The sequence below is a fragment of the Canis lupus genome, chromosome 8 (assembly GCF_048164855.1).
Source record: "Canis lupus baileyi chromosome 8, mCanLup2.hap1, whole genome shotgun sequence".
NCBI classification, from domain to species: Eukaryota; Metazoa; Chordata; class Mammalia; order Carnivora; family Canidae; genus Canis; species Canis lupus.
The window spans coordinates 66,635,669-66,924,026 of NC_132845.1; the positions used below are offsets into that span (position 1 = coordinate 66,635,669).

The following is a 288,358-nucleotide window of genomic DNA, read 5'->3' on the forward strand; positions in this document are numbered from 1 at the left end:
CAGATAGGGGGCTGCTCTTTGGGACGGGAGTTCATGCTGCCTGGAACGCTGGTCCCCTGGCCCCTTGGGCCAAGTCACCACTGGCATTCTTTTTTTTTTTTTTTTTAAGATTTTGTTTATTTATTCATGAGACACAGAGAGAGAGAGAGAGAGAAAGAGAGAGAGGTAGAGAGACAGGCAGAGGGAGAAGCAGGCTCCATGCTGGAAGCCTGACATGTAGGACTCTTACCAGGGGCCTCCAGGATCAGGCCCTGGGCTAAAGGCGGCGCCAAACCTAAACCGCTGAGCCACCTGGGCTGCCCACCACTGGCATTCTAGATGGAACTTCTGCCCTGCTACTCTTAGGGCACCCAGAGTTCATGGGCACCTCCAACCCCCCCACTGCACAAACCTTATGGAACTGCCATTGTGAGTCTGACTTCCTACCAGACTGCTTCTTGTATGTGTCCCCGGCCTGTCATCTTTGTTCTTCCACCCGCCCCCACCCCAGGCCTTTTAAAGGCAGAACTTAGGATAACAGGTCACACTCCGCTTGCTCCTGAATGAAGGGGCAGGACCCATTTGGTGGTGTCTGAGCAATGTCCCACCAAAGTGACATTGGGAAATCCCAAGCCGCACCCTCTCCTTCAGGACTATGGATTTCCAAGGGGACACTGCTCACAGGGTGGCAAACCAATAACTGGAGGAAGAGTGAGCCAGAGGCGAGGACTTTGTGGAGCTTGATTAGCAAAGGCACATGAAGAAGGGGAAATTAACCAGGAAATTGAAGGGACATCAGCCAAATTAGCTTGAGTCCCATTGGAAAGGATCTCACCCAGCTACCTCATTAGCAGTTGCAGGTGGGAAGGATGGGGGCTGTAGGAGTGTCCGCTGGTCACCCAGCACAATCGACCCAAGCCCACTTTTCACTGGTTGATGAGGTTGGGGGTGCACCCCTGTTCTTCCTTGGTGGGATGGTACACTGGGGCCATCCCTCTCTCAGGCCGGGACTCCTGTTGGCCCCAAAGTCCTTGGCGACTCTAGTCCAGTCTCCACTCTTGACCTGGCTCTCCCCTAATGCTACCCAGGCTCGGCCTCCCTTCTTCCCCACCAGGATGCTGGGATGATGATGACCAGTGCAGGAGACAGGCCCTGAGGAGCTAATCTTGGGACTGACAGATAGGATGGTCCCTGAAGTAGAGTTAAAAATAAGGTGAGCGAGGGATCCCTGGGTGGCTCAGTGGTTTGGTGCCTGCCTGTGGCCCAGGGCATGGTGCTGGGGTCCCTGGATCGAGTCCCACATCCGGCTCCCTGCATGGAGCCTGCTTCTTTCTCCCTCTGCCTGTGTCTCTGCCTCTCTCTTTCTATGTCTATCATGAATAATTAAAATCTTAAAAAAAAAATAAGGTGAGTGCTGCGCTAGATCAATCTCCAAGTCAACTTGAAAGGAGCTGGGGTACACCAAGTGCTACAGAAGACCCTGGAAAGGCCTAGAGGAGCTGTGTCAGGAGCCCTAAGCCTGCAGATCCTTCTTTTCCAAGTATTATTCCAAACCCATTAAGCATTAGCTGGTGGCAATGAAAGTACATCGGGGAGGGAACCCGACCGAGTGGCCGGTCTTTGCGTCAAGCTCAGGCCACTCCCCTTGCCCGAGCCTCGGTCCCGGCCGTAACGAGGGCTAATGGTAAGTACCTCCCGGGCTGCTGCGACGCTTGGCGGGACCGACGAGCAGCGGAGGGGCGGTGCGTGTCACCTACTGGGGGCTCAATATGCAGGGTTTTGTCTCCAAGCGGGGGATTATTTGTCATCAGCGGCTACACCTCCTAGAAATTACCTAATTTAATTTGTCAAGAAGAAAACCGAGGGACCGAACATCCGCTGAGCGCTAGCAGGCCAGGCGGAGCCGCGCGCCCCGCTCTTCCCTGCAGGGGGCAAAGCTTGCACGACCCGAAGCGGCCCTGCGGGATCCCGGGTGGCTCGGAACGCGGAGCCCCCAGGCCCTCCGCCGCGGAGCGGGGACAGCCAGGGGCGGCCGGGGCACGCCCCTCCGGGACTGCCCTCCGGGCCGCCGCGGGCCCCTGCCCTTCCTCCCCGCCGCGGTGAGTGGCTCCGGCCTCCGGACCTCGCGCCGGCCCAGCAGGTCTCCGCCGGGAGATGGGAGGGGCGTCTCCCGGCAGCGGCGCGTGCGGCGCGGTGTCTCCTCGCGGCGGCGGTCTGGGGGCCGCGGGCGCGGCGCGGCAGAGCGCGGGGTCGAGGCCGACGAGCCGCCAACCCGGCTGCCGGGGGCGGGCGCGGTCCCTTTAAGACGCCGCGCTGGCCCCGCCCCGCGCCGCACCCCCGCCGGGAGCCGCGCCACGTGACCCGGGTCTTGTGACTGGCCGGGGGGGAGGCGCGGAGGGGAAGCCCGCGGCGCCCGCCTCCGAGAGGGGCCCAGCCCCGCCGCCGCCGCCGCAGCCGCTGCCGCCGCCGCCGCCGCCGCCGCCGCAGCCAGCGAGGAGCGGGGCCTGCCGCTGGGTCGGGGCGTCCGCGCGAGTGCAAGCCGGCGCGGGAGCCGGAGTCCTTGCGGGAGTCCGGGCGGGAGCCGGGCCGGGCGCGGTGGGCGCCGCCCGCCATGGACCACAAGCCCCTGCTGCAGGAGCGGCCGCCCGCCTACAACCTGGAGGCCGGCCAGGGCGACTTCGCGTGCGGCCCGCACGGCTACGGCGCCATCCCCGCCGCGCCCCCGCCGCCGCCCTACCCCTACCTCGTCACAGGTGCAGCCGGGGGCGGCGGGCCGGGGTGGGGGGCCGGGCCCGCGGCCCCCGGAGCAAACTTTGGGACCGGCCCCGTGGCGACCTTTAACCCCGAAACCAACTTTTCTCGGGACGCTGCTGCGGCGGGGGGCGCGGCCTGGCCGGGCTCGGGGGTCGGTGTGGGGGAGGCCTCCCCGGGGTCCGTGGACGCCGAGCCCGGTGGACCGAGTGGCCGCCGAGTGTCCCCCGAGTGTCCCGCCCCGGGAGCCCGGGGTCGGGCCCTTGGCGGACCTGGGGGGTCGCGAGCCCCGGGCCCGTCCACCCCGGGGAGCGCCCGGCAGATCGGCACCCAGGAGAGCCCGTAGTGGGCACTTAATGGAGGCGGCCGTCGTCTGCATTTTGGAAACGATAAGTTTTGGGGGGCGGGGGTGTCGGGGCGGGGGGACAGCAGGAGAAGTAACCCTCAAACTTCCCAGTTTTCCTCCCGGCCCCCTTCTGACGTGCCTTCCTGTCCACAGGGATACCCACCCACCACCCCAGGGTCTACAGCATCCACAGTCGAAATGTCACCAGGTACCCTGCCAATTCCATCGTTGTCGTGGGAGGCTGCCCAGTCTGCAGGTAGGTCACAGGCAGGGGCCGGCCCAGACGCCTCTGAGATCATACACCCAGGGCCTCAGCGAGGCCCACTGGCCCGGAGGTGGCCGCCCCGAGGTGGCGGGTCTCGGGACCAGCGCTGCCCTGCGGTGAGCGAGAGAGCGGGTCGGTTTGTCCTCCCGTCCGAGTGCTGTTTCACAGGTCACAGGGGAGGGGCTCCCTTTCCTGCGGAGTTAGTGGTTTTTGGGCCACTGAGTCCCAGATGAGTGGGACGCAGAAATGTTAACATGTCGTGTCCCTGGTTCTGGGACCTGCAGGTTTGCTCCAAAAGTGGTGGAAGGTTTCCTCTGTTGGGAAGGGTGGCCTGAAGTGCAGGGGCGCTCTGACGCAGATGGCCAGTGTGTCCAAGGATCCGGAGGTCCAGGAGGCCGGGGAGCAACTGTGGGCTGTTAGCTGGAGGAGGATGGTGGTTCTCTGGGGCGGGAGCAATTTTTCATACTCTCAAACCAAAGGCTCCAGGGGCTCGCAGCGGCTTTTATAGGGTCTGAGATGCAGCTGGGTTGCGCTTGCTCTGTGTGGGTCATGAGGGTGCACGTTCAGATAAGACTTGGTTCTTACCTTTGGTTGATGCAAGAGTTAGGGGTCTTCAGTGTGTCTGGGAGAAGGAAGATGAAGTGTTAGATGGAATTGAGAAATGCTGGTTTACGCTTGGGTTTAATGTCAAAGGTGTATCTAGAGAGCTCAGAGTGGAGTCCAGGAGAAGTTAAAGATTTCAGAGTCACAGGGAGTGACCATGTGGGAGGGAGAGAGCCTCTCAGAGATGGGGGTAGGAAGCTGGACTCCCAGAGCCAACAGTGTGCCTCGATTGTAAACTCAGGTACATCTTCTGATCTCATCTCTGGGGAACAGGAAGGGGGTTGCACCATCCTGGACACTATTCTCACGGCATCGCAGCTGTTGGGGTTTAGAGACGTGAGGGGACAGGGCCTGGGAGCCGGCCGGGTGCTACTGGGCTGGGCTCCTGGGCTGGGGTCGGGGCTTGGTCCCCTGTGAAGAGAGCCACAGGGAGTCTTGGGGGGTTGTGTGTAGAGGTGGGTGACGGAAACCCGCTGTATTTGGCTTTGAGGCTGGTGCTGGGTGCTCAGAGCTCTGGCTGTGTGCACAGTCCTTCTGTCCCCACTCAGGTCAGCTGGAGGATTCCAAGGACCTATTTTTGGGCGGGAGAGTCTTTTGAGTGATGTCTCAAATTTAGGGAAGAGTATCAGGCTGACAGACTCGGGGAGAACCAGGCAAGTGTCTAAAGGTGTCGGGCAGAGCAGCCTGGCTGGGATTTCAGTGTGTCCGCGCTGTGGCTGATTGTTGTGTCCCGGCCAGTGCCTAGCCTGCTGTGGGCGCTAGGTTCAGATCCTGGCCACATTTGCCAACTTGGGGAAATGGGGGTATCTTGGGGCGCTCTGTGGAACCCTTTCTGGCCCAAGCGCTTGTGCCGAGAGACCACAGCAAGGCCCTCGAGGCTCTGTGGGGTGAGGGAGCGCTTGCCCTGCTACTTCCTTTACCCCAGGGTGGGAGTGCTCTTCTCCCCAAGGCCTGTGGCTTCCTCTGCTTGGGGTCCCAGAGCTGGGGTCCCGCAGAATCTGGATCAAGGTCAGGCTGCCTGAGGCTGAGGTGTGGGACCCCGCACCTGGGACAGGCTTCCTCCTTTTTATGTTGGGATCACCATTCTCCCTGTTCCTGGGTGGTCGCAGTGAGGAGGGGGTCCTCTGAGAGCAAGTTTGGGGACTGATTTGGGACCAAACACTTGATTCCCTCTTGGCACGTCCCCCTGTGATCCCTCTTGTCTGCAGATTGCAGATGGATTGGATGGATGCGGGCAGCAGGGGCCCTCCCCTTGGCCCTGTGAGGCCTTTCTCTGACTTCACAGCCCTGGGTGTGGGACCCACCTTCATAGGCAGCCAGTGAGGGTGGGAGGGATGGGGGTAGGGGCAGGGGGAAGTGGGGAGAGGCTGGACGCTTTGCAAGGAAGCACTGCTGTGATTTGGGGAGTGGGTGTGTGGCCCTGGGGAGGCTCTTCTCTGGGGAGAATGGAGAGGTGTCCCCTGAGCATAGTCCAGCGAGGCCACTGTCTGGCATCTAGAATTGGGAGACAGGCTTGTCATGTGACTACACTGTCTCCCTTTCCATCCAGCCCGCCAGGCTCTGTCCCCTTTCCTCCCTGGTACCTTGGCAGGGATTTGCCCAAGTCACACGTCTGTGATTCCTTCTGAGTGAGGCTTGGCATAAGAGGCCTGTGTCACTTGGCCGTCATCCTAGCAGCCTGACCCCATCTTCCCTTTTTAGTGGGCTACACGAAAGCTTTTCTTTGGAGCTCAGCAGATGAGCATGGTCCTGGTTTCACCCCTTCCTACCTGGACTATGTGCCATCTTGCCCAGCCAGGGCTTTGGCCAGCCCCTGGCCTTTGAAGCTGGTCCTCCTCGGGGGGGGGGGTGGGGGGGGGCCACCCTCAATGCAGGATGAGGGGCGGTGGCAGCCCCCAGAGTCTGGGAGCCCAAGCCTGGCTAGGTTCACCCCGGGCGGTGGTGGGGCAGCCTATTGGGAAGGCTCTCTGGGCAGCAGGGGTCAAAGGCCAAAGAGTACATAACGTAGCAGGCACAGGGCCTGGCCTTCCCTGGGCTCCCCACTGATGCCAGCTGGGTGTCACTGAGTATTTAGTTTTGGGGGTAACCAGAGAGGTAGGAGGTGATCTAGAAACAAGTGGGGCCTTGGAAGCTGGGAGAGGCTGGAGGAACAGCTCTCAGGTAGGTGCTCTTGGGCCCACGTGGCACTGGGTGGTCAGCGTGGAGGGTGCTGGTGGCCCTGGTAGAGCCTCTGGGGACAGAGGCAGGGTGAGGTATGACACAGGGCACAGGGGGATGAGGGGGGGTATGTGGGAGGGTCCTAAGAGGAAGGGCCCTGGGACAGAGCCCAGGGTGTGTGGATAGTGGCCGTGGGCAGGTGGCGGAGGAGCCGCTGCCTGTGACTGGGGCCCCAGCTCATCCGGCGCCTGCAACTGCAAAGCCAGCCTTCCAGCCGCGCCCGGAAGACCTGGCTGGCCTGGGCTGGCTGGACAGCAGGCCACCAGGATGGGCCCTGTCCTGTCCATGGTCCCGTGGGCTCTGCCCGCCTCAGGAGGCGGCAGCACCCGGATGAGCTGGGACTCGTGCCCTGGGCTGTGCTGGGCAGGGCACGCAGCTCGTGGGAGTGCTCCAGGGAGTGCTGGGGCCTCCAGTCCGCCGGTCCAGCCTGAGCCTTGGTGGTGCACGGCCCGCCGGAGGGCAGGTCGGGCAGGTCGTGCTGCTCAGGCAGGCAGGAGGCTCCGGGCCCTCAGGCTCGTGTGGAACCGCCCCTCCTCCCACGGAGGCCCCGGGCAGCAGAAGGCCTGACAGATGCGCCTCCGAGCACGTGAGGCGTGACACGATTGGCTAGGTGCTTTGGGCATGGCCTGGGGATTGCTCCTGGGGCTGGATCCTGCCCTGAGTAAGGGGGGACAAACCAAGGGCCCCTGGAGCTGGTGGCACTGAGTGCCTGGGGCTCCTGGGTGGGGAAGCCCTGGGCAGGGCTGCTGAGAGCGATACAGGGCATGCTGACATCTGGGACCATCCCGGGACGTGTGGGGCTGCTGTTCGTGGTGGCCCGTTGCTGAGGCAGTGCCCTGGCCACTCTGCCCTCCCTCAGGAGGCGGGGGCCCCGGGCAGGCAGGGGCCAGGCCCGCTCCGGACAGATGTCCGGTGGCCACTTTCTCCATAGCGTCAGAGTTGGGAATTAAATAAGCGTTTTCAGAATTTGTCAGTTCCTGATTTCTCCAGCTCCCACATCCTTCCCTAACCGCTCCCCCCGCCCCCCTTGCTCAAGAATGGGGTGGGGCCTTTCTCCAGAGCGGAGCGCAGCTTTGCTCAGTTTGGATTTGGGATTTGGAGCCAGTTGAGAGTTGAAGCTCGTCCTAAACTGACTGGGACCATGGGGATGGGGGGTGGGAATTTGGAGGAAGAACCTGTAGGCCATTTGGGAGAGGCTGGCGTCCCCTCCAGGAGGCAGCCTGGGTCTGGGTTGTTCCAAGGTGTCCCCTCCCTTCTTGGTGCCTCACAGGGACAGGTTTGCTCTGCATCCTGGAGTCTTGCTCCATCAAGAGTGGCCCAGAGATCAGATTGTGTTTCTCAATTCAGAAGATTCTGGATTTTTAAAAACTGTGAATTATGCCAGCATTGGTTTTGAGGTCTGGTGCCGTACCCATGGTCAGAACGTTAATATTTTTGCAGCAAGACATGACTATTCATGTGAAGTAGATGAATTATGACCATAAATGGCCACACGTCAGTTTAGGCCACAGGTGGTTGCTAGGCAAGTTTGGTATAAACCTGTAAAAAAGTCTGCTTTCAGAGTCGTTTGGAAGAGGTGTGTGGACTCCCTGGGCTCCAAGTGTGGTGGCAAGTGTGGTGCCTGAGGGCTGATCTCCTGCTCATAGGCTCCCCGCTGGCTGTCCCTTGTTCCTCAGGCTTGAAGGCCATGGTGGGTTTGGGTCGTTGCCCCGTGGAAGATGATCTGGTCACCAGCTTGCTGGCAGGGAGGCTTCGTGAAAGGAAGGCTCTTGCTCTTCCCAGAGACATGTGGCCAGGCCATCTTTAGAGTGGGGAGAAGGCAAATGGGGCGAGCTGGGGCTCTGGCCCTGATGGGTAGGCCTGGGGTGAGGCACAGGGTCAAGGACTCGGCGCACAGGGTCAAGGACTCGGCACACAGTGCTCCTCACTGAGGACGGAGGAGTGGGGTGGCCCAGGCTGCCAGCTGTGCTCCGGCCAGAGTGACTGACAGGTGTGGACTGAAAGCACCACAGGGTTGAGCAGCCAGGGCTTGTGTCCCTCGTGCCTGGGAGCTGAGGTGCGCCTGGCTGTGTGTTACCCTTGCTTTGCGTTTTAAGTTCCCAGAGCGCCTCTGAGGCTGAGCGACGGGAGCGTGGGGCTGGGACGGTGTGGTGGCCACTGGGAAGCTTTGATCTCGGGGAGGGCCAGCCTCTTGGCGTCTCGGGCAGGGAGGGCCTGGGAGTGAGTGAACAGTGCCCCCCCCGCCCCCTCCCCCCCGCCATGGGTTTCCTGAGGACCGCAGGAGCCTCCTCCTGGATGCCCTGAGCCCTTGAGCAGACACGCGGGCTTCTAGGCTGTGCTGCTGTAACTGCTTTAGTCCTTGAGTGATGATGTGGGCTGTCCAGCCTGAGTGGGTGCTCAGCCAGGTAGTCCCTGTCCTTGGGCCGCACGCTCCCCTGGAGGGGATGCTGGGCAAAGCTCCCTCCTAACTTCTTCAGAGGGAAGCTGTTCTGGAAGGTTCTCAGCTGGTGCTTGTGACCCAGCTAGGAGGCCTGGTTCACTTTGGCCCTTTGCTTTTTTTTCTTGGGCATTCTAAGCGACTTTGTGAACCGGTGCAATTCTTGGGATTTCAGCTGGGGTGGAACTTTTTGTAGATGCCAGGAGGAAGGACAGTGACACCTGGGTGGTTCCATAGCTCTTAGCGGTCCAAGGCCACCTGGCCGCATCCAGCTGCTATGGAAGTGGCTTCACTAGCGTCCATAGTCACGGGGGCTGTTGGTGAGGACTGTGGACAGAGCAGGTGTTCCTGTCCCCGTGTGTGGGGACACAGGTGGTGGCCCAGGGCCTCCCTGAAGCCTCATCCCTGACTTTGGCAACATGCACTCAGGTGCTTTTTCAATTGGGGCAGGTGTAGGTGGGCTCTGCATGGTTGTGTCTGGACTCTCAGGGCAGGGTCAGCCACGGGAGGGCAGAGAACAGTGTAGGGACCTGATGGCCCTTGTAGTCCGTAGAAAGGGGACTCCGGTTACAAAACTTTGTAACCATCTAGACAAGAAAAGGTAACTCTAATGATGGAAATTCAGGCCTGTTGATTAGCTTTCCCTCAGATCGAGCCTTGCCTGTGTCTAGCCAGACCGGTCAGCGCACACGTCAGTCTGGGAAACACCAGCTGAAAGTTTAACAGGGGTCTTTACTGCGGGACTTCTCAGAGCCTTTCCTGAACTGCTGTGCACTGTGATTCCAGGACGGGGAGAGGGTTTCCTCAGATTAAGCAAAAAAACTCCCTTTTTCTTTTCTGCAGAGCTTATCAGGAGAACTGCTGTTTTAGGACCAGCACTTTGGGAAGTGCTTCTAGAGTGTCATGTCTATTGTAGACATTTTAGGTAACTCCCTCTTGAGCGGGTTAGAAGAGAAGTGGGCATCGAGTTTGACTTTTATTTAAGCAGTTTGAAAACCAGGCTTCCTCATAGTCTAGTTTATTTATCATGATTCTCAGCCTGGTGCCTGGAGCTGGAGCCCTGGCCCGGTGGGGCGGCCACAGCTGTGGGCAGTAGCAGGTTTGGTGGCATTTTGACCGGAGGAAGCCTTCAGTTGGGTGCTTCACCTTGAGACTTGACCTTCCATTAAGCTGAACCATCCTCCTCCACACAGGGTGGCAAAACAAGAAGCAACGGCTTGCAGAACATTGTGGGCACAAGAGATCCTTAGCAGCATTTGAAGACCAGGGGCTGAGGTGTGGGTAGAGGAGGAAGTGGCTACGGGAAGACGGGGGCAGCTGGGGTGAAGGGGGGTGGGTGGGGATTGGGAGTGGGGTCCACTGCTGAAGGCAGGCAGGCTCTGGGAGCGCAGCGGGGCGTGGGTGCATCAGGCCTTTCTGCTTACTGGCCCATCTCCTGCTGAGACCTTGCCGTTTCTGGCTGGGCTCCTGCCACCCCTGGAGACCCTCCCTGAAGTTCCTCCTTTCTTCTTTCTCAGTACGCAGCCCTGGCTGGTATGGCACTTGTTCTGGTGAATTCTGTTGAAGTGCCTTGTTCACCAGAGGCCCTCAGCTCACAGTGTGGTAGACGAGGCTGGAGGTGTCCTTGGCTGCCTGAGGAGGAGCTGGTTACCACTGACTTTCCCTGGCTCTTGGGAGTGTGAACCATTTCTCATTAGGGCTGAGTTGGCTATTCTCATTTGGATTTCAGCTGTGTCCAGAACTTTCTAGAAGTAACCTAAGGAGCAGTGGTGGAACTGAGTGCCTGGCTCTTGCTTCCCACCTTTGGGGCCGTTGAAAATGACCCTAGAATGAGTGGGGACTTTAGGTCACTGAACCTGTACTCACGGCACCTGATTGTGGGGACAGCCCCTAGGCATCTTGTGTGTGGTGCACATTGAAGGTAAACTTGACTTTGTGAAGAAGAAATGGAGATTAAGTTTCTCAAGAGAAAGTAGTTGTCTTATGTTGTGAATATGGCTGATTTTAATCTTTCACTAAAATCTATCGTAACCTTTCCCAAATCAGAATTCTGACATCAGTTTTTAGAATTTCCGTCTAAGGGATGGGAGAATAAAACTTTCCAACAGTGGGGAAAAATACTCTAAAATGATTGTTTTCTTGGTCTGGTCTTCAGAGATACAAGCATTCGTATAGAAACTAGCATTTGCTTCTCATTCCTCTTTTTGTAATGGAGGAGAAAATGTGGCAGGTAGCCTGGGCAGTGAATGTTCTCGTCGTCATAAGTGAGGATTCCTTCAGGTGACTTTCACGTGTTCCTGTGGTGGCAGAGAGCAGTAGCCCGCCTTCCCCCGGGGGGGCAGGTTGGTGGCTGGCAGGGCGAAGACTGCTTCCGTGGACACGGTCACCGGGAGGCCGGGGCCAGAAGGGCCTCTCCAGGCACGGCTCTACCAAGGGCCCTGACGCCAGTGCTCGCCTCTTCTCTCCACAGAGTCGGGGTTCTGGAGGACTCCTTCACCTTCCTGGGCATCTTCTTGGCCATCATCTTGTTCCCGTTTGGGTTCATCTGCTGTTTTGCCTTGAGGAAGCGAAGATGCCCCAACTGTGGAGCCAACTTCACTTAAAGGGAACAACACACCTGGCTTTCCTACATCCAGCTGTCTTTTTCTAATGTAAATGTTGTGTACAGTAGCTTTATTTGATTAAGCTTTCAGGACTGTTTTGTAAAGCGAGGTGGGATAGACGGCGTGAGCTGCGGTTTCATGGTTTCATGGGCGCAGGGGTCACAGCGTGGGGACGCGGCAGCACTGCTCCGGGTGAATGACAGCTCAATAAAGCACTGCTTTTATTTTTTTGCAGTCTTCAATTTGAGAAAGGTGAGAAATACTGTTTTAAATAAATGAGATTCATACCATTGTTTACCTGGTTCTGCTTATTGTGTGCACACTGCTACTTGTATAAACAGACTCGCATATATGTTTGAAATTTTCTGTAACCAAACAGACTAGAATAATATACCTGACGCCTGGCTTTGGCATGGTCCGGCTCATGGCAGATCTCGATCTATTTCTCCGTAGGCATACACAGCTCAAGAGAATGTGCTTTCCAAATTTTTATTACTATAACGAAACGTAATACCTTGACATGTACAGAGCATGCACCTCCGTGCCCAGGACCTAAGGCAAGCCCTCCCATCCTCTGTGAGGCAGGTGAGTGCCCACCGCAACCCACTCTGTGAAGATGTAGGACAGGTCGGGTGAGCCCAGCGAGCCCACGGTGATCATCTCCGTAACAAAGCCAGGGGATCCTGAAGAGCAGAGCGCTGAAGGCCGGGGTCCCCCACCCCATTAACACGCTTGTGTTACACCTGACTCCCCACCTTTGGAAATACTGAGCTTCCGTGAACCTTCTTACCCAGATGGTGAGAGAAGCAGTGGAGCACTTAACAAATAAATTTGGTGGTTTTTTGGCTGGCGCATCTTCTCTCAAGACAGATATGCTGCTTGCCAGCTGCACTCAGCCTGACTTGGTTGGCCCTGGAAGAGCCCTCACAGAGGTCTGACGCATCAGCCTTTGGTGGGGTTGCCTGGTTGACTTGACCAACTGGGACAGGACCAAGAACACATATTGTCACACACTGGTTTACCTGCATTTGACGGTGACCATTTTCAAGCTTATAGAAAAATGTTGATATTTGTGGCGAGACCCAAGGAGCCATGATAAACAAGGACCGCTGTGCCCACGCACAGTGAATGGCGTGGGTGGGAGTCATGATTCTGCACTCCTCCAAAACAGGGTCCAATCTCTGGCACCTGGAAGTAAACTGGGCCCCTGGCTCAGAGGGTGTGATGGCAGGTCTTGGATGAAATGCAGACCTTCCCGTCCCAGTCGCCAAGACTCAGGCTCCTGCTTTCTATGCCTTCTCGGGAGGGGGGGGGGGGTGTCAGTACCCGACTCATAAATGAAGAAAACTTGGACCCCAAGATGTTTCAGAGTACACTAGTGGATAGAGGCAGCTTTGGTCAGCTAGCGTAATGAGAACACCCTGGCTTTGCTCACATGGATATGTGACGCTCTGAGCGACTGGGTCTTCATTGGTCAGTCCAGGTGGTAACTCCAAGCCACCAAGCTCAGTAGCTCTTGGGATTATTCAAGTACTAAACCTCAGGGCCGTGACAGGGATAGGCAAAATGTCTCCGTACTCTAGAGCTACGTCTAAATTGAGGGAAATGGGATTCTTCCAGCTTAGATTGCTCTACATTTGATCAAAAATTAATTTTTTAAGTTAAAAAATTAAATTTTATATAATAGTCTCATAATTTATATTGCTTACAACTGTGATTTGCATGCCAAGAGGCAAATTTACACATCATTTCCTTTAGATGAATGTCTTGATGCTAGGTAAGAGCACGTGCTTTATAAAACTGTGGTCCCATTTGCATTCAGGTGCAGAAAGCCAGTCATGAAAGTGTAGACATCCCTTACTCTGGCTATTAAAAATCATAGAATATTTTAAAAGATACAGTAAGGATTGGGACCAAATTTACTGTCTTCTGATGAACAGAAAAGGGATATTTTAAATAACTGAGTTGGTCACTAAACTACTCTTTATCTTCTTTAAAGACAGAAATGTATCAACCCAACTATGTTCAATTGAGAGAATGCATTGATTTGCTCAAGTAGAATACAGGTAAAATCAGGCACCCTTTGGCGAAGCTTTACATCAGTTACAGCGCACATCAAACCGCGTGTATCATTTTGCAAGTGAGAACTTAATGTTGGAGGAACAGGAGTCCCCGGGCCCTCTCTTCATCGGATGACGGGCGCTGAGCGATCGTTTGTCACCGTCGGCCGGAGTTTCACAGTAGCAAAGGGGTTTTCTCCACTGTGTGGGGAGGAAAAACAGCTGCAGAAATACTAGGTGATGGAAATTTGATTTTAAAAGAGCTATGAACTACTGTTCTCGCTCTGTGCAATTCTGTGGCTTCTATATAAAATTCTGGACGTTTTCTGAACATGAACGTTGTGGCAGATCTCTCCGTGCCACCCACCTGCCACAGAACTCTCTAGAGTTGCAGACACCGTAACAGGAGAGCCCACCTCGCTGTGGCCCCTGTGCAGAAGGGCTACGGGGGCGGGAGCCACCGAGGACACGGTCTGGATTAAGTTGCCTGACACAACAGTAACCAGGCGGCTTCCCTTCAGGACCTGGGCAGAGGTGGGCAGAGCCTCCAGCACCCCCCCCCCCCCCCCCGCCACCGCGACGAGAACACAGTGGCCGCATCCTCCTCACACCCTTCCTGGGCTGTGCACCAATGAAGGAACCCCCAAAATTCAACGTACCTGAGGAAAGGAGGCTTTGCTGTCCCATTTGTGTCGTTCTGTGAAGAAGATAAAGAAGTTTACGGACGGCTCATGAAATTGGGACACTTAATAAGAGCGGAATGTAAAGCCATCTAAGGCAGAAGGGACTATTTGTGGCTAATGCGTGTTTAAAAGTGCCCTGCAGTCTCTAGCCATTTGAGACCGTTTCAATGTCTTCCTAAAGTCACTTAAAAAATCAGGGTGAGAACAGAAAACCATAGACAGGGAGGGACCCCACGAGCACCCAAATGCCTCGGACTTTAGAGGCCAGGATGTGTGCACCTGTGGCCCTTCGGCTGTGGAGCTACAGTGCCTGCAGGTGGTTTTTTGGGAGCCCAATCCTGAATGATGCCATGAAAAACCAGTAAGTAAAAACAAAACCTTGCTGGATTTTGGTGCCCACAGCTAGCCGGAGATCCGGCAGGACACTTCAGAAGGTGAGGAGGGGATGGAACAATGCCAGCGGTCTTTGCCTTCACAACCACCAGAGCCTGGGGACTTGGGGGTCTCCCACTGTGGCCACGGACCACGGGGGTGTGTCCTGTCCTTCATTCTAGAAGCCTGCAGGCTTTAAAAATTTGCTTTAAATCTGCTCTGGCTGTTCCAAGAAATCACTAAGCCCAAATTTGTGAGGCTAGTTCTCCAGACGGCCGCCCAGGAGAGGGCAGTGTAACGCCATCTGAGCAACAGGCCACCAGAGCAGCCGGTCCTCAAACTCCCAGGATTCCCACTCTCACTTCCTGTTGCCAGCCTGGGGGGTTGAAGGCCATACTTGGGGCAGAAGCCCACCAGGGCTCTTTCTGCAGGACTCCTGGGTGTTAGACACACAGACTCTCAAAAAGGGTCGCAGGCCCCTGGGCTACTTCAGAACTATGCCTGCCGTCTCTTAGGACCTCAAAGGGAGACTATGGGGCCAGCGGGGTCATCCCGATGGGGAACCCCAGCACCAGGAGACAACTCCAGTTAGTCCTGTGCCCCAATTCAGCATGTCTACTTTTCTTCACTGATGCACAAAGCAGCTGCCCTGCTCAGCACATCCTAATTGGGCTTGAAATGGCTGCAAGTGGTTTCTTCCTACTAGGCAGGCTGAGCTTCCCCAGCAGGCCTCCAAGTAAGTAATTTCTGAGCGTAGCGCTCATATTCTATGATAGTTACAGGCTAGTTTATGATTTATTTAAAAAGCTCCAGGAGACCTGCCCTGCAATGCCTCACGTGCTCAGACCGCTGGCAGTGGTGCCCGGCCTAGAGCAGAAAGCCCTGTGCCGGGGAGGCACATCACATTACACTGGGAAGAGGCTTCTGGCATCCTCCCGGCCTGGAGAGCACACTTCCTGCCAAGCCAGACTCCCCACATAGGGCCCATGCTTGGCCCCAGAGGCACACAGCCCTCCTGGCTCCTTGATCTTCTCACTGGAAACCACCTTCTTGCTGCCTGTCCTCGGGCGTGGAACACTGTATCCCTGCCAGGTGCATCCGCAAGTTTGAGGAGAGCTCTGTGCACCCTGAACTGGAAACCAGACACACCACCCTCCTGGGGTACCTGCAGGCTGTCCTTGAGGGGAGGGTCTTGGGGCTTGTTCCCAGGAGACCCACTGAAACCCCTACCAGGTCACTCAGACCCTCCTGGGCCCTGACTGACACAATTTGACTTTAAAACAGAGTTTGGGCACATTTTCATGAGCTGTGCCATCCAAGTACTTGGCCCAGACATTTGAGAAACAAACATGGCGGCAGAGATGCGTCACAGTCCACTAAAAGTAAAGTGGCATGAAGTAACAACTCCTGCTGTGAGGGAGGACAGCCTGAAGCCATTCAGTGCCAAGGCAAACCTTGGTCCTGCCATGAACTCTACACCATGGGTCCCAGCAGCGCCCATGGGTACTGAAACCCCTACCAGGTCACTCAGAGTCCCGTCAGAACAGCCTAAACATCTGTCACCAGGAGAAGGGACGACAGCCTTCCATCCAGTGAATGCCACACAGCAACAGTGTGTCACAGGAGGGCATGCTGCACAAGGTCACACCGAATGGGCCATCCTGGTTTCCAAAATCGGGCCAGTCTGGACTGTGAGCAGGGACAGTGAGGGGGTGGGTGGTGGGTAACGTTCTAGTTCTTGATCTGGTGCTAGTTATATGCAGTTGCTTTGTAAAAAGTCATGCATTTTCCCGCACATGGTATTCTTCAATATTTACTTTAAAAAAGGATGTTTTCAGAAAGGATTCTCCTTTAACAGACCTCCATGGAGCCCACTGCTGTGGCCACAATTGACCACCTCCCCAGACCTGCCCCTGCTCCCTGTCAGGGGAGTGCGCCTCTAGGCCACACAGGGCACCGCCCTGGGTCCCATCATGAGGGATGTGCACATCCTGCTCAGAAGCGTTTTCAGAATCTTCCCACCTCAAACCTGACTGCAGAGCCCCATTTCTCATGCTGGTCGATACCACAAGCTCTCCTGTCCTGCCTGCTGCCTCCAAAAGCTCCACTTAAGCCTGTCCTTCCCCTGCCTCTCTTGGGCTGTGTGGTGAGGATTGGGGTCCCTTGTCTCTGCACTCCCCAATCCCATCTTTCCCTCTTCCTTTGTCCTGTAGGAACAGCCAAATCCCTGGAGACCTTTCTTGGTCCTGTGTCCCAGCACCAGACCTGACTCGCTAGGGCTCCTGCTGGCCCATGGTCTCTGCACAGGCTGATGGGGCTCGGAAGGGGACACAGCTTGTGCTAGAGCGTGTCTGCAGAGCTGGGCTCTCCCCGAGGTCCCCATAGGCAATTGGCGGGACCCAAGTTTGCCCTGGCACCGAATGGCTTCAGGCTGTCTTCCCTCACAGCAGGAGTTGTTACTTCATGCCACTTTACTTTTAGTGGACTGTGACGCATGGTGGACCTTGCTATATATATCTTATACTTTATATCACTATATATCTTATACTTTTCCTCAGACTTCCCAAAGACCAGCACTTATGGCTCATAGGCACAGCCAGGTGCATGTTCTGTGTCCCCTCCTGGCAGCCAGCATGGTGCTGGTCTGGAGTGCACTCAGCAGGACAGAAGGTTATCAAGTGATGAAAGCAGGCACCACCAGGGCCTAGGCATGTCATTAGGGGCGTGGAACAGGTCACCCACGAGACAGGAAGGCAATAAAGGGCTTGGGCTTGGTCAGCAACATAGCCCACAGCCAGCAGATCATGGCTGAGTAAGAGAAGGCAGAGTGGGGGCACATCTTGTAATTCTTTCCTCCAGAAAATCTAAAGGCCTAAGTAGTCCCCCCCGCCGGGAGAAGTCAGTATCTAAGAACATCAAAGGGCAGCCACAGAACTGTAGGGAGGTGGGTTCAGGAACATTCTACTCCATAGTAGGCAGCTCCCAGGTCTGGATGTTCAGTGTACTTAAGCCTAAGAATCCTGGTGTTTAAACAAAACTACATGTAACTGGCATTAATGAATGGTTGTACATAAAAAGTATGTATAAAAGTATTAAGATGCTTTGCCAGCTGCCATGGATCCCAGCATTTGGCTGAGATAGAACATACCTTTCCCCACCATCATCAGCTGGTTTAAACATTTTAGTTCAGGAAAGATAAGTTTATCAGCCTGTTGGGCATAAGAACTTTTAAGATGTGAAATTCCAGGACCATGTCCTCAGCCCTCAGGGGCTACCAGGCAGGTCTGTCATGCTCCATGCTTCTCCACTTACATTTCTAGATCTTTTTTTTTTTTTTTTAAAGATTAGAGAGAGAGAGAGAGAGAGAGAGAGAGAACGAGCAGGGGGAGGGGCAGAGGGAGAGGGAAAAGCAGACTCCCCACTGAGCAGGGAGCATGATACAGGACTTGACCTCAGGACCCTGGAATTATGACCTGAGCCGAAGGCAGATGCCCAACCAACTGAGCTACCCAGGCACCCTAGATCCAGTTTTTATTTTATTTTTTTAAAGATTTTATTTATTTATTCATGAGAGACACCGAGAGAGACAGAGAGGCAGAGACACAGGCAGAGGGAGAAGCAGGCCCCATGCAGGGAGCCTGATGTGGGACTTGATCCCGGGTCTCCAGGATCATGTCCTGGACTGAAGGCAGCGCTAAACCACTGAGCCACCCAGGCTGCCCTAGATCCAGTTTTTAAATGGAACATTGTTCTATCTTGCATGCTCTATATCTGACTGTCCAATATGGTAGCCACTACCTATATGCTATTCGCATTAAAATACAAATTCAATTCCTTTAGTGCATATCCACTTTTTCCAGCACTCAAGTGCCTTTGTGCCCAAGAGGCTACTATGTGGCTTGTTATGATGATAGGAGCTTCCACTGCTCCTGAGGTAATTTCTTTGGAGCAGAACCAGTTCTTCTGTCCTTCCCTGCAGCGGGCCTCCTTGTTTCAGTTATGTTCTTGGAGCTCCTGACCTGACTTGATAGAATGGTGTCAGCAGAGGCGGCACACAAGGGTGTCCACTGGGACTTGTGGGGTTTCTTCTGCAGTTTGCATAGGATCTTGAAATAGGACTTCAAAACATGTTAGTGACAGAAATGGAAGATAAATCAGTCATTTAATTTCACCATGCATCTGTGAAGCACCGTGTACTTATTTTTGGGTTATTACCCTCTTCATTCCAAAAGTAGATGTTCTTTATGGTCTTAAGGTTAAGGAATGTCCTGAAGAGGGTGACGGGGGAAGGAGTCCTTGAAGTCACGGCTGGCAGTGCCTTTTCAGGGAGGCCTTCAAACCTTATGGCCTTTGCTGATTTTTAAAAGCCAATTGATATTTTCTTGTGACCTTTAACAACTATTTTCCATTATTCTCCAGGTCACAAAGACAAAAAAGCAACCTATCGGAACCTTGTGAATAGCACACAGAGGACAGTGGTATTTGTCTTATCAAGAGTTCAGATGGGTGGAGCACTGATAAGAGGAGAGTTGAGGCTTTCGAACTGTTTCTCAATCTGAAGAAACTCCAGGTCCTGCTGCTTTCTGTGCTTTCCCCTCTCTTCCTCCTCCCAAGGCTTCACAGTCCAGGAGGTTAGAAGGCTGGATCGGCACTGTTCCCATTGCATGCCAGCCTGGGCAGCAGTGCTGGGGCTCATCTGGCACTCATAAATGCTTTTAACTTGATATGAGCAAATGCTCTGATCCTCCTGTGTGTGGGTGCTGGGCATGGAGGGTAAAATATGTATTTAAATAAATTTACCAGGGCACCTGGGTGGCTCAGTTGGTTGAGCGTCTGCCTTTGGCTCAGGTCCATGATCCTGGTGTCCTGGGATCAAGCACCACGTCTATCTCTCCCTGCTTGTGGGGAGTCTGCTTCTCCCTCTCCTCCCTGCTTGTGCGCTCTCTCTCTCTCTCAAATAAATGAATAAAATCTTTTCTTAAAAAATAAATTTACCTATAGTTTTCCCAAAGGAGATACAATGAAGTGCTAACAGTGGTTATCCTGGAAGTGAAATTAGAAATATTTTCAAGCAAAACAAAAATTCCCTGGGTTATTTTCATAAGCAGAAAAAGTATTACTTTAATAAGAGCTGTTTTGGGGATTCCTGGGTGGCTCACTGGTTTGGTGCCTGCCTTTGGCCCAGCACATGATCCTGGAGACCCGGGATCGAGCCCCACATCAGGCACCCTGCATGGAACCTGCTTCTTCCTCTGCCTGTGTCTCTGCCTCTCTTTCTCTGTCTCTCATGAATAAATAAAATCTTTACAAAAAAATAATAAGAGCTGTTTTAAATAACATGTGATGGCTATTTTAATTTTTACAAACTTGGACTTTCTCTTTAACTTAAACCTACAGCTATGACGGCCAGGTGGATATAAAGGAAACCTCATTTCAGCATCTGTTTAGCAAATGTTACCATTTGCAGTTAAAAAAAAAAAAAAGAAAAAAAAATTCACCCGTTTACTTAAGTTGCATCAGATAAATGTTAATTTGAGAGCATCATTACTTCTGTCTCAAGAATGGGATAATTTATCAATTTGATTATTTGTATTGAATTTTAGACAAATTTTTACCATAAAGCTACTTCCTTCTAAGTTTAATATAGTAAACAAATCATGAAAGACATCAAAACACCCATGGAAGAAAACTTTTATCTTTTTGTGAGAAGAAAGGTATCTCAAGTTTTAGGTACTTTAAAAAAACCATAAAGTAATCTGGTCTTTAATGAATACAATCATATTTATAGGACCCTGATTATTTTACCTTATTTGGAATCTCCCAATTTTTTTTCTATGGGTTGTAACTTAAGTGGAGATAAGCATGTTTTTCTTTTTGAAAAATGCTCACAAGTCAAAAATCTGGACCTCAAGATTACATAAATTACCCACCCTCCCCCCCCCAAAAAAGAGAGAGCGCTCCAAATTTATACGAGCAAACCAGAACTGCTTCCAGAGTTAAGATACAACAATGGTTTCTCCCAACTAGGCTACACCAGTTGGTCACGAGCTCTGTCAGTTCTTACCTCTTGAATAACTCTTGTCACCACATTCCTGTCTTCACTAATCACAATTCCCACCACCCTGTCTCCCCCTGGATGACCCACAGTCTCCTGCCCTGTCATGAGGCTCCAGTGCACACCTTCAAGGCTGCCTGCAGATACCTCCCAGGAGGAAGGATGACATCCACCCCAGACATCCTGGCTGGGTGTGTTTCTCTTGGGCCTATTCATCCCACCACTTATCTGGCTGTGGTCCTGGACCACACCCAGCCAGCAGGGTTCCCAAAACACACATCTATCAGAGCTCTTCCTTCAGAACTTGGCTCAAATGCTTGCCTCCAAGAAGCCTCCTCTGGTGCTCGCCGGAGCCCAAGCCTCCCCTCCCCTCTCTGTTGCCTCTTTGCCCCATGCATCTTTTATGTGTAAAACATAAAGCATACTGTTCATTGGACTCAACTCCTAGGCTGGTCTTATTCCTCTTTGTTTCCCTGGACCATGGTAGCTTGTCAGTCAATGCTCAATGGATGGATTCCAGTGTGAAGGTTTGTGATCCAAAGATCCCTTCTATGCAGCACACCTTCACATGCCACATGCTGTGTTTTAAAAAAGTATGGTTGGTCCCAGCGTCTGCTGCCACAGGAACACTAGTTCCCAAGTTATGTGACCTCACTGCAGGTACACACTCTATACCTGTTTGAAGTGCTAAACATTCCTTTTTATGGAAGATCTCAATTATTAAAAAAAAAAAAAAAAGTCGGGATCCCTGGGTGGCGCAGCGGGTTGGCGCCTGCCTTTGGCCCAGGGCGCGATCCTGGAGACCCAGGATCGAATCCCACATCGGGCTCTTGGTGCATGGAGCCTGCTTCTCCCTCTGCCTATGTCTCTGCCCCCCTCTCTCTCTCTGTGTGACTATCATAAATAAATAAAAATTAAAAAAAAAGTCAACATCATTTATTATTCTGACACTCATAAAATCAATGACAACTAAAATCACCACTGGAACCCACAAGGGAGGCATTTTCATTAGGTATCTGGAGCTTTTAAATGTTACATGAAACCAAACATGAAAGGCTGCTAAACTGAAAGGCTAAAAAAAGCTTTCTGGCTTGCAAAACAAACAGGGGGACTGACCAGAGTTATCAGGATGATGCTGGCCTCAGAATGAGTTAGGAAGTGTTCCCTCCTCTTTGATTTTTGGGAAAAAGTTTGAGAAGGATGGTATTAGCCCTTCTTTGTATGGCAGAAATCATCGGTGAAGCCATCAGGTCTGGGGCTTTGTTGGGAGGCTTTAGGTTACTGATCAGTGGATATGGCCCATGGTAGGGAGAGAGGACTTGGGGTGTGGAGCTCTGCCTGGAGGCAGCCCTGGGACAGGATGGACCGGGTGCACACGTGATGTGAGCAGCCCCATCCTGGCCCTCAGGAGACAGTTGTATGCCTAAAGCTGCTGCCTAATTATGTGTGGATGAGTAAGATGTTAGGGTATTGTCCAAACCCCTCAGTTTACTAGATGGTCTCAGCACTTTTCAGGGCAGGCTCCTTATACTGCCAGTCTATTATGATCCAGCCAAATGGTTTAAAAATAAAGTTAGATCTCTGATCTCACAGTTGTATATGATCAAGCCCCACGTTGGGCTCTATGCTCAGGAGTCTGCTTCAGATTCTCTCTCCCTCTCGCTCTCATGCTGTCTCAAATAAATAAAATATTTAAAAAAAATTAGATCTCATTTAAATTGCAAAATGCTAAGCAATATCATTTTTTAACTATCTTGATATTTAAAAACAGGATTTTTCAATGTATCCTATTCAGTATACTAAGAACTGCATCAGTGCTTTCATAATAAAGCTTTACTGACATGGGAAAAACACTGAAAATTAAAATGTTTTTTAAAATAAGACTGTTGGCTAAAATGTCAGCATTTTCACTTATAATTTCTGTGTTAACTCTGATTTTGAGGCAAGATTCTTTTATCTTTAAAGATATTACACAAGGTGCACCTGGGTGGCTTAGTAGTTGAGCCTCTGCCTTTAGCTCAGGCTGTGATCCTGGGATCGAGTCCTGAATTGGGCTCCCCGCCGGGAGCCTGCTTCTCCCTCTGCCTAGGTCTCTGACTCTGCGTGTCTCTCATGAAGAGATAAAATCTTTAAAAAAAAAAAAAAAAAAAGATATTACACAGTCTTAAAGTAATAGTATAAGGTGGTCCTTATCAAAACTGCTAATATCACAAAAGGAGAGATAGCCAGACAGGTTTCTCTCTGGATGGACTAGCCATCACCACAGAGGAAATGCTCTAACAAAACAGGCAAAGAAACAAAATAATACTGACTTTGATCCAGGCTGAGTATATAGGAGAAAGGGGAATGTGGTGAAGGACGCTATATGGATGCAGCAAAATCCAGCCTGGGGCCACCCTCCAGGGTCAATAACCTAGTTCTTCCAGATAAGTTACAAAGAAAAAGAGATGGGTAGACCTTAGATACTAAAACACTTGTCGTGAGACTCAGTGACCATTTACAAAGTATGGAGCTGGCCTGGATCCAGATTCAAACTATACTGTTCAATTTTTAGTAAGACAATAAAAAATATGAAGTGACTGGTTGATAATATTAAGGAATTACTGTCAATTTTTAAAGATATGATGATTGGTATTATGGTCATATAAAAATAAAAGGTGTTAATATATTTAAGGTATTTATACATGAAATGACATGAAGTCTGGAATTCGCATCAAGTTGATGTGGCAGTGGCCAGGGGCAAGATGAAAAAAGATTGGGGGGCACCTGGCTGGCAGAGTCAGTTAGTTAAGCGTTCAACTCTTGGTTTTGGTTCAGGTCATGATCTCATAGGTTGTGAAATCAAAAGCCCCACATTGGGCTCTGTGCTCATTGTGGAGTCGGCTTGGGATTCTCTCTCTGCCTCTGCCTCTCCCCCACTCACACACTTGTGCTTTCTCTCAAATAAATAAATCTTTAAAAAAAGAAAAAAACTGGTAAATGTATTGACAATTGTCAAAGCTGGAGATGAAGAGACCAGGTCATTATTAATTTTTTTTTTAAAGATTTTTATTTATTCATTCACGAGAGACACACAGAGAAAGGCAGAGATGGCAGATGGAGAAGCAGGCTCCTAGGCATCCCCAGGTCATTATTCCCAATTCTATATATGTTTGATTTTTTCCCTAAAAGTTGGAAATCAAACAAAAACAGGAGAAGGTCCTACAAACAAGTCACACCAGAACACTGTACCTTGCCCCAAAGATACAGATGTAGTGAAACTACGGGATACCTGCACCTCAATGTTCACAGCAGCAATATCCAAATAGCCAAACTGTGGAAGGAACGGAGATGTCCTTTGACAGATGAATGGATAAAGAAGATGTGGTGTGTGTGTGTGTGTGTGTGTGTGTGTGTGTATGGATTATTACTCCTCCATCAGAAAAGATGAATACCTACCATTTACATCGATGTGGATGGAACTGGAGGGTATTATGCTGACTGAAATATAAGAAATAGCGAAAGGGACCATAAGGGAAGGGGGTAAACTGAGTGGGGAAAAATTAGAGAGGAAGACAAACCATGACTCGACTCTGGGAAACAAAAGGTTGCTGAAGGGGAGGTGGGTGGGGGATGGGATAACAGGGTGATGTGAATTAAGGAGGGCACGTGATGTGATAACATATATACTATATGTTGGCAAACTGAATTTAAATTAAAATTTTAAAAAACCCCACAATGCTGCCAACCAGAAAAAAATAAAAAATGAACAGTGTACTTTGTATTTCCGGATCCTGAGTTCTGTCACATGCAGTTCTAAGTACCCCTGCATCCCCAGCAAAAGGAATTTTAAGGATTTTTGAAATGCCTAAGATCATTTCCAAAGAGTGTGAATTGAATATTACTTTACAATGTACTAGGGCATTTAATAAAACAGCATTTGATATCTTTGTCCTTCCAAGTAATTTCTATTAACATGATGATAGGATGGAAAAGCTCCACTTTCAAAGCTGTGTGTCATTCTTTTGAAAATAATTTTTGCAGTTCTGTATTTGGAGTGATAAAGGTGCAAACAATATATTGTATAGTGTGTTAATCTGAGAAGCCAAAGATATTTTTGAGTGACATTGCAAAACTTTGCATTTCCTGGGTTAGAACACAGCACTGCAGCTTATGAGGTATGCATGTTCCAAAACACCTGAAGGCTCATGCTGAAACACAGGGCACATTTTTAAGAGTTCCCATTCCACCTAATCCAGGGACCGCACCCATGTACCATTCACAGCTGAACAAAGGCCACCAGTAGAGTTGTGGAGCCACACGTTCCGTGAGAAGCAGGGAGATGCTTCTGCATGCACTACAGAAAGGACCACCCAATTACCAGAAAATAAAAAACAGTAGCCTGGGATCGTTGCTCCAACTGCCTGTGGACCATGAACAGTGCCCAGGGGTGTTTCTAGGAGGAAGCTGGCAAGGGCATGGGCTGGGCAGCCTCTAGTGCCACCTAACCAATTGTGCAGCCCTGGGCACAAAGCTCAGCAGCATAGCCCCCCAGAAGTCCAGCCTACTCTCTGACCCTCACCTCCCAGGCTCCTTTTCCACTGCACTCTAGCAACTGTGCAGCTTCGCAGAAGTTCTGGCACCCCTTGCACCTCCTTTCTGCCCACCGCCCCCCACCTCCAGATCCTTTCATGGCCTAGGCTGAATTCCAGGATCTGGGACACCACAGCTTCACCCTCGCAAACACCAGAACTCTCTGCTCCTCCTCCTGCACCATCACCTGGTAACCCCCAACTAGTTAATTACTTCTTGTCTACACAGGAGCAGCCGCATGTTGCTGGAGAAACAACCATACTGCTTGGCTTTGTTTTAAATCATGACCCCAAATCATAAGGCATAAGGCATAAGACATCGGCATGACCCTTGTATTCTGTAGCACATGTACCTTCTCACTCTTCAGAACACCCATTTCACAGATTCTCTTTCTTTACACTTACTCGCTCTGCCCAGCCCCTCTGCTGAGGCCCTCACTTCCCCACCGAGAGTAGACATCCTCATTCAGGAACTTCCCAATCTGCGTGTCCTATTGCACCTCTGCCCATGTCCATGGCTTCCCGCTCACAACCTTCCCTGCTCCTGCCCACACACCACGTGTCCTCTTCTCCATCCTTCCCCTTCTTTATGGTAGAATCTATCCTGAGAAAAAAAAGGAGAACATGCATCCCGTTCTCGATTCTCCATCATCCTGGAATCTCAGCCTCATTCTCTAAGCATGCCAAGTACGTGCCCTCCTCTGCTCCTTCTATCTGGGAATCTCTGCCCCTTGACCCCTACATGATGGGCTCCTTGCCATTCAGGTCTCAGCTTCAGTGTCTCTTCATTGGGGGTGCAGACATGGTCATGTGCTGCCCAGATCCCCTTCAGGACTGAGGGACTGATTCCAGGCTGTAAGAAGTCCTGCCCTCGGCTGTCCAGGCTCTTCAGGAAACTGCCCTGGCTAAAGCTCTCTCACCCTGGATGTCAGTGATCAAGGCTTGGTTCCCCTGAAGGTCCAGCTCCTCCCCCTGCCCAGTGCTGCTCCCCTCCTCTCACTTTCACAGGTGGGAACCCAGGGCATGCCTTCTTCATAAGCATCTGCACGCAAGCCTGTGACATCCATCCTAGCTGTCGCCTTATCCCTTTCTCACCTCACCTTGTTTTAGTTCTCTGCACAGCTTCCATCACTGTGTTTACTGTTTATTTCTCATTGTCTGCCTCCCATCACTAGAATGTAAGTTCCAAGAGAGCCATGAACTGGTCCTGTTCATCTCTGTACCTTGAGCACCCACACCAGAGACTGGCACTAAGCAGACACAGTTGCCACAGGAATGAAGGGATTCTGGGAGCCCATGGCCTCTATGGCCTTTCTTCCAGGGTTAGTTAGGATTACAGAGAATGTACATGACATGGGGTTCACCCAGCCCCTGGTGCAAATTAAACACTTTCTGAAGACACAAAGATACAGTTACTACTTTTAACCTGAAAGCCTTCCTTTAGGAAACAGTATGAAAATTGAAGAAAATGCAGAAAAAGTGATGAGGTGACTGATGGACTGCAGCCAGGACCAAAGGTGAGGAGAGATTCACACCTGATACTATCTGACATACTACACTGTCAGATAAAATACAAACAGAAGGACTGAAATTAAGGAAGCTGCATGGTTATGTGACAAGAAGGGAATGCAGAAAAGTGCCAGTCCCTATCCAGCCCTGGGGACACCACCTTCATTCCTTATGGGACAAAAGCCCACACCCCTAGGCTGTCGTTCAGGGTGGGGGAACATAGCATGTTACGCTGCAGCTCCACTCACAGGAGATGAGGCTTCTGGTTTGGACACCGGTGCTTTAAAGGTAGATGTATTTTTGGAAACATCTGCTCTCTTATCTGCAGCTGCTCCCAGGGACAAACATTCCAAGTAATCTGGTGGGGGGATGACAACACTGCTCTTCTCAGTTAAGTCCACTGTGCTGATGCTTCTCACGGGTGCCGGGCTAACAATCAACAAGTAGAGAATACAAGTTACATATAAGATCTTGCCCTCTGAATCCCAAATATCCTAAATAGCGTAAGGGCCAGAACTGTAATAGATTAACAAGCAAACAGAATGTGAGAGGGGAGATTACAAAATGTGTGCATGCACACACACAATATATATATCTTTGTAAAAATCATCGTAATGTTTTTACTAGTTTATAAATGTACACTCACCAAAAAAACAAAACAAAACAAAAAACTAGCTTACATAAGGGCTGTCTCTTGGTTAACTTAAGAAGATCTATAAGAAAATGAAGACTATAGCACAAGCCTTAGCAAAAATATTGGGCACTTCAGATATGGGGAAAATAAAACAAAACAATACACCTCAGCATTTTAACATCATAAACATGACATCTAGTCTTACTCCTTGGCCCAGTGGCAGTTAAGCTGTTCTGTCAGGGCTGAGGACACACAGATGACATAGAACAGGACTTGGTGCGGGAGGGGGAGCATCAAGCGTGGTGCTTAAAGGTCTGCAGGGACAGCTGGATGGATTACAGGGTTTCTTTGAAATGGAAAACACCAAGGATGAAGCAATTTACGGTAAAGATGAGGAGTACGATTTGGATGTATCATTTCTCTCTCCTTCCTTCCCTCCTTCCTTCCTTCCAGAGAGGTGAAAGGGGCAGAGGGAGAAAGAAAGAATTCTAAGCAGACTCCATGCCCTGTTTGAAGCCAAATGTGGGGCTCAAGCTCATGACTCTGAGACCGTGATCTAAGCTAAAACGGAGCGGGATCCTTAACCCTCTGATCCACCCAGGTACCCCTGGATGTGTCACTTCAGAGGACCCATGGGGTAGCCAACTACAACTACCTGATATACATATAAAGATTCATAACTAGGTCTTGGAAAGACCTCCCTAGGCTCCAGCCTTGGCTCCAACTTTCCATGCCTCAGTGTCCTCAATTTTAAAGTAAGGACCTACCTCATAGGTTGTTATGAGAATTACATGAGCTAGTTAGTGTAAGGCACTTGGCACTCCCCAAGTGGTGATGGTGATGATAGTCACCTTGGATTTAGTGACTAGTTATGGGTTGGGGGAGTGAGTGGTTCCAGAGGGATGATGGGGGGTAAGGGGCAGAGTATGGGGTGTGTCTCCACTGCAGAAACCACAAAGGGAACAACTAGGGGATAACAGTCCCCTTCAGTATACAACTATATGACTGGAGGTTTCCCTGGAGGGTAACTACACATCTAAAGAGAATTCTGATATGCCCAAAAACATGAGGTCAAAGGTGAGTTTTCCAGGATGCCTGAGTGCCTTTGGCTCAGGGTTAATCCCCGATTCCCGGGATCGAGTCCCACGTTGGGCTCCTTGCATGGAACCTGCTTCTCCTCCCTCTACCTGTGTCTCTGCCTCTCTCCCTGTGTCTCTCATGAAATAAATAAATAAAATCTTAAAAAAAAAAAAAAAAAAAACAACAACCCAAAAACCCACAAAAGTGAGTTTTCTGTCACTGGGAAAAGAGAGCCACAGTCAGGTCCTACCTCGGTGTGGGAACACTCATGGCTTCCTTTGCATCTTCTTCTAGCAACTTTGTGTAGGATGCCGGGAACCAGCCCCTCCTACAGGTGAGGAGTGAGAAAAAAAAGGCCTGGTTGTGGGGTCAGCAGCAGACAAGTGAACAGTAAGCACACTACAGAATGGCTTGGGGGCGGCTCAGCGGCAGACCAATCGATTTTCACATCACACAATGTGTCTTTTATATACAGCACTCATTTTATTTGGATTCCCTTTTTGGCTTTTTTCCACATTCATTTAATAGCTGAATAATCTACACAGAAAACTAATTTAACCAGCTTACAGTAAGGCCTATGCACATACTCCTGGTTGAAATGACAACGCTGGCATTTAAACTATTTATAACCTAAATCTTAATAAAATCCATTTGATGTGCAGATTATTCTTGAGAAATCCAAAGTCATTAAAAAAAGAACACAATTATTTAAGCTACTTTCAGAGGTGACTTCATATCATCTGTTTAAATACTGAATTCATTTATATACACACAGACATACAGAAAATAGTCTGGGACAGAGTCACTCCAATTAACTAAACTAGAACCATAATTAAACTATGAACTTACCTTTGGTAAAAATGCTACTATGACCACAAAGACAATTTGTGGCTAAAAGGAGATATGGTAGCTCTTTGAAGTACTGGGCGGCCTTGACTGCTGTGGGGACAGCATGTGCCCTGAGACTTACACTTTGGTGGTATCATGCTCTCCATAAAGCCAGCCATCTTTCTCCTCAGAAATGAGCAATGTGAGGATGTCTCCTTGGGCGAAGCTGAGCAAGGTCTGGTTCGTGCCAGCAGTGTGTGGAAAAATGGTTTTTACTTTCTGCTTCTTCATCATGTTGAGTCCAGTTGCAACAGAAACTGATCGCTGTAAACTAGGATCATCTGAAGAATCTGTTGAAAATGAACATAGCAGTGAGAACTTTTCAAGGACTGGTAACAAGTTCAAACAAGCAAACTCCAGAAAGCCATCCACTGTGGCCCACCAGGACTCCGACTGCAACTCCGATGCGTTTTATTTCCACACCTTAGACTTTGCCCTGATGTGCAGGGACTGCAAGGGGCAGAAGCAGAATCCCGCCTGAGGTCTTCCACTGAGGAGGACCCTTGTGGCTAAATTCTCTTTTCCAGGCAGACAGGACACTGTGTGTGCTAAGCTTCAACTGCACTCTGGTTTAACCAGAGACAAGCTGACACATCCAGAGGGTCTGATGCTTTCCTTGCCCTACTCTCCCAACAGGGACCCCAAATGGGCATCAACTCACACCCCACTGCCCATGACAAAGAATAAGTGGAGACTGGAAATGCAGATGTTGTCACTGTGCAACTGCTCAACATCGCATCTAGGAAGTAGTAAGGATGTGGAGAGGACCAGTACGTTTACTAAACCCTCCCCTACATGCCAGTCCACACTCTCAATGCTTCACAGCTTCTGAGGGAAGAAGCAGTGACTCACTGGGATATCACAACTAGCATGCCAGCCCTGGATACAGATGGCCTGACTCCACAGTCTACCGCACTATATGAAGTACCTTGCTGTGCATTTGTCTCAATTGAAGCACAGGCTGATATTTGCCAATCCAAAGAAACAAAATTGCCATTCTGAAACTCTTATCTCTGGATCTCACTCAGCAGCTGCAAATGCTGTAGTCTGTAGGCTCTCTCTAGCACATGGTTTGATTGCCACAACTTTCATACCCAAGAGGCTGAGGCCTGTGAGATACTCTACAGAGAGAGGGGGGCGGTCTCTGGGTCCCAAAGACTCTGTCTACACAGAGTGGAGCCTAAGCAAAGATGCCTGGAATCTCTGTAAACAGTAACTGGTCCTGATTTATTGTAAAAGCATCAACAAAGTTAAGAAACTTCAGCATCCAGAAAGCATGAAGTTCTCTGTTAGAGATGAAAAGCACTGATTGTAATTCACACTAAGCCTATTGGTAAGATCAATAGCCATAATTTTGTCATGTGAACTTTTATAGTTTGTTTTATTGAAAAAGAAATATTATAATTGCCAAATATGGCACATGGTGGGGCTCTTTGTACATTATTTCTAATTTTAAAATGTAACATCTTTCAACAGTACATTTCCTCTATGTAAACATCAATCAGCATATGCAATTAGAATTTGCCAAAGAAATGTGTCACTTACAAAATGTCTTATGGTTTTATATTAAATCCAGACCTTTATTTATTGAAGTATAAGTTTCAACAAGGCAATGTTAAATGTGTGCTACCATACACGTTTCTTTACCTCTACTTCAGGGTAATATTTATCCAAAATATTTATTAAAAAAATTTAAAAAGGTATTTTATTTTTTAATCATGCTCATTTTAGAGATTTTTTTTTTGAGAGAGAGAGAAAACACGAGCAGTGGGAGGGGCAGATGGAGAGAGAATCTCAAGCAGACTTCCCACTGAGCGCAGAGCCTGATACGGGGGTCAATCCCATGACCCTGAGATCATAACCCAAGCCAAAGCTCATAACCTGAAACTAAGAGTTGAATGTCCAAATGACGGAGCCACCCAGGCAAGGGTATTTTAAAAAGAGATCAAAATAAATTTCTTACCTGTTGAATTCTTTATCCTTTCCGAATTCTGTGCAACTGTTGCTGGGTTATTAAACATATCGATCAAAGGACTGGTATACGCTCTGGCTGAAGGAGCTGGGGGCACCTTTGGTGAATATTTAGAAAGAGTGTCATAATCTTTTCCAACCTGTGAAAAATTTCTGATTAGTTTAATATTAGTGTAACACAGCAATGGAACTATAGAGATTGCCAGGGCTGTTTTAACATGCTTTAAATTCCACTGTCTTTCCAAAGTTCTTTTGGTTGGATGGCAATGCTGTATTCTGAATTATTATTTCAAAAATATCACATTCTTTTTTTCATTCCTGTCTTCATTTTTTTTTTTTTTTTTGGAAGGCAGTTACTCTCCATTTCCCACCACCCCCTGGCAACCACTAATTTACTTTCTGTCTCTATGGATTTTAGGATCCCTTTTAGGTGCTACTTAGCTACAGGAGTCTACATTTAAAATAATTTTTCCAAGCAATTTTGAGTACATTCCTCCATTAAATTTCTCATATTTTTTGCTAACAAAAAAATCTAGTACCAGTGGAGTTCTCTTTTCTTTGTAAGTATTTTATTTTCCCCCTCTCTGGAAGTTTTTAGAATTTTCTTTGTCCTCTTCTATAACTTGATCATAATATGTCAAGGTTTTGTTTTTTTCCCATCTGTACAGGCTCACTGTGGCTGCTGTGTTAAAGACCAGGCAGAGTCTGGTAATCTTTGCAGGAGCCAGAGTCAGGGGTGTGGAGGGGTGAGAAGTGGCTGGATTTGGATCTGCGTTGAAGGTGGAAGCAGCAGGCAGGCATGCCAGTGGGTTGGCTGTGGTCTGGGAAGAGGGGAGGGGAGAAAAAGGGGGGCGGGGGAGACGGACAAGTCCACATTCGTGCGGGAGCCACTGGAAGGATGGAACTGCTATTTTCTGGATGGGGAAGACTGGAGAAGCATGTTTGGAGAAAATCAGTCACCTGGTTTTGGATGAGTTGAATGTGAAATTCTCATTAGACATCTGGTGGTGATTTTGAGAAGGCAATTAGGTTATCTCCAACCTGTCTAAAATTATGTTTATACCCTCTCTTCTCGTTCTGTGTTTCGGGTTAATTTCTAAGCAATTCCATGCTGTTAATGAGCCAGTCTATTGGTGTGGGGGTTTTCTTGTTTATGTTTTTTTTTTGTGGGGAGGGGGAAGGGAAGGGAAAAATCGAAAAACCTATTTTAGAGAAATTTCAAGCATGTACAAAGGAGAGAGAACAGCACAACAAATCTCCCTGTACCCAACACCCAGCTTCATCAATTATGGCCAATATTGTTTCATATATGCTGCACCCATCTTCCCCTGTACCTGGGATATGCTGTAGCAAATCCCAGACATTTTAATTAGGAATAATCCTTTTTTAATTTTTAATTTCCAAAATCTTTAGCTGATTTTTTTAATTTCCAAAATCTTTAGCTGATTTTCCCCTGGGGATGTAATATCTTTTCATCTCTTTTTAAAGAACTTTTTTAAAAAAGATTTATTTATTCATGAAAGACACAGAGCGAGAGAGAGAGGCAGAGACACAGGCAGAGAGAGAAGCAGGCTCCATGCAGGGAGCCCAACGTGGGACTCGATCCCAGATCTCCAGGATCACAATCCGGGCCAAAGGCAGCACTAAACCCCCGAGCTACCTGGGCTGCCCTCTTTTTAAAGATTTCTTTTCGGCCCTATTGCCTCTGCTACCTCCAATATTGGTTATTCTAGTTTTTTTCTTTCAGTATGTCTTTTCATGACACTGGTTTTCCTCCCTTGTTCAGTGATTCTTGGTTATCTGTCCATTTCCGTATTGCACGGCATTCCCTATTCTTTCACATGTTTATCATAGTCTGTATTTTGCCTGTTTTTCTTGTTATCACAGACTGCCTGCAGTGAGGTAGGGATGGGGAAGTACACTCTGCCTCTTCTCTGGAAACACAGTCTCCGCCAGTGGACAAAAAGGCCCTGCTGCCTACTGTTAACCGCAAGTGTGAGGGGGAAGAAACTAACCAGCTTAGAGGATGCAAATCATCTACAACGGACCACACACAGGAACACCACAGCCAGGTTTTCGGCTCCTCTTGCATCTACTGGCTCTGGGCTCTCTGCTTTGCCCTCTTCTGCAGTCTTGCCCTCATGTGCTTGGGGCTGTGATTTCCTTCTCTCTTGATTCTCCACATACCAATCTTGCCTTTTTCTCTTTGAGACTGTTATAGTGTTTCTGGTCCATTGACAGCACCTTCTTTTATTCCCCATGCAGTTATGGATCTATTCTGTAGGTTGTCCACTGGTCTTTAACATCTTTGTTTTCATTTCAGAGGTTAGAGTGAACCTATGTGTCCAAACTAACCACTGGATCCAAATCTCCACATGTTTGCCAAAAGTAATAGAGCCCAGGTTCAAAGAGTAGCAAACTACAACGCTTGATTTCATTACCTTGAAGTCTTTGGTGGCTATTTTTTTCTGAAGTGCCTTATGTTGTGATGAATGGCACCAGAGTTTTGCTAACTGTTCTCTAAGCCACCTACGTTTCTTTTGCTGGGAATAAATTTACAAAGTTGGAATGGTTATAATTCAAAACAGTAACAATAACATTCCCAAAACAAAGATAATAGCACTGAACACAGCACTACACAGTGCTGAGCACCACACAACTATGTCAAATCTGAAGGTAAGACCATCAGAGTGAGAAAAGAAGAGGCCCCAGAAGAAAGGAGGACCTGTAATTGCCACCAACCAAGGCCTTCGTCTTTTTGGAGATTTAGCCCAAGTCTTATCAGTAAATACACAACTGAAATCTTGGAGAGAGAATTAATTCCTACCATGCTGCTTCTCTCAATCATTGGTGAAGGCTGGGGTGTTCCAGACACAGGGGTAGAGCTTGGGGTCTTTATTTCTTCGATCATATTCATGATCTTCTCGGGCACTTTGGTAGCATCACCGCAGGTTTCTTGCCACCTGGGCAGTTTGGAATTGAGTAATTCTGCAGACTATAAATCCAAAAGAAACACAACTAAGCACAAATGTGTACTGTTCAAAGAGCAAAGTTACGTCAATTATCAACAATAATGTTTTACTGGCTTACCACCAGAAGTGTGAGAGCTTTGTGTTAAATTCAGTGAGGGCTTAAGTATCTATGAGCTTCCACCTTTATTTGCTGAAAGAGTTGTAGGCCCCTGTTCTACAGGAGCTTGCCTTCCCCCTCAGTGTGAATGCAGAGTATAAGACTAATATAAGTAATGTAAATGATTCAGAACAAGCTCAAACACAGAAAGGGAAGGGTTGAGCAATCTTATTAAGCCCCACTGTTTCCCCAATGGCCCCAGAAATGTTAGTCAGTGCATTCTTCCTCCCTACTCCTAAGAGAGGGCAAGACCCCCTCGCCCCAAACCACCTATGGCCTTGGACCATAGCACTGACACACCAATTGCTTGGGCCTGCTTTATCCAGGAGCCATTGAAAGGACTGGGATGTTGTAGCCAAAAAAAGGGTAGTTTTCAGAGAGGTGAAGAGACTTCCGGGAGAGAAAAGAAGTAGACTTGATTTATGCCAAAAAGCATAACTGGGATCCAAGGTTAAACATAAGAGTCTACCATCAACTAGAGCTCCCTGGAAATAGGCCAGATTGCCTTGTGACACAGTGAGTACCCCATTAATGGCAGGGCTTCACCACAGAAAGAGCTTCAAGGTCTCTTGACCTATGACCCTGCCCCAGCAGGACATCCTTACCATGGAAACAGACACTGCTGAACTAAGTACAGATGCACTATTGACAAAAGTGATCATCTAATACCGCAATTCTTTCCTTTCCTGTAACAATATCAGATCTTAGGGATTTAGATTTATTTGGTAGGTGAACAGTCCTTAAATTTGCAAAGACTTTATAAAATATTTAACATACGACTGATGCATACATACCAGGCCAAGTGTTTTTCCCCTGAAAAAGAGGAAGTTGCCTTATTTTCAAGTTCTTTTTTTTTTTTTTTTTTTATTTATTTACTTATGATAGTCACAGAGAGAGAGAGAGGCAGAGACACAGGCAGAGGGAGAAGCAGGCTCCATGCACCGGGAGCCCGACGTGGGATTCGATCCTGGGTCTCCAGGATCGCGCCCTGGGCCAAAGGCAGGCACTAAACCGCTGCGCCACCCAGGGATCCCTTATTTTCAAGTTCTTACAAACCTTTTATCATGGAGTGCTCTCTAAATTATTATAAATAACATTGAATATTTGACTTAATTTAATGCTAGTTTTGGATACTTACATAGGCCCAATAAAATTTATAGTTTTTTTTTTTAAAAAAACGAAAGTAATATATATATTTTGTAATGATTCCTGGGGTTAAAAACCTCACAACTATGTGTGTTGGAAGGAGGGCAGGAAAGCCAGTTCTTCAGTTAAGGAGTTCATGAGGAAACATCCTTGAGAGGAATGAGAAAGGAAACACAACAAGTGTCCTGATGCTGTGAATGGGTCTGTGGCTGGGAAAGAACTTCCAGGGACACCTCTGTACATGGACTCCCAAGGCAAACACTCAAACCACCCAGGTCTGTTGGGACTCATCCCATGGCTCTGGTGAAGACACTCATCCCATGGCTCTGGTGAAGACGCATGAGAGTCTGAGAAAAGCGGACTCGTAGGTGAGAAAAGAAAGTGCTAATTCTTAATGATTACACATTTTTTATGAAAGATTTTAAATATGGATATACTTCTAAATTAATTACATATTATAAGCAACATTTAATCATTTCATCTACATTTCTGAAAGTTTATATATTCAAGTCGGTCAAAAGCTATTTCTTTGGCATCTCTTCTCATTGGTAAAATAGGCCCACCACTTTACACTGAGGCACATATGGAAGTAAAGCATTTCAAGGGCATTTGAATATGAAGTTAAATTAATAATGCAACACAATTGCCATCATGAACCCACCTGTAAATGATAATAATGTAAGTGATTTGCAAAGCTACAGTGTTTGTCAACCAGAAAGCAGAAGCGCCTTTTCTCTTCAAGTAGAGCTTCTTTGCAACCATCTGCAATAAATTTCTGGATTTCACTCTGGCGAGAAGTAACGGTTTCTACATACTAGGAAAATAAATAATAATTATACAAGTATGACATGAGGAATCAAATAGCTGTATAGCCAGACATTTATCTTGTGCCATCTTTACACCTGGTTTATTTCGAAATGGAGTAAACACTAAATGCAGATAAACATGAGATAAAATAACAAAGTTGTAACCTAACCTGAGCAGGTATCATCATTCTCATTAAGATCCCTGACTCATGTGTGGAAGGACGTTGCCAAAGGCCTTACATTCTTCACTAGGCAACCTGCACAAAGTATCACTTTACATACTTCAGGAATAGGATTGTGTTCTATTGGCAAATCAAAGGCTTTAAAAACCAGAAAGTCCAAATTTAAACCCCAGTTCTAAATATCAACCACATGACTTAGCCCAAGCCCCATTTTCTTCATCTGTAAAATGGGGAGAGTGATGTTAATCAAGGAACATCCCTTACCTATCCCTCTCCTGAACCAGGAGAAAAGGCCAATGCTTTTAGGAGGCTACTAATGATTCTTAGCTCTGGAAAACTCTGCAGCCTGCAATTCATACCTAGTTAAAAATGCTCATTTTTTAACTCAACAGCAGCACAGCAGTGAGCGAATAAAGTATAGACTGACAGAGGTAGGTAAGCCTCCCTGTAAATTGTACAAGTTACCAACCACAAGACAAAACAGTGCTGAAAAGTTCACCTCAATTTCTTTGTGTTCATATTTGAGTGCATTTCGTCCTCCTTGACTTTTCCTTCTGATCTTCTTCAATTCAGCTTGAGATTTCTCCAAAGAATCTAATTTATTCCTGTGTTCTGTTTGGTATCTTTTGAGAGTTGCCTGTAAGTTAAATGTTGTGCTTATTTGAATGTAGCACCACACAGACTGTTGGGCAGTTACTTTTGCTGATATTCCCACTGGGAGTCGTCCTGCATCCTTTTACAATGCACACACTCTCACTTCATACCACTCTCTCCCTCCAACTTCAGCAGGGAGCTTTGTCCTAAAGTCCCCTGTTCATACAAGGGGCCAGTGACCCCCAAGGGCAGCTTTTACAAGAATGTCTTTTCTTTCTTTTCTTTCTTGTTTTCTCAATTTTTTTAGACACTGAATGGTTAAGTGCTTTGGTGAATAAAAAGCAATATTAAATCACATGTTTCAAGACTTACAGTTTTATTTTTTTATTTTTTAAAAGATTTTATTTATTTGATAGCGAGAGAGCATGAGTGAGATCACAAGCGGGGGGAAGGATAGAAGAACAAGTAGGCTCCCCAATGAGCAGGGAGCCTGATGTGGGGCTTGATCCCAGCACCCTGGGATCATTACCTGAGCTGAAGGCAGGAGCTTAATGGACTGAGGGACCCATGCACCTCTAACTTAAAACTTAAAAAAAAACCAGAATGAATGAGTGTAATCACTTCCAATTATTCTGGGTGCTCTGTAGCAAAGGATTTTTGGAGCCTCATAGACCTGGGTTAGAATTGCGGTGTGTAATCTCAGCAATTACTTAATTTCTTTTTTTTTTTAAGATTTTATTTATTTATTCATATATGAGAGAGAGAGAGAGAGAGAGAGAGAGAGGCAGAGGGAGAAACAGGCTCCATGCAGGAAGCCTGATGTGGAACTCGATCCTGGGTCTCCAGGGTCATACCCTGGGCTGAAGGTGGCGCTAAACCGCTGAGCCATCCGGGCTGCCCAATTACTTAATTTCTATAAAATCCATGTTTTCCCTTAATCTATACAGTGAGGATAAGAGTAGTTTACATCATGGAGTTTCTGTAGGGGTAAAAATCAGATAATGTATGTAAAATGTTTGGCATTACATCCACCCCAGCAGTTGTGGGTGGTCCTGTGGCCTTCCTCCAGACTGCGCAGAGCACATGCACACAAGGGCAGTGGGGTGTTTTCAGGGTAACTGCACAACTTACTGCCAAGTGGAAGTCTTGGTGAGAAGGGGGCTTTGGGTGGCAAAGAAAGCAGCTATTCCACAGCAGGTAAAGGAGATGAAAAGAGCCATGTGACAGGGCTGGAGGGTCAGACAGGAGAAAATTGCTGGAGTCATCAATACCAGGGGACAGGTAAGGGACACCACATAATAGTCTTTGACAAACAGACCTAGGCGCCTGAGAGAGCCCCAGATGGTATTCTCCCACATGTCTCACATCCTCAAGTGCTGATTTGTGACAGCAACAGTTGCACTAATATAGATGCAGATGTCTTCCCCACATGTGTTCTTTGAAAACAGTGCTTTCTAGAGGTAGGAGGATTCCTTGCAATATTTTCCTCTCTGATTTTTAATAAAGATCCCAGGTGTTAATGCAAAGGGGGCACCCAGCTCCAATGGACCTTGTCAATTTCACGCATCTATGTATGTACTCAGCACTAAGCTCTGTCCAAGTTTGCTGTGGCTGGATAAACAGTAGGAGAAAGTTCTCCTCAGGCTTTGAGATCAGGCAATGCAACCTCCTGGATTGCCAGGCTCCCATATCCCACACTCACCTCCAGCCATGGAGATAGAGCAAAACCAGGTACTCACATTCATGTATTTTACATCAAGTTCTGTCTTCTTCTCCAGCTCATGTATAATCTCTTTATGGAATTTTTTGAACTGTTAACAAAAGGAATTAAAAATCCACACCAGATTTGAGACTTTAAGTAAAATAATGTTTGGAAATAAAATATATTTTATAAGTACAAAAATAGTTCACATACGTTTTCATCAAGACTCTCATTGAGTTTCTTGTGGGTACTTGAAATCTCTATAAGTACATGGCCTGTGAATAAAACCAGATGTTGGGGATAAAGTCACTGTGTGGATTTTGTAAGGATACTACAGAAAGTAAAATAATGGAATATAGCACAATCTCTCACTGCCCTTAGCACCGGGAAGCATCAGGGCCTGTGGCATGTCAGAAACACTAACTGCATGCCCATGGCAGTGGGTTCCAGAGGAACACAGGCCCTAGCAAACTTACTCTAACAACACTGTTCATCCAAAGAATGCCAACTTTGTCTTTAAATTCACATCATGCTTTCTATATTTTCTCATTCCCTAAGCTGAATCTTATTTATCTGATTTAATTTTTAAATTCTCTTACAAAAGATTATCATGGCCCTTATAGTAACTATAGGAACAAATGACTTATTTTTATCTAATCCCTAGAGTAATCTGATTATCTGTCAGGCATAAAAGATAAAGGTCATTTTTTCTCATATTAGCTCTTGTGTCATTTTGGAAAATAGTAACGCCATGGGAAAATGCAGCAGGGACAGTGCTCTGCCTCTTATCTCCTGGGACTACATCAATTCTCTGAAATAACTACAGTCACAGGAGAATGTTCCAGAATTGAGCTTTACTCCAAAAGCAGCAAGACAACCACTTGATTTGCAAAATACATCTCTTGCAGTTTGAGACAGTGTGATGCATCTCTGCTACTAAACTCTAATAAAGGTGAACAAGAGCCTCTCCCTGCTCCCTTATCTACAGGAACCAAATGGGTCTGATACCTAAGAACTGGAAAAAACAGAATCATTTGGAACAACCACCAGATCATACTAAACCATAACACAATGTGCTGGAGAGATCCTCCCACAGTTTTGGTAGGAATTCCTTGGGTGAACTGAAAGGCTGTAGATGAAGGAGAATTAAAATTAAGACTGTGGTAGATACAGGGAAAGAGAAAGAATACCAACTAGATTGTAACTTCAGCTATCACCTTTACACAAATGACACTATGGTGTCCTGTTCCAGAAACCGTTAACACACGTGACACTCTGTAGTTCCCCACACCCCCATTGTCAGATTCTGAAATTCAGCCTTTTCCTTGAAATATCCACCTGAAGGTCTCATTAGGTGCCTCACATTCAACATGTCTAAAAGTGAATTCACCCCCCCTATTGTCCAATCCCAGCTCTTGGATGCCAACTAGCCAGTCACATGGGGTTGACACCTCACCCATAGTCACAATTCAACAACAAAGACTCATTCCCTTGTGCATGTGTGTCATCACTTGGGCCAAAGTCTAGAGTGAAATCAGGCCCCTTACTCATCCTGCTTCCTTGATCAACAAAGTAGCAGCCCTTCTCTGTCTGGGAGAGGAGGTATATGCTGATGACTTGTGAAATCTACGTGCACCCAATCATCTGTCCCATGAGGGGTGGGAGAAGAGTCTCCCTAGTCTGCCCCCACCAACACATTCAAACCCACAAGTTGGATCTCTTAGGAGTCTCCCTGCCCCTCAAGCTCTTATCATTTCTCTTGATTCCTAGCTTGTTCTATTCCAGACCCTCTTCCTCACATGTGCTGGGAATCCCTCAAAACCACATGTAACATGTCATCTCCCCAGCCCCTCCCCATGGTATACCAACTCCTCAGCATGAAGCCTACCGTCAATAATGCTGCTTAAAATAACCATGGCAGGTGGTGGGGACAGAGACTCTCCTTATAAGGTTATTGGTATATAACCTGTAAGTCTCTAAGCAGCTTGTGATTCTGGAAACCTCTAACAGAATAGCCTGCTGGATAAACATGGGAGGGCAGACTCATCCCCACCACACCAAGTTACCAAGATACCCACTCTCCAGCCTTTTTTTTTTTTTTTTTTTGGAAAGATTTTATTTATTTGAGAGAGAGAGAACAAGCAGAGAGGGAGAATGAGAGGGAAAAGCAGACACCCTGCTGAGAACCTGATACAGGCTCGATCCCAGGACCCTGAGACCATGACCTGAGCTGAGGGCAGACACTTCACTGACTGAGCCACCCAGGTGCTGCCTCCACTCTCCATGCTTAATGACACTGACTTCATTTCTCCCGTAATTAAGTTCTCCTAAAGTTCAACAGGAAACAAATCAGAGTTCTTCACAAAGGAAGCCCCTCACATGACCAAGAGTATAAGTACAATACGTCATTTTATCATTTAGTGATATCAGATACTGAAATAGCTTGAGTTACTTTCATATCCATTTTAAACCCATAAATGACTCCTGGCTGGAGATGAAAAACAACAACAAAAACCCCACTTCAATTACTTGAAAATTAAGCACTCTATTCTTGGCAAGTCAGATCTACTTTTTTTAAAGTCTAAAAATAATTGTGCTTAAATCAGGAGTGATTCAGACTAATTCAAGGCACTCATATATTTTTTTTTTTCCAAACTGTCATGAACTTTATCTCTACAACCTTATACAATGTGGATCTCTGAGAAGCATGTTGCCAAAACAAAAGCATGTGCTAGTGTGGCAATATGGAGAAAGCCAGCACTGCTGAACCTGGTGCTTGGGCCCTGAGGCCCCTTCTGCCTGGGGTGTTCTCCCTGCAGGCAGCTTGGTGGAAAGGCTCACTGAAACAGCTCATTCACTCTGTGGGCAGGAACGGAACACCTGACCTTATCCTTGTTATTCCTGTCCCTCACAGTTCGTGGAATTTAAATGCTGACTTTTAGCAGCAGCAGTCCTTGGTCAAAAGAAGGATTAGAAAACATCTTTAATGTGACTATGGGAGTTGCCAAAAGTGTATATTAAAACAGAAAATGAAAACAGCCCCTTTATGTTCAATCTACAGAAGTTTATTCTTAAATATACCAAGTTACTTTATGTCTGAAATGTGGCATCACACACGTTTATTTACTCCTAGCCTGGTAACCTAATTTTTCATAAATTACATCTGAGAAGAAAAAAATTTTTCAAGGAGAGGGTGGAGCACAGCCCAGATTCTAATGGAGCAGAACTAAATACACACCCAAACAGGAACCAACGTGCTGGTCTCAGAAATCACAGCACTGTATGAACTGGATCAACCATTTCCTTTTTCCCTTTTAGGTTCTGAGTAAACATTCTGGGAAGAGACATGTAGTAAGTACTGAAATATGACTCAGTCTGAGTAAATTATATTCTTAATGGCAATATTAAAGGAATTTAAATACATCGTATTTCAAAATCATGAACTTCATATAGCTAAAAGTCAATAGACAGGATAAAGTGACAGGATACCATTAGTTTTTCCTTAAAATTCATATAGATAGCTGACAAGAGATATCACTCCAATTTTAGGAGTTATGAATAAACATGTCCAAAAATTTGGACAATACTATGTAAAAATATGAATTTAGTCAATCAGCAAAATGGACTTTAAAAAGTTAAATAAAATTTAAGAGTATTGGTAAGAACACACAAAATTTTCATTTGAAATATAGATTAGTCATTGGACTATTTATTATGTATTTTCAACTAGATAATTCTTCATTAATTCACAGTATAAATTTAGAGAAACCAGATGGGGATTATTAATGGATGTGAGTAGCACAGAACAGGTGCCAAACGTGTAGGAATACATATTTTTTCATTTATATTTGATCATGGATAATCAGAACACCATATTTCCAAATAGCACAGAGCAATGACCGAGCCACACACTACTTTTTTCATGTTACTTCAAGTGGAATCAGACAATAAAATGACAGGGTGGAAGACAATCTACTGTGGACCTAAAGTTACATGCTATGAATTAATGTAAACCTGACCAAAACTGTTACTAGAAAAGGATGTACTTTTTCTGACAATTTTCGAAATATCAAATGTGGCCAGGAGAAAATATAAAGGAAATAAAAGCAAACTACACATAGATGGAATATGTTAAATACACAAGTGTATATCCTACAGATTAGAGTCACCAGCACTGAATTAGTACAGAGGCAGATTAGTAACCGTGAACATGTGACTGAACTTGAAAGGCTTTGCTAAACTTTAAGAATAGCCCTTGGTAGCTGCCTACCCCACAGTCCCTGGATGCAGTCGGAGGTGCTCTCCTCTGGTCAGTGTAAGTACTCTACCAGTAAACAATGTGCATGGAGAAATAACACCGAAAAAGTGAAAAAAAAAGTGACAGGATAAGCATTTCATTCAATATTTCTTCTGACTTAGCCAACCATAGTACCACAGTTCTAGCTAATGTCTTGCAGAGAGATTAATTAATTAATTATTAATTATTCCACCACTGATATGATTTGTATCATTCTATGAAAACAAGTAGGACAAACAGAAGTTATACATTAGAATTATATACTCTTTCAAAGTTCTTTCATAGTCTGAGATGAAAGTAAAGTGCCAAGTAACATCTGACTTTGGTAAGAAAAAAATGCTACGAGGGTAGTCACTAAAAGAATAAAGTACACCTAACTACCAAGAGAATAGAAAGTCAAAAAAAAAAAAAAACAAAACCAGTCAAAAAGAGGTAAAGAGAAGAAGTGAACACAGACAGTAGGGAAGCAAAAAGAAATTACATGGAGTGTAAATGGACTATATAATCCATTTAAACAACGAAGATTTTTAGGGTTAAAAAATTGTATTTTGCTTACAAGAGACATGCATTAAATACAAGAATAGAGAGTAAAAGGATGGAATAAGATACATAGCAAACACTAACCCAAAGAAAGCTGATGTAGATCTATTAAAACCAAAGTCAAAGCGGGTGAGAAACATTATTAGACATAAAACAATCACTTCATAATGGGAAAAAACTCAATTCGTCTAGAAGATGGAAACATTTTTTATTTGTATGCATCTATTAACATAGTCTCAACATATTTAAAATTGAATTTTAAAAAATAGATAAGTCATTAATTGTAGGAGACTTCAATATACTTCTTTTAGTAAACATATAGAACAGACAAAAATATCACTACAGATATAGATGACCTGAAAAATACACTTGATCTAATGAACATATACAGAATATTATAACTGATAACTTCATTTTTAAAGCCATCTATATATTTTTAAAAGGATCAAAAGAAAGCCTCACTGTATTTCAAAGGACTGAAATCATATTGAGTATGCTCTTTAACCACACCAAAATTAAACTAGAAACCACTGACAGAAGGGTAGCCAGAAAATGTCCATATATTGAGGATGAAAAAACAGACTTCTAAATAATCTATAGGTCAAAAAAGAAATCACAATAGAAGTTTAAATTATTTTGAAATGAAAAAATAAATATAGCATATAAGAACATGTAAGATGGGGCAGCCCTGGTGGCTCAGTGGTTTAGCACTGCCTTCAGCCCAGGATGTGATTGATCCTCAAGACCCGGGATCGAGTCCTGCGTTGGGCTCCCTGCATGGAGCCTCCTTCTCCCTCTGCCTGTGTCTCTGCCTCTCTCTTTGTCTCTGTGTCTCCCATGAATAAATAAAATCTTAAAAAAAAAAAAAAAGTAAGATGCAACTAAAGCTGTGGTTAGAGGAAATTTATAGCCTTCAAATGCATATTAGAAAAGAATGAGTGAAAAAAATAAATGCTCTACTCATTTCAAGAATTTAATAGAATACTATTCAATAATAAAAAGAAATTACTACTGACAGACATCACAACATGGATAAATTTCAGAAATAGTATAGTAAATGAAAGAAGCCATACTAAAAATACTACATACTATAGGATTCCATTTACAAAACATTCCGGGAAAGGCAAAACTGACAGCATCTGATAAACAAATCTGCCTATTCTGTGACCCAGCAATTTCACTCCTAGATATATTCCTAAGAGAAATAAGTGCATTTGTTTACCAAAAGGCAAGCACAGGAAAGTTCATGGCAGCTTTATTCATATCTCCAAGCCAGAAACAACCCAAACAACTTATCAACACTAGAATGGATAAATTATAGAATAAACTGACACAATGGAACAGGAAGACCCAAAATCTGTATATAAATTCCTCTCAAGGGCAGCCCGGGTGGCTCAGCGGTTTAGCGCCGCCTTCAGTCCGGGGCCTGATCCTGCAGACCTAGGATGGAGGCCCCCTGCATGGAGCCTGCTTATCCCTCTGCCTGTGTCTCTGCCTCTCTCTCATGAATAAATAAAATCTTTTAAACAAACAAATTCATTCATTCATTCATTCCTCTCGAATCCTTGGCTAACACCTAAATTGCACATGTACAGGGTTAGACTCAAAGAAAATCAGCAGCTGAAAGAACATGGAGTTCAGCAGAGATTCTCAGTAGACACACAGTGTTGGGGATACAGAGTTGGGAGCTGTAGTCCCACTAAGTGAGAAAGGCTTACTAAATACCAGGGGGACACCTGGGTGGCTCAATGATTGAGGGTCTGCCTTTGGCTCAGGTCATGATCCTGGGGTCCTGGGATGGAGTCCTGCATCAGGCTCCCCCCAGGGAACCTGTTTCTCCTTCTTCCTATGTCTCTGCCTATCTGTGTCTCTCATGAATAATAAAATCAATCAATCAATCAATCAATCAATCAATCAATCCCACAGGCTTCCCACAGACATCTGGTAGGGACTTACCTTAGGAATAAAGACTAAGTCATATGACTAAGGGCATAACCAAAATAGATCCACCAGAAAAATCTACAATTAAGCCTCCACAAATCAGGGTTATCTACTAGTAATTTAACTGCCTATTAGAATAGAATTTCACAATCTTAAGAGGAAGATAACAGAATTGAGTCTCTACAACATTTTCTCACAGTGCTCAGCACAGGAAGAAAAAAATCAGTAGACAGGGTGAATGGCAAACCTATCAACTCTGAATTCTTTTTAGTAGGTTTTTTTTTTTTTTGTATTCCAAAATATTTTATAATTCTAATAATACTTACGTTTACTTATAACTTTAATGTTATAATATAAATTTGTAATATATTATAAATTGATACACATTTTTTCCTTCAGTAACTGGTTTACTTAGTACCGTGTCCTCAAAGTTCATCCATCTTACAGGATGCATCAGAATTGCCTTTCTAAGACTGAATAATATTCCATTGTTTGGATATTCTACATTTTATTTGTCCATTCACAACTTGCAAAAAAAATGTTGATAGACACCTGGGTTCTTTCTACCTCCTGGCCATTATGAGTAATGCTGCTATAAATATGAATGTGCAGATATTTCAAGACTATTTTTTAAATTCAAGTGTAACATACAGTGTTAAATTAATAAACATTTTTAATAATTCCAGAACTATTTTATTTTTTTTAAGATTTATTTATTTATTTATTCATGAGAGAGAGAGAGAGAGAGAGAGAGAAGCAGAGACACAGGCAGAGGGAGAAGCAGGCTCCATGCCGGGAGCCTGACATGGGACTCGATCCCAGGTCTCCAGGATCGCACCCTGGGCCAAAGGCAGGTGCCAAACCGCTGGGCCACCCAGGGATCCCTCCAGAACTATTTTAGATGTATTACAGGATTGAGAAAATGTATAAACATGTTGAGGTTATTGGGAGCCAATGTACACACACATTTTCAAAATACATAATGTGGGACACCTGGGCGGCTCAGCGGTCATATGCCTGCCTTTGGCCCAGGACCTAAATCCTGGAGTCCCAAGATCGAGTCCCACATCAGGCTCCCTGCATGGAACCTGCTTCTCTCTCTGCCTATGTCTCTGCCTCTCTCTGGGTCTCTTATGAATAAATAAAATCTTAAAAAAAAAAAAAAACCCACAAAACCCACAGAACACATAATGTAAGTACATCTGTTTATTTCTATATATGTGTATACATATATGTCTATTTTTGAGTGTATGTATGTTTACAACATACACTGTACATATACATATGTGTGTGTGTGTATATATGTATTTCCTAGCTCTGTTTGCTGAAAGGACCAAGATGACACTTCAGTAGCAACGAGCACACCCAATATTCAAATCTTAGCTTCTAATATCATTCCCCCTAAAAGGAAGTATCATTCCTCAGAAAAAATGGCCATTGATTCCACAATTGAGAAAAGACAAGATGAGCCTGGAACATACAGTTACACAAGAAAGAGAGAAAGTACACAGAAATAAGTGAATGAATGGCTGAGTGAATGAATGGATGAGAGTCAGCCTGAAGGAGCTCCTACTGGCCAAACACAGGACAGTTTAAGCACCAAAGTAATTAAGGACAGTTATAAATTATAAATCATTGAAAAAATCTTAGAATCCATGAGTCCACAACAATAAATAGGCAAAGATGTGAGCAAGGAGGGCTCCTACTAAAAGTAAAATGCCAAACTGGTAAATATGGAGAGAGTGTTCAGTCAGAAAATCATCACTCAGCAACAAGCAAACACTGATTCAGGCAAAATTCATTAATAGATACTAAGCCTAAGGAACAAATGTTGATGATAAATAAGATATTTGCATAGTCTGAAAGTGTTACCGCTTCAGATAGCTTATTAGTAGCAGTAGAAAGAAAATTTCTCCACTTTACAGTGGAAAAATCAGACAACACCCCCAATGGACAATCAAAATTGTCACAAATGAGAGGCAGATGAACACTATCAAATTTGATACTCACAGGACACAAAATGACTCAGCATTCTAGATCACCTGAATCTAATCAAACACACCTGGAATTTCAGAGTTAATATGTTCCTGACCATTCATCCCCTTTTAGTGTTTCTTTTTCTTTCTTTCTTTTTCAAAAAGATTTTATTTATTCATGAAAGAGAGAGAGATGCAGAGACACAGAGGGAGAAGCAGGCTCCTCACAGGAAGCCCAATGTGGGACTCAGTCCCCCAACTGGGATCATGCCCTGAGCCGAAGGCAGACGCTCAACTGCTGAGCTACCCAGGTGTCCCATCAAATGAATAAAATCTTAAAAAAATACATACCAAGAAAGGAAAACTATGAACCAGTATCTCTCATAAAGAGAGGTACAAAAATCCTCAACAAGGTGTTAGCAAATCAAATCCAACAACGTATGAAAAGAATTATATACCATGAGCAGTGGGATTTATTCTACGTATTTAAGACTAGTTCAACATTTAAGTCAATTAAAGGGGCACCTAGATGGCTCAGTCAGTTAAATGTGTCTGCCTTCAGCTCAGGTAGTGATCCCAGGGTTCTGGGATCAAGCCCCATGTTGGGCTCCTTGTTCAGCAAGGAGCCTGCTTCTTCCTCTTCCCTCTGGTTGTGCTAAGAAACAAATAAAAATCTTTAAACAAAAAATAAAGTCAATTAAGGCAATTCATCACATCAACAAGCTGCAAAAAAAAAAAAAATCATATGATCCTATCAATAGATGTAAAGATTAAAATAAGAAAACAAATCAATTAAAATGTGAACAAAAGATAAAAAGACACCTACCAAAGAAGATATACAGATGGTAAATAACCATATGAAAAGATGTTTCACATCATATGCCATTAGGAAATTGTAGATTAAAGTAACAATGAGACACCACCACACACCTATCAGAATGGCTAAAATCCAGAAAACGGACAATACCAAATGTTGAGAATGTGGAGCAACAGGAATGCTCATTCATTGCTAGTAAGAATGCAGAGTGGCACAGCCACTTTGCAAGACAGTGTGGCAATTTCTTACAAAGGTAAACAGTCTTACCATTCAATCCAGTAATTGTGCTCTTAGGTATTTACCCAAATGACTTGAAATCTTTTGTGTACAGAAAAACCTGTACATGAATGTTAATAGCTTTTTCATAGGACCAAAACTAGGAAGCAACCAAGATGAATGGATAAACCGTAGTACATGTGTACAAGTGAGTATTATACAGGGATAAAAAAGAAACAAGGTATTAAAACCACAAAAAGACATGGAGCAAGCTTAAATGCATATGGTTTAGTGCAAGAATCCGGTCTGAAAAGACTACATATTACAAAATTCCAACCAAATGATTCTGGAAAAGGCAAAATTACACAGACAATAAAAAGATCGGTGGTTGCCAAGGAGGGTGGGGGGTGGATACTGTAATGGTAGACACATGTCATTAAACATTTGTCAAAACTCATGTTAACACAAAGAGTGAACCTTAATGTAAGCTATGGACTTTACAATACAATGTATTGATACTGGTTCATCACTGAGTAGGGGAGAGAGGAGTATGTGGGAACTCTGGGTAAGAGTTGCTAAGTTTTCTTTAAATCGAAACTGTTCTAAAAAAGATAAACTTATTAAAAACAAAATAACACAACAAGAGAGCCATCTGCAACTAGCAGTAATTAGAAACTAGTGCCCTGTTTGGAGGAAAACACATGCACTGTCTGAATCTTTTACTTGTGGACAAGAACTCAGTCACCTGTGTGATGCCAGTGCCTGTCTGGCACCTAATAGTCCTTAAAAGTCTGATCAATAAATAAGTTTATTGAACAGATGAATGAAAGGTAATCACAGTGAAAAAAAAATATAAAGAAGTACAGTGAGGTCGGGGAAAGAAAACTCTGGCAAAAGTTTGATCCATCATAAGGTGGTATCTGTAGTATTTGATTTTATTGCTATACAAATGGGTATTACAGAAATTCCTACAGGAAAAATGATTTCTGTTGAACCTGAATGCCTGATCCCCGATTTGCCCTCTCCGACCCCCCAAGCTCAACAAGCAGTTTTAGAAGGAGAGGCTTCTGTTGTGGCAGTACAGACACTGGTTGCATCTGGAGTCTGAGCAGCTGGCATTCACCCACAGGGCCCTGAGCCCTGGAAGAACAAGCTCTCTTAAGCAGGGCTGGCACCCACGCAGACACATTTCCATCCTCAGAGCCTCCAGGAGCAAATTCCTGGCAGCTTTTGTTTCCTATCACCAAAGTTTAGTAACACCAACGACATCTGGTCTCAGAGAATCCTGAGCCATAAACAACGTATCAAAAAGCCCCCAAAATAAGGGACATTTTTGCTTACAAAATTTTCATTCTGCAAAAGCTACAATACCAGACTACAGTGGTGGGTTCAGTGATGGACACTTGGCAACCCAGGTTGTGAGGATTAAGTGTCCTAATAAAGGAAAGGTGCCAAGAGCAAGACGCACACTAAATACTCAGTGTTAGCTTCCTTCCAGCATCCTGATTTCTGGCAAAAAGTGAGAAAGGAAAGGAAAGATAATATAGAAAAGGAGGAAGTTGGTATAAACTACTTACTTTAGAAGTTTGGCATAAGAGAAAAGTATGAAGGTAGCTAGAAATAACCACATTAAACAATTTTTTCAAGAAAGGGGATAACTTACAAGATTTGAAGGAAGAATAAATGGAAACCAATAAACCCCATATGACATATGAATTCTTAATTTATATATAAAAATGCCATAAAAATATTACTGTTATCCTTGCACAAGGACTTAAAATCTCAATGGAAATTATTAGAAAATATTCTAGATATTTTAAACTCAAGTCTTTTCAGTGAGGCAGAGAACAAATTCACATCTAACATCAGAAATCTAGTCAACCCCAAGGTAAAACCTAACAGACACGTCCTCTCTGAAAATTATGACCAAGTATTATTATGTAAAGGTAGGGGAAGATTCAGGGCTTAGGTGATAATTCTGTCATCAGTATTGATAAACTGATTCAGGAAACAAATTAACTGTTTATTACCCACTTCATTTTTGATTAGCAATTAAACTAATTTAGCTCATCTGCTGTACACAAGCACTGTCAAGATAAAGCACAGGATTTGCAATGAAGGAAAAATATTTCCCAAGGTGGGTTTTTTTTTTTTTAATTTTATTTATTTATGATAGTCACACAGAGAGAGAGAGGCAGAGACACAGGCAGAGGGAGAAGCAGGCTCCGTGTACCGGGAGCCTGACGTGGGATTCGATCCCGGGTCTCCAGGATCGCGCCCTGGGCCAAAGGCAGGCGCCAAACCGCTGTGCCACCCAGGGATCCCCCAAGGTGGGTTTTAATGTACCACTCTTATTTTGGCTAAAAGGATGACATTAATTTATTCAAGCTTATCAATTATATATCACATAGAAATAATTTATCAATTTTGCATCCATATACAGATTACAAGCAATTGTTTTCTTTACATGTGAATGTAAAAAAACAGCATCAAAAGATTAAGTTTTCTACAAGCTATTATATTGAGGTAGGATAATATTAATTATTCATCTTTTTTTATTGATTAGTAGATTAAGACTAAAAAACAACCATTTTGATACTAGCAAAAATGAAAGCAGGTGTATTATTAATAATGAATGAAGCTGATAACTAGTTATTCAGTATGGTATCATTAACTAATTATAGGAAATTTCATGCAAGCCCCCAAAAAATGCTACATCTGAAAAATTTTTAAGTCCTTTAAAAATATTGAAACAGGGGCACCTGAAGCATCCAACTTGATTTCAGCTCAGGTCATGATCTCAGGGTTTTGAGATCGAGCCCCTGCTTAAGATTCTCTTTCTTCCCCATCCCTCTGCCCCCCTTTAAGAAAATAAAATGTGGAAACAGGTCCCCAAAATACAAAGAGAGGACAATACATATAAGAAGGTGCAAAGACTATTTCGGTTCAGAATTACTGAGTAAAATCATCCTAAAAATTCGAAGTGAAGGGGCATCTAGGTGGCTCAGTCAGTTACGTGTCTGACTCTTGATTTTAGCTCAGGTCTCAAGCTCAGGGTCGTGAGTTCAGGCCTTACACTGGGGCCTACTTTAAAAAAAAATTAAGTGAAAAATTTCTTTCAAAAGAACTAAGGGTTTCGGTTATTTTGTTTTAGGCAACCAATTCTAATTAAACAAATTTAAAAACAATAAAATGGGCTACTGCTCCCATCTTTCAGATGGGAAGCCATTTATTCCTTGGATCAAATATCACACACCTCATGTAGATGTTGGGTGGTTTTATTATGATGTGAATCTAAGGTAGATTCCACAAAACATAGAATTACTTTATTATATCTCTTATTCCACAAGGATAACTGAAACACAGAAAAGAGAATAACTCTGTGTTTTTGCAGTTCAAATGAAGTCCTAACCTTCTACCTTAGAGGGGAAGACGACAAATACCAGCACACAACTCTAAGATCCCCAAAGGGAGCAGTAGCTTGCAGGTACTGATTGAGTCCTTTCGTTGTGCCAAGTGTTGTGCTAACTGCCCTAAAGAGATGGCCTGATTTAGTCCTCACACCCCAAAAGGGAGTACTGCTGTTACCTGCACTATAGAGAAGGAAACTGAGACATTAAGAAGTTAGATGATTTTCCCAAGTTTACACAAGAACTAAAAGGTGGTAGAGCTGGAATTTGAACTCATGCCTGATCCCAAGTCTGTGCTTGTAACTACTCTGCATCCTCATTCAAATATGCAACAAGAAACCATGTAGAAGAGGAATTACATTTTCTTTACTAGGTACCCAAGGATGGAATGATGCCCAGTGTATGTGAATTACAGGGAAAGGGATGTCTACTCAGCATTAGCTGGGACACTTTAATTACTAGTGTTGCCTGAAAATGGAACAGGCTACCTCTGGGGGGCTGGGCAGTATCAGTGGGTGAGGGCGGCCTGCTCGCTTGAAGCCATTTCAGCTCAGTGTTTAGGTCATGCAGGAAGTAAAACCAAAGTGGTGGGACTGACTCCTCAATGCACCCCATGAAAATGAGCCCCGCCCCCAACACCAAACAAGGTGTACACACACACACACCCCCACACACACCCCCACAGTATCTCACTCCCAATGGCTACCTGCTCCATGCAACGAACTTTGGAACAAACTAAACACGATTTAGGAAAGGAACTTAGGAGGCATAGAAAGGATTATCCATTACAATTATCATCTGTAAGATGGACATGTCAATAAACAGCCCCTCGGAGAACCTGGTTAGACTCAAACAAGATGAAAGAAGTGAAGCATCTGACATGCTGTGATCCTCAGTAATTGTTGGTTTCCACTGAGGGAAGCCAGGGGGCATGTAGTGTTAAGTGTCAATGTTGCTGGGCAAGCAAAACAGGGCCCAACTTGTTCGCAGGGATATAGAGCTACACATTCACACAATGAACTCCAGATTCACATTTCCAGTGGCCGCGTCAACATTTCCATTTGGTCTAATAGGCATCAAATCTCACATATTTAAAAGCAAACCCGGACACCCCAACTCACCACACCCACTTCTGCACACTTGACATCCAGTGCACAGCAAACCCCATTGTCTGTACCTTCCATCCCAGTCCAAGCTACCCGTCTTTCTCACCTGGACTGGTACAACAGCCTCCCAACTGGTCTCCGTGTTTCCACCCTCCTACACTATTCTTTGCACAGAAGCCAGTAAGAAGCTTTTAAAATCTAAGTTGAACCAAGTCACACCTGAGTTCAAAACATTCAGAGGCTCTCCACCCCCCCCCCCCCCCAGATTAAAAGGCAACATTCTTACAAGACCCATGAGGCCCTACTTGACCTGGCCCTGCCCTCACACCTGCTATACCTCTGGACTCATCGCTTCCCACTCTCCTATCCTTAACTGCATCTCAATCAGACTGGCTCTCAAACTGTGACCCAAGTTCACAAGGCCTCAGGAACTTTGCCCTTGCTGGACTCAAGCTAGAATGATCTCCCCAGACATGTGCCTGTGAAGCTCCCTCCCTACTGTATACCCCTGACCACGCTCCCTAGACTCACCCCTTTCCTCCCTCATTCAGCACGTCACCTTGTTACTATCTGGGATATCAGACATGTTCATTTACCACCCACTAGAATATAAATTTCCAGACAGCAGGAACTTCTACATATTCTTAGTGTCCACAACAATGCCTGCTAGATAGTAGATGCTCAATTATATCGTGATTTAAATGGGGAAAAAACTATTATAATCCCTTAATTACTGAATATTTGATTTTATGTGCTTTTCAGAATACCATGGAGTGACCTTTTTTTCCCTTCCCAGTTAAGGGACCATTTTTCACAAGAGCAAAGAAGAAACAAACCTTGATACCACAATGCTCACCCTCCGAGTCCCAGCACAGGGCCTCCAGTTTGGTCATGTAAAGAAGTGAAATGTAGGCAGTCATCACCAAAAACAGTGAGTAAACCAATTAGTTGTTAATTCAAAAAAATAGTGGAATGCTAAATTTAAAAGAGCAGTGCACAAAATAGTTTATATAGTCACAGGTTTAATTATGTTTAAAAACAGACATTTGAAAATAATAAAGGTAGAAAATGCGTTTAAGTTGATTCTTCAGTAAAAATATTAATTTTTTAAAAACTTGAAGTATATTTTAATACTCACTGTAAAATGAAAGTACAGTTCTAAACTTCTTGGAGGATCCATAAGTTATTTAAAATATTAACATGAAATGGGAAGTTGGGCAGGATTGAGTAGAAAATAAAAATGAGAGATTAAAATACTTAATCACACACATGTCCACAGATGCAGGAGAGAGAGAGAGACCTTAGTTACTGTCACAAATTTCTACTGTTACACAAGTGGGAGCTGCTGACCATCCGGCATGGCTGAGTCATAAACGCCTGATTCATATAGGTGTCAGCGACACTGCACTCAAGAGTCACAGGAATAGACTTATTCTGGACTCTTACAGGTCCAGTTCTTATTTGTGAAGGGCTTGCCATTCAATTTACTCTGTAATCGCCTTGTAATTTTATCTTTGAACCCACGCTCCTAAAATATTAGTCAGCTTTTAACAAGTCAAAATCTTTTAGTCTTAATACTACTAATTCTTATTTCAATATGAAATGAGACATAACAAACACAATCTGTAGCCTACCCTCCAAATAACAAGGTCTCCATTTAATTTGTACCCATTATATCCATGATCCTCTCCATTAATCCTAAACTCTTGGCAAATTAAAATACACTTCCCTTGCTCCAAACTGTTCCCTCCTCCAGAAACCACCACCCTTTCTAATTCCAGTGCTGACTCATCAGGATGCTACAGCATCTCTGACACCTGGTTTCCCTCCACCTCCTCCACTCTACCTCATCCTGTGAAATCCCGTAGCTTGTGTATCTTTTGCCCTTGCACTCAGTCCTGGATTACAGGTATGCATGTATATATTTGGATAATGTCCTTATTATGTTGTAGATAACTTGAATATGGGACCAAGTTTAAGGATGCTGTAAATGATAGCCATGCTTTCAAAAGAGTCTAGAAAAAACTGGTTTATAGAGTTAGAATGGAATAAGCCCAAAACCCTTATCTGAACACTCATTTGGTCCATCAAAAAACCTTTCTAAGCTCATCCTAGAGTATACCCACTTCTATACCCTTGACTCACCAGCCTCCCTGCCCCAGCAGACACTGCTAAATGGTGGTCAGGACACCTCCTCCAGGCTCAGAATCCTTATGGAGACACTGTTCCAAGCACGATGGTCAGAGTTCCTCTGCAAGTATTATAGAAGGACTGACTTGTCCCAAGGCCATTTTCTATACTGAATCAAAGTCTGGCTTCTGGTTTCTTCTTTCCACTGGATTTAATGAATAACCCACAAGGGATCGAAATCCTTTTGTCATGTGCCCAGTCTTCCAGATTTCAAAGACTACTTTCATAATTTGTTCCCTACATAGAAATCTAACTTCTTTGGGGTCCTCTTTACGGACTACAAAATAAAAAATTCAGACTTAAGCACAGGGTTTGAAAAGCCGTATTGTACCTGACTGAGCTCCCTCAGTCTAGGGAAGGGCCTCCACTCTCCATGGACTCAACAGACCCCCCCACCTTCACCCCAGTTGAGTGAAGTCTGACAAGTTACTTAAGCTAAGCTTCTGTTTTCTTGTCCATAAAGTGGAAATAACCCCATCTCAGAGGACTGTTGTGAGAATTAAACGAGATGCTGAATTCTGAACTTCCGTTACTGCCAACAAAATTCATTTATTGTCCTGTTCACACTGGGTCAGGGCCAACTAAAACTCTCCATAGGTTATGGTGAGGTTAGGAGCTAACACATGTGAGACGTGCTGTACAGCACAGAGCAGACTGTCTCAAAAATTTCTGACTGGGGTCCTAATTCAGGTCTGCAGATTTCTGCTGAAAAATTGAGGAGAATAAAGTCATACATAACTTGATGTTCATGATGCTGCTGCTGGGCTACCTGCATTTTCAAGGGGACTGGGAAACATACACAACTGGCCTCTTGAATTAATATGTCTAGTATACTGTTTATAGTATGAATTAATTAGGATATCCTGTGCTGGGAACTTCTCAGAAAGAACACACTTACTTTGGGGTTTTTAAGATATTATTTGAGAGAAAGAGAGAGTACACATGAGTGCACTTGAGTGGGGGGGGAGGGGCAGAAGGAGAAGAAGAGAGAAAGCTTCAAGCAGACTCCCTGCTGAGCACAGAGCCCAACATGGGGCTCAATCTCAGGACCCTGAGCCAAAATCAAGAGTTGGATGCTCAACCAACTGAGCCACTTAGGTGCCCCACCTTTTTTGTTATGTATGGTAGAACACACATAACATAGTTTATCGGTGGCAACATTTAGTACATTCACAATGTTGTACAATTGTTACCACTAGCCAGTTCAAAGGCATTTCATTCCTGAAAAGGAGATGCTGTACCCAATAGCAGTCATCCAACCCTCCCTCAGCCTCCAGCAACCACCAATCCACTGTCTGTCTCTCATCGATTTGCTGACCCTGGAAATTTCATATAAATGAAACCTTGTAATATACATGGCCTTATCTGGCTTTTCTCACTTAGCATGTTTTCAGGGTTCACCCACATTGTAGCATGTGTCAGCACTTCATTCTCTTTAATGACTAGATAATATTCCATTATAAGGATATCCTAACATTTTGTTTATACATTCATCAGCTGTTCAACATTTGGGTTGTTTCCACCTTTGGGCTATTGTGAATAGTGCTGCTAAGATTCTGTGCAGGCATGTTTCATTTTTTTAGATACCTAAGGAATGGAATTACTGGCTCACACAGTAACTCTGTGTTAAATTTTTGAGGAACTGACAGGATCTCTTCCACCACAGGTTCTTCATTTTACATTCCCACCAGCAATGTACAAGGGTTCCAAATCCTCTATATCTTTGTCAACACTTGTTATTGTCTTTTAAATTATACCCAGTCTATTGGGTATGAAGTGGTAGGTCACTGAGGTTATGACTTGCATTTCCCTAATAGCTAATAATGCTGAATATCTTTTCATGTGCTTGATGGCATTTTTACTTTTTTTTTTTTTTTAAGATTTTATTTATTTATTCATGAAAGAGAGAGAGAGGCAGAGACACAGGCAGAGGGAGAAGCAGGCTCCATGCAGTGAGCCCGACACGGGATTCGATCCTGGGTCTCTAGGATCATGCCCTGGGCTGAAGGCAGGCACTCAACCACTGAGCCACCCAGGAATCCTGGCATTTTTACTCTAAATCATTTTGTCAAGTTGTTTGGAACAGGAAAGAGTACCTAAGGAAGTACATCTATTCCCAAATGGCTGATGATCAAAAACGGTCAGAACTCCACTTGTACTAACAAAGAACCTACTCAAAACCCCACATCATGGCTGTCACTTGCCACCCTGGCATCTGAGTCTGCTTTGGCATATGTGTCTAGCACAATCAAGCCAAGCCCCTCCCACATCATGATTCTAACTACACCTATCTTTGACATATCCGTCTCCCTTTTATTTACTTATCCTCCCCCCTTCCTCAACCTCTTCCAAGGGCCACACCCTTTCTGCTATTTCCTATGCATCTGACCAGAGATACTTTTTTCTTCCTTCCCTTCCTCTATTTGTGTATTAGACCTTAGTTTGTTTCTGACACATAACTTCAGGTCTAGCACAGTGCCATGAACAAAGTAAGACATCTTCCAGCATTTGTAAGAGAATACGAATAGCTCCCATCAAAGATGATGGTGGTGGTGGTGAAGCAGAGCCCCATGGGTCTCCTGAGCCACTGCCCCTTACTATGACCTGTGCAGATGCTGTGGCCCCCTGACCAGCTGTTCTTTGGCTATGGCTGAGAGCATGAGAATAAGGACTCCTATATTCTCTCCAACATGATTGATAGTACACAGGATATCCTTTAAGATGACGACGACCAATTTGAATCAATTGTGAAAATTGGGTTTAAGCAAAATAATTTTCACATACTTCAAAATTCAAAAAATTAAGAGAATAGATAAGCATAATAAAGTTATGAAAAACAGGCAATGATGTTTCAGATTTACATTCAGGATGTGCCCACTATGCAATCAGGAAGCATTAAATGTTAAACTAATTTTGACAACTTAGCTTTTACACCTCTAGTTTTTACTAATTATAGTACTTCATTTGCACATATAGTTACTTCAAAGCTAAGAAAAAGAATGCTTTTCTTGTAATAATTTCTTTAAAGTACAATTTATAGAACCTCCTCTTGGACGTTTTAGGAATTTATACAGAAATCAATATTTTAATGATATGGGGACTTAAACAGTAGGTGTGTATGTAGATATTTTATATATTACTTATAAATTATAAGATGATCTATCTTTATAATTACTATAGCTAAGATCTTTCTTGTTCCCAAAGGGACAAAGACGTGTTGAGTATCTGTCACTTCAAAATCCAAATGACAAAAGTCACTTGCAAAGTCCAAAGGCATCTGTCACGTGTACAATTCCAGGACAAAAAATCTTTTTTCCAAACCCAAACTGAAATTAAACAATAAAAACAATAAATGGTCATGTTATAAATGCTCTGAAGTACAAAATAGAAAATCCTGATAATATCCAATGAAAACACAAAATGCAGACTCATACATATTGGTTTCAGACTACATGATGGTTCACTATTTAACACAATCTTTTAAAACTATAACAAGCAGGATAGGATAATCTTCACTGCCATAAAATAAAGCAAGTCAGAAAAAGTACACCTTTCTGATATATATAGAAAATTAAATCACATAGCTGTCAGACTGCTGGGGATCAAATTAGCTACCCATTAGCCAACTGGGTGACCTTGGCAAGTTACTCATTCTCTTCGAACCCCAGTGTCTCCATCTATAAAATGGAAATAATTATAATAATACATACTTCAGAGGGCTATCATGAGTACGGAAGTATTTGTAATGTGCTTAACAGCACCTGGGATACAGCAGGTACAAGGTTAAGCAAATAAAATAAATTCTCTATTGTTTCCTATTTTTGTGGTAAGGATTTTAATCTCTTTAAAGTGAGCCTAAACTGCAACTAAAAGATGAGGGATTTTAGTCACTAACAACTGCTTTTTGGGGGCGCCTGGGTGTCTTAGTTGGTCAAGCATCTGACCCTTGGTTTCCGCTCAGGTCATGGTCTCATGGTTGTAGGATCAAGGCCCACATAGGATCCCCCACTCAATGGGGAGTCTGCTTCCCCTGTCCCTCTCCCTCTGCCCCTCCCCCTGCTCATTGTCTCTCAAAAAATTAAACAAAAATCTTTTTTTTTTTTTTTTCCCAAAAATCTTAAAAGAAAAATAACTGCTTTGGCTCAACTTAGTGCTCTCATCAATTCTTTGTATATTCATAACATTTCTTTGAAGAAATTTCAGATACTTTTTTCTGCTCTTATTTTTAAGACCAAAGACTGATTTTGAGTATCAGGACAAAACTATAACAAATGTATTTCTTAAAGATGCGTAACCTAAGAAAATAAAAATATAGATTGCATAACCTATAAACATTCTATCAGTAACAAAAGAAAATCTATGATTTTGTAGGTTTTCTGGTGATAAGGAGATAAAATCGTCTGTTTTGTGCACAATTTAAGAAACTGGGGCAAACAAATTAATAAATGATTCAAAGTAATAGCTAACTAAAAAAAAAATAATAGCTAACTAAACAGGAACAAAAGTCTAAATTTATGTAACGTTGAGCTGTAAGATCCTCAAAGCAAATCTGTAAACTCCCCAAAGTAAGTCTCCTGTTATTTGAGAAATAAATGAGAATGAGCTTTATTTTTCCATGCTTTAAAAATGAAAAAGCTGGGGATCCCTGGGCGGCTCAGCGGTTTGGTGCCTGCCTTTGGCCCAGGACGTGATCCTGGAGTCCCGGGATCGAGTCCCGCGTCAGGCTCCCGGCATGGAGCCTGCTTCTCCCTCCTCCTGTGTCTCTGCCTCTCTCTCTCTATGTCTATCATAAGATAAATAAATCAATCTTAAAAAAAAAAAGAAAGAAAAAGCTATTTCATACTTTTTTAAATATTTTGCCAAAATTTTTTCCTCTGACCATGTTTTCCCTTTCTACTTTTTTCAATATTTTCTAAGTTTTTAAAAACAAACATTGTTTGATTTAGAGACAAAACTGAAAGTTTTATACATATTTCAGTTTCTTCTCTTATTTTTATTTTTTTATCTTTTTTTTAGTTTTTTTTTTAGTTTTTTTAGTTTCTTCTCTTAAACGAGTACTGTTCCTGAGGTGAACTGTGTACACATGATAAAGATTTGTGCATGCACTGCAACCACACATTCTGACAATGAATTCTTTATGGGACTTATTATTTAACAATTAACATAGATTAAAATATTTTACCTACCAATCCTGACTACAGAGCTCTGGTTTCTGGCTTTGTTAGTTCCTCCCAATAAGGCAAAGTGGTTGTGCTCTTTGTGCTCTAAGCACATGTACTGCTGTGGTTGTTAATGTCTGTTAAACCTACACATTTAGCAGGTGATAAGGAATCACTTTTTCTTTGGAAAAAAGATATCAAATCCCTCACACAATCATTCAGTCTTCACATGTAATCAACTGTATGGTATTAAAAGTCTTCCATCTATCTTCAGGGTAAGGTCTTGTAAAGGGACAGGTTGTAAATAGTTTAAGCCCTTGTGGGAAACTTCTCTGTTGTAACCACTCAACTCTGCCACAGAAGCCTGAAAGCAGCCACAGAGGATACGTGAGAAAGCAGGTGTGGCCAGGTTCCAGTAAAATAATATTTACGATTAGGTGCTGGCCAGCCCTCTGGCTCCAGTTTGCTCACCTCTGCAGTTAAGGTACAACTAAGAAAAGGTGATACTTGAGCAAAATGAACTTGAAAGAGACTTCAAAATATATACTAATTCTTATTATAATCTTCAAATGATTTAGAGTATTTAGCATAAAAATGACTAAAATTTGGTAGTTCTCTTAAATTAATATTTTACCTTAAATTACAGTTGAAAAAAAGCAATGACACATCTTCTAAGTATTCTCTACAATAGGAGAACAGAGTCTATTAATACAGAGTCTTTCAATCTCCATAGAAAATGACCAGGATACGACTTTTTTGGGGGAAGGATATATATCTGGCAGATTTACAGAAAATTAAAAATTTGAAGACAGGGACGCCTGGGTGGCTCAGCAGTTGAGCAGCTGCCTTTGGCTAAGGGCGTGATCCCATAGTCCCAGGATTGAGTCCCACATCGGGCTCCCTGCATGGAGCTCTGCCTCTGTCTCTGCCTCTGTGTGTCTCATGAATAAATAAAATCTTTAAAAAAAACATGTCTTCTATGTATAAAACAAAATTTGAAGACAAATGATGAGAGATTCCTAACTCTGGGAAACAAAGGGTTGCAGAAGGGAGGAGTGTGGAGGGATGGAGGGCACTTGATGGGATGAGGACTGGGTGTTATATACTATGTTGGCAAATTGAATTTAAATTTTAAAAAAAGGAAAAAGAAAATAAACTGGTATTATTTGTCAAGTATCAGAGAGTTAGAATAACTTAAATTTTGGATATTTACATTAAAATATTTTCCATGAAGTCTGAGTCATCTCACCCTGCAAAACATGCACAAATACCTCTGCTCATATAGATAAAACAGAAAATCGGCATTTCTGCTGCTTTGTAAATTCTAAATATTTTACAAGAATTTTATCAAATGGTAAGTCATATTACATCAGCGATTCCTATTTTCTAAGAAGTAAACTGTATTATTTAAATACATTTAAATGACAGAAGTCCCATCATTGCTTGGCATTTCTCCTGTTCACTTCTTGGTGACTTCCAGTGGCAACAAAACTTTTATACACTCCCCTTAGGTGTTACCTAACATAAGGAGGGAACTATAAGATAATAAAGCTCTTATACAGAGTATCCTCTATGAATGAGAATCAAGAGGCACAATAATAGCATCAGAACTTCAATGCAACTACTGCATAGATAATAAAAGGAATCAAAATGTAAAAACAAAACCCAAATTAGAAGTTAATTTGCAAAATCAACAAAAAGACAACTCAATTAAAAATGGGCAAAGGATCTGAATAGACATTTCTCCAAAGACGACACTCCAAAGAATGTGAGAAGATGATTAGCATCCTTATTCACTAGGGAAATGTCAATCAAAACCCAAATGAGATAGTACTCCATACTCCCTAGGATGGCTATTATCAAAAAGACAGCAGATGTTAACAAGGATGTAGAGAAACTGGACCCTCACACTGCTTGTGGGAATGTAAAACAGTGCATTCATTTTGAAAAACAGATTGGTGTCTCCTCAAAAGGTTAAATGTAGACTTACTGTAAGAGCCAGGCATTGCACTCCGAAGTGTACACCTAAAACTTGTACATCAATGTTCATAGCAGCATTATTTATAATAGTTAAAAGATAGAAACAACCCAGGTACCTATCAACTGATAAATGGATAAATAAAATGTGGTACACCTATACAATATTATCCATCCATAAAAAGAAAGGAAGTACTCATACATGCTACAGCGTGAATGAATCCTGAAATCATTATACTAAGTTAAAGAAACTAGTCACAAGGGATGGCTGGGTGGCTCAGACCTTGGGTGTCTGCCTTCAGCTCAGGGTGTGATGCCGGAGTTCCAGGATCAGGCCCCACATCGGGCTCTCTGCAGGGAGTCTGCTTCTCCCTCTGCCTAGGTCTCTGCCTCTCTCTGTGTGTCTCTCATGAATAAATAAAATCTTAAAAACTGTGTATACCTTAAATGTGTGAATTGTACTGTATGTAGTTATATCTCAAAGCTGCTATGACAAAAATCAATCTGCAGATTTCAAAAGAGCTAAATACAATTTAATAGTGATGGAAAATAGTCACTGAAATTGAAAACAATGGAATCAATTAGAAAATAAAAATTTTAAAATACCATTTACAATAGAGGACAAAAACCACCACAAATAAGAATGCATATATAAAAATGTGCAAGATTCCTTCAATTAAAAACACAAAATAGTGCTGAGAGAAATAAAGGTAGTCCTAAATAAATTTTTAAAAAGTGCCATCTTCAGGGTGCCTGGGTGGCTCAGCAGTTGAGCATCTGCCTTTGACTCGACGTGATCCCGGAGTCCTGGGATCAAGTTCCCCATTCAGCTTCCTGGATGGACTCCGCCTGTATCTCTGCCTCTCTGTCTCTGTCTCTCATGAATGAAAAATAAAATCTTAAAAAAAAAAAGTGTCATCTTCATGAATTAGAAGACACGGTATTGTTAAGATGTCAATTCTTCCTAAATCTACTTACAGAGTCAATCTGTAGTACAAATCCTAGGAGATGTTTTAGTGGAAACTGACAAGCTGATTCTAAAATATATATAAACACAAAAGTCCTATAATAGCCAAGGCAATCTTGAGTAAAAGGGTCTACTTGTTCTACTTGATGTCTACTACTAGGTATCAGGGTACATTAGGAAGTCACAGTGATTAAGACAGTGTGGCACACAGACAGCAAAGTGCAGTAGTTGTGTTGCTTCCTTGTTTTCCAGTGATAAATCCATGTGACATGTTACAAAAATGGATAATTAAAAGAGAAAGTGCAGCAAAGAAATGAATAGTAACAAGAGTAAACAGAGTTGAAGTAGCAGCTGCCTATGAAAATGTTGACACTGTGGCCAGTTCAGGAGACTGGAAGTGCAGCCACAAGAACTTAGTGAAGCCCAAACTTATCAACACAATGAGCAAAATGGTTATGACAAAAAGAATGGAGATATTTTAGAAAAAGTCAAATCAAAGAAAACTTAACATTAAAAGAACTATTGGGAATACCTCGTCCCACTGAAATCACAAAAGATAAAATGCTAGAAGCTGATGCAAGCTTAGGAAAGAGCATGACAATCTGCAAAAGCATACAGAAGAGGCCAATTCTGTATTCTGAGTTACAGGAGGAGACAAATGCCACTGAACTAAGTTTCTTACAAATAAAGAAAAATGCTTATAAATCAGTGCTTCTAATACTTTAAGTTACTATGTACTAAATAGTTTTACTATTTTTTTTCATTTCCCTATACATTTATAACTGAGAATAAGAGAATTTTTAGTGTTTTTTGACAAACATTTTCAAAGGTCATGGGGCAATCCTAATTTTCCCCATTGATTATTAAGATGGCTTTCAATAGTTTTAACTTGCATGGTCATTTTTATGGTCCTGCAACGCCACCTAAAATGAGGTCTGGGGATGCCTAGGTTGCTCAGTGGTTGAGCATCTGCCTTTGGCTCAGGGTGTGATCCCAGATTCCTGGGATGGAGTTTCACATCGGGCTCCTTGCATACAGCCTGTTTCTCCTCCCTCTGCCTCTCTTTCTGTGTCTCTCATGAATGAATAAATAAAATCTTTAAAAAAATAAAATAAAATCAGGCCTGTATGTAAAATTAATGAATTAAATGTATTATTTCAGAAATTAGAAAAAGAGTAACAGTAATTCTAAAGATAATGGAAAGAAGAAAATAGAGGTAAGAGTAGAGATTCATGAAATAGAAAACAAAATACAATGGAAAGAACTGAAAAACTGGTTCATGAATAATCAGGAATAATCAAGTAAAATGTATAGCCTTACAAACTTACATCACCTACTCTACAGAAAAGAATAATGTCAATAAAAAAAAAAAAAAAAAAAACCTGTACTCTGGGTGCGCCCAGGTGGCTCAGTGGTTGAGAGTCTGCCTTCGGCTCAGGTAGTGATCCTGAGCTCCTGGGATCAAGTCCCTCACTGGACTCCCTGCATGGAGCCTGCTTCTCCTTCTGCCTGTGTCTCTGCCTCTCTCTGTGTGTCTCTCAAGAATAAATGAATAAAAAAAAATCTTTAAAAAGAAAAAAAAAAACTGTACTGTTTTTGTGTTCTCAAATATTTGTGCATATGAAGTAGCAACAGAGAGGCATCTTTCTAGTCTTTGAAACTTTTTTTTTCTTAAAGATTTTATTTATTCATTCATGAAAGACATACATAGAGAGAGAGGCAGAGACATTGGCAGAGGGAGAAGCAGGCTCCATGCAGGAAGCCTGATGTGGGACTCAATCCTGGGACTCCAGGATCATGCCCTGAGCCAAAGGCAGACGCTCAACCGCTGAGCCACCCAGGTGTCCCTAGTCTTTGAAACTTTAAAATCCACAAGGCACATTATCTCATTTCATCTTCAAACAACCCAGAAGGTATTGCCGACATCCCTTTAGGCACGCCAACCTACTCACAGACACTAAGTGTTGCCCAAAGTCACACAAGTTGATAAGAGCAAAATAACAACATAAACTTTACAAGCATCTCTTAGGTGTTGGGCAGCATGCTACCTGACAGGGTCTCAAGGGAAAATAAAATTTAGCCTGGTGTCCTTGTCCTATGTCACAGGATATTACCTGACCTTCAGTTGGGGTTGGGGGGAAGCTCTATGACCCACGTAGCACCCAACACCACCTACCATACTCTCTAGGGGTCACCAACTCTTATAACCCTTGTTCTGTCTTGCTTGGATGCAGAGTACATAGCCAAGGACACAGGACTCAATGTGGTTGCTCATGGAGGTTCTCTTTTCCCTCCATGCAGGAAGTGACCACCAAGTTTACCCTCAGAGCCTATTAGCCACATCAAGGAAACAGTGGGTTACTGCCCACACTGCAGATAATGCAGGGAAAATTTATCTCTGAAGATCTTGAGGATGAGACATGACACAGAGGAGGCACTTAATGAAATTTGAGTTTTTGTATGAAGCATAGCAGTACAAGTGCAAAAGTCAAGCAATACTTGTAAGAGCCATATACACTATCCATATAATATATATATGTTAACTTCTCTGTAATCTCCATCCTTCCTAACCCCAATATAATACCTGGCATATATGGTCAGCACTCTGGTGAAACCACTATTTTCAAGGGGACCGGTGACCTCTAATCACCACAACTGCCGGCCTCTCCACAGTCTTTGGCCAATGACACTCTGCTTCCTGCTCATCTCCCTCTTGGAAAGGTCCTCATTAGGGAGTTCCCATCTCCCTCTTCAATGGCCCTTTCTTGGCTAGCTCTTTCCTTTTCCCTTTGCCTCAGTGAAGTATAGTGGAGAGATGAAAAACTCAGATTCTAAGGTTGAACCACCTATTATCAACTGTGTGATTTAGGGCACACCCTTCCCTCCCAGGTCTTACCTATAAATCAGAGATAGTGAAAGTGCCTACACCCAACTCATAGGGCCATTGAGTCAATGAGATGAAATAACACCCATCAGGTGCTTCACCCTGTGCCTGGAAGAGCCAGGACTCATTGTTTGCTGTAAGGCATCCTGTATAGGAGCATCCTCATGCGAAGAAAAGACCAGAAAAGAATACAGTGGTGACACAGTGGTTGTGTTACAGTGGTAAAATTATAGGGGATTTTCTCTAGTCCCCCAGTTTTCAAATATGAGGCCATGAGGTCACACCAACACATGGGCAGAGAGGAAGAAGAGAAAAGGAAAGAAAGGAGAGAAGCAGAGACTGAGAAAATGCACCTCAGAGTTCATGATTACAAGACACTCAAAGGCTGAAAAGGAAAACAAAAGGGCAATAAAACAGCAACTACCCCCAAATCCCTAACTCCTCCTCTGTGCTTGGAGTCCCTTCCCAAATAGGAATAGACCACAAAGGATAGGTATGGTTTTCAGGAGAAAAAGCAAGTGTCCAGAAGAAGCAATAATCATAACATCTGAAGTATACATGTTACTGAAACCACACACCCCAACGTGGGAGAAAAACATAATCCCACTCAGAGATACACACAGAATGCCAGAAGCACTATGCAGTCTGAGACACAGCAAAGTGAGGACATTTGTGTAAGTCCTTTCATTTCATTGAAAGTTGCTGAAACAAGACTTCTGGTACCAGAACTGCCTGATGTGGTAGCTTCATCAGGTGTCCTAACAGCTATGCCCTCTCCCTCTCAGATGGATTCCTTGGCTAACCATACTGGGGAAAGCTCTCTGGCTTCAGGGTCATGGGACATAAGAGGATGCATGTGCTAGGGTGGATGGGGAAAGGTTTCCTCCATTGTAAAGGGCACAACTGAGAAGAAATTCCCCTTCCTGCTTTTTGGATACAAAGGGAGGAGAAAGGATATGATGCCTAAGACTAGCAATGGCAGGCGTCTTGGTACCATGAGGAGTAGGGCTTAAGGATGAGAAGAGAGAGAGAAGGAACCTGAGTTCTTACTAATGATTACCCAACCAGGAGCCTGCTACTCCAGGCTTTCTTATGTGGGATAATGAGCATCTTTAATGGTTAAGGCACTAGTAATTGGGTATTTGTTACTTTTAGGCAAAAGCATCTTAAAGTTATTCATACAGCATTTGGTGAGCTGATATGTTAAGAGGAATATATAAATGGAAACACCCATAGCCAGGAATCAGAAATGGCAGGGCTACAGCTCTGTCTTAATAGATGCCAATCCAAATGACAAGTAAAAAATAAAAGGCTAATCAATTTTCTCCTCTGGCTTTTAGCTCCTTCTCTCCCTCCCCCACCTCCAAAGTAAGAAGAGAGACTGAAATGTTCAGTTTTGCCACTCTAATTAACACTGATAATGCATTTGGCCAGGTAAAAATTTCAGGTAAAAAAAGACTATATATAAAGTTCTCCTACAGCAACATTAAAAAATAGGAGTTCAACATTAAAATGAAAACTACTCTTGTAATCTGTTTTAGAAATCATAAGAATTCTTCAACATCCCTTTCACTTCCTTCCTGAGGAAAATTTTTAAATTGAAACTTTTCGAACTATAGGATTTGTTGGGGGTAGTGGAGACACAAAGGTTTTTCAGAGATAATAATACTCTAAAGGAATGAAAACTTTGAAATGATTCAAGATCTTTACATATGAAAGGACCCTTCAGTTTTATTAGATACTATCATAACAAAGTTATGAATACCAACACCCAAAGTCAGTAATTAGACAATAAAACCTTCTTGAAAAATGAAAAATATAGAACCTACCATAGGTCTCTTTTTTCTATGAATCATTCATTACTCTTTCATACAGGGAATTTAAACAGGAGTATTTTAGCCTATACTTTAAACAAAATAAAAAAAAGCAGGCACATGAAAACAATTTAAACATTAAGGCTCTGAAAGCAACGCTTGCTAGGGTGGCACTTTGTTGTGAAATTGCTGCAAATGAGCAGAAAATTACTAACTATATGACATGGTGAATATAAGCAAAAAGACAACTTGAAACAAAAACAAAACACAGAAGTTATTTCCATTCCCTCTAAATAAAACGCATGTCCACATGAAAGAAATTTTGCCACTGCAACATATTTTCCTCATTGAAACTGAAGTTTTTGGCCTATGTTTGTAACAACACAGTTGCTGTGGAAATAGCTGATTCAATGTTATGAACTCATAGCTGCTTAAAGTAAGGTGTGGAACAGAAATCTTATTTAAATAGTGGCAAGAACGATAAAACATTAAAAAGGCAAACTGAATAATGGTGGATCAGAGCACTGTATGGTTTAATGCAAGGGTCATATATTTTCCCGTGGCGCCTGACACAAATAGGATGTTTCTTTTTAATTTAATCCTATTTTTGGCAACCTCTAATCATCTTCATCATCCTAGTAAGTTTTACTATCTCTTTCTGTGTACACAATCCAGTGTGTATTTTTTTTAAGCTGACTCTGCTGAGGACAGAGTTTCTAGAGTCCATACCTTGCCAGAACATACACAAGTGATGGCACCAACAGAACACAAGTCACAGCTTTGAAAAATTTCTGCATGTACCTCATTCTATTAAATAGAGCAGTACAGACTTAGTCATCACACATCACTTCAGGCTTAGGTTTCAAGACTCTTTACAAACTCTTCAAGAACCAAAGTCGTCAAAAAATATTCCTGAGTGCACAGTTCCACTTCACATCCTGCAGCCCAGCCCCCAACCCCAGCACTGTTACCACACCTTGAATTTGTTTCTCCACTTTTAAGGGTCAGGTAAGAGTTCTCCAAGCAATCTTGAACACCCTTAAGACACTTTACAGAAATGATGTGAATTATTTGATTCCTAAATGTTTGTTTATACACACCTCTTCTCAGCTTCCCTTTTTGCTTTTTAATTGGAGACACACTTTTCTTTAAATACACCCACTTCACCAATATTTTCTTCTGCTATGCTGAACATTTCAAATTATGACAAATACTTTAAAGCCAGAAATCTTACCCTTTGTAAAAAGAAAAACATTTTAATTTAAAACAAAACATATTCATTCTTTATTCAAGATTTTAAAATGATGGTTATGTGTGGGGTTATTAGAAAAGGAAAAACAGTGACTTTTCCACCCATAGGAGAGGGCGCAGTGAATGGACTCTGTAAACAGAAACCCAGATTCCCTCTGCAACTAGTGCTGCTGAGGGCGTGGCTGCCCTCCGCATGTGCACAGGAGATCAATTCATACCAGCAAAACCGGAAAAATCACAACTGAGAGCAACTGTGGAAGCAGTGAGAGCCAAGAGCAGGACGTAAAGGAGTCTGACTTTCTGCTAGGTGAGTCACAGGAAACACTCCTGCCAGAGTCAGGAGGCCTGCCGTGCCCATCTCCTTCTGTTAAGAATGTAGGTCAAAGCTCCTGGGGCTTTATGCTCCAGGGATCCAAGGGGAAGAGCTCGGGCCCAAGTTTAGAGCCAGAAGCTCAATTCCTAGGGAGCAAGGAGGCCAGTCATTGGGCTTGGCCTGCCCTCTAACTAAGCCTCCACTTTCAACAGACCACAGCAAACTCAATCATTCCAGAAGTGAACACACTGGAATACTGGGCTAGTTCTTCTTACTACTCTGGATTTGAGCCACTTCATGTTTCTTTCAAGGGCTCACAAGAGGAAAGGCCCTGGAACCAGCTCAACTTGCGTTTGTATATAAAGGACAGTCAGCTCACCCAGTTCTGTTGACACGGGGGACCCGGTGGCAATCTCACCAATCTTGGCCACTCCATCGTAGTAGGCTTTTCCCGCAAGGATCATAGCTAGACAAGGAAGGTGACACACACAAGTCATCACTCAGACAAAGAAAAGAGGAAGTGCCTTTGAGGTTTGCTTCCAAATATCCCTCAGTCCCTTCCAGGGCAGGAAGATTTGGGCTGTGCCGATGGTGGCTCTCAGAAGTCAGGGCTTTTGCTTAATTGCTGTGCCAAGGGGCAGTGGTCCCTTCACTGCTCTTCCAGAGGCCCTCACCTGGTGGAAAACCATATAGGATCCTTACCTTAGACTTTAGGAACATTCAACAGCAGGTACTGGAATCTAGAAAAGGCCCTGCCTTCAACATGATACCAGTTCCAGCGTGGATGTTTTCAATATCAAATCAGGGCTGGAAACACATCCACTCCAGCAAGAAATCTTTCCTCAGCTGGTTATTCTACAGCTATACAGGTCTACAACATTATTAGTTAAAAAAAATTGTATAGGGTGGCCCAGGAACCTGGTCTTTCAATGGAGTTTTTATTTTTTTCTATTGAAAAAGGGTATTCTGAGCCTGTGGCTCAGAACAATATCCTTGCTGTTAGGGAAAAAAAAATCTATGAAATTTGAAATACATTATCATTACAAAAACACAACAGAATTACTGAAAAATAACTGAAGTTTCTATCCTCCCTCTACTATACCCTTTGGCAGAGACAAGGAAAACTTTTATTGCTATATAAACTGAATTCTAATCATCCTAAAAATACTACTTCTCCTTTCAAATTGATTCTGAAGACTAAATTATAAGGTACAGAAATCTGTTTCTGATTTTTCTTTGGGGAAGGAAATTGGGGGCAGGACAGACTCGGGTTTGAACCTTTACTTTTAATGACATGACCTCCTTGGGCAATGTAGCTATCCTTTCTGAAGCAAAGGATGGTCATCTATAAAATGTCCTAATACTGTGAGCACAAGACAAATAAATGGAAGCTATTAATATGGATTCCTTCTTTCACTTTACAACAAGCTAAGTTTGAGGAGATTGACAATGTACAACAAGCAAGCTTTTCAACAAGACCTAGCCTACTTCGGGTGATTTTGAAGAAAATGTATTTCACTTGAAGACCAACTTTGAAGATTATAGAATTTTGGAGCTAAAAGTGCCCTTAGGAATCTCTAAGATTCCTTTCCTTTTACTGCAAAGAAAACTAGAGGCCATACCAACTGCTCTGCCCCAATTTTATAATGGATATTGTTTTAAAATGGTGAATTAAAAAAGGCATTTCAAGTATAAAAAATGAGGGAGGGTGTCACAGAACAAGTTATATACAAGTCCAGATGAAGATATTCCTGGCCAAAAAAGCAGTAGTTTCATGGCAAATTCATCGATGGTAGCATTTCTTGAAGAGTTAAAAAATTACAGAACTGACAGCTTTTACTATATATGCATACAAGTTTAAGAATGATTATGCTCTATTATAGGATTACTTCATAAGACTGAGAATAACCTTGAAGCATAATTGTAAAAAAGAACAGTAACAATTAGCATTTATGTGGACTTTCCAAGCCATTATTTAAGTTCATCTACCTAGAAATATGAAGACGTGGGTCAGTGGTGTTATCACCCTGTTTCATGAAGGAGAGCAGAGCAGAGATATGCTGGGACATGCCCAAGGTCGTGGCAAATAAGAGGGAGTGCACACAACTCCAGCTAAGGTCACTTCCTCAGTTCTAACTTATGGTACTTTTCGAGTCTCTGGTCTCAGCCAGAACTAAAAAAAGAGAAGACTCCACTTAAAAACAAGGTTGGTAGCCAATAAACTATCAAGTTAATACATGCAATATTTTAATATGAAGATTTTAAATTGTAAGATACTGATAAAGCTGACAAGCAGATTGATGGGAGAATAGCATACAGTTTTATACAATATATAAACAAAATTTTTGGTCTACATTCACATGTTACATCAAAATTTTTCATTAACAAGAAAGAAAATTTTCATTAACATTTCTTATATTTAAAACTAACCTCAGAAAAAAAAATAAATAAAATAAAACTAACCTCAGAATGGTAAAATATCCTTGCTTTTATGATAAAGTGGAATTAACTTTAAAAACTATAAAATTTGGGATGCCTGGGTGGCTCAGGGGTTGAGCATCTGCCTTTGGCTCAGGGCGTGATCCCAGGATCCGAGATTGAGTCTCACATTGGGCTCCCTATGGGGAGCCTGCTTTACCCTCTGCCTATGTCTCTGCCTCTCTCTCTGTGTGTCTCTCATGAATAAATACATCTTTAACAAAAATAAAAACTAATTTACCCAGAACTTTATAAAAAAAAAATCAAATAATATTTTCATAATTTTGCTATCCCCCCCTTTGTGAATACATTGAGATTTTCTATAACCTTTTTTTTTTAAGATTTTATTTATTTATTCATAAGAGACACAGAGAGAGAGGCAGAAACACAGGCAGAGGGAGAAGCAGGCTCCATGCAGGGAGCCCGATGAGGGACCCGATCCTGGGACTCCAGGATCACGACCTGAGCTGAAGGGAGGCACTAAACCGCTGAGCCACCCAGGTGGCCCTCTATCACTTATTGTTTTAAGGACAAAGCATATTTGTTCTATTTTAGTGGCTGACCAATTCATCAATTTAATCTATATACTTCTACCAGATAATTTTCCCTTAAAATATGATTTCATCAGGTTACAGTTCTTCTCAAAAACTTTTAATGGCCTCCACTGCCCACAGTGTAAGTCAGTACTCCAGAGTTCATGATAGATTTGTACAGCAATGGTCTTCAATAAACCACACTTTCCGGAATTCCCAAGCTTTGTAGTAGCCTATATATCAATGGGTGGCTTGGTCATCTGACTTGCTTTGGCCAATGGGGTACCAGCAAGCATAACTCCCACAGGGGTTTGCACTTTAGAACAGCCTACTATGCCCATGGGAGGGAGAGAGCCCAGTGCCCCTACTGACTGCAACTGTAGGATTGGGACCCTGGGGGATAGAGAACTGCATTGCCTTTACAGGACTTAAGAAATAATTAACTATTGTTATCTTAAGCCACCAAGTTTAGGGACACCTGATTATGTGACAATAGGTAACTGATGCTGCAAATGCATTAATAACCTGACCCTACTCCAGCTTGTATTTTACTATTTCCCAACAGCTTCCCACCCATGCCAATGTGGACCTCAAATCTTGGCTTGGATGTGGTCTATTCTGCCTGAAACCTACCATTTGTCACCTAGCACAGCTTCTACAAGTCCCCCTCCCTTCCCTGTCCCCCAACAACCTTGACTGCTCAAATTCCTGTGACATTGCTCGTCCCATGCTCTTTGTTAGCTGTACATGTTGTCCTGATTTATGACCTGAGTGTCGACTGCACATCTGGCATCCTCAACTATACTACAAACTCTTACCAAGGACTTCACAAATTCATCTCAATTTCTCAATGGCTTGAGTAAAAAACAGATGGCCTGCAAAAATACTGGAAATACTTTCAAAGTACAGAATAGTCCCCTTGAGGAGAAGCCTTGTTAGCAAGAGACTAAACTGCTGGAAGGTCCCTGAGTCACCTTATAAAACTCTGTTTCAGAGAGGCAGCAAGTGCTAGAAGGAAAAACAACAACAACAACAACAACAAAAAACCACTTGCAGGTCATGGTGATTTCCTTCACAGGGGCATCTAAGGCCATGACTTTGTGGCCTTATGACTAAGCAGTCATCAAGGGAGAATCAGTTGTGCAAGAATTCTAAAACAAATCTCCTTCCTGTTCTTTGAAGGAGTGAGGGCTTACCTGCAGAAGTCACTGACACTACTTGGGGGTGAGGGAGGATTTCCCGATGCTGAAAATCTCTGGTAAATAGCACAGAGATCAAGAAAGTAAATAAGCACTTTACTTTTCCATGACCGTGACAACTGGGCACCTGTCATACAGTCTAGCTACCACACTCCTTTCCTGGGGCATGCTTATGCTGAGGGTGTGTGAGGTCACAGTTTTCTTTTCAAAATCTCAAGAGGGAGCAGCCAAAGGTGCTGGCCATGGTGAAAGAGAAAAACAAAAGATACATACATAAAAGACACAAAACTTGATCTGAAGTCTTTTCTACTCATTACTTGGTGGTCTTTGTGAACCAGAGTAGAGGGTGAACTGGGGTCTGAATATTTTGGAGGTGATACTTGTTACACAGGAAGACTTGTTTTGCCCGTGTTAGAATCTGATGATTAGTAGCATCTCAAGTTTTTAAGGTAATCATTGATAACATTCACCTTTTATTAGGGAAATGCATGTCAGCTTCCTCAAATGAAACCTCCTGAAACTAGCATACAACTCTGGTTCACAAAGCCAATGCTTGAATTCATTTTACGGAAGCACTCATTTTGAAATGAGAATCTAAGTTCAACCTTTAATTTAGATGTTTTTCCATTCAGGCTAACTATTTGCTCATATCACTATCACAAGTTATACACCCAAAAGCAAAGAATTCTTCTATAGAAAGAGAACAATTCCTCTGTATCCGCAAGATACTAATATTTTTTTTTTTTTTTACTAACAAATATTTTAAGTATACATTTCATATGTGTTATTAGTTCATAAAGAAGTTGGTTTGCAAAGTAGAAAACATGTTTATGGCAAGATATAAAACACGGAGTCATAAAAAAACACTGAGTCATGCCAAAAAACTATGATTTGATCATTAAAATGCATCATGTATAACAGTCTATTACTCCATTAATTTTGTAAATTTAAGTTCAATTAATTGGGACGCCTCGGTGGCTCAGGGGTTGAGCATCTACCTTTGGCTCAGGGTGTGATCCCGGGGTCCTGGGATTGAGTCCAGCAACAGGCTCCCTATGGGGAGCCAGCTTCTCCCTCTGCCTATGTCTCTGTCTCTCTCATGAATAAATAAATAAAATATTAAAAAAAAAAATTCAATTAATTACCATTTAATGTATTATTGGTTATGATTCCATTTATTCATCTCAAATATATTAATATCCTATCATTGCAAACTTCTACAATGAAATGTAAATAATTTCTACCAACTTAAAGATATTTTAAGAGTTCACTATTAAGCACTTCAAAATAATTAAGTAGAATATTTAATGAATGGTTTTTATAGGTGCACCATATTTATAAATTTAGAAAAGAGACTTACCATTAACAGCTTTTTCATAATTTTTTCCTAGGTTTATTAAATTTCGTAGCCCAGGATTGAACTGTTCCATAACATTCTGACAAATAAACAAAATAAACAAATTAATAAAATAAGCAAACAGTAGATCATCTTTAGATTTTGTCACTACATAGCCTGGGATATCTATGTATACTTGACGGTACAGTCCAGAAAGCCATGAATGTTTATTTTAAAATAATGAAGAACACATATGGTAAACAGCACAGAGCTGTACATGGAACAGGGTGCTTGCATCAGCAAGGCATATGTAATCCTGGAGGTCTTCCATTGCCCAAGGGCTGCCTAGAACCTACTGTAAATGGATCAAGTAGCAGACATGCACACCTACAAAGCATACCCCATGGGGGCTATGGGGCCCAGAAGCTGATACTCCCTTTGCGGTTTAAGTAGGTTAATGGTTGTCAGGCTAGTGTTAAAAACAGTTGCACGTGACCGGAACTTAATTACATGAGCAATATTTTCATTATCAACTGAACAGAAATTTCTAAGAGATCTTGTTTTTACTACACTTAGTTATCAGGAGAAGGTATAAGGGTGGGTATTGCTGATAGTTCTGGGATACAGTCCAGCCTGCAACCTTCCGTCTAGGTGGTCGCTGGCATTTTTTTCCCTAGTGATCAGTTTATTCATTAAGTATTTGTGGAGTAACATCAAGTGGTAGGTTCTATGCACACAGTAGTAGCTGGGAAGGCATGGTTTCCCTCTCATGGATTTCATGATGCCATATCTGTGCAAATGTCATGGTTTTCATTTCTAAAAGTATTACTCCTATAGCACTAGAAAGTCATCAACATAGAGACAAATGCTATGATAATTTAAGGCAATTGATTAGAATGTTGATCTAAACTTAAAATATCCTAAATCTGAAGTACAGATAACACATCATTCCTGTGGGGCTGTAACTTGACTTAGAACACATGGTGACTGAATGTATTTGTTTCACCTATGAATAATGAGCTTCACAATATTAATCATTCCAAATAGACTACTCAAATCTCCTTACGTCCTCTGTCAAAATGTGAACCCTGTTTGTAGAGGACCAGGCAATAAAAAGAATGAAAAATACACAACATTCAAAGGGGCAGATACTTGATACGCATGCTCTTCAGAATAAAAAGGTTCTCCTTTATAAATCAGTACAGAGAGAACATAATAACTTCTATCAAACAGTGATAAAGGCTTATCATGAAAAACAATGCCTGGCTCAACCTTTCTTCAAACCTGAACTTACTCCCATGAGCACTTTCAACTAAGCTGCTCTTCTTGTGTTTATCTACCATAGTTTTGGATAATATTCTTGATTTCTCAATTTTGGATAACTACTGGCTTTCTACTACAGTAAAAGAGGGCTCAATTCTTCATATCACCCCACTTGCCCTACCTCAATCTTTCCTATATAATTAAATGGCAATTTCCTGGTAAGTCAATAGTCAGGGTTTATTATGACTTTGTAAATATCGGTCACTACAATGCAAGGAATGTAATAAGGATTAGGTTTCCTTTCTTGGTACCTCTTTTCTTCTCCTGGGATTAACAATCATCCCATCCCCCTCCCCTCCAGCTTAGTTTTCCATGAATCTACCTTAAATTTTTCCACATGCTCCATCACATCTAGCAGAAATCTATCAGTATTATTTTTCAAATGCACAAAGTTGTCAACTAATCTTCCATTTTCCTCCAGAACTTCCTCCAAGGACTCTTCGTCCTCTTGCTCAGTCTGGCCTGACTGTCCCTGCCACGCTGTTACCCTTGCATGTCCCTTTCTGATCCCGTGTTAAAGGTCTCATTAACTGGACTCCACACCTTCCTCTTTCTTCATTTATTCCTATTTGCTGTAGATCATTCTCCAAGAACGACCTAAGAAATGATGCATAAGAGATGAAATTTGAGTCCCCATGTGTCTGAAATTATCTTTACCTTGACATTTGATTGATATTTTGCTGGGCTAAATATTACAGAGCTAAAGCGATTCTCCCTTAGAATTTTAAAGATATTGCTCCACTATTTTTAATAACCAGTTATGCTATTGAGAAGTCAGCTGTCAGCCGGGAGTCCGCTTCTCCCTCTATCCCTCCCCTCTGCTCACACATGCACACACTCTCTCAAATAAAATCTTTAAAGATATATAAGTATTAAAAAATAAAAGCAATAAATATAATAAAACAAAACAAAAAAGCATCCTGTTTTGTAAATGTAATATCGTCTCTAATCTGAATAAACTGAATATTTTTTATTTTCTTCCAGTTTCCCATATTATCTCCTGATTATTTCTTTTCATTGTTTAGTATCCATCTGTCTTTTGTGTTGGAGGTTTTCCTCAAACATCTGGTGATCCCTGTCAGCTTGTATTTAAGAGTAAAGCCCTAAAATGCTGGTTGGAAGCTTGTGTGTGTGGGTGTGTATACAGGGTAGTTGTTGATTAGCAGGCTTCATTCAAAATGACTTTTCAGAGTGACCTGACAAGTCAGCTATAGAGAAAATGGCCCTGTGACAGTAACCAGAGTCCACTGACTCTCTCTGGAGAAGTTTCTCATTTCCCATCAAGGGTAGGGGAAGAGGCAATCACCAGGTCGTCAGCTTTCCCCACCAGGAAGGGGACTGGGTTGGCAATTCCACAGTTTACTGGGCTGATTTTTACTGAATTCCCCTGCTCTCTACTCCAAGGTTTATTCCTTCCTGCTGGTGTTTTCACATGGAGAACTCCTCTGATTCAATATAGCCTAAGATTAAATCTCCAGTCTGCCAGGCAGGGGGAGCTGCTGGTAGTAGTGGTGGTTGGGGTAGGAAAGGGAACCGGGCAGTTTAACTTGTGTAACTCCTATACTACCCCTAGGTATGCCCTCCATCCCCACCTTCTGTGGGACTGCTCCTCAGCCTCTGGAGTTCTCTGGGGGTGAATGGTTCAGCTCTCATCAGTACTCCCATTGCAGACTCTTTATGTTTTCTTAAGGCAGCTACTACTCCTCTGTCCATTTTCTATTTTCCCCAAATTTTCTTAGGCCTTTGGCCAGCCTTTTACAATATGGATTTAGGAGGTTCCCCCCCTCTTTCCCTTTAAGTTCTCTTGCTATCTCTTCAATGTATTCTTAGAAGAAAAAGAAAAGTCATGGTCAATCTGTTGTGCTTAACTGGAAGTCTATTCATCCTGTGTTATTAGAGCCAGTTATCTGTTTGAGCTGCATTCACAACCAGTAGCCATAAAGCTCCAAAACCAATGATGACTCCCCTATTAGTCTCTCTGCAAGACGGTAAGCCTCAATACCTGATGATCACAGGGATCTGTGGCCACAGCTGCTATTTCTATTATCTTTTCTCAGTTCCCTTGTTTTTAGGCTTATTTTGAAATCACTTAAAATTCACAAGAAGTTGTAAAAACTGCACAGAGTTCTCAGGTATGCTTCCCCCAATGCTAACTTATATAACCATAGTATATTATCAAAACCAGGAAATTGACACTGGTACAACACTTCTTAGCTAAACTATAGACTTTATTTGTATTCACCAATTTTTGTATCACTCATTTGGGAAAGGGGTGCACTGTTTCTATGAAATCTTACCACATGTATAGATTTGTATAATCATCATTACAGTGATAATACAGAATTGTTCCCGTAACATAATGATCTCCCTCCCTTGTGCTACCCCTTTATAGCCATACCCTCACCACCATTCCTGGCAACCACTGATCTCAATCACTGTAATTTTGTCATTGTGAGGATGTTATATATTTTTTTTTTTTTGTGAGGATGTTATATAAATGGAATCATATAATATGTGACCTTTGACACTGACTTTTTCACTCAGCACAATGTCCTTAAGAACCATCCATATCAATGGATGTATCAATGTATCAATAATTTTTTCCCTTTTTTGACTAGTAGTATCCCTTAGTATGGATGTATCACAGTTCATACATTTGCCCACTGAACATTTGGGATGTTTATAGTCTCCAGCAATTGCAAATAAACCTGATATGGACAATCACACATATTTTGCGTGTGTGTGTGTGTGTGTGTGTGTGTGAACATAAGTGTGCATATCTCCAGGATAAATATCTAAGAGTTCAGCTGCTGCGTCATATAGGTGTATGTTTAACTTTGTAAGAAACTGCCAAACTATTTTCCAGAGTGCCTGTGCCATTTTACATTACCATCAGCAATGTAGGAGATTTCATAATTTAAAAAATCTAAGAACTTCATTAAAAAATAATCACTTTTTAATAAAAAGATACTACTTTTCAAATATCATTAAAAATTCTTATAATAATCTTATGACACCAAGTCTGGATGTTGAGAACATAAGTTCTGATATAAAAGAAAAAACTTTTAAAAACATTTAGAATTCTCTTTTAAGATTTTATTTATTTATTCATGAGAGACAAAGAGAGAGAGGCAGAGACATAGGCAGAGGGAGAAGTAGGCTCCCCATGGGAAGCCCAATGTGGGACTCAATCCCAGGACACCAGGATCACGACCTGAGCCAAAGGCAGATGCTCAACCACTGAGCCACCCAGGTGCCCCCATGTTAAATTCTTGTAATAAAAAAAAATAAAAAAATAAAAATAAATTCTTATAATAATCTTATGAGGCCAAGTCTCAATGGGTAAGAATATAAGGAAAAAGATACAGAACTAACCCTGTCTACTAGCATATAAACAGTCATAAAAAGAAGCCCAGATCTATGTTCTTTAAGATTATTCTGAATTCAGCTTACCCAAATGAGGGAAAAATATAATTTGGTTTCTTGATAAAATTCTTGAAATGTTTACATGTTAGGTCTTATCTTAAAATATGAACAATGAATTAATGAGAACTTCCAAAATTAACACCAAGCATAAACCACTACCCAAATGATGCTACTGGGGAAAAACAGGTTAACTAATAAGACCTGGAACTACATTAAGCTTCAGAGAAAACAATACAAGAGTTTTTAAGCTTCTAAGTTCAACATTCAATTCCTCATTATTTAGCTTTAGGTACAGAAATTTTTCCCCCAGAAACTTTGCCCCCTTTGAACAGTGGAAAATCCATTTCAACCCTGGCTGTTGGCCATTAATCTAGTTATTTTAGCTGAAGTACATGTATTTTTAAACCCAGGAACAAAAAGGCAGTGCTGCCTTTGTATTCCATGATCTGTAAAATTTCACAAGTAGCAGTGGATATCTTTGTGAATTGGATGGGTCCCACATTTTTTTTGAGAGGGCAGCTGTCCTTTCATAGGTCACATGCTGTGTTAAGGCTTGTTAAGACCTAAATTTTTTTATATAACCTAGGATTTAGAGAAAAATCACCAGTAGTAATTAACTAATCTATTTTAATTTAGGTTTGGCACTAAGAATAAAAGGTTTAAGATACAAAGTATAAAAGGTATTAATGATCCAAGAAACACAATTTTGTTACAATCAATAACAAAAGCTTAGTATGTATTCTATCTGTTACCGCGGGCAAGGAGGATAATTTCCCAAACCAATTTCAAACACGATGACTTTCATTTCCATTCAAAGATCAATATGGATAGTCTAAGCTATAATAACTGGTGATATCACTGTTCTACTTGTGCTGTGTCTCATATGAAGAGGAATTGGTTCTAAGACAAAAGCTCAATCAGCGGGATAGGAGAATCAACTGTCAGCTGTTCCAAATAAAATGTTGACAAACAGGCTACTCAGAACCTACAGGCACTTTCCACCAGATTTCTAGCTGGCCCGTTTATCTCATTCATTTCTCTCTGCTTCCTGTAGACCTACACATCATAATTTTAAAATGAATTATACAATCTCATGATGGTTTTAACTTCCTCACTATTCAGATTTTTCTTTCATTTTTGAAATATTATTACCTTTACCAATATGGAACTATAGACTATGAAGCATAAATTAATACAATTATGACTAGGCAGATAGTTAAACTGAGCTGACTTTAAATTTCTAAGAATTGGGGACGCCTCGGTGGCTCAGCGGTTGAGCATCTGCCTTTGGCTCAGGTCATGATCCCAGGGTCCTGGGATTGAGTCCCACATCAGGCTCCCCGCAGGGAGCCTGGCTTCTCCCTCTGCCTGTGTCTCTACCTCTCAGTGTCTCTAGTGAATAAATAAATAAGATCTTTTTTTAAAAAATTCTAAGAATTGGTTTCTTTTTCCAATTCTCTACATGACCAAGGACAAATTATTTGATATTTCAGTGTTTTATTTTTCTGAGTTGAAAAATGCGGGTAATATTTACACTAGAATAAACTCTTAACAGTGATTTAAAAATCTCAAATAGAGTTTTATAACACACTTCAGATAACATAATTGTCCTTGAAATTTTCAATATTTTATTCTATACAATCTCATAAATTAATCCAGCAATGTTACAAATGCTTAAACTAATCAAGGAACATTCTAATTTCATGTGACAAGATTATCTGTTAATAAGGATAAACTGTGGGGGAATACTTCTAGATAGACATCATTTGATTGTTTTTTTGTTTTTTTTTTTTAAAGATTTTATTTATTTATTCATGAGAGATACACAGAGAGAGAGGCAGGGACACAGGCAGAGGGAGAAGCAGGCTCCATGCAGGGAGCCCGATGTGGGACTCGATGTGGGACTCGATCCCAAGACTCCAGGATCACACCCAACCCTAGGCAGGCGCTTAATTGCTGAGCCACCCAGATGTCCTGATAGACATCACTTGAAAATCATCTTCCCTCCTTGTGTTGTTTGTTGGAAGCTGCTGTTCCTGTACTAACATCATCAGTACTTGATTATGTCCTCTGCCTTTAGGGAAAATATTAGTGAGTAAATTTGGCAAAAGAGCAGTTGCTTGTAGGCTAACAGATGGTCAGAAGAATCCTGTTTTCCATACCCATCTTGAATGGGAAGCACAAACCAAGTAAAGGAAAATAAGACAACAGAGATGTTTTGTTTGAAGCATTAAGTTACAGCAAAAATACACAAGATTCAAATTTATAAAACACAAAATGCTTATCAGCCAAATGTAAATAGTATTTTGGTTTCCCTTCAGTTTGTATTATCTATCTACGCTACTAGCTATCAACTTGCAGAATATATCAATTTGTATTATCTATCATTTGTTACCTGCCATCCCAGTAGCAATGGGTCTGGGGAACACGGGATAAAAAAACTCTGAAAACAACTTGGGCAAATTAAATCACCACCTCACTAAGCCTCAATCTCCTCCTCTATAAAATGTAAATAATGATCATTTGGACCTCATGTGGGGTATGAAGATTCAGTGAGATAATAAGTACTATTTATAGAAGACTGATGTGCTTTTCCAAGCACTTGACATTTAGTGCACACCGAATCAATCGTAGTAATTAATTTTGCAAGACAAAAACTCTAAAATATTAGTCAACTCTTCAAATGGATGAACAGTCCCATTTCCACAGATGTTTCCAGATACTTCACTTCCTGTCTGTAACATGAAAATAAGTGATACTGGCTATTCTACCTTGAAGCATCACATCAGGACAAGAGAGACCGTGAATATATAAACCTCTAAAAAAAAGTGTGGGGTACAAAGGAAATTGAAGGTGTTTTTATTCAGTTGAGAACATTTTATTCCTTTTTTTCCATTTGGGATACACTTTGATGTTTATGTAGTGCTATTTTTCAGGCTCTATGCTTATTTTCTTTTTAGAGGATTTCTTGTAATATTACTCGACTTTTTATGAACATCTTCTAATAGCAGTAAAATATTGACCAATTCTACTCAGGCAAACAAATATGTGACCTTCTTCTTTCCCTTAAAAAGAAAAGAAAAAGATTCCTCAACTACCTGTGTCCTCACAGGTATAATGGTTAACACTACCATATTGATTTCCTTCAGTGTGAAGGAATTAAAACATTGCAGAACAATATTACCAAACCACAGGATGCTTTAACCACCATGGCCAAGTCTCCCCAGAGAACTATCAATTAAGAATGCTGTTCATTTTCTACTTTTATACGTACATATATTTAGTTATAAATGACCTATACTTTTGCTTCGTGCATTTTAATAAATGGTATCATAATACATTTCACTCTTATATTTTTTTATTCAGTATTATGTTCCCAAGAGCTGTCCACCTCATTATCTATTGACTGGTCTATTCCTATTTTACTTCTGTAACTTCCCACTGTGGTAGCTAGCTTTAGGTGTCTGCATGCCAGGTACCCAGTCAGTCAATTAGATACTAATGTGGGTGTTGCTCTGAAGAAATTCTATACATGTGGTTAACATCTATAATCAGTTTAAGTATTATCCTCAATAATCTGGGTAGACTTCATTTAAATCAGCGGAAAAGCCTTTAAATAAAACTACGGTTTCCCTGAGGAAGACTCCATTCTGCTTAAGCCCTGCAGTGTACGCTTCTAGCCTGTCCTACAGATTTCAGACTTCCTAGCTCTCACAATCAATTAGGCTAATTTCTTTACTTCCTGATTGGCATTTAGATGGCTTATAAGTTTTGGCTAATATAAAGTATGTGGCAAGGGACTATACACATCTCCTTGTACACACAGGTACAAAGAAATTACCTAGAAAAATAATTGCTAGGACATAGGGTATGTGACAAATTTTTCAATTTTGTTAGATACCACCAAACACCCTGGAGAAAGAAGCTGTAGTAACGTGTGCTCCCATAACCAGCTGTCACACTTTTTTTCCTATGAGTGAAAAATAGTACCTTTTATAAAGAACCTTAACTGCTTCCCCTGTCAGCATCAAAAAAGTATACATGACTGAAAATATCTGATAGAAAAGAAACAAGGAAAGGTAGTTTACTCATACATTATCATGGTTTTAGCCTCAACTCTCACAGATTAACGTTATCAGAGTGTTATCCTTTTAACAGTAGGGTAGGGCACGCAAAGCCTGTGTATTTCCCATAATCAAGCAGGTTTGGGCTCTGGCCACTCCCTCCTCTGCCTCAAATCACCGTGCTCCAGGCACAGTGGCCTCTGGGCTGTTCTCGGAACAGACCAAACCCATTCCCACAACAGGGATTTTGTACTTGCTCTCCTTCCGCCTGAAGGCTCTCCTCCTGGACACCCAGCCACCAGTCTTTAGCTCCAAACCTCTGAGACACTTTCCTCCACTTGGCTCCTACCATGTCTAGTAGGACCTCTAACCTCCCACCATCACCCCCTAACTCTGTTCCTTGCTTCTCTTCCTTCAAAAGGCTGTTCACTACCCCACAGGATACAACCAATCTGTTTAGTGTTTCCTTAACAGGAATTGCATATAAAATAAGGCCAAGGACCTGTGGCATCAAGAACAGTGCCTGGACCACCAATGCCCAAAATGTACTCAGCAGCAGTTTTTGATTATTGTTGTTGTTACAGAAGAGATGTATGTGCTCATGGATGAATCAAGCTGCACGGTGTGCCCTCAGCTCATCTGAACATAATGCAACAGACACAATGACCCAGCGGGCCAATTAGCCATGAAAATCAGGCATGAGGTAATACACTGCTTGTAACTTCATTAGCTCAAAGTAACAGCTCCAACTGAGGGTCACAAAAGTAGTAAGGCTCTGCTCTATACCTACTAAGTCCTAACAAGCTTACAAAATCTGAAAATGCCAGGGTTTTCCTTGTGAATTTTGCCTTCCCAACTCTATGTTTCTCCAAGTTGGCTTTTAAATTACTTTTTAAGTATTAGACAGTAACGTGGCCCTCAAAAAAGTATCTTGTTAGGGGCACCTGGGTGGCTTAGTCAGTTAAGCAACTGGCTCTTTGGGCTCAGGTCATGATCTCAGGGTCCTGGGATCAGGCCCCATGTCAGGCCTGGCACTCAGTGTGGAGTCTGCTTCTCCCTCTCTGGAAATGTTCACCAACTGGCGAACAGATGAACAAACACGGTACACCCATAAATGGATTATTCAGCCATAAAAAGTAATAATGTACCAATACATACAACATGGATGAACATCATGCTGAAAGAAGGTAAGTCACACAAGACCACATATTATATGATTCAATTTATATGAAATACCTAGTAAGACAAATCTATAGAGACCAAAAATACATTAGAGGTTGCCTGGGACTTGGGATGAGAATGAAGAATGACAGCCATGGTCACAAAGGACCTTTATAGCATGATGAAAATGTTATAAAATTGGATTGTGGCGATGGTTGTACAATTCTGTTCCTTTTACTTAAAAAAAAAAAAAAAAACCACAACACCCCACTGAATTGTACACTTATAGTGAGTGATTTTTAATGAATTACACTTCAATTAAGCCTTTTTTTTTTGTTTTTGTTTTTTAAAGGAAAATAGCAGTAACAAAAACCCTTGACTCTCCTTAACGTTCCAGGCTGCTAAAGGCTCAGGCTTTAAATCCTTAATGCTATGGAATGTCACAAAGCTATGTGTCTTTGTTCATTCCTTGGTTCGTTCTAACTAGCCTGCCCACAAAGAGCCAGAGATGCAGGCCATCCACTGTACTTTGTGAACGCTGGTCCAAGACCATACAGAAAACTCCTACTGGTCTGCAATCATTTATGCCCATGTACCTGTTAGCAGGAACTTCTCCTCCTAGAGTGAAAATCAATTAGATCCATTAGTAGAAAAAGATAACCCAGCTATTTTGAGGCAAATCTCCTGCTGGATTAGCAGCTGTCTTTCCAGCTATCATTGGGGAAGGAGTTTGGCAAATGTCTCTCCAGGCAAAAAAAAAAAAAAAATCCTTTCTGTGTCCTTCAGTAAGGGTAATTTCATTGGAAATCTTTAGCTCACAGATAAAATTCTCCATAAAAGTTTCTATGACTTAGACATTGTTTTGCCTACATTCTTCCTTTCCACTCTCCCCCTCACATCCAGGCTTTGGTTTATAAGTTTTTTTGTTTGTTTTTTAGATTTGAGAGACTGTGTGTGTGCGTGCACACACTCACACACACACACACACAAGCTGGGGGGTGGGTGGAGGGGGGTAGGCAGAAGGAACAGCAGACTCACCGATGACCAGGATCCCAGACCATGAGATTATGACCTGACCCGAAGGCAGATGCTTAACTGACTGAGCCCCTCTGGTGTTCCATAAGTAATTATTTCTGCAAAAGTGGTTCTTCAGAGTGCAAAAGGCATGCCAGAAATGAAGCCACGACACCCTCAGGGTTACATGGCTCCATCCCTTGCAACATGACCTGAGCAAGAGAAGCTGCTGGGCCAGTGATCAGCAAAGCACAGGGCCATCTCTTTGGGCTTAGCTTCTCTTGGAAGAATGTTCTCCAAAGGTTCTGAGAGCACCTATTAGATCATGAGCTCCTTAAGAACCAACTGAGTGATGAGACCCAGTGTAATCATCCAGAAAATTATGTATTGCTACCTCTTAAGATACATTACCAGAAGCAATAACATTTCCATGACCTTTTATTTCACTGTTCAAAGAAAGACTTCTTTCACAAACTCCACTTTCTCTATTCTCTCCTCATTTAGGCAGCAAGAATTGTAGACGCAAAAGCAGTTAAGAGGGTGGCCCCAGTGGCTCAGTGGTTTAGCACCGCCTTCAGCCCAGGGCATGATCCTGGAGACCTGGGATGGAGTCCCACATCAGGTTCCCTGCATGGAGCCTGCTTCTCCTTCTGTGTCTCTGACTCTCTGCGCTGTGTGTATTCTCATGAATAAATAAATAAAATCTTAAAAAAAAAAAATAAAAGCAGTTAAGATGCTTAAAAAGATCCCATACTGGCAGGAGAAAAGAAGTATGTTCTTGTAACTGTTCAAGCCTTTTGGATGAAATTATCAAACCAATCAAGAGAATTCAGTCCCAGAGCTATCCCACTCAGTAAATTAGTATAAGAATCTAGGTACTCAATTGTTTTGTTTTGATTGGGGAGGGAGAAACATGTCACAATCTGAGTTCATGACCATCCTTGATAAAGCAACTGGAAGAAAAAGTCATGGCCTGAATCCTGTTCAATAGTACAAAGTATCATTCTACTTTAAATACTAGACAAAAGTTTTACATTTGTCTGTAGATTTTAAGATTTTATTGATTGATTCATAAGAGACACAAAGAGAGAGGCAGAGACACAGGCAGAGAGAGAAGCAGGCTCCATGCAGGGAGCCCGATGTGGGACTCGATCCTGGACTTGAAACCACTTTCCCTTATAGTTTAAATGCACACTTTTATACTGGGTCTAATGTCCAGGTGCTATATAGAACACGACTAAGTTATAGATTTTCATGGCAGGGTGAAGCTACCTTTTGGGGCTGAAAACAGGCGTTCCTAACCTTAGCAATTAGCAAGCTATCAGACACTATAACTATGTCTGGCCCACCCTGGCCTTAATGGGACAAAGTATTTGGGGACCCTACCCCAGAATTGAAGTAACTTCTGGACCTTGCACTTCAGAGGGAGTAATACCTGGGAGAATGAAGAAAAAAAATCACTTCTTGAAATTCCAATTATGAAGACATCAGTTTTCTTTTTTCTGCTTGGTTCACAGAGGTGCAGGTTCCCATTTTTAAGAATGGAAACATAATTCCCCCCATAGCTACAGTACCAAGATGACAATTACATAACTCTCAATCAGAATCTGAAAATGGGCCTCTCTTCTAGTATCTCCTATGGGTGGGGAGTAAGAAGGGTAGTATGGCAAGTTTATACAACATGTATTTAGGTTTCATTCCACTAACTATAAAGTCTTCTCATGTTTGGGCCTTTGAAACTACTATATATGTATGTGTTCAATCTTTTTTATATACCTACAATGAAGTGAACCCTGTCCTATGCTGGACATACAGAACACAAAGATGAATGAGGAAAGTATTCTAGCTCTTGTAAATGCATAGTCTAACAGGGAAACAGGGGGCGCCTGGGTAGCTCGGTTGGTTAAGCATCTGCCTTTATAGCTCAGGTATAAGATAGCTCAGAGTCCTGGGACAGAATCCTGCATCAGGCCCCCTGCTCCATGGAAAGTCTGCTTCTCCCTCTTCCTCTGCCTGCCACTCCCCCTGCTTGTGTGCACACCCACGTGCTTTCCTCTCTGTCAAAAAATAAAATCTTTAAAAAAATAGGGAGACAGGTATTTAAAAAAAAGGCAATTCAGATTGACATGTTAAAAATAAATGCAAATATCTTTAATATTATATATCAGAAATACATAATTTTATCACAAATTAGTATCTATTAAGGAAACAGCAATGATTAAGTTACTGTCTTTTAAAAATTTTTTTAAAGATATTTATTTATTTATGAGATACACAGAGAGAAAGAAAGAGAGGCAGAGACACAGGCAGAGGGAGAAGCAGGCTCCATGCAGGGAGCCCGACGTGGGACTTGATCCCAGGTCTCCAGGATCAGGCCCTGGGCGGAAGGCAGCGCTAAACCACTGAGCCACCCGGGCTGCCCAAGTTACTGGGTTTAAAATAGCTGTCAACAGATATATACTTTGAAGGCTATAGAGCACACTAGACTATTTGGTTGAGCGTTCTTACCTGCCTACTTATTGTTTTTAAAAGGTGTGTCATGGAATAAAAAGCAAGCAACGAATTTACAGGAAAGCATTCTCAAGTGCTGAGTTGCATTTGTTTAGAAAGCCCTTAAGTATGCAACAGGAACTTTACTAGATCAAAGTACTGATGATTTCATACAGCAAATAACATTCTCTTTTTAGTTCCAAATGCTATTCTTACATCATATCTCAAATAATTCTAGTTGAACTTCCCTCACCCAGGCCCTGTAAGATGGGTTATTCTGTTCTGCATTAAAATTGCAGCCCTGGGACACCTGTGTGGCTCAGTGAAGTGTCCAGAATCTGACTCTTGATTTCAGCTCAGGTCATGGTCTGAGTTGAGGGATTGAACCCAGCACGATGCTCTGTGCTCAATGCTGCTCAATGAGGAGTCCGCTTGGGATTCCTTCCCTCTGCCCCTCCCCCAACTCACCGGGGTGCTTGCTTAAAATAAATCTTAAGCCTGCAGCCCTTGCAATCTGAAAAATACTGTTCAAAAACATAATTTAAAAATACTTTCAGTTCATTACATGTAGTTCTCAGATACCAGTGAGAGGAATCAAAACTTTTTTTTTTGTTTCTCATCTAATTCTCTTATTTATACCCAACTTTCCAAAGACTTCTTACAACCTGCCTTAAAAACTCCTCTTGAACTTAACCTGCACATGCATTTATTTTCTCCCTTTCTTCCAATAAAATAAAGTCCAAAGAACTAAATTGATAAAGACTGGATCCCTGGGAGAGAGGGTGGGGAAGAAGCAAGGAAACATAACACAATATTGGGCAAGCCAAGGTGGAAGGGAAATGCTGGACAGATGAAAACTTTGGCATTTTTGTCCTGTCATAAGACATAAACTCTAGAAAAGCACAGACTGTTTTCTTCTCCAGTGTGGTTCCTAGTGGTGATCATAGTGCTTGGCACAAATGTGGTACATAGGAAAACTGGCACATCTGTAACAGGTGCTCAGAACATCATAGCTATTACTACCAGTGCTAGCTCAGTCCCCCTGGCCACCAAGGTGAGGATTTTAGCTACAACTGTGTGATAAACATAGATCTTCCGTATTCAACAAATTTTTCTGAGTTCTGTGCACAGAATTGAGGGATTCAAAAAAAAAAAAAAACCCTCAAGAAGTGTATAGCTCATTGACAGAAAAATGTGTACCAATAATATCAACACTATTCTTTTATCAAATATTTACTCAGCGCTGCCTCTATGGCAGTCAGTCTACTAGATACTGGGGATAAGCAGTAAGCAAAATAGATGAAAATCAATGCTCTTATGGTGGCTACACTCCAGTAAACACATGCTTCTGCTAACAATTAACACACTAAGAGCTTTCATGTATTATAGTGTTCAATCTTCACAATAACCAGAGGTAGATACTACTATCTTTAAGTACAGATGAGAAAATTGAAGCACAAGGTCAAATGGAGGAATATGACTTTAAGTACATACAAAAATCTGGGATAAGACAAAAGAATGGACTGGTTAGCTGCATAAGCAGTCTTCTCAAAGAGTTTAACAATTGGACTGAGTGTCCTGTAAGAACGTTTTGCATATTTTAAATGTGTTTACATGTTTATACATTTAGAAATGTTGATGTCCTGCACCAAGCTGCTCTGAGCGTTAAGATGAAGCCCATGACAAAATATACCATTTGATCAATTAAAACCATTCAAGTTTTATTAAAACAAACAAACCCACACAGATAGGGGCACCAGCTGACTCTCAGTTGGTAGAGTGTGTGACTCTTGATTTCAGAGTTATGAGTTCAGGCCCCATGTAGGCATAGAGCTTAATTTTAACATATATATATTTATCTTTTTATATATATTTATATATACATAGATGACATATATACATATAAAAGCACTTAAGTAAAAGGAATTATCATTGTGATTTTCCCGGTTTTCCTTTACCATTTGAGTTTCTGTGCCCAGTAACAGATTGGTCAGTGAGCTTAGGTCTCATGCATCTGTATGTACCTGATAAGAATACGAAGATGACCAGGGTTGTCTCCTGCAGTCTCCCTCCACACAGGCAGAGGCTTCCCTTCTCCTAACTCAGGATGGGGCTGCTCCAGCCTCAAGGCCAAAGAGAAGCACTTAGAGTGGCTGGTAGCCAGATACATCATCTGAGATCTGTTCTGACCCCCAACTCCAACCTTTTCCATGTTTATTATTCTAGACATGTTTATGTGTTCTAATCATCTGAACTTTTATCCTTACTTACCTCTGACAAGTTATTACTACTTTTGTACCTTTTCTTGTCCTTGTTATTACTGCTTTTATACCTTTCAAGTATACGATTGCATCTAAAAGGATCAGCTGCTTATAACATCAGAAAAAGACTCTTAAAAGATAGCTATAAGAACTGGAATTTCAGGGTTCTCGGTTTTGTTGCATTCTCTTCTGCTGCATTCAGTCTCAGGTTAGTAAATGTTAAAGATGTACTCCAATAAGCAGTAATTAAGAGAAAAACAGTGAGACTTTAGGTTTATCTTTGAAAGGTCAGAAAATGGCACATTTTAGCTTAGTTTTCAAAACTTCTTACCCATTAAAATGGTACATCAATTTCTTTTTTAAAAGCTTAAAATTATAAAAGTAATCCACTTACAAAAGAAAATGTAAACACTCTAGAAGGCAGAATAAAAGTGACAAGTAAGTCTCCTTCCCCCTGCCCTATAGTTTAACCTCTGCTATACTTGGGTATTTTTAGTGAAGAAATTGCTCTTGTTTAGGGACTTTTAAACCTCCAAAGCACCATATAAATAGTTTAAGCAATAAACCTGAGGGCATCTTTACCCCTAGGCTGCTCTCCTTAAAGCACAGGTAGCTCTAAAAGGCTGGGAGCAATCAGATCTCTGAGAAGTGCTCATTTGTTTTGTTCCTTGGATTGGGAACACCTCCTGGTAATATTTTTCATTTATTTTTGAATGAGAAAGGAACCAGCAACTTTTTATCTCATTTACATAAATCTCACCTGTATCCATAAGGATGTGAGGCAGCTATTAAAACCAGAACACAGTCTCTAAAATAATAATAAACCAGAAAGACAGACTCAAGGTCTGAAGTATAAAATCAAGGCTGAGGAAAATAAGAAAATACACAGGCCTCAAGAACCACAGAGCTATAATTATTCTGTACACATCTCTAAGTACAAAGTTTATGGGGGAAGTTATACTCAATAGCAGAAGATGTGGAATCTCAGGTATCATCCTGGTCAATGTTCACATGCTATTATACATTATAGCTATACATGTTTTACTAAAAAAACAAGAACAAAAAACCCTGTATAGGTTATAAAAAAGGAAGTGGCTTTGAAAGACCTACTTAATTGGTTGGGGTTCAAGAAAGGTACATTCTCACAGAATCAGATTAAGTATAATTTGGGGCATGTTTTCCAGAGGGCATTTTGCAATGTGTAGCAAATATGCTTTAAATTGCACCTACCCTTTGACCCACAACTCCCTTCTGGGCATTGAGCTTAAAGAAAACATCCCGGATTTATGCAAAGCTTTACTTACAATGATGTTTGGTACAGTGCTTTAATAGCAAAGTGCTGGCAGCGATCTTATGTCCGGTAAAAGGGGACTGGATCAATAAATTGTTGATAAAGAACGGAATACTGTGGAGTCAGCAAGCTGATGAGGCACAGATTACTGACTGACACAGACAGATGGACTAAAAACTATCACAAAGTGTGACAGTAAGAGTTAATATTGTTCTCTCTGGATTGTGAGATCCAGATGACTTACTTTCAGTGTGAATTCCACAATTTTTGTGAATAATTTTCTAGTATCAGAAAAATACAGTTTAAAAAGCCTCAGAGATTAAAACCAACACACACATAAAAAACATATAATATGGGGATCCCTGGGTGGCGCAGCGGTTTGGCGCCTGCCTTTGGCTCAGGGCGCGATCCTAGATACCCGAGATCGAATCCCATGTCGGGCTCCCCGTGCATGGAGCCTGCTTCTCCCTCTGCCTGTGTCTCTGCCTCTCTCTCTCTCTCTCTGTGACTATCATAAATAAATAAAAATTAAAAAAAAAACATATAATATGAATGTGGGAAATGCTGAGAAGCAGGATTTGGGGGATTTGTTCTCCAGCATGTACAATGTAAGTGGGGGAAAAGACCCAAATTAAAATGGTCATTTCCTTCAGAAAGTACTATTAGTCTTGAAGCCTCTTAACTGTAACTCACTGAAATTCTTTTTAAAAAACTAGTCTATTAAGCCCATAATAGTAAAGTAAGTACATTTTCAAGAGAAGTCAAGCAGAAAGAAAGGGAAAGGTGCTTTAATACTCAAATGAACAAGAAAATTCAATTAACTGTAACTCTGCACCCCTGCCCCAGCATTCATTTGTTAAAACATGGCTCTTCTATGCCTTGAAAACCCCTTATGCAATAAAACCTTTTGATGTGTTCAACTACAATAGTTTTAGAGCCTACTAAACTTAAATTTGTTTTACTTTACTGAATACCACAGCTGAATGGCCTCTCTCAGACCCACATTCCCTAGGTTCTAGGTTCTACTTTCTGACCGGAAGTACCCCTTAGGGAGTCAGCCTTCAGCAGATTGCACTGCAGGCATCCAACCAGCAAACCTGGGGCAGTTTTGTTTTGAATTTTAAAATCTTATTTGCATACACTCAAACTGTATTTTTCTGATACTAGAAAATTTCCAAAATTTTTGTGAATATTCACACTGAAAGTAAAAGGAAAGAAATTATCAGCTGTTGCCAAGAATGAGCTATTGGAACTCTGGTACAACTATTTTGGAAAACTGCTAAATACTCAAATACTTTATAACCCAACAATTCCACTCCCATGTATGCATATACCCATGAAAAATGAGGGCCTATGCCCATCAGGCATGTACTAGAACGTTCATAGCAGCACTATTCACAATATCCTGGAGTAGTCTGAAAACAATCTGAAAGCCTCTCACGAGAATAGATAAATGGTGATATATTTGCCTAGTACAACACTACACAGTAATAAGAATGAACTACAATTACTCCAACAGGGGTATATCTTACAAACACATTGGGTGAAAGACGTCAGATGACATGGGCCAAACTAATCAGTGCTGTTGGACGTTAAAGAGAGTAGTTATCCTGGAGGAAGCACAGTGACTGGAAGGGGGCATAAAAGGGACTTCAGGAGGGCTTGGTCATGGTTTGTATCTTGATCTGGATGTTGGTTATACACATGTGTTCAGTTAGAGATGATTTTGGGTTTTTGGGTTGTTTTTGTTTTTGTTTTTTTTAGTTAGAGAGGATTTTGTGAGCTATATACACCAAAGCACACCTTTCAAAATGTATAATTCAATAAAATGTTTAAGAAATAAAATTTACTTGCAAATGTCAACAGATAAGTTAATGTTTCTGTAGCTTTTATAATAATTTTTACTTTTGAACTACAGAATAAATAGCTGTGTGGAATGCTGATGAAAAACAAAAATCCAATTTGTTGGAATTCCATGCACATTAGGTTTCCCCTGCAGGTCTGCCTGTGGCTCATTATAACGGAAGTGCCAGGCAAGAATTAATGCCCATTACTGGAATAATGTAACAAATGTAAACTCAAAAGCAACCTGAAACTTATAAATGGTATCACCTGGCCAAGTGTTCCCAGCCTCCCAAGCTTCATAATAAAGGACATTGCTCTGTCTACATAGTAATAATGTTATCATAGTTCTAAAACCTCTTTCCAATCAGGAAAAAATGTATGACAGAAAAAGACAACCATTGTTTGTCTTTCTATTTTCATTTTACCAGACAAAAAGCTACAATACGGGGCTGTTTAGTTTAATATTTGATACCTGGCAACTCTTTCTGCTGCTGCTACTGGCACCTGATTCTTACTGTCCCCTTTTATGGTCATCATGGAGCCAAGAGCAATGTCTGGGCCTTTGCAAATCCCATTTTATCTTCAGCATACCTGAAGAAAGTAGTGTTCTGGGAACAGATGAAGCGATCAAATAGTGTATACAGCTATTGCAATAAACACACAAGACAACTGAAACCTTCACAAGCTGGACCTGTATACCACAGTCCACACTGGAAGACAACTAGGTAGGGACTTTCACTTCCACATCTCCAATTAAATCCAAGTCCAGAAAATAAAGAACCATTAAAAAAACAAAACCCAGTATACATGCTGAGATGCTTGCTTGACCCGATTAAAGAACAAAAGTACCTCATTTTTTTATTAAACAAATTTTTGTTCAAAACAAAGATGGTGGACAAAATGGCAGAAAATCCTGACATCTTAGATCACCAAATTATGAAAAGGCATTTGATTTGTGAATTTGTTGCTCACTAGAGACTAAACTACTTTTCAAAAAGGAGAGGGATGGAAGCTGGCAGGGTAAAAAGCATGTGGATACTGGTCCCTCCTAGACTTTTGGGCCTCAGTTTCTCAAAAGTAACAAAATCCACATCCACCTCCAGGGTTGATGTATAACTAGAATGAAACAAATGCTCTATGTAAAGTATCAAGTAATAGCCTAGGTATTTACTAAATAAATCAAATAAATGTTCACATAATCAACAAACCCGCACACCTACTACATGCCCAGTAACTGTTCAGAATATAACAAAGCCAAGCTCTTTTCCTTTGGGAGCTAATATTCTAGTTGGAGAGGGATGAGAGATAAATGAATGTTCATGTAAAATGTCCTAAGCACTACACAGGAAAGGTAAAGTTGGGTGGGACTGGGAGATGGATGGTGTTGTCTACAATTTTGAAGAGTTGTTTGAGCAGACCTCTCTGAGAAGATGACATTTAAACAAAGACTTGGGATCCCTGGGTGGCGCAGCGGTTTGGCGCCTGCCTTTGGCCCAGGGCGCGATCCTGGAGACCCAGGATCGAATCCCACATCGGGCTCCCGGTGCATGGAGCCTGCTTCTCCCTCTGCCTGTGTCTCTGCCTCTCTCTCTCTCTCTGTGACTATCATGAATAAATAAATAAAATCTTTAAAAAAAATAAAAAATAAAAAAAAATAAACAAAGACTTATGTGCCCTTTTCTCCCTCCTTTTTAAGTGACATTTTTCCTCTTCGCAGCTGCTTAGCAAAAGTAAAATAGGTATAGATGACCTCATACTCATCTGTCCTCAACTTCCTAAGACTTTAGCAGTTGTAAGTTCTAGGAAGGTTGTGGTTACTCTTAATTAAAGGTTTTTTTGAACTTTACTTCTTCCTCATACCACTAAAGCATGTACTCATCAGAAAACCATGCAAAATCACAAGTAAGCATTGAGGGCAAATTATGGGCATACTATGTGGATATGGGGAGGAATCTTTGGCTGAACTCTAATTAGCAACAGTAACATTACTTGACATTTTGGGGCTTATTATCATACCATTTGTTTATGAAGCCATAAAACACACATCCTCCTGGGATTCAGTATGGGTCTCTAGTAGTCATTTGTCTAAGTACACATTTTAGAAAACTCAGCAAATGTGTAAATAAATACTGAAAGATATTTGATACTGCATACAGAGAATTACACTTTATAATCCCCTACTTTTCCCCAAAGAATTTATTCCTTTATTTCAAAGTTGGAGAAATTTGAGTATTAAAAAAAAAAAAAATCTAAAATCCATACTAGCAAGTCATTAAATCTCATTTGCAGGTGCTTTTGTCAACACACCTGCTTATATTTCTATTAGCAAAACACTGTAGACTGTTAGGTAACATAAAGGAAATCGCTTAAAAAAAAAAATTAGATTCAGTCAGTTAAGCATCCAACTCTTGATTTCTGCTCAGGTCATGAACTCAGGGTCCTGAGATTGAGCCCTGGCATCCAGGCTGCGTGCTAGACATGGAAGCTGCTTAAGATTCTCTTTCCCTTTTCCCCTCCATCCTCCTCCCTCCCTCTCTAAAAATAAAATGAATTAATTTAATTAAATAACTAGACTCATCACACTGTGAGTTTACAACATTAAGCTTAAATTGTTTTTAGCTTTGGTTGTCAGGGGGGTGGGGTGGGGAAGAACTCAATGAGGTGGTGGTGAAGGATTTCAGGATTTCAATCAGATCTGCAAATGTAAAATTTCACTATGCATTTCCATCATAGCCAAAACATGAGCCAGCAGTATTCACTTCGTAGACTATATATATATACTTGCTGTCTGGAGCTGTAAATTCTTTTATCGTCACTCAACATAAAAAAACATGTTCCCAAAACGTGAATGAAAAAATGGTGATTAAACTTTATCAATAAACATTTGTGAGCTTTTAAAGATTTTTTTAAAAAAAATTTTGATTCATGAGAGACACAGAGAGGGAGGAAGAGAGGTAGGCAGAGGGAGAAGCAGGCTCCCCACAGGGAGCCCAACGTGGGACTCCATCCGGGTTCCGAGATCACGCCCTGAGCCAAAGGCAGATGCTCAACCACTGAGCCACCCAGGTGTCCCACATTTGTGAGCTTTTAATATGTTTTAAGACACCTGGGAATGGAGAGCAGTAACTGGTCTCTAATGTTCAGTGTATAACTTCTCAAACCATAAAAATGACCTACACTGCCTGTTGTCTATAAATATGTATAACTCAAACTGTGAAATCCATACGTTTTGCATCCTGCCCCAGTTCTTTGGGGTTGGCACTTGTGGCACTACAAATCACTTGGGTACAGCCCCTCCACTGAGTCATTGTTAAAAGTGAAAGGAAGAAGTGGGAAGGGGGGGGGGGAGCAAAAGTTACTTCAGAGCATCTGATTGCTTGTCTCAAATTGATCTATCATCCTAGATTCAAAGATAGATGCGCCTGTCTTCTTGGAGGCAACTTTGGTGTTCACGTGGTTTTGTGCCCCACTGGATATTTAGACTGCCTGAAATCTGCAATGATCTGCGTTCCTCAACTGCATACTTTCCTTAACTGACAGTTATCAGAGTAGCTCCAATTCCCCCAAGTCTAAAAATGTTTTATTTACACACTGTCAACCCCAACCATCTTCAGAAATCATTTAAAATATTAACAAACTCAATACAGATGTAAAATCCTAACATTCCAATTTCTGGGAATTCTAAAAATTGCCCTCTATTAAGACAATACAGTCACTTAGAGACCAAAAATGCTGTGTCAACTATGGATACCATATCTATCCAAGAAGTATAATTCACGTTGCCTATTTGTGCCTGATTTCCGATTAAGGGAATCAGTATTTTGAACTCAAAGGATAGATTACGCGTGTACTTTCAAGCTTTTCCTTATTCTTATCCTACAACAGGCAATAAACCTCTCTGATTTCAGGAATTCACGCAGACCTTGCACGAGGGCTTAAAAATAAAATCTATAAAAGTGACCACACTGCGGGCATTAAAAATGGCTGCAATTTGGAGAAGTTGTGTTCGACGAGCCGACGCCGAATTAAAACCAAAGTCGTTTTGCAGATGATTAAACACGTATCTTATTTCAACTGGAATTCATTTACAAGTACTTCGCTGGCCACTAATCCTAAATCTGTGTCTGTTTCTGGGGAAAAAACGCTCTTCCGCGAGAAACGCAAGTTCAGAAGAGTGACCGTCAAGGCGTTCCTGAAGGTTAGGTGGATCTCGTCAGGTCGCGGCGGGAGCGGACGGCGGGAGCCCGCGGCGCCCCCCAGAGGCGCCCCCGGCGCGGCCAGAACCCCGCCGCCGGACCCCGCCGCTTCTCTCGCGTCCCGGGCAGCTCGGGCGCGGCGGCCGCGCCGGCGCGACTCGCACCCGGAGGGGAAGCGGGGCAGCGGGGCAGCGGGGCAGCGGGGCAGCGGGGCAGCGGGGCAGCGGGGCAGCGGGGCAGCGGGCCGCGGCCCCCAGGCACCGGGCAGACCCCTCCCGCCTCCGCCGTCCCCCGCCCCTCTACCCGTCCCGCGGCGCGGTGAGTGCAGGAGGGCGTCTCCAGCGCCGGGAAGGGGGCGGGGAGGGTGTTCCCGCGGGAAGTCCCCCCTCGTCCCTGCCTCCCCCCCGGCGACGACCGCGAGCCGGCCCGGGCCTCCCCGAGCCCCCCGACTTCCATGGGCCCCGGCCTCCCCGCACCCCCGGCCGTGCTGAGCTCGCTTACCCGGTAGGTGCTCTCCGTGAGCCGGTTCACCTCCTCCGGCCCCCGCGACATGGCTGCAGCCGCCCGGCGAGCCAACGCGGGAGGACGCGGCCGGGCCTCGTGGCCGCCCGAAGCCTGGGAGGCGGGAGCGCCGGGGCGCGGCTGAAGGGCCCTCGAGGGTCGGCTACTGCCACAGCCGTCGGCGCCGAAGTGCCGCCGCGCTCCTAAGCCGCCAAAATGTCAAAACTTGTAGCGCAGCCGCCGCCGCCGCCGCCGCCGCCGCCGCCCGTGAGGAACTGAGGAGAAGCGGCCTGACGCGGCTGGGCGAGCGCGGCGGGCGGAGCGGCCCCACCTGAGGCGCGCCGGGCGGGCGGGGCCGGGGTGGGCGGGGCGGCCCCACCTGAGGAGCGCGGGGTGGGCGCGGCCGACAAGCCGGGGCGGGCGGGGAGAAGGCGGGCCGAGCCGGGGTGGGCGGGGCAGCGAGCCGGGGTGGGCGGGGCGGAGGCGAGCGCGGCCGAATGGGCGGGGCGGCCCCACCTGAGGCGCCCGAAGCGGGGCGGCCACCCCTCGCCCTTTTGCGGCGGTCAGAGAGCTCCTGGTGACGCAGCGCCTCGGCCTCGGGTCCCGCGAGGCGTCGGTACCTCGCGATGCTGTTCTTCTTGGACAGAGCCCGCACGGGGAGCGGTGAGGCCCCGAGACCCATGTTTTCCCCGGGTGCCCCTCAGTGCTGTCTTTTGGGGGCTGCGAGAAGAGGGAGCCACTTCTCCCGGTTGTATCAATTTCCCTGCTTGACCCTCGTCCTGAGCACCTCACTCGCTGACGCCAAAGATCGGAGAGATACCAGGGCATGGGCTCTCAGAGACGGAGGAAAGGGCTGCCACCTGTAGTTTTGGAGGCTCCCGATGTATTAGAAACTTAATAAATGCCGAGATCTGGTTGCAGAAACTGCAGGGCGTTTTTAAACTTTGCATTAAGAGTGAGCTTTAACTCAGTGCAGTACAGCTGTGCTCTTCACGAGATCCTTACTAGATTTAAGAAACCGTGATGAGCTGACCTGTTGTGGAGGTAACTCTTCCTTTGGGCGCTCAGTGTGAGCAGGTGCGTGGGTCCTGAGGCTCCCTAATCCGTCGGCACCCCAGCCCCAGCCCAAACCCCGAGGATCCAGAAGAACAGGCTTCTCCCAGCAGGAACCACGGCTTGATATCTGAGACATCCTCCCAACAAGGAGGTCTTCTGGTTTTTGAATTTTTTCATTTGGGTGCAATTGCATATTTTATGAACTGTCAGGATACGAGGCTTCTAACCCGCTCTTGTGATAAAGTGCAATTGGAAATGTACACAAAGGAGGCAGTGTGTGGTGGGGATGAGAACTAGGAGAAAGAGATGCAGCTGGACTTAGAAATAACCCCTTGGACTCTGGGACAATGTTATCAGGTTTTGCAAGTTATAAAACATCATACTTGGGAATTAAAAGATGATATATTCTTGGATATTGGGGGAAACAACACATCAGCCCTAGGTTGCAGGCAGTGGAAGCAGCTGCCTCTTTCCTTAACAGATTTCTAGCATTTGACTCCTAAGATTTGCCAGGTAGGTTTCATTTGCCATATTGAGATGAACTCATGACCTTATAATTACCACCAATATGTATTAGGCTCTCCAAGTATGTCTGCTGGTTTTCATTTAAGCTTGAAAATCCGTGTCTTAACTTTGCAGTTCACCTTTTGTCTTAGCACTAACCTCTGTGCCTTCTGATGAACGGGGTCATTTCACTCTCTGCTGCAAAAGTCAGTCAACCCAGGAGCTAGAAAGACAGCAGAGGCTTAACCTTTAACACCCCACAGCTCAGCGGTGTAGTTCAGAGTCAGAAAAGAGAGATTTACAAGCCATCATAAAAGTAGCAAGTATTTCAGATGGCCTGATTTGATTGCCAAGGTTGAAATTTGACCAAAGGACCAGGTTCATAACTGTATGCAAATTGGCAAACAGATACTCAGTCTTATTTAACTTTCCTTTATGGAAATAATTTCCTGGTTAGGATCATCCTGGTCCTTTAGAAAGTCTTTCAGAATGGTCAGTTCTTAGTCTGGATGGATATTATGGATATTAAGACTAGGGCTGTTCAGCTCCCAGCTCAGGAGTTGGCCTATAGATGCCTAGTAGGTGTCTGTTGCACAAAAGAACAAGTGAATATTGATTATCTGCTCTGTGCCAGACATTCTGCTGGGGGGTGGGGGGACAGTGTAGGAATGCAAAGTGAATTGGCCTTGACCCAAGCCTTTAATACATGTGTAAGAACTATAATTTAAGGAGGACCGCAATGGAAGCTGTAGTTGAGACAGTCAAACTTGCTGTAGATGTAAAAAGGTGGGAGGGATGCCTGGGGTCTCAGTCAGCTAAACATCCTACTCTTGATTTTGGCTTGGGTCATGATCTCAGGATTGTGGGATTGAGCCCTGTGATGGAGTCTGTGCTCAGTGCAGAGTCTGCTTGGGATTCTCTTTCTCCCTCTGCTCCTCCCCCTGCTCATGCTCTGTATAAATACATACATAAATTTCATAAATTTACTTTTTATTTTTATTTTATTTTTTTAAAAATTTATTTATTTATTTGTTCATGATAGACATAGAGAGAGAGAGAGGCAGAGACACAGGCAGAAGCCGGCTCCATGCCGGGAGCCCGACGCGGGACTCGATCCCGGGACTCCAGGATCGCGCTCTGAGCCAATGGCAGGCGCCAAACCGCTGAGCCACCCAGGGATCCCCAATAAATTTATTTTTTAGAAAAAAGGTGGGAGACCTCTCAAGAGGCAATTTGCATTAGGCTCTTCAAGCACATTTGCTGGTTTCATGCAAACTTGAAATTAAACTTGACTCCATGAGACTCAGAGCAAGGAAAGTGAAATCTATGAAAGGAATGAGGTGAGAAGCAGGAGAAGATGAGGAGCGGCCCCTTTGCTCAGCAGTTTTCCCCCAGGTAAGAAAGTGCTGCATCCAGGCACAGGCACCCAAGGCTTCCACTTTTAACTCCTGCTTGAATGTAAATAATCAAAAATCCTGGGCACCTGGGTGGCTCAGTGGTTGAGTGTCTGCCTTTAGCTCGGGTTGTGATCCCAGAGTCCTGGGATCGAGTCCCGTGTCAGGATCCCCACAGGGAGTCTGCTTCTCCCTCTGCCTATGTCTCTGCCTCTCTGTGTCTCTCATTAATAAATAAATAAATAAAATATTTTAAAAAATAAAAAATCCTGTTTATGAGAACAAGACTTGTAAGAAGCAATTGCAGATGGTAATCTCAGTAAGACTTTCAAAGCCACAGTCCAAATTGACTCTCGTTTTGGGGTTTTACCTTCTGAACTCAACTGCGCAGCTCAGTGAGGGGCTCTCAGAATTAACGGGTGCTCTGGCTATTCCCTGAGCCTAGAGTGTGCTCACCCCGCCCCCCAGCATTTTTCCCGTGACTTGGATTTTAGCCTAGACACCGCCTCAAAGAGGCCTTTCCTTCATCACTCAACCTGAAAGTGTTATTTTAGGCCCTCTCTGCCATGCATGCTATTTTCATTCTAGTAGTGCTTATCGCTTGCTATGGTAGGTTGGTAAACGGTTCCCCAAAGACGTCCAACCCTTGGAACTATGAGTGTTAACTTATGGCACAGAGACTCTGCAAATGTGATCAAAGGTTTTGGGAGGAGGGGATGATCTTGGATTATTTGGATTGACTGGATGTAATCACAAAGGTGCATATGAAAGGGACATAGGAGAAGTCAGAGAAGGTGTGATGACAGACACAGAGCCTGTAGTGATGTATTTTGAAAATGGAGGAAGAGGCTACAAGCCGAGGAATACAAGAAACCACCAGGAGCTGGAAAGGCAAGTGCACAGATCCTCGCCTCAGAGCCTCCAGAAAGAACTGCACCTGAGGACACTTTGATTTTAGCCCTGTAAGACGCATTTCAGACTTCTGCCCCAGAACTGTAAAAGAAGAAATACATGTTGTCTTAAGCCACTAAATGCATAGGATTTTGTTTCTGTAGCAAGGGGAAATGAATAGACTAGGTAATCTTTCCCTTGTTCATTTCTCCATCTGTAGACTCTTTCCACTCCTTTCTCCCATTAGAATGCAAATGTCACCAGGACAGGTGTGACTCCTGTCTGGGGCACTGCAGCTGATTCAGTGCCTGGCATGTAGTAGGTGCTCAAGAACTGTTAAGGAGATACATTTATGAGGCAGCCAAGATGCTCTTCACTTCACAAAAAGCAACTACATCAGGGGTTTGCTTTTCCAGCTTTCAAAGAACAGTAAACTAGACTGCAGAACAGGGTGGGGGCTCTGAAGTCCTTGACAAGAATATACAAATGTTACAATCAATTCAACAAATATCAAAGGGTAGCAAAGCATCGGCATAAATGGATTTTGAGAAAAAGTCCTGAACTTTCTACAATGGACAGAGCATTGCAGAGTAGACTCCCTGTCACTGCTGTATGAATACTCTGAGAATGTTAGCACTCAAAAAAGGGTAAATACTGGGCCACCTGGGTGGCTCAATTGTTGAGCATCTGCCTTTGGCTGGGATTGTGATCCCAGGTCCTGGGATCTAGTCTCACACTGGGCTCCTCACAAGAGCCTGTTTCTCCCTCTATCTCTCTGCCTCTTTCTCTGTGTCTCTCATGAATAAATAAATAGAATATTTTTCTTAAAAAAGTGTAAATACTCATCTATTGATAAAAACACCAAATGATGCCTGTATACTGGCATATTAATGTCTAGTAAAAGTCCTGTGAATAAGAATTAAATGCAAAATGTATTCATATACTGTAAGTGCTCTATTACTATGAAGCATTCAATAGGTTCCAGAAGGCACACGTGAAAACCAATTTTGTCACTTCAGTGGTATTTTGAGCCACTTCTGCTTTTCAACTTTGTTCAATTTTTTTCAACTTTGCTCAATTTTGTTGAAGAAAGCTCAAATCTTCATCTATCTTCTCTGTGGTTCGGTTACTGTGAAATGTACTGTGAAATGTTATTTTGTTATTTTCTATGTTATTCTGCATCACTTTAATAGTTGTTGTCTCTCCTGTCAAAGAACACTTAAACTTGTAATGAAATCAGAGCTGGAGATTTGAAAGGGTTCTCACTACTGACTTCTAGTTTATCTGGGTATAGAAATCATATTTCTCTTTTATGTTTTTCACATCTTTATCTTTCTTTGCTGTGTTCTGGATAATTTCTTCAGAATTATCCTCTGAATCATTCATTATTTCCTTGGCTGTGTCAAATTCCTATGTAATTAATCTGTTCACTGAGTTTTAATTTTTTTATTTCTATAATTTAGTTCTCTTTTAACTATCACTGTTTAAAAAATAGATTTATTGAGATACAATTCACATTCCATACAATGTTTCTACTTAAAGTGTACAATTTAATGGTCCTTAGGTCATTCATAAAGTTGTACAATCAATTTTAGAACATTTCATCATCCCTAACAGAAATCCTGTCCCCGTTAGCAGTTACTCCCTATTTTCCTTCAACCCTCTCTCCTAGTGCTATGCAACCACTAAATCTACTTTCTGGTCTCTGTAGATTTGCCTACTCTGACATGTCATACAAATGCAATCATATAATATATAGTCTTTTGTGATTAGTTTCTTCCATCTAGATAGTGTTTTCAAGGCTCATCCATGTTGTAGTATGTATCAGTCCTTAATTCCTTTTAATTGCTGAATAATATTCCATTGTATACCACTTTTATTTATCCATTCAGCTATTGATGGACATTTGGATTGTTTCTACTTTTTGGCTTTTGTGAATAATACAGCTATGAACATTTATAAGTTTTGGTGCTTCTTAGGTACATATCTAAGAGTAGATTTGCTGGGTTATTCTATGCTGAACATTTTTGAGAACTGCCAAGTGCTTTTTTTCAAAGTGGCTGCATCATTTTACATTTCTATCAGCAGTGTATGAGGGTTCAAATTTTCCCACGTTTGGCAACATTTGTTTTGTCTGTTTTTTTTTTTAATTATTATAGCCATCATACTGGGTATGAATTGGTAGCTTGCAGTTTAGATTTGCATTCTCTAATGGCTAATCATGTTGAGCATCTTTTCTTTTTGTATTTTTTTAAAGATTTATTTATCAGAAAGAGAAAGATACAAAGTGCATGTGAGCAGAGAGAGGGGCAGAGGGAGGGAATCCCCAAGTAAACTACCTGCTGAGCTCAGAGTCCAACTTGGGACTCATTCCCACAACCTATGAAATACCAATCTGAGCTGAAACCAGAGTTGGATGCTTAACCGAGTCACCCACATGCCACTTCTGCAACTTTTCAGGCACTTATTGCATATCATCTCTGGAGAATGTCTATTCAGATCCTTGGTCCATTTTAAAATTGTGTTATGTTATCTTCTGATTATTGAGTTGTCAGTGTTTTTCATATATTCTGGGTGTAAATCTCTTATTACATATATGATTCCATTCTGTGCGTTGTCCTTTAAAACACACACAAAAATTTAATTTTACATCTTATTTACCTATTTTTTTCTGTTGTTGCTTGTGATTTTGATGTCATGTCTAAGAAACCATTTCCTAACCCAAGATCATAAAGATTTACCATGTGTTCATCTAAGAGTTCTATAGTTTTAGCATATATATATATGCATTTAATTTTGAGTTAATTTTGGGGTATAGTGTAAGAAAAGGTTCCAACCTCATCCTTCAGCTTGTGAATATCCAGTTGCCCCAGTGCCATTTGCTGAAAAAATGATTCTTTCCCTCATTTGAATGGTCTTGGCGCCCTCGTCAAAAATCAATTAACCATAAATGTCAGGGTTTATCTCTGGACTTTTAATTCTATTCAATTGATCTGTATGTCTGTCCTACCACTGAATTGCTTACTGCCTTGATTTCTGTAGTTTTGTAGTAAGTTTTGAAATTTGAATGTGTAAGTCCTTTGACTTTTTCAAGATTGTTTTTGGCTATTCTGGGTGCCTTGTATTTCCATACCAATTTTAGGATTTGCTTGTTAGTTTATGCAGGAAAAGCATCTGGTATTTTGGTAAGAGTTTTATGGAATCTGTAGATCAATTTGGGAAGTATTACTATCTTAACAATGTTAAATCTTCTAATCCATGAACATGGAATGTCCTCCCACTTATCTAGGTCTTTCATTTTTTTAAACAATGTTTTGTAGTTTTCAAAGTATAAGTTTTATACTTCCTTTAAAAAAATAATTATTTATTTGTTTATTTTTTTATTTATTTATGAGAGAGAGAGAGAGAAAGCAAGTAGGGGGAGGGCCAAGGGAGAGACTCTCAAGCAGACTCCACAGTGAGCACAGAGCCCAACTCAGGGCTCCATCTCATGACCCTAAATTATGACCTGAGCCAAAAATCAAGAGTCAGATGCTTAACCAACTGAGCCACCCAGGCACCACTACACTTCTTTTGTTAAATTTATTCCTAAGTTTTTTTTAATGCTGTTGTAAATTGAACTGTGTTCTTATTTTCATTTTCCAATTGTTCATTGAGAGTGTGCAGAAATATAATTGATTTTTGTATATTTATCTCAAACCTTGTTATCAGATTGAGGAAATTCCCTTCTATTCCTGGTTTGTCAAGTGTCGTTATCATGAAAGTGTCAGATTTTGTCAATGCTTTTTCTATGTCTATTGAGATGTTCCTGGATTTTTTTCTCCTTTGTTCTGTTGATTTAGCATATTATAATGATTGAACTTTTGTGTTTTGAATTAGCCTTGCATTCCTGGGATAAATTCCACTTAGTCATGGTCTATAACCCTTTTTATTATTGGTGGATTCAGTTTCCTAGTATCTTGTTGATGGCTCTCACATCTATATCATAAGGAACATTGCTATATTGTTTTCTTGTGATGTCTTTGAATGGTTTTGATAATTGGGTAATAACTGAGTCTATAGAAGGAATTGGGAAGTGTTCCTTCATCTTCTATTTTTTTTTGGAAGAGTTTATGAAGAATTGGTATTTATTTTTCTTTGAATTTTTAGTAGCATTTGCCTGAGAGTCCAACTAGGTCTGAACTTTGTTTTGTGGGAAGTTTTAAAATTGCTAATCTAATCTCTTTTTATAGGATCTTTACGTTTCTCTTTTGGATGTTATTTCCTTATGGTTTCTATTATGTAACCACTGTAATCATTTACAATATTATTTTATAGTCTCTCCCAGATCGTTCTGTAGTTTCTGTTTGGTTTTATTTTGTCTGGTTTGGCTACTTAGCCTTTCATTTAGCCATGGTTGTGTTAGCTGATTCTCTGTTATGGCAAATCACAACATTTTCTTATCTGTCTTGGGAATTTGTTGTTGTCATCTAAAGTTTATTAAAGATAGCACAGCAGAAAGATTCAAGTGGCTCCATGCAGTATTTTGGAATTCATCCCAACTATAGGCTGAGTGACCTGCACGTTAGACAAACTCCCAAAGTCCAAGAATTTCAACATTTCTTTAGTGTCAGGATCAACTTCAATGATTTCTTGATCCAGGACAGAAACCTCAGCAACATAGTTCTCTCTCCTTTCTCTCTTCTCCTACTGCACATTGATGGGGATACATTCAGGCCTCTCTCAATCCGCTGTGTGACACAGCTTGCTATATTGCTGTGGAGCTTCTTGCTGGGGATAACAGCAATCTCCTCGCACACATGCTTGTTGGTGTGGGAGTTACTGTCAGGCATGTGTAGTACTTCTCAATGATGACCTGGGCTGACTTCTTCATGGTTTTGGTGTGAATGTAGCTCATTTTAGTGGGTCTGGTAATTATTATGAGGTCATCTTTAGTGGGGATCTACTTTGTCTATAAAAATCTCATGTGGACTGGGTTATAAAGTGTTCCTCCAGAAAAGCTTTGCATTTGTTCCTTCCAGGCACTCCAAGATGATTACCAAGGTGGGGCACATGGGTGGCTCAGTTGGTTAAGCATCTGACTCTTGATCTCAGCTCAGGTCTTGATCTCAGGGCTCTGAGTCCAGGTTCCATGCCTAGTATAGAGCCCACTTCAAAAAAAAAAAAAAATTACTAAGGGAACATATAAAATTCAGGCTCTGCACCTGCCAAGCATGTCACACAGGCTTGGTGGGCTAATTTATCTTAAGATAGTATTTTTTTTTTTACTACACATCCCAATGAAGCCAAATTCCTCTGTCCTCTCCCTACCTAAAAAGCACTTTCCAATGCCCCTCTTACTGGCATGCAGCCTCCTGAGGCTCCCACCAGTGTGAATGGATCTTGGTGTCTACTTTCCATCTTGTACAGGTCACAAGTCGTTCTACAAGTGGAACTTAAAACATTTGAAACCTCTGACCATTTGGGCCCACCTCCAGTGCCAGCATTCACAGCCATACCCCGAACGGCTGCCATGTCATCTGTCCTGGGGGCTTGTTTTGCTTTCCTTTGTGTTTTTGGCATCTGGTGTTTCCTTTTTTTTTTTTTTTTCTTTCTCTCCCCAAACTCAGCTGTGTGTTAAAATATTTTTGTTACATTTTATATGTAATTTTGAGTATTTATAATTGGAGGAATTCTGGGTTGTACAGTGTGCCAGAAGCATGAAAAAGGGCTTTTGTAGCCTCCATCTGAAACTGCTTATGGAGTGATAAGTACAGGGTGAGGAGGCTGAGGATCACATTCCAGCTTGCCTCTATCAGTGTGTAGGACCGGGCAAAGCATTTTCCACTTCTTGGTCTCCGTTTATTCACCTCCGAAATAGAGTGGTTGGTCAAGTTACTCTCAGTTCTAAAATTCTCTGATTTTTTTTTTAAACTTCTGTCTACAGTACTTATTCTGAAGTCTTATTCTCTAGGTTCAGAATTGGCTTCTGTGAGGAGAGGCTATTTGCCAGACAACAAGATAACCTGAACATTCTTTACTATTCCAGGGGCAGAAAGGGAGAGACATTTGTCTATTGTCCTGAAAACCCTAGTGATTTGGCTTCATGGGGAAGATGGCTGCATTTGTGGAAGTAGATCTGCCTGGCCTGTCTTCATTTGCCTTGTCTTTTATTTATCCACGGGAAAAATGTCAGCAGAGAAAGTTCCAGACTTTCTCTTCCTGGGCAGCTTTGTTTTCTGTATTTAGCAAATGCCAAACATCGACCACGTCTGCAAATTTCCTCTTTGTGAGACTTAAATTCTTGCACCGTGTGCCCAATATTTTATCTTGATAGAAAAGCGCAATAAGTTCTGGAACAATTTTACCTTGAGTTGGAATTTTTTTTTTTTTTTCGGGAGGAAAGACTTAGAGAAAGACACTCTGAAGTGCTTTTACAGAAATCTATTGAGCCAGATAGACAATTCTCATGCCCTTCCTTGTTGCCGCTGTCACCACAGCAAAGCCAGAAGGAAAACTGGATTGCTGAGCAACGCCCCAATGTGAACAGCAGGGGGTGCCGAGAGGGTGGAATGTAATGGAATATTCTTTTCCATGTTAATTCTCTTTTGGAGAGAACAAAGGCCTGTCTCTGATGAACTTTTTTTGTCTGCACTTCTGCTTTATGAATCCATGTTTGTGTCCATGTGCCTGCCAGGTGCCACTTCACTGCAAGGGCCCCCTTCAACCTTGGGCCCTTGGCATTTCCAGTGAATTTGTTTCCAGAACAGCTCAGACCATCTGTAACCTTTTTTCTCTATCATTGTCCCTCCACTCTGACTCTGAATTTCCATGGATCTATGAAGGCAATAAATGAAGAGAGAATGCAACCACTTCACTAAAAGGCAAAGTATTAGCCCTGAAGATCTTGAAATTCAGCATAAAATGAAATTTTCCATTAGGCAAATGCATACAATTATAAATAATTAAGCAAAAACCTTGACTAGTAATTTACGTGTTTCTTTAAAAATGTCCCTAACATTGACATTGACCAAGAAGCAAAAGAAGGCTTAAGAATCAATGGAAACTCTGCTGAGTCCAAAAGGCAGATTTTGCCACTTAAGCCAGTTTGTAATGTCCCATTAGTATCTGATCGCTATAAAACTTTAAGCATGCGTTTGGCTATGATGTCAGGCAGTAATCTGCGCCCGGAAGTCAGAGTCACAAATTCATGGTGGAAAGAGCTTCACCATTTTTATACCCTTAAAGGATGCACTCACCAATTAAAAGCATGCATTATTGTTGCCTATGCATTATTTGTTGTTTTTAGAGATATTTAAAGTCTGCAGTTGCTATAGCCTTGGTAAAGGAACAAGCGGGCATATGATGTCAAATATTCAATGCCCCTTTTGTATTAGGGTCTGGAGAGCAAGAAACTTGAATTTCTGGTCTCCCTTACAATTAAGAATGACAAAATAGACACTGTTCTGGCAAAAGAGACAAAGTAATTTAACGAAGGTGTGCTGAGAAGATAAAAAGTAAAATAGGGTTTGGGTAATTGTTTGCTTGACCCCCTAATAACTTCCTAGAAAGCAGATGGTGATGTCCATGCAAGAAATTGCTGCCATCTCGCAAGCTCCAAGCAGCAACAAGACTGGTGTCAAAGAACTGAGATTGTTGTGTGGAAAGAGAGAGAATGGGACCTCGATGGCATGCAAGCACTGAGTTTTCTGTTCTTTGCAGCTGAAAGCATTCCTAAGTGACCTATGCTGTAATTAAAATTGGGTAAAATTTTTGGTTGTGTTGATGTCAACATATACAGAACATGATGAATCTTCAAATGAAAAATCCAAAAAGTGAGAAAGTACTTCTTGAAACTTTTAATACATTTAAATGTCTTCATTTTGGGGATAACCATATTTTGGAGATAAAATGGAAAGATCTATAGGCTGCCAAATAAGAATATGATTAATGGAGACCAGAGCGGGGAATGTTATTAAAATTGGGATTCTCGGGATCCCTGGGTGGCGCAGCGGTTTGGCGCCTGCCTTTGGCCCAGGGCACGATCCTGGAGACCCGGGATCGAATCCCACATCGGGCTCCTGGTGCATGGAGCCTGCTTCTCCCTCTGCCTATGTCTCTGCCTCTCTCTCTTTCTCTCTCTGTGACTATCATAAAAAAAAAAAAAAAAAAAAAAAAAATTGGGACTCTCCTGGAAAATCCTAGAAAATTGTCTGTGAGTTTGCTTCCTAAAGCCACTTTTTAAAGCATTTTTATTTTACTTTAATCAGAGAACGTAATTTTACACCCACTTTCCAAGAAATACATTTCTGAATCATTTTTCAAAATTGGCAAATAAAAACCTTGTAGAGATAAGTCATCCACTTTGCTTTTGAGTCAGTCATTGTTTCCGGAAAACAACAACAATGACAATATTCCCAGAGGCCACAAAAAGGAAAGTATTCATGGATTACTATGAATGCATGCTAAAAAGATGATCCTTCTCTTGGCCTATAATTGAGCTCATAATTCCTGGAAGATTTCCTCTGTATCAGTGGCTTTCTTCAAAACATGAAAGGAGATGAGATTTTGGTACAAAGTGTCATTCAAATTTCCTTGGGTTGTAAAAACAGTTGATATTAAGCAGACAGACTATTTGGGTGTCTGCATTTCCTCCCATTCTGATTGAGCTAGCTGTTGGGTTATTGGGTAGACTTTGGAGTATAGACTCAATCTTCTTCCTTCATTAGAAATAGCAGCTGGGAAAGAGGAGCAGCATTCATGCCTTGTACTATTCCCAAGCCATTGTAAGCCTGACATTGGCTTCAGAGTAGCCCTGAGCTCCTGGGGCCTGTCCCCATTGTGATGCAGTGACTAGGGTCTCCTGCTGCCATTGGAATGGGATAGGGTATGAGGATAGTGTGCTTGCCATGGCAGGAAGGTTAGTTTCTAGTCTCAGTTGTAATGGATCCAGTCACGCCATGTCCCTGGACCTGTGTGTCCTAATCGATAGAAGTGGGAGTAGACAGTATTTCAGATGACCCTGAGAGTGGTCAGAGGCCATGCTTTCCCTAGCGGCACTTCTCCAGAGATGCAGGCTACCTGGTGGCCAGGCTCCCCGTCGGAATATACAGGAGGGAGAAACAGCTGCATAGAGCAGGCAGTCACCCTGCTCTGCGGCTGCTGGCTAGAAGGAGGCCCCGGAGAGCTTAGTAGAGGCTGGGTGAAGGTCATAGGTCCCTACTTTGAGGCTGCAGCCTGCCTACCCTGCCCCCTTCACAGTTGTCTTTGATCTCTCCAGATCATTCCATTTCACTGTCAACAGATTGCAGCTCACCCTGAGATCAGCTGGCCTGCTCTTTCACCCCCACCTCAGGATCCAAGCCTTGTAAAGTCATGTGGAATTTCCACACCCCTCATGGGTCATACAACTATGGTGCAGACGCATCTCAGGTTTTGTTGTTATTATTACTTTTTGAAGGGTAAACACTTTTTGATTTGTTATTTATTTTGCTGATCCACCCAGCAAAACGAATCACTGACTTAGCAATAGTGATGGTAGAGAAGGTGACCAGCCATAGATGGGCTAGGTGACCAGGCTGAAACTGTTGCTGGGCACCCCCTATGATGGCTCCCAAGCCATTATTTGCAGTAAATCACTTTGGAGGAAGCGAAACAAGCTGCTGGAATTTGGGCCCATGCTCAAATCTCAGATCTCAGTTCCCTGATTCTTTCCAACTTGGTTTGGCCCACCTTTCTAGGACAGACCCTTTATCCTTCTCTGCCTTTTGAAACTGTCGCTCTTGGCGTAGTTTTGCTGCCTTTGCTGCCAGGCAACAAGCAAACCCTCCTGTGTCTTGTTTTCTGTGTCTTTGGGCAAGATACTTCACTCCACTGAGGCTTTTCCCCCCATTTGAGAAATGGGAATGAGATACTGGGAGCCATACATTGGTAGAGGTTGACATTGACATTGACAGAGGTTAATGCAGGCTCCTGAGCAGGCTGCTGAGAGCCCCTTAATTGATGTTCCTCATGTCAGACGCTACATCTCATCTGTAGGGTCTCACTCCAGCTTAGTTCACTAGTGACTGGGGCCCTGCTGGGAGCCAGATGTTTGCCTGTTAGGGTGGGTCAAGGCATGATTTACCTTGACCAGCAGCTCACCCTTGAGCTACATTGATCAGGAAGCCCGGACGGATGTGACATCATGAGTAAACACAGACAGATAAGGAAGCAGCTCTGTTTGCCTTAGAGATGAATGCCACCACCCTGTCTGGGCCTCCATAGAGAGGGTAAAGGATACCAATCTTGTAACTGTTAACTCTGTGCAATGATGTGTCTGTGGAGACACTGAGAAACTCAGGGCGGGAAGAAAAGTCTGCAGGGGTCAACTTGTCACTTTGCTACAGTAAAGCCTTATATTTGCAGTAAAGTATTATTTTGTTGTTTTTTTTCCAAGGTTCAGCTAGAGAGGCTCCTGATATTCTGCTTCTGTCCATACCTGTCTCAGCTAAAAGATGATGGACCCCTTGAGGGCAGACTCAGCCTGTAGGCCTGAATTTAAATCAGTCTCCTTCCTTGTCTAAATGAAGAATCGCCATTGAGACCGGAATTTGTTTTTTCCTTCAGGGTCATGTAATTCTTGGTTATGGCATGCGACTGGTCTCCAGGCCCTCACTCAGCCTGGTCATCTGGCTGGTGTGGCAGGGGCCCTTTATCCCTCTGGGGCTCTCCTGAGACCAGGCTGATGAGGTACAGGATCCATAACATGCCCTGTGAGCACTACAGAGCCTGAGACGGATAGAAATATCAGGAAAACTGATCTGTCTATATTTGAACATTTGCTGTTTTGTTCATCATGGGTCTCTTTTTGCATTCGATTTTCTAAATGTTTTTAAAAATTTATTTTAGAAAGGGAAGGGCAGAGGGATAGAACCCCAAGCAGACTTCATGCTGAGTGCAGAGCCCAACGCAGGCCTCCGTCCCATGACCCTGAGATCATGACCTGACCTGAAACCGAGAGTCAGGTGTTTAACCTACTGAGCCACCCAGGCGCCCTTGCATTTGATTTTCTGAATCATGAAGACAACTTGACTAATGACTCATTTGGCATTCCCTTAAGTGTTGGGTTGAGTCAGTTTCCTCCCTCAGTTCACCAGCTCAGTGTCGTGTCTGAAGTGTCTGAACCGCAGCCTAGCCCTGCGGTTCCTCTCTCCTCTTCAGAAAGGCCAAAAGTCCTGACTTGCTCTACAGTTTGCACAGACTTGGAGCCCCTTCAATCCTCCTGAGTGCCCCCTGTGGCCTGGGATCCAGGAGGGCCAAACCTGGGCCGGCTGCCCGACTGCCCGCCGTGCCCACTAGATGGCGCGCTGGCCGCACAGTGAGCGCTGCACATCCCTCCGCCGGTCGGCTTGCCAGTGGAGAGGGCAGGCTCTGTTATCTCCACTGCAAGCCCAGCGTGCATCGGTGAGGGTACTGAGGCAGGGAGGTGAAGTGACTCACCTGCTAGCCTTTAGTCCCTAATCAATAGCAGCTGTGGGTTCTGGCTTTCTACCTGACATTCTCCCTGGATCAGTTAAGCTTGCTCTGTTTTAGAGGTGTCTTTTGACAACATGGTGAAAGCCATCGTGACTCTCCTTGGAAAAGGTTTGAAATTAATGTCATAGGCTTCAAGAAGAGCTCAGAAATAGATTAAGAACCTCGTTCCTACACGTTTGCAGGATATGCGTCTGATTTGGGGTTTATAGCTAATTCCTAACTTTTGGTTCGAGATATGAATCTAACCATGTACACCATGCATTCATTCAAGAGCACCTACTAAAAAAAAAAAAAAGAAGCACCTACTGTGTGCCAGGCACTGTTCTAGGTGCCATTGTGGAGATTCCATTCTAGAAGGGAAAGGAATTTTGTAACCAAAATTGTAACAGCCACTGGTGCCATTCTCTTGATGGGCATTTCCTGTCCTGAGCAGTAGAATTTTACTTCCTGGCTCTCTTAGGGTTAAATGAAACCACGTGGCCAGTTCTGGCCAAATATTTGTGAGAAGTTATGTGTTGTCCTGGGCCAGAACATTTAATTGCTGGGGTGAGACCCTTCAGAGCTTTCTTTCTGCCCCCTGATACTGCAACCAGAAACATCTCACACAAAGGCTGTGGAGTCAGCCTAAATCCCCAGGACATGTAGTATGAGTGAGATGTCAACGTTTGCTTTTCCATGTCACTGAAACTTGGAGGGTGTTCGTTGCCACAGCATGACCTGGCCTATTCTGACTGATAAAACAACAACAAAAGGAAATAATAAAATTACCAGAAGGAGATGAGAACTACAGGGGAAAAGAAGAAACTGAGTAGGATAAGTGGTATTGGAAGGATGGGAGTTAGATGGAGGGGCAAACAAGGTGGGTTTCATTGAGAGAGTGGCCTTTGAAAAGGAAGCAAGCTGTGCAGGTATCTGCAGAGAAGAGTGTCCCAGGCAGGGAGAATGGCCAGGATAAAGGCTAGAGGCATGTCTGATAGCTTCAATGAGCAACGACAAGTTGATAGGACTGTGATAAACTTTGGGGAGAGGTCAGAGAAGTAACAGAGTGTCATCACGTGGGACTTTGTGGCCATGTAGGGATGTTGTCATGTTCTCTGAGTGAAAGGGGAGCTATCGTGGGGGTTTGAGCTCAAACAGAATATGATGTGATTCACACTTTCAAAGGGTCAGTCCAGCCTCTAGGCTGAGACCAGACAGTGAGGGGGGCGGAGGCAGGATGAAAATGAAAGTAGGGAGGCCTGTTATAAGAGGTTACTGTGTATTGCAGGTGAGCACTATTTGTGGCTCATGTGTGGCGGTACCAGCAGAGGTGGTAAGTGGTCAGATGGTCAGATCCTGGATGTAGTTTGAAGACGGAACCATAAGATTTCCTGATAGATTGGATGAGGGATGGGAGGGGTTCAAGGCTTTGGCATCATCCAAATAGGAGGATGGAATTGCCATCAGCTAAGGGTGGGGGAGGTTGTGGATGGAGGAGGTTTTTGGGTGGAGAACAGGAGTTTGGGCCATGTTAAGTTTAAAATGTCCATTAGACCCCAAGTGAGGATGTGTGGAGGCACTAAATGTATGAGCCAGGAGCTGGGAGGATATAAATTTGGGAATAATTGATGGAAAGATGGTATCAGCAGTTTAAGGTCTTAAAACACTTTGGTTGGTTATAAAGAGAAACTTTTAAGTGCAGCATTGTATATACACAGGGCTGATTCTAGGGACTTTAGATGAGAATTATGGAAGATGATGTTAGCTTACCTTTGATGGTGTCAGAGGAGTTATGTTCTCTTTGCTTTAGGAATGTCGAGGGCATGGATCCATTACATCAGGCAGTGCTCCCTCCATCCCTTCGTCTTTTGCTGAATCCTGGGAAAAGCTCTACTTTCTCTGATGAAATGAACCTGCTTCCTCTTCCCCAAAAATGAAAATCATGAAAAGATCGTGCATCTCTTTTCTCTTTAGCTGCCAGGGAGCTCACAGAGTCAAATTAGAAACTCAACTATAATAATACATTAGCCCCTTGGGTCTGTAGGGACTGCATATTTGTGTTTTTATTTTCCCTCGCCTTGACTTCTTTTAATTCCCAGTCTTAGTTTTAAATTTTTTACTTTATCATATGTCTTCTTGCTAGAGTTGTCTCACATCTCTATGGCATGAGAAGTGTTAAAAAAAAAAAAGAAATAAGCATAATTGAATAAAGTTGCTTTTTAATAACAATACGACTCATTTATAAGTAAAAAAGATATTGAGAATTTGTCTCTAAAGTAATTTTCTATATGCAGAATCGTATATTCCAGCTGTCTTTCATTATAAAATTGAAAATGTGTTCCTTAAGGAAAAAGAATGCTAGTCCTGAAATGTTATAAGAATCACTTTAAAATTGCAGCAAATAGATAAATTCACATATTTTAAAGCAAATAAGCAAGTTATTGCCAAGATCCTGAGAATAATATGCAAAGGAGGTCAAAATACAAACGCAAAAGAACTGGAGTTGTTTTTATGTTTCAGTCCAATGATTTAAAGTTTGCAGGGGAAGGATGTGGATTTTCCTAACAGGATACACTACTCTGTGACACTGCATAACCCATGTTTTCTGGAATCGGCTGAAGCAGAGATTCTCAGACTTTAGCCAGCCTCAAATACCTTCACCTACCTAGAAGCACTTGTCTTATTAGTCTGTCAGTGTTGCTTATTCAAATCAATACCTTTTCTAAACTCAAACTTATTTAAAGAGAAAACAGTTTAAATAATATACCATAGGAAGAAATCCACAGGTTTCATACTTTCTTAAGTTAGAAATTAAAGTCAATTCCTAAATATGAGAATTAAAAATTACATGGTGTGGAGCGTGTGGGTGGTGGTGCAGTTAAGCGTCTGACTCCTCATTTTGGCTCAGGTCATAATCTCAGGGTTGTGGGATTGAGACCCATGCCGGGCTCTGTGCTGAGCATGGGACCTGCTTGGGATTCTTTTTCCCTCTCCCTCTGCTTGCCACCCCATCACCCCTGCTGGTAGGTGCATGCTCTCTTTATCTTTCTAAAAAAGAAAAGGAAAGAAAAAAAGAAAAGAAAAAAAGAAGTCACCCTGGACCGGTGAGATCTACCGGTGAGATCTCCAGGGATTCTGATGGATGTTGAAGTTTGAGAACCACTACTCTAGAATAGTGACCCATTTTTGTACAGTAAACAGAAGGCAATCAGCAAGGAGATCTGATTTCTAGTTTGCATCTATAGCCAATTAACTGTCACCTAATGCCAAAAAACCAAATCACTCTAAGTTTCAGTTTCCCCATTTGTAATGTGAGGAAGAGGTTCCCAGCCCTGCTGGCACAGTGGATCACCTGGGCGGCTTTTTAAATTCCAATGCTACTGTACCAAAGAGTCCATACCATGTAATCTTATTTATATTAGGTTCTAGAACAGGCAACAACTGATTTATAATGGGAGCAATCACAGCATGCCTGGGGTAGAGGGACTGGTGGGTTCACTGGGAAGAGGCAGGAGGGACCTTTCAGGGGTGATAGTACCATTCTGTCTTGATGGGAATAGGAGTTACAGAGGTGTATGCATTTATCAAAATCTATTGAATGGTAGGTACACTTGAGATTGTGCATTTTACACATATTTTGCCTCAAAGGGGAGAAAAGAGTTGTAAACAAATATTGTCTCTAAACAATATTTGTGCTGAAGCATTTATGGGTGAAATGCACTGACATTACAACTCATTTTGAAATGCATAAAAAATAAGACGGCTTGCTAGATGGATAGAGGAATGGAGGGTCAGTTGAATTCTTTGAATTTTTCATTGGGTTTGAAAATGCTTATTTATAATAAAATGTTGGAAGTTCTGATGCTGGTTCCCACACATCTATTAAGCTAGACCCTTTCCTAAATTAAAATTTCTACAATTGGGGGCACCTGGATGGCTCAGTGGTTGAGCATCTGCCTTTGGCTCAGGTCATGATTCTGGGATCCTGGAATCGAGTCCCACATTGGGCTCCCTCCAGGGAGCTTGCTTCTCCCTCTGCCTATGTCTCTGCAACTCTGTGTCTCTCATGAATAAATAGATAAATTTTTAAAAACAAACAAACAAACAAAAAACCTTCTGCCATTGGAGGGAGACACATTTCATTCTCAAAGGTAACAGGTTCTAAGTTATTAATGTACAGATATACAGGGAGAAGAGACATGTCAGGAGATTGTTTGGTTTTATTCCTGACGATGAATTATTGGGCTGGAATATTCCCACAGGTAACAATAATGGGAAGGGAATGGGTTGTGCACCTGGGTTTCATTGTTTGTTAGAGCTACTCCAACCCCTCAGCTGCAAGCATTTAGCCACTGATGGCCACCTCATCGCCAGGTGCAAATTTGGGGATGCTCTCTATAGAACTTCTTGCCTCAGCCACCAGGGGCAGCGCTCACCCCAGCTGTTGCCTGTTGCTCCCGCAATGTTCAAACCCAGGGCTTGGCATCATAATGTGTCCCTCTCGGGGTTCTAGTCCCCTGATGCTTTGCTTTTCCTGTTATTTCCTTTTTTTATTTTTATTTTTATTTATTTATGATAGTAACACAGAGAGAGAGAGAGAGAGAGGCAGAGGAGACACAGGCAGAGGGAGAAGCAGGCTCCATGCAGGGAGCCCGACGTGGGATTCGATCCCGGGTCTCCAGGATCGCGCCCTGGGCCAAAGGCAGGCGCCAAACCGCTGTGCCACCCAGGGATCCCCTCTCCTGTTATTTCTATGACCCCCAAAGGACAACACACCACGGACCCTCATTCCAGACCTGTGCATTCTCTAATTGGACTCAATGTGCCCCCTCACCTCCATCCTTCTCACCTTCCCAAGCTGGGCTGATGGCACCATCTGTAACCAGCAAGCTCCTTGAGCCTCGAAGCTCAGCCTTTTCTGAGAAGGTTCTCTTGACTTTTACCTGGTTGACCGGCTCGCCTGGTGCTCTCCACAGGGGGTGGGGTGGTAGAGGGGCTTTCTTCTCTGATGCCCCACAAACCCCTGAATCTAAGGTAAGCTCAGCCTCCTCCATGCTTGCCAAGGCTGCTTCTAAAACATTTCTCTTCCCCTCTCATTCAAGACCCAGCCTTGTCACCTGCTGTCTCTCCTGGTGGCGGCCATCTCTGGTCTCGTGGTCACCAAAGACCTCTGCTCCTACTGTTTCCTCCACGCTCCACGTGTCCTCTTCTCCATGACCCTACAGATGGCCATACTCCTCCCTGGCCGCCTGCTACCTTGTCTTGCTCATCTCCAGCAATCTCCACCAATGCTCTGACCCTGCTGCCTCTTCGTGCGGCCAGGGACCCTACCCGTGTGTGGGGGGGTGGATATTCAAGCACCCGCACCCCCACCTGCCCTACCCCTGCACTCCGCTGGCCCATCCACAGCTCCTCTCATGGCCTCACTGTGGCCCCAGGTGATCACCTCCCTCCTCTCCCGCCCTGCCCCACATACCCTGGCCGGCTCTCCTGCTCCTGCACCTGAACCCTGGCAGCCCGGCAGCCCCGGGAGAAAGCACCTGATCAGTGGGACTCCTCCCACTTTAAATTCATGCTCACAGACCTAGGGGTGCTGCTGGCAGCCCCACTGCTGGCTCCCACTCTCCACACGGACGACTTCGTACCTCCTCTCCTCTTCTCCCTGAGCCGCCTTCGCTCCCGCCCTCCCTCCCTTCTGCTCCGAGGAGTCACATCTGACTTCATGGAGGAATTCGAAGCCAGCAGAGTGAGCTCTGTGTCTTGCTACCCCCGCCTGCACCTTTCTGCATTTCTGCTGTCAGGGCGGAAGAACCGTGGAAAGAATCGTGCCTTCTCTGCTAGGAAGGCAGCTGCCCTCCCCCTGCACCTGGCCCCCCCGCCCCCAGCTTGGTTCCCATCCCTTCTTGCTTGGGGCTTGTTCTCATTTTCTCACCAACAGGAGACTTTCATGGAAGGGTGAAGAACTGGCTCTGTAGTTGGGGACCCGATGTCATTCTGCTTTCCATAAAGAGGAGGTTTTCTCGTCACCTGGCTAGGGATGGAGCAAGCTTGGTGCGGGAGGGGGGAGTCTATTCTTGGTACACAGGCTCTCAGGTGACCCCTGGTCTACAGTCCATGCATGGATGGCTTCAGAGTGGCTTCCTGGAAGTAATGAGTTCTGACACAGAACAGCATCTCGAAACTCTCCCATCCAACACTCAGCCTGGTTCAATCATTCCCACCACTGGCAGGTGAAAAAGGGACAGCTCTGTGTCCATGCAGGACATACCCGAGGTGGCACACCCAGAGGACAGTCCCACGCAGGTCCCAAGAGGGCACATCTGAGGATGCTCGGGATCGGGGGGTGCCCTGGAGGTCCCTCACTAGCGGAGAGGGTGGGCAAGGTGGTCAGAAACACACAGCAGAATATCGTGCAGACAGAGCCAGGGCCAACAGGTTAGATGTGCGCACAGCAGCATCTCCAAGCCTAGCTGCCTGAACACAGGAAGGCCCATCACATTTGTGTACATTAAAGCACCTGCACGCAACACAACACAGGTGTTTCAGAGCCCCCGTGACTAAAAGTGTACGCGTGGGGGACTCCTGGGTGGCTCAGCGGTTGAGCATTTGCCTTGGGCTCAGGGCGTGATGCTGGGATCCAGGATTGAGTCCCGGGATCAAGTCCCACGTTGGGCTCCCTGCATGGAGCCTGCTTCTCCCTCTGCCTATGTCTCTGCCTCTCTCTCTGTGTGTCTCTCATGAATAAATAAATAAAATCTTTTTAAAAAAGTGTACACGTGGAACCCATCAGAAGGCTCATCTGTGGAAGGGGGTAGGAGGGGCTCATGGACAGACAGATGGGACTGGGGTCTTGTGTGGGGCTGTGCTGATGTGGGTCACGGCCCTGGACTGAAGCATGTGATGCCCTCGGTCCTCAGCTGGCTCACCTGCCCTCCCTGTCTGATTCCTGCACCTTCTGCTCCTGTGCTCCCTTGCAAAGACCCATTGTGGGTGCAGCTTCCAGGCCCGGGCTTTCCTGGGTCTCGTGACCCCTCGAAACAAAGTTCTGTTGGTAGAAGCAGAGAGGCCATTCCTTACTGAGACCGTACCCGAGGTCCCAACCAGTGAGAAAAAAAAAAAAAAAAAAAGCCTCCAGCACGCTGGGGACCACACTCCCACAGAGCCCCAGGCCCGGCCCTCGCGTCCCTGGGGTCCAGCTGGGCCATGTCTTGGGGAGCCATGCTTGTGGCACAGTGGGGGCAGAGACACTTCAAGCAGAAGGGTATTATTGGCCTCTCTGCCTATGACATGGGCCACGAAGGTTGGTTTCCTGGAGTCCCAGAGACAGTGAGTTGGAACTGTCAGGGTCTGGGGATGCCCTGATTCCTCTTGTCTGCAGTCCATTGGCCTTACACCAGTGGGATTTCTGGGTACAGTGTGTCTGATTCCAAGCCACCAGCGTGGTTAGGAGCTGGGAAGAAATGTACAGAGTCAGGTGGGTCCGTCTTCCACTGCCCGTGACCTGCCGGAGGTGGCATGAGGGTGCGGAGCCCCAAGGTGTGGAGGATCGAGGGGAAGGCTCCACCTGACGGAAGCTGGGGACCTCTCTGGTTCGGGGCACAGTCACTCTCATTTAAGCCAGACCTGAGGAAAATGCTTAACAAGAAAACTGTCCTCCGTGGGCCTGCGAGGGAAGTTGAGGTTTTGTCTACTTTTATGTAGCAATCCACCAGGACTGGACATTCTCATTAGAATGCAGGTAAAACAGGACAGATTTGGGTTTGTTGGTGAGAGAACTTTCATTTCCAGAGCTGTGGGACATGTGTCAGACCTTTCCACGGAATGAATCAGAAACCAGGGAAATTACTGTCATTTTTATACAAACAAAGCGCAAGTGATAAAGCGCAAGTGATTTCCCTCCGTAGAAACTTCCAGTTAAAAAGAGGGCAAAAAGTCTGATTTCCAAGTACAAATTCCTCGTTTCTTGCCAGTGAATTAATTGCTTCCCACCTTGTAATATTTACAGAATACTGATGGCATGTTGACGGGGGGAAGAAGAAAAAAGATCTCTTGTACAGGAGGAATTTTTTAGGCACAAAAAGGAGTCTCTAATATTAGGTTCTCCAGAGAAACAGACCCAATAGCCTATTCGTGTATATATATATTTTAATCTCATATATATAATCTCACCTGTGATCCAGTCAGGTTGACAGATAAAGTGAGCCATCGTGAAACTGTGTCTGCTAAGTGAGCCAAGATGTGACTGAGGCTTTAAAAAGGAGCAGACATAGATGGTAGGTGACTTCCATGTGCAGAGGCTGGATAAAAAGCCCTCAATGGCTGCAGAGGAGGTCTCCTGGATGTGCATTTAGTGGGTCTTTTTAGAACCTTCTAGAAGTTCCTTCTAGGAACTGTTCCCCTCAACTTATGGTCTAGCACATCTTTGCACTAAAAAGCACACCTCAAGCTTTGCCAGGATTCCATGGGATCCCAATAGAATTGGAAAGCAGAATGGCTGGTTTTCTTTAAACTGAAATCTTAACATGTTCCCATGATTCATTTACAAAGCGGTTCGTTTAATAATAACTTCAAGCCACCAACAGTTTCATTGTTTTTCCAAAAAAAAAAAAAAAAATCTTTCTCACGGGCTAACTGTGAACTGCTAGCCTTGTGTTGCCTGATGGAGAATACTCAGCCTAGGCCAAGCTGTCACCCACATTTTTTGGGTTCTTCATCCTGTAGGAGGCCAGGCGCTTGCCTCGTCTGGCCCCCATGGAAGGATGTGCTTCTGAGGCTGGAGGTGAGCTCCCCCAGCCCCACTCCTTCCCACCTGTGAGGCCCACTTTCATAGGTATCATGGCAGGACCTGGTCATCCTCTCTGGGCTGCTTTGGGAAAGATGGCCAAGCATGTGATGCAATCCTGCTCCCTTCTAGACTTCAGAGTAGGACTGGTGCTGCACACAGAATGTCTGTGTCCCTACTCCCCCACCCAAACCCATATGTTGAATCCTAACCCCTGAGACAATGGTATGAGGAGGTAAGGCCTTTGGGAGGTGATTAGGTCATGGGGGTGGAGTCCCCAAGAACAGGATTAGTGCCCTTAGAGAAAAGACCCCAAAGAGCTCCCTCACTCCTCCAGCGACCTGAGGACACAGCAAGAAGGCACAGTGGCGTCTGTGAACCAGAAAGCAGGCCCTCAGCACGTGCTGAATCTGCTGGCACCTTGATCTTGGACTGCCCAGCCTCCAGAACTGTGAGAAATGTTTCTATTGTTTATAAGCCACCCGGTGCTATTTCTGTTATAGTGGCTCGAACAGACTGAGACAGGTGGGTAGGGGCTGCCCAGCCGGTCTCCATTTCCCAGAAACACCCCACTTCTTATATTTTGGGGGGGCCCAGGAGTGGCAGGTTGTTTTTCCCCCCAAATAATGTCAACACTATTTATGGGTTCCTCTGTTCTTGCAGCTCTTCTATCAAGAAGTGGAATAATCTATGTCTTTCTCCTGGAGCTAGGAGAATGTTTTTGTGACACAGCCTCATCCCTCAGGGTAAGTAGATGTAATGCTCTGCAACTTACAAGGCTGGGACATGGAAGGTGACATGGCTCCTGCCCGGTGCTCTCTCGTGACATGTGTTTTTGGGAGCCCCAAGCTGCCTTGCATGAGTGGGCTGTCCGGCAGCTGTCATGCTGGAGAGACCACTTGGAGATAAAGGCGCACGAGGCCCTTTTGACTCTTCCCAGCCCTGCATCAGACATGTGTGAGGAAACCATCTCCACGACAAAGTCCCCTACTCTGCCTGCCACTGTACCCTACCTGCCACTGCACCCGGCCACTGCACCAGCTTAGCAGAACCATCTCGTTGATCCCAGATTACCCTGCATTTTCATGCAAAAAGAGATCTGTTATCTTGAACCACTGTTTTGGGGTGGCTTATCACACAAAAATAGATAACCATAATACCATGCCAAGGGGAGTGAGATGGGTCATTTCCTGATCAAGGTGATTAAGAAGTAGGGAGACCATCTGGCCCAGTTTGCACAGACTCAGTGACACCTATTGTCTTGGCCTAATTAATTTTTTAAAAGATTTAATTTAGGGCAGCCCCAGTGGCTCAGTGGTTTATCGCCGCCTTCAGCCCAGGGCATGATCCTGGAGACCCGGGATCGAGTCCCACATCGGGCTCCCTGCATGGAGCCTGCTTCTCCCTCTTGTGTCTCTGCCTCTCTCTCTCTCTGTGTCTCTCATGAATAAATAAATAAAATCTTAAAAAAAAAGATTTAATTTATTTTGAGAGAGAGAGACAGAGAATGAGAGCAGGGGGAGGGGCCAGAGAGAGAGAATCTGAAGCAGACTCCATGCTGAGCATGGAGCCTAATGTGGTGCTTGATCTCACGACCCTGAGATCATGACCTGAGTCAAAATTGAGAGTTGGATGCTCAACTGACAGAGCCACCCAGGCACCCCTTGACCTAATTCTTAATAACACCCCCTTTCACTCTTGAAAGTGTCTTGACTTGGGAGGTATGTTCTATGGTCGCCCCAATCAGAGCCAGATGTGCGTTGGGTCTGGTTGGGTTGGTGCAGATGAGAATAGTGACCTTGGAGGAGCTGCAAATGGAAGGCACCTGTGCCACTGAATCACCATGTAGAAGAGCACCCTCCATGGCTCCAGACCCCCGTTCAGGACTCTGCATGAACGAGACATAAACTGCCAAAGGGAATCGGTTTTTGGAGCCCTAAACCAGTTTGTTACAGCAGCTAGTGTTCCCCTGAAATCAGTTAGGAGCAAAAATGAGAAATCTCCATCCTGCTTTACAAAGGGAAAGTACAGGCATCAGTGTCAGGCATCCAAGCCCATTTGCTTTATACCTACAGACTCCTAAATCACATGAACCCACGGTCAGCACTATGCAATTTCTATAAACAAATCTTTTTTTAATTACATACTTTGAGCATGGACAATGTTCCCCCTAGCTTCTTCCCAGGTCTCGCTTTAAAAGATCAAATGTGCTTGTGACAGCAGATTCTTACATTTTAAAGGAATTAAAAAGAAGAAACTCACTGTGTTTTCAAGATGTGGCCTTTGGGAATCAGATGGGCTTAGTATGAACTAGTATGGAGATGTTCACTAGCTGTGCAGCCCAGGAAAACATCACTGAGCGCCTCTGCGTCCCAGGTTCCTTACCTGTAAAACAGCAGTAACAGTGCTAATTCTCCTTTTCTCTCTCCTCTTCCTCCTCCTTTGTCCCTTTGATAAAATTTTGATGAGTTAATCCAGGCACATATATGAAATATGAGGTCCCAAAGTGTATATATTAATGGTAAGTGTGTGGGGGTGACTTCTGGTCTTTACCTTGTACTTGGCCTCTCTCATGCAGAAAAGCAGCACTATGGAGAAATGATGGGATCAGGACCCACATCCTGGTGTCTGTCCCTTCCCCCTCCATCCCTTCATCCACCTCTGACATCATCTGCCAGCTGACAGATTAGCTCAGCCCAGGTGTGGGGGCAGCCCTGCCACGTGAAGGCGATGCCCCCAGGGACAGCCTTCACCCAGGGGGAGACTGGAGCCAGTGCCTGGATGCCCTGGTCCCTGGTCTCAGAGAGATGAATGTGAGGGGTAGTGTCCAGGGCTGCTCAGGTGTCTTGGAAAGATTGAGCGCTGGCGGCCTTCATGGGTGACCGGCATAATCAGTGGTGATTAGCTTCTCCTTCCTCTCTCCAAGAATCTGTTCCTGTAGAAATACCGGCACTGGATCCTTGTCCCAGTTTCTGCTTTGGGCGAACCCAGATTGAGACACTGGGGGCTCGCCTCCCCTCTTCGCAGTTTCCCAGCCACGCAGCCTGTGTTGTGGGGTCTGTTGACTCATCTGGAAATGCAGCGATGCCCTCATCTAGCCTTGTCAACCACTCGCTCCCTGTCATGGTCCCTGAATAAGAAAATGTCTCTTGACTTGGGTTCTAAATCCCAGTGTCAAAACTTTGTGATCTGGGCTGGACCCTACAAAGTTCCCTGTTTTCTAAGGCCTAGGAATTTGGAGCAAAAGGTCAGTTGTCTATCCATATCCATGAGCACATGGGGATGCAGCCAAAGAGGTAGAGAGAGCAGAAGAGAGCAAATCAACCCCCAATGCCTGAGACCCACCTGGCTGGGGGCCTGGCTGCCTCCTGAGAGAGGAGCAGAGAGGGGGTGGTCGGCTGGCATGGGCATCAGGGCATGCTGGCCAGGCCTGGCTCCACTCCCCAATTCTTCAGGATCTGAGGTCAAAGGAGAGAGGCGAGCACCAGAAACGTGTGATCCCTCCAATGCCAGTGACCCACACATGGGCCCAGACAGGCCTGGAATCTGACCCGTACCCTTCACACCTCCCTCCTAGAAGAGCTGGCGGGGAGGGGGGTCCATCAGGAAAGCTTTGCGAATGAGTTTTGCCCTAGAACACTGAAGCGCAAGTCAGGCGAGATCGTGTTTGTGGAACTGCTTTATGAATAGTTGAGTGTGAGGTACAGGACAGATACAACTGTAAAAGAGATGGAGAGAACTCGAATTGTGACTCCAGGGAAGTTTCCCGAATCAGAACTCTCTTTCCTGGATGCTGATTGCTCAGAGGGTGGAGGGTGCTAATTACGTGAAATTAGGAGGGAAATACCTCCTTTCACACCTAGAACAAGCTGGGAGAGGCTTCTCCACTAAGTTTCCCTGTGGGCCAGGCCGGGGGGAGCCCTGCCGCCGGCAGTGGGCAGTGCGTCCTGCTGGCCGAGGGAGCCCGGGGCGCCGGGCGGGGCAGGCGGGCCCCCCAGCTCCCTTCCACCTGCCCAGCCCCCAGCAGGAGGCAAGCTCCGGACACCTGACGACAAACCTGGCTGTAGCTACGGACTGTGTTTACGGCTTGCTAGGGGCCAAGGGAATCACCGAGGGAGGGAGGTTGCCAGAGGAACCAGAGCCATTCCTCTCTCTCTCTCTCTCTCTCTCTCTCTCCCTTACCTGAAAATAAAAGATCACCGCGGCCTTCGGGGGGCATAAACCAGCGCTGCCTGTCCGAGCTCTGGGCTGGGCGAAGCACTGCTGAGGGCCTGGGAGGCGCCGGCCCTGGGGGGCAGTTTCCCTTCCTTGCTGTGAAAGCTTTCTTTTCTTTTCTCCGGCCTCCTTGCTCGCTCCGCTAGGCTCCAACCTTACCCGCCTAAAATTCCTTCCCAGGCAAAGCTCCCATACCCGTTTCTGGTTATGCTTCCCTCTTACAGCTCTCTCTCTCCTTTTTAAAAAATTTATTTCTCCATCTACCCACTTTGTTGTTGCTTCCTGGGATTGTTTACCAATGCAACAAATGCTAATATTATATGAAACATGCTAGAAAGTGCCAGCACACAGAGAAGGAGTCCCCTCCTCCCTCCCCCTAGCAGTCCCCCCCACCCCCCAACTGGCCCAGGCCGCAGAAACCCCGTGGGTGCCGGTGCCGGCCTGCTCTGGGACCTGGCGGGCTTGCTCGGCGGGAGGCTGTGCGAGAACCCTCCACCACGGTGCTCTTTTCTTCCTTCCTTGTCTCCTGAGCCTTGGAGGGAACAGTGGGGTGGCCCAGTGGGTGAGCACAGGTATAGGAGACTTTCGTGGGTCCTTCTCCTTCCCACCTGATAGGTTCCTGCAAAGGGCTCATGCCCAGTCTTTTTTTGTTGTTTTTTTAAGATTTTTAAAAATTATTATTTGTTTGAGAGACGGCAAGTGAGCAGATACGCTTGCATGCAAGAACAGAGGGAGGGGTAGAGGGAGAGGGAGAAGCAGACTGCCCGCTGAGCAGGGAGCCCCATAGGGCTCTATCCCAGGACCCCGAGATCATCACCTGAGCTGAAGGCAGATGCTTAACTGACTGAGCCACCCAAGTGCCCCATTTAGTGCCCAGTCTTGAAGGGAAATTTATTCATACAGTAGACATTCACTGAAGTCTTCTGTGTGTCAAGCAGAGTGTTTAAGCCCACAACGCTGGGATAGACTGGGTTCCAATCCTGCCTCTACCACATATAAGCTGTGTGACTTTGGACAATGAGTTAACCTCTCTGTGCCTTGGTTTGCTCATCTGTAAACTATCTTTTTTTTTTTTTTTTGTAAAGATTGTATTTATTTATTCATGAGAGACACACAAAGAGAGGCAGAGACACAGGCAGAGGGAAAAGCAGGCTTCCTGCAGGGAGCATGAAGCCAGACTTGATCCCAGGACCCCTGGGAACACATCCTGAGCCAAAGGCAGATGCTCAACCACTGAGCCACCCAGATGCCCCTCATCTGTAAAATATCTTATTCATGAAGGTTAAATGAGGTAGTATTTGTAAAGCCTCGGGCAGAGTGCCTGGCCTACAGTGAACAAGGTTTGTTCGGGGCGCCCGGGTGGCTCAGTGGTTGAGCGCCTGCCTTTGGCTCAGGCAGTGATCTCGGGATCCTGGGATTGAGTCCCACATCGGGCTCCCCACAGGGAGCCTGCTTCTCCCTCTGCCTGTGTCTCTGCCTCTCTCTCTCTCTCTGTCTCTCATGAATAAATAAATAAAGTCTTTAAAAAAAAAAACACACAAGGTTTGTTCAATAAAAATAAGCCGTTCTAGGTGCTGGGCATGCAGGGATGCTCCAGAGCCCATGGAGCCTTCACATGGAGCGTGGAGACAAATTATAAACATGTGAACAAAGAAATGATATAATTGCAGTGTCACAAGGAAAATTAAACCAGCAACAGGACAGAGGGTAAGCAGTAGGTGTAGGGGAGTGAGGGGGTGGGTGGGGACCTGAAGGAAGGTCTTCCAGAGGAGGGGTGTCTACATGGAGACCTGAATAATGACAAGGAGCAGCCAAGGAAAGAGCAAAGGAGTGGAATCCAGGCAGCGGGAATAGCATGTGCAAAGGGCTGGTGTGTGGGAGGAAAAGGAAGACAGGTGTGGCTGAAGGGGGGATGGGAGGAGCTGTGTGTGGATGAAGATGGAGAGAAGCAGGCCCAGGTCCCGTGGGGGCCCAGCAGGCCCCAGGAAGAAATGGATTCTTCTCTACCTGCAGTAACAGACTGCACTCATCTCTCAGGGCTGCAGCAATGAAGAACCACAAACTTGGGGACTTAAAACAGAAATGTGTTCTCTCAGAGGCCTGGAGCCCACAAGTCTGAAATCAAGGTGTCTGCAGAGCCACAGTCCCTCTGAAGGAAGCCTCTAGAGCAGCACCCTGCCTTGCCTCTTCCAGCTTCTGGTGGCCCCAGCTCTACCCTGGCTTTTCTTAGTCACTGTCTCTGCCCTCACACGGTCCTCTCTGTGTGCGTGTCTCTGTGTCATCATCTCTTCCTCCAAGGACACCAGCCATTGGAAGTAGGGCCCACCCTAAATGCGATAGACAGCATCCTGAGATCCTTCACTTAATTATATCTGCAAAGACCCTGCTTCTGGTGAGGTCGCATTCATAGGCACCATGGGTTAGGACTTGGACATAGCTTTTTTAGGGGGGCTGCAAGTCAATGCGCTACAGATGCCACTCATAGTTTCAGAAATGGCTCGTGATTTAGTGGCATCACGCAGGCTGCGGTGTGGAGATTGGATCAAAGGCAAGTTAGGGGGGCTGTGGCAGGTAGGGGTGCCAGAGATGGTGGGGAGAAAGAGAAAAGGTGTTCTCTTCTTGGACATGAACATTGTCACGGATCACCGTCAGACAAAGGCATGGTGTCCACAAGGGATCAAGAGAGCCACAAGACCCCTCTGAAATCATGTCTGAACACAGACTGGGAGTGGCCATGGTCCAAACCACAAAATTAACCAGACATTCTCCATCCTGGCTAATGTGACTCCTTTTTTTTTTTTTCCCTTAAAGATTTTATTTATTTATTTGAGAGAGAGAGCACAAGAAGGGGCAGAGGGGCAGGGGGAGAGGGAGAAGCAGACTCCTTGCTGAACAGGGAACCCGATGAGGGGCTTGATCCCAGGACTCTGAGATCATGACCTGAGCCAAAGGAAGACACTTAACCAACTGAGCCACTCAGACGTTCCATCCTTTTTTTTTTTTTTTAATCACCATCAGCTATAGCTTTGCTCCATCCTTGTCACCTTCCAGGTAGGAGTTATTAAGATGCTCCATCACAGCATTACCCCTGATTCTGATAGCAGCCATTCCAGAGCAAACCTTGCTTCCTTGAACTTGAGGCTGCACCCCCACATCACACAACAGAAGCCTCAATCCTCTGGCAGGTCTTAAATGACATGCCCTAGGGTTCCCAGTGGTGTGTGCTCACCCTTGTTGCAGCAAATCAGCAAACCTAATTTTGTTTCATTCACAGAGTGCTCCTGGTGGTCACAGTTTGAAGGGCGGCGGGGGGCGGGGACCTTCGTGGCAGTGGGCGATCCACAGGGCCCTGTACCTGGTTTATTGCTGTGCTGCTGCCATATTGGAATTTATAATCATATTCCAACAAGGGTCTCTGTGTGTTAATTTTTCCTGGCCCTTGTAAAGTCTGTAGCTGGTTCTTTTCTTTTCTTTTTTAAAAGATTTTATTTATTTCTTCATGAGAGACACACACAGAGAGAGGCAGAAACATAGGCAGAAAAAGAGAGAAGCAGGCTCCCTGCGGGGAGCCTGATGCAGGACTCAATCCCAGAACCCTGGGATCGCCACCTGAGCCAAAGGCAGACACTCAACCCCTGAGCTACCCAGGTGCCCTGGAGCTGGTTCTGCTGAAGAGCACTGACAGTGGCTAATGGCAGGGTCATTGTGGTAGAAAGAGGGACGAGTGTGTGGATTCAGGACTTTTTGGCCTAGACGTGCAGGACTGGTTGCTAGTTTGGATTTGCGTGGGGGAATGCAAGGAAGAGAGAGAGAAAAATCTGAATTTGCTCTGGGGTAGGGAATGCCCCTTATCAAAATGGGAAATATCGGGTGGTCAAGTCAAGCAGGCTTTGCGTTGGGAGGGTTTGGGTCAAGAGTCTCAATCTGGGGATGCCTGGGTGGTTCAGTGGTTGAGCATCAGGTCATGATCCTGGGGTCCAGGAATTGAGTCCTGCACTGGGCTCCCTGCAGGGAGCCCCCTCTGCCTATGTCTCTGCCTCTCTCTCTGTGTCTCTCATGAATAAATAAATAAAATCTTTTAAAGTCTCAATCTGGTGAAAATATCCTTCCTACCTTATTCTAGGAAATAGGCATGCAATGTTACATTTTTAAAAGTTGGTGACTCAGTGCTGTACTACAGTTTTGCAAGATATTACCATAAGGCAGGGAGGAGGGGAGAACAGAATAAAGGGGATATGGGATCTCTTCATATTATTTCTTACAACTGCATGTGAATCTCCAATTATCCCAAAATTAAAAGTTTAATTAAAAAAATTGGTGACCCAGAAAATCAGGATGTGAATGGAACGATAGGCAGCTCCAGGCAGGTGTTACTCATTTGTATTCATAAGTTCTTAAATCTGAAAGGGGTTTAGGGGCAGCTCGCACAGGGGACACAGCCCAGTGAAGGGGCCATGCGTGGCGTCTAAGGGGACAGTGGTGGCCACTGTGGCACCTGAGCATCTTTCCTAGGGTCCTCGAGCTGGAGACTAATGGGGTGGAGAACAGCTCATCTCTCCAAGGCCCTGCCAGTGAGGGGTGTGGACTTCACCAAGGAAAGTTCTGTGAGGAAAGTGATCTGGGCACCCAGTTCCTGTAGTAGTTTCTGGTCACTTCAGCAGGGGGTGAGCACAGGGTACTTTGGGCCTGGACACCATGAGGAGGAAGAGAGACAGAATGACTCCTGTTGGCCTCTACTTTTATGCTTCCGTTAGGTAGATTCAGGCTCCTGGGGGTAGGGGTGGGGGGAGCATTTCATCTTGATATTTGCAGATTTATTCACAGAACTCCCCACACATCTGGAGGAGAATATATGACTTGCCCCCTAGAGGAAATAGTTAAATGAATCGCTAAAGCACAAAATGTTCCTGTAAAATTGCTTCCATATTTTATTAGACGCAGATGAGCATGAATTATTGTGAAGCCAACAGGAGGGTTTGCAAATTGGGTTCTTGCCTTTCCATAAACAGCTCTTCCACACCTAGATCATTATGGAAAAGCTTTAACAGAACATTGGTTTGGGATAGGGGCATTGAATAATTCATTCGCTCATCCATCCATCCATCCATCCATCTATCCAACATTTACTGGGCACCCACTGTATGCCAGTAATGTCAGCTAACTGGCAGCTACAGGTGTTATTCTCACTGACCTACCTCTAAATGAGTCCTTTTGAAATGAGCTCACTTGGGGGTTGGAATGTTATGGGAGGGACACCTTTTGTGGGGAAGGGACTCCCTGTCACGCATCCCAGAGGGCCACTGTCCACAGAGAAGTTACTTTTTCATGTACCCCTCAACAGTTAAAAATGCTCCCTCACCTTGAATTCTTCTTTCTTAAAATCTGCTCATTTATGTCAAGGTGTGAAATTTCTTGCAGGAAAAAAATGGACCCGGTTGTGCAAAACTGCCTTTCGCGTTATTTGTTTCTTATCTTCTGTGTGGCTCTGCCAAACTGATCACAGCTGGGCATCTGAAGGATCTGCTTTCTGCTCAGAATGCCCAGCTTGGGGCAGGGAGCAGAGAGCAGGGGATGAGAGGACAAATATCGCTTATTTCTCCTCCTCTGTCTGGAAGTTAGGCATAACAGTGAGGCTCGTAGGATCATTGGAGCAACCAGGGACTAGTACACAATGCTCCCTCGGCCACCATGGACAAGTGAGTAAGGGGAGGATTTTCTCTACCAGCCCTGGCCTGAGCTGGGGATGGGAGTGGTGGTTGCCCCTGACATGGCTGGGCAGATGTTGGCTCAGTGGAGGGCTGGGCCCTCACCCCAACGGGATCCAGAGCTTCTAAGCTTGTCAGAGGCACTGCAAACTGTCTTCTGGGAGGGGGGCATGGAATCTTCGCCAAGGGAGGCTTCTTGAGGAAAAGCAAAAAGTGGGAAGGACACCCAGAGGTGCCACCTGTTGCATGGAAGTCCTTTACCATATTGATGTGTGGGGCTCTTACAGCACCTGCAGGCTGGGCTGGAGCGGGGCCGTCCCATCTCCTCCAACTTGTGAGCATGGAAACAGCTCAGTGAGACCAATAATGTGTCCAGGATTTCCCAGTGATTGGTGGAGGTTAAATTTGACTTGCTATACTTCTCTGCACCACGGCTTCCCAGGCAGGAGCTGTGTGATGACCTCTTTCAAAGGCAAAAAAAAAGAAAAAGAAAGTGTTGCTAAACATGTTTTGGGAGTCCTCTGTGAGGAGACCACTGGGCAGGAAAAGGTGCCCTCCACTGCATCTATTTTCTGGTGAGGTGAGGTGTGGAGGAGGAGGATTGGGGAGTGTCTGGAAGCATCTTCTCCCATCTGAGGGCTGCAATTTATGATCAAGCCAGGCAGACACAATGGTTATCCTCTTGATTACAAGTAGTGGACACCTGGACTCAGAAATGCAGGAAACAGAGTTGGGCATTCATACTAAATTCTCCCAAAATTGAGAGGGCTCAGGGAACCCGAGAGTGGGTGGAGGGAGGTGGCAGTGTCTGGTTCTTAGCAGTTGAATGCTCATCAAAAGACCCTTTGGTTCAAACTTTCAAATCATATTGAAATAATTCTTCAGAATGTCTATTTTGGTAAATAGAATAGGATAAATATGGTTGCACCTTTATTTGAGTCATTGAGGTCCTGCAGTGTTTCTGGGTCAGGATTTTACTCCTGAAGTCTCACTGTGGTGTTCTGGAAATGCCCTGGTCTCGGCATCAGAAGACCCAGCCCCCCTTCGGGTGGCTGTGTGACTTCTGGCAGGGCACAATGTTTCCCTCTGTACAAGTTACAAGTTTGAGCTACAAGTTTTCCCTCTGTAACAGCAAAAGAGAATAGTGTTCACTTTATGGATCATCCAAGGGTGTTGTAAAGTTGACATTGAATGAGCTTCTCAACTTGACTTCTAGATCCCTGTGCAAACACAAATTGGTGCAATCAACCAGAGGAGAGAGGAGACAGGACCAAATGTCTTTTTTAAACCCAAATTAGGCTTGTCTATAGTCAGGGTTCTCCAGAAAAATAGAACCAATAGATTCTATCTATCTATCATCTATCTATCATCTATCTATCTTCTATCATCTATCTATCTCTCATCTATTATCTACCATCTACCTATATCATCTATCTGTCTACCTATCAAACTATCTACCTATCAGATACCACGGAGATTTATATAATGAGGAATTGGCTCAGGTGACTATGGAGGCTGAGAAGTCCTGCTCTCTGCCATCTAACACTGGAGGCCCAGAAAAGCTGATGGTATAAAATAAGATGAGATGAGATATTTCAGCTCCAGCAGTGAGTCAGGAAAAAAGTAGCAAATTCCTCTTTCCTCTGTCTTTTGTTCTTTTCAGGCCCTAAATGGATCGGATGAAGCCCACCCCACGCTGGGGAGGGCCATCTCCTTTCCTGAGTCCACACCTTCAAACACAAATCTCATCCAGAAACACCCTCACAGATATACCCAGAAATCATGTTTAATCTGGGTGCCCCATGGCCAGTCAAACTGACACATAACATTAAATCGACATCACCATCTGGAAAGCTTCTTTCCATTCATGAAATTGGAGGCATGGTCTTTGGCAGCTCAGCTCGTTTCCTGAGGCAGGGGAGGAAATGTTGGGAGCTCTGGGGCAGCTGTCAGGGATGAGGGATTCCAAATGCCAAAAGATGGGAAAAGCACATGAAGAAGCATCAGTGGGCGACATTCTTTGAGAGCCGTAGCACAGATCAGAATATCTTTTGATAGTTTTTATGTCATGGGTGTGTTTCTTTGAAGGTGACGCCACCTGGAGCCCTGGGATGAACTCGGATTACATTTAGAGAGTTATTCTCAGAATCTGAGAACTGAGTGTTACATTCAGTTGCAGCCTGTATGGTACATAATCACTCAGTACCTGAGCTATTGTATAATAAAGAATCTGACTGGCCTTTGTTCCTGGTTCCAGGAAGGGAGCTTCTAAGTCCTTGGAAATTTCTGAGTTGTTGGGAGTGTGTGTTAGTCATGGTGGCCTCCTTGAATGAGGCCTGAGTTTGATGTTAATGAAATGACTAAGGATGGGGGCTGGCCAAACCACAGAGACTAACCAGGTGATGAGTAGGTTGTGGCTTCAAGCGGGGGAATATCACCTTGTTATGGTCGGAATGTTTGGGGCTCCTCCAATTCATGTGTTGAGATCCTAATTCTCAGTGTGATGGTAGGAGGAAGTGGGGCCTTCAGGAGGTGATCAAGCCTTGAGGGTGGAACTCCCATGAATGTGATAGTGTCCTTATAAAAGAGACCCCACAGGGGCACCTGGGTGGCCCACTGGTGAGTGTCTGCCTTTGGCTCAGGTCATGATCCCGACGGGGTCCTGGGATCAAGTCCCACATCAGGCTCCCTGCAGGGAGCTGCTTCTCCCTCTGCCTATGTCTCTGCCTCTCTCTGTGTCTCTCATGAATAAATAAATAAAATCTAAAAAAAGAGAGAGAGAGAGAGACCCCACAGAGCTCCCTCACCCCTTCAGCCATGTAAGAACACAGTACAAAGATGGCCATATAGGAACCAGATGTACCAGGAATCTGGTTCATGCCAGACCCAAGGCTGGGCGAAGCTTCTTGGTTGGTGGATCATAGGTGTGCTGGAGGGTGACATGCCCAGATTCCATGGGGAGAGGGCACGGAAGCCGGGTATCCAAGTCCCTCCCAGACCTCACCCTCTGCAGCTCTTCGTTTGTCTGGTTCTGATCTGTAACTTTTATAATAAAACCGTAATCAGTAGTACAGCACTTACCTGAACTCTGTGAGTTATTCTAGCAAATTATTGAACCCGATGGGGGTCACAAAATCCGTCCTCATCCCCCCCACGATTTGTGGCCATTTGGTCAGAATTGCGGTGGCCTGGGGATCCCTGAGCCTGTGCCTGGTGATTGAAGTGGGAGCGATCTTGTGGTGGGGGGGTCGTGCCCTTAAACCTGAGGAATCTGTGCTAACTCCAGGCGGCTAGAAGTACATTGCGGTAACCGCAGAGCCAAGAGAACCCCATATCTTATATCATCTCTTTTCCACCCAGAAATATTTTTCGAGAGCTTATTTTGTGTCAGGCATGGTGGTGGGTGCCATACATACCACCTCACTGCTGAATGTCATGTTACTAAAGGAATTTGTGAGGCTTGGAACACCACTAGTGTCAAAGGGGCGATGTTGTGAAAAACACATTGAGATCGGAATTACTATTTTTAGGATGAGGCACAGATTTGGAGGGGCCAGATTTCCACATACATTCATTAAACCAAGGAAGTCTAAAAGCTTCACGAAGTTAAGGCCTGGGAAGTAATTCTCAGCCTCGCCTGAGGAGGTACCCATTTGTGAAGACCAAGTTGTTTCCGGGGGGAGAAAGGAGGCTGGTGGCAGATGTCCCTGCTCTGCACTTAGGATCTCCTGCGATGTCCCAGTTGGGGGTGAGTTTGCCGTGGGGGAAGCTCTCACACTGTGAGGGCAGGGTAAGCTGTTGGCAGGGGTGTGAGGACTGCAAGGGACATGGCATGTCCAGAGCAGAAGGGAGGGCTTGGGGACGTCCCGAGTCCTCGGGGGTGGGGGGCCCTGGGCAGAGATGCACGGAGGGATGAGAGTCTGCAGACTCCACAAGCTTGTGGTTCCTGGGCCTGGAAGCCAGGGCCTCAGTTCTGAGAAGGCCAGTCTCTTGGTCCCACAGGAGCATCAGGTTGGGCTTCATTTGTTAAAAAGCATCTCAGCAGTTGGGGAAAATGAGTCACAGTGGACTACACTGCCCCTCCCCAGTTAGGGACAGTTGAACAACATTTGGAGATTCGGATGTGGTGGGCCAGGTACTTATGAGAACTTCCCGAAGGTGGGAGTTGCTGAAAACACTGGATTTCCTTACACAATAGAGTGGCTCCCGATTCTCACAGTTAGACTCACCAGAGGCGGGGGTGGAAAAGACACCCTCTCAACAGCCTCTAAGACCAATGGAAAGGGAGCATGCTGAGCACCAGACAGGCTCGCAGACATCATGCGGGTGTGCCCAAGCCTCTGAAGCAACCCTACAACCAGTGGGTGGGGTGATCAGCAATCCCCTCCAGAGCCAGCTGGGGCTGGAGGAAAGCACCGTGTCCCCAACCTGCTAACGGGGGGCTGGGGTGGGTCAGCAGCCCTGGTATTTCACAGAACCACTCAGGGGCTTTTCAGAAATCTGGGAGTGGGGATGGCCTGACACTTTCCTCAGGTCTTCAGCAAAAAACATCCAGGAGCCGACAAACCCCACAAGGGAAGGATGTGCCTCCCTCTCCCAACATCAGACACAGACCCTGGAGGGTGGAGAGGAAATGCCAACCCCAAGAATTTCCTCCTATCTCTCTGCTCTGCCGTTCTGCAACAAAAGCTTTATCCTCAATTGGCTCCCCCTTATGGTTCCACATCATCTACCTCGCTTCTTCATGTCCCATCATCCAGATGGTGACGGGAGGCTCTGTCCCACATCCAGGCATGAGTCCCAAGATCCATCTGGGCCTGTAGCCAGGGGAATGGACATGCTAGTAGGTTTATGTCCACTGAGACTCCAACTGAGCCAGTCTGTGGTGGGCTGAGTTGTGTTCCCTCTCAATTCATATGTTGAAAATCTAACCCTCAAGTAGCTAAGAATGTGCTATGTGGATATGGGGCCTTCAAAGGGTTAATTAAGGTAAAAAGAGGTCATTAGGGTGGGTCCTAATCCAGCAGGACTGGCGTCCTCGACTAGGGTCCTTACGAGAAGAGGAGACCAGGACAGACACAGACACACATAGAGGGGCACCCAGGTGAGGACACACGGAGCCATCTATATGCCAAGAAGAAGGGCCTCAGAGGGAACCAGCCCTGCTGACACTGTGATCTTGGACTTGCAGCCTCCAGAAATGCAAGAAATAAATGCCCGTTGTCTGATATGGGCACATATATGCCCTCCCATATATGCCCTCCCATATGTGGTACTTTGTCATGGGGCCCCTGGCAAACCTTAATACCTGGCCTCGACATCTGGGGTAGATTCACCTTCCTCAAAGCACATGGACAGTACCCATGGGCAAGAGCAGCAGCCCAATGGGAATCTGGGATCTGTTAGGAGAAGGGAAGGGGACCCAGAGTAGACTCTACAAAGATCTCCCACGATGGAGAAGAAGAGACACTCTCCATCTTGTTCTAGGTCTTTCTTTTTTAACCCAGCACCAGATTTAAGACTCACCGATGTTGCTGGTATGTCTCCTTCACCTTCTCTGGTTGCTGGGTTGAGTTCCACGGTACGTGCTGCCGTGTGGGATTCCTCTGTTTCCCGGAGCGGGAGGGTGCTGGCTGCCTTCCATTCCCTCATTCTGCTCCTCCAGCTCTGTCCCCAGCAGGCTGCCCTGTATGGACCCCAATGATGGTCCTCTTGCTCTCTGGCTTCCAACTGGGTCTGGCGGGCAAGGGGAGGGCAGGGCGGTTCTTTCTGGGGCTCCTTCTGGCAGCAGCACTGTACCTGACTGAGTCTTGCTCATCCACACCTCTTCCCATTTGGGTTCATTCACTGCTCCCTTCCTTCCTCCCTCAGGCCTGGGTAATAGCCCTGCTGCTCTGAACCTGGGTCTTCTGCACTTTCTCTGGGGTTTCCCTGTACCCACACTTCTATAAACCCATTTGCAAATGAACCCTCAAATGGTCCTGATTTGGCCATACCACCTGTTTCCTGCAAAGACCCTGAGGGATCCAGCCTGGGTTCCTTCCACAACCTGCCATCTCAAACAGGTCCCTGATGGGTGTCCTGGCATGGGTCCCTTCCTGGAGTGAGAGGCAGCTCTCCAGGACAGAACCTGACAGTCCTCCTCATCAGTGCCACCCCAGTCTGCCATGCACAAGAGCTCCCATGGCCCTGGGTTTTCATCCACATTTAATAGTATCCTGATTCTTGTCTATTCCGCGGATAAAAGTGGTATCTCCCTGTTGCCTTCATCTGCATGTACTTGTTAGCCACTTGGGCTTTCCCTTTGCCTGTTCATGACTTTTGATCTACCTGAATTTCTTTCTTTTTTTAAAAGATTTTATTTACTTATTTGACAAAGGGAGAGAGAGCACAAACAGGGGGAGTGGCAGGCAGGGGCAGAGGGAGAACCAGCCCCCCTGCCAAGCATGGAACTCGATCCCAGGATCAGGACCTGAGCTGAAGGCAGCTGAAGGTGATGCTTAACCAACTGAGCCACCCAGGCACCCCATGTATCTGAATTTCTTGACCCTGTATTGGTCTTGGTACTCCTAAAACATGCCCTGGGGGCTTGGGGTGGGGGTTATCTTGACTGTGAAATAAGACTTCCTTCTGTATTTGATAGACTAAAACTTTAAAAAAAAAAAAAAAAAGAACAAGTTCCATTAAAAAAAAAAACAAACAAACACAATTACTTTTAAACTGAGGTAGGAACAGGGGCACTGCTGAGCAACACAGCCTGGACATAAACCAGCAGAGGGGTGACCTCTGGGTCCCACTGCTTGGCTGTTTGGGACCAGAGCTACTCACTCAGGAGCAGGCCTGCTCTGGGGGAAGGACCCCCGAAAGGCTGCCTGTAAGAGGAGACAGCCCCAGCTTCCTGCATTGCAGTGTAGTCCTGGGAGGCCTCAGGTCAGCACATCTGTGACCTCGGGCAAGCAGGGTGGATGGTTGGGGAGGCTGGCTCCCCATCCAGAAGGCTCTCTGTATTAGTACTGCCAACGGGAGGCTTGAAACAACAGGGATTTACTCTGCCGGGGCTCCGGGGCTCCAGAGGCCAGAAGCCCAACATCAAGTTGTCTGCAGGGCCGTGCTCTGTCTGAATGCTCCAGGGAGAGAATCTGTTCTGGTCTCTCCAGCTTCTGGCGGTTCCTGGCACTCCTTGATCTTCCTGGGCTGGTCAACCTCACTAGTCTCTGCCAGTCCTCCCCTGGCCTTTGTCCCTGCGGCTCTCTGGGTCCTCCTGTGTCTCTGAGGAGGAGACTCTCACTGGATTGGAGCCCACCATAAATCAGTATGATCTCAGCTCTAACCTCAATCATTCCTCTGCAAAGACCCTATTTCCAAAGAAGACCATATTCTGAGGTTCCAGGTGGACATGGATTTGGGGGGACACTTATTCAGTCCCTTAGGCCCTCTACAGGTGAATCAATTGGCAGACAGACCAAAGGGGCCAAAAGAGGCCACCACGAGCTGGGGAGGGCAGTGGGGCCAGCCCAGTGGGAAGAGGGAGTATTTATATACTCTTGCTCAGTGTCCCCACGCAGAGAAGGTCCAGAGCCACTGCCCCCTTGACCATGGTGATACCCTCACACTCTTCCTGGAGACCCTTGGCCTTTCCTGTGGTCCGATGTTGGCACAAGCTAGGTTCTGAGCCGAGAGCGGGATGCTCATCCCGGGCTGGAGCAGAGAGCTGCTGTGGTCCACACCACCCTCACGGCTGCAGGAGCAGAGGAAGTGTGGGCCCTGGCTTGGTGAGGTGAGGGATTGCATTCCAAAGGGCAGACGGGTTCTGTCTCCAGGCAACTTGTAATTCTTTTGTTCTGAGAAGAAAAGCAGAGCTGCACACTGGAGAGGGGGGCTGGGCCCCTGAGAGTTCTGAAGCCAGAACGGGCTCACCTCCTGGCCCTAACTACGCTCCGGGCCTGTGAGGGCATCCGGTGGGCACCACTAACACGAATGGGACCAGAGCAGAGGCCGGGTCCTGCTGTCCATGTCCCGGGGCTGGCAGAGGAGGGAGGCCGGCTCCTCAAGTGAGAGGCAGGAGCACTGTCCCTTCTTCCGCACCTCACACCTCGCACCTCGAGGCTCCAGGCTCCTGCCCAGGGAGGAGCCGGGAGAGGCGGTCTTCGGTTTCACGGTAGCACCCAGCCCTCGACGATCACGGAGGTCACCGGCCCACCAGGGCAGGGAAGGGTGGACAGCGTGGCTCTCCCGGTGTATCCCCGGAAGGCAGAAGTGAGAACAGGATTTCCTATCTTATAGGCCAAGCTGAGAGCAGAGGGGGGAGCTTCCCTTGGGGACCAGAGGGTTTCTGGGTCTGCCAGGAGGGGATGGGCTGTGGCCTTTGGCTCTGCCCCCACTAAGCACCACAGAGGCCTCCTGGGACCAGTGCCGAGCAGTGTGGATGGCTGGCCAGCGGGTGGTGGGTGGTGCTGGGATGCCAGCTGCCCCTCTACAGCCACAGGTACCAGGCTGGGGACTGAAGGTGGCCCTACGGCAGAGCAATGGTGGTGATGCTCAGGGGGTGGTGCCGGTTTGGGACTTCTCAGGAGGCCCTCTTCTCACCTTTGCTCTCTGTGATGGAACTTGGTCCAGCGGCAAGTGGCCTCTCCATGCATCTGCCTGCATCCTTGGGAGGCAAGCTGGAGGCTGTGGATGAGAAGCTTCAGGATCCAGGCAGGGCCTCAGCTCACCCAGGGAGGAGAGCAGGTTTTCCTCTCTCCTGGTTTTGCAGGAGGGCTGTCCTTAGGGCGGGAGGGCCGTGGCTGTCCCTGGAGTCAGGAGGGAGATGAGCTCAGGATGGCAGATCTTGAACGAGGGGTTGATCTGAGCAAACACCGGAGGATTGGGGGGGGGGGGAGGGGGTCACTGAGACAGGGAGTCTTCAGGTCAACTCCGCAGGGAGTCCCCAAGGTCAGCCCCAGCCACAGCAGGCTGGATGGGGGCTCAGCTCAGGCTCGAGGAGGAGCGTGCTGCAAGTGGGTATAAATAATGAAACATTGCAGCTACTTACAGAACACCATGCGGAGAATGCTTGTGGATTCTCTTTGATGTCTCCTCTTCACCTGTGGAGTGTCTGTCTCCTGTGTTCCCACCTGCTGGGGAAGCCGAGACTCCAGGCTGGCTGTTTGGAGCTTGGTTCATGGTTGGGCTGATTGCTCCGGAGGCAGTTTGACATCCAAGCTTCTGCTTGCTCCTCGTGTGCCCCAGTCGGGGGGGATTTGCTGGGGGTTGCTCCCACAGCGCCCCTTGCCTCCTGGCCACACACACTGGTGTGTAGTACAGACAACCCCAGGCAGGAAAAGAGAAACCACTCCGGGTATTGAAACAGAGTGAATTTGTTGGTTATCCAAGTGATTAGGGAGCAGAGAAGCCAAGAGGGTAAAATGAGGCAACTCAGAGATTATCAACCTGGAAGCTGCAACCACCCCTGGGATTGGTAAGACCAATGGAGGTAGTGGTTTTACTGGAGCCCAGTGTCTGGGGCTTGTTGTCAGGAGAAGGGATCAAGGAGGGAATTATTGTGTAGCAGGCGCCAGAGCAATGGAGGAGGAACGGCCATCCTGCAGCCTCCACCAGACAGTGGGGGCCAGGTCTTGGCTCCTTCTTCCATCCTTGCCTCCCAGTCTTTAAAAAAAAAAAATTAGTATAAAATACACATAACAAAATTTGCCGTCTTAACCACGTTTAAGTGTATGGCTTAGTGGCATTAAGTGCATTCATATTGTTGTGTGACCATCACCACCATCCATCTCCAGAACTTTTTCATCTTCCCAAACTGAAACTCTATCCCCATCAAATACTGACTCTGTCATTGTCTTCCCCCAGGCCCTGGCTCCCACTTTCTATTTCCAGTTTCTATGGATTTAACTGCTTTAAAATATTTTATTCATTCATTCATTCATTTGGAGAGCATGAGTGGGGGGACGGGCAGAGGGAAAGGAAGAAGAAAAATCTTAGGTGGACTCTAGGCCCAGCGTGGAGCCCATCACAGGGCTCGATCTCATGACCCCAAAATCATGACCTGAGCCAAAACCGAGAGTCAGACACTTAACTGACTGAGCCACCAAGGTGCCCCTGGACTACATTACCTAACGTATAAGTGTGATCATACGGTGTCTCTTTAGGTTTGGCTTATTTCACTTAGTCTAACATCCTCAAGGTCCATCTGTGTTGTGACAAGTGCCAGAACGTCCTTCCTTTTAATGGCTGAATAATATCCCACTGGATGGCTAGACCACATTCTGTTTATCTGTTCATCTGTTGATGGACGCTTGGCCTGCCTCCACCTTTTGGCTCCTGTGAATAACACTTCTATGAACACAGCTGTACAAATATATCTTGGACACTCTGCTCTCTATTTTTTGGATATGTACCCGGAACTGGCATTGCTGGATCCTATGGTAATCCCAGTTTTAATTTTTTGAGGAGCTGCCATACTGTTTCCGGCATGGCTGCACTGATTTACATTCCCACCAACAGCACACAGCGGGCCACTTTTCTCTGCATCTCTGCCAACACTTGTTAGTTTCTATTGTCGTTGCTGCTTTAAATAGTAGCCATCCTAATGGGTGTGAGGTGGTATCTCATGATTTTGACTTAGATTTCTCTAATGATTAGTGATGTTGAGCATCTTTTCTTGTGTCACCTTTCAAGTCTTGCACTAGTGCCTCCCACTGACTAAACCTATCTAGAAACCAGAGGGCAAGGGAGCATGGGAAATGTGGTTTTCTGCCCAAGTGAACAGGGAAAGGCACAGGCTGGGGATGGGGGGCAGAGAGGTACTGTAAAAACAGCAAATATCAGGGATCCCTGGGTGGCTCAGCAGTTTAGCGCCTACCTTTGGCCCAGGGCGCCATCCTGGAGTCCTGGGATCGAGTCCCATCGGGGTCCCTGCATGGAGCCTACTTCTCCCTCTGCCTGTGTCTCTGCCTCTCTCTATCTCTCTCTGTCTCTCATGAATAAATTAAATCTTAAAAAAAAAAAAACCCAGCAAATATCAGTGTCTATAATAAGGGACTTCAGGGTCTCCCATGCATATTAATGTCCTGAGGAGTACACTAAACCCCTACAAAGGGATGGACCCGCCAAGATTTCACAGAAAGGAAGCAGCAGAGCTGGGGTTTGAACCTGAGCGTGTCTGACTCCCAAACCAGTGCTCTTCCCACTCAGTGATTTCTGCTGCCCATGTGGGGCTGGCAAGAATGGGGATCACTGGTTATGAACATGCCATGGCTTTTCACACCTCAGCAGCTTTGCTCATGCTGGTCCCCCTGCTTTGAATGCTTTTCCCTCCTTTCCCATCTGGAAAACTGATGCTTACTCTCAGCAGCTCAGCTCAAATGCCAACTGCTATAACCTGAGCCCTGGGGAGAACAAACCTGACAAGTTTGTTATTGCTTCAGTCTGTGTAAATAGCACAGAACAGTGATGGGGCCTCTGTCTTCACGCCACACTGGGTCCCTGGTGTTTGTCTCTTCCCAGCATACTGTCCCTGTACTTCTGATGACTCTGAGTTTCCTCTAGGGCTCTCTTCCCTCATTTTGTGTGGATTGGTGGTGCTGACACCACTCATTCCCAAGCTCATCATTCAATCCATCTTCTCAGGTCATAGAGATTTTCACTGAGCCTGTGGACAAGAGGGACCATCCTCCACAGAGCTGGCAAAGCTGTGATGACATCGCATGGGAGAGGCCTGTCTGAGAATGAAGCCAACAGAAAGGAAGGCAGCAGTCTTGGGCTGCAGCACTAGAGAGTCTTGACAACATTGTTTCTATGCCTGGATACAGCTGTATCCTGTAGCATCCTCACCTCCGGGTACGAAAAAGTTCCCTCTTTATGTGAGGCCAAGTTGTGTTGAGATTTGAATCACTTACCACTGGAAGTCATGATGGATGGATGTGCCTTGGGCCAAAGCCCTGGCCTTTACACACATTCCTGATTCGATGGTTCCTGGCCCAGCAGCTCTGTAGATCTTGCCCCCAGGACAAGTGGTCCTTCTGAATACCCCCAGAGCATAGAGACCAGCTGACCAGACATTGGTGGGATACCACTTGGGAAGTTTTAAGTCAGGAGGGCACAGGTTTAGTGAGTTGCCCAACAAGGCCTGTAGGTAGTAGATGGTGGATCTGGGACTGCACCAGATATTGGACCCCTTGGCCACTTTGCACAAAGCTCCGCCTCTGGTGAGGGCTATAGGGGGATATCCTTGTTAGGTAGGATGACAAAGATATCCTTGTTTTTTAAATGGCCACAGAGCCAACAGAGCTATACGTGGTAAATGGCTGCAGTGTCGGGACTCTGAGTCTCAGTGGTCCTGCCCTGGCTGAGATAGGCTTCTCTCTGTCCCAGGGCCCAGGAGGGCCACTACTGGGCACATGGTGCTTTGTGCTTCAAGGACAAAGCTGGAATGAGGCCCTAGCATCCCAGTGCCTCGTCAGCTCTGTGCCATTCCCCATCCTCCCTGGGCACTTTGCACATTCAAAAGCTATTTTAGAAGTAGCAGCACATCTGATTCTCTTTAATGCACTTCCAGGCAGCACAGATGTGCATCAATGAAAGAATGTTCCCTGAACCAAAGTGCTTCTGTGGGCCTCATGATCCTCTCCCTTGGCGCTCACTCCCAGGCCAAGAGCCTCCCATGAATCATGCATTAGCTTCTGTGATTGCTGCTCCGAGAGGTGGCAACTCTTACAGAAGGAGGGGGAGTCACTGTATGCTGTGGGAGGCAAAGGGACTGGGTCTCCAGCTGGGAGCAGGGGCAGAGAGCAGGAGGCAGCAGACCCTGTAAAGGGAGGCAGATGTCTGCTAGTGGAGGTGAAGCTTGCAGCGTCCAGAGCCCTGCCACCAGCTCACATGGCGATGGGGCCCTGGCTCCTGCCCTCCCACTCCCGTCCCTGTGTGACAGACTTTATCCTGAATGAAGGGAGGATTTGGCACCCAAGGAACTCCCATATGGAGCCCAGCTTACACGGGGGTGGGGGTGGGAGGGGAAGGGAACCAGCAGATACAAAACAAAGGGGTGGGGGGAAGAACCCTCCACAGGTGAGGAGATGACAAACAACCAGGCTAATGAGAGATGCGGAGCCACACAGCAACTCCCAGATCAAAATAATTGTACAGAGCTCATTAAAACACACAAAGACATAAATTAAGCACTGCAGTCGCCTGTCCCTAAAAATGTGTCTGTCAGACAGACAGATGACTGAGGGAAGATGTCTGATGATTCTGTCGTTTGCAAAAATACATTATTTTGAATTTGAGGGGGAGGCACAAAAATTCGTGATTTAATGTTTAAAGCGATTTTCAAAGTTTTTTGTTTTGTTTTGTTTTGTTTTGTTTTTCCCTCTTAAGCTTAAAAACGTCCCTGGAAAAGAACATGAAGGCATATGTTATTAAGAGATGAAAGTCTCAGGGCACCTTGGTGGCTCAGTGGCTGAGCATCTGCCTTTGGCTCAGGGTGTGATCCTGGGGTCCAGGGATCGAGTCCCACATCGGGCTCCCTGCAGGGAGCCTGCTTCTCCCTCTGCCTGTGTCTCTGTGTCTCTCATGAATAAATAAAATCTTTAAAAAGAGAGAGAGAGAGAGAGACAGAGATAAAAGTCTCTCCCTTGGATGAAATGAAGGCACCAGCCAGGTGGGTGTTCCCAACAGTGGTGGTCTCCGTGGGGAGGGCCCAGGGGATAGCAGGTATTCTTCACTGCGTGGGCAGAGCTCAGACCCAATAGTGCTTTCCACACCAACGGTTCTCTGCTGAAAACTTCCAGGTTCTTTCTCTGGGTCACCACTTCAACCTCCCTCCTGGCCCGTCTCTGTGAGTAGGGAAGGACAGGAGCCACCTGTTTTTGAGGGGGGACCCTCCTGCCCACAGTACTGTCCAGAAAAGGAGCCTCAAGGCAAAGCAGCAGGAGGGATCTGGAGTTTGAGAGCTCAAAGCTCAGACTGTTTGAGGGATTCCCTTTGAGAAAAAGAATACATGAATGCAATACAAACTTGGGTAGGGAAATGAGTATTTATTTAGAATGACAAAGGAAATCACCACGAAGTCCTGAGGCCCTGGGAATCCAGCTCCTTTCCTCCTGCCATCTCTTTAGGCAAGTTACCAGAAGTGTTTGCTGATTTCCTCCTTTTTCTCCCCACCTAGAATACTCTATGACTCCCAGGAACTTCCCGCTCTCACAGGGGCCCAAATAGGAGGTCCTGATGCTGAGGCTTCCTTAGCTTTACCAAAACTCTCCCTCTGGAAATGGGGCTGCTCAGAGACGTTACAGCTCTGCCCTGGCTGGGATTGGCCTCTGGGAGGTCGGGGTTGGGAGTTCCAGGGCTGGAGGCTTTGGAAACACCTAGAATTCTGGGATTTGGGGGCACATGTCTGGAGGTAGCCTGGCATAGCTCTGCAGCTTCAGTCGATGGAAATCTGGCCAAATTGAATTATACTCTGTTCGGAAATAGATCATGTAGCAAGAGGGGGACTGGTAAGCCAGGGCCTGGAGACAGTGGTGGGCAGGGCCATGCAGCGGGGATGGGGCAGGAGGCATCTTGGCTGAGGCATCGAAGCCGGCTTGCCAGGGCTGATCGCTGGCACGGGAGAGAGAGCCTCGGGCTGTGCAGGCCCAGAACCCCTCCCCGCTCAGGTTTACCTCACTCTCCTTGTTCTGATTCCAGGCTAATCAGGCAAATTTGAGGGCATCAGTCATTCTCCGGGAGGCCTGCCTGCTGGCCAAGAAAGTGCGGTTACTCTGTGAGAAAGTCTGTCCACCCACAGTGGCCCCCGGGGGTCATCTGGCTCTCATTGGAGGTCGTCTGCGGGAGAGAGGCTGCTGGCCTGTCAACCTGCACGTCCGACGGCTGTATCTCACCGGGCACATCACTCACCTGGCACTGTGGTTTTTATTTATCACTTTCTTTGAACTTGACTGGTGCCAGTTCACCCCCAAGACAGATGGAGCCGTTTCCTGGTGCCCAGAAAATCGTCTGGTGCTGAGCCAGCTTGATAAATTCACTCGAATGAATGAAAATTAGATTTCTGAGCGTGCTGGGAAGGCTGAACCCAGACGGCAACAAAGTCCCAGGAAAAACCATCGCCTCATGAGGGCCAGTCTAGGGGAGCAGCAGGCCTGTGCTGCGTTCCTCCAGGTGTCACAGCCGGCCACGGGCTTTGAGTGCAAACTGCAACCAAAACAAGGGTATCCCTTTGTTCTGCACTGAACTGTCTCCCTCCAAATTCGTATGCTGGGGGCTAACCCCCAATACCTCAGAATGTGTCTGTATGTGGAGACAGGGTCTTTAAAGAGGTACATGAATGGGGTGCCTGGGTGGCTCAGTTGATTAAGCGTCCGACTCTTGATTTCAGCTTCAGGTCAGGTCATGAGACCTGAGGTCAACAGCCTGCTTGAGATCCTCTCTCTCTCTGCTCCTCCCCTGGCTCGTTTTCTCTCTCTCTCTCTCTCTCTCCCCCTCAAATTAAACAAATAAGTAAACAAAAAATAAAGAGGTCTTCCTTCTAGAGCCTTCTGTGTTCCCTGCTGGCACCATTCTGGCTCCAGAAGGCCCCATTTGCCCCAGCTGTGACTTTCCTCACACCATCTCTGGAGTTAACCACTGACACATGTTTAAAGGACACACCTGAGTGACTCAGTCGGCTGAATGTCCAACTCTTAGCTCTCCCTCCACCTCAAATAAATAAATAAGGGGTGCCTGGGTGGCTCAGTCAGTTAAGTGTCTGCTTTTCGCTCAGGTCATTATCCCAGGGTCCTGGAATCGAACCCCAAGCCACATCAGGCTCCTGGCTCAGAAGGGAGCCTGCTCTTCCCTCTTCCCACTCTCCTCCCTGCTCATGCTCTCTCTCAAATAAATAAATGAAATCTTTATTTTTTTTAAAGATTTTATTTATTTATTCATGAGAGACACAGAGAGAGGGGCAGAGACGTAGGCAGAGGGAAAAGCAGGGTCCATGAGGGAGCCTGATGTGGGACTCGATCCCGGGACCGTGGAATCACACCCTGAGCCAAAGGCAGACGCTCAACTGCTGAGCCACCCAGGCATCCCATTAAATAAAATATTTTAAAAACAAGCAAATAAATGAGTCTTAAAACACACACACACACACACACACAGCTTTCTTTCTCTTTCCCCTTCTGCCCCTCCTGCCCCTCGTGCTTCCTCTCTCTCAAAGGAAAAAAAAAAAACAACACAGGTTTTTGAATTCTCTACTGATGCGAAGTCAACTACTACCCAGTGGGGAGAAGACACTAGGGCCACAGCTGATCACAATTCCATTCACACTTTGTGAGTCAAGATCACGTAGATGTCAAGGCTGTTCATTCCAGAGCTCCCAGGACTGGAGTGCCAGCCCAGCCCTCCATAGTAAGCCCCAACTCCAGCTCCATGCAGGCTTCAAATGATTGACACTCACCTGGGCTGCACTGCCACCACTTTCTGGGGAGTCTGAGCTTCTGCTCGTAAGCATGTTATAGAAGATCAAGTGAAACAGCAGGAAACTGGAGATGGAGAGAGAGAGGGTCACTTCTTAACTGTGTCCCATTTAATATGGGTTCAATATATGTGCATTTGGATTGAAAGATTAGGATGAGGTTATTAGGGTAGCCCTCACCCCGTATAACTGGGTCCTTACAAGAAGAGATTAAGACTCGGACAAACACGGAGGGACAGCCACATGAGGACACTGGGAGGAGACGTCCATCTGCAAGCCAAGGAGAGAGGCCTCAGGACACGCCAACCCTGCCGACACCCTAATATTGGACTTCCAGCGTCTAGACTGAGAGAATAAATGTCCGTAAGTCCAGCCGCCCAGTGTATGGTGCTCTGTTATGGTGGCCCATGCATATTGACACACTTCTCACTCCTGCAGGCCCCTGGGAGTCCTGCTGACACTCCTGGGACTGCCCAGTCCCCGCCACCCCCTTGTCCTCGATTCTATCTCTTGTGTAGGTGGCCATAGCAGCTTCCTCCTCTCTGTGGCCAGAGTGGGTTTCCTAAAGCCCAAACTGACCACCCTCCCTGCTGGCTAGAAGGCCTGGTTTCCACACTGACCAAAGATAAACCCTAAACTGAACATGGCTCTCTGGAGCCCCCTCCTCCCACTACCCACCTATACCACTCATGCTTCCTACCTGGCTACAAACTGTCCGCAGTCCCCCACACCATGCCCTCTCATTCAGGCCTCTGTGACTTGGCGTACTCGTCTTGGACTCTGGCCCCCAGAACCGTGGAATAATGAACCCATGTTGTTTAACCCACCTGGTCCATGGGGCTTTGTGACAGCAGCTCTAGCAGTCCAAGATCAGTGTGCAGGTAGGCAGGTTCCTTTCGGGGCTGTGAGAGAGAATCTGTTCCAGACCTCTTTCCTTGGCTCCTCAGTGGCTGTCTTCTCCCTGCGTGTCTTGCCATGGCCTCCTCCTATGTGAGCATCACTGTGTCCCCATTTGTCCTGAATGAGGATACAGGTCATACTGAATTAGGACCCCTACTAATGACCCCATCTTAACTAATTACGTCTGCAACGAACCTGTTTCCAAGTGTGATCACATTCTGAGCTGCTGGGGTGTGGGACTCCAACATGTGAAATTTTAGGGGCACAATTCAATCCCTAACACTTGGATATGCTATTCCCTCCATCTGACATGTTCTTCCCCTTGTTCTTTCTCTGGATAACTCTCACTCATCCTGGAGGGTGTAGGTAGTGGCAACCACACATCCCCAAACTGCCCTGCGGGTGGCCCCAGTTACTGGGCCCCAACTTTGCCCCAACCCCCCTCTACTTCCTGCCCAAGCCCTCCCCAGTCCTGTGTGCCCAGCCCCCAACCTGTGGGCCCTGCATCCATCCTGTGGACTCCCCCTTTCTGTGCGCCCTGCCCCGCTCCTGCCCAGCACTGTGTGAGCCGCCCCATCCTGTGCACCCTGGGCCTGGTCCTGTGGACTCCCCTTTTCTGGGCGCTCCTCCTCCCCTCCTAAGCGCTCCATCCCTGGTCCTGAGCACCCCGTCCTCCCGCTCCATCCCTTGTCCTGAGCACCCCCCTCCTCCCGTGTGCCCTGCCCCCTCCTGAGCGCTCCCCCCTCCTGTGCGCTCCCCCCAGCCCTGAGGCCCTGCCCTCTCTTGTGCGCTCCCCCCCCAGCCCTGAGGGCACTGCCCCCTCCTGTGCGCTCCTCCTCGCCTGCACTCCACTGCCCCCCCCCCTTCAACCTAGAATACTCTATGACTCCCAGGATCTTCCAGCTCTCACAGGGCCCAAGCAAGTCCCGCCCCCCCGTCTGGGCGCCCACTCCCAGGCCTCATCCCACTCCTCGGGGTCCACCCAGCTGTCTGCCTCAGTGCCGGAGCCTGGGGTCCCCGCATCCTCGCGCCCCCAGGTACTTCGGTCCCCTCATACCTTGTCCTTTAATTTGAGCCATCATCTTCCTTCTCCCTGCGCACTGACTTGTTTCCAGAATTAATAAGACTAAAATTACTTTCATAACTTTTTGGGGATTCGGGCCGTCCCTTTAGGAGGCGGGAAATGCTGGGGGAGGCCTGCGCCCCCGGGTCGGTGGAGGATTTCTTCGGTTCGGCGCTGAGCCGGCTCCGGGGAGCGCGGGGAGCGGGGAGCCGCGGGGCCTGGGACTCCCGACGCACAGCAGGAATGATAATGACAATGACGGCGCACCTCGGGGTAATTCACTAAGCGTGTTTGCCGCCACCATCTGATTTGATCCTTATTAAAAAACAAAAAGCAAAAAATCCCCGCGCTGGCATATTTTCTATCCCCATATTAAAGGCTGAGACATTGAGGCCTGGAACCAGACAAACTGGAGCCTGGTCTGCCTCGGAACCAGAAAAGGAGACAGAGAAGGGAGGAGACCTTGGAGGTGAAATCCTGGACGGGAACCTGGGGGAGAGGGGTGAAGCGGAGAGAGGGGAGGTCCTTAGCCTTCTAGCCCAAGCCCAGCACCGAGGCTGCGCTGCAGGCCTAGGTGGGGCTCACTGGGCCCCCTTCTGCTAAGAGCAGCTTCCCCCGACCCCAGGACCCCAGACCGCTGGCTGAACTGACCAAGGGAGGACCTTCTACACGCCCCAGGCTTTTTTTCCTTGGAAAGCCACATTCAATACCCATTCCAAGCTGTCAGCTGACCAGGCCCAGAGAGTGGTTGTCTCAAGGAAACCATAAACTATATGAAGGATGCCTTTCTCCTATTTGGTTGACATGCTTTATGTGTGATCACTCTTATGACAACAGAAGGTATATAAAAAGGCTCAGTTACAGTTTCTTGGAAATAATAAAATAACTTGGAGGGACTCGCATGCCAAGGAGTCTGAAGATGAATGCTTGGCTATAAAAGAGGACTCATGTCATATTTCATAAAGCTGCGGTTCAGCTGCCTGGCAGGTGAGGAACGAGAAAAGTGAGATTATTTTGAGAACGTTTTACGATGCATCCGGAAGCGTCCAGTTCATTGTGTGATCAACATTCTGATTTGAACGGAGAGAATGTGCATTGTAATTTCCTCCTTTTCAAATATCCTTTTGGGAGATAGCAATTTCAGGACTGATTATAAAGTCTAATAATTATCAGCTACCACGATAGAGGGAGAAATCCACCTTCGGTCTCTATAGTTTGTGCTACTGGAGGTGAGGGGCTCATTAGCTCTGTGTTACAAATGGAGAAACCGAGTCTCTGTCAGGCATGGAGACTTGTCCACAGCCTCATAATAAACAAGGACAGGGACTGAACCAAAGGACTGGCTAGCTTCCAAGCCTGGGCCTTGTGGGAACATCATTATATACTTGTTTAAAAACTTACTTGTTCCCTTCAAATTGTACTTTAAAAATGTGTAATCAGAAAGCCCCTTTAGAAAAAATAAATAAATAAATAAATAAAAAAATAAATAAAAAAAAAAGAAAGCCCCTTTAGGAAGTCTCAGAAATAAAAACTTCCATTAGAAAAATAAAATCAAATTTAAAAAAGCCACTCATTAGAACATAATAGGATATATTCCTTAAAATGATTAGCTCACGTTAGTTTTCTCTCTACTTGCTAATTAAAAAATATTTTTTAAAAACATTTGACAAGAGAGTTCCATAATTATTCATTTAATTTATTATGGTAAATCTCAGTGTTTAATATATTTTCAACACCTTTCTCAAGCGAGATCTCACTTTGGTGTCTTTCCCTTTTTTTATTTCTGTCTAAAATTAGAAGTTGGGTTAAAAGAGGCAGAAATGCAGATCCAACGTGGAGGTTGGGCTCTGCTTCTCAGACCGTTTTATTCCAGTTCCTTGAGTTAATGTTTTTCCAGTTTTATTGAGATAGAATTGAAGTACTAAACTACATATTTGAAGTGTAAAATTATATATATATATACACACATATAGAAACTATCACTACGCTCTAGATAAAAATTTCTGTTGCCTCCCACAGTTTCCTAATAGCCCTTTGAAATTCAACCCTCACCCTCCCACCCCCAAGTGACCACTGATAGGATTTCCATTCATTTGCATTTTGTAGAATTTTTTTTAAAGATTTTTAAAAATTTATTCATGAGAGACAGAAGCAGAGACAAAGGCAGAGGGAGAAGCAGACTCCCTGTGGGGAGCCTGATGTCGGACTCATCCCAGGCCCTTGGGATCATGACCTGAACCAAAGGCAGACACTCAACAACTGAACCACCCAGGTGCCCTGCATTTTGTAAAATTTTATATAAATGAAGTCATATTACATGTATTCTTTAGCCTGGCTTCTTTCACTCCATAGAATGAGTTGAGACTTACATTGTTATCTATTAGTGGTTAGCGAAGCAGCTCTCCACTGGGGGGACACACTATAGTTTCTGTATCCATTCACCCATTGATGGACGTTTTGATTGTTTCCACTTTTTGGCTATTGTGAATGAGGCTGCTGTGGACCTGAGTTTGAGTCTCCGGATGGATATGTGACTTCATGTCTCTTGGGTAGACACCTAGAAGTGGAAAGAACGGGTCACAAGGTAGATGCATGTTGAAGTTCTTAAAGAAACCATCAGACTGTTGTCCGAGGTGGGAGTACCATTGCAGGTTCCCATCAGCAGCGCACAGGAGAATCCACTGGTCCACATCCCTGCTAGATCCTGAGTTGATTTTAATGCATAGTTTTGGGTTTGTGCCAGAGAATCAACTCTTGGCTTATTTAATGGTTGTCTACCTCTAAGGCACTCACCAGTGCTATCTTTTAAGTATCTCTCCTTGCTCACTGCCACCGCATCCTCGGCTCTGTCCTATCCAGATGCCATGTCCGCCTTCTCTCCTTCAAGTCAGGCTCCATGCAACAACTGGATACCTCTCCTCAAGACACAGGTCGGTGGTGACTTTGCCTTGTTTGAGACCATGTCATGGCTTCCCATTGGCGGGAACACATTTCTCTCAGAATACAACATCATCCTGCAAGGTCTGCCCCTCTGCCCCCCGCCCCCCCCAATTCCTGGTATTCAGTCTTTCTCCTGTTCTTTTAGTGGTTGGGTTCAGTCATAAAACATGCTTTGTTTGGTTCCTACATGTTGTACCATACAATTTTATTGTTTTATAAAAATTGAATGAATTGGGGTGCCTGGGTGGCTAGGGGATCAGCGTCTACCTTTGCTTCAGGTCGTGATCCCAGCATCCTGAGATGGGGTCCCACATCAGGCTCCCCCGCAGAGAGCCTGCTTCTCCCTCTGCCTCTGTCTCTGCCTCTTTCTGTGTCTCTCATGAATAAATAAATAAAATCTTAAATGAATTATCAACATTAAAAATATTTTAAAAATCTGTAAAAAAACCATTAATAGACTGGCATTCTGTGCTGTTGGCAGAGTGAGCAGGAGCTGGGGGACTGCCCCTTTAATCCAGGGTGGGTGCCTCTCTGCCCCCCACTTTCTTTCATCTGTTCCTTTCACTCACCTTTGCAAAATTCACACTTGTTTCTCCTTCAAATGTCACCTGAAAGCAGGAAACTTCTGAATCTCCCTTTCCTCTCTAGCACAGGGACCTCACACCGCCAGGGCGGGTGTCCCTGCCACGTGTGAGCCACGGGGCCACACCCTCTTTCTTTTGGCACTTGACCCTGTGAAATTGGTCTGCTGACCGCTTCAAGACTCTTCCAATGTGAACACAAAGCCATTTCAGTTTCCTTGGAGACGGAGTAGGGGATTAAGGCAGTTATACCAGCCCTGCAAAAAGGAAGAAAGCTAATATCAGTTTTGAGGCACAAAATAGGATTTTTAAGTCTGCAGCAAGATTAGGAAGCCAGGTTTGGTCAAGAGAGGTAAGGGTTCTTGAAATGACTTCAGCTTCCACTTTAGTAGATCAAGAAGCTGGCCTGGTGGACTGAATCAGAGGGAATTTGTCCCTTTGAGCTTAATGGCTCACGCAGTGGGAAACATGGGGATAGGGATGCTGAACCTGTGTCATGAATACCTCTTGATAGGCTAGGGGCACACTTGGGGGATGCATTACATAGGGGCTTCTGTTACACTTCCTTTTCAGGACTCTGGGTGGGGGTAGGGGCAGGTGGCCTCCCAGCCTGCCTTCCCCACCTGGAAGGAAGAGTGAAGCCCTGAGTCCAGCTCCTCCAAGTACCTTTGCTTCTGTATGATGTGGGCAGGACTGGGAGTACCCACATTCCTGGGACAGGGATAAGATGGGGGGGCTTCTGGATTGAACTGAGGTTGGGATCTCTGGAAGGGGCATTTGGGCTCCATATCCAAGGGTTCTAGAGGGCCCTGTGCCCTGGTGGGGGATGGGACACACCACTTCTCTCAGAGGCAAGAAAGCTCAGCTTCATCTGTGGCTCTGATCAAGTCTCAGGAGAACAGACTCCAACAGCCTTCACTTGGCCATAGACTTTAACAAAAGGCAGGTCTGCACAGAAACACCAGGGGCGGTGTTCACAGGGCCTGCACTTAGAAGGGCTTGTACTTGGTTTAATGCTCCGCTGTCACTATCTCGAAATTCTTAGCAATTTTTGAACAAAGCACGTCATATTTTTCTTTGGCACTGAGCCCTGAAATCCTGTAGCCAGTCCTTCTCAGGAGACACCAGCCACATGTTCATCTAAGGACAAGGGACCCTTCACCCTAGGGCCAGGAGGGCATAAAACCACCTACTATCCACACAGACTGGGACACCACCTTGAGGCACAGGCGCAGGGGGAGGTGTTTGAGGCCTGGGTGGTGGTGGGGGGGGGGGCAAGAAAAACCCTGAAGAGAATAAAGAAACTATTAGATTATAGAAGGATGCTGTATTTGCTGCATTGCCCTGCATTTTGTTTTCTTCTCTCCCTTCCCCTTTCTCCAGCTACAAATGGGGTAGGGGCCTGGGAGGAAGATCAGATTATTATTTTTAAAAATATTTTATTTATTTTTTCATGAGAGACACAGAGAGAGGCAGAGACACAGGCAGAGGGAGAAGCAGGCTTCCTGTGGGGAGCCCAATGTGGGACTCAATCCCAGGATGCTGGGATCATGACCTGAGCCAAAGGCAGACACTCAACCACTGAGCCCACCCAGGGCTCAGGTGTCCAAGATCAAATTATTTTATAGATATTATTTGCAGAGGAATAAAGAAACCACATGTTGCACATCTCCATGCTGTGTGAATCTGTGTGATCCTGACACCAATGGATAAAGTAGCTCTGTTTTTCATCCAGTTAGTAAGTTTGGGGAAAAAGTAATGGATAACCTGATCTGATAGGAATAAAAGTAGCAGTGGTGAAAAAAACAAAAAGAAAAAGGAACTGGAAGGAAAATGGAAAGCTGCTTCTAGACTTGCGTAGTGACCTGGCTGCTTTCTGGGGTGGGGAGTGAGGGAGCAGAACAGCTGGTTGCCTAGCGATGCCTGACATCCACCCTCCTGGCACTGAGTTGGAAGAGAGCATGAGGGTGATGGAAGTTTTGCTCCATTTTAGCGATGGAGGATCTAATCCAAAAAGGAAGCCCATGCCCCTTCCTGTGGGTGGGGGAGTCCAAGTCCCAGGAACAGAGAATGTTCCAGCCAATGCAGGAAGGATGGATTATTCATCCCAACTGCAACATTTGCTGGAATGGCTTCTTATCATAAGTCTCAGAGAGTGTGAGGAAGACGGAGCCATTCACAGGAGAGAGGAAGAGACTTTTCCTGAGAAGAGGACAGAGACCAAGTGATGAATCCTATGAGAACCAGCCTATGTAAGAGGGGCCCCCATTAGTCTCAGAGTTATTTCTTTAAATCTTGCTCCATAATTCCTTTCCTCAAGTCATGTACAGAGGGATTTTAATGAAAAATAGCAGTTTTCATAGAAAAAGTTACAGGCTCCAAGGGACCATTGTGGGGAGTCATCTGGTTCTCCCTTTGCCTCTGGACAGAACCCTGTCATAATGACCCCAGAAAAAAAGCTGTGCTGCTTTTAAGGTTCTTCAAAGATGGAGCTGTGTCATCTTCCTTGAAGCTCACTCCAGGGCCTGCACCTGCAAAGTTCCCTTCACGTCTCACCGAAATCCCTGCTGCTGTAACACTGCCACTTGTTTGAGGTTCGACCAGATGAGAGGGTAAAGCAAGACCCCAGCTGAGTGGGCCATCCTGTCCTGGGGGCAGTGTTAAGCTTTCTTTAACCACAGAAAGGGCAGTCATATTCCCAACCACCCAGAGATGGTCAAAGTAGATTGCTCCTCTGGCGGGGGTGGGGTGGGGGAGCAGGCATTGGACAGCCCTGTGTCCTCTTGCTCCGGGGACCCAGCGAGATGAGACATGCGACAGAGCGCAGCTTATCACACAGACCCCTGTGACGTGGAGAAAGCCTGCCCACTTTCTCCTAGCTTCCACTCTGGACTGCACAAATCTGAATCTCTTCTTGGTAACGTGACTTACCTTCCCGGAGCTGCAGTCTTATTGTCTGCGAAATGGCGTATAGATACCTACGTGGTTGCCATGAAAATGAAATGGGGTAATGAATAGAACACATCTAACATCATGCCTAGCACCTGTCAAGAACTTGGTGTTAATTATGACTGTTTTCTGGGCAAGTTGACATGCTGCGTGAACAGATAAGCTCCCCCCCTTAGACCTGCCTCTCCAATTGGCCACCACCAGCTACACGTGGCTGTTTACTTTTAACTTAAGATTTTATTTATTTATTCATGAGAGACACACACAGAGAGGCAGAGACACAGGCAGAGGGAGAAGCAGGCTCCATGTGGGGAGCTAGATGCGGGACTCAGTCTCAGGACCCTGGGATCACGACCTGAGCCAAAGGCAGACGCTTAACCACTGAGCCATACTTTTGACTTAAAATTAGATTAAAATGCAGTTGTCAGTTGCATGAGCCACATTTTAAGTGCTCAGTAGCTACATGTGGCCAGTGGCTACCTATTGGATGGCATGGATAGAGAATATCTCTGCCACCGCAGAATGTCCCTTTGGACAGCATTACCCGAGATCAGTGAGTGGAGGCAAGTCCCTAAAAGGAGCCCAGGTAGGGCAGGCAAGCTTTGAGGGAGTGAAGGTCAGGGTCCACAGCGGGTGTCCCTCGGGGCAGTGAGTAGGAGGCAGCATGTGGGTGGGAACAGGGTGTGTGGGCCATGGGGGCCACAGCAGGAGTGACAGCAGAGGGTCTGAGGACTCCCGGCCCCTCCCAGCAAGCCCCTTCCAACCAGAAGACAGCCTGCTGCCTCCCCAAGGGATTCCATCATACTGGTTTCATCCAACACGCTTTTCAGGCATTCCATGGCCATGTCAGTCAGTGGGTCCCTTGTGAACCAGGGGACATATCTGTTGCCTCCCCTGACTGAGGAGGGATGCGGCCATGGCACCTTGAATGTCCTCTGTGGCCCCAAGAGGCTGGGCAGTTTGATTTCATCCTCGTGTGTCCTCCCTAAGTGCTAAGTGATCGGTGATACATCGAAGCCCTGATTGCTTTTGAAGGGTTCTTTTACGAGATCTCCAATAAAGTTCTAAATGATCATGCCTGTTTGGGGAAAGATAATGCCGGAGTGGGGCCAGGAGTTTGTCAGAAGAAATTCCAGCTGGGCGAGCATTTACAGAGCGAGATAAAGTCAGCGCTGGGAGATGGTGAATTAGACTGCTGAATATGTCACCATGATAATGATGAATAATAAATGACCGAGAGGCTGCTGTAACTCACAGGGTAGGAGTGGAGATGGGTGAGGAAAATTTATGGCCTTGTAGTGCCAGGGGAAGAGAACATCTCAGACTTGCCTCCATCTCTTTTGAAGAAAAACCTTCTCGAAGAGATGCTCCTGTGGAAAAAAGCCTCTTGTCAAAGGAGTGCCTGCCTCTGGGACACCTGGGTGGCTCAGTGGTTGAATGTCCTCCTTTGGCTCATGTTGTGAACTGGGGGTCCTGGGATCGAGTCCTGCATCGGGCTCCCTGCATGGAACCTGCTTCTCCTTCTGCCTGTGTCTCGGCCTCTCTCTCTGTGTGTCTCTCATGAATGAATAAATAAAATCTTAAAAAACAAACAAACAAACAAACAAACAAACAAAAAAAAGAGTGCCTGCCTCGGTTTCTTGGAGACAAGGGGCTCTGGCCCAAATGTACCGTCCCTGCATCCAGCCCCATCCTTGTCCACCTGACTCCCTGCACGCTGTGAGCTCCTGCCAGCCAGAATCAGGGCAGCTGTGGGGACAGGCCACTGCCTCACCCTCCTAGGGCAGCCTTTCAACCCCCTTCTCTGCAAACAGGGAGTGGGTCCCGGGATCGACAGCCCCATGGGACGAAGCCAAGGTGGGAAGAGCTAGCTATCAGCAGGAAACTCACTCTGGGAAAGTATTTCGCAGGTGTTTTTATTAGGCCCAGGGGTCACCTTCTCCACATCCATTCAGAGCAACCACTAGAAAAGACATAGTCAAAAAAAAAAAAGAAAAAAAAAAAGAAAAGAGAAGAAAAGACATAGTCAGAAATAAAATGGGCCTCAGCTCTGTGGATCGATCTTTAATCATTTATTGATGGTCTTTGGGGAAGCACCGGCACAGTCCAAGGGGGCCATGGGCAACCTGGCCCGCCCTCCCAGGCCCTCCCCGCCAGCCTACAAATGTGCGTATGACCTGTCTTGACCTCCCTGCTCATGCCAGTGTGGCCTGTTCCTGGGCTTGGAGTCCGAGCCAGCTGCTTAGTCAGCTCTCTGCACCTGCTGAGTGCGTGCCCTCCACGCCCTCTTCCTGTAATCCCTCGGGCACTGTGCACAGCCGAGTCAGCTCAGGGCTCTGGATGGGTCCAGCAGGAGCAGCCTTACCTCTTTTCTGAACAGCCATTCTCTTCTTTCTTGTCTTCTGTGACCTCACCTTCCCCTGGGTCTGTGATCTGTAATTATGTCTTAAATTATAAAGGTGACTGAGTCACAGAGTGGGGAGGATATTGTCATTAAAAGAAAAGTTTCCTGTTACAGTTCTCCTCCAAACGAGAGGCCCACATCCAGGCAGGCCAGTGGGGAAGCACCCAAGTCAGGAGGCAGAGGCGAGAGGGAGGGGAATGCATAGGCTGAATCCTGCACTGGGTTCCCCCCGGGGTGAGGCAGGGCAGGACAGGGCAGGGGAAACAACGTAGGGCTGGCTGGTTTGAATAAGGTGAGTGGGCTCTCAGCCACAGCGTGGTCACCAGCTGTCTGGTTCCAGGCTCTGGAAGATTTAGGGCAGAGGAAATATTGGCTTGGGGGCTTGACAACATCCCCCTTTGTAGCTGCCTTCCTTCCCGTATTAGTTTGGTAGGGCTGCTGTGACAAAAAATTATTGACAGGGTGGTTTAAGCAACAGAAATTTGTTTTCTCACAGTTTTGGAGGCTGAAAGTCCAAGATGAAGGTATCTGCAGGGTTGGTTCCTGATGAGAGCTCTTCTGGCTTGCAGAAGGCCTCTTTCTTACTGTGTCCACACAGCCTCTTCCCTGCTCGTGGACAGAGAGACAGACAGAGACGGAACAGGTGCTCTGGGGTCTCTTTCTCTTCTTCTTTTTTAAAGATTTTATTTATTTATTCATGAGAGACACACAGAGAGAAGCAGGGATAGGCAAGAGGGAGAAGCACGCTCCCTGCAGGAAGCTTGATGCAGGACTCAATCCCAGGATCCTGGGATCACGACCTAAACTAAAGGCAGGTGCTCAACCACTGAGCCACCCAGATGTCCCTCTTTTTTTTTTTTTTTTAAAGTGGCTCCAACATGGGGCTTGAACTCATGACCCTGAGATCAAGACCTAAGCTGAGATCAAGAGTCGGACACTTAATCAAATGAGCCATCTAGATAACCCCTTCCTCTTCTTATAAGGATACTAGTCCTGTTCGATCAGGGTCCCCCACCCCACTTATAATTCATTTAACCTTAATTACCTTCCAATCTCCAAATACAGCCACACATTGTGGGTTAGGACAGCAACATAAGAATCTTGCAGGGACACAATTCAGTCTAAAACACCTGCCCTGCTTCTCACAGTGGGGATCTTGGGGTCACCTCCCAATAAACTACTTGCCTTGAATCCTTATCTCAAGTCTGCTCTAAGACACAGTGGGGCATACTGATGCCTCTCAGACTTTCCCCTCCAGACAATAGGCCCTGTAACCTAAGATGGTATAAGTGTCCTCCCATCTCTCCTGCCAAGGTCTCACAACAGGGAAGTGGGGGTGTCTCTACCCAGGTGGTGGAAAACCCTCCTGGTTTCCAGCTGGGGCTGGATTCCACTGCTGCATTCCTGTTCTCTTTGTTGCCACCATAGAGGATTTTGGATAAAACCCAGCCTGGGTTGCACCCAGGGCATAGGAACAGCCTTGGGGCCAGTCATGGGGCTCCCATCTGGGGCCAGATGCAGCCAGTGGGGAGGGCAAGGGAGGCAACTCTGCTGCCCATGCCTGGGGGGTGGCAGTGGGCAGAGGTCTGTGCCCTGGCTGGGACAAAGCCTGCCCTGGTGGCCCCTGTCTGCCTTGGCCCGGCCCATCTGCCTGAGAAGGGAGGCATCCTTCTCCCCTGGGGTTCCAGGAACCTGGAGGGTATGAGGCCTGATCTCAGAGCTGTGGCTGCTCATTCATTACTGATGCAGCCCTAGGCTGCCCTCTCTTGAGCAGCCCCACTCCGGATATAAATTCCAATCTGGTTTCAGAGCCACAAGGACCCAGCACTTTGGTGGTTGTACGATAGTGGCTGGGGAGGAAGGCAGATTTCAGTAAGTGCCTGCAAGTCTCTCCCCTCACCCCAAATCCCCAAGTTCACATCATCACGTTGAGCTGGGGTGTTAAGGCTGAGGTAAAACAGTAGCCTGTGTTTGTGCACAGCACAGGATGGAAAAGAGGAATGAGGAGCTAGTGCTGCTTGAACATCCACCAGCCACTGGCCACAAGCAGCTATTCATATTAAAATTAAATAAAAGTTAAGATTCAATTCCTCAGTCATAATAGCCATGTTCAGATCCTCAATAGCCATGGTAACCAGTGGCTACACCACTGGGCAAAGTAGATATAGAACACTTCCATTGTCATAAAAGGTTCTTTTTTTTTTTAAGATTTTATTTATTCATTCATGAGAGACACCGAGAGAGAGGCAGAGACAGAGGCAGAGGGAGAAGCAGGCTCTGCTGAGCAGGGAGCCTGATGTGGTACTTGATCCCAGGACCCTGGGATCACAACCCACTGAGCCACCCAGGTGCCCCATCATAGAAGGCACTTACATTCAGCCCTGATGGGCAATTATGGGTGAGCACCTGTGGTTCCCAGCTTCTGTGGAATGAAGAGTCCTCTGCTAAAAATGTAGCTTCACAGGGCAGCCCGGGTGGCTTAGCAGTTTAGTGCCGTCTCCAGCCCAGGGTGTGATCCTGGAGACCCGGGATCGAGTCCCACGTCAGGCTCCTGCATGGAGCCTGCTTCTCCTTCTACCGGTGTCTCCTTCTGCTGGTGTCTTTGTCTCTGTCTCTCATGAATAAATAAATAAAATCTTAAAAAAAATGTAGCTTCCCAGAGCAAGCAGACTCTAGCTTGACTCTGAGTGCCTATGGCCTCCTTCCCTCTACCCTCTGCTCACTTCGGCTCTGGCTCCTGGCCCATGCTGGTCCTTCCTGGGCTCCCAAGGTAAGGCTGGCCCAAAGATGGATTTACCAGCCACCCTCAACCCTACCAGGAGAGAGGGCAGGGGAGTGTGGGGGTTCTCCATGCAGCCACCCCTCTGTAAAGCCTGTGTGGTGCCGGGGATGGTGTCACGTTGGGGCTGTGCCTGGAGCAGAACATGTGTGCACTGGAAGCACAGCTGGAGGGACCAGAGGGAACCAGTGTATCTGACCATTATGAGCTAAACGGTGTCCCCTGTGAAATTCATCTGCGGAAGTCTTAACCCCCCAGACCTGAGAATATGACTGCATTTGTAGGCAGGGTCTAAAAAATATGTGGCTACCTCGGTGCCACCCCCAGAGCTTCTGAGTCCACAGGTCTGCACTGGGCCCAGGAATATATATTTTTAAGAAGTCCCAAAATGACTTTTAAAAACTTTTCATGTTGAGTTCATTTGAAGCTTACAGAAAAGCTGCAAAAATAGTACAGAGTTCTGACATAACCCCTTCCCTTGCTCCCCCTATAGTTACTGTCTTACAGAATCATTGTGCAATGGTGGAGCTCAGAGGATTAATGTGCCTGCAGCCCCACTGGCTTTGTGCATGTGTGCATGCAGGCAGGTGTGTCTGCATGTGTGTTTCTAGGCATCTCTGTGTGTCCATAAGTGTGTGTGTGCATAGATGTGTGTGTACATGTGCATGTGTGTGGAGAGCAGGGAGGTGTCAGGCAGCAGAGCAGTGGGGCTTGAGGCTTGTAGCAGGGCTGCTAATGCAGGGGAAAGCCCCCAGAGAAAATCTAAAAGTCTCTTCACTATCAAAGGAATATTTACTGCAATAATGAAAGACTAATGTTAAAGATTTTTAAAACGAGATGTAAGTGGGGCACCTGGGTGGCTCAATTGGTTGGGCATCCAAGTCTTGGTTTTGGCTTGGGTCATGGTCTGGGGATCGTTGGATTGAGCCCCATGTCAGGCTCTGTGCTAACCGGGAAGTCTGCTTTTCCTTTGCTCCCTGCCCATTCCCTCCCCCACTCTCTCCCTCATAAATAAATAAATCTTTAAAACAGAAAAATGAGTAAAATATATTGTGAAAAGTAGGGGAGCCATGTAAAGATGTGTAACGTGCATTGAAATGTGTCCCAAATCCTGGTGATTCAGGGCAACCTTTCATGATACAGGAGATACTAATTAACTTCAGGTTTGTTAGGTTAAGTATCCATATTAAAAAAAAAAGAAAACATAAGAGCAACCACTAAAATACTGGAAACAGGATGCCTAACTACCAAAACAGCAGAGGGAACAAAGTGTACGAGGAGTGTTGCCCACATTTACCTGGAGCTTGCTGTGAGCAGGCCCTGTTCAGAGTTCTCCCTGTGGTCTTCTGTGTGGAGATTCTGTGTCATTTCCATTTCACAGATGGGAAAGCAGAGACATGGAGAAAGAGAGCCCACCCGGGGCCAGGATTGAGGTCCAGACAGTTTGGCTCGGTGACCTTGAGGAAAGAATAAGAACGAAGCTAAGGAAAAATATGAAAAGCAGAAATTCAGGGCAGATGTTCCTCCAGGTGCAATCTGTAGGCTGCACAGAAGGACGCCGGGGCTCTGAGGCTGCTCGGCCGAGGTCACATCCAGGGTGAGGGTGGGTGGGGCCGGGGCTCAGTGTAGCCCCCCAGCCCACTGCCCCACACCGCACCTCGCCCAGAGAGACAGTGGCAGAGGAGTAAAAATATAAGACTGTTGGTGTCCTCAATAATAGAAGAAACAAGTCACCACTCAGGATACACATCAACTCACAAATCCTAGAGCAGCGTTTCTGGACGCCAGGTGCTGCTCCCAGAACCAAGCCCAGAGTTGCATCTGGAGCACCTGCCTCATTGCAGCTCACCCAGACAGCCACGCGGGGCAGGTCAGTTTCGAGATTCATTTCAGCAATATTTGCTTCTCCACCACATTAAACAAATCTGAACCTTTTTTGAGGGTAAGTCTTAGAGGGACATAAGTGCAGAAACAAGATTTATTTGTTTCGCAAACAAGCGTGCTTCCTGTTTCACAATGAAACAATTCTGGTCGCTGTGGCCACGTATTTCATCGTTTGCTGATTGCAAAAGGAATGTATATTTATGATAAGAGCTTGGAAAATACGGAAAAGAAGAAGAAAACTAAAAGTCACCCATAATTTGGAGATTGCTCCCGTCAGCACTTCTACAGATTTTTAAAACATGCGAACAGGCGATACTTATCATATATATATATTATGTAGATGTAGGATATGTGTTCTATGTATTTAGGGATACATACATATATGGAAAACATTAAAGAAAGGCAAAAGAATGACTCATACAAATAAAAGATAGTGATTAACTTTGGGAGTGTTGGGAGGGGGCCGTGATTTGGGGCACATGGGGGCTCAAATGAACAGCATTTTTTTTAAAGATTTTATTTATTTATTAGTGAGAGACACAGAGAGAGAGAGAGAGAGAGAGAGAGGCAGAAACATAGGCAGAGGCAGGCTCCATGCCGGGAGCCCGATGTGGGACTCAATCCCGGGATCACGCCCTGGGCCAAAGGCAGACACTCAACCACTGAGCCACCCAGGCGTCCTTGAATAGCATTTTTTTTTTTTTTAAGCTGGATCCTAGGTACTTGGGTGTGCATTGTTCTTTAAATATATGTAAAGGTTATATACACCTTTTGGCATATGGTATAGTTTACAATGAAAGAATTTTGTTTTTATGGCATTCTCTTCCCGCTTCATTTATTCAACAAACACTTGCTGAGTGCCTCCTCTGTTTGAGGCATTGGAATCCATTGGGATGAACACAAAGATCCCTGCCCTGGGAGTGTATGTTTGAATGGAGGACACTGAAGATCACAAGGGTCGGGGGCAGTTGGTAATCTTCATAGGATGGCCAGGGGTGGGGTCCTCATCGAGAAGGAAATATTGGAGCAGAGACTTGGAGGAAGTGAGGGAGGGAGTCCCTTGGTTACCTAGGGAAAGGCCATTCAAGGAAGAGAGAACAGCCCGTGTAAAGGCCCTGGGGTAGGAGTATACTGGGGGTAGTTGAGAATTGGAAGGAGCCTAGTGAATTGGAGCAGAGGGCTGGGAGTAAGGGAAGATAAAGCTCAGAAAAGTAATCAGCGGTCCAATCTGGGAAAGACTGGTAGGCCTTACAAGGATTTGGCTCTAGGTGAAATGGGCCGCATGGGAGCAATAGAGTGGAGAGTTGTCTTGAGCTGACATGTTTTCACTGGGTCACGGTGGCTGCTCTTGAGAATGGATTTGGGTGGGACAGAAGGAGGGACACCACCACTTGGGAGGTTCATGTAGCATCTGAGAGAGATGAGGGCCCCTGGAAGTCAGGGGGTGGTGAGACAAAGTTGGATTCAGGTCTTTTCTGAAGAGGGCGCCCACAGGACCTGCTGGTGGATGGGATGTGTACGAGGGAGAGGAACTGATGCTGCCGCCACGATTCCTGACCTGAACAACGAGGAGGGTGCGGTGGTGACCCCATGGAGGAGGAAGCCCTTGGGAGGGGAGGTTGGGGAAGGTGGGAGGAGAGCCACGGGGAGAGTGGAGGTCCTGGAGGCAGAGGGAAGGGGCATCAGAAAAGAGAAGTACTGGGTCAGATGAGATGCAGATGGGAAAGCAATAGCAGCAACATGGGATCCAGCATCTTTCACTGGCAGCCTCGACACGCCCAATGTTTATGGACGTCAGGGGTGGAGTGAGGACCTCCCCAAATACATGTGTGTCTGAGTCCTCATCCTTCATGCCTGTGCATGTGACCATGCGGTCTTTGCAGATGCAACTAAGTTAAAGATCCTGAGATGAGATCACCCTGGATGTGCAGTGACCACACAGGGGATGAGGGCCACCTGACAAGGGAGACAGAGAGGGGAAGGATGATTCTACAAGGGTTCTCAGAAGCCACCCAAGCAGAGAATAGGAGCCTGGGACAGAGTGGCCCTCAGAGCCTCCAGGAAGAAGTGGCCCTGGAACACCTGGTGGTGGACTTACGGCCTCCTGGCCTCCTGGCCTCCTGGCCTCCTGGCCAGTGACAGACTCTGCTGTGTTTAGCCACCCAGTTTGTGGTGCTGTTACAGCACAGGGCTGTATTATTTCTCAGGAAATGAGAGCACAGGGCAGTGGGGAGTGTAAGAGGCTACAGGAGAGGGAGGGGGGTTGTGACCCAGGAGGGAAGTGGGGTCCAGGTGGGGTGTGGGTGCAGGTGGTACTGAGGCACCTGTGGCCGAGGTGGGGAGGGCCCAGGGAGGCTTCCTCCTGCTTCCTTAGACTCTCCCGGAACACAGAGTGACTATTCTCTATCTTTACGTTTTATAACATTTTAGAATTTTAAATATAAACCGATGGATTATTGAAGACCATTTCATTATTCATCTGGTGAGACATTCTTACCTTTTGATAGCAAGCATAATTTTCCACCATTCCCTTGAAATGTCCTGGGCTTCCTGGCACCACCCGCACACCCTCCTCTCCAGGAGCCAGGGGAGGAGCTCCCAGCCTTGCAGGCTCCGTGTGCCGTGTGGACAGGCGCCCAGTGCCTGGGGCCTTGAATCGCAATCGATTCCTGAGGCGAATGATGCCTACAGCTGTGGGGATTTCAAACGGCCAGCTCTGTCTTGCAATGGCCTCACATAGTGGTTTAAAATTCTAGAACTTAATCATCACGATTGGCATAATATATAAGAGGGGTAGGTGGTGGGACAGGAAAATCCTGATGTAAACACCCAGGACTGTGGGCCCCAGCTTGAGGGGGGAAGTGTGTTTGTTCTCTAGGCTGGGCAGAGTGGATTCTGGCATATAAACCGATTGCTTTGTGCAGCCAGGCACGGAGCACCAGGCAGCCCATGGCTCCATCCACAGGAGTGCAGCCTGGGATACGGGATGTCCTGTGGTGATGCCAATCTGGCCCTTCTGGGAAATGATGCAAAGCTCCCAACAGGGCCGGTTAATGTGGCCATAGATCCCAGCCAGGGCAACACTTGTCTTGGCTCTCTCTGGCTCATGGAAGGGCTTCTCCAAGGTGCTTTGACAACACAATATTCATTAAAAGCATTACCGAATGCCTGTCGTGCATCAGGCACCCAGCTTAGGGTCAAATGAAACAATCGATTGGCAAATAATGTGTCCACTCAAGGCCAGGTTATCTGGGTAATCGACTGGAGGGCTTGCAGTCCCCATGGATTAGAGTTTTTTGTGCTGTGTAACATGTTTGAATGGGTTTAGCTCCGAGCTGAAATAAGACTTCAACACGGCTTCTGGGGAACACATCAAAGCATCTATCAATTTTGCACACTCTCAGGCCACTCCCTGGGGGCAGGCCCCTGGGGCCCTTGTTTTGATCAGGGCTGCAAGCATCTTATTCCAGGCAGACAGCGTCCAGCCTTTTCACCCCACCATTGCTCTGCCTGTTTGTACCTCTGGCAAGGTGGCCCTGCCGACAAACAAATTCATCAGATTCCATGTCCTAACCTTCACTACGCTAGTCTTGTACTCTTTCCCTGGCTTGTACTCTTTTCCTGGCCATTCCTGATAAGGCCTTTGTCTGCCTGGAAGGCGGGGAGGTCAGCCCTGGCCCCACATCACCGTGTGGGGTTTTCACTTTTCTTCATCGGGCATGTCATCTGGGACAAGTCAAGCGTTGGATCTTCCAGAATATTACAGAGAAAACATCTCCACGTGTTTCAAAAATCTACCTCAACAAGAGGTTGCCAAGGGGAAATTTACCAACCAGCTGCTTTTTTTACAACGATGAGAGGGAGAGTGGCCAGGCTCATAGCTGGCCTACGATGTTGTCACGTGGCCCCAAGAACAGTTTGCAAGAGGTTCCTGTGTGTTCCACCTTCTGGCTCAGTGCAGAAGCGTTGTCTTCTCCCACCACCCCTCAAGCGTTACCAGGATTGACTTTGGTGTCAAAGCCATGTGTTTGGGGTGCCTCCTTCTAAATTCTACTCAAAATTACAGTTGGTTCGGCTGTACCAAGGGGGGGTGGGGAGGAAGGGGTGGATGATACAGAAATGGCAGGAGGAATGTGTTGTCCGTTTTGCAGTGCCTCTGTATCTTTTGGACCTTGACTAATGATAACCGGATTTCTACTCTCCCCCAGTTTACCCTCATTTAGGGGTGTGAGGAAAGATAGGGGGATCAGGATGGAAGCAGGCTGCCCCAGATTCTGGGCGGCGGAGGGGAGGCTGGACCTCTGGGTGAGGAGGTGCTGGCCACTTAGCAGACAGTGCGGTAGGAGGCACTGTCACTCACCAACATGCAAATGTCATGTGCTTTCCAGCCACTTTCAACCAAACATCTGTTTTATTAATATTAAATGAAAGTGCTTTTGGCTGTTAAGAAAACATTACTATAAAATGTGTAAGTATAATCATCACATCCTCAATACAGTGCATAAGATCCCCTCTATGGAAAACAGGCACTTGTACATTTGCTTTTTATCATATGCGAGTGTGATAGGTAATGAGAACATCAATCCACATGAAATGATAACAATAAAATTTACGGCATCCTCCTGACATTAATAGTGTCTCAGAGTGCCTCATGCCCCTTTTCTCTGTGAGATCAATTCGGGCTTCTTTTAAACTTTGCCATGTTCATCTGATACATCAGTTCAGCAGAGTCTAATTACCAGGGGCCGATGGAGTAAATTTGTATTAGTCCGTTGACTGGCAAGGGCAGAAGGACCCGGCAGCAGATTGCTGATTCTCAAGCACCATCCAGCTTCCTGGAGGAAAGGCATGTGGCTGAAGATCTTGCTTGAGTGGAGTGCAAAGATATTGGGTTGTTTTGCAAGCGCCTGGCATACACTGAGAATACAAACTTTGGAGGGAATGAGGGCAAGTAACTAGGGTAATGTACATCTTCATTAAGACAGCATTTGCAGGAGGGAAAAAACTGTCCTCATCTGTATGTGTAACCTCTCCAAGTTGGCAAAGGGTGTAGATCATAAGGGATGGTTGATGCAGCATCATCCCTACCAGAAATGTCTATTAACCAGCAGATCTGCACATTTACGGGACAAATAGAAACCGATATTCATCATTATGACTCTCAGGCAACAAAAAGTCCTGGTGAGACTCTGTGTTTATCAGAGCCAGATTAAATTATGGTCACTGAGGTTTTAGTGCCAAATGCATTTTATTGTTTTATAATTCTTTGAGAAAGGGGGATCCATGGAAGGTAGAGATGTAATGCTCCATTAACCAGGATATCTGATTGAGACAGGTCTCCTCTGCCAGCCTTGCTGGAGAACAGAGTTAACAGAAATCACTCAGAAAATGTACAAATGGCAGCCTCGCCAAGTCCAGCTTCCCTTATCGTGGCGATGGTAGGAGATAGGTCAGGCTGGGGTTTGTACCCACGAGCGCACCACAGGGTGCAGGGGCTACACGATGGGGAAGAGCTTGTGGGCTGTGGTCCCTGCAGAATGTGACATGCAGAAATGTGTCTGGGTCTCAGTGACTTCATGTGTCCCATCCTTGTTGAGCAGCCAAAATGTCTGCAACAGTGAGGAACTCTGAGGAGTCCTGATGCCTGGTGACAGGGACACGTGGGTGGTGTCCACAAAGGGCACTCCTTGTTCGGGTCACACGAGGCTTGATGGGGAAGGGGCTTGCCCAAAATACCTCAAATGCAAAGTGGCAGAGCATGACTCTAGAACCCAGCTTCCTGCCTGCTGGATGTGGGTTTGTCTCCACACCCTGCAGAATCCTCTCTGCGCTGGTCTCAGCATTCCAGCAGCTCTGGTGCTCCTCTGTTCTCCAAGCACGGCAAACTCATTCCTGCCTCAGGACCTTTGCAAGGGTTGTTCTCACCACCTGAAATGTTCATCTCCTTGATGTTCACGTGCTTGGCTCCTTCAGACATCCCATTTACAGCTTGGGTGCCCTCTAAAAATGTCGAGCATCTGTGATAACCCATCTGAAGTGGGCATTGGGTCACTTTCCATGATGTCATCTTGTTGTGATATCCTGCACACATGCCTCACACCCAACATCTCAGTTACTTGTCTGGAGTTTGTCATCTGTCTCTCCGTGAGGGCAGGGGACCGGTGGGCTTGTCTCAGCTGTGTCTCCAAGGCATAAAGCACACTGTGGGTGCTCATTACAGTTTGATGAAAGGAACAAAGTTATCAATTGTTTTGGGCAATTGTAGTTTGATCATACATCCAAATCCATCCATCACATACTCCAAATCCAGGATTGAGGCTTGGAGCTCACCCCTGGCTGGCAGTCCTCAGTGTCCCCAACCACATAGGTGATGACATGGACCGGAAGATGCCTCCAGTGTGGGTGCTGCTTCAGGCCCAAGGGAGGCCAGGAACACTAGTGGACATCGTCCTCCACCAAACGTCACTGGTAATATGGTGACACTTGCACACTCCCCTCCAGCCTGTTACATGCTGCACCACACCCCTTCCCAGCTAAACAAAGGTTTTTCACAGAATTGAGTCATAGGTGACAGAAGTAAGCACAGTTTTTAAAAAGCCCCCTAAACCTACCCAAGATGTCCCCCAGGAGACACTTGGACCCCAAATTAAGGAGGCATGGGGAAGACATCCCCAGAGAAGTTTCCAGAGTTCTCCCATGCAGGGGTGAGGAGTTAGGAGGCAGAGAAGCCCAAGATAAAAACTCAGAGGAATAGCACCCAGACAGAGCTGCTGGCACCCACATCTGCCCTGCATACACATGACCTTGGGGGAAAGTCCTCTGTGTGGCTTGTTTACATTATGACTGGCAACTGCCTCTCCAGCCTCCTCCCAGGGATGCAGGAAAGGCTGCATGGGCCAACAGGCACAGGTGGGCATGGGGATGGCACAAATGTCAGGCTGTTATTAGTGGTCACAAGCCAATAATCAAGACCCATTCCTCAGAGTGACACTGGTCCAAACCGTGACTGACATCTCTGGTTCCAGCTTGGTCCTTGGAGCCCAGATGCTCACGTATTTCAGACCAGCAAGTGATCACGGCCTTGCCTTATAATAGCACTTGTCATAGCCATGAAGTCAATACTGACAGTTTGCATTTCTTTCTCTCTCTCTCTCTCTCTTTTTTTTTTTAGATCTTGTTTATTAATTCATGAGAGACACACAGAGAGAGGCAGAGAAATAGGCAGAGGGAGAAGCAGGCTCCTCACTGAGAGCCCAGTGTGGGACTCAATTCCAGGACTCGGGGATCATGACCTGAGTCAAAGGCAGTTGCTCAACCACTGAGCCACCCAGGTGCCCCAACAGTTTGCATTTCTGAAGACTGTTCCATGGGCTGGATAATGTGACAAAAACATCATGTATGCTACTGTATCTGATTGAGACCAACCCTGTGGAGTATGTACCAATGATGATATGGAAGCTCAGAGAGGTTAAGTGACTTGTCTGCCCAAGGTCACCCAGCTGGTAGATGGCACAGTGAGGATTTGAACCCTGGAGTCTGACACACGAACCTACCTTTGAGCCACCAAGACTCATGGTCATCCCTGGGGGTAACCAAGACCCAAGAGGGCCTGGTCACAGGAGAAGTGACAGGGTGGGGTAGCTGGCCACCAAACGTCACTGGTAATATGGGGGGCATCTTGCTCCCTAAGAGTGAAGGTGGTGATGTGGTTCATGGAAACAACATCGTCTGTGGCTGATGGTTGGAAAGTTGCCAGCAGGGTCTGGATCTGGTACTAACAACTATAAAAATAGTAAAAAAGAGGAGAGGGTGCTTGAAAGAGCTTAAATGCAAACTCCTCAAATTCAGGAGAAAGAACATTAAAACTATGATTTCCTTTAAAATAACACACAGGCCAAATGGACAGAATGCATTCAGAAATGGCCCTGCACAGGCATGGAAAGATATATGGCATTTCAGATCAGCGGGGGGAAAAGGTGAGATTATCCAATAAGTGGTATTAAGGTAACTTAGAGTAGTCTGGAAAAAATGAAGCTGGGGTCCCCACATCACTTTTTATGTGAAAATGAATTCTAGATGGATCAGAGGTTTAAATGTATTATTGAAAAAAGAAGGCCATGGCTCCTGGGATGATGGAATAGATATTTTTTTTCTTTTTTTAAAGATTTTATTTATTTATCCACGAAAGACACAGAGAGAGAGAAAAAGAGAGAGAGAGAGAGAGAGAGAGAGAGAGAGAGGCAGAGACACAGGCAGAGGGAGAAGCAGGCCCCATGCAGGGAGCCCGACCTGGGACTCGATCCTGGGTCTCCAGGATCACGCCCTGGGCCGAAGGTGGCGCTAAACCGCTGAGTCCCCCAGGCTGCCCTAGATATTTTTTTCTATTCTGCCTGTTAAGTACAGCTAACATCCCTGAACACTATATGGAAAACAAACATAAGAGGTCTCTGAGAGATAGAGAGAAGGCAGACAGGGCGGGGAGTTCAGGAACCAAGAAATGACATGATACTGTGTTCCTTGAAATTTGATGTGTGTGTGTGTGTGTGTGTGTATGCACTTTATATATTTCAGACTAGGTCCCAGAGAAGCTGGCAACCTGGAAATGCTAATATGTGCAGACAAAAATAGCCCTAAGAGGAATCTGCTGTCTCTGGCCAAAGGACCAGGAAAGGAGCAGCCTAACAAAGCAGGCAACTTTAGACAATGAATAACCTCTGTACTCCTGCCGACCACCACTGAAAATAGATGCCCTACCCCGACCATTGTCAGCACTGGATGAATGAGGAACCTAGACCTTCACCCCTTCCAGGTTATAATGAGACACCCCAACTCACCCCCTCTTTGTTGAAGTGGTGGCAGAGAAAGCCTCAACGGGGAGCCACAAATTTTACTCCAACTGGTGGTAATGAGACTCTCTCCCTCTTTGAATTTGGTGGACACTGTGTGTGGAGTCTGGGGCTAAGCCGAACCCAGTGGTAACAAGGTCCCCTGCCCCTGCCTGCTGGGGTAGTGTCAGCTGAAGCCTAGAAGGAAGCCTGCACTTCTACCTCAACCCAGCAGTAAGGAGTTTCCCCCTCCTTTTCCCCTACTGGAGCGATGTCACAGGAGGCCTGATAAAATAGGAGATTTAAATAAGATCCAGATTTTCAAAACACAATGCCAAAAATATCGAGGTTTTGGTAGAAAAATCACTCATCATACCAAAACCCAGGAGCATTTCAACTTGAATGAGATAATCAACAGAAACCAACACTGAAGTGGGCACAAATTATTAGAATGATCTGACAGGGATTTTAAAGGAGTTATAAAAATGCGTCAACCAGAAATAATGAACATACTTGAAACAAAAGAAAGTGTAGAGCATCTTAGCATATAGAGAAAGTTCCAGCAAAGAGATGGAAACTATAAAGAACCAAACAGAAATTTTAGAACTGAAAAACCAGACAAGTAAAATAAAAGCTCAATGGGTGGGTTTAACAGCAGAATGATGGGACAGAGGAAAGAATTAGAGACCTTGATTAGAACAATAGAAATTATCCATTCTTGAACAACAGAGAGAAAATAAACTAAGAATCATAATGACAAAAAAAGAGAGCTTTAGGGGCCTTGGTATGAAAACAAAAGGTCTGACATTCATTTCATAGGAGTCCTGGAAGGAGAGGAGGTAGAGGGTAGGACTATAAATTATTCAGAGAAATAATGGCTGAAAACTTCCCAAAGTTGACAAAAGACATAAACCCATAAACCCACAAATGCAAGAAGCTGAGTAAACCCCAAACAGGATACACCTAAAGAAATATGCTAAGATATCATGTTCAAATTTCTGTAACCCAAACAGAAAGAAAAAAATCTTAAACACAGCGAGAGAAGAAACAACACCTTACCTATATGAGAAACATAATTAGAATTACTACAAATTTTTCATCAGAAACTATGGAGGCCAGAAGAAAGTAGCACAAAAGCTTAAAATAACTGCCAAACCGATTCTATATCAAATAAAAATACCCTTCAGGAATGAAGAGGAAATGAAGACCCTCTCAGATGAGGGAAAACTAAGAGCTTTTGTCACCAGTGGATTGATCCTAAAAGGAAACTAAAAAAAAGTTCTCAAAATAGAAATAAAGTGATAAAAACAGGACTCTTGGAACACCAGAGAGGAAGAAAAAGCAATAGAAAGCATAAAAATATGAGTAAACACAATAGACTTTCCTTTCATTCTCGAGTTTTCTAAATTATGTTTGATGATGAAGCTAAATTCTAACACTATTTCATGAAGTACTCAATATATTGTAGAGGAAATATTTAAGACAATTATATTATAAAAGGGAAAGTATACTCAGATGTAAAGGGAGGTAAAGTTTTTATATTTTATTTGAACTCGTTAAATGTTGACACCAGCAGACTATGATCTATTATGGATGTCTAATGAGATACCTAAAATAGCCACTAAAACGATGCAAAGAAATATATTCAAAAATATTGCTTATAAATCAAAATGACTTTCTTCCAGGTGGGAGAATTCTTTTCTTTTTTTCTTAAGATTTTCTTTATTCATGAGAGACACACAAAGAGAGGCAGAGGGCTAGGCAGAGGGAGAAGCAGGCTCCATGCAGGGAGCCCGACGTGGGACTCGATCTCCAGATCCTGGGATCACATCCTGAGCCGAAGGCAGGTGCTCAACCGCTGAGCCCCCCAGGTGCTCTGCCAGGTGGGAGAATTCTAAACAATGTTCAATAACCCACAGAAAGGCAGGAAAAAAAAAAAAAAAGGAAAGAAGAAATGAGAAACAGAAGGAACAGAAAACCAAAAAATAAAATGGCAGACTCAAGCCCTGACAACAATAATTACATTAAATGTAAATAGTCTAAACATAAGGATTAAAAGACAGAGGTTGGGATGCCTGTGTGGCTCTGCAGTTGAGCATTTGCCTTTGGTTCAGGCTATGATCTCAGATTCCTGGGATCGGGTCCCACATCGGGCTCCCTGCATGGAGCCTGCTTCTCCTCCCTCTGCCTGTGTCTCTGCCTCTCTCTCTGTGTCTCTCATGAATTAATAAATAAAATCTTTTTTTAAAAAAGACAGAGGTTGACAGAGTGAATTAAAAACAACAAACAAACAAACAGACAAACAACCGTGCAGGAAAATAATTTGGCAGTTTCTTCACAAAATTAAACATTCACTTATCCTATGGCCCAGCAATTGCACTCCTGGGTATCGATCCCAGAGAAGAGAAAAATTATGTCCAGAGAAAAGCCTAATTATTCATAGAAGCTTTATTTGTAATAGCCAAAAAACTGGAAAAAGCCAAAATGTTCTGCAATAGGTGAGGGTTAAACAAACCCTGGAACTTTCATACCATGGGATACTTCTCAGCAGTAAAAAGGAATGAACTCTTGAAAAAGGCAACAAATTGGGTGATCTCCAGGGCATCATGATGAATGAAAATAGACAATCTCAAGTGGTTGTATATTTTGTGATTCCACTTATATAAAACTTTCAAAATGAAAAAAATCTCAGATATGGAAAATAGATTATGGTTGCCAAGGGCTAGAAGTGGTGAAGGAGGGGAAGGAGGACAGGTCTGTCTGCAAAGGGGCAGCTTGGGGGACATCTCTGTGGAAACAAATAGTTCTGTATCTTGATTGTGGTGGTGTCTACACAAACCTATTCAAGTGATAAAACGACACAGGAGTACACATACACATTGAACTGATGTCCTGGTTTTCATGTTGTACTATAACTAAGGAAGCTATAACCACTGGGGGAAACTGGATGGGGTACAGGGACCTCTCTGTACTGTATTGGCAACTTCCTGAGAATATATGATTGTTTCAGAAGAAAAAATTAAAAACAATAAAGACATAAAAGTATAGAAGAGAGCATGAGCGAAATAAAACACAAAACCGAGAGCTAAGAAAAGGAAATAATCAATAAGTTTAGCTACATAAAAATCTGAGACTTTTGTTTGATAAAGTTGACTGTAACAGAGTCAGGAGAGAGATGAAATTCTGGGAAGAACATATTTGAAACATCTGTGGCAGACAATGTGACAGACCAATTTCCCTGCCTTACAGAGTTCACGTAAATCGATAAGAAAAAAATAACCCAATAGAAAAATGGGCAAAGGATGTGAACGGGCAATTTATTGAAAAAATAAATACAAATGGCCAAAAAATGCAGGAAAGATGCCCAGTGTCACTCTTGATGAAGGGCATATAAAACAAACCACAGGGAAATTTGTTGTTCACCTGTCAGATTAGCCAAGGTGGAAAACTGAAATGCCCTAGGGCTGATAAGGATGAGAAGTAGACACTTTCCTACACTGTGGGTGGGAGTGTGAATCAGCTCCCTCTTTCCAGAAGACAATTAGGGCATAATTTTGAAAATTTAAAATCCTCCCTGTAACCCCATTGCCATGAAGTTATCCTAAAAGCACACTCTCAGGTTTCTTGAGATACATGTTTCTGGAATGTTTTTGTACCAAGAAATGAGTCATATTTGTAAAATGGTGCCTGGCACATAGCAAGTGTTATGTAAATGTTTATTAAATAAATCAATAGGACTCAGCTTGGGCCCAGGAAGGCTGTAGCTTCAGGGACACTGACACACAAGACCCTCAGCACAGATGCCAGGGTTGTGGTGCATACAGTTGGCGCTCACTTGTGATGGTTCATTTTATGTCTTGATTGGACAAAGGGATGCTCAGATATACAGTCAAAAAATATTTTGGGAGTGCCTATGAAGGTGTTTTTGGAAGAGATTAGAATTTGAATCGGTAGACTGAATAAAGCAACTGGCTCTCCCTAATTTTGGGTGGGCCTCATCCAATCAGTTGAAGGTCTCAACAGAACAAAAAGCCTGGGTAAGAGGGAACCCCTTTTGTCTGACTTCATTCCAGGTGGGAGACATCAGTCTTCCTCTGCCTTTGGATTTGGACTGGAACTTACACCATTGGCTCTTCTGTACAGAGAGTCTTGGTTCCTGGGGGCACCTGGATGGCTCAGTGTTTGAGCATCTGCTTTTGGCTCAGGTCGTGATCCCGGGGTCCTGGGATCGAGTCCCATATCGGGCTCCCCACGGGGAGTCTGCTACTCCCTCGGCTTATGTCTCTGCCTCTCTCTGTGTGTCTCTCATCAATAAATAAAATTTAAAAAATAAAATAAAATCTTGGTTCCTCCCTATTTTCCCTTTCAGGGATGATGGTGATGATGAGTGTTTGGTGCAGTGTCTTTTCATACACATGAGAATCTCTACTCATTCTAAACATGTCCCAGGACAGAGTATGAACACCCAGCATCCAGACAGCCAACACTTGGGACCCATAAAGTCTTTCCCTCCCCTGCTGAAGTGAGTCATTTGCAGTGTAGACATTGGTCTTCGCCATAGGGGACACACCGTGTTAAATGTAGGCCCAGCCTCATCTCTAGTGAACCCCAACCTCACAATGAGGGCTGGGCAGGATATGAAAAGTGATGGTCTCACCTCTCTAGTCTCACGTTCCTGAGCCAGGGGCATCTTTTGTCTGGTGTGAATGTAGCTAAAAGGCAAATGATGGGATGCAGGCCTGTGCAGGAAAGGCAATTTGCAGAGACATTTCTTGCCCCTCTGTTCTCACTTATCTAATCTTTATCTAATTAAACAAGATGCTCAGCCTGCAGTCAAGGCAGTCGCACGTACGGACCTGGCGATTTGTTCACCCGGGGGACTATTTGCATTTGCTCACATGTGTATTTGTGGCAAAAGTGCTTGCTTTAGGTAAAAGAAAAAAAAATCATTTTCCTCTAGAGTAGAAATAGAACCCAGAATTTTGATTTTGCACCTTTAGTGGTCCTGATCTATTCTTTAGCCCATGAAATGCAAAGAAAGTTCTAGAACACATCTCAGAAGGACCTCAGGATACCATCTGCATTCGCTGAGCTGTCACCTTTGGATGTGCACTGTGAGCTCTCAGGGCTACTGTATCGGCACTGCGTCTTTTACTTTTTAAAAAGAAATAGAAGGTGGATTGGATACTCTGAGTTCTAGATGTGTTTTTTGTTTTGTTTTGTTTTGTTTTTCTGCCTCTCCCTTCATCCTGCACTTCCTTCTCCCTCTTTTTTAACCAAATCGGTTTGCCTCAGGTGCGCTGGGGACAGGGCAAAGCTAATGTCTTCTGAGCAGATGTTTGCTAACAGTGTCTAAAATTGGGGAGTGAGTTTCTCCATTGTGGTGGATGCCCAGGTCCCATCAGTGTCATGAAAATGTTCTCGGGTTTCAAAAACTTTACAGAAACAATTTACAACAATATAGATGCTCGGCTGTAAATCAGACCGAGGGGAAGAGCATGAGATGAAAAGCAGCAGTGTCCTGGCCCATCCCCACCCCCATCTGACTCACTTCCAGACAACCTCCTTGTGTCTGCCTGTAGGATTCTAGTGGTGGTGGCTGGAATGCTAGACACTGTGCTTCTTCCTCTGCTTCTTCACTTGCCAAGTTTAGGGAGTAACTACTGGTCCATGAGAACTTAGATGATTCATACCAGTCTCTTCTCTGCTTCCCTGCTTCTCCCAATGGGTGGCAGTTATGCTTTTTGGGGTTTTTTTGTGTGTGTTTTTTTGGTGTTGGTTCCCTGAATGGGGTCTTGAACGCCAAGTAGATATGCTAACAACTGGGCTCCCTCTGAGGGAGGAGTGGAAGGTCGGCCCCAGGTGCCCCGAGTTCTGCTGAGGAAGGCAGTTCTGGGGCACAGTGTCCCTCTCTCCTGATGGCCCTGTGGTCTGCCTCTGCTTCCTGAGCTGTGAGTGGAGGGTCTGGGAGGGGAGTTGGTGGAGGGCGCACAGAAGCAGGTGTTTCATAACCGTCCTGCTCTTGGGTCTCTCTCCTGCTCCCACCCCCCATCAGGCCTGGAGTGCCCTCACGCTGGATCCTGTGTCTTGGCTTCTTCTTCCCATTTCATTGTGCACATGGCCCCATCCATTTCCTTATCTTCCAGAAACCCACTGATGTTTCCTCTTCACTGATAACCCTCCCTCGTGGGTACAGTCCTTCTATATTTCTTTCCTTTATTTGGTCTGTCTCATCAACAGGAAAACCACATCAGCCTTTTTAACAGGTCTCAAGACGCCAAACAGAGGCCTGAGCTCGGCAGCCAGAGCTGCCCTGGGCAGACAATCCACAGAGCCTGAGCATGATCTTCTGATGATCGGCTGCCTGGGCTTTCTAGGTTCCCTTTATAGATGTTCCAGACAATTCTATTCATCCCAAACTTCGTCATGGCTTTAAAACAATTGCTCAACCTGGGGCAGTTTCAGGGGGGGAGGGGTATCAAGTCATCTTTAAAATGGTGGAAATGAACTGGCTGTTGGGTCAAATCAACCCATGCGTTCCCTGCTCCTGTGAGGATGGTCCCTGTGCCCAGGAACAGACATATTTCTGCCAACTTGGTCATTCAGGGGCAACCAATTCCTGTGAAGTCAAGTAAGAGTTCTGAATGATTCCAAAAATTTCCATGAACACTTTCTATCTGTGAGCCTTGTGAAACCTCCATGGGGTTGTGGTATTCCACTTGCTGAAGCAGACCCATGGGTGTAGAAGGGTGCCTGGACTTGCCCAAGGGCTACAGACTGAACCCAGATGTTGGAGCATACACCATCAGCATCCCACTCTTGTCCTTGTCTAAACTGGGCGGTGGGGGGGAGGTTTACAGACAGCAGATGATATATTGGTATCCTAGTTTGTGTGCCCATGTCATCTTTTTCCCATCTTCAGGTTTTGTTATGGGTTGAACTGTGTTCCCCCCACAAATTCATATGTTAAAGTGCTAACCCCTAGCACCTCAGAATACAACTATTTGGAAATAAGGTCTTTGTAGATGATTGAGTTAAAATGAGGTCATTAGGATGGGCCCTAATCCAATACAACTGTGCCCTTCTGCAAAGGAGAAATTTGGATGCAGAGACACGCCCAGAAGGAAGACGATGGGAAGACACAGGGGGAAAAGCAGCATCTACAAGCTGAGGAGAGAGACCTCAGAAGAAACCAACCCTGCCCACACCTTGATCTGGGGCTTCTAGGCTTCAGAACTCAGAGACAATAAATTTCTGTTTTGTGAGCCACCCAGCCTGTAGCTCTTAGTTACGGCAGCCCTAGGAAACACATGCAGGTTCTAAGCAGGAAGCTACATTCTTTGCATTTCCTTGTCTTGAAAAATTTCCAAAAGGCAGTGCCCGAAGCTGTACTACAGTCTCTTTGTAAAAGCTGATTATCATAGAAGGTGCTTGGTATGGCAGAAAGAGTCATAGTCCCTTCTTGTGTTGCCTCCAGATGGCCTCTGAGCCCCCATCAGGCTCCAGGCCCCCAGCCACAGAACCACCAGATAAGCTCTGAGCCCAGAGAGCAAGAAGGTGCCAGGGGCCTCCTGATGGGGTCAGAGAGGTGCCAGATGGAATCAGCCATTTGGGACTGGCTGCAATCTTTGTGGGACCCAGAAGCTGGGCTTTTGAAATGAGCCTGTTCATATGGTTCCTGATGACTTCCTCTCAGCTTTCCTGGATCACCTGGTAAAGTCTTGTGAAAGGCTGAGCCTTCCTCCCTGGGCAGAAAGAAACCACGGTTTTCATGGGCACCTGCATTGCTCTGGGGGAGTATTTACCTCCAGTGGCCAGCAGGGGGCAGCATCACACACCACAGGCAGAAGCCAGCTGCAGGCGCTGGGCGGGGGGGGGGGGGGGGGGGGAGGGGGGGGGTGGAGGTTGGAGGGTGGCTTGAAGAAGCAGCAGTGAGAGCTGGGTGAGGTGAAGGCCATGCTCACCACTTCCTGGTGCGCTTCAACCCTCAGCTCTAGAGCCCCATAGTAACTAGAAATGAGCCCAAGGGACTTTCTCTCTAGATATTCTTAGGTCCCTCACTTGGGGCAGGCACCCAGACACACCTGTGTGCATGCATGGACCTGAACAGAGAGACCAAGGTCCGGGGTATGCAGGCTTCATCCATCCACATCTGAGGACCATTTTGCAAAACACACATTTTGAGCCTCTCATGGGGTAAAACTGTCACCCAATAGTATTCGCCTGGGTTGGAGGTTTCCAATCAGTGCTCCCTGGCATGGCCCTGGAAGTGCCTCCTTTTATGCTCAAGTGCCAGCACACTGAGAGCAATGAACAGTTATCAGCTGCATTAGGACGTTTCTTCTTTCTTTTCCTTTTTCTGGATGGGATTACAGCTGCTGCTGCCAGCTATCCCCAAATCTCGTGCCAGGTGCTGCAGACCTTCAAGACTAATTGGGTCAGAGCCTTATTGGGTTGCAGGCGGCCCGGACATTGTTTTGGACAAGGGCATGCCACTCCGAGATTAAATTCTTCCACAGTGACGGAGTCTGTCTTTCCTGGTAAAATATGAGTTTCTGTCAACACTGGAGCCCTCTGATCTGATCGTCAGGGCTCTGCGGCTGAGTCTGGGGGAACAAGGACAAGGAAGGAGATGACACAGGGCAGACCTGAAACACCCAATTCTCTAAGGCCTGCCCACCCCTTGGGGAAAGACTGCAGGTTTGGGATGAGAAAGTCTTGGATTTGAATTCTTCTTATCCTACCAACTTGGTGACCTTGGTTGGGTGTCATTTTACCTGCTGAACCTCAGGGGTCACTCCCAGGAGTCGGGGCACAGGGCTATGGTGCAGCTGCAATGTGTGGAGGCAAGGAAAGCAAATGTTTTCTTACGTTGGAAAGAGCTCTGTGTGAAACCAGGTAAGGAGCCAGGTGCCAGCTCTATTCTAGGTGCTTGGGAGATATTAGTGAACCAAAAACGGAGACATCCCTCACTTCTGGGTTTACATGGGAGAGAGACAGTAAACAAAAAAACAGAATACATAAGGAGTTTCTGTATCAGGCTGGAGGAGCCGAGTGTTACGGGAAAAGGAAAAGCCTGGCTGGGTAAGGGCTGAGAGTATAGCCAGCCAAGTGGAAGGGTGGCCACTAGGAAGGGGTTTCCATGTGGAGTAAGGCTGTTAGGGGAAGCCTCGATGCACAGGTGGCATTGGAGCAAAGACTTGAATGACACGAGAGAAGTAGCCAACTAGAGACCCAGGGGAAGAGCATCTGGGCAGAGAGAGAGTCAGTGCAAAGGCCCTGTGGCAGGAGCATGCCTGACATGTTTAGGCGCATGGTGGCAGCTGAGAGAAACCACTGAAGGATTTGGATTATCACTCTGAATGAGATTAGTAGGAACTGCAGGGTTTTGATAAAAGGAATGACATTACCTGCTGTGGGGTAGAGAGCAAGGTGGCCAGTTAGCAGAAGGCCACAGTAATCCAGGCATGAGATGATGATGGGCTTGGACCAGAGTGGTTGCAGTGGAGTGGTGAGAAGTGATGGTTTCGATGTGTTTCCAGACAGATCGAATGTGGAATATGAGTGAAGGGAGGAGTCGAAGATACCTGAAGGCCTTGGCTGCCATCAACAAGGATGGATGAGACCATATGAGGTGAGGTTTGGGGTGGAAGGTCAGGGTTAGGGCTTTGGAAAGATGGAGTTCAGGTGTCCATTGGACAAATTCCCTGGAGATGCCCAGCAGGCAGCTGGATATGAGTCTGGACTTTGGGAGGAAGATCCAGACTGGAGATATACACTGGGAGTCATCAGTCTATGGGATGGAATTTAGAGCTGGAGGTTAAGGGAATGAGGGTGTATGAAGAGGAGAGGAGGACCAAGGTCTGAGCCCTGGGGCCCTCCAGAGTCAAGAAGTCAAAGAAAAGTGAAGGAACCAGCTCAGGGGGCAGAGAAGCTACCTTTGGGGGCTGGGACCATGAGTAACACAGGGGTCACTATTGACCCTGACAACTGTGATGTGCTGGATCACATCCTCCCCAAATTCATAGGTTAAAGCCCTAACACCAGGGGATCTTGGAATGAGGCTGTATTTGGGATAAAGAGGTGATTATGGTAAGATGAGGTCACTAGGCTGGGCCTTAATCTAGTAGGACTGGGGTCCTTGTAAGAAGAGGAGATTAGGACACAGATAAGCACAGAGGATATGAGGACCCGGAGAGAAGACAGTCGTCTACATGCCAAGGAAGGAAGGCCTCGGAAGGAGCCAACCCTGCCACTCCTTGATCTCAGACTTCCAGTCTCCAGAACAGCAAGAAAAAAAATGTGTGTTGGTTGAGCCCCCCATCTGTGGTGCTTGGTCTTGGGGGCACCAGCAGACAGATGCCAGCACCGCAGGGGATGGGGATCGCAGAGTATGGACAGCTCTCCTGACGAAGAAAAGCAAAGACAAGGAGCGCAGCTTTCAGAGGAAGTGGGATCAAAGAATTTTTTTTTCTTTAAAAACATTTCTTTGAGGATTTTAGGTAGGAGGCGTAACAGCTTGTGCTGGGAATGGTCCAGTCGCCGTCACAGAAGCGATGACGATGCGGGACAGAGGCGGAGTGGGGGTCTGTGCCCAGAGGAAGGGGGGCGCAGAGGGGCCTCCTGGCAGTTTGTGGGCGCAGCTCATCAGGCAGGCGAGATGGCAGGGCGGCCAGGCTGGCTCACCCTTCTGCTATCTCTGCCTTTCCTTGTCTTTGCGCTTTTCTACTCTCCCAGTTGTGGAAAACTGACAACCATGTCGCTAAACATGAACCGGCAGCAGCTACTGGAAAGCAATGTGTTGCCGCCTCTGTTTTTTTTTAATTTTTATTTTTTAATTTTTTTAATTTTTTTTTTCCGCCACTGTTTTGCATCCATTTGCGGACCCGCATCCGCCAGCCTTCTTTGGGTGATTTTAGCAGTGCTCCTTTAAACCACTGGTAACGTCTTACTGGTTCCCCCAGTAACTGATGACTTAAGTAAGATCTCTGACACATGTCTATTTTCTATTTGTAGGAGAGTCACTATTTTACCTTAAAAAACCCTTTCACAAGACACCGATAGGTACATATTCTCTTCTGATGGGTTTACTTTTTCCCATGATACCAGAGCCCTGGGCCAAAGTGGACCCCTCTCTGAAACCCTTATCTGAGGAGTGCTGGGTGACAGGAGGAGGATACGGGCCACTTGGAGGGACTCTGTAGGTGTGCTGGGCAGGCAGTGGCCCACCTTCCCAAGGGTGACAGCCCCCTGGACCCGTGGGGGTTGCAGGGAACTTCCATTTGTACTCTGGCTGCAGGCCCACTTGGCAACACTATCATTTTTCACCTGGAAACCCCCACTGAAGTTTGCTTCTCCTCCCCTCAACCCCAACCAGCCCGGAAATGGCCAATTTAATGTATTTGTATGACTACAACACGGATGAAAGCAGGGTAATCCAGAGGGCTGGTGCAACCCCAAGGGAACAAAGTCTCCCATTCGAAGGTCTGCCCTGAGGAGAACCAGTGGGGGCTGGGGCTGCTCCAGGACGGAGAAGCACTGAGCTCAGGGCCCCCTGCCCACTCCCTTTGGGACCGACCTCTGACTCCAGTCTGAGGGCTGAGTGATGTATTGAGCATTTGTACAGCTCCAGCTGTACAGCTCCTCTGTAGCTCAAATCCCCTTCCCATCCTGGCTGCATTTAGATGTTTAGATTGTTTCCTCTACTAGGCTTATTCACTCACTCATTCATGTGTGCATTCATTCATCCATTTGGCTGAGGTTTACTGAGCACGCACTATGCACAATGCACAGGCCTTGTTATAGGCCTGGTGCTCAGGTGCAAACATATCAAGTCTCTGCCTTCAGATGCCTGTATCCTCAGGCACTGAGCAGAGCACCTGCCTCCCAGGTCACAGGTGTTTGGTAATATAAAGAGATACTGTGAGTCCATTTGTCCTAACCCCTTGCACTTAGCATACCCTGTTTGTTTAGATTTTATGGTGCCTTTCCTAAAGGCACGTTCTTTGGCCCCCTGCACGTTCTTCCTCCATCTGTGGGAATGCTAGGATTGTGTAACAGTTTGGAAATCACACTGTTGGGAGTCTCCCTGTTGGTCCAGCCTGGGCCCGGGGCAGCCTGGTTCCCACACTGGCCTCATGTCCTGGGCAAGCCCCTGTCCCTCCATTCCCAGCCTGCTGTTCTCCTCTGTGACCTTTGAGGAGATGAGGGCAATAGGCTGGCTTGAGCCCATCCTAGTGGTGTGGCTGCCACGGCCACCGCTGAAGTCCTACCTCCTGCCTGGTTTTGGACTCCCATCTCTGGAGCCAGCTGAGCCCTGCAGAAGCAGCATGTGCCAGATGGGGCTAAACCAGGCAGAAGCACCCTGTGCTTTGCCCTTTGGGTGATGCTGTATCCCCCCAGGGGCCCGGATGTCTCCCAGCAAGTCCACCTCCAGGGGAAGAACAGGGGAGGCCATAGACATAGGTGCCCATGGTGATGAGCAGACCATGCATGTCACACCGTCCTGTCCCCACTCATCCGGATGAAGCCAGATGCAGGCCAGGCACTCAGATCCCTGGAGTCCATCCCCTCACCTTCCCCAACCCAGCCTGCCTCCCCTTGGGGAATCCTCTGCTACCTTGCTCCATCGTCCCACCTGGGTGGAAAGGCAGACCTGGGCCTGCCCACCCCAGGGAAGCTACCAGCATCCCTGGAGATGCCGATTCCTGATCCTCAGCAGTTAAGGGGTGTCCAGACCAATCCTCTCCCCCCCAGGGGACTAGCCACATGCTTTCCTTGAGGCTCTGCATCTGGAACGGAATGAGGCGGGCATGAGGAAATGCTGGAGGCACTCACTGACCCATACTGGGCTCATTCAGGGCAGGCAGTGTATTAGTTTCTGCTGCTCAGAGGCCCAACCCCTCCCGATTCCTCCTCCTCCAGACTTTGTGTGGTTTCTCATTCCTAGAGCCGTGAGTCCGAGTCGTCCTGGCTGGAGGCAATGGTCACTGGGTCAGCAGAGAGTGTCCATTCAGAGCATCTCGGTGAGATCTCAGGAGAGACATCCTGCTCTGTGTCAGCTGGAGACTGTGGCCGAGCACATGCTTGTCCTTCCAGGGTTTTCAACAGGACACATATACGAAGCCTTCCCTGGAAGCCCCTTGCTGTTCCCAAATGTCCCTTCTCACTATGCTGGCCAGTATATCGTGCCTGCTGGTCACCGTTTAGGGACAGCCAACTTTGTGGCAGGCCCTGAACACAAGCAGGTGCTACATGCTCATTTAAGAGGGAGCAGACCAAGGTCTACAGCTGGGAGGGAGCCCATGGTTTGCCTAAGGTCACAAATGAGATGCACCCCAGCTCGGACCTAGGGCACTGCAGTGGCTGTCTCTCTTCCTCACCACATGAAGATTCCAGGGTCATGGGCTCCAAGAGTTCATGAGATATGGGGAAAAGTGTAGGAACAGGACTAGCAGAGAGCACCGTTCTGTTTCTCCCTTCTCCTCTCTCCCTCTTCTGAGGCCAGGGGAAGATCATCTTATCATCTTGGACTCCAAGATGCTCTGGACTTACAGGTAAAGCAGCCTGTGTTTGGGTCCTGGGGCTGCCATAATAAAAATCCCATAAATGGGTGGCTTAAAACAACAGAAATATCTTCTCACATACTTTTGGAGGCCAGAAGTCCAGAAATCATGGTGTTGGCAGAGCCATGCTGCCTCCCCAGGCTCTAGGGGAGGGCCCTTCCTGCCTCTTCTAGCTGTGGGGCTCCTGGCAATGCTTGGTGTCCCTTCACTGGTGGACACATAACTTCAATCTGTTTCTTTCCTTACACAGCCTTCTTCTGTGGGTGTCTTTTCTTTTAAAGACACCAGTCACTTTGGATTCAGGGCCCATGCTCATCCAATATGACCCTAACTTAATTATATCCGAAAAGATCCTGTTTTCAAAGAAGGTCACATTCTGACGTTCCGAGTGGACATGGATTTGGAAGGGGGCATTATTCAGCCACCTCACAGCCCTCTGAACAAAATCCATCATCACTCACATTTCCAGAGCTCTGCCATGAATGTGTAGGGAGGACCAGCCAGTTGGGTCCCTCTCACCACGGCCACCTGCCTAATCTGCCATTGTGACCTTGTGTCAGCCCTCCTGCAATGGAGACCCTGAAGCTCAGGGGTGCATGACACACCTGAGGCCCTGGGGTCTGGCTATGGTCAAACCCACAGTCTTACACAGTCCTCTGGCTCCAGACCCAAGTCTTCTCATAAAATGAGAGGCTTCTTCTGAAGCATGAGCCCTCATTTGTGTCGTTGGGCTGCCCTGCGTCCAGGAGAGCGAGCCTGCAGGGCCCAGGGGCCCAGTGTGGCATTTCATAACCCGAGTGTGACACTCGTAGGCAACTCTGCAGCCTCTGAAGCAGCAGCTCTGTTTTCTGACATATGAATTACTGTATTGTTGCAAATATGAGTTGTAAACACAAGTGAGTCCCAGATCACAAATCCATTTTTATTAAAAAATACAGCTTTCAGTGTTTTGAGCCCATTTTTCACTAAATGAAACATGGGCCCCATACGTCGGAGGGAGAAAAAGAAAAGGTAATGCTTTGCCAATTAGGTAGGACCCTGAACACATGAATGAGAGTTAAAATAGCCATTCTAATATTTTATGTTAATTGAACTCTCGGGGTATGGCTCAGCTTGTAGAGAAGTTAGTGAAACATTGGTTATCAGACTGTCCAGAGTATTGTCCGGTGAGAAAGAAGTTGGGCCAGTGGCACCTTATCTGTTTCTGCTAATCTCTGCGAGGGAGTGTCTGTGCCCAGCAGCCCCCAGATGGGACCCAGCCTCACTGCAGAGACTCTTCTCATAAACACAGGGTCAGTTCCTATGTGCTTCTAACAAAGGTTTCTGGGTCTGCACTTGGGTGGCCGGGGAACCTGGGAGTCTGGGCTATAAGCACACAGAGGGGCTAGGGAAGCCTTGGCAAAGAACCTGGTGGGGACTCTACCCTGTGCTTCGCATCTTGGTTTCCTCCACAGTACGATGGGAAAGATGCCAGTAGCAACCTCAGAGGTGGGGATCAAGTGCCCTCTTCCATGAGAAGGGCAAGGAGCGCTCCATGAATGCCAGTCACTATCACCCACACTCATTTGATGAACGCAGGGACAAGTTTGCAATGGTAGGCAGCAGAGGGCAGGCCCAGGCCTTTTCTCAGGTGCAAGGGGCGCCTTCTTCACAAGCTCCCTGAAGTGGGTTAGCAAATATGATCCCACAGGGCTCTAGTCCTCTTGGCATCCAGTCCCCAGAGCAGAACCACCACTATTACAATTCTTACTTTTGTCTGCTCTTTAAAGTAAACAACCAATTCACACCCCAAGAACTTACAGATTGGTAGGATATAAATATATCAATTTGTTTTAAGCCGTTGGAGAGCAAAATGACATTTTTAGCACTCAGAAGGGCTGAATCATGGTCTGGAGGTATGCAGTTGGATCAACTCCTTTGAGGGGTCAAGTATAATTTTAGAGTAGAATTAGTATGATTCATGATAGAGCTGCTATACTTATCAAAAAAAAAAAAAAATCAGTTCCAAGCAAGGATTATGGTTCTTTTTACTTAAGCATTTTCCAAAAAGTTTAAGATGTGCTTTTGGAGGGAGGCGTTTATGACTCGTGAAAAGTCTGAAATTGCCTCTTCCCACTGAGCACATCTTTGTTACAAACATCTAAGTCATGGTCACGTATCCAGATGACCTCTGCATGATGGTCGAGGATGCCGGGCCAAGGTGTCTTGCCCATTTCATGCAACAGATTCAATATCCCCCAAGTTCCAGTAAGTTCCTTTCATTATCATGCCATTTCATAAGGGAGTGGGTTCAAAAGTCAAATGGACTTTACAGGAAGTACTAAAGGAGGGGTACCCACAGAATATCTGAAGAACTTTTTAAAGCCACATGCACCTTGTATATTATTATGAAGAAGGAAAAGAATTAAAAAGTTATTAATCTTGTTTCCCTCATCTGACAAGGAGCACAGTGACCTGGACGCCTCTCTGATGGAGGTCTTGGTGGTCAATTGAGAAGGCACTACGAGGGTACCTGCCTACATTGTATCTTCTTCTGGCCCCTCTTCCTCTTTTTCTCTTCTGCTTCCCATAAGGGAGATTCATTTGGGAGTCTAAAGTCACCTCTATTGACAAAGTATATTTTGAAAGAAAATCAAGCTGAATTTGGGCCAGGTGCCTCTTTCTTCTTGTTTTGGGAGAAGAAAAGTTTAGAGTTGATAAGCAGAAGTCTGAATTAGTTTAACTCTGTTTTTCAGAATAACCAGTAGTAGGATGGAAGCGTGCCCCCTATTCCCAAAGGCAAGTCTTTACTCTCCCAATTACAGCCCTCCCATGGGTGGTCCTCCTCCGTAGGCCTACGTCTCCCAGGCCAACTCCCAGGGCCTCTGTGGGGTGAGTCCTCACCTTGAGATCACATACCCAGACCCAACTATATCTACATAGTGGGTTAGCCAGTAGTGCATTATTTCTGGATAATCTTCAAAATATTCTGCTCAGATTTATTTCAAGTGTGGATTTAGTTTCTTTCCTGCAGTGTTACCAGTTCGTAAGGATGTATTTTGCCAAGGTAATTTGTTCTACTCTGGCCCAAGTGAGATGCGGTGAAGAAAGACATGAAATCTTCAATTTCAGAAAGGAAGGAGCATAAATTCTGAAGTGTAGCACCTGCCAGTACAGGAAGGTCCCAGGGGAAGGCTGTGAAAGAATGCTATAAAGTTTTAATAGCTCAAGACCCAAGGTAGCAGAATTAAATGCAAGCTTGGAGACTAACTCTTTTCTTGATTGTATAAAATGTGGAGAAATCTCTGTATCAACTCTGGCAGCTCCTTGGGTCTTTGGGCAGCATGTGAATGCTTCAAAATTTCAAAGCACGTGTGAGTTTTTCCAATCTCATTAAGAGAGGTGGAGCTACTTGCTGGAAATTTGGAAAAGTCCACTTGGCCTGTAGCTACAGGACACGAGTATCTTTACCTCCTATGAGAACAGGTAACTCAGTAACTCACAGAATACTGAGTCATTCCAGAAAAGTATCAAATTCAAGAGTGTTGTAGAAACCCCCAATTTGTAGCCAGTTGCTCAGAAGTATGGGTAGCTTGGGGGCCCCTGAAGTGTGGCTGGTGTCTGAAACTAGGGCAGCTTTGGGGAGCCCTTAACTTATGGGATTTGTGCTAACCCCAGAATTCTGAGTTAAGCTGAACTGAATTGTACAGAACTGCAGTACACCCAGTTGGTTTCCTCTTTTCATCCAACAGGGAAAATATTCCCACACATATTCCTAAAGGGAATCAGGAGTTCCCAGATCCTTCTCTGTCACAGGAGGCTGGTGTGGCCATGAGGATTTTTTTTGCACAGCTGGCCCCCATGCTGGGGACAAGCAGGCTTTAGCATGAAACTTTAGCCTGAAAATGCCAGTTATCCACTCCTTCTTATGTCCTCCACTAGAGGTGCCCCAAAGCAACCAAACCATCTGTTCACAAACCAGAGGTGTAAATGAACACAAAGATTGCAGCTCCAGGTGCATGTGCCAAAATCACCCTTCCCAAATGGCAGAGGAGCCCTGAGTGAGTATGTGTCCTGGGGTCTCCATTGTGACTCAGGGTGTTGTGTGAACGTAGGCTGAGGGAAGTAAAGGCTCCCCCCTACCCTTCCATGGAAGGCTTCACACAGCCCCACTGTTGGGAGGAGTTCCTGGCAGTGATCTATTTGTAGAGTTGCTATTTAACCGGGTGACTTGCCTAGGCAGCTGCTGAGATCTCGGATCTAACAGATTTGACACTTAATCCCCAGGGCGCCAACAAAGCCCTGCTCTTTTTACATGGCTAAAAACGTACAACGTCCAGACACGGCTCAGTTGTGCTCTGTCTACATGGCATTTAAAACACCTCTGCCCACGTGGGGCATCCACATGAGTGGGTTTCCTAGTAGGAGTGTGAGCTTCAAAAAAATAAAATAAGGCAGGGAGAAAAGGCTCAGAACTTGCTCTGGCAGCACACTCAGTTCACTGGAAGAGAAAGTGAAGCTCCCATCCCTTTCATCGGTATGGCCTGGTGCGATAGGGAGAGGAAGCGGAGACAGGGAGGTTGTGCAAATGGATGGAAAGGGCTGCATGCATGTTTCTGGAGTGCTCTGTACTTCCAGGGCTCGCATGCATTCTGAAAGGGAAATGCTTGGTTGAAAGAATGGATCCAAAGCCCTTTAAACATCTTAATCTCACTCTGTTTACACTGTTGGCTGGAGTAAAGCCAACACCCACATGGCTGGCTCCTGCTTCCGGCTTCTTCTTTTTGTTTATTTTCCTCATGATGCATCACAACATCTGTTTCCCTGGTTATCAGTTATCATCCAAGAATAGAGCCCTGGGGAAGTAGGATCTGGTCTGTCTTTTCTTTTCTCTGCCGTACCTTGGACTCAGCAGGTTCCCAGCACACAGTAGGAGCTTAATAAATATTTCAGAAGGAAACCTCCTAAGTGGCCTTCTTGACTCTGGCCTCACCCCTTTCACCTCCCTACTCAGCCCAAGACCTAAGTCACTGCTCAGGTAACAGGTGACGCCAGAGGGGGTTCACTCCCACCTCTACCACCCACCCTGCATCTAACCTGGCCTGTGGGCAACCCCCACCCTGATTGTATAGGAAGACTCCCTGGTCCCTAATCCTGCCTCCTTGGCATGGGTCTCCCAGGTGTCCTCTGGCTGGCGTGCCCATGCCTTCTCCTTGCCTTACGGTCTTCCTTCTTCATGCATTTCCTTTTCAGCTCAGCCCTCACGGTTCCATGCACTAGAAGGGGCTCAGTGGCTACTGAACAAAAACATCAGACATCCCATGTCACCAAGCTGGGGCTCACACCAAGCAAGTCTTCTCTTTTTAAGACTTACCATGTAGGGACGCCTGGGTGGTTCGGCAGTTGGGCATCTGCCTTTGGCTCGAGGCGTAATCCTGGGGTCCCAGGATCGAGTCCCACGTCGGGTTCCTTGTGGGGGGCCTGCTTCTCCCTCTGCCTATGTCTCTGCCTCTCTCTCTCTGTATCTTTCATGAATAAATAAAATATTTTTAAATATGACTTACCATGTATATAATGTATATAATGTGCCACCATAAGTTCTTTTTGTCATTACTTGAATGGAGCTGCAGCCACTTGGGAAAAAAAAAAAACTGTTTTTCATCTAGTAGAAAAAACAACCCAATATCAGGGAACTCTGCCATTTGCACATCCGGATCCTCTTACCACAAATGGCTTAAGTGCCTAGACACACCGCTGATCCCCTACTAGATGGTTTTGGTGCCAGAGCCAAATGAAATTCCAGGCGGCAGGGGACAGAATTTTCTGTGGCTTCCTGGAAGTGTGGTCATTGATGAGACTTGATATTAGCCACTTCTGCAAATGGCCAGGAACCTGGTAATTGCTCATCAGAGCTGGTGCCCAGAGGCCGAGTAGGCAAGCGCAGGAGGAGGAACATACCCGTACTCAGCAGAGGAAAGCGTAGGTGTTAGGGAGGGTGGCAGGGCAGACAATGAGAAGAAAAAGCTGGAATTGTGAGTTTTGACAGCCATTCTCACCTGCCGTTCTCTCCTTGGGTTTGCCTTTTTGGGGGATGGTGGTGGGAGGGCAAATAAACTTTAGTTATCGAAAAGCCCTGTTGTGATTACCCCCAGAAGATGGGGGTCGAAACCCAAAAGGCCCTTACCAGTGGAGCTTGCTTCCTTATTCTGGAACTTCGGAGGATGAGAGCAGTTTCTTTCTCTTCTCGCAGGGTGTCTGCATCCATAACTGGTCACCCGTACATAGCCTGAGCTCACATGGCCGGGCTTCCCTGGGTCTCACTGACTGAAAGCAGTGATTAACTCCTCATTGCAGCCATCTGCACCCATTTTGTACAAAACATGGATTTTAATTAAATTAACAAGAATACAGTAATGATGACTGCCGGTTGCTAATATTAGTGCAACACATCAGAAGGAGCAATATGGGCAGGAACACAAAGAGAAGGGCAGATATGGAGGTGGGATTGGGTGCTCCTGACATTAAACCCCGATTCATTGCTGCTGTAGTTATCCTCGAGTTCTCTTATCCATGTAAGTGAAAAACAATGGTGAGTGTTTTCTTGTAGCCCAAAGCCCTTGGGGACCCTGTCGGTGGCTGCAGGTATCAGAACAACCATGATGTATCTGGGCTATCCCAGGGCAGTGGGGCCCCTGACAGATCTTTCTTTACCCTGTCCCAGGACCCAGCACTGAAAGACTGTGGGTTCAATGAGATGATCTAGGGTTGCTTTAGCTCTTGCCGTCCTGTAAACTCCCAGGAAGTGCTCAAATCTGGTGTCTGATCCAGACACGAATACTGACCATGTTCCTTTCCCCTTCTTTTTTATTTTTTTTCAAAGTCACCTCTTCTTTAGAACATTATGAATATTTCAAACATAAGTACCCCGTGATGTGTCCCTAGCATCCTTCTTCCCTACAGCATCTGGGTCTTCAAGGTGCTTTCTGGAAACCCCATGGTGGAGTTGGAACCTCTTCTCCCAGAAGCCTTTTTCTTTATAGGCAGTGGCATTCTGAGTCACATACCTCTTGGGAGGATAGCTCAGGCTCCCCCATCATCTACTCTGAGGGACTAGTTCATAAGTTATTGAAGACTGACAGGAACAGTAAAATGATGCAGTTCCTTGACGTCCCTAGAAGATGCATTTGAACAAGATTTTGACAAAGGATGGGAGTAGAAAGAGGGGCGCCAGTGGACATTGGGGGAGTCGTTTGGTATAGACACTTAGCAACAGTTCCCAGTGGCTCAGCTGTCAAGAGGCCTGGCCGCAGAGAGAGGAAGCAAGTGTCATTTATTGAGCCCCTGCTGGGCTGTCAGACCTCTCTGTTTCTCATTTTGCTTTTGTCCTCCTCAATTTGCTTTTGGCAACTTTCCACATGCAACCTGTGTCTCCTGCAGGCAGGGAGAACCTACGGCTTTTTCAAGCCTCAGGGAGCCAGGCTGAAGGGATTTGGGATAGTAACAGGTGCAGGCCAGTGCTGGGCTGAGAAACTGTCCTGTGAAGAGAGGTGCCAGGAAGGACAGGGATGTCACTCAGTGACTCCTCTCATCTGCCAGGGCTGCTGAGGGAGGGCCAGAGTGGCTGGGGACATATGGAGGGAAAGACAGGTGACTGCCCTGCCATGTGGGACACTCCTTAAGCTAAGCAGAGTTCCTATTCTGGGGGTGCAGGGGACTTCCCTTTTTGTCTATCCAGAGCCCTCCTGCACTCCCTAGGATGACCAGATCACTCTGATGGGGCCATCCTAGTGGGAGCTGCCAATCAGGGATTGGTCCAAGGGAAGGACACATGATTCAAGCTAGGCCAATCAGAGTGCTTCCCTGGGATTTTAAAATTTGTATTCCTTCCTCTTGGGCTGCCAAGCTATGAGAATGTGAGTTCAGAGCTGCCGTGGGTGAGCATCTTTTTTTTCCAGAAGGAGAAAGCCCATCCACAGTGAGAGAGGAAGGAGCTGATATGTGGAAGGAAATGGAAGCAAAAGACAGGGTGGGGAGGACAGGCAGTGTTCAAAGCCCCCAGAGCTAGCCCAAGGGTGGGAATGTGGAGAGCAAAGGGGAGAACCAGAAGAGCCATGCGGCAGAAACTGAGATGTGGTAGGGAGTCTTGAAATGGGTGAACAGGGCAGCCTGGATGGCTCAGTGGTTTAGCGCCTGTCTTTGGCCCAGGATGTGATCCTGGAGACCCGGGATCGAGTCCCACATCAGGCTCTCTGCATGGAGCCTGCTCCTCCCTCTGCCTGTGTCTCTGCCTGTATCTCTCTGTGTCTCTCATGAATAAATAAATAAAGTCTTAAAAAAAAAAGAAATGGGTGGACAATAGGGGAGAAGGACAACAGGAAATCACGTGGCCTTGACGGGGAGGCTGGGACAACTGTCTGCAGGCCAGACCAGTGCCCACTGATCAATAGCTGCCCGGAAAGATGCTGTTTTCTGATTTTCCCAAGATGCCATTTGCAGTGGCCTTGGGATTCTCTCCCTCTGAGAGAGGGTCAGCCTCTGCCCTGTGTCCTAGACTACGTGTCCTCATAGTGTGTGGTCAGGACATAAGCAAGTCAATGTGCAGTTACTGTGCCTGTGAGGAGGGTCCTGGGAGAACCTCAGGGGCTGATGTTCCTCAGAGGAAGCAAATGTCTTCTTGGCTTTCCCAGAGGAGGTAGCAGGCATAACAAAAGCCTAAGTGGATCAAGGCCACTGAGCCTCTCTAAGTCTTCAAAATTTATGCCTTAACCAGGTGGAGGCTTTTGTATTGCTCAATGTTTACATATCTTTTATTTGATCAGAAAGCAACCATTTCAGGAAAGGACATAAGTATCACTCTTGCCATTATATAATGAAATCCTATAACTGACTCTCAAGTGGCCTAAGGCAAGGGAAGAAAATACCACTTGTTGAACACGTACTATGTGCTAGGAACTTTTCAGCAATCATGTTTACTCTCCCACTCCACTGCAAGGTTGATGAACTACCATTTTTGCTGATAGAGAAACTGAGGCTCCAGACACAGAGGCAGAGCTCTCATCTCTGCAGGAAGCCATTTTCCAGGAAGTAGTGAATCTGGTAGGACTGTTAGAAAAAGAAAATTGTCTCACACTGGTTCCACCACCACGGGGATTGGCTGGCTCACATAATGGGAAGATTCAGAGATAAGATGGACTTCAGGGTTGCTTTGACTCAGCAGCTCAACCATGTTATCAAGCATCCTGGTTTTTTTTCAGGCTGTGCCTTCCCGGATGGCAGCTTTGTCTTCAAATACCTTCCCCCATGGGGGTAAAGGGGCCTCCAGAATTTTAACCCTTGCAACCATTACCATATTTCCTTTTGACATATGGTAGAATCAGAAAAGCAAAGAAGCTTTTTTCCCAGGAAGTTCCTAGCCAATTTTCCTTATGTGTCATCCCAAATAATGGATCTTATTTCCATTTGCTTCTGAGACAATGTTAGGAAAGTTTTGGGCCAACTGGCTGAGCCCTGGGTTACCTGGAACAGTCACTTGTGGCACAAGGGATGGGATCGGCCTGACTGCTTAGGTGGCCAGAGCTCATTGCATGCACAGGTGGACAGGTCACTGAAGCCTGCTATTTCATGGAGGTCTGGTCCTGTTACATGCCAGGGTAGGGGATGTTGGTGGGCAGGCAGCAGAGCCTCCAGGAAGCTAGTGGCTTATTTTCCATGTTCATAGGACTGAACAAACAGCTCTGCATATTCAATGAAGCAGCAGAGCCTCTGATTCGATGCATGGGTGCATTTCTAGCTCTCAGGGAAGGAAATAGCTAGATGAAGAGCCTCTCAAAGAACTTGGCATTCTCGATGGTTTCTGGAGGACATTTTGCATGATTCCAGCAAACTTGTGCACAGTCAGAAATGGAGCCCACATCAGGGCTTGTTATTACCTAGTTAATTCAGGCACAGGGGCCTTTTGGCAGGAAAGAAGAGGGGAAGGTGGGCGCCTCTGCCTAGGTGCCCTTGGAGCTGACGGCACCAGGCCTGGAGCTTTTGTGGTGGTAGGCCATCTGCCCCAGGTGGGGAGACTCAGGCACCCAGAGTGCTTGACCAACTGCTCAACTTGGCACCCCATCTTCTCCAACCTAGAAGGCATACTGACTCCACTTTCACGAGGTGCAGGTGAAGAGAAGGCTGTTAGTTCACTGTGAGCCCCAGGCTGTTTGTGAATCTTCCATCCTCCATTACTGCCAGGAGCTGGTTCAAGTTCGCACAGGTCCTGGCTTGGGGAGGGCTCACAAGCTCTTCTATATCGCCGCTGGCTTCTTTATCCAGCTTTCATTGTCTGAGCTGCACCTGGGTGCCAGGCCCTGCGCTGAGCGCTGGGGAAATGGAGATGGGTGGTGGCCCCTTACCTTTGAGAGATTAGGATTGAGGGGGCATACGGGAGACATTCAGGGGGTGGTGAGTTACGGAGCATCCAGGTAGAGGGGAACTTGAGAAGCTCTGACTATCCCTGGAGGCGTGTGGGTGCTCAGCCATGATAAGGCCATTGCATATTTGGGGAACAGAGGTAAAGCAAGAGGGTACTGGGACTGGTTGTGTGTGCAGAGAGCGGTGGTGGTAGCAAATGAGGCTTTAGGGGTAAACTGCGGCCAGGCAGTAATGGCCTGAGTAGAGAAAGCAGAGAAAACTGAGAGCCACACCTGTAGGCAAGATGGGTTTATGGGACTGGATGTGTCTGACAGGCTGTGGCAGTGAGATGGAGCAGGTCAAAGAGGAGGGTGGTACAGGCAGCAGGTGAGGGATGCTGGGTCCAGCAGAGAGGATTTCCCATTGGATGGAGCAGGAGGCAAGAGTCAAGGTTACCTTCAATATATTTGTATCTGGCTTAGAAAATTTGGTTAGAAGACACAGGCACAGGGGATGAGCTTGGGTTGGTCAGGAGATGATGCTCAGTATGGCCCTGGCATGACGCCTTTCTAAACCATGCCACCTCCCCAGTCCCTGGGATAGGAATGGCTCTGGTGGGCCACCTGCACAGAAACCAAGGGAAGTCACACTGCTGTGTACTCTGAGGGTGAGCCTCTGCTATCAGGGAATTCAGTTTTTCTGGTGGCTCTCTCTGGGATAGATATGGCCCGGCTGCTGCCCAGCAAAGCACATGAGGAACACAATTTGGTCTCAGGAGAGCTCCTCTCCTTTTTTTGCTCTGAGGGCAGGACCACTGGATACAGGGTCAGGTGGTTTCACATAATGTAATTAAGTCACACAATAGAGGATTGTTCCTGAGGAGGGCTTGGAGGGCCAACAGATACAGCACCAGGCACCAAGACCCTGATCCATTAGTGCCTCAAATGAAGGGAGCTGCTGCCCTATCCTCGTGAATGACAAGCACTACTCAGACATTCAGTTTCCCATTTCTTGTACATTGTGTTCTGGCTTTAGACAATGAGATGCATACACGGAGCCCAGGAGAACAGCTGATCCAAATATCCTACTCTGAAGACTCCTGATTTCAGTGGAAATAATGAGCAGAGACAAATAGTGAAGGCCTTGCCTTCACCGCCTCCCCCCTCTACCCCCACCAGGGCTGATGGAAGCTCAGGCTGTGGGGACCTTCTGGGGGTCCTACCTCAGGGCCTCCACGTGTCCAGAGCATCAGGATCTATTTGGCTTCAGCCTCAGTCAAGACCTCAAAGGCTGTCCCCAAAAGACCACACAAAATTCGAGGCATGAATTGGAGATCAGTGGCCAGAAGAAATGGAATTTTTGCAGTGAAAATCCTGTTACATCTGGTTTGCTCCTTTCAGTTATATTTCATAGAGTTTCTCTGATATCCCATCAGAAGAATACTAAATAGTGAGGGTTGCTTGTACACCTTTAATAATGCCAATGAAACAAGAAGAATGTATTTGAGGATGTCTGAGGCTCTGGCAAGCATTAGGGCCAGTCTGTTTGGCAGTTTCTAAGTTTAGCAGAGTAATTAACCCCCTACTGTGAGCCGAGCGTTATGCTAAGTGCTACCGGGGCTGAACCACGGGCTCTGCCCCCCCCCCCCACCCCACCCTGGGGCTCCCCCAGCTGGATGGCTGGATGGATTGATGGGAGATGAATGAAATGAAGAGCAGGATGTGCGTCTTGTCCTCAAGTTGTCCCCGTGATCCCTTGGAGCGCTGTAACTGACCTGTCTGGTCCTCTTTATAAATCTTCAGGTGGAGTCAGTTACCGTGTAGGAGTGTCAGTCTGTCCTGCCCACACCGCAGCGCAAGAGGACTTCCTGGTTTCCTTGGAGCACCTTTGCATAGCTTGAGTCCAGGTCCTCTGGCAGAAGCGCCAGCAAGAGTCTGGAGAGAACTCAGCCCCAGGGAGACTTGTTGCTTCAGAGAACAGCAGAAGCTTCCCTTTGGCTTTTTTTTACATTCTGCCTTAGGTGGAAGAGGGGGCTGCTCCCCACTCCCGGAGGGTCTGTAACTGCACTACAGAAAATCCCCGGGGTGAACCACCTCAGGAAGCAAGTGCCACAGAGCAGGAAGCCCACAGGCATTCTTTATGAGGAAGTCGCGCACCCTACACACCACCAACCTCAGAACTGAAATCCAGGGTGCCTCATTAACCCCTGTTTCCTGACAACCAACATGGTGAGCCCCACCTCCCTCCAGGCAAAAGGAGTTCTGTGAGAGGCCTGGGGGGGGGTGGTGGTGGACAGAGCCCAGGGCATCGGGGAAGACAAGAGAGGATGCTGCTACTGCTGCTGCCACCAGGACCGCAGAGGCCCTTGAAGACAGTGGGGTCCAAACTATGGATCCTGAACCATGGCAACAAAGGGAGACCAGGCAATTCCCAGAAGAATCCGCTGGGCCTATTCTGTTTGGGAAGCGAGAGGAATGAGTTCAGGCTGGGGAGGAGGAACCCAGCTGTGACAGTCATATTTAAATAATGTTAATGAACTTTGGGATGTCTGGAGGTCACTCTGGCTCTCGAGAATGTGACAATTCCCGAGTTCCAGAGGAACCACTAATGATGGTGTGTGTGTGTGTGTGTGTGTGTGTGTGAGTGTGTGTTGTAGCTCCTATTTCAATTTCTTTAGGTTAGCTCATCTAAGAGCAGGCAAAACAAAACTGTGTGCGTGTTGGGGGAACCCCTGACCCACAGCTACTGGCCTTTGCTTGGAGACATTTCTGGCTCATATTCAAGTCTGTGCTAATTGACATTTGTCTCCCCCCCTCTCCCCCCAAAGCCCCACTACCCCTGTGTCATTAGGACATTGGCACCACAGCTATTTCTAATGCTGAGTTCCTTTCTGTCAGGGCCAGACGGTATGGCAATTATCACTAAAACAAAACAAAACAAAAACAAACCACAATCTGATAAAGAACTTGCTTTGTAGGCTTAACAAAATTAACAGACTAGTCTCATAACCAGATAGATTTTCCTTTTCTCGGCCAGCACTGGAAAGTTCTCAGGGATCTGTCTGCAAAGAACAAAAGAAACCTAGATCTCTTTATTTCTGGCCAACCTCTTTCCCCCCACCCCCAAACACTGGCTCAGTGTAAGACAAGACACATTCTTGACAGAAACAAAATGACTCCCCTGACAAAGGAAGCTGAGAGCCTATAAGGTACTTCTGAAAGACGGGAGAGAGGAGCTTAGTTTTCTGATTCCATTAGGGGCACCTGGTTGGGGAAGCAATTTTTAAAAAAATATTCCATCTTCACACAGTGTAAGGTTTTGAAGTGTTTGCCCCCAATTACTGCAGTGGTGGCAGAATGTGGATTAATTTGGAAATAGGGAAAAACTTGAGGAGAGGTGGAGGGGACTACTCTGGTGGGAGGTCGGGGATGCACTTTCCAGGTAGCAAAGTTAATGGGTATTAACGAGCTGCCAGAGCGGAATAATAGGCTATGCCCTTGGCAACCAGTCTGAACATGAACACGATTTTACAGAAGGCCCAGGGATCCTGCCCCGTGCAGAGAAGATGATGCCTTCGTTCCCAAGCATCCCTTATATTGCTTTCTCCTACCAGATGATGGCAGCCTTGGTGATGTGCACCCACAGCTCACAGCCAGGAGGAGCCTCTCCCACCTGGCTGGGTATTAACATAGTCTCAGGCTCACAGCATCACCCTCCCTTTTTCTGTGTGGGGTCAATGGAAATGATCCACATGGGATAGGCTGAGCCAAGACAGAACTGGGTCTCTGTTTCACCATTCATTGGATGGTTAGCCATAGATGATTCCTTTAACCTCAATGAGCCTCAGTTTTCTCATCTATAAAATGGGCACAGTGATGACACCTATGTAAACAGCAATGAGGAATCAAAAATATAACAGATGTGACAATGGAAGCTGTAAAGTGCTCTGTGCTTGTGATACTGTTGTCCTTGGCTGCTGCCCACTGTGCTGTGTCAAGTATACCTTTATTTATTTATTTTTTATTTATTCATTCATGAGAGACATAGAGAGAGAGAGGTAGAGTCAAGTGTACCTTTAGAAAAAAGAAAGGGAAAAAAAAAAGAAAAAAGAAAGGAGGGCAGCCTGGTGGCTCGGTGGTTTAGCACCGCGTTCAGCCCAGGGTGTGATCCTGGAGATCCGGGATCGAGTCCCACATCAGGCTTCCTGCATGGAGCCTGCTTCTCCCTCTGCCTGTGTCTCTGCCCCACCCCCCCCTCTGTGTGTCTCTCATGAATAAATAAATAAAATCTTAAAAAAGAAAAGAGAAGGGAGTGCAAAAGAGTCCAAGCAGAACAGAGACTTCTTCTGATAACCCCAACACCACATTCTCCCCCCACTTCTTCCTTTTTGATAAAAGCGAGCCTGATATGCAAAGTAGTCCCCTGCTTCCTAGGGGCTTTACCAAGTGCTGCCATCTGGGGCAGTTAATTTCTGTCCCTGTCCTGTCATGGCTAGAGGCAGTGATTGACTTGATGGCAGGAACCCAGGCCTCTCAGCCAACGAATAGTCACAACGTGGTCACCTTGGGTGCCTTGCTGGAGTTGCAGCTGGGATCCCAAGGGCTCCCAAGAAGATAATAATTGTTTCTCATTTCTATCTGATTTCCTATTATCAATAAATGCCCCTTGACCACTACAATGCTTTAAAAAATGCACCAGCAGACCCTAGTGGACACCAATTAACCTCAAACAAGGAACAGGAAAGGAAATGTGCTGTGACAGGAGGGATTCTCCTCCCCCTTCCCATCAGTGTTCAGAGATGGAGAGGGCACCTTTTTCTCACTTATTGAATGTGTAGCAAAAATGAGTAGGAGCTGAACAGAACAGTCAGTTGAGATTCTGGTGTTTGCTTCTGAACGGTTCTTGGGCAACAGGCACTGTGCCTGCTCACAGAAACAGCACTCTGCAAAGATGAACAGGACACAATGGCCTCCTTGAGTGGCATGCCTGAGCAGAGCTGCACACTGAGGCTGGGAGCAGACATCATGAATAAGCCATGGGGACAGAAGGCAGAGGCTCATCTGCACATTACCTGTGGAAGATGGGGGTTGGGGTGGGGATTCTGGCCCCCTGGATAGCCAGAAGGCCATTTCTTTGTTGGTCTCTGAGCAAACAAGAGAGCAGCACCTTGTCAGTGGGTGTGATTCTGGTGACGTCCGTACAACAGCCCCCATTAATTCACACTCAGATCAGCATGACTCATGGCCTTGAATCAACCATTGTTGAGTCTGAGGGAGGCAAACGCAAAAACCAGTGGGAAAAGGTGTTGAGAGAGAACGTTCCGTTCTGTCCTCCCGTGAGAAGTGCCTGTTTGGCAGAGTTGTGGCAGGGACAATGATCTAGGGGATGTCCTTGACAATTCTCAGGCTGTCAGGCTGAGAGGCAGCTGGCGATGGGGGGGGAACAGAGCAAGAATTCACCGACTCACTTATTCATTTACTCACAGGTATTTATTATACATATCTTTGTGACAATCACCCTTCCAGGCACTGCAGATACCTTGGTGATCAAAATACCACCCTTCTCATGGAGTTCAGTGGGGACACAGACAATGAAAATGGGTGCTCTCACATCAGTTGTCCTGAAGCTCCTGGAAACCAATGCTCAATTCCATATAGGTATGTTGAGATAGTTGAAGAAATTCTACCTTAATCCATTCAGGTTGCTTTTACAAGATGCCACAGACTGGGTGGCTTATAAACAACCCACATTTATTTCTTCTAGTTCTGGAGGCTGGGAAGTCCAGGATCATAGTACTGGCAGGTTTGGTGTTTAGTAAGAGCTGCCTGGTTCATAGACTGTGTCATCTTCCTATGTCCTTGCATGGTGTAAGGGGCTAGGATGATCTATGGAGCCCCTTTTATTAGGGCACTGCTCCCATTCACGAGGGCACAGCTGTTATGACTTAATCACCTCTTAATGGCCTCATCTCTTAACACCATCACCTTGGGGGCAGGTTTCAACAAATGAATTTGGCGGGGGGGCACACAAACATTCCAACCATAGCAAATTCTAAGATGAATAACACATGGTGCCTGCCCTCAAAGACTGGCCTTCTTGTGGAGGAGCTACCTGGGGGCAGTAGTGAGGCATCCCTAAAGAACAGAGGAGGAAGGAAAGAAGATTCACCTTGGAGAGCTGAATTATGGACTCGAGACTTCCTGCATCAGAGCTGAGTAGGCAAAGTCACCTTAAGAGAGAGTCCTCAGTCAGCAGGACTGTAATTGGATTTAATGCGTAACTTATATAAAGAAAGATTATGTTGAGCTGAAAGAAAGTCATTGGAGAGGACCCCCTCCTCCACCCACCCCAGCACTATTGGAGATTTGGCACCCTGTGGCCCAGAGGGCTACCTGTGGGTGGCAGATTGCATTATTTGTACACAATGCTTCCTTCCTTGTCTGCCCTTGCCATGGCTTCCCTGAGGTGAGTCTATTCCCAGCTCTGTTGTCTTTAGCCTTGGCTTGCTTCTGCCAGTGGACTGTCAGTGGCCGCAATGTAAGCAGAGGCTTTGCCCACCTCTTATGGTTCTGCCATTCACCATGAGAAGAGTTTGTCCCAGGAACCTCTTCAGTTTGGCTCCCAGAATGTGGAGCTGACCTGAACCCAAAATGCAGGCCAAAATAATGCCTCCAGAGTCCACCTGCAAACTTGCGAATGGGAAATGAACATGGTGTTTTAGGCCAGTGAGATATTAGGTTTGTTACACAGCATCAACGGTGCAGAAACCTGACTGATACACAGAACCTAATGTGGTAAACAATACAATCATGAAGTGGCTTAACTGTTCCCTTCTTTGGTTCCTGGCTCTCTAAATCACCTCCTACTTATAATTAGCTTCTGTACTCTTCTCTTATAGGGAGATAAGTAGCTGGTCAGGCCTCTGTTAATATTATTTAGTACTTTGATCTCCTCATAAATTATAAGGGTATAAATTATAAGGATATACCACCAGTATATCCAACTTATGGATATACACATTAGTCTCTTGTGAGGGGTTAAGAGGAAACAGGCCTAGGCTGATCCTCTCTGAGATGCTGGCAAGGTTCATCATGGGAGGCTAGTGTGTGGTAGACTGCTATACCATGGTGAAGGCCTCAAGGCCTTGTCTATGGGCCTCTTTGTGGCATCATGGACAGCCAGCATTCCTTAAGCCACAGTGCCGTGCAGCCAGAAGGAAACTCCTCAAAGCCAAGTTCACAAATCACTGTAATATGATGTAGCCATCCACTACCATCTACCACGAAGATGGAATAATCATGTCTGGTTACAGCAGTAGCTCTCAGTCTGGTGAGAGGAAGATATCATATGGTATCAAATCTCATCGTTTCCAATGGCAGGATCATAGTGAAAGGGATTAGAGGGTGGGGTGTAATTATGGTCTCCCCCATTACCAGTTGATGACCACTGAATCAACAGGATCAGAAAAGCTTTGTGGGGGATGCATTATCCAAGATAAACTTTGGAGGATGGATAGAATTTCATTAAGCAAAGATGGAAGTGGAGCATTGTATGTACAGAGAATGAGACAGGGAGTAGTACAAAGAGGTTGGGGAGATATCCAGGATGAACTTGGGGAATGGCAAGGCAAACTGATCTATGTGGCTAGAGCACAGGACACAAGCTGGGAATGTGGGAGACATGAGGATGGGAAGTCAGGCTGTGTGTCACAGAGGGTCCAAAAGCCTGGGTGTGGTATAAATGTTCTGAGGGGTAGGGATGGGCCTGGGATCATTGTACCACAGACCAGGACCCTTCCAGCAAGGCCAGGCAAGCAGACCAAGATTCTAGAGGCCTATTATGACCCTGATGCCCTGATAACCAGAGCCCAACTCCAGTGGCTGCAGCCCCATTGGGAGGAACACCTGGTCTGGAGCTTGGGGATGGGAGGCAGGCCACATACTGGCCTCACTCCATCCTACAAACTTTGCTTGGCCTGGCTGATCTTTGCTCATCCCTGCATCTGACTGGCTCTTGGTCTCAGCTCTGGGTGCACTGGTATGTGGTTTGATCCACTAGCAACACTGTGGATGTACTCTTAGTGACCATAGGAATCCTTGAATTATGGCCTAGTAAGCAATGCTCAGACAGTCCCCTTGGCTGGCTCTGGCCCTACTGGACTGGGTTTCTATTCTGCTCTTCCTTTTCCTTTCTTGGAACAGAGGAGAATGGGCAGAGCTGAGGTCAAGGGAAAACTCTCTCCATGGTCACTTCCCCCAACCTCCCTATCATGATAAAGACCCATGTGGCTTGAGAGAGGGGCTCTGGCTCCATGAGTCATATTGGCCCTATGTAAGACTTGTAGAGAGGGGTCAGATCCTCCTGTGAGCCAAGGCTTCTGCCTGACTATTTTGGCCTCTAGATGTACAAACTCTTTCTAGAGATGATTTTTGTCTAGAGAAACCAGGCCATTCACTCATGCCCTCATCAAGCATTTCCTGAGCATGTCCAGGCACTGACACTTCACTAAGGCATAGGTAGGTCTCCAAGGCAGGTCTGCACCAGCAACAGGGAAAGAAATCTGGTGCCCCTTTTGGAGTGGGTTGTGTTTGGGCAAGTCTTTAGCTATGGCTGAGGAATGCCTGGAGCCCACTAAATAGTGCCACTTGGAATACACTCAAACAAGATACTCTGCCTGACAAGCCTCCACTGCCCCCTCACTGTCACCCAGGCCTGTCCAGTCCTGGACTGTGCCCCAAACCATTTCCAATGCCTCCTTCTTCCCACTCTGCCCCTTCAAGACCTCAAATCCCATTTTAACCAAATTCCACATACAGAAAAATGTTATTATGCTGTGCATAGGAGACAGAAGTTGATTTGCTCTGGTTCACCCTAGTTTGTGAAGCCGCTAAGAGGGCTCCATTTTTGATTCTCAGGCAGAGCTGCCATCCAGTCAGCCCTGCAAGAAGACTGTGTCCCTCCCACCAGGGGCAAGGATGGATGGTTGGCAGGATAAGCCCTTTATAAGGTTTTGCATGGATGACACCCTGCAGTGAGCTCAGATAAAAACAAAAAGGTGTTGAATAAACATAAGTCAATTTTCCTATACACTGCCTTGACCTGTCTCATCAATAGTAGGTACTTGATACCTTCTGGTTGAATTGCTGTTTTTCAGTCCTCTCCTGTCCAGAATGTCTATGCAGGGGAGACTTGGAGCCATTATTCAGACCAGCAGCTTCTCAACAGGATGACCCCGAGACAGAAGCTAACAGTGCCTGGTTTGTCTATTTTTCCAATTAAGGTATACTTTACATAGAGCAAAATGCACCCTTTTAAGCATATTGTTGGTAGAGTTTCAACAAAAGCACAGAGTTGTGTAACCATACCACCAATTCCCAAAAAGTTCCCTCATGCCCCTCAAATAGTCAACCCTTCTACCCATCTCCTGCCTCTGGCATCCCTGTTCTGTTTTCTGTTCCTATAATTTTGCCTTTCCAGAATATCACATAAATGGAGTCACACAATATGTAGCCTTAGAGTCTGCCTTCTGTCCATCAACAATGCACTGTCAACAATGCACTTGAGATTTAACCTTGTTATTCTGGTGGTCACTAGTGCATTCCTTTTTATTGCTACATCGTATTCCTTAGCATGGAAGAACTGAAGTTTGTTTATCCTTTTCCTAGTTGAAGACATTTGGATGGTTTCCAGTATTTTTTGGTGATTATGAATCAAGCTACCATAAGTATTCATTTTCAAATTTTATGTGATCATAAGTTTTCATTTCTCTTGAGTAAATATCTAGGAGTGAGATCTGTTGGTCTTATGATAAGGATATGTTTAACTTTATAAGAAACTTTCAAACTGTTTTCCAGAAGGGCTATACTGTTTGGTATTCCTGCCAACAATGTATTATGCTAAGTGAAATAAGTCAGGCTGAGAAAGACAAATACCATATGATTTCACTCATATGTGGAATCTAAAAAATAAAAAAACAAATGAATAAATGAACAAACAAAAAGCAGAATCAGACCTATAAACACAGAAAACAAACTGATGGCTGTCAGAGGAGAGGCGGATTGTGGGAGATAGGCAAATGGGTGAAAGGCAGATACAGATACAGGCTTCCAGTTACAGAGTAAATAAATCACTGGAATAAAAGGCACAGCATAAGGAATATAGTGGATGATATTGTAATAGTGTCATATGGTGACAGATGGTAACTACACTTGTGGGGAGCACAGAATAATGCTTAAACTTGTTCAGCCACTATGTTGTCCACCTGAAGCTAATGTAACATTGTACGTCATCTACACTCAAATAAAAAATAAAAAAAGCATAGAAACAACAATGTTAACTAAAAAGTCCTTGCTTAATACCTCCCAGAATACAGTAGTTAGCCAAGAAGATTATTCATTTAATCTTAGAATGTTTATTGTAGAAAATAAAAGGGAGTTTGTATTTAAATTACAAGTAAACTCATTTTATAAATAATAAAACAAAAGCAAAAAAAAACCCCATATAAACCAATCCCAAACCCCCACAATGTACCAGAGCTTCAGCTGTCTCATCTGTATAGGCATTCAGTGTTGCCGTATTTTTGTCTGTCTGAAGCCATTCCAATAGGTGTGCGGCAGCATCATGCTGTGGTTTGAATTTGCATTTCCCTGATGACTAATGATGTTGAGCATCTTTTCATGTACTTATTTGCCATATGTATATTTTCTTTGGTAAACTGCTCAAAACTTTGGCCCATTAAAAAAATTGGTTTGTTTGTGTTTTCTTATGTGTGTATGTATGTGTACGTGTGTGCGTGTGTGCTTAGAGTCCTTTATATCTTATACACACAAATCTTTTGTCACAATATATTACAATTATTTTGCTTTGGATAGATTAAAATAAGAAAAAAGTTATTTTTTTATTTTTAAAAGATTTTTATTTATCTATTCATGAGAGACAGAGAGAGAGGCAGAGACACAGGCAGAGGGAGAAGTAGGCTCCTGGAGAGGAGCCCGATGCAGGACTTGATCCCAGGACCCTGGGATCACACCCTGAGTGGAAGGCAGATGCTCAACCACTGAGCCACCAAGGCATCCCAAGAAAAAAGTTTAAAAAATATTCACCTTATTTAAAAACTATTTTTGGAGATCTTAATTTCTTTGTGCAGATCCAAATTACTGTCTGATACCATATTCTTCTTGAAGGATTTTCTTTAACATTTCTCATACTATACATCTGCAGATAATGAATTCTCTCTGCTTTTGTTTGTCTAGGAAAGTCTTTATCTTATGTTTATTTTTATTTTTTTTTAATGCAGAGCTTGAACTCATATGACGCCAAGATCAAGACCTGAGCTGATATCAAGACTTGGATGCTTAACTGACAGAGCCACCAAGGCATCCCATGTTTATTTTTTGAGAGAGAATTCTGAGGTAACAGATTTTTTTCTCTCAATACTTTCAAGGTATTACTCCATTATCTTCTGGCTTCCATTGTTTCTGATGAAAAGTCTCATAATTATGTCTCTGTATATAATGTGTCTGTTTTCCTCTAGCTGCCTTCAAGATATTGTCCTTCTCATTGGTTCGCAGAAGTTTGACTATTTTGTTTGTTAATATTTTGGGGATAGGCTATTTATTCTGATGTGGTCCTCAGATCTTCTTGGATTTGTAACTTGATGTCATTTTATTTTTAGAAAATTATTGGCTATTATTTCCTCAAATATTTACTCTGCCTCACTGCCTCTCTCTTTACCTTCTGAGATTTCAATTACACTTACGTTAGACCATTTTTAAATTGTCCCATATCTACTGGATGCTCTATCCTTTAAAAAATTTTTTTTCTTTTTAAACCTCTTCTTTGTGTTTTAGTTTGGAGAATTTCCATTGACCTCTCTTAAAAGTTCATTTTTCTTTTCTCTGCAGTGTGATGTATTCTGATGAACCCTTTGAAGGCATTTCACTTCTCTTTATTACTATTTTTTAAATCCTATCTCTTACATTTGACTCTTTCTTATAGTGTCCATCCCTCTGCTAAAATTTCTCAACTGTTCATGAATGTTCTTCACCTTTTTGACCAGAGCATTCACCATATTCTTTAAAGTTATTTTAAAATCTCTGTCACAGAGTTCTAACTGATCTGGGTCATCTCTGAGTCTGTTTCTTTTGATTGCTGTGTCTCTTGGCGGGGAGTTGTTTTCACTTCCTTTTTTGCATGTCTTGTAATTTTTGGTTGAATGCCAGACACAGTATGTAGAATAGTAGACTAAAATAAATACATATGCCTGCAAATGCACAAGGCTTTTCTTCTGCTTGGCTCCTGATGTGGGGGTTGAGTCAATTTAGTCAGGAATAAAATTGGGTTTGGTTTTTGGTGTTGATGGGGTTACTTTCAGTGTACCACCAACTTCAAGTTTTTCTAGAGATGCTTTATGTTTAGGGTGGTGGCTGGGGTGCAGAGGGTTGTTGTTGTTGTCGTCATCATTTTTAATCATTTCTGAACGTTGTCAGCTTTCAGTATTCTCTGTGTGTCTGCAACTAAAAGAGGGGGTCCATGTTCTTGTCCTTCCCCCGTACAGTAGACTGCTGTGCTAGTCTGGAGGTGGTGAACAAAAATATTCTGTTTCCTGATCTAGTTTTGACACAGGCAGGCCCTGTGTCCCTGGGTCTTGGGGGTGAGGCTTTTTCAGTGATCCAGCCTACTTTCCTGTGGCAGCCAAACTCTGCCTTATAACTTTGGTGGGTCTTACAATGGAGAGAGTTTCCTGTTCCTTTACCAGCAGTAGGAGACATCTAAGGGTATTAGTATAGGATTCTGGGCTCAGAATGATTTCCTTCTGACTCTACCTCAAGGGCAGAGTTTCTTCTTTTACCCTAATGCCACCTGTGATGGATCTTCAACTATGTTCTGGGGATGACAGAGTTTTCTGCCCAATATCTCTCAGGACTTTAGGGCTTTATTCCAAGGAGGGCAACAGTTGAATACTGAGTTTTGTGCCTCTGCCACAGCGGCAGCCCTCTACGTTGTGAGGTATGCTCCAGTTTCCTATCCCATGTCTAGTCTTTTGTGTGAGCACACAGTAGTGGTTTGTAGAGCAGAGCTTTCAAGTGGGAGTTTGCCCCCATGATTTTATATGCTCATATAAACCCTCCTTTGGTTTTTAGAAGTTAAAGTTTTTTTATTACCTGAATTCTTCTTACCCATTTGTATGGCACCTGATGCCTTTTCTTCCTGTGCTCTGTCACAAATGATTCAGTGTCTGAGTCTCATTTTTCCTTAAAGGGCCCATCTTTCCTTAGTTTTCAGGCTACTTGGTTGCCCTACAACCTCATTTTTCTGATAGGTTCAATAAAAGTTACAATTTTCTTGTTGTTAGGGTAGGAGTGACATTCTTCCTGCCTTTCTTCATCCAAAACAGAAACAGAATTTTGGGTTATTCATTCTGAATGGGAAGGAACAAGGGGAATGGAGGAGAAACCACAGTGGAGTGAGACAAGGAGATTTTTCACTAATGGAGAAGAAGGATGTACCAGCTGACCAAGGATATGGTATTCCAAAACAAGGATGGGGATGTTTGCTAAATCACAAGAAGCAGAAAGGTGTGACTCAATTAGCAGTTAATATGTGTAGCAATTCACTAAGACAGAGACATGCACTGAGGCTGAATCTCTATGTCAGCCAGACAGAGTTGGCCCATTGGAGGTGACAAGGTGAAACCATGTCCCATAGGGTTAAGGAGGTTAAAATTGCCACCAGCAAGAGCCCACTGACCCCTTCATCTTCTTCACAAAAATGTTAACCTTATCTTTTAGAGGAAAACAACAGGAAGACCTCTGGTGGCTCAGACCAATTTGAGCTTGATGGTTGAGTCACATCTACATAGATGGACCATGGAGTGCCCAACAGTTATGTCTACATCATTGTAATGTTAAAATCTCCATCCAAAGAGGAACATAAGCTTCATTAACATAACATAGGGTACATGCATAGGCATGTTTTCTAAGTAAGCCCACGCAACAACATTATGCTCTCCATTACATATGATGACAAATCTCCCCTTTCTGAAGATTTATCCTACTCCTAAATAAAACAAGCCACTCACCCCCACTCAGGAAGTCATGGCCTTGGAATTTATTCCCCGCGATTCTCATTTCTGTTGCAAATAAAGTTTCCTTCATGTGATAATTCCCCCTGGTATGGTCTCTATCACCAAGGAGTGAACTCAGTTCAGTTACAATGGTAGGAGCCTGATCCGGATACACCCGAGGGATAAGGAAGAAGTGGCAAGTACTGGCCTTTGCACAATGAAGGGTGGCTGGCTTACAGTATTACACCCCCAAGTGCCCAACAAATGAACTCTGAAATGTCTTCTCCCCAGCAACTCTGAGACTGCTCTGCACATGGGGAAATTTCCATCTCCTGATTTCAGTCATTTCTGGATTCTTGCCTATTCCTTCCCTCAAATAGTTTTCTTTTTATCTTAATTCTGAACTCCTACTTGTCTCTCTGCTTATCATCTCCTCTCTCCCCTTCAGTCCATCCTATGAATCGGCATCATAAAACATAAAGCATCAGTGTTTTCCTCTATTCTCACAAAATGTCACCAGCTCTTCCTTGCCTGGATGACTGTCACAAACTTAAATGCTCACAGGGACCAGGCAGGAAGCATGACCAATTGAGGAAAGTGAGACTGACCAAAAGCACACACATGCCTGGTTGCAGCAAACAAATGCTTCTCAACCCCAGGATACTCTTGTGAAGTGAGAATACAGGCTATGTGGACAGGTTTTCTGATTTTCCCAGATAAGCTGGAAATCTAGATTTTTGCATGAGTTTTCCAATTTGTAATGTTGGCAACTAATTTAAAAATTTGTCAAAATAGTGTGTGGGCCAGAGAAAACAATCTGTGGCCGGATATGCCATGACAGCTGCTAGTTCACAACCCCTGGCTTGGAAAATCAGCTCCACATCTCTCCGCTTGATATGTGAGGCATTGCTCACCCCACCACCCTGCCTTTTCAAGAACTGAGCCCATAGGCCAGACAATTGGAAAGATGTCAAGTCCATGGTACACAGTGGTCAGTCTTCAGACTCATCCAGGAGCTGAATGCCCCTGTTTGCAACAACCTAACCCTGCATTTCTCATCATTAAAACCTCCCTGATTTCCAGAGCTGTGTGACTCCTCTCCCAGTACAGGATCTTCTTTGACAGCTTCATGACCCCTCTCCTGACCTTTCTTTGTATCTGTAAACTTTGTTAATGAATTTACTCATTTTTAAAACAGCTTTGTTGAGTTATACAGACCAGACAATCCACCTATTAAAGTGTACAATTCAACAGTGTTTAGCATATTCACATTAACTAATTTGTTATTTATGTCCTATTGACTTCTAAATAGGATTTGAGGTTGCTTACAAAATTAAACACAGCATAAAGAGGACAACTAATGAGAATAATACAGCTCCCTCAAATTAGAAATAGACTTTTCCAAGCACCCAAATAGGTTACTTCACTTGAGCATTTATTTTAGCTTAAGTCCCCTGGCAGAGAAGAAAAAAGAGAAATGAGTTGTATAATCCTCATTGTCTGATAAAACAACGCAGACAAATGTTCTCAAGAGAGATACTCTTTCCTGGCTAACAGTCCAAGGAGGACATTTGCATAAAGAGCCATTATTTGTTACTTTTATTGATGCATAAATGACTTTCATTCAGAACAATACTGACATTTCTCCACTTAAATCAATTATTGACACAATAGACTAGTTGGCAGAAATAAAATGTTCAGTATAACATTGCAATTAAGAACACAGGCTTTGGAATCAGAAAAACTTCCCCAATTATTAGCTGCATGACCTTGTGCTAAGTTATTCTGTCTCTATAGGCCTTAGTTGCCTCATCTGTAGAATGGAGTTAACAACAGTCTTTCTATCAGAGGATTCTGGCCTGAGGATTTGGAGAGTAAGGTTAGGGTGGTGCCTACATCATTTTTCCCATTAAGGTACTATTTCATTCTCCCCTTAATTAATAAATATCTTTTGACTCCTCACTTTGAGATTATGTAAATACCTTATTACCTCTCAAACTTACTTATTTATTTATTTATTTATTTATTTATTTATTTATTTATTTTTACCTCTCAAACTTTAACCCACTAGTTTTAGAATTCATTGATGATTCTTATCCAAATCAATCATTACTAGGATGACTGCCACATGACGATCTTTTAATATCATCATTTCTTCTGCAATTATAAGTTGACATACTACTATAGTTTAAAAAAAAGGTTTCTGAAATGAAAGGTTGTCTAAATAAATAAAAAGATGTTCATAAATCAGAAAACTTAGTATTGTTAAGATGGTAATATTTCCCCAATTTGATCAAAAGATTCAACACAATCTCTATGTGACTCCCAGCTGGCGTGTGTGTGTGTGTGTGTGTGTGTGGCAGAAATTAACAAGAATTAAGCTGACTTCAAAACTGAACTTTCTCAGGGTCCCAGGGCAGTCAAAAAAATCTTGGAAAAGAAGAACAAAGTTGGGTAACTAACACTTTTTTAATTTTAAAACTTACTTCAAAGCTACATTAATCAAGACAATGTGGTACTGGCAAAAGGATAAATATACAGATCAATAGTGCAGAATTGAAAGTCCAGATATAAACTTTTAAATTCATGGTCACTTGATTTTCCACAAGAGTGCTAAGACAATTCAGTGGGGCAAGAATAATCTTTTCAAAAATGGTGCTGGAACAACTGGATATCCATAAGCAAAAGCATGAAGTTGGATCCCTATATCATACCATCCTCAAAAAAAAAAAAAAATAAAAACGGATCAAAGACCTAAATGTTAGAGTTAAAAATAAAACTATTAGAAGGAAACATAAGAGTAAATCTTCATGACCTTGGGTTAGGCAATGGTTTCTTAGGTATGACACCAAAAATACAAATGATGAAAGAAAATATGGATAACTAGACTTCATCAAAATTAAAAACATTTGTGCTGCAAATGATGCCCTCAAGAAAGTGAAAAGACCACTCATCCACAGAATGGGAGAAAATATTTTCAAATCATATACCTGGTAAGTGGCTTATATACAGAATACATGAAGAACCTCTACAACTCAATAATAAAAAAGATCAATAACCCAATAAAAAATGAAAAAGGATCTGGATAGGAATTTTTCCAAAGAAGACATACAAATGGACAATAAGTATATGAAAAGATGCTCAGCATCATTAGTCATTAGTAAAATATAATTGAAAATTACAATGAGATACCATTTCACACTCAGCAGGACAGCTGTCACCAGAAAGACAGATTATAACAGGATAAGGAGAAGCTGGAACACTCCTACATTGCTAGTGGGAATGTAAAATGCGAAATGTAAAAGTAGTGAAGCTGCTGTGGAAAACAGTTTGGTCGTTCCTCAAAATGTTAAACACAGTTACCATATGCCAGCAAAATCACTGCTGGAGGAATCTACCCAAGAGAAATGAAAACACATATCCACAAAAATATTTTTACATGAATTGCCGTGAGTTAGTACACATAAAAATTTGGACACATAGTTCATGGCATATTTATTCATAATAGCTAAATAGTGGAAACAGTTCATATGCCCATCAAGTGATGAATGGATAAACAAAATATTGTACATCCATACAATGGAATATTATTTGGCAATAAAAAAGGGTAATGTAATGACGCATGCTACAACATGGATCAACGTTGAAAACATAAAGTGAGAGAAGTCAGTGACAAATGACTGCATATTATATGAATCCATTCACATGACATATTCAGAGCAGAAAAATCTACAAAAAGAGAGAGTAGAGTAGTGGTTGCCTGGGGCTAAGCAGTGTGGTGAGAAGTGAAGGGTGAGGAGGAGTGAAGGCTGACTGCTAATGGGGAGAGGGTTTCTTTTTAGGGTGATAATATGTTCTCAAATTAGAGGTGGTGATGGCTGCATGACTCTATGAATATACTATAGCCACTAAACCGTATACTTTAAATAAGTGAATTGTCTAGTAGGTGTATTATGTCTCCATAAAGCTACTGAAAAATCAACACATAAACATAACAAAATCAAATATATAAAACAAGAGAACTTTTCCTCCCCCTATTATTTATTTATATCAATGTGGATTCATGGATTCAATAGGTTATAATCCTTTGCCATTATCATTTATTTTAATGCTTAACTTGTCCTCTACTTTGCCACCAGGTATGGTTTCAAGCTGGCTACTGTGTCCTTTTGACATATGTTGATAATTCCTTGAGCATTTTTTTACTATTGCTTTCTTTCCCTCTTCGCACATGACAGTCTAGGCTTATCTTGCATTTTTCCTTTCTAGCCTGGGGCCAACTATTTTTCCAAAGAGCCCTGGTTCATTGGTGGAGAATAGTATTTAGAAACCAAGATTTGGGCCCTAGGTGTGTTCATTGCCGGTGGGGTGTTAGTACTTCTCTCAGCAAACAGAACTGTGATTTTAGATATTTGAATCATCATATGTACATACATACATGCATGCATACATATACATACCCTCACAATCTATATCCATGTCTATATCCAACTAGACTAAAACTCACAAGTTTACATTCATACCTCCAATTTCAACATAATACCATAGAGTTCATTCCATCCTTATCTCTTTCCATATTTTTTGTAACTCCTTTTTCTGACATTGACAAACCTGATATCCATTATCCACAATAGATGTACTTATTAGTTCAATCTTAGAATATTCAGAAAGTAATTTCAGAATTTCTAGCTCATGCCTCTGAGAAAATGAAGCCTACTAATTGGAGTTCAATATTTATTTAGAGTTTTTTGTTTTTTAGTCCAAGGATATTTAGTCCAAATACTGTGTTCAAAAGTTAATTGGGTTAGTTCTTTTCCCTCCATTTCAGTGTGGTCATGTTACTCACTTGAATTATGGTTCTGCTTGTTTTTGTTTGTATTAAATTTTAGAATTCCTCCCCCATCTCTGCTGATTTCCTTCCTTCCTTCTTCACTTCCTTCCTCCTTTCCTCCCTTCCTTCTTAAACTCTTTCTTTCTGTGTGAAGTATTAAGGTGATTCCAAAGACACGACTCAACAAAATTTCTATTCAATAAAGTGTCATTCTTCTTCTCATTCCCTCTACCCTTGTCTCTCCATTCCCAATAGTACCCTGTAGGTAACCAGGCTCACTAGTCTCTAGTTTATCTTTCCTGTATTTCTCTTTGGTCAAATGAGCAGATAGATACATATTTTCTAATTTACTCTCTTCTTTACACAAAAGATGGCATACTGTGGACAATTTTTTATGCTTTACTTTTTTTTAAGCTTAACAATACATCCTAGAAATTACTCTCAATCAGTTCATAGAGATCTTCATTTTTATAGCTGCATAGTACTCCACTGTGTGGATGCACCATACTTTATTCTATCACTCTGCCATGTGTACAATTAGGTTGTTTTCAGTATTTTCTTTTTTTTTTTTTTTTAAGATTTTATTTATTCATGACAGACACAGAGAGAGGTAGAGACATAGGCAGAGCGAGAAGCAGGCTCCCTGTGGGACGCCTGATGCAAGACTCAATTCCAGGGCCCCGGGATCACAACCTGAGCCAAAGGCAGATGCTCAACTACTGAGCCACCAAGGTGCCCCTGTTTCCAGTATTTTCTATTGTTGGAGTGTATTTTCAGGGAAAATTATCAGAATTGGAATTGTTGGGTCTAGAGGTAAAAGCATATGTAGTGTTGTTAGCTAGACAAATTCCCTTAATGAGGATTGTGAGGATTTGTACTCCCATTAGGAATCTGTAAAAGAGCCTATTTCCCTGCAGTCATACCAACACAGAGTGTTGTTAGGCTTCTTAATTTCTGTCAATCCAATGATGAAAAGTGGTATCTCAATGTAGTTTTAATTTGCATTTCTCTTATCATGAATGAGGTTGAACATATCTTTATACCCATGAGGACCATGTTTGTCTTTTTCTGTGAATTGTTGGTTCATGTTTTTGTCCATTTATCTTTTATAGTTTTTAAAGTTCTTTCCTTTGATTATAAATAGTTATTTTTTATTAGATATATTAACTCATTATCTGTGAAATATATTGAAATAATTTTCCAAGGTTGTTAGTTGCCTTTTAACTTTATATATGCAGGGAAGCCTTCTTTCATGAAATTTATTAATTTTTCTTCTATTGCATCTAGGTTTTGAGTCATAGTTAAAAGCCTTTGTCTGCATCCAGGTTCAAGAGGAATCCATTCATGTGTTTTTTTTTTATTTAAAAATTTTTTTAGCTTAATCCATATATTTATTATAACACTAATTTACTGGATACTATCCATGTTTTATTTTAGTACTTTGTAGGGTTTTATTTAGATAAATTTAGATTTATATAGCTTTTTAATTTAAAAAAAGTAAAAATTTAATTTTAGTGTAGTTAGCATATAGTGTTACATTAGTTTTGGGTGTGCAATACAGTGATTCAGCAGTTTTATACATTACTCAGTGCTCATTATGGTAAGTGTACTCTTAATCCGCTTCACTTATTTCATCTATCACTCCCCATCCACCTTCCTCTGGTAGCCATCACTTTGCTCTCTATAGTTAAGAGTCTGTTTCTTGGCTTGTCTCTTTTTTGATTTGTTCATTTGTTTTGTTTCTTAAATTTCACATGTAAGTGAAATCACATGGTATTTGTCTTTGTCTGACTGACTTATTTCACTTGGCATTATACTCTCTAGCTCTATCCATGTCATTGTAAATGGCAAGATTTCATTCTTTTTATGGCTGAGTAATATTCCATTGTATATATATGCACTGCATCTTCTTTATTTATCCATCTATTGATGGATACTTGGGCTGTTTCCATAATTTGGCTATTGTAAATAATGCGGCAATAAACAAAAGTGTGCATACATCTTTTCAAATTAGTGTTTCTGAATTTTTTCAGAATTACTGGTAGTAATTCATACTATCATATGGTAGTTCTATTTTTAATTTTTAGAGGAACCTCCATATTGTTTTCCACAGTTGCTGCACCATTTGCATTCCCACCAACAGTGTGCAAAGGTTCCTTTTTCTCTACTTTCTTGCCAACACTTGTTTCTTGAGGTTCAGATAGCATTTTAGGTAGCCAACCCAGTTGGAGTTTATTCTTATATATGATAATAAGTATGAGGAATCTAATTTTATCCTTATCTTTAAAAAATCTTTAAAGACATCTTTCTACCTATTTTTTTTTAAACAAGCATGTGACCTGTATCCTTGAGGACATCTGTAACTTGCTTACAAAGGTGGGTCCTGCATCTAAACCTAATATCACAGTGTTTCATGGGGATGCTTCCTAAGTCTGTGGGGTGGGTGGTAGCTGCTTCTTTGCTTCATTAAAGATTATGTCCCTTCTACCTCATGTTTTATTGTTCTTGTTTTTTTTTTAATTTTATTTATTCATAGAGACACACACACAGAGAGAAAGAGAGACAGAGACAGAGAGAGACAGAGACACAGGCAGAGGGAGAAGCGGGCTCCATGCAGGGAGCCCGACGCGGGACTCGATTCCAGGTCTCCAGGATCATGCTCCAGGCTGCAGGCGGTGCTAAACCACTGCGCCACTGGGGCTGCCCCTGTTCTTGATTTTGGTGGGTTTTAAGTAAAGGGGGTAGAGTAAAAATGGCCTTTACCCTGCCAACTTTAATTGGAAATCTGTTAAAATATATTTTTATTTTATTTATTTAATTTAAAAAAATTTTTAAGCAATCTTTTTTTTTAAATTTTATTTATTTATTCATGAGAGACACACAGAGAGGGAGAGGCAGAGACACAGGTAAAGGGAGAAGCAGGCTCCCCTGACTTGGGACTCGATCCCAGGTCTCCAGGATCACACCCTGGGCTGAAGGCAGTGCTAAACCGCTGAGCCACCTGGGCTGCCCTTAATTTTTAAATTTAAATTTAATTTATTTTTAAAAATTATTTGAGAAAGAGAGAGCAAGAGGGGAGGGACAGAGAGAGAAAGAGAGAGAGAGAGAATCTTAAGCAGGCTCTGCTGGTGCAATGTGGGGTTTGATCTCATGACTCTAAGATCATGACCCGAGCTGAAATCAAGAGTTGAATGCTTAACTGACTGAGCCACCCAGGCACCCCTATTTTATTTATTATTTTTAAAGATTAAAAAAAACTAATCTCTACACTTAACGTGGGGCTCAAACTCACAATCCTAAGATCAAGAGTCACATGCTGTACCAATTGAGTCTGCCAGGTGCCACTGTTTAAATATATTTTAAAATATGACATTTTAGCTTAAAATGACCTTTAGCATTTAAAAATAATTAAAAGTACATTTTAAATTTTTATAAAAAGCAGAAGTTCAGTTAGCTGAGAGTAGGGAAGATGCCTCCTGGAATAACAGGTAGAATGTAAAGTACAAATGAAAGTGTTAGTGTGGGATAAGACAGATTTATAGTAAAACAGGCTTCAGGGCGTTCAGGAAGTATGGAAAATTTCAGGTTTCCTCCTACAATCCTCCAAATGGCTGAGTTAGCTTGTGCTATTCTCCTCAAATTTGCAATATAACCAAACGGTGGAGATAGTAAATAGTCACTGAGCAAAATACTTGTATTTTTTTAAATTATGCTCTGAGTTATAGATCATCCTTCCAAAGACAAACCATGTGAATATTAGTAATATTCCTATTAGCTAATAGACTATTTTAATAAAACTTTCTGGGTTTTTAAAAGATTATTTATTTATTTATTTATTTATTTGAGGGAGAGAGAGAGAGCGAGCTTGCATGAGCTGGGGAAAGGGCAGAGGGAGAAGCAGACTCCCTGCTGAAGCAGAGTGCCTGACCTGGAGCTTGATCCCAGGACCCCGGGATCATGACCTGAGCCAAAGGCAGATGCTTAACCAACTAAGCCACCTAGGTGCCCCCAAACCTTCTGTTTTAATAGAAATAACACTTGGGTGGAAAAAGCACCTTAACTTTTGCTCATTTTTTGTGTATGCTTCTTATTCAGAAAGTCTGGCCATTGGGACCATGTCTCTAGCTTAAATGCCATTATTAACCTGCTAGAAGTTACTCACATTTCAGGTAGGAAACCCAGAAAGTAAACTGTGTATAAACTCTGTTAAACCCAGCCTATGGTGTGGCCAGTATTAGTCACTTAATGTTAATGTCTAAGACTTTATTGAGGATTATTTCATCAGATCAAGTGTGCTGCGAGATATCCAGGCAACCTGGAAGCAGTTGGCACATGTGGGGTAGGAAGAAGAGACGCTGAAAATAAGCAAATCCTTTGTAATTTTGCTCAGTGCAGGCCTTCTCCCAATATCCAAAGGAATTGTGATTTGTAACTCTCATGGCACCAAAGAACAAGCCATGTATCTTCTTCTTTATGAGGGGGTTGCCATGAACAGCAGGTCAAGAAGTACAGGTGACCCTGACTTGTCATTCTGCCTCTACTCTTCAGCTGAAGAATGAAGTATGTTGGGGAAGAGCATGCAGAGGAAAAGATCAAGTGTTCTCATTTTTATTTTCAAGTTTAAGCTGTTTTAGGGTCATCATCTAACCTTTATGGAACCTTCCCATAAAGTAGAGAGGGCCTAAATTAGATGAGCAACTGCAGGTTCTAGACAGAGGAGAGGTCATTACTTGGGAACTGGGCCCATTTCCTAGTCTGCCACATGACCTCATGGCCCAGGAGTCCCCTGAGTCATCTCTTTACCACTCAGTTGGCAAATGCCTATTGTCTGCTCTGTGTGTTTGGCAATGTGCCATAATCTTGTGAAAACAGTTTGGGGATTTTTGCACTCTTTCTGTATCAGTCTGCTCTAGCTGCCATAATAAAATACTACAAACTAGGCTTAAATGACAGAAATTTGTTTTCTCGAAGTTCCGGAAGCTGAATCTAAGATAAGGTGCCATTAGGGTTGGTTTCTGTTGAGACCTTTCCCTCCTGGCTTGTAGACAGTCACTATCCTGCTGTGTCCCCACATGGCCTCTCTCCTGTGCACATGTGGAAAGAGAGATCTACCGTGTCTCTTCCTCTTCTTATAAAAACACTAGTTCTATCAGATTAGGGTCCTACCCTTACAACCTCATTTAACTTTAATTGCCTTTCCAAAGGCCTAATCTCCAAATAGTCATATTGGGGGTTAGAGCTTCAACAAATGAATTCTGGGGGACACAATCTGATCTGTAACAGTTCACTTCTGGAATTTTAAGATTTTTATTAGAAGTTTGAATCACAAACATATTTGGTCTAAGTGAGATTTTATCTATTGGATTACACATCTACCCTCACCTAAAGTATTTGAGATGACTGGGCAGACTAGATTTAAGGACTCTTATCCTTCCAAATAATTGGGTGTAAGCAATGAGATGGATCCACACAGTTATCACACCTATAGGGCCAGACATAACTTATAGGGTAGAGAGTCATTTCCACAGTCCTGCCAGAGATTGTGTATGCTCCCAGCATGGCACCCTGCACACAGTAGGCACTCCATTCAAATGGGCTGAGTGAATAAATGAACAAATAAGTGAACAATGATGATTTCCACTGAATATGGGAAACGTCAGAGATAGAGGGTTTTAGTAAAAGGAGGCTGCCTATCTCCCTTCTGTCTGTCATTCACACAATTCTGAGTTTGAGTCTTGAGCATCTTACCTTTAGCTCTGGGTTTATTTTACTTCATGTGCTTCAGGAAGGGCAGGGCTCCCTCCAAGTCTTTGTGAAGTGAGCCTTAGATAAACTGCAGAGGTGTGAAAAGCACCTGTCTAAGAAGATCTATATGATGTCTCCTGTAGGTCTTTAATCTGGTTCCTCCAGGGTGCGTGGCATTGGCGGTTCATGGAGGTTCAATCAAATGCAGACAGGTGGGAATGGATTTCTTCTTTACGCAGCTGGCTAGATGGTGAATCTCTTTCTTTTTTTTCTTTTGCTTCGCAATGCTCACAAACTTATCTTGAGCTCTAAGATGGCTGGGACTCCAAAGGATCTGAACTACTGCCGTCTGATAACCAAGGAGAATGTTATTGTAAAAAAAAAAAAAAAAAAAAAAAAAAAAAAAAAAAAAAAAAAAAAAAAAAAGAATGTTATTGTAAAAATCTGCTTAAGGAGTCTGCCAATTTAACTTTAAACTACATATGAGCTGCACTGCAGAGGAGAAACATTCAGCCTAGGTCTATTTCACGATGATTACATTAATGACAAAATATTTCATAATTTTTCGAGCTATTTGGGGTAAATTAAGCAAATTAAGTCTACCTTGCAAAACTGGAATTGGAATAAAGCTATTAGAGTACTATTCCTACTCTAGCAAAACTATATAATTAAATGTAGAAGAGTTAATAAATATTTGATAAACTTAATACAACTTAACATCCACTGAGTGCCTACTATGTATGTATAAGGCATAATGCTTGATGCTACAAGGTCTGCAAGAAAAGAATAAAATAATTTCTCAAGTAGCCTTAGCTTCCTAGTATTTTATGTCACAATAATATGAAAATACATAGTGTCTTTTAAAAAATCAGCTTGTGCATTATATCTTTAAGGACTCAGCACCCCCTATAAACAATTTTAATCCTACTGTACCTTAGAGGAGTTCTGTGGACACAAACAATTATAAAAAGTTCTGACCTTAAGAATAGCTTGTAAAATGGTACAGCTTAAATAATGCTGTTAAAAACATTAAACAGGGTATTCTAGCTGAGAGCCAAAACAAAGGCACGAAATTCATTTATGGGCTTCTCTGCCAGGGGTACACATACATTGTCATTTGCTGATCTAATTCTCTCTTCGTCTTGAAATGTTTTCCCTAAGCTCACACAGAGAAATCTACCAAGAGAGAAGAGAGTTCTCTCACCTACAAAACTCAATCTGGATTCAAGAGCGGATGGATAACACTGGTTCCTCTCAAAAAGGCTCTTATTACTGATAGTATTCTTTCCCCACCCCCTTCCTGCACTCACCAGAAGGCTCTATAGAAAGTCTCCATAATTTGCTCCTTTGTGTTTCTCATTAGGGCTTGAGAGGAACCCTATTGAGCTTCCCTGACATTATCTCGGTCCACCTGATGCCTGGGTGTTTTGAAATGTCATATTGTTTGAGGGATAATACCAGCCCTGATTATGTCAGTCATAGAGCTGGGCATGGAATAAGTAAGTGAAGAGGGACCACAAGGAAGAAAGTCAAGGTCATTCATACACGTTCAAGACTTTGGGCCCTTGGTACTCTCCAGGACCTTTCAGGGCCAAACTGGCATTGGTATTGCAATCCCAGGGTGAATTCTATGTATGCAATTGGCAACATGTTCCTTGGCCCCAGAAGTAAGTTTGAGCCCCTTCATCACAAACAGGGGGAATCGGGGGGCACTGAAGCCTCATAACTATGACAACCACAGACAGCAAAAAAGAGCAGTGAACTGGATCTGTCAAGGTTGACACCAGCACAGTCAAGGCTGATCTGCTCCCGGGAGAATGGGGTTGAAGACCACAGGTAGCTCCCACTTGCCCAGTGTGGTAACTGTAACTGTAGACTCGGCCAAAAAGCATAGGCACTAGCTTCTGCTGGTTGCTGATGAATAAATGAACAAATGAGTAAGTGAACAATGATGATTTCCACTGAATATGGGAAAGTCTCCTTCTCATTGTGGGCATGCCGACCATTGCTCACAGTCATAATGAGAGCAGAACCTCGCACCCATCTCCATTTTCCCAATCAGAACACATCGCTGCCTCCCTCTCCCTGGCACTGTGCAGTGGGCAGTCCTGGGCAAGGCCAGCCAAGTGTCTATGATCCCAGGACACTAAGAACATGCAGAACCAGCAAACCGCTCTAGTTCCCTCCTCCCCTCTGCCCTCCTAGGGTCTTGCATCTCCTCAGGGGAGTCCAGGGGGAAGTAAACACAAGTGACATGGGTCTCAGAGACAACTTAATGCTAAATCCACAAATTCAAAGCCTGCTGAGATATGTGCCAGGGAGCACATACATGGATAAATCAGGCTTATGGCAATAAGGAGGTGTGGGCCCAGTGTCTGAGCTGACTCTCTTAAACAAATGCAAAATTACAACACCCTGAAAAACCAGATCAATACAAAACAAGGCCTTATAGCCTCAATAAAACACACCTGCGGGCTTCTAGGGTCCCATAGCCCACTACTATGCAATTCCTGATCTGGTCTATGCGCTCTTCTTATGGACGGGGAGACTGAGTCCCAGGGGGTAAAGTTACTTGTTCCTGGATAGGGCTAGAATCTGGGCTACCTAAATTTCCACATATGGCTGGTGACCTCACAAAACCTGCCTCATTATTTATTGGGGGCTGGCAATGGATATTGCTAGACTTCCAAGTCCCCAACCTTCAGGTGTGTGGACACCAAGCCCCACCTGACCAGGACTGCCTGGGAAAGGTTGAGCCACCCATTGTGGGCATGGTTCCCAGATAGACTGGATGGCCTCTGGCTCAGTTTCTACATCTTTAACCTGGAGTTGAAGCTTCCCAATCTGTCTACCTTCTGTCATGAGAGGTTCCTTCCTTGCCTGGAGGATCAGGGTTCTACATTCAAGGCTGCTGACCATGGAAAGTCCTGAAAACAGTGCCTGATACACAATGATTGCTCATTAAGTGTCTGTTAACATTGTGGGGTTCTTGTATTGGTGTTATTATTTGATATGGTCTAAAACACCATTGGTAGATGAATGAATAAAGAAGATATGGTAATTATATACAATGGATTATTATTCAGCCATAAAAAGAATGAATCTTGCCTTTTGCAATGACATGGATGGATCTAGAGGGTATAATGTTAAGTGAAATCAGTCAGAGAAAGACAGATACCATATGATTTCACTCATATGTGGAATTTAAGAAACAAAACAAATGAGCAAAGGAAAAAAAGAGAGTCAAACCAAGAAAGAGACTCTTACCTATAGAGAACACAGTGATGGTGACCAGACAGGAGGTGGGAGGATGGGGGAAATAAGTGATGGGAATCAATGAGCACTGAGGAATGTACAGAATTGCTGAATTGCTGTATTATATACCTGAAACCAATTTAACACTGTATGTTCACTATACTGGAATTAAAACTGAGAAATAAATAAAATAGAAGATACAATACCATTGATAAAATTAAAATGTTACCTGGAAGCCTAACTAATAGGAAATGACTCAAAAGATGCTTAGTGTGTGATTCACACAGCTACTAAGGAAAATTACAAGGAGAGGAATTACGTGGCCCAGCTAGGAAAACAGAAAAATGAAAACCAAGCAGCAATGCTATCCAGGGTAAACCTTTTCACCAGCCAGGAAGATAAGAATTAAGCAAATTTGTTCTCAAGAAAGATATAGCAGAGAGCTTTTTCTGAAAAAGAAAAATTGAACAATCTGCTTACTAAGTCCTCTTAAGAAAGAAAATTTCTTTTAGTAAATACTCCATGTTCAGAATGATCATGAGCCACAAAAGTCATTTTTCCTCAAGTGAACTAAGATGGAGTTTCTTGTAAATTGAAAATCCCCCCCCCCAAAAAAAAAGAATTGGAAGTGGAGGCAAATTCATCTTGAGCTATTAAAATGAACATACCTTCCTGGCCATTTTAAGTTGTTTTTTGAAGCTGGGTTTCTGTACGCAGTTAGCGTACTGGGGAATGTGCACCTCCAAGCCTTTGACTCTTGCTTCCTCATCTGCCACAGTGGCACGGAAATTTCTGCTTCATCTGATGTGTACCACTGCTGTCTCCAAGCTTCCAAGATCTATCTTTGCAGCACTTTGGCACTTTCTCCCAGGGGTCACATGTGGTATATGGATATAGAAGTGCTTCCACATCAACAAACTCTCCCTTGTGCAATCTTGTGCCCCTATCCCTGGGTGGTCCATACCTCCAGGATCCAGGCCCTATGAACTCTTCTCCTGGGGACAGTCACTTCCATCCTTTGGCAGGTGTCTTACACTTCCCCAGCTGTGTTGTTAAGACTTGACCCCTGATTTTGGTTTGGTGCTGGGAGGAGAGGCAGGTGTACATCCTGAGAGGAGTATACAGGGCTTTGAAAGGCAACTGCTTCTGTCTGCATGGTCTTCCAGCTAACCTCTAGCTGGAGGGGTGGCTCACCGGAGCAGGGTCATGGGGTTTCGAGGGATCTGGGGCTTCAAGGTTGTCAAGTGCATCCACCAGAATGACACCATCTCAGTCCTCAGGGTGCCTCCTTCCCACCTCAGCTCCTGAATTGATACAGCAGATCTGCGGAGGTTAAGAACTCAATCCATTTTGGAGGATTGGGGCCACTCCCACGACAAAGTCCTGGGCCTGACTTTTCCCACCTTGTGGATGCAGCAGATAAGAGTCTCTTTATATGCTGTTGAAGAGGCCCTCCAAATTTCATACTCTGCTTTTTATGGTCTTTTTCTAAGGCATCAATCACACCCATTAAAAAGCATTTCATTTCATTGGGATCATTCATTTCACTATAATATTATTCTAAGCCCATCACGTCTCAAGAGCTGGAGATATTTCCCCTGCCAGGACTCATATCCCCAACCAAGCCCCATTCACCTTCATGAATGTCTCCCAGTTTTACCCTCGGCACCTCAGAACCAGCAGAGCTCCATCTTTCACTGGTACAGCCTTAGGCCATCCCACTGGTGGGTGACTAAGGGCCAACATCCCACTTCAGAGTCTTCTTCCTTGGACCTGATCTCAGTGTCTTAGGCACAGTGTCCCAGGGAACAGGTTCTGAGAGTCTGAGATTTGTGGTCAGGAAATTTACTGGGGAGCCTAGAACCCCACACATGTGGGGGACTGCAGGCTGAAGGCGCTGAGCTGTGACGTGGCCTCAGGCTACTCCATTGCAGCTCTAGCGCTGGATAGCCTTTCATAGTCATTCAACCTGCCTTGAGACAACCAGGCCCAAACCCTGAGACTGACCCATTGACCTGTCATTGAATGTGGCTGCCCTGGGGAACAGTGTGACTTTTGCTGAGGCAGCTGAGGACAGTTCCCAGAGAGGTTCTCAGCTGAAAACTGAGGAAGGTCACCTCCCTGAGCAGTAGAGGAACAAGTGTCCTGGCCCGAAAGGTACATGCATGGCACACTCTTCTTTGGTTAATGCAGATGATGCCTCATTACCTCCCTTATCCCTGGGCCCCTCCACACTGCAGCTAGGGACGTTTCCAAAATGCAAATCTGATCACATGATGGCCAACATACCTAAAACCTTCTTATGGCCTCCCAATGTCCTCCGAATAATGTCCAGTTGCCTTAACATGGCTCATAAAATTTTGTATGATCTGGCCTCTGCTTACCTTTGTGGCCTCATTTTTCAACGCTTCTCTTGAATGTCTTGTTTCTGACCTTAGGAAAGTCCTTTAATTTTATAGCTGTACCAGGCCTGTGCATGTGGTATGCGTTCATGTGTGCCCAGGGTGGGAGGAAGTGAAGGGTGTCTGCCTGGGACACCCCTTCTGCCCCCACCTCATCCCTTCCCATGACCACTCCCTCAAACACCTCCAACTGGCTCACTTCTTTATCCTTTACTTCCTACTTTTTACTTTCTCTTAGAAGTCTTCCCTGATTCTCCAGTGTTAGCTGGTGTTCCTCTTCTATGGTTCTCATACTTACTGTACTTCTGCCACCATGCTGTTCATAATGTGTTTTAATTGTTTGCTATTCAGTCTCCCTGAGAGGACAATGACCATGGCTGTCTTGTTCACTGTTGTATTTCTAGATCCTTGTGGGGTGCCTGGTGCATAGTCTCCTAAACAAATGAATAAATATATGGCCACTGGGGTGGGGGGCACATGTCGACAATTTAAGAGAAAGAAAATATGGAAATAAACCACTAAAGGTAATTACACTTTTGGTCAAACAGGCTTAGACAGAGAGTGGAACTAGTTTTCAAGGGCAGATCCTCTCTGAGCACAAAGGCCAGTGGTATCTATCAAGCATGTGACAAAGGTGAACTCACCCAGCGGAAATGGGATTCAACACTGACCTTTACAGAAGAGCCACTCTGGATGCAGGAACTCCAGGGTGAAAAGGCCAGATATCTGGAAGGAATCTCAAAGAAAGCCAACCAAGTAGTCAGGGAATTGAAGTGATTCCTGAGGAAGGAGAGAGAGATTGGACAGGTTAGGACCCTGAAGGTTTAGGCCAAAGGGCACAGGTTGAAGTCTCCAGCAGAATTCAGGATATGAACCAGACTAATGCACGGAGGCTGAAACACTGGAATTAGAGGTATTCTGGAAGCCTACATGACACTGATACACAGATGTAAGGAAAGTTCCTTACAGAAAGCAGATATGTAGATTTCACTTCCCAAAAATGACAGAGGCAAAAACGGGGATGCTCATCACTCTGAGAAAGCCTGGGTAGTCACAGCACTATCTTGTCTCTCCGACCACGTGGGAGGAGTAGAATAGAGGGATCACCCTTTTCTCACTGGACCTGCTCCTCACAATAGCTCCACACTGTCAGGGCTGCATCCAGAGTAGGCATCTAGGTGGTGTTTGCTAACAAGTCCTTCAGTTAGTAAAAAGACATAAATAATTTGGCAGAATACTTTGGTCTTTAGTAGGAAAAAAAAAAAAAAAAAGGAACTCAAAGTAGGATCCTTTAGAGCACAGAATGCCTTCTGAATGTAACATGACCTCTCTGGGCAGCCATCTATTGTTTTGTGCCCCAGTTTCCTTCTCTGTAGAATTGGACTGTCACGAGGATTAAAGAATTTACTATACGTAAGAATGCAGTCTTGGCCAGCCATTTACTGCTCTGGCATCTTTATATACAAGAAAGAAAGAGGTGATGCCCCATGCAGGGTTGTTATGGGTATCAAATGACAAAGCACCTAAGAAATTTCTGCAGATGTTTTAAAGTGCCGTCTGTAAATTAGAAGATCAGAATATGTGTGTGGGTGTGTTTGTGGGTAGGTGTGTGTGTGTGTGGAGGGGCATGTTCCTGTAAGCAATTATGTTGTAGGTCTGTGTTTTTCAAGCATAATCTCTCAACACCTGAGTGGTGTCTAGTATGTGTTTCCTGAGGGGATGAGTGGGTGGTGGAGATGCCAAACTGACATGGACAAGCCCATGCGCAGACCCGGGTGGGGGGTGGGGGAGGAAGACAGCGTTTCCGCCCCCTCTGTGGATCAAGGGCATAGAAATCCATTAAAAGAGGAGAGATAACACCTCTCTTGTCTGTTGCCATTCCCAGGCTCACAGGCCCTCAGTGACCCCCACTCGAGGACAACAGCTGTGCCCTGCCATGTGCTGGTTGACAAGGAATCCTTCTCTTCTTACACCAAGGTGCCAGATGCCAAGCAAACACAAAATCACATGTGCAGATGTGTTCACTCTTATTTGGAGTGTTTTTGTTACCTTTTTTTTTTAAAGATTTTATTTATTTGCTCATGAGACACACACACAGAGAGGTAGAGACATAGGCAGAGGGAGAAGCAGGTTCCCTGCAGGGAACCTGATGTGGGAATCCCAGGACCCCGGGATCACAACCTGAACCAAAGGCAGATGCTCAACCACTGAACTACCCAGGAGCCCTGCTTTTGCTACCTCTCGACAGCAGATGTTTGTATCTGAATTGCTTCCAGACATTAACCAGGTATTTTGCCTGATATGTTTACAGTGTTGCAATGCAGTAAAGGACAAACTCTAAAGCCATGAATTGCCATTAGTATAGGATCATCTCCTAACTCATGCTCCCTCTCTGTTCTTCTCTTAATATATACACCTGGTATAGACAAATCACACCTATAAACTGTGTACTTGAATCTTTTCGAGATGCCATAAGTATGATGTTAACAATGAGAAATAGAAAGAGAAGGCTTTCAAACCTTGAAGCTGTGTTTCAGAAATAGTTACAGATAGAGATATATATAAGCTATTAGGCCTTTTTCTAAAAGAACATGAGTAGAATGAAAAATCTATCTCAATATGGATGAAAAAATATATATAGGTTGTTTTTGTTTGTTTTTGTTTTCGACAGAATATTGGTATAATAAGGGGCAAACTGAACCCTAAGCATGTACACATCTTTGGCATTTGTGAGCTACCAAATCCAAATTGCTCAATGGCATCACTTTATTAGACATCTTCATTTTATTGCTACCACTACTAGCAATAGGATTACTATTACTACTAGTAACTAATGAGTGTGGCTTTGTACCAGGCACCATGCCCTCAATTTAACAAACATAGTATTTCATCTAATCCTCACAACAACCTCATGAAAAGAGAGTATCCATCCCATTTTAGGGGAGAGGAAATTAAATCTCAGTGGTTAGGTAACTGGCCCCAAGTTACAAGAAGATAGTGATGCCATGAGGATTTGAACACAGGCTCTGTAATCTAAAACTGGGATTTTTAAACTCTATACAATGCCACTTCTGGCTGGGGGCTTTCTTTCTCAGGATCATATTCACAATTTAACACAGTTTCTTTTTTTTTTTTTAAGATTTTTATTTATTTGACAGAGAGAAAGAGTGCAGAGGGAGGAGCAGAGGGAGAGGGAGATAATTTCCAGCAGACTGTGCTGAGCACAGAAGCAGACTCAGGGCTTGATCCCAGGACTCTGAGATGGTGGCCTAAGCTGAAACCAAGAGTCGGACACTTCACTTAACCGACTGAGCCATCCAGGTGCCCAAACACAGTTATTTTTCACATGATGAGAGGTACTGGATTCATGGAGATAGAAAACAGAGCTCCCCCTGAGAACTGACTGGTCTCTCCAGCTAGCAGGCTGCAGTGCACCTGCTTCAATGTGAGCATCAGTCACACTTTTGCCTGAACAAAACGAAATGTATAACGTTATGGACTTTCAGAATAAAGTCTGTGTCTCCTCATTCACTTGGGCATTAGCCAATGGGTTTCAGACATTCTTCATCCTTTGTTAGGTAGAGTTCCAGGCTGGAAATAATGTTTCTACAGAATTCTGAAGGTGATGCTGCACTGCCTTGTAGAGTTAAGTGTCACAGCTGAGAAGTATGCGCCATTCCAATTCCCGAACCTTTGTGTGTGAATTGCCTGTTTCCTCGGGAGTTTTGCTTCTAGGGATTTCTCTTTGTCTCCGGTATTCTGAAATTACATGATTATGTGCCTTAGTGTAGGTCTCTTTGGGCACTCTTTTCTTGCTGGTCCCCCCAATCTGAGCACTGAGATTTCTTGGAACATTTAGAAAAATAGCTTTATTAAGGGGATCCCGGGGTGGCTCAGTGGTTTAGTCCCTTGCCTTTGGCCCAGGTCATGATCCTGGAGTCCTGGGATCGAGTCCCACATCAGGCTCCCTGTATGGAGCCTGCTTCTCCCTCTGTCCGTGTCTCTGCCTCTCTCTCTGTGTCTCTCATGAATAAATAAATAAAATATTAAAAAAAGAAAAATAGCTTTATTGAGATATAATCTACACACCATAAAATTCGCCCATTGAAAAGATACAGTTCAATAGTTTTTAGTATATTTATGGAGTTGTGCAGCTATCTCATAATCTAATTTTGGAACGTTTCCATCACCTCCAAGACAAACCTTGTGCCCATTTGCAATCATTCCCTGGTCTCCCCCACAGCTCTAAGTAACCACCCATCTACTCTGGGGGCCATTCTTTTGAATTATTACTTTAATAACCCTCCCTCAATTGTCTTTGTTCTTTCTGGAACATCTACTACTTAGGTTTTGGGTCTCTCCGACTGAGGTCTTATTTCTTCATTTTCCATCTTTCTTTTCTGGTTCTGTTCAAGGAATATTTCTTCAACTAAACCACCACACCTTTTATGGAAAATTGTATTTCAATCAGAATATTTTTAATTTGCAAAAGCTCTTTTTTAGTCTCTGAACATTTTTTGGTAATATCCTGTTCTTTTTTTCATGAATGGAATGTCTTCTTTTATCTTTGAAGATATAATTTACAGCTTTTAAAAAACTCTTCTTCTGCTCTTTGCATTACTTATTTCCTCTAAGTTTTTTCCTTCTATTGTCTCAGTTTCTGACTTTCATAGTACAGATTCCTCAGACATTTGGTGACTGCCAACTCATACTTAGGAGTGAAGCACTCAGACGTGTTTCTGTGTGTGTGGCTATAGCTTATTGACTGGTGATCTGCACTAGAAGTGGTTCTCACCCTGCGCTGTACGTTCACATCACCTGGGGGCCTTTAAAATCAATACAAATGCCAAAGTCCCACCCCTGAAGCATCTGATTTAATTGGTTGGGGCCTTGTCATTCATATTTTTAAATGCTTTCCAGATGATTTTTTAAAAAATATTTTATCTATTCATGAGAGACACACACACACAGAGGCAGAGACATAGGCAGAGAGAGAAGCAGACTCCATGCAGGGAGCCTGATGTGGGACTCGATCCCAGGACCCTGGAATCATGCCCTGAGCCAAAGGAAGGTGCTCAACCACTGAGCCACCCAGATCTCCCTTTCCAGATGATTCTATTGTACAGGGGGGAGAACCTCTGCAGAGGGAGGGTGGGAGTGGGGGGACCATCCCCTTCACTGGGGAGTTCACAACTACCAATATAGGATATATTTTTCCTCTGGAGTAATCAGATTCCTCAGAAAGGACACTCCATCTCCCAGTTTGGAGGGTAGGCATCTGGCTACTCACATCCTGAGACCCTCCTGGAAGAAAGGGCTGAGGGTCTCCCAGTCAGTGTCAGTACTAATATGACCCTTGTTTTCTGTAGGCTGGCTGCACCCTTAACTTTGCCCTGCATGCCCATGTCTGGAATCAGAAAGGAAATCTCTAGCCAGCCCAGTGGTTCTCATTGTATAGTGTCTAGTATCAACATGGCCTAGAAATATGTTAGAAATGCAAATTGCCAGGCCCCAGGCTGACCCACTGCACCAGAAATCCTGGGAGTGGCGCAAAAATATCCAGGGGATTCTGATGCCTGCTCACACTTGAGAACTAGTCCTCCTGGCTTCTGCTGGGGCCCAGGGGTGGGGGGCACACGGTTGTTCAGAGTGGGACAGGGCTCTACTGATCAGGAGCTCATGTGCAGGCTCTCATCCGGTCTCTGGCATCTCCTGCACATCCACTTTCTAGAAGCACCTGGCCCATGACCTCCACAGCCTGAGATTTTGAATTGGAAAGCAGCGATTTGGAGACTTTCTCCAATCTTCTGTTTTCATTTCTCCAGGTTCCTAAGACATTTTCGGCTCCTCCATTTTGCTTTCCAGGTCCCAGATTTTATTGTTCTCTTCCCCTTTGCTGTGCTCTTTATCCTTGCAGCTCATGTCCTTTTCAGTCCCTTGGCTGCCATTTTAAGTGAGGTTGCAGGAGGGTATTTAATCCACCAGGCTTAACTGAAATCTCATGATATAGATTAAGTGAATAAAGCACATTGAGGGTGGAAAAAAACCCTAGTTTCAGTATCAACAAAGGAAGAAAGGAAAAAAAGAACAAAACCATGATATATGACTTCATATATTTGCATGTGCTTGTATATGTATTTTATTTTTTTTTAAAGATTTTATTTATTTATTCACGAGAGACATACAGAGAGAGGCAGAGACATAGGCAGAGAGAGAAGCAGACTCCCTGAGGGGAGCCCGATGCAGGAGACTCGATCCCAGGACCCCAGGATCACAATCTGAGCCGAAGGCAGATGCTCAACTACTGAGCCACCCAGGTGCCCCTTGCACATGTATTTTAATATATGGTGTGGATGGATATACTTCCAGCTGTTAATTATTACCTGAGGGGAATTGTGTTAGGGAGGTGGGGAAGGGGGGGGATAGGGAGGGACACTATTACATTTTTACTTACTTACTCCTGAATTATTTGAATTATTACAAAGAACAAATATTACTTGTAAGAAATTTGTTTTTAAATGTTGAAGATGTATTTGCTTTGCACTAACTGACCTTTTATAATTTACACAGAGACCTGTATAACCCATCCAGGGGTTGGAGGGCCTAAGGTTTCAGGGAAGAAATCACCCTAACCTCCAGATGTCGTCTTAGATTTAGGCTGGACCTGAACAAAGCCAGAAAGATCCAAATATTCAAGTACCTGCTTCTATCCTTATATTAGGCATGGAATAAAAGAAGCGTTCTCACCCTCACTGATTTGCCTGGAGTGCTGAAGCAGCAACAGAAACAACAGAACAGGGCAGCCCCAGTGGCTCAGCAGTTTAGCGCCGCCTTTAGCCCAGAGCGTGATCCTGGAGACCCGGGAGACACAGGATTGAGTCCCACATTGGGCTCCCTGCATGGAGCCTGCTTCTCCCTCTGCCTGTGTCTCTGCCTCTCTCTCTCTCTGTGTCTCATGAATAAATAAATAAATATTAAAAAAAAAAAGAAACAACAGAACACCCCACTGCCCCATCTTTGCAATAACTAAATCCCAAGTGATTCTAATGTATAGCAAGGCTTGAGACTCACTCAAGGAGATATTATTTTAATCCCTTTTTAAAATCAGAAAGATCAGCTCTCTGATATCACTCAGATCTTAAAAACAGGTTGCTTTACTAGATTTTAAAAACTCTTCAACTTTCTGACATCACACTGCACAACACTAGGGAAGCTTTTTAGTCTGTGTCTTAAAATATTGCCTACTTTTGGCTTTGCTAGAACCACAGTGATCAACTGAGCAGTATATCTCATTGCATTTGCAAGCTGGATGCTCTCTCATGGGCCTTAGAGATAATGCAACTCTTCATTTTACAGATGAAGAAATGTTGCCCAGAGGTATTCCTTTACAAATTTACTGGGGGGCAGGGGGTGGGGCGGGGAGAGAATGTGTGTGTGCCTGCATGTGTGTGTGTGTGTGTGTGTGTGTGTGTGAGAGAGAGAGAGAGAGAGAGAGAGAGAGAGAGAGAGAAAACTTTTACAAGTTTATGTAACTGGTTTATTCTGTATTATGTCAGGAATGTTCTCTAAGGATCAGTTTTACTTAACCTTGAAAAAAATCAGTCAAGGTCCAAATGAATTGAGCATTGCTCATCTATTCTTCCTTGTGGGTTTGTACTAACTCAAGTCCTGGCCTTGGCCTCTTGCAGAAAACAAAGAATTATTTTCTTTAAAAAAATTCTGTATCTTTACCCAATGTGCTTCTCTAAGCTGCTTCTTCGCAGCTTTACTGAAAGTATTTTGTTTCAGAGAGAAATCCTCTTGGCTTAACCTGCAATGTCCCAGAACAAATGGTGTACTATGTGAATAAGGCATTAGATTTTCAGCCTCCGTGTCTGAGAACCAGGGAAGGCTCGAGGTCAAGGTGTTTTCCTTATTGAGATCAAAGTGAGGAATAAGACAAGGTAGTTCACAGTAGGAAACAAGTTACTCATGTCATGAGCCAGGATCCTAAGTTCAAGAGGGAGGAAGGAAATTCATGCTTATTGGATGAAAATTTGTTCTTGAGTTTTCCTCTGTTAAAATCACGTTTCTGTGATGGGCCATTACAAATGTCCTATCATGTGATATGCAATCTCAAATGTATATTTATGGCTTCTCAAGCATGTCTGTTAACCTATATGTACATATCAGATGCTTACATTACTTAGATGTACATATTCCCGTATATATGAAAGTATGATCTCACACGTACATTTATTTGTATTGCATCACATGTATACATGATCACTGGCATATTTATTTATTTTTAAAGATTTTATTTATTTATTTGAGAGAGAGAGCATGAAAGAGAGCAAGAGAGAGCATGATGTGAAGGAGAGGCAGATGGAGAGGGAGAGACATAATCTCTGCTGAGCAGAGAGTCTGATGTGGGGCTCAATCCCAGGACCATCATGACCTGAGCAAAAGGCAGATGTTTAACGGACTGAGCCACTCAGGCACCCCAGCATATTTATTTTTTATTAAGCTTTATCGCAGTATAATTTACATGAAATAAGCCTCACGTTATTTGAACTGTACAGTTGGGTGAGTTTTTTGTTTTGTTTTGTTTTATTGGGGGGGGTGGCAGGGGGAGAGGAAGAGAGTCTCAAGCAGACTCCATGTCCAGCACAGAGCCTGACTCAGGGCTCCATCTCATGACCCTAAGATCATGACTTGAGCTAAATCAAGAGTTGGACACTTAAGTGACACTGAACCACTCAGGTGCTCCTGGTAAGTTTTTCATATGTATATACAAACGAAACCATTACCACAATCAAGATAATGAATACACTCATTATTCCCAAGTTTCCTTTTGACCATCTGTAATCCTTCTTAGCCTCTCCCCATTCTTCAGTTCCCCCTGCTGACCTGTTTTAATTTTGTGTTTTGTAGAATTTTATATAAATGATTATGAGTATTACTCTTTCTCTGTCTCCTTTCAGCCAGCATAATTATTTTGAGATTCATTCATATTGTTACACATATGGATAATTCATTCCATCTTGCTGCTGAGTATTTACCACTATTTATTTATTCAACCACTTATTGATGAACTTTTGGATTGTTTCCACTTTCTGTTAGACACAAAGCTGTTATAGATATTCACATACAAGTCTTTGTATGAACACAGCTTTCATCTCTGTGGTAAATACCTTGAATTAGAGTTGCTGGTTCATATATTAGGCATAAGTTTAACTTTTTAAGAAACTGTCAAACTTTTCCACAGTGGTTGTACCATTTTACACTCCTATACCAGTACACAAGAGTTCACCCTTTAAAAAAAAAGATTTATTTACTCATGAGAGACACAGAGAGAGAGAGGCAGAGACACAGGCAGAAGGAGAAGCAGGCTCCCTGCAGGGAGCCCGATATGGGATTCAATCCCCGGATCCCGGGGTCACAACCTGAGCCAAAGGCAGATGCTTAACCACTGAGCCACCCAGGTGTCCCACGAGAGTTCACCCTTGCCAACACTTGGTGTGGTCAGTCTTTTTTAATTTTAGACATTTCAGTGGATGCGTAGAGGCATCCTGTGGTTTAAATTTGCATTTCCTCAATGACTAATGATGTTGTCTATCTTTTCATGTGCTTATTAGCCATCTGTATATACTCTTTGGTGAAGCATCTGCTTAAATCTTTTGCCATTTATTAATTAGGTCATTTATTTTCTTATTATTAAGTTTTAAGAATTTTTATATATTCTGGATATAAGGACTTGGTCAGATCTCTAGTTTGAAAAATATTTTCTCCAATTCTAGGACTTAAAAAAAATTCTTTTAACAGTGTCTTTTAAAGAGCACAAGTTCCTAATTTTTGTGAAATCCTATGTATTACTGTTAAAAAATGGATTGTGAAATTGGAGTCATATCTAAATCTATTGGAGTCATATCTAAATCTTTGCCTAATCCAAGATCACAAAGATTTTGTCCTATGTTTCTCCTAGAAGTTTGATAGCTTTAGGCTTTATATTTAGACCTATGGTCCATTTTGAATTATTTTTTTTAATATGATGTGAGATACAGGTCAAAGTTCATTTGCTTTTGGCATTAGATATAAAATATTTAAGAAAAAACTTTCCTGAGACGCCTGGGTGGCACAATTAAACATCAGACTCTTGATTACAGCTCAGGTGGTGATCTCTCCTAGTAAGATCAAGCCCTGTGATCAAGCTGAAGTTTCTCTCTCCCTCTGCCCCTCCCCTCTCCTCACGTGCCTGAGCGCGCACCCGCACGCATTCTCTCTCTCTCTCAAATAAATAAATCAATCTTAAAGAAAAAAACAACTTCTCCACTGAACTTAGCCCCCTTGTGTAAAATCAATTGGCTATAGATGTGGTTTCTGTTTCTGGACTATTCTGTTCCATTGGTCTTTTTGCTTATTACTCCAAAACAACATTATCCTGATTACTGTTGCTTTAAAATAAGACCTGAGGGATGCCTGGGTGGCTCAGCGGGAATCATCTGCCTTTGGCTCAAGGTGTGATCCACAGGTCTGGAATTAAGTCCCCATCAGGCTCCTTATAGGGAGCCTGCTTCTCCCTCTGCCTATGTTTTTGTCTCTCTCTGTGTGTCTCTCATGAATTAAAAGAAAGACCTGAAATCACATAATGGAAGTCCTCCAACTTTGTTCTTTTTTTCAGAAGTGTTTTAGCCGTTCTCTAGGTCCTCTGAATTCTCATATTAAATTTAGAGGTAGATTATCAATTTCTACAAAATAGCGTGCTAGAGTTTTTATTAGGATTGCATTGAATCTATAGGTCATTTTGGGGAGAACTGACATCTTAACAATGGTGAGTCTTCCAATCCACAAACATGGCATATTTCTCCATTTATTTAGGTTTTAATTCTTTTCAGCAGTATTTCACAGTTTTTAATGTACTACTCTTGCACATCTTTTGATACATATATTTCTAAGCATAGTTTTGTTGCTATCATAGATTTTTAAATTTCTCTAACTGCTGCTAGTATATAGAAATATCACACACTTGGATCTGTTTCTCTTGAATCCTAAAGTCTTCTTAAATTCACTTACTCGTTCTAGTAGCTCTTTCACAGATTCCGCAAGATTTTCTCTGTAGATAATCATATAGTCTCCAGTTACCATTTCTGGTGTTCATTATTCTTTCATTACCCACATTATCACTTGGAATAATTTTTCTTATGCCTGAAGATTACCTTTAATATTTCTTATACTGTGGATCATCTGGTGACAACTTTTTTTTTCTTTCCTTTTTTTTTTGGTTTTTGTATGTCTGAAATGTTATATTTTGCTTTAGATTTTGAAAGATATTTTCACTGGATTGTAGAATTCTACATTGACAGATTTTCTTTCATTAATTAATTTAAAGATATTCCAGCTGCTTGTATGATTTCTCATCAGAGATTTTAAGAAATTTAAGTATGATGTATCTTAGTATAGTTTCATTTATGTTTATTGTGCTTGGGGTTCATTGAACTTCGTAAATCTATGAATTTACCATTTTCATCAATTTTGGAAATTTTTAAGCCATTATTTCTCCAAGCATTTTTTCTGTTTCCTTTCTCTGTCTTCTCCTTTGTTTGTTTTTTTTTTTTTTAATATTTTATTTATTTATTCATGAAGACAGAGAGAGAGGCAGAGACATAGGCAGAGGGAGAAGCAGGCTCCTCTCAGGGAGCCTGATGTGGGACTCGATCCCAGGACCCCAGGATCATGTCCTGAGCCAAAAGCAGATGCTGAGCCACCCAGGCATCCCATGTCTTCTCTTTTTGGACTCCAATGACCTCAATGGCTTATTTTAGATTACCTAAAAAATAAATAACTGTAGCCCATAGATGGAACATAGAAAAGGTAATATAATTGATCTTTGATATATCCTTGCAGATGAGATGGAGAGAGAAGTAATCAAGGTGAGATGGGTATTATGCTGGGTGAGAAGTCAGAAGTTTTTGTTTGAACTGTACCAAAGTTAACTATGCAACTTTAGGTTAGCTTCTTTATTTTTTTGGACCTCAATATTTTCAATACTGAAATCTGGGAGTTGTTCTAAAGGACACCTGAAGTTCTCTTTAACTATCATCTTTTTTGATTCTGGGTAAATTTTGGTGACAGGAAAGGGAAAAGAAAGGATGCATTCCTTATCAGATCCTCACATATGCCTAGTATCCATTCATCTTCTCCCTTCTTAGTGTAATGAGTTTGAGCAATCTGAGCTCAACAGAGTTAGGTAACTTGGTTATTTGGACCAATCCTCTCATTGAAAACAACTAAAAGCTGCATTTTTAAAAATTCCTTAAAAACACCAAAGACCCTGACAAGGCTATATGAAATTACTAGGTAAATCAAGAACTTAGAAAAATAAGAAGTAGACTGAGGCCACACTTGCCTGTCCAGGGAATTGATTTATTATTGGCCTAGATCCCAAAAGATAGGGATGTTCCAGTGACTGAGAATTTGATGACATAATTTATCTTCATCCAATGTATGGGATAATGACCTAAGGAACAGGATCCATTTCCACAGTGAATTTATTTAGTATTAGTTATGTTCAAGGATTGGATGTTCTGTCTGGAACAAAAACTGTCATTATATAACAGGGCTCAAGCTGAGCTTTTAGATCATCAAACTGCTTGACATGACCTCTAAGTTCTTGTTTCACAGCCAGAAATTCTTAAACCATATTCCCTAGTCTTTCCACAGGTACTAGAAAAGATGCAATTTCTCTAGCCAGGCCATTCTCCTCATTCTGCCATTTACTTTCCCAGTTGCTTTCATTTCTTCCAACAATAAGGCATATTGTGAAACTGAGTTTCAGTATCATTCTTTTCCAAACCATCAGCTCAGATACTAATCATGAAACAGATCAATGTGCTAGCTCTTCACAATGCATTTGTTTTAGATTTGATAAAATAGCCTCCTAAAGGCATGAGCTTATGACGATGATGAATGATTCAACAAAACTTCCTTGGCATCACTTCTATCTACCAATTGTCAATATTGGCCCACAGGGGTACGGAGGTCATAAGAATAACTCCCAGGTCAACCCAAAGATTGTCTAAGTGCTGTGCCTAGAGTAAACATTATAGCTCTAGAATTATGGCGACCAGAATATAAGCAATGCTGGAGGTAAATGTTCTTATTCTTTTGCTTTGTGTTTCCAAGATTTCATTTACAAGGTCTGTTACATGTACATCTATGTGTCTTGGATGGTAACTGAGGTTCGATAAGGCGTGTTAATTGCAATGATGTAGAAAGAATAGTTGAGGCTTATTCTAGTGGGAAAGCCTTTTCAGGCCTGTTCTGTTTTCTGCTCCTTCTCCTCAAAGGATGCCCTTTTAAAGTTTTTATTCTCTGGATCGAGGCTATTTTTCCATTCTCTAATTCCCCAAGAGGGAGTCAAAGTTGCAAGGACTTCAGTTTCTGTTGTTTTTCTTGGACTCAAATATTTCCAATATATAGTTAAAACTGCAATATAGTAGTCTCACCTATAGTTTTCAGAAGCAAATTAAGCTATCAATAAACCATCTAGATCAAGAAATTAGGAATCTTTTACTCCATATCGGTATGCTACCTATTCATGGGAATGATGTTTTGTGAGGCATATAGCCCCTCTACAACAACACATCTTTCTCTTTTTTTTAAGATTTTATTTATTCATTAATGAAAGACACACACACACACAGAGAGAGAGAGAGAGAGAGAGAGAGGCAGAGACATAAGCAGAGGGAGAGAGGCTCCACGCAGGGAGCCCCACGTGGGACTTGATCCTGGGACTCCAGGATCACGCCCTGAGCCAAAGGTAGATGCTTAATGCTGAGCCATCCAGGCATCCCCCAACAACACATCTTTCACAGTAAATACTGAGCATTTACAGTCTGCCAGGCACTATTCTAGAGTTGGAGACAGAAGTAAATAAAAACAAAAAAAGAAGTAAATAAAAACAAAGTATTTATCCCTTATCATTATCAGTTGAGATAATATTTCCTGGCCAGTTTACTCTGTGAGTATAATCTTCAAGACTTGAAGCATTGTGAATTATATTTATGTAATAATTTGAGGATTAACAGTGATCTCAATTTTCGAGGAAATTGTAGTCTTCGCACCTCACTACCGACCCTACCATATCACCTAGTAAACACATATATTCTTTATATTTCTTGTCTTAGGTGCTTTCCAAACCAGGACTCATGCTACTGCTTATTTGTTAAAAATAAATATTAAACATCAAAACATGAGCTGCAGTTTCAAGTAGCATACTCAATGCATATTTATTTTGTTATAGGGTTTGGAAATAGAATTCTTTTTAGTGCCAAAATAGCAAAGAAAAATATAAAACACAGTAAAGAGAATGAAGTCTAAGTTTTGACCTAAAATGCTACACATTGACTCCGATTCTTTTTGCTTTCATATGCCATGAGAGGTTTTTTTCTTTTGGCATTAAATTGACCTTATCTGTCAAATCCAAAGACTCAAGGCTGCAATACAGCATTACGCCTTTGTTCTCATAACCCTTTTACTACCTTATGTAGTTTTCAGGAAGCTAGACTTAAAAACCAATCATAACACAGTATCTTTCCACCAAAGATTTTTCCTTCACTTTAAGAGTTTTTAAATATTTTGTAATGAATTCCAACTGGGATTCATTTGAGTTGGGCAGTGAAATAAAGATCACTTAACTGGATCTTCTTGAAGAGGAAAAAAAAACCTTAGTAGAATTTATTTATTTAGACTATGTTTTTTTTGTTTGTTTGTTTTTGTTTTGTTTTGTTTTTTTAGGCTGCTATGTTTAAGAGAAATATTCTCCACCCCCTTCCACTCAGATGGGCTATTCATTAGCTAGACTGAATCACATAGCAAAAGAAGAAAGAATCTGGTTGGAAAAACCTGCCACCTCTGCAACAAAAGCAGCCAATGTACATGAAGGGTTCAATTCACTTCATGTGGTCTAGGGCTGAGTGGAGATGGCAATGGGACATCTGGAACATGGATGAACATATTTTCTGATAGAGGGTGGTAATAGTACAATTCCTCTCTGATTAGCAATCTAAAACATGCAGTCTCTTTGCACCTTTCATTTAGCTAAGGAGAGGCTGTTCCAGGTATGAACATCAAGATTCCAGGGGGAATAAATAATTCAGCTGAAATGAAAGAGGCAATAAGAATTTTAGCTCAAAGCTCAAGGAAGCACTGCACCTAGCATGTTGAGAATCAACAACACTGGAGAACTTGTTTTAGCTCTGACCTCCTATCATCAATTGCTCTTAGGGCTCAGAACATCTGATAGTGCCAGGAGAGAGGTTCATTCTTTTAAATTTCACCTTAACCCCCACCAAGTGGTGTTATACAGCCAGCAGAAAAAAATGCTAACCCTCCCTCCACCATTTCTGTAACACTTCCATCTGGGTATCCATCTGGGAGAATTTCAGAAAGTCTGGAATGTGTAGACATTTCAGATACAAATTCCCACTTTCCTTTTGCTCAATTAAAAACTGAACATTGTTACTACTTACACTTTGTTCATTCTTGCAAGTAGCTACTCTGGTCACCTGGCCAAAATAATGACCCTGTCTTTCCCTATGGAGGCTACCTGAATGATATCTACCAGAAACAAGATAAATTTATCCTAAGGTATCCTTGGAAACAGAGAACAGATTTGAACAGAGGACTAAAAGTCAGACATTACTAACTTATGTTTTTCTCCAATGGCTTTGACTTTTCCTTCTCTTGTCTGCTCCTTCAGATACCAACATCTCCTATCAAGTACACCTTCCACGATATCTTCTAAGGGCCAATTTGATTCCCAACTTCTCCATGAAGATGTCCCCTGCCAATCTAACACAGTGACTTTCTTCCTGCAAAATCGTAAAACAAACCACACATTGAGCAAAATCTTGTTTCTCTCCCACAGCACTATCACTGTTGTGCATATCCAACAAGATATTTTTTGAAAAGAGAATGTATATTAGACCTAGGTGTTGCTCTCAAGGAGCTTGTAGTCCAGCAGAGAAAATAATTATAATACAGACACAAATAGTAAAAGAAATAAAGAATGCAAAGATAAACTACTGTTCTTCACTATTTCACTTTGGATTGAGCAAAATCAGAGTAAACTTCGTGAAGAAGGTAATGTGTGCACAGCTGTGAAGGATGAATGGGTTATGTGGTTCTAGAATTGGCAGAAAGGTCATTTGACATAGGAAACAATGTGGGCTCCAAATCTAGAGAATGGAAAGTGTGGATAGTGTGTGAAAAGCACCAAATAGTTTCCTGGGATTAGCATGAAGTGATCAAGGAAGATAGCAGAAAATGAGGTTGGATAGGAAACTGGAGGGCACATAATGGAGACTGAAGAGTTTACAAATTTGTGTTCGGAAACACAGAGGTCTTCTGAGTAGAGAAGCTAAATGCTTCACGACTGTGCTTCAGGAAAGGTGACCTGGCAACACAATGTATGCTGAAATGGAGATGAAAGAGTTGGAGGATCTAGCTAGGAAGCTGTTGTATAGTTTAGAACAGGAGCGATGAGGTTGTAGCAGTGAATGTGGAGCTGACATAATGTAGAAGGACACCTGGAACTTAGACACTGACTAGAATTTGAATGGACTTGGAGGGTGGGAGAGGAGACATAGGTAACTCCAAAGTTTTCACTTCAGATGACTTGGAAAGCACTGATACATCACAACAGGGAATACAGGAGGAAGGAAAGAGGGATGATGAAGAGAACACTGAATTTAGTTGAGGACATGTTGAGTTAGAAGTGGTGGTAGTATTTTCTTGACATGTCCAGCATGCAATTGATTTTGTTCTGGAGCTCTGTACAGATCAGAGATAGAGTTACTAACCTAGAGATCATAGCTAAAAGCATAAAACTTGTTAAGGTAGAGAGAATAGTGAGAGAAAGGAGAGAGAGAGGACAACTCAACTTTGGGCTCATGTATTGAGGGAGTAGGTAATGGAAAAAGACCCAGGGAAGAAAGGAAGGAAGGTAGGAAAGAAAGAAGGAAGGAAAGAAGGCGGGAAGAAAGGGAAGGAAGGAAAGAAGGAAGGAAGGAAGGAAGGAAGGAAGGAAGGAAAGAAAGAAGGAAGGAAAGAAGGCAGGCATGCTCTGAAAACAAAGAAGAAATCCAGAAAAACATAATATTATAGAAACCAACAATGGAAAAGTTTTAATAATTTTAAAAAAAGCCATAGCTGAGCAGCCCAGGTGGCTCAGTGGTTTCGTGCCACCTTCAGCTCCGGGCATGATTCTGGAGACTTAGAATCGAGTCCCGCATTGGGTTCCCTGCATGGAGCCTGCTTCTCCCTCTGCCTGTGTCTCTGCCTCTCTCTCTATGTGTGTCTCTCATGAATAAATAAATAAAATCTTAAAAAAAAAAAAAAAAGCTGTAGCCAACAATGTTGAAAGCTGTAATGAGTTCCAGGAGAATTATAGAAAAATGGATGTTGGATCTGGTGTGGTGTTGACTTTGAAGAAGTCAAGCATTTTAAAGGGTTAATGAGTAAAGTAGGGAGTGGTACAGAAGAAAGACCCCTTGATTAGGAACCCAAGAACCTGAGTTCCAGCTTGGTCCTGCTGTTAGGTAGCCATATGACCTTTTACCATCTCATAAGCTGTTTCCTAGTCTTCAAAATTCTATAAAATCTCTTCTGACTCTCACTGTCAAAGATTTAAGCAAGCTAACCGTGTGCCTAAACTATACGGAAGAGTGAGCTACAAATCTTTTTTTTTTTTTTTTTAAGATTTTATTTATCTATTCATGAGAGACACACAGAGAGAGAAAGAGGCAGAGACACAGGCAGAGGGAGAAGCAGGCTCCATGCAGGAAGCCTGATGTGGGACTCGATCCCAGGTCTCCAGGATCAGGCCCTGGGCTGAAGGCGGCGCTAAACCGCTGAGCCACTCGGGCTGCCCTGAGCTACAAATCTTAATCAGATATAGATCAATTTCACTACTTGTGAAACTTGTGTAAAAGTGAGGCACTTTCTAAGTATTTCCTAATACAGAATAATTCAAACTATATTCTTCAAGTATTTTCTTCAAGTAAACCTTCCTCTACCCTCCTTCCATCACTAGTCTACTATCCTTTACTTTTAAAAACTGAGCTAAGATAATATCCCTAGTTTATCCAGCAACTTGTTCTATCACTTGAAATCAGAGGGTACCACCAAAAGCCTTTTCTGTTTGTTGAAATCTGTTGGGTAGTATTCACAATCATCTCCAAATCATGGCTTTCCAGCCATGTGATCATATACTTGTACAAGAACACTGCTGGAAACTCAATGTCTCATATCACACACTCCCCAAATTAAACCAGAAATATGTTATTCAAGAAGAACCCAGATGCACTGAAGAAAGAACATTTGCTGTATTTGGGGACCTCAACTCTATTGAGATCCCATAACAATACAAACTCAGAGTCACTGAAATGTTGACCACAAATCTTTCAGTTGGGTTCAGGCACATGGTCTAGTGATATAAATTATCACTATAATATTGACTGAATCTTATGATTAAAGTTTAAAAATACAAAGCTTTATTTTAATACACACACAGGCACACACACATACACACACAGTAGGATAGGTTAACTTTCTCTGAGACACCAGCAAATTTTCCTAGAGTTCTCATCCCTTGCCTTTCCTCCAAACAGGTATTCCATTCTTTCTCAAGAATTCTTGCTTTATTTAATTCCAAATGAATATTGTAGAAAATAAAGGAAAAATTTAAACTTTGTTTCCAAAAGAACTTACACAATTCAGCTCTGAATACAGTGGGGAAAAGGAGAAGAAAAGGACAATTAGCATCTCTTGTGCACCTGCTATATGCCAAACATGTTCACATACATTATCTCACTAAGCTTGACAATAATACTTTGTAGTAATCTTAGCTTTGGTGTTAGAGATAAGAAAAATGAGGCTCAGAGAGGTTAAGCTATCCTCTCAAGGTCAAATGGCAAGTTATAAAACTAGGATTGAAACAAGAGCTGAAACAAGCCTCCCAAGCTCAAGCATTTTCTACTCTACCACGCAGTGAGTTCAGTTTAGTGAAAAATTCACTCTTGAAAAGGTCTTAGCATTTTAGGCATTAAAGAGTATTTGTTACAATTCACTGGAGCCTCCAAATTCTGTTGTATCTGCACTGAATCCTACAAAAAAAGAAAAAGAAAAGAAAAAAACAAACAAAAACACCCCCAAAACATCACATTCTTAGCTCTCCTCCCAATTGAAATTCAGCAGTGAGGCCAGTTCCTGAGTCATGTTCGCAAAAAGCTGTCCTTGGATTCTGTTATTGAGCTCACACCCCCATTCTTGACTTCCCAAGTGGCACTGAGAAAGAGGAGGAAGAAATGTAAGAAAGTATAAGATGGGATCCTCTGACACCATGGTGGAAATTAGCACATTTCCCAGAAGACCAAGATAAAAATGCATGTGAGAAGAACAAGGGAACCAAACAGATGGGGCAATAAAATGGAGGCGGAATGAGCTCATCAGGATTTCCAGCACACGGCTGAAGTCCATACTGGGCTCGCAGCTGACCTGGGAGCCAGGAGACATAGTGAATGAGTGGGTGGTTACTATGCTGCAGCATCAGTTACACTAAAGAGATTAGGTGGAGCTGATTCACTGCTGCAGATCTGCACGACTTTTCAAGTGGAGGAAAATCTGTGGGCCCTGGTCTCTGCCACTCATAGAACAGTCCTTATGGATAGTGTGAGTCAGATATATAGGATCCTTCAGGTAGGCAATCTTGTGCTGTGAGTAAACCGAGGGCAAGCTTTCCTGTCTCAGTAGCAGGTCTCAACCACAGCTACCGGGCATATTTGTGTGAAGGTTTACCTTCACAAACACCCTACCTTCCCTAACTCATCCTTGGCTACAGGTGGTTCATTAACACAAAGGACAAGGCTCCAGAATATTCGTCACATGGAACAGTGATTTTTTTTTTTCAAGCTATCAGCTCTTGAGCATAGCCAGAAGGGGTCTTTGGAGAGTCTAGTCTATGCTCCTTATGTCATACACAGAAAACTGAGGTCCAAGGAAGAGAAATGACTTGCCCCAAATCACCCAGCTAGTGACAGAGTTGGCATTAAGACTCAGTCCCTCTGTTTCTAAGCCAACAGACTTTTCCCCTGTGCTAGGAAAACAAAATCAAACCCTAAATAGCATATAATACCCTTGTGAACTAAGCCCTCTAATTATACTGCCTCCAAAGGAAATAACATCTTTTAAAATGCCTCGGTCTCTCCATCTTAGGCAATTTCACTGATCATTTCTCATATCAGAATCTCTTTTGAGCAATTTAAGAGTAATTATTTTGGGATATCTGCTTTGTTATTTTTATATCTTCTTATATGCTGCTTTCTTTGTTCAGGAGAAAATTAGAATTCTGGAAATACACTTGACTATTTATTAAAGGAAGGAGCATCTATTTCAAGTGGTTGCAAGTATCAATGTATCAGTCTGCGTCAAGAATGGATATTTGGAAGAACGTAGGCTATGCTACTCTGTTTCCAGTTAAGAGCCACGTAGGTCAAAAAAAAAAAAAAAAAAAAAAGATCCACCTAGGTCTCAGTTAAAAAATAAAAAACAAAAAACAAACAAACAAAAACAACCTACATCAACCTACGTGTGAAAACTGAAAAGTCAAATCTTCATCTGGGTAAATCTGAACATGTCTGGATTTAGTGCCTTACGGAATCATCAAAAATGCAATATTTTATAACATGCTCTGCAACCTTACTGCCTTCATTATTTTGCAATCTGTGGATATATGGGCTCACGGGAACTTTTGGAGTTTTCAGGGAGCTGAAATGAGGTAGGAGGAATGAGCCTGTTCAAGGTCATACATACTACGCAAAGCTGATATATTTCCTGGTGATAGGGACCAACGGTGGCCTTAGCCCATTACCCACTCCCCCTCATCCCCACCTCATACCTTTCCTGAAAGAATATTCGAATATTCTTACCTGAACCACCATCACTTCCATTGTCCTCTGCCTTGGGTGTTGTGTAGACCGGATTTTCTATCTCTAATGTTTATCCACGGGGAGATTTTTCACGAAAAGAACTTTTCTTGTAATTTAGTAAATGTTGTCCTTGAAAACCCCACAAGTATTTACATAACAGAAGCTATTGTTTTGAAGTGCAAAACAGGTCAAAATTTGGTTTCTGGAGATTAATCACTGTGGTCTATTTTATATTATCATAATAATTTCATTTATTTTGATACAATTTGTTTTCAGAATCAACCTCGGCTTCTGAGCTCAAGCGACAAATCCATTTGTTCCTGGGATAATGGATAAGGTGATTAATGACCTTGCAAACAGGATTTCTGAAAAACACAGAGGGAAAAAAAAAATAAAGTTTCCACTTAGAATGTGCAAGTCAACCAGCTCAGTCTGTAGCTGTGCACCAAAATCTCTCCGAACTTGTTGGCAAGCCACCGCCAAGATTTTTCAAACAAATCTGCCCCTGCCTTTCGGGGTTTCTGTCCATATCTGGGCTCTCCAAGAACGTGGGGACAGGGGCCTCGCCTTGGGAAACCGGAGCTTCGAGCGGCGAGCTCTCGAGGGTGGGGCCCTGCTTCACAGCGCGGGAGCACAGCGAGGGCCGGGCTCAAGGAGCCCCCGGGGCACAGGGCTCGCAGGGTAAGGTCAGCACCTGCCGGGCTGCCGGCCGCCCAGCCCCGGACAGCTCCGCGGGCGGCCGCGCGACTTGGGCCGCCCCGCCCCGCCCCGCCCGCCCAGTCTCCCCAGGTGGGGGCGGCGTGCGCGCCAGGCAGTGCGGGCGCCCCCTCCGCGCGTTTCCGGTCCCCGCCGCCCTGAGAAGTCCTCCCCGGCGGCCGGGGGCGGCGGGAGACCGGGAGGCGGACGTGCACGCGGGGGGGCGGGGGGAGGGCGGCCGTCGCGCGTCTCCTTCCCGCCTTCACGGCGAGGCGGCGGGCGCGGTCCTGCCAAGGAGGCCCGCGCGGCCCGCGGGGGGCTCTCGACGGCAGCCGCGAGTTGGAGGTCCTCTGGGGCTGCCCCCCACTCCTCTCACTCGGGAGTGACTGAAGCGAGGCCTGGCGCCGCTCCAGAAGCCGCTCCGGGAAAGCCGCCGGCTTCTCTTCAGACCGCGACGCTCGCGTCCTCGGGCGGGTCCGAGGGACACCTGGACTCGCCGGCCGGGGCTCGAGAAGGCACCTGGGGCGGCTTTGCTGGCATTATTTTTTTTTTTTCTCGTTTTACCTCCGTGCTCTCTTCCTGGGGAGCGCGGGGAGCCGGGACCCCGCGCTCGCGCCCCCGGCTCGGGCCCACACACGCGCCCGCCCGCCCGCCAGCCGAGAGAGGGCGCCCCCGCCCCGCCCCCTCGCTGACGCGCGCCCAGCCGGGCCAATCAGAGCTCGCGGCGCTGCGCCCCACGCGCCGGCCCCCCCCACCCCCAGCTTAAGAAAGGGCGCGCGGGCCCGTTCGGACCAGAGCGCTGCGCCGGGCGGGCTGCGTGAGGGCCGCGGCTCCCGCGCTAGGGCTGCCCTCGAGCTGCGCGCCCCGCCGCAGGCCGCGGAGGAGCCGCCTACGCCGCGCGCCCCGACGGCCGATGCTGGAGTGAGCGCTGCGGCGGGGGGATGCTGGTGCTGCTGGCCGCCGGCGTGGCGCTCGCCGTGGCCGCCGCCGCCGCCGCCCAGGACGGCCCGGCGCCCGGCAGCCGCTTCGTGTGCACCGCGCTGCCCCCGGAGGCGGCGCGCGCCGGTTGCCCGTTGCCCGCGATGCCCATGCAGGGCGGCGCGCTGAGCCCCGAGGAGGAGCTGCGGGCCGCGGTGTTGCAGCTGCGCGAAACCGTCGTGCAGCAGAAGGAGACGCTGGGCGCGCAGCGCGAGGCCATCCGCGAGCTCACGGGCAAGCTGGCGCGCTGCGAGGGGCTGGCGGGCGGCAAGGCGCCGGGGCGGGCGGCCACGGGCAAGGACACCATGGGCGATCTGCCGCGGGACCCGGGCCACGTCGTGGAGCAGCTCAGCCGCTCGCTGCAGACCCTCAAGGACCGCCTGGAGAGCCTCGAGGTAGCCGGGTGCGGGGATGCGAGGTGGGGAGGGTCCGAGGCGCGGGGCGGAGATGGGGCGCGTGGTCCTGCCCGCCAGGCGGTGCCGGCCACTAGCGAGCTGGTCTTGGGCTCAGGCGGTTTCTCGGTCGGGCTCCAGAACTCACTGGCGGGGCTCACATCCCGCCCCCACCGCGCCTCTAGCTGGACGGAAAGGGTTAAACGTGCCCCCACCCCCGGACTGTCCGCCGAGTGGCCGGTCACCTCCCGAGGTCCGGGTGAGCGGACCGGGACGGCCTCTTCTCCCTTCGGGGAAATCTCCCCGTCCCCCGGGGCCGGACGCGCTCCCGGAGGCTGTGCCGGGTGACCCGAGGCTGCCGCGTGCGGTCAGCTGCACCGGGCGTCCCGCGTTTCCTTTAATACATCAGGTCGGGCTGGACCCGAGCCGGCTGAGACCAGAGGGTGTCGGCGGGAAGGCGAGCGCGGGCGGGTCCCGGGCCACACACTGGTGGGCGCCTTGATGGAAAGCTGGTTTTAACTTCAAAGCCGCTCTGTCCGCCAATCGCGCGGTTCTAAGGTGCCCTTACTGGCTGCTTTGGGGGAAGGGACCTCATTCCGTTTCCCTCTTGGAAGGTGTCTGCAGTTTGGAACTTTGCAAGACAAATCCTCATTTAACTTCCATCTGTACTTTCGAACCCTTTTTAAGAAGCGGGGACGTTTCTATCAGAAACGTTTACCAAAATGCTTCATTAGCAAAACTAGGTTTCAATTACAGGTGGTGATTATTGCGAAATTATTTGAGGATTTCCTGTGGCATGAAGGCTAAATACAGTATTTCCAGCATCTGTATTATTGCTTGAATCCTCATGATTAATAGCAGCTAACATTTCTAGTTTACTAAATATACACCGGGCGTGTTATCTAATTTTAACCCTTGCGGCAGTCTTTTGAGGCAGATCCTCTTAACTGCATTTTACAATTTGGAATGCTTAGAAAGGGGGGTGAATAGCTTGCCAAGGATTCATGGCGAGGCAGTGGCAGACTGCCTCTAGAGCCAGCATGATGGTCGAGGAGTAAAAGACATAGGAAGTGAGGATTTAGAAACAGCATTCAAAGCAGAGATTCCTGGAATTCAGAACTGTCGTGTTTTAGGTCTCTCATTTCCCAGTAACATCTCTGCAAGCGTAGTTATTCACCTTTGTGCCATGTCAGGGCTTGGGGGCTGTTTTCACATCTAGATGGAAGCTTTGAGTACCATTTGGTTAACTGTTTTGTTGTTGTTGTTGTTTTTTAATCTCAACTGTGTTGTCTTTACCCGAGAATGATAGACAGTGCTTAAATTTTTTACTTTTTATCAAGGGAAGGAAAATGAAATTCATAAGTTTCAGATACTGCCACAAAGTAATTCTTGTTTGACTTTGAAATCCTTCCCGTACAAACAAGAAAAAAGCATCAATGTAGTGCTCCCCTTCGTGCCAACAGCACGATTTAGTACTCCCGTTCTGGAAGCTTCTCCCTGGTGTGGTTGAGCTTTCAGAGCTACATTTCACAATTTCTTTCTAAATGGCCTTAATACTTCTCCCTTATGTGTCCCTCTCCCCATGTAAAAGCACCAGCTCCGAGTGAATGTGTCCAGTGCAGTGCTGCCCAGCGACTTCCGAGAGGTGCTCCAGCAGCGGCTGGGGGAGCTGGAGAGGCAGCTGCTGCGCAAAGTGGCGGAGCTAGAGGATGAGAAGTCCCTGCTCCACAATGAGACCTCCGCTCACCGACAGAAAACCGAGAGCGCCCTGAACGCTCTGCTGCAGAGGGTGACGGAGCTGGAGCGGGGTGAGTTCTGGGTGAGCTCCTCTGTTGCCCTCTGGCTGGTGTCCCTCCCAGCCCCCCACCCCATTGTCTTGGTGTTGGGCTGCAGTGTGAGGGCCAAATAGGCAGCAGCAGAGAAGGGGGAATTGTGGGGGTGGCCTTACAGACTGGCCGCTAGGGCCTTTGGGAGTCATGACCCCTGCTTGCTGACTCTTGGCACTCAGCTCTGCTGCTGTTTGCTGGGACCAGCTCTGAGGCTGCTCTTGGGTCCGCTCTGAACCTCCCTGTCCTAGGTGCGGAAAACCACAGCGTTCCTTACCAGTCCGGCAGCTCTCCACTTTGCCTTCTCTGCTTCTCAAATTAAGTGTTGTTTTTTCAGCTTGAAGCATCTCCCGGACACAGAGGTTTAGGGTTTCTGCCTTACAGTTGCCCAGCTTAACGGCCATGTCGACACATCTTCCGATTTGGACACCCTAAGGGGCCTATTGTTGCTGGGAGTGGCCTGGCTTCCATCCCTTGCAGGCAGACCCAGGGGGTGTCTGCAGAGACATGGCACCTCGAGGAGGTGACTTGTGGCTGTTTGAACAAACAATAAGCGTGATTGAGGATGGTCCTCTCAGGAATGAGCCCCACCCCCAGCCCGCTGGTGTTATCCACGGGAAAGCCAGTGCCCTCAGGACCAGCTTGGACAAACAATCTAACCCTGTCCTCCTGCCATGTGGACCTTTCAGCCACTTTTTAGCTAGTCCTGGAAGTGGATTCTGAGTATCACACTATGGTGGGTAAATTCCTTCCACAGGGCACAGGAAAGGAGGGATCAAAGGGCCCTAAGTAATCCACACTGCATCGTCAACCCCCGAGACTGCCAGGTGGCCCAGGAGTGAAGTTTTAAGTTTGCTGGTAGTGGCTATGAGATTGTAATCTTTTCAGATTCACCAATGTGACAAAGACAGTTTCTCATTACTCCATTTTATGAACTGATAGGAGAACGTCCAGTTAGGCCTTTAGTGATGCCTGCAGAGGACAGCCAGATGATCAAGGGGAAGGTATTTCTGTTCCATTTTAGAGCAGCTCCCCAGAAGTCACAGGGTCTCCTTCATACTTTCCTGTTTTCTTCCTCCAGAAAAGTTTCTTCTTCCTTCCTTGTCCTTCTCAGAAAGGGGTGGGTGACTTAGCTGTTAGACTTGGATTCTTGAGTTTCTGAAAAAACGTCCTCTCTGCCTCACCTCCGTTGCTGGGTGACCTCAGGAAACTCATTAGGTCTCAAGAGCCTTCCCTGAAGGCAGAGCCTTGCAGACAGGAGAACAGAATGGCCGTATTGGGTCCAAGGTGAGGGTGGCACTTGCCTTGCCTTTCCCCTGCCTCCCCCACAGTGGAACCTGGGGACATGCAGGGGTCCCGAACAGGCACACTACAGTCCCTTAGTATCTTGCCTGGGATAGCTGTAGAATGAAAAGAGAGCTTCACCAGAGAACTTGGTGGCTGTGTACCTTGCTTGGCATGGTGGCTTAATTGCTACCAGGATGTAGGTTAATAACCTGCTGAGTTAGAGTGGAGTGGTGCCAGGCAGCGTGCCAAGCACATCACCCCTGTGAGATAGGGCTTCTCTTATATCTGTTACGCAGATGAGAAAAATGCTCCAAAGCTTTCAGCTGGAGGGTGTCCTCTGGGGAGGGGAACAGAGGTGGGGCCTGGGCCGGCAGCTAGTGAGCAGCCACATGGCTTTGACCACCCAGGAGCTGCCACCTTGTGACTGTCCCTCCCATGCCCAGACCGATTCCAGCACCCACACTCTGGATACCTAGGTTTTACAGGGAGCTCTCAGCTCATCTGGCACAGAGAGGTGGTCTATGGTCTCACTAGGGCCTGGCTCCATAGGCCAGGGCCTCTGACTGGCCTGCTTATGAGCCGCCAGGACCCGGTACTCACCCACCTTGAGAACTCTGGAATCCTTCAGCGTGCTCCATCCAGCCCTGGGATGAGCAAAGTGATCATTTGCCAACCAGTTTGTCTTCTGGGTCATTCTGAGTTTATTTGTGGAGAGAGTAAAGGGATATATAAACTCCCCGCCCCTAAATCTAGACCATGAGAGGAACATACACAGTTCCTCAAAGCATTCTGCGGAGCCCAGAGGAAATGGACCTCAGGCATATGCAAAGTAGGGGGCTTTGGGGACTCTGGCCTCTGTCCAGGATCTCCGGCCCGGGAAGCGCCTGTTCTGGGCCAGGCACCAGGCTGTGACTTCTGCACTCTGTATCTTCTTGTAACCCTTACAACAACCGTGTGAGGTCGGTATTAGCTATAGATGAAGGACTGAGAGAGCTAAGTGATACGTGTATTCACGTGTCCAACAGAGCTGGGGCTGAACTTGGTGGGGACCCCAGAGCATGAGAGGCCCGGGAGCTACAGCCTGGAGCGGCATGTTGGCTCCAGCCCTGCTGAGCAGGAGGCTCCCCAGAGCCCAGGGTGAGCAGCCAGCGCTACATGTGAATGCTTGTGCTGCCTGACCCCAGGGGTGCTTGTTTTCTTTGTCATAGGACCCTGCTCATATGCAGGGGTCTGTAGGTTCCGGGCCAGCTGGCCAGGCACAGCCCACCTTCAAGTTGACATAAACGTTGCCACTGAGAAGAGAAAACCCTTTTCTTTTTGGCCCCAGCTGCCCCCCGTTTTCACTTGTCTGCCACCTGCAGCCTCTGATTTATTGGTCAGGCTTTTTAATGCCTTAATTGGTTTTGACGAAGATTCCTCTGAACCTCCAAGCTGTTGGTATAAATAGAGGGCACCAGCTTTCGGGGTGTGGGCCCGTCCTCTGCCCCTTGGCTCTCCCAGGTCTAATTAAACCTATCTGTTGTCACCTAGCTAATGATATTACCGACACCGAGCCTTATTAAATCAGCAGGACTGCCCACCTGCAAGGATAGAAGCCATTTCTCTTTATTAGCTAATCATGCCTTCGTGAAGAACATGACCATTTGCAAATTAAATATTAGCAGCTACACGTGGTCGAAAGAGGGACTTCAGCTCCCTGCTCTGTCATTCATTAGATTTGTGGCCAGGGGTCAGTCACCCCACCTCTCTGAGCCTCGCTGCCTTGGCTATACTGTACAGCCTCCAGGATCAAGGGTGGGGCTTTCTAGTCTCCCTCAGCCTAACATGGGGTCAGTCCCAGCCTGTACCCTGCCAGGTCCCCTGTGGCTCCCCCAGGGTGACCAAGTCTTCCCAGCCTTTGCAAGGTACCTGGTGGCTCTGAAGACTGGGAGGTCAGGATGGGCCAGGCAAGACTGTGCACGCAGCAGATATGAGTGAACAGTACCCACGGAACCCAGATTCTAGTATTTCTCTACTGCCTATTTCAGAGAGGTTGAAGGGGTGATGCTGGGCCCTTGGCTTTTCTTTGCGGGTCTTCCTTGGATGGGTGTGAACCGTGGCACCCAAGAGCTTCTCATGTGTTTGTTACTATGAAAGCAAATGAGTTTCTCCACTGCAGTGGAGGAAGGCTCATCCATTCTGGCTTCCATTCTACAGAAGGGGCTGATTCATCCACTCAAGACACAGGCACTTTGGTTCCATCAGCTCTGGGTCCAGAGAGCTGCCTGTTTTTCACACTGAGTCCAGCCGGCCCCTCATGGATAGCTGATAAATACTTGTGAACAAGTGAAGGGTGTTTGGGCTCCTTCATCAGAAGCATCTCATTTGGTGTTTCTGCTATGACAGCTCACAGAATCAGGTGATACTCTGCACACTTCAGAATCTATGATAATTGGAGACAGGGAATCGGCTTCCATGTGTTTATTTTTGTCGTTAATTTTGAGCTTAAATCAAAACTACTAAAAATTAGACTTGTTTAAGAGTATCCGTCGCTTTCAAAGACCATGGAGGCACCATTTAATTGAGGACAGTTGGGGGTGGGAGGCTCATCTGTCCTAGGTGGGCCCCAAAGGCTCAAGACTCTGACCAGGGTCATTAACCTCCCCAGGAAGGTTACCTCTCTATTTCTCTGCCTCTAACTGGTTCCAAACTGTAGGAAATGCTCAACAGACACAATCTTCTCTTGAGGCAAGGGCAAATTATGTGCAGAGTGGTTCATGGGAGGGATTTAGTCCAAAAAGCCACTTCTGAGTTAGTTGTAGTGTGCAGACACCAATGTGGACTCTGCCTGGGTGGCAGTGGTTCTTTAGGGTGAGAAGTGACAGGGGTTTACAGGCTTGAGTGTGCATTGAGTCCCTGGGTCCCTGCTAAGACTTCCTGCCTCTAAGCTCAATCCAGCGGGACTGTGCCCCTGCCCTGGCTAAAGGAGCTGCAGGGACCAGGATTTCAAGAAAAGAGGTGAAGAAGGGTTTTCTGGCTTAATTTAACCAGAAAGTTAGATCTAGCTTGCCTTACCCCCTTCCTCAAGCTTTCCAGAGCAAGGATGCTCTTGTTAATTCCTAGACTTGTAGCACTTTCAACAGGGGCTTCCCAGTAGCTGATGCCCTATTGTTTGAAGGACCAGCGTGGGGGGAAGTTGGGGTCCAGCTGAACTGTCGCTGGGCTGCTCTGGCAGGGAGTAGACTAACCCCCTTGGCCTCTGTTCCCCACCCTCCAGGCAACAGTGCTTTCAAGTCTCCCGATGCATTCAAGGTCTCCCTCCCTCTCCGGACAAACTACCTGTATGGCAAGATCAAGAAAACACTGCCTGAACTGTATGCCTTCACCATTTGCCTGTGGCTGCGATCCAGCGCTTTGCCGGGCATTGGCACCCCGTTCTCTTATGCGGTACCCGGGCAGGCCAATGAGATTGTGCTGATAGAATGGGGTAACAACCCCATTGAGCTGCTCATCAATGACAAGGTGAGGCCTGCTTGGACTGCCACCACCCCCATTGCGGGATGTGATAGCATCTGACTGCCAGCTAGGGCTATCCTCCTTGGGGTGGGGACAGCTCTGCACTGACTCAGCCTCACCCTGGCCAGCTGACCAGGTAGGGGTGGGCATCTATAGCTTGTAGAGATCTAAGCTGTGAAGTCTGCCCTGGACCCCGTCTAGCTACCCCTAGTCTGGCCTAGAAGTGGCCATGGGGTCCAGGCCAGACATCACAGAAGGACTAGAACTCAGGTCCCTGTGGCTATTCCCAGGGCCATACAGATTAGAGGATCAGATATGTGTGTCTCCCTCTGTGGGATATTTATCAGTGTATCTTTTTGGGTGGTCTATTGAGATAAAATATATATACAGTAAAACTTAAGAGTTTTTGGTGAACAGTCTGACCAGTTTTTATAGCTGCATGTGGTTGTGTGACCACCACAATTAAAATCTGTAAGTGTTTCATTCCTCTCCCTCCCCCCACCAAATCTCCTTGTTCCCCTTTGTAGTCCACTCCTGCCCCTCCTCCACCCATGACAGCCACTCATCTCTTCTGTCCCTGTAGTCTGGCTTTGACCAGAGTAAATGTCCCTTTCTAACAGACTGGCTGGTTTTGACATTCAAGAGTGTGATCTTCTCAAGGACTCCACCCTGGGCACCTGCAAGACCTCCAGGAGTCCCACTTAAACTTCATTCTGAAGTCAGATTCAGTGTCACCAAACAAATGTATCCTCACTAGAACCAAGCATCTGCATGGATGCTCCAGTTCCCTGCTGCCTCTACCCTGGCTCCTCACTCTGCTATTTTCCAACCGGCCTGGGTGTAGTTTAAGTGGGAAGTGCTGTGGAATCTCCCTGCTGGGCCCCTTCTAGTGGTGACCATGTCCCAGGGATTGACAATTAACCAGGGATTAATTGTTCTAAATAATGCCCTTGAACACAACATGGCCCAGAACCTTGTTTTCCTCTTGGGTTAGGTGGCACGTAAACAGCCAGTTCCCTGTGTTGCTAGGACACCAGCAGTAACAACAGGATGGCACCCAGCTGGGCGGGTCTGTAGTACTACCGGGACATGACGTCGGTCAGAGATGCCCTCCCTCTGGTTCTCAATGAGGGTCCCTGTGTGTACCCTCCAGCACACACTCCCACATAATTGCAGGGTTTTGGTCTCCTGCACAGGAGTACATAAACACACAGTCCCCAAGCGCCGTAATAGAATTTTAGCCCCTGCCTAGAGTGTAGATGCCTAGTCTGTTTCCCAAGGGACAGATTTGCCCATGTTGTCCACATAGAGAAGGGGAGACCAGCAGGGGCCCTGCCTGATGGGAGCAGCAGACCTCTGGGACCTCTGCAGGTCAGACTTCTGGAGACCCTATGGGGGCCCTCACCTGCGTGTTGGTATCCACAGGTTGCACAGCTGCCCCTGTTTGTCAGTGATGGCAAGTGGCACCATATCTGTATCACCTGGACGACACGGGACGGCATGTGGGAAGCTTTCCAGGATGGGGAGAAACTCGGCACTGGGGAGAACCTGGCTCCCTGGCACCCCATCAAGCCAGGGGGTGTACTGATCCTTGGGCAGGAACAGGTGAGTGCAGGGGGTGTGAGATGGGCATGCACTAGCCAGCCAAGCCCACAGGGCTGTGCTTGCAGGCTGCCCCTCTTCCCTTCGCCCACCCCACACCCATCTCCTTGTCACCCCCACCCCCCCCACCCCCATTCCCCATCCTGCTGTCTGCCTGGCAGATGTGGCTAGTGTGGCTTGAGAGCCCCATATGCTGTCTGTCTTGTGGCCTGAGGGGCAGAGGGTGGGGGACCAGGTTGGTGTGGTGGGTTCAGAGAGATTCCAGAATGGAGTCCAACACAGGTGATCAGGAGTGTCTCTGGGGTCATGCTGTCATGGAGTGACTGGGTTCTCTTCAGGCATTTGCCCTCTACCAGGCACAGCATTGATTCAGGGTGCCAGGGGCTGATCTGGCATCTTCCAGGAACTGCTGGCTCTGTGTTTTGGGGCACTTAGGGCATACTGTGGGGTGCTCAGCCCTTTGGGCGAGATGGTGGGAAAGTGACTTCAGAAGCTGCCCTCAAGAAACCCCCCTGGGAGACAAAACCGTAAGGAGTTTGTTTGCTCCTGGGCAGGTAAGAGTTGATGTTTCAGCCTGTGTTTGAGATTTGCTGACAGCTGGCTCCTTGCCTCACTTCCTCCCTGGGAGAGGCTGGGAGTCCGGACACCTGAATTTCATGCTAGCTTTGGGACCTTGGGCACATGTCTTTCTACTCTAGCTTTGAGGTGTCCAGAGCTCCGGAATGTGCAGGAAGGGGGTGGGGGGTGGGTGGGGGAGTGGCCAGCATTGGAGGGAGTTGGGAAACCGCCTCAGGCTCCACCTCTCCCTCTATAGTTGGCATCCCTTCCCAGTGGCTGGCCGTTCACAGTCCAGAATTAGTGGATGTCTGCTTTTTGACCTACGCCAATGAGGTTCTGTTTCACCTCCTTCCAGGACACTGTTGGGGGCAGGTTCGATGCCACGCAGGCGTTCGTGGGGGAGCTCAGCCAGTTCAACATCTGGGACCGCGTCCTTCGTGCACAGGAAATTATCAACATTGCCAACTGCTCCACGAACATGCCCGGCAACATCATACCCTGGGTGGACAACAATGTTGATGTGTTTGGAGGGGCTTCGAAGTGGCCTGTGGAGACCTGCGAGGAGCGTCTCCTTGACTTGTAGCTACTTTCTGCTCTGTCTAGGAGGCCAGGGCTGGGCTATTGCCATCGGAAGTGCAAGGCCACCTCCTCCCCCAGTTAAACTGTGTACAAAGCCCCTGCCAGAATGGGCTGGGGCCCCCAAAGCTCATTCCCAGGGAATCTCAAAGGCCGAGGCTCTGTGGCAGCGCTTGTCACTGGATTCTTTGTTCTTTCCTGAGATTGTGTTGTGGTCAGGGGGGAGGGGGAAGAAGCCCTGAGCTGCAGGTGGGCAAATCTGACTGCCTACTGGGGGAGGGACGGGGGCGCAGGGGGATCGAGGCCCCTGAGGCTCCATGCAGAGCCCCTGAAATTGCTAGTGCACTGTAGCTTTGCCCGCCCTCCTGGATCCCCGATGTCTCGTGTGCACCTTCCATCTGTCCCTTTTAAAGGCTGTGCGGCCATCCTGCTGGAGTATCTGTGTCCCTTGTGTGATAAGTGTACCCTGCTGTCCCTTGAGCACGCAGCAAAGCAGCCCCCGCCGCCCACAGAAGGACTTTTCTCTTGGTGTTCTTTACGCCGTGAGGAACTCTTCCGCTGGAGGATGGAGGAGGGCAGGGTGCCCAGACATGGCCCTGCCTTTGCCAAGGTGGAGGGGGCTGGGAGCAGAACCCATAAGGAGTTCTGGAGGAGGGCCGAGGCAGCTGTCCCTCCCAGTCCGTCACCTCTCCCTCAGACTGATGCTTTGATGGAATCAGCGCTGGGAATGGCTTCTTTGAAAAGCCTCTTTTCTCCACGGTGCCAAAAGTTCAGTTGCAGCTTCTATAACCATTCGATATGGCCAGGGGGGATTTATTTTTTCCCAACAGAGAAGAACAGCCATTAGCAGCCTTCCATTTTTGATGTCTCGCCCCACTGTGAGGAATGTGCTAGTTTTAATTCACGTTGATTCCTGTAAGCATTTGACTGTCTCAAGTATTTCCCCCAGAACTTTTTCAGGAAATGGAAGTCATTTGGCTGATATTTGCTTAATGACTCCAGACTGCTTAAATTATTGGATAGAGATAGTAATTTATTTTAAGGACAAAGTGACAAAGTGGGGAAATTTATAAAGCTAAATATTATATATTTTATTTTTCATACATGTTTGAAGTGCAAATCTGTGGAAATTCCATGTGTAGGACCAAGTTGACATGCCCATCCTAACGTTGTATGCTACAAGAACTCTTCTGATGGTGGAATTTTGATTAAAGTGCAATGGAAGATGCCTCAGTTTCTGTTTGCTCTGTGTCTGGGGCTGAGGGTACGGGGGTGGGGCACTGCCACAGTTGGCAGGTCTGGCGCCTGTGCCTGGTGGACCCAGGACCACTAGCGGGCTTGGAGGGAGTCATGCCCTTCCCTCCTCAATGCCAGGCCCGGATCAATGCCAGGCCCAGACTGCAGATGTCCCCCAGGTTTTGCCTAGCCCCCCAGTCTCCAGCCGGCCACTGTCTTCTCAACCAGGAATCACACTTACCTAGATGACACCTCCCTGCCCCAGGCCTGACATCTGTTTGCCACCTACTCTGTGTTCTACCATACATCCCCGTTCATTCCTCCAAAGAGCCCCCTGAAAGGGAATCCCAGTTTACATGAATACTTGGAATGATTAAACAGTGACTTGGATCACATGGCTAGTTAAGGGTCAAGTGGGCCTGTGGCTCTGGAAGCCTTGCCCCTGTTGTGATTACCATCATGATGGCATGGCTGACTGGGAGCCAGGGCTCACTGCTGCTGCTCAGCATCACCAGTATTATACAGTATCGCTCACCCCGGAAAACTCAAACTCAAAATGGTTTCTACTGAATATATGTTGCTTTCACACCATCATGAAGTCAAAAAATTCTAAGTCAAGCCCCTGTAAGCCAAGGACCATCTGTACACTGAAAATTCCATAACACTATTATTATTTGATTTTCCTTTTTTAAAATATAGAACAATAATTTGAGAGAAAGAGGGCCTAAAAAAACCGAAATATATCTGTGTTCGTAGATTAAGACTTAATACCATCAGGATTGTTGTTGTGGACACGTGGTGGGATAAATTTGATTCCAATATCCAGTCTGATGACACCCCACACACCCCAAGAGGGTATGAAAAGGTGGATCCTATAATGAGACTTTCTGGGGAGACCAAGGTGGTGCCCACATAGGTCTGAAAGTGTCTTGAGAGAGCAGAGAATGAAGACAGGCTTGGTTTCTTCTGGTGGTTAGGGAGTACAACCAGAGTGATGCTTTCACTGTGTGGTTTGTACATCCTCCCCCCTCCAGCCTCTTTTTCTAAAGGAAAAAGAATTGAGGCTCTCATTACTCACCCAGATGTGGGGCATGTCAGGAAGAGGAGAGGTGAGGCTTAAAAGCTGTCAGCAGTCAAACATCAAAAACTGTAGGCATGTTATTACAATTCACCTCAGATGTTTGATTGATGGCTGACATATGCCATGTTGCATTTAATCGAATTTGAACTTGTTGAAGTCATTATGAGGTCTGTAGCTTGAAGCAGGTAGGGGAGGTGGGAATTTGGTTGAATGCCCGTTCAAGGGCCCAGAACTATGTATTTGAGAAGTGCAATGAGTATCTTAATGAGTATCAATGAGTATCAATAATCATCTTGATTATTAATAAGATCTGGAACTCTGAAGGAGAGGAGTATCTTGGAAAGAGATCTTGTGGCTTTAGCAAGTAAGAGAGATATTTATGCTCTTGAGTTATGTTTTGAGTATCCGTGAGACAAGAGATTCCCAGAGTTCTTTACTCTAAAAGGGGCAATCTGGCTCAAGAGTCAAAGAATATACACAGGGGTCACTTGTTGGTCAGGGCCTTCAGTGCTAAGATGAGTCTGAAGTTTAGGGTCAGCTGTGCTTGAACCCTGGGTCCTAGTATTCTTCAGGGAGATCCTGGTTAAGGGATAAGAAACAGCAGCTCCCCATGGAACTCTAGCAGGTGTCACGGTGGTGATGCCATCTGTAAAGCATATGAACTCCCCTTGCTATGTACTCAGCTGATGGCAAGCGACTTCAAGGGGTACGAGAGAGGGGTGACCTTCAGCACCGAGGCATCTGGGAAGGGGACTGAGGACAGGAAAGGCCACCCCCTATTGTAGATGGGATGTGAGAGGGCCCAGGGTTAGCTCTGCTTTGTGGCAAAAAAATAGCCTGGGTGGCCATGCCGAAATTATTGCCGGGGTGTTGCTTTTATGACCCAAGATATATGGACAGCTGGGTATGAGGTCACAGGCCAGGGCCTCTGACGGCTTCTATTTCCAGCATCTCATGGTATGCAACCTGCAGTTGCAGCTCTAATGGCCTATAGTGCGAGGCCAAGGAGTTTCTTATATCTGAAGCCCATGGGTAACGTAGAGGGTCCAGAGGCCCCAGGAGTCATGAGAGGAAATTGCTGAAGCCTCTGTAGTGAAGGACCCTCTGGGGACATCGTTGGGAATGTCTGTATTGCAATTCCGATGGATTTAGAGCCTTTTGTTGGGGGGCCCCCACCTGAGGAGGGCGATGTGCAAGTAACAGCACAAGTGAGTTTAACAAAATTTGCAAATGCAGAATGTGCTGCTTCCAGAACCCAGAAGAGTCCTAGAAGATGTGAGGCTAGTTTTAATATTTGGATGCTGAGAAAGACGGTAGCTTTTTTTTTTTTCAGTGTCAGAGATCTAGAGTGGCTTTCAGTTTATCAAAAAATTTTTTAGGGATTTAGCGGAGGTTTCAGGGTCTTGTGCTAGTGGGGGAGGAGGGACAGTGATCTGCTAGAATTGAATTAAAGCACAGGATTCAATTTGACATACACGACTAAGTCTGTGCCAAGACATATGACCAAGGGCCGTTTGCAGGATTGGCCCTTTGCCAATCTTACATTCCTGTCGAAAATGCCAATTATCTAAACTCTGACTTGGACCAGTTAAATCTATAAGGGTAACTCCCAAACTGGGCTGCAATTGGCTTGAGGGCAGGGAAGGGACACTGGCTTGGGATTTTAATGACGGCTAGAAGGTGGGACTGGGGTGAAGTTTCTGTGTATAGTTTGAACTTCCCACCTACACTAAGGGAGAGCACTCCTGGTCTTTGTCACCAGAGAGAGGGTGAGGCAAATGTCAAAAAATGCAGTTAGAGGACTTACTACAATAATAGTACTCCCCAAATGAATCTACAGATTTAACACTATCCCTATTAAAAAGCCACCCTTTTCCCCCCCAGAAACTGATAGGCCAATCCCAAAATTGGTATGAAAAAATAAGTGACCCAGAATAGCTAAAACAATCTTGAAAAGAGAACAAAGTTGAAATTTTTTATTTCCAAAGTGACTGCAAAGCTATACTAACAAGACTGTGTAGTCCTAGCTTAGGGATAGACCTATGGATTAATGGAATAGTTTCAGAGTACAGAAATAAATCTATACATTTATGGTCAATTGATTTTTGAAAAAAAATACTAACTAAGACCAGCCAGTGAGGGAAGAAGAGTCTTCAACAAATCCTGCTGGGACAGTAGATTTCCACATGCAAAAAAAAATGAAGCTTGGGGATCCCTGGGTGGCTCAGTGGTTTAGCGCTGCCTTTGGCCCAGGGCACGATCCTGGAGTCCTGGGATCGTCCACATCAGGCTCCCAGCATGGAGCCTGCTTCTCCCTCTGCCTGTGTCTCTGCCTCTCTCTGCCTCTTTCTCTCATGAATAAATAAATAAAATCTTTAAAAAAAATGAAGCTGGATTTCTACCTCACACCATATATAGAAATTAGCTCCATAGATCAAAGACCTAAACTTAAGTGCTGAAAGTATAGACCCACAGAAGAAAATATAGATGTAAATATTTGTGACATTGGATTAGATACTGATTTCTTAGATATGACATCCAAAGCACAAGCAACCAAAAGGAAAATTGATAAATCGAACTTTACCAAAAGTAAACTTTTTCTGCTTCAAAGAACACTGTGAAAAGGTGAAAAGACTACCCAGAGAATAAGAGAAAATATTTGAATCGTATATCTGATAAGAAACTTATATCCAGAGTATGTAAAGTACTCAACAGCTCAATAACAAAAGTGGACAAGTAATCCAATATAAAAGTGAGCAAAATATTTTAGTAGATCTTGCTCCAGAGAAGGTATACAAATGACCAACAACATAGGCAAAAATACTCAATATAATCAGTCATCAAGGAAATGCAAATTAAAGCCACAAGGAGATACCACTTCACATCCCCCGGGGCAGTTCAGTTGTAATTAAAAAAAAATAAGTAAATAAGTAATGTGTTGGTGAAAGGGTAGAGAAATTGGAACCCTTGTACATAGTTGGTAGGAATGTCAAATGGTGCAGCCACTTTTGGAAAGCATTTTGTCAGTTCCTCAAAAAATTGTGAACAGGGTTACCATATGAATTCAGCAACTCCACTCCTAAGTATATACTAGAGAGAATTGATAGCATATACCCACGCAAAACTGACACACGAATGTTCACAGCAGTGTTATTCACGATAGCCAAAAAGTAGAAACAACCCAAATGCCTATCAGCTGATGAATGGATCAAAAAAAATTGTGATGTATCCATACAATGGAGTATTCTGCAATAAAAAGGAATGAATTACTGATATATACTATAATATGGGTAAACTAGGCACAAAGAGTCACATATTGTATGATGCGTTTATAATAAAATGTACAGGATAGGCAAATCTATAATCGATTAAGCAATACTCGTCTTATTTCTATTCAACAATAGAAAAAGTAGATTAGTGGTTGATGTGGGCTGGGGTTAGGTGTAGGGATAGAGGGAAGTGGGGAGTGACTGCTCGTAGATAGGGAGTTTCTTTCTAGGGTGTTAAAAACATTCTCAAATGGATCACGGTGATGGTTGCAAAAATCTGAATATTTTTAAAACTACTGAATTGTACACTGTAGAATTAAGGGTGCATTTTATGGCATGCAAATTATATCTCCACTTTTAAAAAGAAAGAAGTGAGGTTTTGGACCTAAGCAGGTGGTAGATAGCATTTCCTGAAATGGGGAGATAGAGGAGGACAAAATGCAGGTTTGAGAGGGAAGAGAATCAAGAGTTCTGTTTTGAACATAGGTCCAACAACAACACATGTGCCTACAACACATTTTTGTGGAGCTGTCTAGTGGGCAGTTGGCTTTTGCAAGAGGTCAGCTGTAGAAATTAAAATCAGAGTTAAGGGCAGCCCGGGTGGCTCAGTGGTTTAGTGCCTGCCTTCGGCCCAGGGCATGATCCTGGAGTCCTGGGATCGAGTCCCACGTCGGGCTCCCTGCAAGGAGCCTGCTTCTCCCTCTGCCTGTGTCTCTGCCTCTCTCTCTTTCTCTCTCTCTCTCTCATGAATAAATAAATAAAATCTTTAAAAAAAATCAGAGTTAAAAACATGAAGCCCATCCTCTGGGCACTCCCAGTATGATTACTCAGCCTCTGTACTTTTTGAGAGTAAATGTAAAGAAACATAGGTGTGCTCATTCTTAAATAGATGACAGGCTCCTCACGAGTAGGGACCATGCTAATATACAAGCCAGTCAGTTTAATTCAACATGCATTTATGGATCCTGTTGTGAGTCATATTTAGAAGGATGGAACATGCAGTCTATTATGAGACAGACAATTAAACCAATTAAGCCAAATAAGCAAAACATTGTCTTCCAAAACCTATAGGTGGCCAATGTTGAGGTATGAGCATTTTCCACATTCAGCTTCAGACTGAACCAACCGAATCATTGCCCTTAACCTCAATGGCTCATAGAGCAGCCAGTTGACTCTGCCTGGGGCTGGCATTGGGCAGTCCTAGAGAAGCGACTTGAGTGTTACTAGGGATTCAATAGGGTAGGGAAATTTGTCAAGGATTATGCATGTTTGGTTATAGGACTTTGTCCTTGACAGGCTGCTGGCTTTCTATTGTTTTCTCAAGGAAGCACAGGACAAATTTACCAGGTAGTTTTACTTCTTTCTACAAAGCAGTCCTGCTCTCTGTAGTTGTCAGTGCAAATATTCACGAGCACATTTTAAAACCCTGTTCAAGCAGAAATAAGCCACAGAAGACTGCAGCTTGTGGGTAGATTGACATTTCCTTGTCACTCATCATCATGTACCAGAGAACACATCCCGAGGGAATAATGCAGTCATATCCTGGCTTTCTGTGCTCAAGGGAATGGCATAGATCATGAAGGGTCTGTATCTCCACTCAAGATTCAGGTCTTGCAAGAAATACCACATCTGTTTCCCTCCAAGACTGCTATGAGACATCTTATATACAACAGACTAGGTGTAATGCACGTGCACAGTTTAAAAATAACCACAAATGAAGATTAGTGTACCAACCACTCAGTTTAAGAAATATTTGGGGGTGCCTGGGTGGATCAGTTGGTTAAGCCTCTGAATCTGGATTTTGGCTCAGGTCATGATCTCAGGGTGGTGAGATGGAACCCCAAGTCAGGCTCTGTGCTGCTCATGGAGCCTGCTTATGATTCTCTCTCGCCCTCTCCCTCTGGCTCTCCCCCTCCCTCCCTCCCTCTCTCTTGCTCTCTCTCCTTCCTCCTCTGTAAAAAAATTAACTATATCTGTTCAGGGCCTACTTTATACTGGATATGATTCTAGATATTTGGTGGATATCAATGAATGAAAAAAAAATTCTTCCTTGTGGATCTAATATTCTGGAGGGAGGAGGTCAACAATAAATACCAGAGGCATGAATAAACAAATTCTATAATTTGTGAGAAGTTGATAAATGCTCTGGAAAAAGGACAGGTGAGCAGAGCAGGGTGACTAGGAGTGTGCTTATGGAACATGGGCTTTACCGTCAAGGTCGGTTGATGGAGTAGGTTTTATAGAGAAGATGACTTGTGAGCAAAGACTTGGAAGGAGATAGGAGAACTGACCATGCAGGTCTTTACTGCACAGACTATGGGTTCTTCTGGGACTTTTTTTTTTCAAATAATTTAATCTGATGCTTTTGTTCTTTCTCCAGGATAGTGTGTGTAGCTGTAATTCATTAATTTTCACCACTATATGTCTTTCTTTAACACACATACTGTATTCATCTTCTGCTGTTGAACTTTTGGATGATGGATATCCACTTGCGCAATCTGCAAGAATTTTCTCAGGATCTAGGCTGAAACATCGGAACATCTTCACGTTGAACCAAGTGCTATGATTTGAATTATGTCCTCCCTCCACCAAAAGGTATCTGAAGCCCTCATTGGCAGGATCTGTGAGTGTGTCCTTATCTGGAGATAGGGTCTTTGCAAATGATCGAGTTGAAATGTGGTCATTAGGATGAGCCCTAATCCAATATGACTGGTTTTCTTCTTCTTCTTCTTCTTTTTTTTTTTTTTTTTAAAGATTTTATTTATTTATTCATGAGATACACACAGAAAGAGATAGAGGTAGAGACACAGGCAGAGGGAGAAGCAGGCTCCATGCAGGGAGCCTGACATGGGACTCGATCCCGGGTCTCCAGGATCAGGCCCTGGGGCTGAAGGCAGCGCTAAACCGCTGAGCCACCCAGGCTGCCCTATGACTGGTTTTCTTATAAAAAGGAGGAATTTGGTTGCAGAGACACACTAGTATAGAGGGAAGACAATGTGAAGATGTAAAGAATGCCATCGTGTAAACCAGGGAACACCTGAAGCTACCAGAAGCCAGGGGACAGACCTGGAATGCCAATGACAAGTCCCATGTTGTCAACTGTATTTGTGGCCGACTGGCTATAAATTGGGGTCCCTGTGACATGCTCTTTGGGTTTGGTAACTTGCCAGAATGGTTCCCAGAATTCAGGGAAACATTTACTTACATTTATTGGTTTATTGTAAAGGATATATAGTACAGGATACAGATGAAGCGCCAGATGAAGAGACACAAGGGAAGAATCCTGAGCTCATGGGTTTTCTGTCCCATAGGGTTGGGGTGCACCACCCTCCCTACTCGTGGATGTGTTCAGTGACCCAGAAGCTCTCCAAACCTCACACTTTGGGGATTTTTACGGAGGCTTCATCACATAGGCATGACTAATTATAAACCCCATTTCCAGGCCCTCTCCCCACTCTGGGGTAGAGAGGGATGACATTTCCAAGCATCTAATCATGACTTGGTCTCTCTGTGACCAGCCCCATTCAGGAGCCTCATTAAAACAAAGACTTAAAAACAAAACAAAACAAAACAAAAAACAAAAAAAACCCCACAAAGACTTGCCTCATTAAAACAGAAGATGCTCTATTCACCCAGCAAATTGCAAGGGATTTAGGAGCTCAGTGTCAGGAAGTGGGGTCAGAAACCAATGCATATATATATTTATTTATTATTTTATAATGCCTCACTTAGCTTTTTTGGACATACAGAGCAGAAAAACTTTCTGGACCTATCAAAGAGTTATAATTGTTTTAATGTCCTTGTCTCTTTATTTTAATATGTATATCAATTCTGAGCCCGGCTCCCATGAGCCCTGCCCCCACAAGTCCTCAGGAGTCCAGAGAGGAGGGTGGTCTGTCTGCTGTCTCTGACTCTGTGTCTGCCCCTCTGTCCAGGGATGGTCTGTCTGTCCACGGAGGGTGGCAAGCCTGACTGGGAGGAGCTCTCTGCTATCCTTCCATTGGGCACATGCTCCATGAACCCCCTTGACTGCTGCCTTTTGGAATCTGGCCCCCCTGCAGCTGGGAGGCCCCTGCAGAGGTGGCCATGCGCATGACCTTCCCTGTAGGCAGGGAGTTGTCCCCCAGGACTGGGCCACTGCTGTAGACACAGCCAGTATTGTCACCAGGGCAGCACTTCAACAGGCTCCCAAGCAGCCCATTAGAAGAAGCCAGGGCCTCTGGCAGAGCGGAGGGGAGTGGGGATCACATTGTCCTGGACCCAGGCCGGGTCTGCACTCTATCGGGGTGTAGGGGTGAGCTCAGGTACCCTTACCCTGTGGGCGGCAGAGCCCCAGCTGCCTCTCGGCCCTCAGAGAGGAGCTTCCGCCTAGGACCTGTCTTCACAGCCCCACCTCCTGTTCTATTTTAGGAGACTCCAGTGCAAGAAATAGGAAAATGGAATAAATACATATATTTGTGTTCCAGCAGAGAAAAGAGGCAGGGTGTAGATGGCTGCAAGGAGACTTTGAGAACAGTGTCTCCTGAGAATGATCAGACTCCCTGTTAACATGGAGGGGAAACTGAGGCTCCAGCCTTCCAAAAGAGCCAAGACTCAATCCCAGACCTCTTAGGTAGTGTATTCTGTGCACCTTATTCTCTTAATAATAGGATGTAATCTGCTTTACTCCCTAGGATATAACTTAAAAATAAATGCAGCTTTTGGCTTACTTTCAAGGTGTGTGCATGGACCTGTTAACCGGCAACCTGCGGGGATTGAGGATGGCCCACAGGGAGAGCCCCAGTCCCTTCCTCATGCTTCTGCAGGAACCTTCAGCCCCTCCCTGACAGCGCAGGGCCATCGGCTCTGCTTCCTTGCCTCTCTCTGCTGAGACATCTTTGGCAGCTACTGTCCACGTGCCTGGCACACCCCGAGCCCTGACCCAGATTGTGGCTAAACCCTGAGCGTGTCCACAGGGCAGCACATTGCTACTGTCGTTCACAGCCCCTTCAGCTGGTGACAGCTGGTCAGGGAGGGCCTTGTGCCCTGAGATGACAGCAGGACTGGGTGGTTGGGTTCTGGGCTCAGCTGCACTTGCCGTGTGGCCCCAAGAAAGCTGATTCCCTCTCTGGGCTATCTAAAATGTGGCTAGGAGATCTTGACATCCCTTTGTCCTGGAATCCAGCGAGGGACAGGGATGGGTGGGTGGGGGGTTGGCAGGGAGGGGCGTGGTACGGAGATCTTTATGACAATCTCTCCTGAGGATGTCCCAGGGGTCTGGAGTTCATTTAAACCACGTGACGTCCTTGAAAAGGCAGGCAGATTTGTTATTCCCATTTCACAGATGAGGAAGCAGACTCAAGCAAGAGAAGGGGCTTACTGATGCAGAGGAGTACCCCCCCACCCCCACCCCCCGCAAATCTGGCCTCAGACATGCTGTCCTGAGGGCATATTTCATGCAGAGACTCAGGGAATGGGAGCAGGAGGTGGGCCACCTACCCCACCCCCCTGTATTCCTGGAGGCATCTGAGTGTCCTCCTGGGGACAGCCCCCAGCCATCCACAGGCCCCCAGGGCAAAGCCCCACTCCCATATCCTCAGGTCTCTTTTTCTTCCTACCTGGCTCCCTTGCTCTCCTTCAGCAAATATTTGCTATTGCTCAGTGAGGTGCTGCCATGGTTACAGGCATCCCAGGAGCTAAGGGTGCAAGTTGGACTTTAAACCTCTTTAAAATTCAAGACCTAGAGTAAACAGCTGCTTCTTGAAAACTCAGTCCCCCTGGTGACAGTGTTCCCATCGCTGCAGGCTGCGAGCCCTGCAGGCTTCGAGCCCTTTGCTGGCTGAGGGGTTGAGAAGGGTGGAGGAGGCGCTCCAGGGTTTCACCAGGCCCCACAGCCCTGGAAGGGGGAAGAAGCACTTGAGGCCACATGGGCCTCCCCTAGAGGGACACCCAGGACTGATTTCTTCTCTGAAGAGGTGCCTCCTCTTTGCAGGAGGGACCCAACTTCCAGTGACCTCAGATGCCTGGGGCCTGGGGCTTGAGTTCTGACTGGGCACCCTGCATTCCAGCTATATGAGCCTGGTCAAGTCACAGTTCTCTGAGTCTCAGTTTCTCCATCTATACAAAAAGGGCAAGTAGCCCTCCAGGCTTTATTTTGAGGAATAAAGCCCTCAGATGAGGACATGCTTCCTGAGTAGGAGTGTTGTTGTCAGGGGACGGAAAGCCCAGAGGTCTGGTCATATGTGATGCAAACACCCAAGTTGCTCTGCCCCAACCTCCCCTCTGGGTGACTTGGGGCCGGTGACTCCATGTCTCCCAGCTGCCGTGTCCTGCCTGTAGGATGCACAGCACAGAGTTGTTCCAAGGACTGAAGGAGCTAAGATGGGTGTATCAGTTATCTGTTGCTGTATAGCAAACTACTCCAAAATCTAACATCTGAAGCCAGCAAACATCTATCATCTTACAATTTCTGTGGGTCGGTAATCCAGGAGTGGCTTACCTGGGTTGTTCTGGCTCAGGACCTTTCACAAGGCCGTGATTAAGATGCTGGCCGGGGCTGCAGTCTCTGAAGGCCGCCTGGGCTGGAGGGGCCCAAGATGGCTGTCGGCAGGCCGCAGGTCCTCCCCCATGTGGGCCTCTCCAAAGGGCTGCTCACGACAGGGCGGTAGGCTTCCCACAATGAGTGATCTGATAGCACTTGGTATCTGTGGTAACCTAATCTCAGGAAGGTGACATGCCAGCACTTGTGCTGCATTCTACAGGGCACACAGACCGACCCTGGTGTGACATGTGGCCAGGTGGGGGTCTACTCAAGGCTGTGTGTTTGGGAGGCAGAGATCAGGGGGTGGGAGGGCGCCTTGGATGTTGGCTACCACCCCAGGAAAGGGCTCATCCAGTTCACCCAGTGCCAGCACAGAGTGTATGGGAGGTGATACAGTTGTCATGCAGGACCAATTCACTTTCTCTCAAAAAAAAATTTTTTTTTTAAAAAGAAGCCATAAGAAAGATATATAGCATAACACATATAACCTATGTCACATAAGAGAGCATGTTAAGGGGAAACATGGTAGATATAAAAACAAAGAACTAGACTTTCTTTCCACAGATAAGAATCACAAGGTCTGAGATAAACCATGAATTCTGTATCCAGTGACTTTGGGAATGAAGGGGAAATAAAGACATTGTTTGATGCAGGAAGACTAAGAGAATTTGACATTAGCAGACCTACCAATAAAGACTACCTGAAGAAATTCTTCAAGCAGGAAAGATATAATATGAGGAAGAATCTTAGAGCCTCCAGAAGAAGGAGCTCTGGAAAGAACAGACATGCGTGTGACATCCAGTAGACCAACTGTGCCTCTTCTCGTGCGTTTTTAAATCATATTTGATGACTGAGACAAAACTGTAATACCATTCAATATTCAAGGTATTGAAATCTAAAAGCAGGGAAGGTAAAGGGACTGAAATGGAAGTAAGGTCTTCACATTTCACTCCAAGTGGCAAGCTAAAGATACCAGGGGGTTATCATAAATTACACATGTATATCATTTTTTTAAAGATTATTTATTTAAGGGAGAGAGTGTGTGTTGCATGAGTGGGGGAGGCAGAATGAGAGGGAGAGAGAATCCCAAGCAGACTCCCCACTGAGTGTGGAACCCAATGAGGGGCTCAATCTCACAACCTGAGCTCATGAAACCAAGAATCAGATGCCTAACGACTGAGCCACCCAGGAGCCCCAAATTATACATGTATATTATAACACCAGAGCAACCACCACAAAAGCTGTACACAGACACTCAACAGCACTGTGAGTAAATCAAGATGGAATATTACACAGCTCTTCAAAATAATCTGATGTATCTGTATGCACATAGACATGGAAAAGACACGTGATAGTAAAGTAAAACAAATTTCCCAAAAACATATATAATCTCTTTTGTATAAAAGTCATGTCTGTGTGTATGTGTTAGCTTAGGTCCTCTAAGACACACCAGCATGAGATTAGATGGGATCCGTGTGCAAGGAATGTATTGGTGACATGTCTGTGAGGGAGGACCGGAGTGCTAGCTGATGCCAAGGAGAAGAAGGAGGGAGGAAGAGAGATTAGGTAAGGCAGGGGGTTGCATAGTGTTCCCCAAAAAGATACAGCTAAGTCCTAACCCTTGGTACCTGTGAATATAACCTTATTTGGAAGTTGGGTCTTTGCAGATGTAATGAAGTTAAGGGCCTGGAGAGGAGATCATCCTGGACTAAGGATGGGCCATAAATCCAATGACTGGTGTCCCACTAAGAAGAGGGAGAGTGAGATTTGAGACACAAGGGGATGGCCACGAGAACACAGAGGAAGAGTTTGGTGTTATGCAGCCACCAGAAGCTAGGACGCAGCCATGGGACAGATTCCCCCTGGAGGTCTCCAGAGGGGACACCCTGTCCACACCTTACTAGGACAGAGCAAATCTCTGCGGTCTTGAGGCACCCAGTTGGTGGCACTTTGTCACTGCAGCCCAAGGAAACTAGTATAGGTGAGGGAAGTCTCAGATGAGCAAAGTTTTCCCAAAGCAGATGGCATGTCTGGAAGCCAGAGAGTAGGCAAGTGGAGTCCAGATCTGGCTCCCAGAAGATTACTGTTGATGTCATAGAAGCTTTCTAGTATGACAACAATCAGTATGACCCAATTGTGTCCTCCACCAAGTTCATGTGTTCAGACCCTAACCCACAGTGTGGCCATATTTGCAGATAGAGACTTTAGGAGGTAATTAAGGTTCAATGAGGTCTTAAGGAAGGGGCCCTCATCTGATAAGGTTGGTGTCTTATAAGAGGAGGAAGAGACACCAGTGCTCTCTCTCTCTCTCTCTCTGCCAGATGAGATAGAAGAAAGCAGGTGTCTGCACAGCAAGAAAAGAGGCCTCAGAACAAAACCTACTTGACTGGCACCTGTATGTTGGACTTCTTGTCTCCAGAGCCATGAGAAAGAAATGTCTGCTGTGCAAACCACCCAGTTAATGGTAGTTTGTTGTGGCAGCCCAAGCTGAATAAGATGGTGATGACTTCGGCTAACACTTGGGACATGTACAAGGTGCCAGGCACTGGTTAGATGCTGAGGATGTAGAGGAAATGAAATAAAGAGAAATTCCTGCTATCATGGGGGTGTATTCTAGTAAATAGACATAACAATATATATACAGAATCTATAGGGTATCTATCTATTGATCGATCATCTATCAGTAATATATACAGTAAAATAAATATGGTAACTGTATTCGTCAGGGTTCTCCAGAGAAGCAGAAGCTTCAGGATATATGGGCAGAAGGAAAGCAGGTGCATTGACCCTGAAGGGAGACATTCTCAAAGTAACACAGGGTAGGCAGGACCCATGTGGCAGGATGAGAGTGGTGAGACACGGTCTCTGGGGCTGCAGCTTCTGGGGCCTCGTCACTCTGGCAAGGACTTTGGATTTCATTCTAGTATCATAAAAAGCCACTGGAGTATCCAGACAACAACACTGTCCAGCTTAGGTTGTAACAGGAGCACTCCGGCTGCTGCAGGGACAGGCTCTAGGGCCCCAGGGAGAAGGCAAGGAGAATTGGGAGCCTGTCAAACAATTTTGGACAGAAATGGTGGTGGCCAAGTCCAGGGTGGTGGCAGTGGAGTTGATGAGTAGGGCTTAGCTTCCAGACTGACTCGGAAGGTCGAGCCACTGGGGTTTCCCTGCAGGTTGGCGGTGGCTGCATGAGGATGGGCCATGAGGATGACACGGGTTTGGGCCAGAGCTGGGGCCTGGTGATGCTATGTGTCGACACAGAGAACAGGGGCAGTGGGTTAGGGATGTGGCACAGCCGGTGTGGGCACTGGAACTGTGGAGGTGTTTCTAGGCACCTGGTGGGGGTGTGCATCTGAGTCCAGAGGTCAAGAGTCAGGTTGGGGATAGGAACGTGGGAGCTGAGACACAGAGGTTGAAATGAAACCACAGGGATCCCTGGGTGGCGCAGTGGTTTAGCGCCTGCCTTTGGCCCAGGGCGCGATCCTGGAGACCCGGGATCAAATCCCACGTCAGGCTCCCGGTGCATGGAGCCTGCTTCTCCCTCTGCCTGTGTCTCTGCCTCTCTCTCTCTCTCTCTCTCTCTCTCTCTCTCTGTGACTATCATAAATAAATAAAAATTAAAAAATTAAAAAAAAAAAAAAAAAAAGAAACGAAACCACAGACCACCTAGGTGGTAGAGGGGACACTGGGTCCTGAACACCCCGGGTTAGAGGCCAGGAGGGTGGAGGAACCGAGTGGGAACAGCTGGAGACAGGAGGGAAACGCACAGAGTAGCATCCAATACACCTCAGGAGGGAGGGAGGCAGGTATGCTAGGTTGAATGTTGTTCCCCCCACCAAATTTGTGTCCACATGCACCCTCAGGATGTGACCTTGGCTGTAGGGTCTTTGCAGGTGTATTAAGTTAAGATGAAGTCATCCTAGATTTGGGTGGGCCCCACATTCAGTAACCTGTGTCCTTATAGGAAGAGGAAAGGACACAGACAAAGGAAGAGGTGATGTGGCCACGGAAGCAGAGGTCGCAGGGCTGCAACTATGAGCCAGGGAATGCTGAGCACTTCCGGGAGCCACCATAAGTTGGCAGAGGGGAGGAACGGCTCTCTCCTGGAGCCTGCAAAGGGAGTGTGGCTCTGAGGGTACCTTGATTTTGGACTTCTGGCCTCCAGAATTGGGAAAGGATAAATTTCTGTTGTTGGAAGCCACCCAGTTTTGTGGTGCTTTGCCCCAGGGAACTAATACAGATGGATACCCAGAGTCCCTCTGTCCCCAACTCATCCCCCAGGGGACATCCAGAAGGTTGGCACCTTGCCCCACTCTGCCTTGTCCCCTCTGTTCCCCTCCTTCCCTGACCTACCATAGCTGAGACATCGAGTGACTCTCCATGGGGAGCCTTGAAATGTGACCTCTGTGTCCAAGGGGCCAGGGTTGAGTCCTGCTCTGCCACTTTTTTAGCAAGCCCCTTCCCTACCCAGAGCCTAGTTTCCTTACCTAACAAATGGGAGCAACAGCATCATGGAGGCATGCATGCCTAATTCACACCCAGAGGGCCTGGATGGCCTGGCACAAAGTAGGCTCTTTTAGTAAATAGCTTCTACTCCCCTCAATGACACCCTAGGTGGGGATGTGATCTGTGGAATTCACCATGGAGAAAGATCCCGATCCCTTACCCCACAGGATGGAGTAGATAGAAAGAAGGAATGGCAGGAAGGCTGTCAGTGGGTCTTGCTGTAAAAGAGAACTTCTCCTGGACCAGCTTTGGGAGTGGCAGGCCTATGGGCTGCATTCCGGCTTTTGGCATCTGGGGACACACCACACCACACTAGGATTGACAGTTAAATACAGGGCGCATAGTAAAATTAGAATTTCAGATAGATCACAAACAATTTTGTAGCAGAAGTATATCCCATGCAATATTTGGGATATACTTATACTCAAAGTTATTTTGTTGTTGTTTATCTGAAATTCAGCATTAATGGAACATTTTGTGTTTTTATTTGCTAAGTCTTGCAAACTTTGATTTGCTAAAGCATGTCTCCCCTCACCTAGGGTTTATGGCCAGGCCTTATGAGAAGGCCCTCCAACCACCTCTTGACTAGAGAAACAGAGTCACCCCCTCACCCACCTTGACACCTCTCTCCACTCCCACAGTTTGGTTCCTTGTCTGCCATGTGCAGAACCCTCTTTCCTATTACACTTACGTCCCCAAATATGAGGAATCGATAACAATTTTAGGGAGAAAATACAGTTGTCATGGAAAAAAAAATTGGAGTGAATTCAGAGTTCATTAGGCAAGTTAATCAAACTGTCCAGCCGTGCCTTGCTGCTTCTTGGAGCCATCTGGCCCTCCTGAATCAATGCAGGCCCGGTGGGAGGTGTTCTGTAGTGGAGGAGGAGCACAGAGATGCCAGCGGGTAACAGGGCGGGAGGCCCTGCCAGAGAGGCTGGGCATCCCACGCAGGGCAAGGCGGCTTCAGTCAGGACCTCCCACCAACCCCCATTCTCTTTTTTCTCTTGAGCTGCATGCACACAAGAGGAGCAGAGGGCTGCCATCGGCGGAACAGCATCTGCTCTCCCATCCATGTTTCTTGGACTCCCGCCACGATAGCCACCCTTCCAGGCAGCGAGCCAGGCAGACCAGGTTCCTGTCCTCATGCGGCTGATATTCCAGGCCAGGAGAGGTAGTCAGCATGGGAACAAGGGCTTGCAGAATCACCACCTTCCAGAGCTGCAGGGCTGCTATGCCCCCCACCACATTCCCTGGCAAGCCCAACCCACCCCCATTCAGAGGGGTGAGTGATCCATTGTCTTGGTGGGTGCCAGCACCAGGCAAATCCATCATTTGCTTTGCTCTCATGTCAGACCCCATGGTTAGGAAGCAGGCTCAATTGTCCCCCAGAGCTCACCTGCTCTGGATTCGCAGGAATTCACTCCCACCCCCTTCTCCCAGCAGAGGGTACTGTCTGGACCATGGTGCCAAATGGTCACCCAGAAGTGAAAGCTCCTTGGTCACCCTCCTGGGTTCTCTTATCTGTACGTGTCTTTAGTTTCCATTCCCCAGAAGCGGCCTTGGAAGAAGAACCCTGGTGAGGGTGGGGGTGAGAGAGGAAGCGCTCCAGGAAGCAGGGATTAAGGAACCAGGAGAGCAAAGCAGAGGAGACAGGGAATCAGAGAAGGATGCGTTAATAAGCAGGTTCCTTGGGAACCAGTTCCATGGGAACTGGGACTCATGGTTGTCCCACCAAGAGATGATTTCCTCAGGCTATTTATACACCTTGTCCCATTCTTCCAAGGCCGATGCTAATTCCAGAAGTGTCAAGTCCCTGGACTGCCTGGGCTTCCCTGCCCATAGGCTGAGCTCCCTCCCAGGCACCAGAGGGGAAGTCGCCAGTGTGTCCAGAGGCTGCCCATAGGTGCAGGTGAACCCTGAGTCATCCTCCCAAAGTGAAATTTTGGTCCCATTCAATGCCAATTCCTCTTCCCCCTCCTCCAGCCCCTGGCAACTCCCATTCTACTTTCTATCTGAATTTGATGACTCTAGGGCCCTCGTAGAAGGGGAACCATACAGTATTTGCATTTTTGTGACCGGCTTATTTCACTTAACATAACGTCTTCAAGGTTCATCCACGTTGTAGCTGGTGTCAGAATTTTCTTCCTTGGTAAGACTGCGTAATATTCCACCATATATATACACCACAATTTGTTTATCCGTTCATCTGTCTAAGGACACCTGAGTCGCATCCACATTTTGGCTATTATGAATGATGCTGCGATGAACATGGGTGTACTCATCAGGGATTTTTAAAAGAAGCTTTTGAATGAAGGGTCTAGTTTACAGAGTTAGAGGCAAGACTGAAGAACCAACAAAAATGATGATACACCCAGAGACTCCTAAGAGTGGAAAGTCATTACCACCTCCAGGTCTGATGGACAAGGCCAGGGAAAGGTGTTAGCAGAGTCCTGGGAGTGTTTGGGGCTGCCCAGCAGGAACAATAGCGTCTAGAACCACAGCAAGGCAGAGAGGGAGCAGGACCACCAGGGATGGGGCAGTCATATCCTGACATCCTTCCTCCAGCTCTCCGATCTGCTGAGGCCTTCCGATGGAGTGTACTGAGTGTAGGGTCAGCTACTGCCATTAGCAGGCTGGTAACAAACGACCCTGGTATTCAGTGGCTTCAAACAACAATCATGTGTTCTCATGTCCATGGATATTCAGATCAACTGGGAAAGCTCTGCTCCACGTATCTTATATTTCATTCTGTGGCCCAGGCTGGAGGGGCCCCAGCTGCCCAGGATGGGTCCTTATCATGGCTGTGCAGACACACAAGGAGGCAGGTCCAACTGTGCCAGCACATCCAAGCCTGTGTTCCTCATGTCCATTAGCTTCCCATTGGCAAGTCAGTGAGTGGAGAAGATCGCTGTGCATGCTACCAAGCCATGGCAAGTGTATGGAGGTACATTTCTGCTGCTGGGGAGTGAAGAATCGTGACCGAAAATCCATCTGCTAGGAAGGAGAGGGATGGTCTTCAGAGTCAGGCTCCGGATGCCTAAGGAGGGGTGGAGAGTGGATGAGCGAGCAAACAGAGAATAGCCAGTGGGCCCCAGCCCTCCGCAGCCTCACCCCACCTCCTCTCCAGGAGGTGAGTCTGCACGATCCCTGCTCCCAGCCACCAGCACAGGCGTCCCACAGAGGGACTCGGCATGTGATGCTCTCAGCCGCCCTGGTCAGAGGCCAGGAAGGGTTAACTGGGGGAAGTGCACCGGATCATAGAGAGAGACTTTTTCAAAGACTTGATAAATAAATCACCATTCATGTTTAATTCAAGGGCCCCACTGCCTACAGAGAACACAGGGAAGAAGCGATCTTTCAATTAAAACAGCTCTGAGGGGCTTCTCCTGCTCTCCTGGGGCTTTGTGGCCTCCCCCCTGGCTGGAGGCCTGGGCAGAGAAGGCCAGCGTGATCCTGCAGCGCTCCCAGAACAGCTTAGAATAGAATGCAAACCCCTCATCCAGGCCACCCAGGGCCCCAGCCTTGGCTCACCAGCCATCCTCCTCCCTGATCTCACCATCCCAAATCCCTCTTCTCTTCTCCATAGCTCTTGCCCTTATGTGAAGGTTTTATAAGCTTTGCTTGTTTCTTTAATGTCTATCTCCCCAGCTAGCAGGTCATCTCCGTGACAGCAGAAACTGGGTTCATCTCTCTCTCTGCAGAATTGCTAGCATCCAGGACAGTGCTCAGCACACAGTAGGTGCTCAATAGTTGTTTGTCTATGTTTGCACCTTTCCTCTTTGAGGCTAAACACCCCCAGATCCTCCAGTTTAGAGCACAGGGCATGAGGCAGAGCATCTGCTTGGGTCCCTGCATTTCTCAGATGCTAGGTTTCTAAGGAACAGCAAGAGGGCCAGAAGAACAGAGGGACTCCCATTTATAGGAGCCTGCAACAGGCCAACACCATGCCGAACACTTTGCATGGATGGACTGGCTTGTTTTCACCAGAGCCCATTTGACAGATGAACAAACCAAGGCACATTGAGATAAAGTCACTTTTGTCAGGTGGCACCATTAAGTATGGTGGAGGTGGGACTTGAACCTAGGCTGCCAGGGCTTCTAGAGTTGGCACCCTGAGTCACCCTTCTAGAAGGTGAGAGCTTTTTATAACCACCAGGTGCTGTGAAGGATGAGTTACCACACACCTCAGGGAACCCCAGGTGGCAAAAGTCAGACTCAGTGACGAAAGAAAGACCAAGTATTCTTGTAGGCTGAGATCAAAATAAGCTCTCAATCAATATCTTGGACTTAAAACCTATTCTTTCACATTGGTCAAAAATATATCCTGTTCCCAAAATAGCACTCTCTTTTAGGAGTCGGTCTAGGTGCCAGCATTCAGCACACTTTGAGTGATTTATCTCAGTAATATCATGCAATTGATAGTTTCAATCTCTACTTTGTAAGAAAACCGAGTCCCCAAAAGACTGAGTAACCCAGTCACCCTGCGAGGGAGTGTTGGAGTTCTGACCCCAGAATCACATTCTCTCTACAGAAATCCCACAGCGATCGTGCCGTTCATTGCAATCATCATACGAACCTTGAATGAACACTTTACTATGTGCTGGACCGTGTGTTCAGCAATTAGAGTTATTAACTCCTTTGATCTCAATTGCAATCCCAGGAGGCAAATACGACCTTTCTCCCCCATTTTAAAGATGAGGAGATTAAGGTCCAAATGGTTAAGGAAGTGTTTTAAAATGCAGATGGTTGAAGATGTGTTTTAAAATTTTCCATGGGCAGCCCGGGTGACTCAGCACCGCCTTCAGCCCAGGGCATGATCCTGGAGACCTGGGATGGAGTCCCACATCGGGCTCCTCACAGGGAGCCTGCTTCTCCCTCTGCCTGTGTCTCTGCCTGTGTCTCTGCCTCTCTCTCTCTCTCTCTGTCTCTCATGAATAAATAAATAAAATCTTTAAAAATAAATAAATAAAAAATAAAATAAAATAAAATAAAATAAAATAAAATAAAATAAAATAAAATAAAATAAAATAAAATAAAAATTTCCTTCAGGGGGATCCTGGGTGGCTCACTGACTGAGTGTCTGCATTTGGCTCAGGTTGTGATCCCAGCGTCCTGAGATTGAGTCCCACATCTAGCTCCCCACAGGGAGCCTGCTTCTCCCTCTGCCTATGTCTCTGCCTCTCTCTCTGTGTCTCTCATGAATAAATAAATAAAATCTTAAAAAAAAAAAAAAAAAAACCTTACTGTTCAGGTGTGGTGAGGCCAGCAGATAAGGACAAATTGCCATTGAAGAGATAGCTTGGTACTCATACTTCCCAAGAGGCAGGGGCACACCACACCATGCTGGTTACCCAGGGAAATACCAGCATGTCAGGAGGCAGAGGGAGTCAGGGGAAAATATGGGCAAGAGACTTTACTGTGATTTCTAGGGGGAGGCAGGCTTAGGACTGGCTAGTTTGGATAACTGCAGAGGGTTCCGAAGTGTAGGGACTGTCTCTAGTTGTCTGGCAATTAGGGCAGAGGGGGGTAGAGGCCCAAAGGGTGAGAGCCTGATAGAGGAGGGGGTTGAAGGTATGAGCTCTGGATTGGCTGGTCAGCATATAAAAGACACACTTGCAAGGTCTCCAGGATTTGGCTAGCCCTGGGACTAGGGTGGTCTCTCCGGGGTCAGCAGGCTCCAGAGGTCAAAACGTCAGGAACACAGAGCAGGACTGGAAATCTAGGGCAGCTCGTTTCAGAGCCCCCTGCTCTCAGCCACTCTCCAGTGAGGCTTCCTCTCTGTGGCAAATACCTGCGAATACAGCATGGGAAGAACTCCGAAGTTACAACACTGGCATCTGGACAGAGATGAGCCCCCGGGCAGAGGCTGCAGGTGGGAATGGGCAGGAGCCAGGAAAGCTGTTTGGAGCTTTTTTTTTTAAAAAAAGATTTTATTTATTTATTCATGAGAGACACACAGAGAGAGGCAGAGACATAGGCAGAGGGAGAAGCAGGCTCCATACCGGAAGCCGGATGTGGGACTCGATCCCAGGACCCCGAGATCATACCCTGGGCCAAAGGCAGATGCTCAACCACTGAGCCACCCACGTGTCCCTATTTGCGGCTTTCTTCAGCAAAACCAAGAATCCCCGAGAGGGTGGTTATGAACTGGCATCCCTGTTGATCCTATCATCATTCCCATTTGGGAAAAAAACATCAACACCTGACAGAAATTTGAATCCCACCCCATCACAAAGAGCCCAGATTGGATCCAACAGTCCCCAGTGTGGGGATCAACCGTGTCCTGATTTTGTTCTGATGCAGGAGTGCCGCTACCCTGCTTCCAGATTACTTGGATAATACGCCTTATTTGGGATAGGCAGCTGGAAAGGGAGGCACAGCTTAGATGAAAATAGCAACATCTGTTGGAACCTCCCAGGAGAAAAATTCTCCTTTTGTTGTATATTAAGCCATTAAAACACAAAAAAGAAAAAGGGACATTAATTTCCCCACCATATGCAGACAATATTTTAATGCAAGTTACCAAGGGAAGTGCTGCCTGCCTTTGGCTGACAGTCTGTGGGTGGAGTGTCAGGGAAGGGGGGAAGGGGGTGACCCTCCACAGGAGTCATTTGTCCTCTGCAAGGAAGGTCCAAGGGGCCTGTATTGGCTCTGCTCAATCCCATATTCTGAGTTTCATTTCTTTTCTTTTTTTAAAAGATTTTATTTATTTAATCATGAGAGACACGGAGAAAGGTAGAGACATAGGCAGAGGGAAAAGCAGAGTCCCTGTAGGGAGCCTGATGTAGGACTCGATCCCAGGACCCTGGGATCATGACCTGAGCCAAAGGCAAACGCTCAACCACTGAGCCACCCAGGTGCCCCATATTCTGAGTTTCTTTCTGCTTCCCGGGCCTGAGCTTGGCTTAGGGCCCCAGAGACCACACTGGGGTCTCGGGCTCTGGCTTACATCCTTGTCCCAGATCATTTTAGAAGCCACAGTCATTCCCTCTGGGCCTGGGATCCCAGCCTCCTGGGTCACTGAGGTAGGGATTCCCCTCCTAGCTGTCTAGCCAGATGCCAGCCAACACCTGCTGGACCTCCATGAGTCGTCTGCTAGAAGGAGGTTAAGTTTGGGGTCCTGCACATCTGTGTTAGAAAGCCTGCTTCAGCCACTTAAATGGCTGTGTGACTTTGATTGGGACTTTGGCATCTCAGAGCCTCCATGTCCTTGTTTGTGAAATGGAGGCCAATGGGTAATACCTGGCATCACGGGGTCTAGAGCCAGTGCTGGCATCTGTACGTAACGGGCACTTCCATTGCTGGGGAGCCTGGTGGAGGGCTCACCTATTTCCTCCCCTTCTGATGGATAATCGATGATGCTCTTTCTTCCTGTGTCATGGTGCTCACCTGGGGTCACTGCGAGCAGAGTATGCAGCAGCATCGTCCGTGTTGGCTCATGAAGTGTTACCTTGTCATGTGACCCCCATTGCAGGGGCTTTTTGCCCCACTGCTTCTGATACCTGGCACTGTGCACAGCGATGCTGCTGCACACCCAGGTGGGCCACTGCCTGTTTCTGTATCGAGGGAGCAAATTACCCATAGGCTCTTGCCTTGTCTTCTGCCTTCCCCGACCTCCTGGTGCAGACAGAGCATCTTTCCTGCTCCGTCTCCTTCAGCACGGGGGCCCATCTCTGCCCTGAGCTGGATGTCTGCCTGTTGGCTTTGGATGCCCAGAACAGCTTCCCCGGGCAGTGCTTGGCAAAGTCTGTTTGCATCCTGTGCATTAGCACCCACACAGCCACTGCCTTTTGTGCACCTGGGATGGCCCTCAGGAATGGACCAGAACCAGCATGCTGGGCCAGGGTATGGGAGAGAACGTGGTATGACCGCAGTCTCGCCAGAGTGGGAGAGGGTCAGTGATGGTGGCAGCCCGCCAGGGTGCAAACGGAGATGGGCACGAGACTCCCAGCTCTCACCTGTGGGGATCAGCTTCTCTGCAGAGACCTCAGAATTTTTTTTTTAAAGATTTATTTATTTATTTATTCATGATAGAGAGACAGAGAGAGGCAGAGACACAGGCAGAGGGAGAAGCAGGCTCCATGCCGGGAGCCCGACACGGGACTCGATCCCGGGACTCCAGGATCAAAGGCAGGCATTAAACCGCTGAGCCACCCAGGGATCCCCCGAGACCTCAAAATCTTTGACCCCAGTAATGACATGGTTGACCCACTGAGGAAATGGAAATATCTGCCCCTAAAATTCTCTGGACACTCTGGTGGTGTTTTGTGGGTCAGAATCCCTGGCTTTTGACAAATTGAAGTTCACTCTGATGCTGTTTTCCAGGACCCAGCCCAAAGCCCCCTTGATGGGCAGCCTCAAAAGTGTGTGACACCATGGGCTTTGGAGACCGGATGTCAATTATTTTTGTTTGCTCATAAGAAACTACAAACCCAATAAATGGTATATGAAATAAGTAAGAAATATTTTTCCTTCATGAAACCAGTGATCCTGGGGAAGGCAATCCACTGATGTCACCAGAAACCCAGATTATTTCTACCCTCCTACTCTGCCGTCCTTGGCATGGGGATTCGACCTCATGGCTACAAGGTGGCTGCTGTGCCTCTAGGTATCATACCTGAACTCTAGACAGAAGAAAGGGCAAAATGCCAATGGATGAATTTGCCCCAAGGGCTTCTGCCTGGTTCCTTTTTGCTTACATGTTGATGGCCAAAACCTGGTCACTTGGCCACTTCCAGCTGCAAGGAAGTCTGACAAGATGAGTATTTTAGCTTTCCACTCTCTTTAGAGGAGGGAAAGCAGGAATGGCTTTGGGCATCCGTTCCCTTCTGGCTGCCAGAGACAGGCAGATCCAGCAACATCACTTAGAATGACCTTGCACAAAGTATTTATTTGAACTTTTGTTTATTCATTTGGAAAATGAGGACACTAACAGTACCTCCCTCCCAGCGTTGCCATGCCTGGAATACAGTAAGTGTTTAATACATGGTAAATATTATTATAATTATTATAATGGGAAAACAATATTTATGTAAAAGGCAAGCAGCAGGCCCAGTTAATATATTTCTGGAAAATTACTGAACTATCCCAAATTACACAGAAATATATTCCAAAAATCCCTGTAGAGGTAGCTCAGAGATCTATTTGAAGAGGCCTGAGGGGTGAGGGGGGAACCACTAACCTGCTTTCCTGCACAGCCTGTAGGGGAACAGAGCAGGGAGGAAACGGAGGGCGAGTGTGGCCAGCAGGCTCCCAGGGCCATGGCTCCGAGCCTGCCAGGCCCCTGTGGGACTCGGAAGCAGACTACAAGATGGGCAGAGTGACAGATCTGGAGTAACACAGCTGGTGCCCGGCCCACCCAATCCCCCCTGTAGAGCTGGGACCCCCCCCCCAGCCCCACCCCCACTGACTGTGATGCATTTTTTTGCTCTGAACAAACAGATGAAAGATGAAAGAAAGCTGGGGGTGGATGGTCCTGCCAGTGGGAATATTTCTGAGCAGGAAGTAGCAGTTGAGCTGATTGCCCTTTGGAGCTGCAGGCTGTAGCTCGGGCTGCCCGGGCCCCTGAGGTCCCGTGAGGATGAGAACCGGGGAGTGAGAGGAGCAGGCCAGCAGAACCCCCACCTAGGAGAGCTCTGGCCTTTGCTCGTCTGGTCCAGAGAGCCCCCGCCAGGGTTCAAGAGTGGGAGAGTGGACGGGACCCACTGTTGGGCCACCTAAGACCACTCCGGTTGGGGCTTGTCTCCTAGGAGCCCGGGCAACCCCGGGCCCCGAGGAAGTGATGTGGATGTGTCCCTGGGGTCATGTAGAGGCAGCAGCCACAGCCCACAAAGGCCGAGGGGGTATCGTGGTATCTGGGACATGCGAGGTGCTCCAGAAATCCAGGTTGGGGTGGGAGATGCCAGGCACCGCTCCAGGAGACGCATGCAGCCACTCTTGGGTTGGCTGGACGCCTGGCCTGACGCATTGTGATGAGTGGCCTCCGTCCTGGCACCTCCTGGCTGGCCCACCTTGTCCAGTGCTCCTTTACAGCTTCGGAAGGCCTGGGAGGAGCTAGACAGGACATCGTCACTGGTGAGGTCATCCATGCATATTGAGCGTACATTACACACCATCTGTGTGCTCAGCCCGGGGCCAGACAAGGTCACTGCCCAGCGTTGGAGGCTGCCAAGTGTCTGTAATCAGCTCTTGATTTTCATTTAAAATCTGCTGGTTTTCACCTCCAGCACATTCTTCTTAGAGATGACTCGTGGAGTTAGTCACTCAGAGAGACACAAAGGAAAAATTAAATTAGGAGTACTCGTGTCCTAATGACAAATCCAGACACCAAGCTGCTGGTTCTCCTGGGGAATCAGCTTCACCACCTGGGGTTGGATGGATTTGGGAAAGAAGTCAGAGGCTGTTGCCTGACATGTGTCCCCCTTCTGGGGCCTGTGGGATAAGCTGGGATGGGGAGTAGCTGTCCATTAGCCCATCCCACTGGGCTAGGGGGCTCCCCCTGGCAGCCCCCACCCACCCCCAGATTTGATTCATTTATTTGATCTTCTCATTAACCTCCAATGTCATTCCTGCCTCAGGGCCTTTGCATTTGCTTTGCCCTCAGCCAGGGAACAGGTTCTACCCAGATCTTCACCAGGCCTTTTCTCAGGCTTCAGCTTTTGGCACAGATGTCACAGTGTCCCAACGAGAGTGGTCATTCCATCTCCTCCTGTTTTCTTCCTTACCAGCATTTACCTTGAAATGTCTCCTTCTTAGCTGCTTACTTGTTTGCTGTCCTTCTCCCTTCCCTTGGGGGCAGGTGCCATGACCTCAGTACTTAGAAAGGAACGCCACACAGAGCGGGGCTCAGTAAACATTATGGGGCAAATGAAAGAAACCCATTTGGCAGATGGCGTAACAGAGGCCCAGAGGCTAATGGAGTTGCCAAAGTCCACAAGATGGGTCAGCGCCGGGATTCAAAACCAAGTCTTGGGTCTCCATGTCTTATGCTCCTTCCATCTAGACCCACTCTCTTGTGGAAACTCCAGGTTTCTTCTTGTTTCTGTCACAACTTACCCCTCCTGGATCCTACTCCCTTGAGCTCAGCAGTGACCTTGAGACCAAGCATCCCACCTTCCTGGGAGGCATTTGGTGCATTGACTGGGCCCAGGGGTTGGGCGGCTGGCTGTCGAATGCAGCTCCACCACTTACAGCTACTAGACCTTTTACATAAGTCATGTACCATCTTGTGCCTCAGTTTCCCCTTCTGTACACTGGGATTGGTTGTCATATTGCCTATTTTAGAGTTTGCATAAAAGGTAAATGAAATCATACACATAAAGCCTCAGAACTGAGCCCTACACAGAGGAGCAACAAACAAGCATCGCCATCCTGACAATGACCTCCCAGCCACCTTGTCGGGAAGGCCACGTGGTGTCTCCCACCAACTCCCCGCCCCTCCCACACCACTGTTCCCCTCAGCTGCAGCACCTGGCACGGTCCCTGAAGTCAACCAGTGTCATGAATCACGTTCTTCTGCCTTCTTGCCTTGGAAAATCCCTCTCCACAGCTCTGTCCTCTGAGAAGCCTTCCTGGATTCCTGCGGAAAGACACCTACCTGTTCCCTTTGAGTCCCAGCACCGAGTAACACTGAAGTGAAACCACAGGCGGGCCAAGTGGCAGGAAATCAACTCACAAGCCCTGAACCATTTTAGGAGCAAATCCTCCGGCCCGAGGGGAGACTTGCTCACCTGCAAGCTCCTGAGATCTTAAGCCCGAACTGCCCTGCTGCATTGCTC

The 288,358-nt window shown here is 45.4% G+C and overlaps 3 protein-coding genes, 5 long non-coding RNA genes and 1 pseudogene across 23 annotated transcripts; 5 read left to right on the forward strand and 4 right to left on the reverse strand.

The window, feature by feature from the left end:
* The first annotated feature begins 2,464 nt into the window (after window positions 1-2,464).
* On the forward strand, window positions 2,465-11,493 carry BRI3 (brain protein I3). Its single transcript, XM_072837001.1, has 3 exons — window positions 2,465-2,732; window positions 3,230-3,332; window positions 11,069-11,493. Exons 1-3 carry the CDS (start codon window positions 2,591-2,593, stop codon window positions 11,199-11,201), a joined length of 378 nt encoding a protein of 125 aa, XP_072693102.1. The 5' UTR covers window positions 2,465-2,590; the 3' UTR covers window positions 11,202-11,493.
* A 181-nt stretch (window positions 11,494-11,674) lies between these two features.
* BAIAP2L1 (BAR/IMD domain containing adaptor protein 2 like 1) lies at window positions 11,675-98,911 on the reverse strand. 6 transcript variants are annotated; one of them, XM_072836994.1, is made up of 15 exons: window positions 98,560-98,911; window positions 75,012-75,087; window positions 69,821-69,907; window positions 39,641-39,712; window positions 38,797-38,858; window positions 38,621-38,692; window positions 36,787-36,924; window positions 35,961-36,113; window positions 33,852-34,019; window positions 31,017-31,122; window positions 29,136-29,343; window positions 28,416-28,493; window positions 26,700-26,880; window positions 13,921-13,958; window positions 11,675-13,462 (listed from the first exon to the last, which is right to left on the reverse strand). In XM_072836994.1, the coding sequence occupies exons 1-15, from the start codon at window positions 98,608-98,610 to the stop codon at window positions 13,387-13,389; spliced, it is 1,566 nt and encodes a 521-aa protein (XP_072693095.1). In that variant the 5' UTR covers window positions 98,611-98,911; the 3' UTR covers window positions 11,675-13,386. The 6 variants fall into 6 exon arrangements, with proteins under 6 accessions (XP_072693095.1, XP_072693094.1, XP_072693099.1 ...); XM_072836993.1 differs by having other exon boundaries at window positions 31,017-31,164; XM_072836998.1 differs by lacking the exon at window positions 39,641-39,712.
* Window positions 98,912-99,019: 108 nt separating this feature from the next.
* LOC140638905 (uncharacterized) lies at window positions 99,020-180,632 on the forward strand. Of its 2 annotated transcripts, none has more exons than XR_012035862.1 (3): window positions 99,020-99,222; window positions 123,325-123,407; window positions 173,106-174,101. It is a non-coding gene; the product is annotated as an uncharacterized lncRNA (long non-coding RNA). The 2 variants fall into 2 exon arrangements; XR_012035861.1 differs by lacking the exon at window positions 173,106-174,101 and adding an exon at window positions 180,452-180,632 and having other exon boundaries at window positions 99,049-99,222.
* On the reverse strand, window positions 106,908-107,301 carry LOC140637726 (small ribosomal subunit protein eS17-like; annotated as a pseudogene).
* LOC140638902 (uncharacterized) lies at window positions 131,762-140,404 on the reverse strand. Of its 5 annotated transcripts, XR_012035848.1 has the most exons (4): window positions 140,187-140,404; window positions 138,108-138,317; window positions 133,510-133,704; window positions 131,762-133,044 (listed from the first exon to the last, which is right to left on the reverse strand). It is a non-coding gene; the product is annotated as an uncharacterized lncRNA (long non-coding RNA). The 5 variants fall into 5 exon arrangements; XR_012035850.1 differs by lacking the exon at window positions 131,762-133,044 and having other exon boundaries at window positions 133,076-133,801; window positions 140,187-140,403; XR_012035847.1 differs by lacking the exon at window positions 131,762-133,044 and having other exon boundaries at window positions 133,081-133,704; window positions 140,187-140,402.
* On the forward strand, window positions 140,432-149,406 carry LOC140638901 (uncharacterized). The gene is made up of 3 exons (XR_012035846.1): window positions 140,432-141,066; window positions 144,210-144,419; window positions 147,267-149,406. It is a non-coding gene; the product is annotated as an uncharacterized lncRNA (long non-coding RNA).
* A 32,146-nt stretch (window positions 180,633-212,778) lies between the features above and the next one.
* On the reverse strand, window positions 212,779-249,926 carry LOC140638903 (uncharacterized). 5 transcript variants are annotated; one of them, XR_012035854.1, is made up of 4 exons: window positions 248,560-249,926; window positions 228,265-228,373; window positions 225,860-226,679; window positions 212,779-222,285 (listed from the first exon to the last, which is right to left on the reverse strand). It is a non-coding gene; the product is annotated as an uncharacterized lncRNA (long non-coding RNA). The 5 variants fall into 5 exon arrangements; XR_012035853.1 differs by having other exon boundaries at window positions 225,860-226,594; window positions 248,560-249,925; XR_012035856.1 differs by having other exon boundaries at window positions 225,860-226,495; window positions 248,560-249,924.
* Window positions 231,189-243,654, forward strand: LOC140638904 (uncharacterized). Of its 2 annotated transcripts, none has more exons than XR_012035859.1 (3): window positions 231,189-231,238; window positions 234,854-234,970; window positions 243,333-243,654. It is a non-coding gene; the product is annotated as an uncharacterized lncRNA (long non-coding RNA). The 2 variants fall into 2 exon arrangements; XR_012035858.1 differs by having other exon boundaries at window positions 231,211-231,347.
* Window positions 249,927-250,181: 255 nt separating the features above from the next.
* NPTX2 (neuronal pentraxin 2) lies at window positions 250,182-261,197 on the forward strand. Its single transcript, XM_072837002.1, has 5 exons — window positions 250,182-250,628; window positions 252,217-252,433; window positions 256,995-257,239; window positions 258,659-258,838; window positions 259,749-261,197. The coding sequence occupies exons 1-5, from the start codon at window positions 250,197-250,199 to the stop codon at window positions 259,974-259,976; spliced, it is 1,302 nt and encodes a 433-aa protein (XP_072693103.1). The 5' UTR covers window positions 250,182-250,196; the 3' UTR covers window positions 259,977-261,197.
* Window positions 261,198-288,358: the final 27,161 nt, after the last annotated feature.

Excerpts from the sequence above, each read along its gene's own strand:
- BRI3 (XM_072837001.1), top strand. The coding sequence starts at position 2,591 with ATGGACCACAAGCCCCTGCTGCAGGAGCGGCCGCCCGCCTACAACCTG. Across the intron at positions 2,733-3,229 it reads CTACCCCTACCTCGTCACAG|GGATACCCACCCACCACCCC; the intron begins GTGCAGCCGGGG and ends TCCTGTCCACAG. Across the intron at positions 3,333-11,068 it reads GGAGGCTGCCCAGTCTGCAG|AGTCGGGGTTCTGGAGGACT; the intron begins GTAGGTCACAGG and ends TTCTCTCCACAG.
- BAIAP2L1 (XM_072836993.1), bottom strand. The coding sequence starts at position 98,610 with ATGTCGCGGGGGCCGGAGGAGGTGAACCGGCTCACGGAGAGCACCTAC. Across the intron at positions 69,908-75,011 it reads TTATGAAAAAGCTGTTAATG|CTATGATCCTTGCGGGAAAA; the intron begins GTAAGTCTCTTT and ends TTCCTTGTCTAG. Across the intron at positions 13,463-13,920 it reads GCAAAGCCTCCTTTCCTCAG|TGGAGAAAACCCCTTTGCTA; the intron begins GTACGTTGAATT and ends CTCCCCACACAG.
- NPTX2 (XM_072837002.1), top strand. The coding sequence starts at position 250,197 with ATGCTGGTGCTGCTGGCCGCCGGCGTGGCGCTCGCCGTGGCCGCCGCC. Across the intron at positions 252,434-256,994 it reads GGTGACGGAGCTGGAGCGGG|GCAACAGTGCTTTCAAGTCT; the intron begins GTGAGTTCTGGG and ends CCCACCCTCCAG. Across the intron at positions 258,839-259,748 it reads TGATCCTTGGGCAGGAACAG|GACACTGTTGGGGGCAGGTT; the intron begins GTGAGTGCAGGG and ends ACCTCCTTCCAG.